The sequence below is a fragment of the Simochromis diagramma genome, unplaced genomic scaffold (genome assembly GCF_900408965.1).
Source record: "Simochromis diagramma unplaced genomic scaffold, fSimDia1.1 OVJJ01000816.1, whole genome shotgun sequence".
NCBI classification, from domain to species: domain Eukaryota; kingdom Metazoa; phylum Chordata; class Actinopteri; order Cichliformes; family Cichlidae; genus Simochromis; species Simochromis diagramma.
This window is the reverse complement of record NW_024386908.1, coordinates 10826092-11048561: the sequence shown is the minus strand read 5'-3', so window position 1 is coordinate 11048561 and position 222470 is coordinate 10826092. Positions and strand designations below refer to the sequence as shown.

General features: G+C 40.2%; 3 protein-coding genes across 14 annotated transcripts; all 3 read right to left on the bottom strand.

Moving 5' to 3' along the window:
- Positions 1-801: 801 nt before the first annotated feature.
- cacna2d1a (calcium channel, voltage-dependent, alpha 2/delta subunit 1a) lies at positions 802-112365 on the bottom strand. Of its 7 annotated transcripts, XM_040035396.1 has the most exons (41): positions 112170-112242; positions 108993-109137; positions 78797-78878; positions 76980-77096; positions 60591-60650; positions 56781-56816; positions 55986-56151; positions 48102-48233; positions 46280-46349; positions 45492-45542; positions 42810-42909; positions 37001-37159; positions 36311-36415; positions 36136-36214; positions 34731-34780; positions 34480-34569; positions 33370-33432; positions 32591-32674; positions 32392-32466; positions 31686-31757; positions 31417-31488; positions 31261-31322; positions 30833-30909; positions 28916-28924; positions 27342-27350; positions 25726-25786; positions 25541-25638; positions 23714-23798; positions 23501-23563; positions 21527-21636; positions 20000-20074; positions 19543-19610; positions 19402-19440; positions 19245-19316; positions 16140-16292; positions 15039-15091; positions 13608-13663; positions 12192-12309; positions 11442-11551; positions 10692-10774; positions 802-5794 (listed from the first exon to the last, which is right to left on the bottom strand). In XM_040035396.1, exons 2-41 carry the CDS (start codon positions 109019-109021, stop codon positions 5672-5674), a joined length of 3216 nt encoding a protein of 1071 aa, XP_039891330.1. In that variant the 5' UTR covers positions 109022-109137; positions 112170-112242; the 3' UTR covers positions 802-5671. The 7 variants fall into 7 exon arrangements, with proteins under 7 accessions (XP_039891330.1, XP_039891327.1, XP_039891331.1 ...); XM_040035393.1 differs by lacking the exon at positions 108993-109137 and having other exon boundaries at positions 112170-112365; XM_040035397.1 differs by lacking the exon at positions 112170-112242 and having other exon boundaries at positions 108993-109363.
- A 760-nt stretch (positions 112366-113125) lies between these two features.
- Positions 113126-170042, bottom strand: pcloa (piccolo presynaptic cytomatrix protein a). Of its 6 annotated transcripts, none has more exons than XM_040035385.1 (26): positions 169463-170042; positions 166362-167352; positions 163729-164742; positions 148634-148831; positions 140688-144771; positions 138834-140362; positions 136161-138222; positions 134625-134672; positions 133929-134011; positions 133657-133732; positions 131469-131594; positions 129488-129596; positions 129085-129149; positions 128451-128635; positions 127673-127723; positions 127380-127510; positions 125988-126014; positions 124837-124930; positions 123450-123521; positions 123116-123362; positions 122281-122538; positions 119729-119870; positions 119511-119572; positions 117474-117608; positions 115778-115923; positions 113126-115687 (listed from the first exon to the last, which is right to left on the bottom strand). In XM_040035385.1, the coding sequence occupies exons 1-26, from the start codon at positions 169672-169674 to the stop codon at positions 115544-115546; spliced, it is 12291 nt and encodes a 4096-aa protein (XP_039891319.1). In that variant the 5' UTR covers positions 169675-170042; the 3' UTR covers positions 113126-115543. The 6 variants fall into 6 exon arrangements, with proteins under 6 accessions (XP_039891319.1, XP_039891323.1, XP_039891320.1 ...); XM_040035389.1 differs by lacking the exon at positions 122281-122538 and adding an exon at positions 120923-121111 and having other exon boundaries at positions 169463-170041; XM_040035386.1 differs by lacking the exon at positions 125988-126014.
- A 15805-nt stretch (positions 170043-185847) lies between these two features.
- On the bottom strand, positions 185848-221744 carry sema3aa (sema domain, immunoglobulin domain (Ig), short basic domain, secreted, (semaphorin) 3Aa). The gene is made up of 17 exons (XM_040035402.1): positions 220965-221744; positions 209249-209409; positions 207815-207877; positions 201977-202096; positions 201129-201219; positions 200917-201036; positions 198894-199036; positions 198386-198500; positions 198211-198280; positions 195667-195811; positions 195349-195568; positions 193842-193933; positions 193704-193745; positions 193305-193462; positions 190072-190139; positions 189827-189975; positions 185848-188676 (listed from the first exon to the last, which is right to left on the bottom strand). Exons 1-17 carry the CDS (start codon positions 221068-221070, stop codon positions 187960-187962), a joined length of 2580 nt encoding a protein of 859 aa, XP_039891336.1. The 5' UTR covers positions 221071-221744; the 3' UTR covers positions 185848-187959.
- Positions 221745-222470: the final 726 nt, after the last annotated feature.

The following is a 222470-nucleotide window of genomic DNA, read 5'->3' as shown; positions in this document are numbered from 1 at the left end:
ATAAAATATAAACTTATGAGCTAGCAATTTCTCTGTCTTAATATGATAATAAATTCTATTTTAAATTTGTACGCCTCTTATTTGCTGCAGAGACGTACAAATTATACTTGCCTAAAATGTCACTTTTGATTAACACCATAATCAAGAATTTAATCATATTAGTCTCTTTATAGTCATTCACCAGCCGTGCTACCAACAATATAGGGCATTATAAAGAAGAAAGTCATTGTAATTGGTCTCATTAAAAATGCCCCAAAGCATCCCTTTATTCTTTATGTTTCAGCAGCACACCGTGCAGGAGTACGGTTAGTTTTAATGTCCATAATAAAGCGTAAAATGAGCCTGTAGTTTGCCTTTGGGGGGCAGTGAGGAATAGTAGCTCTGAAACTGTGTGCACAGCTGGTTTCAGGTTTTAAGTGTAAATCGGACCATCTTAATGAGAAACTCACTTACCATTTGATCAGCGTGCAACAGGGAAATCAGGAATCTAAATTTATGACCATTATGGGCCTTTGTTAATGGATGTGTAGCAGAGTCAAATTCAGTGTTCAGCGAGGAGAGATGTGGATGGACCTAAGAATCTTTCGTTTCTTTTCTTGGACAATGTTGATTTTGGCTGGATGCAAGTTTCTGATGTTGGCTAGACACTGGGAGAGCAGACTCGGGGTGCTTCCTTCGCATTCTCACACACATTTGGATGGGAAATGTGTGTTGGCAAAGTGACAGAAGTTACTAACAGAAATCTGATCCACTGTGGAAAAAAAAACAGTCATTCTATAAGAAAAGGTCATCAGCCAGAAGTCTTAACGCAATGGAATATCTAGTAATGATAAAGTTTTATTCTGTATATACCTTATTTGCACATGAACAAAAACTTTTTTCTTTCCCAGGATTATAAACATTGTTCTTTTTTTCTATTGTACATTTTTTGTTTTAACATGACTCACTCTGGAAAATCAAGTGTAACATACTAAACCACAATCAAGGGAGACTGACAGAGAGGCCCACTTAGACCCATCTGAAGCTGAGACTGTCGAAGTACTTGGTGGCCTGCCGTAAAAAACAAAGGCAGAGAAAGACTGACCGACAGGCCCATCAATCATCTGCCAGACTGGCAGGAAGGTAATAGACACGCATACACACAAAAGGTTCCAGAAATAAAAAGGCCAACCCACACGATCCACACCAAGAGCACCAACAGAATCAAAAACACTTCATATCACATCTAGAGTACATTATTCCTGAGGTGACAGCATCTGATTTTAGCACTTAAGAGTAGAATGAAACATCTGGATGGCTGTGGAGGTTATGTTCTTTCTCCATTGTTTTCCATGCATCTCTAAAGGGATTCTGTTGAAGCGTTTCATCAGATCAAATTACTTCTTTGAGCAAAGCGACTGAATCACCATGCCAGCATTTTTAGCTAAATAACTACATTTCATGTATACTTCAGAACATTTAGTACTAGAGTTACTACACTACCAACTGTTTTGCAGTTTTGTTAACACTTGCATGGACATTGGTTTACATTCATTAAAGATCATTACATTAAGTATCAAGTTTCTTCTATTTTATATTCATACAAACACATGGAAACTAACTGCTGTCTGTAATGTAGGGGTAAGACAAGACAAATAACTACAGCAATACTAGCTGCTTTAAGATAATATATTGTAGAGCGATATCTTAAGCTAACTGCTAACACTAATATGCAGCATGCTCACAGTCACCATTGTATCATGCTAATGTTGGCAGGTATTGTGTTTACCATGTTCCTTTGTGATTTCCTGTGTTATCACTGTAACATTTCCAAATTACTAATAAAAACAAAGTACAGCCATATACGGTATATAAATGACTGATTAGCCAACACTATGTGACCCATTGGTTTATAAGGTCCTGCTTCAAATCAGTGACAGAGGGACACATCATGTCCATCAGAAATAAATAAATAAAAATAGTTTTTTTTAAGCCGAATATTACCATATTTGGACAAGGATGTAAATGGCTAACCATAGGTGCATGCACGGACAGTGCAGAAGTATCATGCATACATGCAATAAATATACAAATACAATAGAGTGAATTTCACTCACTGACTGGAGCACAGACAGCTGCTAGCACAATTAACTGCATTATTTGTCAGGCAGTTGCTATAAAAATGCCTCTATAGGGCCCAACACTGCAAAGATGTTTGATGGTCCCAGGCTGACTCCAGTAAAGATGAGGTGAGGCCTTAGTGGATAGTTTGTCAGTGACAAATTATCACATAAAGTGCCATGCCTCCAAATAACAAACTGAGACAGGGTTTGCCAAAAGAAAAGTCAAAAGGCATTTTAGGGGACAAGCACACCAATGTCCACGTCTACCCATCCAGTGGCTAAAGCCCATTAATGAATAGTGCAAAAGGAAGTGAACTCAGTAAAGACTATGCCCATGATGCTTCAGAGTCCAGTTCAATCTAATCACTGTGGATATTTATTGGTAAAATATTTACGTGAGCTCTTAAAGTCAAAAGACCAACAAAGCCAGAAGGCTTAATCCTCTGAGTGCCATCAGTTTGCATTCACCTGATAGTTGAAATACCAAACATTGCAACACGGTTTGGAAAACTACTGGCAATTGGATAAAGTACTCATGAATTGTAGTAAATGAGCTAAATTACTGGCATGCTCCTTAAATAATTGTAAACAACATGGTCTGAATCGATCAGAAAGACTGAATAGTGATTTCAAACATGTTTACCTATCTGGTTCTCTTTTGTTCCTCAGCAGAGCCAAATGCTGTCCCCTCAAGAGACGGCAGTATTAGCTGGTCATACCTTAACATATCACGAACTAATGCCGGACACTCAGTATATTATGCTTTCTATCATTACATAGTAAAGCAGGAATACCATGCAGCACACTGAAACAATTTGAAATGTATCTTGCCTTTGTAACATTGCATAAATGTTATAGTAATAGGCTTCTCCACAAGAGAATACAAGACCTACTGGATATGGCACTTGATATTCGTAAGGGTTAATAAATGCAGAGCATAAATGCCATTGTTATTTTCACCACATTTTTTTTGGAAGATTACAGTTAAAGATAGAGGAAAACATTGGAAATAAAAAGTTCCTTTGCGAAACTTCCTGACAATGATGGTTTTGGTGGTGGTGCCGGTGGAGCTTTGCCACAAAAGAAGCCAGAAGAGCTAGTATGTCTTGACGGGACTTGCAGAAATGCGTCACACAAAAAACTGACATAAGTCATTGTGATGTAATTGTTTAGGCAACAAAAGGATTCTGAAGAGGGTGAATGTTAGTGGTAATGTGATACGTGTAGATTAAATTGTGTGGTTTTCAACTTCCCCACAGAATTAAGTAGTTCTCTGGAAACATCCGCCAGTGTTTATGGAGTATACACAAAAAGACGCACTCCTCGGTCTCGCTTCCTAGCGTCCACAATTTCCTACACTGTTAACATTTCGAGTGCCATAAACAAATAATTGTTGATTTGTTTTAATGTTCAAATCTAACATTTGGTGTGAATGCTCAGCATGAAAGCATTTTTCACATTTAACCACAGAGTACACATCCCGAACGATCTCATGTTACTAAACAAGGAACAAAAAAAAAAAAGTCTCAACCCTGGGATATGACCAACTTCTAAATGAAAGGCGTCACACACGTCCTATTTTATTTAAAATGATGTGATTGGTTCCTGTTAAAGTCATAAATATTAATCATCGACAAAACAAACGGTCAAGTCAGCTTGTTTATGTAAAAATGGCAGTTTTATCTTAAAGATTTAAAACTTGTTTCAAACAATCACATCCAAGTTTGAAGTCTGTGTATAAGTAGGCAAATGAGCTGTATAATTGCAGCAAGTGGTTTTCCACATACTGCATATTCAAAATATTTTCCTCCCAAAATTCATGAAGTGTTTTTCATTCGTTGACATTGATATTTGGCTTTGATAGGAATCCAGTTTGGCCCTGTGAAATTTGTTATTGTTTTTACAGCAGATATATTTGCTTTAAAGCAGTGGTTCGACTGATTAGCGCTTTTTTCCCTTCATAAAGAAATGTACTTTACTGTTCTCTCTTTGGCAATTACAATCACAAAAATTTAATAAAACCATGTACAGTAGTATCAGCACATCACATGGATTATGTAGGTATTTTTAATATATGTAATAAATATGAGAAGAAGGCACACAAAATGAAAAAGGATGAACTTTTTTTGTTGAGAAACTGATATATCAGCCAGAGTGATAGTATGAAGCTCTTGTATAGTAGCTGATATCACAGTATAATAAATATGACAGAGGCAACTTCACCACTACACAGATATAAAGGCTGTTCAGCTCTTCAGCAAGGAGATCAAGCCGTGAAGAGAAACAGCAGCTGCACTTTGAATTGCAGTGCCGACAGTAGTCATTTAATTTAAAAAGTGACAGCAGTGAATACAAATATACCCTTTTTCCCTTCATTTTGACCAAATTTTGACATAAATGTTGAATACAAATTTCCTGTAACTCTTTTTTTTTTTTTTTAAATCGTGGCTATAATAAAAAAAAAAAAGCTGAATGATATCCTGACTCTTCGGTCAAATAACCTTTAAATAATTAAATACTATTATTACCATTTCCCATTCAGCAGCCACAGTCTAAAAAGGGGTTTGTACGAGTCACAGAGTCCACATGGCACTAGAGATTTTGTCCACTGAGTAGGTACAGGACACCAGCCAAGCTTGTCCTGACTGGTTTATGCGTGCTATGGCAGCAAAGTTTTTACCGGGGCAATCCAAAACCAAGGCAGAAAATCCATATGATCAGCTACAATGTCAAAATCTGTACACTCAAAAACAAGCACTCTGTGGCAGTAGGAGGTTCCGCTTTTGTGCAAAAACATAACAATGAACATGACTTTCACACTGCAAAAAACAGCATCTACATTAAAGAACAGCATAGTGAAGTGAAGACAATGTCCTCAGAGACACTGTGTAAATGCTCTGGGTAATGTTACCTAAAAATCAGACTGAGACAATATTATTACGAGCAACCCAGATGAGGCAAACGAAGGGCAAGAGCTCGTGATGATGTGATGATTTGGCATCTCTTGCTCTGATCTTGGCCAATTCCTTAACCAAAAGAAACAATAAATACCTAATAACTAACCACTGCAAATCGATTCAAAATATACTCTTGCAAAGGGCTGCGCTGTTTCTGGCAGTGGTGAATATAACTGCCCAGCATATTCAATAAACAGCAAGTCCACCCATTGTGATTCAAATCCCTCTGATACTGTAAGGCAGTTGAGTCTCTTTGTAAGAAACCAAGTCAGACAAAAACTCGCCAATCAAAACGAATCTTTGGATTCCTCTAATCTCAGCTGGCGGGCACCACTTAAAGATGACGGACAGATAGGCTGAGGTCTTTCCTAGCTTTCATATCATTATATTCTGATATGTATTTCTTTCGTCACTTGTGCACTGGTGAAATCCTTAAGAGAAACCGCTGATAATACAAAAGAAACTGGCAAAACCCGGGGCTCACGTTTTTTTTGTCTGTTTAAAGCGCTTTTCATCGGGCGCTCATCATTTTGGTGGCAGCGCTGCATGCTGGTTGCCATGTTGGAGATACGAAGGAGTGGAGATACAGGGTTGGATTATGTTATTCGGAGGTCATGATGGGATGGCATGGTGTCTGGTGTCAGTCACAACCCAGACCAGTAGCAGTTGAAGGGACAGCACTAGCCACAGCGATGGAGTCAGGCCGGACACTCCGCCACAGTCAGCGTTATCTTCCTAGTGGCAAGCAGGGAAAAAAAGAAACTAAAGTTAGTATTTGTTACAGAGAATACATTCATCTCTATACGTACGTATGTATATATATATATATCAGCAGTCCACCAACAACTTTTCCATTGCTTTTGGTCTTTTTGTAACAGAAAAAAAGTCACTAAAACATTTACATATATTACAAGTACATACTCTTATAATACTTTATTTTTCTGAATGCACTGAATCTGATATATATACACCAATAGGAATTCTGTAACTTAAGCTTAAAAGGAGAAATGATGTTTATAGACAGTTATATGCTGAGTCAACCAGATGAAGAAAAATAAACACTGTATTTCTCTTAAAAATATTATTTCACTACCCTGCTGCTTGTGCCTTTAGTTATATAAAACTCTAAGATAGGTTTATCAGAATGTCTTTTTACATATTTATGGCTTCCCTTGAAAAGGACCTAAAGACTGCCTTGAGTGCAGTTGCTTTGAAAAATCACTGCTGTGTGACCAGTACAGTAGTAGTAACTGAGCTTTACTTCCTAATGTTGTGTTTGGGAATAAAGTAAAGAAATACGAAAAGCTAAACAGACAGCTGAGCATATCTACATCTGTTTTTCTATTTTTCTTAGCATTTTTTTTATAACACTGGTTCATTTTAAAAATGAATGTGAGCTTCATTATCTAACAGGTTGAATCTGATGATGTCACTTCTTTTTTCAGTACTATGAAAAGGTTTTGAGCCAGCCCTATTTTAATTTATCTTTTGCTGAGAGCAGCTAGGCTTTCCTGTAATTTTTGTAAGTGGCCTCAAGCAATAGTTAATGAGCTTTTCTGAAGGTCTTTCAAAATCTTTCTTTGGACATTGGCTGATTTTTCAAACACAGACCTATGAGTTATTCAAGCTACAAAAAGGGACCCAACGCAAGGGATGAGGCAGCATTGTGTCTACACAAAACACCACTTAGCAAAGAACCACTTTGAAATTGTATCTTTAGGCTGTTTGTTACGGCATGCTGTACCAACAAGTTGGTTCCCAAAGAGCTAAAAAAATATCTTAAAGTTATCTTCTTAAGAAATAGAAAAAAATGTGAACATTCAATTGATCCAGGTAAGGTATGGTAAAGTACACAAGAACTGGACTGAAAAAGGTCTTAAGGAGTGCCGAATCCATTTGTTGCTCAAAGTGTCGTCAATACATTCAGAGGTCAGGAGAGGGTATAACAGTGAGTGTTGACAGACATGCGTAAAACACGGTGGAGTTGGTCTGTCATGGTTTAGAGTTGCACTTTAGCCAGTAGTCTTAGGAATCGTATCAAAACTGATGGAATCATAAATGCTTACATACAACGTCATATATAAAGTGCCTCATTGGGAACAGCTTCATTTGTCTGCGGGACAATGATCCTGAACTCATCGGCAGTACAGTAAAAGCATACCTGACTAGAAAAACACGCAATGGAACACTATCAGTCAGAAACTGACCTCCCCAGAGTCCGGAGCTCTGCAGGGTAGGAGCATCTTGACTTCTTGAACAAAAGGCAGGCACGATCCAAAGAAGATATTTGAATGTTCCTCAAAAAGTCTGGAGAAGTGTTTCTGAAGACTACTTCAAGAAATTCCAAGAAGCTGCCTCAGAGGGTTCAGGCTAAGAATAACGGCGGCAATAACGACTTTCAAGAATTGCCATACTCTATTTCCATTTATGTTTGCACCTGTTTCAATAAATCACTGTACCCATTTGCCTTGTCCTTGCAAAATATAAATGAGGGGTGGCTCATGACTTTTGCACAGCACTGTGGCTGGTCACATTTCCTTTTGCAGACTAAATCCTGTATTTTTCTACCTCTGGCTTCACTTAAATGTATGTGCAATGTGACAGTTGGAAGCTTGACATTTGCAGGTTTCTTACAACTGTACAACAGAATTAACAAAGGACAATGAAGCGTAAAAAACGCCCTAAATGAGCTATGCAGGTATCAAACATGTGGTCACAAAATATGAAACGTATCAGGATGTTTTTTTTCATACTTGACTGGAAAACTTTGGATAAATGAATTCCCCTGATATTTTTTGGCAAAAGAAAATAAAATCTAGATGTAGATGATAGGTGAGTGGTCTGTTTTTGCTAGCATCCGGATACATCAGTAACCAGTAGACATTTGAAGACAGATAATGATTGATGGGGAATAATACAAAGAGAATGGCTTGAAGTTCAAAGTCAGTTAAGGACAGGGATGTAAGTTGGGAAGGTGAAGTCAGATGGTGATATAAAATAAGAAGGAGAAGCAGGTGAGAAAATGTGTGGAAAAGCAATGGAAAAAGATAAAATAGTGGAACAAAGCAGGGACATGAAAATGGGGGAGGAGACAAGACTTGAAACATCAAGGGAAAAAGAAGCAAGAGTTACGAACAAGATCGAGCATTCGAAAATAATGACAAAGTGTTAACGAGTGAGCGTTATGGGACTGACCCGAGACAGCACATGAACAGTGGCAGCAGTAACATGAGCAGAGAAGAAGCCAATGGGGAGCCTGCGCTCCTTCGGCACATGACCTCATCCTAACCATCAACAGCCAATCATAAGGCGGGAAACAGAGAAAACAGAGAGAAAGAGAATCATGCAGCAAAGGGTCCATATAGTTAGCAGGTTAGAAAGGAAATATGAGCAGAAAAGGAAGAAATAATTAGGTTACATACACAAACAGTAGTACAAGGCAGATGCATTCCCTTCAGAGACAAGTGTGAGAGAAAGTTAGTGTGTGGGTGGATGGGTGGGTGTTTGCATATGCGTGTGTAAGTGAGCAACAGTGCAGGCAGAAGAGTTCATTTTTAAAACATTGACGCTGGAAAAAGACTATAGAGTGAAAACAAATAAAGCACTCAAGCACAGGGGTTTCACACGCAAAGATTCTGTGCTGCTCATAAAAATGTTTGTTTAGCTTAGTTATTCATAAATCAAGAAACAACCGACTGTTTATCTTTGCATGGGAAACCTACGCACATACAGCTTTTGAGGGATTTCACAAAAGACAAAAGAATCCAAAAGAGAAGTGGCATGCACGATGTAAAGATATTAGTTATGGAAAGGTGCCATGGGTTCAGCACTGATACATTGTTCCCATACTGGGAGAGAGTCTTAAGGACTTTGAGGAAGTGACTTGTGCTTTGACCAAAATGACTCTGGTCTCTCCTTAATTGGCCTCTATTATGTTGGTGTTGGTACTTCTTACTCTAATAATAAAAAAACGCTAAAATGTTTTTCGCACAGTAAAAAAGGCATTTTGAAAACAGGCTTGAATCGTGAAAACTTAAAATTACACTCCCTGGACACTTTATTAGGTACACCTTACTAATGTAGTACCAGCTTGGAACCCTTTTTGCCTTTATGGCTATTTCTTATTTCTTCATGCCAAAGATTCAATAGAGTGCTGGAGAAATTTCTCACAGATTTTGGAGGATATAGACATGATAGTATCGCACATTTCCTGCATATCCACAATGCCAATGTCCTGTTCCACCTCATTCCAAAGGAGTTCATTGAATTGAGATCTGGTGACTGTAGAGGCCATTTGAGTACAATGAACTCATTGTCATGTTCACGAAACCAGTCTGAGGTGATTTGAACCTTGTATCATGGTGCGTTATCAATAATCAGAGGATGGGTACACTGTAGTCATAAAGTGAATAAACAACGCAACATTTTCTTAAAAGGTTGAACAAGGCAGGCTCAGTGCCTCAGTGTTGTTTATACCGAATTCTGAGCCAGCCATCTGAATGTCACAGGAGGAATCGCGACACATCAGACCAAGCAACATTTTTCTAATCTGTTATTGTCCAATTTTGGTGAGGCAAAGTAAATTGCAGCCTCAGTTTCCTGTTATTAGCTGACATGATTGCAGTCTTCTGTAGCTGTAGCCCAAGTGCTTCAAGGTTCAATGTGTTAGGATGCTCTTCTGCATACCATGGTTGTAATGAGTTACCGTTGTCTTAAAATCAGCTCAAAGCAGTCTGGTCAATCTCTTCTCACCTCATGCATCAACACAAGCATCTTAATCTAAACAACTGTTAATCACTGGGTATTTTAGACTGTTTTTGGACCATTTTCTGCAAACCTAGTTTGTGGAGTTCCGAAATACACTGAAAATACTAGAATGAACAACTGTCACGTTCAAAGACACATTCAAAGACAAACTCAAGTTTCTTGTCCTTTCTGATGCTCAGTTTGAACTTTGGCAGGTCATCTTTATCATGTCTATGTGACTCAATGCATTGAGTTGCTGCTTCGCTTTTGCATTATTAAGCAGAGGAACAGATGTACCTATTAAAGTGCCTGGAGAGTGCATGGTACAAAAAGCTTTGCAATGGTCTTTCTTTCCAATATAACTACACTCAGTAAAGGCTTGTTGGTTGTATATCTAGTTAAATGTCATTGAGTGTTGCAGATCTTCTCTGAAAAAGTCTGCTGTTATCAGTCCATCCATTTATCTATTCTCTTCTGCTCATCTTTATCAGGGTCACGGGGATCTGGAGCCTATCCCAGTTATGATAGGGTGAGAACCGGATTACACCCTGGACAGGTTGCCAGTCTGTCGCAGGGCTAACATAGAGAGGCAGACAATCATTCAAACCCACAGTCATACCTATGGGCAATTTTAATCACCAATTAATCTAACCCCACTAAGTGCATGTCTGAGGCTAAGGAAGAAAGCCAGAGTACCCCAGAGAGAACCCAACAAAGAATCCAAATATCTTCCTTAGAAGATAAACAGAGAGAAAATATTTGTCTCCCATTCACCGGAAAGCCAGACAAAAGGTCTTTGCAGACTGGAGATGATAAACTAGCACAGAACAACCAATTTTTTAAAAAAAGGGGAAAACATCATCCAAGTCTGATTAAAGGCACTTACATGACTATTGTTATCAAAACAAGCTGCAGGTCCCTTCCTGTACCGCGGCTCGGAAGCCAATTGACAAGGATCAGGCCCTTGTGCTGGATTACTGAAGTCAGGAACATGACAACTTCTGATTGATTCTGCATTAGTAATAGCAGCAACAAATAGTGCTTTTTGTTCAGAAGACACAGTTTTTACGTACAGCTGGAATAGTGTTAAATCATACATCTTGATTACTAAACAAAGACACTAGTTGGAATACGTTGCTTAATACTGCAATGACGCAGCCGTCATGTTCTACAATGGTGTTTTCCAAGAGGCTTTACCTCTAATTGATCACAGCTCTGTGTATTTGCGAGAACATCATTGATTTGTTTGTAAGCTATTCAGACTTATCCCACAAAACCATCTGCCATACAGACTTAGAAACCCAAGCATTACAAGTCTCTCATTCTGGGCCAATTTGTAAATGTCAATTATGGCGGAGATGATCATTTTTGTGGGTGTGGGATTCTAAAGGACACAAATGAGGGAAATACTCCACGGTAACCGCTGTCGATAATGGAAAACAACCCTTTTACAGAAGCTTGGAGAATGAACATTCAGTTGTTTACCACAAGTCCTCTTTAAATGGCGAGTGGTGAAAAATATCAGTCATAATCAGCACCTATGTTCTCCAAAGCACAAACTTTATGAACATCTGTTCCCTGAATCAAGTGTACACACTGTCTACCAGATTATAGCTGGTGTTTAGTAAAAGGATACACTCCTGTTCTTCCTGCTTTAATATCTTTTCCTGACATTCACAGCCATGTTCTGTTTCTGCAACGATGAAGACGAGGTTCGTCTTGGGCAGCCTTTCGGCGTGATAGAGCCTGGAGAAGGGAAGACACACAAGAGACACAAAAGCAGTTGTTGACACGTGGGCTTGAGTCCAGGAAAGATATGATTTCATTCAAACATGCTCACAAGAGATACAAGGAAGTTGAATGTTTAACCAGAAAGCAGTGAAGTGAAGATGCAGTAATTGTCATCTCTTTTCCACAAAAGTAGTCAGCTATTGGTCTGCACACACAGTGGATCACTCAGTCAAGTTTGTCAACTATGCTCATAAGGACACACAAACCTGCCTTACCATGCCGCTGTCCTCCGAGAACTTTACTGAGACCCACATGTCGCTGGTGCTCAAATGATTTGCTCCGCTTTTTTATTTCATTTTATTTTTATAGTGGTCGTTAAAAAGAAACGTGTGTGCAGCTAAAGTGCAGGAATTCCACGCGGCACGCAGGCAGGCACTCCATTAGCCGGCAAGAGGGGACCTTAAAACACCACACATGCCCATGCACATGCACAAATCACACATGAAAATGCCAAGTGACTTGACTTCACTTTTATGGCATGCAAATGTTTTGAAAGGTTTTAGGCCCACATCAGGTATTTTACAGATATTATTCTCTGTCAGTGTCTACACAGCAAGTGCCTATTGTGTAGCTGGGACGGGTTTTTACGGTTTACCTTGAGCACTTCTCTGTGTCGATTACGCCTCTAAAAGACAGGCTGTCATTCTCAAAGTAGTATTGATATTCCTCCTTGATGCAGACCTCCTTCTCCACATCCGGTGCATCATCAGTAGCTGTAGAAGCACATTCAGGTATATTTTTGGTTAACACACAATTAAAACAACAGCTCTGATATATTTTCACCTATTATACCTACGGCAAACATTAGCATTCATTTAGTTGTGTTTTGAATTATTTTTATTTAGAGAGCACTTGTGTGAACCCAAAGCGCTTCACACAACGAAACAACGTCATAACGAGTAGATTGTAAATTTTAAGTAGTGTAACATTCATAGTTTTCCTGTGAGCTTTTGAATGTTTCCAAGGATATCTGCTTATGAGCACAAGTTCTGGCACATTCCTCAATTGACACTTCTGTCAATCTGTTGATATTTTCGTGAACAGTGGGCATTTGTGTCGTTTTGAATCGACAGCATCATCCCCTTTCCCTTCATAAGGATTTTTCCAGCGTTTCATATGCTACAGGAAAAGATAGAGGAATCATTGGAGCATTTTTTCCTGAGTATTTAAAGGGAATTTTGCTATCCTCTGTAAAGCTGATTAAGCTACAGTTTCTTTTACCATTCCATTTGATTTTGTTTGTGTCTACATTTTGCTATGACACTGAGCTTTAAAGAAAACCTAACACAGACAATCATTCTCTGTAGGTTCAATATGAAGGGAGTGCTGTACAAATAGTACATTTATCCTTTGTTCATATGTGACAATTAAAGCAGCTTAAGAGATAAAGTTTATTGCCCTCCTCCCAGGAGAAACCAGCCATGTAAATAGTAATATTTAAATTTAGGAAAAAAAAAAAAAGGAACATTTCTGGGCATTAACACCAGTTCTTGGGGATGACAGCATAAAACTAATTCCAAAGCTTTAATAAACTAAAACTTCTATTTTGCCAAAGTCATATGAAAAGAAGTGTCTTTAACAAAGAGAGAGGGAGGCCTGGTATTCTGTTTTTCCTAATACATACAAACCTAAGCCTGCTAAGTTCCTCTAAGGATGAGGTTGTAACTATTTGTAAAAATGACACTGACTTGAATGAATGAATGAATGAATGAATGAATGAATGTCTTTATTCGAGCAACCAAATAATAAAGTTATTGTAATGTACAATTACACACACACAAAAAAAAAAAAACAAGTTTAGCTCGAAAAGGAGTGGGATGAAGACAAGCTTTTTAACTCCCACCCCTACAATCTTATCTGAGTTTTAAAAAGTAAAAAGACTTCAAAGTAAAAAGAACATCCATCATAATTAATTCTCCATAAGGAGGCAATCCAGGCTGTACAGATCTGCAGACATTTCTTAGAAACAATTCAACCCCCTTGTTCTCATGTGAAATTAATAGGAACCAACCTGCTTCCCCGAAGTTAGGTAATGTGATGCTGACCACTAGCTGTTGCATTACTGACCTAAGAGCAAAAAAGCAATCCCAGACACAAACAAATAGTTAAATTCATTTGATTTTATATACATTAAAACAAAAATCTATTTAAGTACTCATGCAAGCTAAAACCAAACTGCTAAACTAACTCAATTATATCCAATTTTCATATTTTCATTACTGTGCAAACGTCTTGAGCCGTCACTCTTTTTTTATATTTTGCTAGGAAAATGGGAAATAGGAACACTGACTTCTTGAAATGTGAAAACGTAGGTGGAAATACAACATGTAAGTCAAAAATAGTGTTCGTATCATTCAAACCAGCTTGAAAGTTATTACTTGGTATGATCACCTTTAGGCAAGCTCTGATGATAAAAATCACTCGGACACACGTGGACCGAAGCAGGCTTATGGAAAGCAGACATTATAGTCGAGACTTTAGGACAACTGTCTTGTAATTTCTTTAAATAGTCTTAAAGATTAGTTCTTTAAGCTTCTTGGTAGACATGCGAAGCTCTTCTTTGGATGCCTTTTGTTTCATTCTCTGTTAAGATGATCCCAAACTACCTAGAATGAAGCCACTGCAATCAGGTCTGATTGGCAACCTCCTCCATATATTTTTAACCACATAAATTGCTGATTTTAACCAGAAATGTCAAATTTTGATCCATAAGACCAGTTGCCACTGCCACAATATATTTCTTTCTCTTCCCTAACATCGGCTTCTTGACAACGACTCTTCCATAGATTGTTTTCCAGTCATGCAGATTTCTTTTTCTTGAGTTAAGAGCCCTTTTAAGCTTGGATGATTCATAGGTGCTAAGTGGCTCAAAAAACAACCAACAAAACACTCATCTGAAAATGGTTGAGAAATTGGACTGAAAATGTAGCGAAAAAGCAGCCAATGTCCAAAGAACAAGGTTGAGAGACTTTCGTAATGCCTGGATATCTAAAGCTAGAGAGTACTTTAAAAAGCAGTCTCGCTCCTTGACACAAAATATAAAGAAATGAGGTTTAGCTCAAGCAATTTGCATACTGTAGTTGAAAAGTCCTAATATTTGCTTTAAGGGCGTGAATATGGGTACATTTTGAGTGGCCTTAAAATAAATTTTTATTAAACATGTTGTAATGACATCAAGACAGTGACACAGCACATAAATCAAGAGATGATTTCCTGGAATGTAGACTGTCTAGGGAAAAAAAAAAAAATCAGCTATTAAACAGATGCTATACGTCCATGTGGAGGAACAAATCCTGCTTTCCATGTATTTTGAGGTTAAGGACTTAAAATTCCTGCTTCTATAGAGAATATTTCAGCTAATAATGGAATGACACCATTGCAGACCATATTATTTAAAAAAAAAAAAAAATTAAAAATCAAACAAATAACAAAAAGAACTCACCAGGCAGCAGCAGTTGCCCACCATCCCAAATTTAATATATCTGCTATTGTGGGCTTAAAGGGAGAAAATGAGAAAAGAATATTAGATGAGCATCAAATAAAACCTATAATGAATAGTTTAGCATTCATTTTAAACTGGTTGAGCCTGTCTGAATATCCTGTTTGTGTTTACAGTAGCTGTCTAGTTTTGCACAGCACAAAGACCGAAAGTTCCAGCCAGAGGTTTTATTTTCCTCCTTTGTGAGGAAATTAGAGCACAGTCCTCGTCAACAGATGTGAGGATAACTATGTAAACAAAGAACCAGTGAGAAAACAAAGTAGCACACGGTTTAAATAAAAGCCCCAACATGTTGCTTTGATTATAGTTAGCATGCGAGGGCCTTGTTTCGGTGAATCAGTGCTGTACTCGTTCCTTTTAGTTGACGGTGTCCTCAGTCATCAAGGAGGCTTTACTAACCGTGTTACACTGGCTGCTGACAGAGTCTTTGATCAGAAGATATCTGCGTCTTTCATCTCACCTTGGTCACTAGACCATGTACGAATATGTGGTAGCAGCTGGGAAATGACAGTTTCGTTTGTATAGTAAATGATTTGAAATTTTTACAAATACAAATACCTCTATTAAGTTTCGGCTTATTGCCTCTTCCTATGAAGGAAACATTTTAACATCAAGGGAAAGCATCAGTGTTACTGTAAAATCGGCAGATAATTTACATCATTCCACTGGAAGTTGCATTTTTTGTAAGTGAAAAAAAAAGTGCCAGCTTGGTACATTGCTTGATGTGTTAGCCAAGCAATCTTTTACTCTGAAACAGCCACTTTAGCCATGCTTTCACCATTCCCTCTGCTTTCCCTACTGTCTGCACTATCCAGATGTATGGCTCCCTTTAGAATGATGTCTGTATATGTGTATGTGTGCATACATGTCATCAAGCAGGTATGAGTACAAATTGCATCATGTTTACTTGCGTCTATCCTTCTGTTCACGCAGGGAAATTAATTTGCGTATGGATATCAGAACGTGTAGGTGTGCAGTAATGCGTGGCTCAGTTTGTGTGATAGGTTTTGCGTGTGTTTATAGTCTCTGGCTTATGTAACTTACCACGTAGACGGATCGCATCCCGGCAGATGTTTTGTCCTCTTTCTTGGGATCACAGAGCGACTGGTAGTTATACGTACTCTTATTGGTGTACAGAGACGAGTTGATCAAGCTTCTCATAATACAAGGGTCGATCTCACCGAAGAATTTCCCAATCTAGTTTTGCAGCAGGGATCAGGTATTCAGGGCACAGAATAATAATTATAATTAAAAAATAAATAAATAAGAACTTGCACAAAGAAATCATATAATTAACAAGACAAATGCATGAGTAGTAAACATGCCTCAAGGTCCACAAACTACCTACAGCCCACAGATAAATGGTTGAACACAGCCAAAACTACTAAACTTTTAAAATTGATATTGTAGTTGGGATTGTTCATTTACAGAGAGCCTAAGCTTCTTGATAATTTGAATTTATCATTATACTTTTGCCTAACTATTTATTAGGTACACCTTGCTAGTACTGAACTGGACACTCTTTGCCTGCAAAACCACCTATTTTTTTGTAGAACAGATAGAAAGATGTGTGGGAACTGTTCCTCAGATATGTTTGTCCATACTGACATGACAGAAATATATAATTGCTGCAGATTTGTCGGCTACACATCCATGATGCCAATCCTCCATTTCACCACTGACGACAGTTATCTGGTGAATGTGGAAGACATTTGAGTCCACTAAAGAAACCATTATGGAAGATCTGAGCTGTGTGACATGGTGCGTTATCCTGTTGGAACCAGCAATCAAAAGATAATGTTATCAAGCCATCATGTAATTATGGCCAGCAACAATGCCAAGGTAGGCTATGGCATTGACATAATACTTAAGGGGGGGGGGGGGCTGATATGTGCCCACACTATTACACTACCAGCCGCCGCCTACAAGGCAGCATGCTTTCGTGTTGTTCATGCCAAATTCTGAACTGTTATCCAAATGGTTGCAGGAGAAATCAAGACTCATCTGAATAGGCAATGTCTTCTTCTGTCCAATTTTAGTGAGTCTATGTTAATTGTAGCCTCACTGTAGGCTCTTGTTCTCAGCTGACAGAAGCCTGATGTTTGCTTTGAACCTGGCCATCATGACCATGTCTACACACCTAAATGTGTTAAGTTAGTGCCATGCGATTGGCTGATTGAGCAGTTAAACAGGTGTACCTAATAAAGTGGTCAGTGATTGTAAATTTGCTGAAAAAAAACCCCCACACAAAGTAAAACATGTGCAACAAAAAGTCGTGAAACTGTAGACATGTGCAAAAAAAGTTCAGAGAATTTAAAGACAAACAGACAGCAAATCACTCTCAAACCAGGATGACTGACTTCGGTATAATCTGATTAACACAGTCCATCGGGCAGCCATAAATTTTTACTTGGGGGAAGTAGTTTGCCTCAGTATATCAGAGGTATCACATGACTGTGTGCATGGAAGTGTTTAAGTAACAGTGTTTCCAGGAGGGTGTGTGTACAGTAAGTAGTGCTCTGTGTGTTTGTACTTTATGAATGCAGTCAATCGCTCAGGTCACTGTTAACAAGCTGTCCTCCATATATTCATTCCTCTTTATCTTAACATTCGCAGGGTATATAAATCTTTTAATCTATAAGGTAAAGTGAGCCTTCTTTTCTTTCCACGTGCAATAATGCAAATAATGAATTAACAGTCCCGGCATTGCTAGCTTGCAGACTCCCGGAGGGCGTTTTGGAGAGAGCAAAGGAATAAGCTGGGGAGAGAAGGACATAGTAAGAGGGAGAGAAAAGGGGAAGCTCACAGAGAGAGAAACATTGCTGTAGGAAATATGACTGAGGGCACACTGCCTTTTATAAACAAGGTCACTGGGTTTTTAGTACTGCTGAGGCTACTGATTTATCCACCATACACCCAACTCTGATTAGGGAAGGAGTTGAGGTGGCATGAAAACATTTACTCAGATGACAACAGAGGCCCAGTGTCAGCCTTTAGAATAGGACAATAACATTTATTTTCTGTATTTGGGCTTTTTGAATTAGCTAATAATAGGAAGCCATGGGAAAACTTTATTAGGCTCCCTTGTTATGTTTTTTTTTAGTAATAAAAAAAGAAAATTTAGGCTTACTGAAGATTCACAAAAGATTTGTTGTGATATTCAAACTTTTATGGGCTTTGTATTAGAAAGCTGGCAAGTTAAAGACAAACTGCATTAGGCGAGTCCAGGAAAAGGTCAGTCTGTGTGTAAAATGACTGGTTGTTGAATTCAATTCAACTTTGAGCATGTAAGTCCTTTGACAGTAAAAAAATAATTTCTTCCAAGGTCAAGAAAAATGAAAAATATTGTTTTGACACAAAATATTTCAACTTAAATCCAGCTTACCTTGAACCTCCAATTTCATTTCATGAACAGAATTTGATCAGTTGTTACATTATCTATACACTCATGTGAAAAGTTACGTTTTTATAGGGTTCTATGTCCTGTGAAAAACTAAACACACCCTTACTGTTCCCAAGGTAGGTAGTAGCCAGGTACTGCTAATTAGATACAAAGTTGTGGCAGTTTCCAGATGAGGAGAATTCAAATGTCTTTTAACATAATTCCACAATCATCTGAGCAGTGGATGTCCGAGCAAATTCACCCTAATATGAGAGTCAAATATGGGGCCATCTGTCCAACAGCTAAACCTCGGCTGACACTTGGTCATTCAACAGGACAAATACCCCAAGCATAGTAGCAAATCTACAAACGAATGACTAACAAAGAAAAGAATCACAATGTTGCCATGGCCCAGTCAAAGTGCAAATTCTCCAAACGACCTAATTGAAATTCTGTTGCGTGACCTTAAGAAAGTAGTGCACAAACAAATGCAAGCAAACCTTAATGAACTAAACAATGTTAGGAAGAAGAGTGAACTAAAATTCCTCTGCAATGATGTGAGACACTGATAAAGTTATACAGAAAATGATTACATCAAGTTTGCTCCCAAAGGTGGTTCTATAAACTACTAAATGATGGGGTGTTAAGCTTTCGCAGGACTGCAGAGTTCTGGTCACATTAAATCAGGCACTCAGAATCACTATATTTTCAACTGCTGTGTGAATGGAAAAAAAAAAAAAAAAAAAGAACAAAATCCAGAGGCCCACCTCATTAAAATGGTCAATCTGATTGGTCATCACCAAGAAGCCTCCATCATCCAGAATATAACAGTTTAAATTCTGGAATTAAACAGATAATTAAACCAGCGCTGATTTTCATCCAAAACTAACAGCAAAACATTTTCTACATACCCGAACCTCTTACCTTATCGCCTATCGTACAGCCACACAGCTCATCCTTGCACTTGAAAACATAAAGGGGCAAAATGATGAAAACTGATAGGAACGACAAAATGTATCTAATTGCGCACATGCTGAATATGTCATCAAGATAGGATCTACTCACACTTTTTCTCTGTGAGGTGTTGGAGAAGATCTCTCTCCACATATCTATGTCCAAATGTACACCGACCACTGGGTTAAAACACAAAAGCCAGACATCCTAGATCATACCGGACCTCTGTGTCAACTTCCCACTCTGAACTCAGAAAATGGAACTTGGCTAAAGATCACAGACAACTAGACAACTTGATGTGTGGTTTGTGTTTGTGTGTTTGTGTATCTATGGCAGAGGGAAGAAGAAATAGACAAACGTAGTGGCTATTAAATTAGAAGCAGCAAGTGTTCTTGGAGGAAAAGAAGTTCACACTATAGGGTGTGGATCTATAAATAAGATGCATCGCTTTAAGCGTAAGTGTGTTTATGTGTAGGCGGTTTAATAAAAGATAGAGCATGAGAAATGGGCCTTAAATATGTAAACACTCATTGGGTTGTGATTTGTATTTGTGCACGTGTGTTCTTACCAGCTGGTTTGAGTGTGGTATCGTCAATCTTGAGGTTTACTGCTTTACTCACTAGAACTGAACCCTCATATTGAGCTACAAGAAAAACCAAGGAAACGCTGCATTGAAAATGGTATGTGCACATTTTCATTTTATGGCTACTAACAATTTACTGGCTTTATCGTTAAAAGTTAGCAAACTAAACAAATTAACAATTCACAAAACTGTCAAAGGAGCTTGGAAAGAAAAGCGTCTGGACTTCTTTAAGTTGCTTGAAGACGTTTCACTTCTCATCCGAGAAGCTTCTTCATTTCTAGGATCAAATGGTGGAGAGTCCCAGATTTAAGCCCTGTGGGAGTGTCCCCACAAGAGGGACATGGACCCCCTAATGATCCTCTACCTAATCACACGAGCTAAGGTGTGAAAACGGGTGTGGGTCACAATCAGCCAAGGTTTCGGGTGAACTGATTGTGAGACCTTGCCCCACCCCATCATGTGATTTCCTGAAGTCAAAAGGCCCGGGATGTGAGTGGGCGTTAAAGCGTCTGGGAAGGGATCTCAGAACTGGATTATAGATGGCAGACAGTTGGTGTCGTAAACCACCGCCTCTGTTCAAAGAGGGTCGTTCACAGTGGACATAGATGGCTTTGTTCACTCCTCTTTCAAACCATCTGTCTTCTCTGTCCATAATGTCAACATTGGTGTCCTTGAAAGAGTGACCTTTGTCCTTTAGATGGAGATGGACTGCCGAGTCTTGTCCCGTCGAGGTGGCTCTTCTATGTTGTACCTTCTCAAACGAGAGGTGAAATGTCTTCAAGCAACTTAAAGAAGTCCAGACGCTTTTCTTTCCAAGCTCCTTGGACTATCATGACCTAGATGACAGAGAACCTTCACAGACAATTCACAAAATTGTTACTGTTGTCCCCTCACCCACTACACTCAACTTTCTTTTAAACTGTCCATTTGATGCTCCTTTAGTGACTCATTCATACAACTGTATGCTTTACTGTATAAAAACACTGTATACTACTGAAGCGCTTTTGACTTCAGAAAAAAATAAGTTAGTTACTGAGTGTGACTCTAAGTTAGAATCACAATCTGAGCACAAGAGAACCAGATCTGATCACAATACATTGTAACCATTGTAACCATTTAGTCATCTGTGAAGGTGAAAGTCAAGACAAAGGTGAGAACTGAGGTAAAGGCTCAAGCCTTGTTGTGGTGGGTTTATTTCCCACAAGCCCCCAATAGAGAGATTTAACAGCTAATTATTTAGAGCTCAAGACAGTGTCTGCCTCTTTATAGCTTGATACTGATATGTTTGTGAACACTGAACTGTGTTGAACCCCCTGGTGACTGCGTTGTAGCCAGTCATTCTTTAGCTTACTTTGCAGGTTGTACGGCATTGCACAAATATGTTACACAGTGACGTGGAGTAGTCACGGAAGAGCTGGATCTTCAAAGAGGCTTTCTGGGTATTTTAGCCAAAGTTGTCTTTGGGAGAGAATAACTCTTAGGTGATGACACAACAGAGTAGCTGTTACTCACAAATATTTTCGAATACAGTTGGAGTGAAGATGTACAGATCGTTGTCCAAACTTCGCTTGTAGAAGCTTAAATCATACGTCTCCGCTTGTCCAGTCCAGTCCAGGCCATTACTGTAAAAATAAAGACGAGTGCATTCAAATATTACCAATATAATACTACCACAACCACATTTTTGACTCTAATATCTATAGATCTAATTCTAACTGCAGTTCTTTGTTTATCACGCTCACATTTAATAACAGTAATAATAAAAACGTGTTTATAGAGCACCTTTCAAAAATCAAAAACAAGATAGGAAACAAATAGCAATAAAATATTTAAAGAAGAGATAAAGATGAAACAGTATTAGGGGAATGCTAGTAGCAGGAGAAGATTAAAAAGTGAGAAGAAAATAAAAAAAACAGGTAAATTAAAAACAAATTTTAAACATTTGCTAAGAAGAGATGATAGCGATTATTTCTGTCTTATCCATGTTTAGCTGGAGGAAGTTCTGTGCCATCTAGCATTCAATATATTGGATATAAAATTAGTTAATTAACTTGATGACTGCCTTTAGTGTTAAAGAGATGTAAAGCTTTGTGTCATCTGCATAGCAGTAAAAACACTGTGCCTACAGATAACCTGTCCCAGGGGTAATATGCATAAAGAAATCAGAAGTGGTCCAAGGACAGAGCCTTGCGGTACCCCACAGACCAGAGCTGCCAATGACTTACCCTATCCTGTAAGTAAGAATAAAACTTCCTTAAAACTGAACCTGAAATGATTCAGTAAAATACAGGTTTTTACCAGAATGGGAAGCAACCCATAAATCACTCATCACTCTGAAGGGTGCTAAATGAAAGCAAACAATTTTTCAGCAACAATCCTTGAGAAAAAAATAGATTAGATCGGACTCTCTCTCTAGTATACCTTTTGTCCTGTCTCTCTCTGTTCTGTTTCCCCTCATCCCCAACCGAAGAAGAGTTTTTTTCTTCCTACTGTCACCATCCGTTTGATTATTGGGATTTTCTAAAAGCTCTTTACCCTACAATGAAGTATCTTGAAGCAACTGTTGTTGAGAATTGGCACTATAGAAATTAAACAGAGCAGATTCAATAAACGTATTTAAATTAGAGTATGATGATTACGTTTCAGATAGAGGAAACGAAAGGTCTTTTAAAGGTTGTACAAAAACTTTTTATACATGGAAAAAAATATGATGCATAATACAATACATGTGTGGCTGACAATATCGGGATGTATGTATGTGTCCGTCCACATGGTCTTTTAACAGTGAACAGCAGTTCAGTCTCCATCGTATCCTGAGCCAGAGGGAGTTTCTGTTGACTCATATTCAGCTGCCACGTTTGACTCACTACCGTTGATAGGAGCGATATAGGGATGGAGACAAAGTTCTAAATTTATTTGTCAAGCTATTGCTCGACCTTTACTCAAGGTGTATGAACTAACTGGATATTGACTTTTCTGTGGGATCACTCTAGAAGTTTAGGTAGCTAGAGGAGGGGCAGAATACTGTAGCTGGACTTTCTCACAGAAAAGGACCAGTTAAGATGGCTGGAATGCTTCTATGTAGAGGTATTCTAGACATGTTTTGCTGGTAGGATCCCCAGGGAAACCCCAGAACTTGCTGGAGGAACTAAATATCCAATCTGGCCTGGGAAAGCCTTGGCAATCCCCAGGAGAAGCTGGGTCAAGCACCTAGGGACCAAAGTATAAGGTCCAATGGGCCACTTTTCTCAGCTTATACCACCATCACCCACTGACATACAGCAGTAAATGGATATACATTTATATCCAAACATACATAACAAATCTGACTTTATGCCATAACCACTAAAAATCAAGCACTACATTGGTAAGTTGGTGCTCTATAAGCAGACCACATCATAATACTTTATCAGATAATCCTAAACATACTACATGTTTCTTCCCATGATCCTAAATCAACCCTGCCCTTGATCATCTAAGAAATACCTTGTGGGGTAGACTCGTGTGATCCCTCCTTCAGTCGCAACATATCTGGACATGACACCGTTTCTGACAAGCAGAGTAAAATAAAGCTGTAAAGCATACCGTTACAAAAACTGGAATGTGCTTTATCTTTGACATTAACTGAAATACTTGAACCACCTGTGTTCAATTTTTTCCACCTGGTCATTCTTTACCAAATACTGGTGCTTCACTTACATCGGATCGTTTTCTTTCCATATCTTGATTAGATCGGAGGTGATGCCAGCATCGAGGAGCAATCGGTTCACCAAATCCACATTGCCTAAACAGCAAAACAGAATTTTGAGCCTCAGTATTTTACCTTTGGAATAATATGCGAGTGAGTCGGTAGACTTCTGTTAGGCATCAGTCTTAAAATGTCTCATCTCAATAAGCTGATGTTGCACTTTAGAAAATTATGTGGAATAAAAACAAAAGAAAACTGTGGAGCATCAATAGAGAGTAACCACAAACTCTGCTGTGAGAAAAACAGAAATACTGTCAGAAACAAAAACATGCTTGGAAATATTTTAACATTTGCATCACATTTTATGTATCCAGAACCAAATCACAAACTGAGAGAAGGGAACAAGATTAAACTGAGATATTACCAAAATCACAAACACCTAAAAAGATCCAAATGGAAACAAAGCTGAAGCAATGTCACAAATGAAAATTTTCAGAACAAATATTATTCTTTGAAGAAAAGAGCGTCTTAAAATCAGAAACAGATAAAGTATTAAAGCACTGTAGGAATGAAACACGCATTTTCATGCACACGCCTCCTTCTCTGGGGTAGGTGGTAGGGTAGCACAGGTGTTACAAAAAAAAAAAACATTTTGCGGTCTTCTGTGAAAAACCACAAAGGTAACATATGATACAAGCTGCTCGTCCATTTCTTTTTTTGTTGCTATGCCCGCCTCTTTGAACCCACAGGCGACCCTCTTCAGTCCATTAACATCGAGGCTCGTCGGTGCACCCCCTCCACCTCCTCCAACCTTTATGACACACCACACACACACATCAGAGAAAACAGCTGGTGTAACACTTTATTTCCCTCCTACTCCACCTTCCCTCTCTGTGCAGTGTTTTTCATTAGAGATTCTTTATTGGAGGCAGCCCAGGAATTCCTAATGTACTTCAACTTCTTCGCCACTGCAGTGGCTTAACCAAGTAAAGCGTGTAACGATGCTCGAACCCCCAACAGTCCACATGGGCCTCCTCTCTCTCTCCTTCTCTGCTCTCTATGGACTCCATTAAACTGGCAGCTAATAATGGTGAAAGTAATATTTCAATTGGGTGAAAAGTTTTATTGGATTGATCCTGTTGAGATGTTTGAAGTAAGTTATTAAATGCACACCATCAAATTATACCAAGGAACACAATATAGGAGCTTTTATAAATATCAGGGGACCTTTTGGTTTACTCAGCCCCCCCCCCAAAAAAAGAGTGATCCATATCAATGAGCGCATGTAAGAAATGGCAAGGATGTTAATGCATTGGTCAGATGTTAGGGAAAAGGTCCACTGGTCCCTGATTTGTGTTTTATTGCTCCGCTCACGCTCTCGGCTTGACGTGTCCTGCTCTTTCTCACAAACACAGAGTAATTGGATGAGGTCGAGCGGCTATAGGTGGGGTGTGGAAGGCATATTGCTATCGAATACTGTGTGTGTGTGTGTGTCACATCTAAGCCGACGTGCCTCACACATGTGCAGTCAGGCGTGTGATGGTCAGACTTTTAGAGTTAGCATCAAATGGGTAACACGAACAGAGGGGTTCAACATTACAAAGCTTTGCCTAGTCAGGCACACCAAACCATCCAGCCAGACCTGTACTTCACTGGAAAGAGAGACTTCTGGGAGTATGTTTGGGTTGGCACTCTTCCAGTAAAAAAAAATAAAATATATATATTTTTTCATGTAAACCTACTATAACAAACAGTGCTCACATCATAACCATAGGCACCAAGAACATGCAAAATGGACAAAAATTGTGGTAAATATTTCTTCATTTTTTGATACTTACACATGGGGTTGTTTGGAGTCTTCCTGTCAATGTAATCGTTAAACCTCTTGAGGAACTCTGTGTTGTTGGCGTCAGGCTTTAAGTCCTTGCAGTAATCTCTGTTGGCAATGGAACAATTCTCCAGTCATACTGAGTAAAAGTTATGTTAGAAGTAACTTTATAAAAAGTTGTCTGTGCCTTCTTACCTCGGTGCAATCAGTGTGTAGCCATATTCATCAAACTTGTCAGCCATGAGGCTTTCAGAAACTGCGATAAGTATAAAGTAATATGAGTTTTCCCCAATAAAGGTTCAAAATTAGGTTCAGAATAGACAAGTTAATAAGAGTCACTATATTGAGATTGAGATGAGATGTTCCATCTGAGCGAGACTGATACCTCAAAAAGGTGAAAAAATTATTATAACCTTCTTCCTTATTTCATATGTTTTGAATATTTTTCATGTTTACATGTTTCAGGTCATAATACAAATTTTAGACTAAAATAAATAACCAGAGAAATTACAAAATGCAGTTTTTAAATGATGACTTCCATTACGAAGGGGTAAAAGCTATCCAAATCTACCTGGCTATATGTGAAAAAGGAATTGCCCCTCTTATTAAACATGAATTAACTGTGATTGACTAAATTTACCAAAATTAAAAAAAGCATCTTGATGATCCTCACGAGTTTTGATAAAATATTATTTGAAATGAAGAGATTACGTGCAGCAAAACTAACACAGCATTTCAAGGGGTTCTAGGAGTGCTTTGCTGTTCAGGACCTGCACAGGTTGCAGTAATGGAATTCTGCTCTCTACTAGAAAATCATGAAGGAGGCATTTTTTCCCATGAAACTCAGGCACACTTGAGTCATGCAACACAGCAATGACCCAAAGCACACCAGCAAGTCCACCTCTGAATGACTAAAAAGAAATTAATTAATTAATAAAAAAAATGAAGGTTTGGGAGTGGCCTAGTCAAAGTTCAGACTTGTAGCAGAAGCACTTCATTATAGTTCTCGTTGTCAAAGGTGGCACAACCAGTTATTAGGTTTAGGTGGCGGCTACTTTTTCCACTTTTTTTAGGTTTGCTTTTTTCCCTTAAAAACTGCATTTTGTATTTATTTATCAGGTTATCTTATTTTAAATGTATTAGACGATCTAAAACCCTGTATGTCTTGGCAATGAGAGATAACAGGTCTCTTAAAAAAAGTCCCCACAATGGGAGGGTTGTGGGTATGTCAATGAAGACAGTCACAAGTTTGATCATCCGCAGTCTGTTTTCTCTTTGGTAGCTTTCCATTTTCCTTATTCCCCCTGACTTTGTTTACATTTGGTATTTTAATTTATTTTAAGTTTGGTAACTAAAAACTCCTTGGTTAGGTTTAAGGTAAATGTTGTAATTTGTGTTGAAATATGTCCCTTCAAAACACTGCATGCTGAAACACGTTTAGACTTTCTTTAAATACGAGAAATTGCTGCGAAGCGTCACAATTGAGAAACTTATCTGATTATCGTCTATGTTGAGTCACAGCTCAGTTTCCAAGGAACATACTTTTTGCATTTGTCAGGACACCAGCAGCATCGACACAAACACACCATTTGGTGTTCTGGTAATGATAAGGGGCTGCGATAACTCGTACAGCTAGACTAACTGAGGCAAAAGTTGTGTTTACAGACCGCAAAGATTCAAATCTTGCACAAACAGGTGAAAATCAGGTATAAAGGCAGGCCAGAACAGACTTGGCCAGATGTGCCGTATAAAAGACCGCTAAGACTCGGAACCAGAAGGAGAGAGATGAAAGTAAAGGAAAAAATACTTGCCATTTTTCCCTGGAGTGGAAAAAATCCCAGCAGAGACAAAGTGAATGAACAAGCGAATCATCCCCCAGGGAGGTAAAGACGAGAGGGAAAAGAAAAGACAGGGTAAAACCACAGGGGTCAAAGGTGACAATATTTTATTCACAGAACGAGTCCTGAATAGAAATATTGCATTTCGAACTAAAGGTTTTTAGCCCTTTGGATGCAAATGGAGACAGCGCTGATGGACAACACAAAGAGAGGCTTAAAATGCGGTTTCTAAAGTTAGGTTTGATATGTGTTTTTAGCGTTAGGATTAGCATTCTTCTGGCGATAGCATAAATCTGTGGAGTTAAAATACTTCTGTGATGCATTTGCATTAAAAATACGGTGCATTGAAATGAAGCGGGAAATATATGCCGCAGATCGTAACCTTAATGTTTAACCTTAACATTTTTCTCTGTTGATTATATGATGCAGCAGAATTTCTCACGGCGACACGGCTGCTGCTTGTCCTTTTTGGTGGTCATGGTTGGGGAATAGCTGCACCCATGTGGTTTTTCTTTTATATTCAGTCACTGCTTACTAATCCCACAAAGTATCCAGTAATGATGGATAGCAGAGAGATTTGGGAAATGAGGAATTAATTTACTTTTTGGGCTTTTAAATAAAAAATGTAATAAAAACCCTTGGCTTGTTTTGTGAGCTTCTTTAAAATGCTAAATTCATTCATAGTAACTCTGGATTTCAGCATAAATCGATCTCGCATACACAAACAAGAAATAAAAATCTGCACCGACTTAACAAATGCGTGATAAATAGATGAGGGAATTGGGAGATTATGGTTTGGACTTGAACTGTGTTTTTAAACTGACATTTACAGTGCTCTGACTCTGTGAAAAGGAATAAAGCAGACAAGCCAGGCTTCAGTTTCAGAGATTAACGATGTTCTGCTGAGACTTTTGGATTCGATGCCTGCAAACAAGACAAAACCGATGACAAAGCACACAGAAGGGCAGACAGAAGAGGCGAGGCTTAGTGTGTTCAGAAGTATCCTGTCTTTCATTAGGAGTTATTTAACAAGGTTGTAAAAATCAAAGTGAGTCAAAAAGGAGAAAAGTGAGGAAAACAAAGACTCACACTAACTCATGTTCGGGGTACAGACTCACAGCTTTCTCCTTTATGGTTTCACCTTTAAATAATGCAAACATCCTGTCCTCTGTTCTTCCTGCTACAGTAAGTTAGTGCCAAAACCACATCTGAGGGCCATTGGAACAGGTGGGGGGTTAAATACACACTTGCACACACAGACCCGCACACACTGTCTGCGCCGCACTGTGGGTCCACATTGCATGCGAAGCACTGCTTCTCAGAGCAAATAGCAGCTTGATTCAGTGTCACAGAACTGTCATTATTAATCAGAAACCAGCATACGAAGGAAAACAGATCATTAGAACAAAATGCTTCCGTCTTTGTGAGTCTGCTGCATCAGACAGAGTGAACCAAAGGAAAAGACGTTACATCCAAAGTCTGCCGGTGATAAGAGAATACAAAGAATACAGGGGCTGTGAGGCAAAAAACAGGAGGAGAATACTTGCCCAAAAACGCTGCAGGGGTCCAACACACCAAGAATGGTCAAGAGTTGAAGAAGGCAGGAGAACGTAAGAAGGGAGGACAGTGAAAAGATGAGGAGAGGAAAGAGGGAATTGGGAAAAGAGAGCCGGAAAGGAAGTAAGCCAGCAGGGTTTACACAATATTTTATTCAAAGGGAAATTGAATAAGAATATTGTTCTACGAAAGTGCCCAACAGTTTAAGTAATCAGTTTGTGGAAAGCACAAAGGGGCAGTTTAACAAACGTTATGATATGTGGCAAAAATCTGTTCATTCAGTCACCTTATAAAAGCTTCATTTGATTTGTCTTGAGGAACAAAATGGTTTTTACATTTACATCTAAAGTGGAGCTCTTATTGTCATTACCATATTTCTATTAGTTGACTCTATTGAAGAAGCTTTGCATGAATTACAACTGAAAGAATTCTTATTTATGGTCCTTTTACCTCACATTTAGACTTGGTGGAGTTCCTCAGTTAATCTATTCCCTTTCCTTCTCTGTAACTTAATCTGATTGGCTGCTGCTTAAAAAACAGAAGGTTTAAACAGCAGGTGGGTGGGGCTTCAATGCTCAGAGTTACAGTTGCAGTGCACCTGTGACCATTTTTAATATGACCATTCTCTTTTATTGATCCTGAGGCTTGTAGGGATTAACCTTCACACACTGACTTGATCATTAAACTGATCATGGGCAGGTTCTTCTTTCAAGGATAAACACATTAAAAAAAAACTTTTTAAGAAAAAAAAAACAACAACACATTTTTAAGTGTGTGTGCACACTAATTTCAAACTGAATTTTCACACTAACAGCATCACACTTTAGCACAAAAGCAACTCTGCATTAATTTAATTTGTTAGAATCAAGCTAAATTTGTTCTATTCTGAACTATTTAATGTTGCTAGTGTGTGCAAGGTTACTCTGCAATCAAAAACTAATCACTGTAATGAAAAAGAAATCAACTGTTATAACTTTAAAACTTTCAGCCAATACCAAAATCTCAGATGTTACAAAAAGCCCTTCCAAGAGACATTTTCAAACTGTCCACATGTATGATTATTGAAAGGTGATGAAATATAACAGACTGCCAGAATCCAGCAGGCTTTGTGTCTTTCCTGAAATAAGAAGTGTGCTGTGGTGGCCTAGAAGTCTTAAAATGTGTTTTGACCAGTATGACTGTAAGGTTTATGTAATATATGCAAAATCAAAAGTAATATTGCATTTACAAGATCCACAAATGTCCACTGAATGCAGACTCTAACCAGGCATGGCTCCAACCTAGCTGCAATGAATATAGACACACAATAAAAATGTCCTTTGAGTAACACTATAAGTCAATGACATCTTTTACTAGTGGGAACAGACAGATCTTAAAAGGGACATGACGACAATGCCACACATATGGACGCTCTGATCTGGTGTATATCATCTCACGACTGAGCACAAATGTATAAATACCCTCTTGGTGACACACGGGCAGGCTCACACACGCTGAGGTATTTGGCTTTAAATGAAGTGATGAGTACTATATGTGCCAAACGGGACACTGGAGCCTCTCGTCCCGCTTGTCTGGTGACAAAAACTTTGAACACCACCACAACTGAACATGGATCTTGCAATAGATACACAAGTGACAAGTGCAGGAAAGGAGAGAGCATGTAAATGAATTATCTGTATATATATTATCTCTGTGTGAGCAAATATGGGGTGTGCTATAAGTGATGAATAGGAACTATAACGAGACACACAAGTGTTTTTTAGCCCTTACATGGAGAGCATTGATGTCACTGGAGAATATTAACAGTCATTTTCCACCCACTGCCATGTATTTACTGTCTGTATATATAAATGAGTGGAAAACCTTGAATAGCAAAAGCGACTGAACTGATTTAGTGTGGCACTTACATTTAGCCTGGGTGATTGTGTCGCCAATTGTTGCACGGATGTAATGCATGCTGTACTCGGGCAGGACTAGGGCCAGGCTGCGAGAGGACAAATGATAAAAACATGACATTTTGCTTTGGAAAAAAAAAATCCTCAGTCTTCCACCACAAATCTTTCAGCAAGGCTTGCAAAGTATTTTTAGCAGGAAGCATAATTTACCAGTTCACATGCAGTAAGATGCGCAGACACTAGCCACTCTGGTTTTCCAAAAGTTTATTCCAAATTGTGTCTGGATATTGCCCTTACCACGGATCATTTTTAATGAGCACAAAACAGAATTGTGACTATGTAAAGTAGGAATGCAAAACATGCATGAGGTTTATAAAGCCTACCATCTGCATGCACCAAATCTACCGTCGCCGAAATCATATTCAAAATATTTTGCATACCTGTAGTCAGTCCCCTTCACCGGCGCAAAGGTGTACATCCTCTGACCTCGATCGATGTAACGCTTTAGGCAAGAATATTATGACTATATATATATATGTGTATAAGCTGACAAAATGACCAAATTATCATGATCACGCATCATCAAATAAAATTACCTTATCTGTTGATTTCAGCAGTGTAGATATAGTCGTACTTCCTGTTTCACCTTCAATCATTTGCTTTCTTATCTGTTGACCAAACATTACAAATAAATGATACTATAGTGACACGTCACTTATTAGGACTCATTTGATAGATGTCCAGGGGGCCAGATTGGAGTCTTTTTGGATCCAGGCCATATATTTGGCAACCTTGCATTACAGTTTATCTGATTTTGATGTGACCTCCTGCAATTATAGGAGTCAGAGAAATGTGTTTTTCAAACCTGCACTTTGATGTCATCCTCGATCTCTGCATCTAGGAAATCCAGTGTTACAGGTTCATGAAACTTGGCGGTCTGCGCAGAAATGCGAGCAATTAGTGTTGCGTACCAAAAATGTTGGCAGGGGGAAAAAAAAAAAAAAGAAAAAAGAGACAGACTAGTAATCATCTCTTACTGATGTATTTCCAAGAAACAATTTTGATATTTTGCAGTCTTATTATGAAATAATTTGCTGTAATCATCTGTAATCAATTTGTGCATACAACATTTACAAGAAAATGCATATCTCAATGCCGCCCGTGTTGCCTCGCTTCAACAAACACCATCCTGGAGCCATATGGCTGACTTGTGTATAATAAACAAAGAAAGTCAGCCAAATAACACAGTCAGTGTAGAAATCCAAGCAAACATCCTATTGGCAACAGAAATGACTATAGCAGACTGGTAAGCAAAGAAAAAAAAAAAAGAAACATCTCACATCTGATACACAGAAACACAACCTTTCTGCAAAGGTTCATCCTGCAACATGATTGCTAAAACTCAACATAAGTGATCCCACAGGCTGCAAAACCATAACAATAAGCCTGTTGATAATCAGGAATGCCATTTTTCATGACTGTTTGACTGGCGTTAACGACCATCTAATGGTTTTTAACGTAAGAAGCAAATCTTTGGAGAAACAAATCAATTTTTCACAAGTTCTGCCTACCTGTGGGTTCAGATTAGGATGAAGCAACACGTATCCATTTGGATCGATGGCAAAGTAGTAGCCATTTGGACCAAACTAGAAGAAAAAAACAGAACAGAGGAGCAAATGTCTGTGTGAAAGAGGACTGCAACTAATAATCAAATGTAATATCTACCCTATTAATACACAGGATCTGTGTCTTTATTTGTGTTGCCCTTACAGTGTACTGAGGAGTCAGTCTCCTGATATCATCCAGGGACACATCTATCGCCATAACCCCCAAGATAAGCTGGTTTTGAGGTTTCTAAGAGAAAAGCCATAAGAAAGAACAGTTAAAAAAAAATCACTGCAAGAACTCCTACTTTAAATCCTGCTGCTCTTTTTGGATGAGTCAAGTCCCTTTGTGCATTCTGAACAATTTCAAGGAAATGGGGTGCAACAGAAATCTGGACAGTTTAATTCCCAATAGTGTCACGTGTTGCAGTGAGTCACTGACAAGGCATTTCCAGGCTTGTTTTCAGTCACAGTGGAGGTAAGCCCGAGTCCTTCGAGGTAGACATGTGACCTCATCTTGAAGCACTTAGCTACCGGATCATTTCTCACTCTGATCTGCAGTTTTGATCTCATTTTGATTTCTGTTTTACGACATGCTAGATTCTCTTCTTGTGGCGAGCTTCGGGGGACCACCGCATCAACAGAGGATGTAAGTTAGAGCCACAAGAGAGCAGAGGATAAAAGTAAAGGATGAGACTGTAATTGTATGTTTACTTTTTGGTCTGGTAAACTTTATGGAGTATCCCAAAACCACAGACTTAAATCCTCTCATGGGGTCAAAGTGTCAGGCATACAGTACATTTATTTTGTGAGTCAAATGCAACAAAGAAGGACGTAAAAGAACACAGAATGAATAAGTTAAGGCACAAAACAAAAGCAGGCGAGAATGATTTAAGTGATTTTTAAAAAATGGTAACATAGGAGTCCAACAGTGGTTCTGGATACCTTTGAGCCTATGCCGGTTTTGTTGAAGACAGGCAGCGTTCCAGTGATCACCAGGCCAAGCTCCTGCAAGGTTAAACAGGCACAGTTTAAACACAAGTCACTCCCAGGTGTAAACAAAAGCAATCTCATAATTCTAATCTCAGGTTCACACCATGATATGCTTTACATACAGGAAATTTATTGGTGCTAGTGGTTAACACATAAGCCAAAGAAGTAAACAGGAAAAGCAGTCGGCATAAAAAATAAAATCTCTCAAATCAAACATGTGGAGGTACCCACTGTGGTGACCCCTTTTGATTAAAGGAGTAGGTCAAGGTAGACTTTAATCATGCTAAACAGCCTGTCCCACCAATCTCACCGATGTTTGCTGTATGTCTGGGGGCATACCTTTACAACCACATTAACTGTTGTGTCAGGTGTTCAAATGAAACCCAGCTTATTTGATTTTAGATTAAGGTAATTTGGAATTGTATTTACACCTACACAAAAATCAGACACAATATGAGAGACAGAAACAGATGCTCTCAGAAGATTAATGCTTAGTGGTGTCTAACGCAGTCTTAGCATATGATATCAATGCCTTACTGCACGTCATTTTCTGTTTTTGTGCAATTTTGTAACTTGTATGTCAATTTTGTATGCATTTTATATGATCCCCTTTTTTTTTTATACTGCTTTAATGACTAGATGTCAGATAAAATCCAGGATGTCTCCAGTAATAAAAGACAGATATTTCCAGCACTGACATGAGGTCAATACTGTTCCAAACACTGACATTATCCAAACCAGTTGGCTCACTTTATCAGTATTCTTATCTGAATTTCAACTGGGAAGTAAATCTTAATGACTTAACGACCATGATCTTCTTTATTTTATTATATTTTCTTTTTTATCAAATAATGTTTCGCAAACACTACTTCAGCAGAGTTCGGCTGAGCAGGATGACACCACCATGTTTAGTATAACTAAATAAAACGTACTTATCTGAAATTCTTCAGAAGACATAAAACAGATTTCTTCTAATTCCAGAGCTCTACACAAGCACAGAGTCTCTGCTTCCACACTCTTTCAAAGTAATGCAATGCATTTTGGTTACAACACTTAACATACCAAAGCATCCAGGTAGACGTTAGTCCACTGAACCTGCTTGGCCTTTTGTTTAGCTTTAACCATAGGCCTGCCCAGAACATCCAGGTACTCCTGCCAAGAGGATGAAGGGAAGAATATTACTTTTGAACCTGCACATGAGGCATTCTACCACAAGAGGGCACAGCACACAAGTGGTTAAGTAAGCGAGGTGGGACTTTGACATGAAAGACAGTGCAGAAATACTGCATGAGCGTGACTGAATGTGTATTTACCTGAGTATTTAGCCGAATGGCACCTATAGATGGGATCTCATAGTAATAACCTAAGGAAGAAAAATATTTTTTAAATTTTATAAACAAAAAACGAACAACCCCCCCCAAGAAAAGAAAAACTTTGATATTGAACAGCAAAAAAACATGTTAATAATCATCCTCACTCCAGATGCTGTGTAAACGCTAAAATTTACCACTTTATCATCTAGTCTCCACCTGGTCGCAATTACCTACAATTAGCCTCACTGACAAGTACAGGGTTGGACTTTTCCTTCATAACTGCCTTAAATGTTTGTGGCATGGGTTGAAGAAGGAACTGGAAAATGTTTTAAGGCAGACTGACATGATAGCATCGCACAGATGCTGCAGATTTGTCAGCTGCAAAACCATGATGTGACTCATCCATTCCACCTTCCCGGTCCCAAAAGTCCTTTTATTTGAATGATCTGTGGTGATTCTGGAGGCCATCTGAGCTCAATGTCGTGTTCAAGAAACCAGTTTGAGATTATATGAGCTGCTGGAAGCGCCCATCAGAAGATGGGTACACTGGTTACTAGTAATTGATATGATCAACATCAATATGCAGGTAAGTTATGACATTTAAACCATGATCAGCTGATAGTAAGGGGCACAAAGTGTGCCAAGAAATGATCCCCCACACCATTAGCAGCTGATACAAGTTAAGGTGGATCCATGCTTATATGTTACTTAAATTCTGACTCTATCATTTGAATAGCGCAGCAGAAACTGAGACTGATAAAACTCGGCAGCGTTTTTCAAGTCTTCTATTGTCATATTTTGTTCGTCCCATGTGAACTATCACATCAGTTCTGTGTTTTTAAACCACAGAACTGCTGCTCTCTGAATATTTTCTCTTTTTCAGATCGTTGTCTGTAAACCGCAGAGATGGCTGCCATAGGTGAGAAGTTTCTTCTGCTCTGTATTTGTATGCACACTTGTGTCCCTCTGCCTGCCTTCTTCCTGCAATCATCATCATGGAACCTTCAGTCACTCACATACCAGGCTGATCAGAAGGTTGGTAGTTAAATTCCTGGCTGCTCCATGCTGCATACCAAATATCCTTGGGCAAGAAAATAACCCAGAGTTGTTCTCCAGCTCATTCATCAGATTATGAATGTAGCGATTGGTAGATAGGTATGTCAAGTATGTTGATTTTCCTGCCATGTGATTTGCTGATTAGATATTTGTGTTAAACAGGTGTAGCTAATAAAGGGGGCAGTGAGAGTATGCATTTAAAACCTTGTTGTTACAATAAAAATATGTTATTTACAAAGGTGTCACAATGGTACCTATAGAATATATTTTATACTACAGAGGAAAATTCAGGTGAATGAAACAAACGTGTCACAAGCTCTCTAAACCTCCAACGGACCCTGTAATGTACCTTTATTGTTGCAGGCCATCGACTGTATCGGCGCCTTGTCGTAGTTGTGTTTACCTACTGAAAACGTAAAGACACGCACCTACGAGGAAAAGACGAAGCAATCAAATCAAATATTCTAAAAGGCTCATTCTGGTATTTCACTCTGAACATTGTAAAAGATTTTTTACAGGCTTACGTTTTTTTGTGGGTTTTCAAGTTGAAAGATCTTCTCTGCTCTATCCTCTCCGCCATCAGTGAAAAGCATAATAATCTTGTTACAGTTGGCCCTTGAGTAATTCATCTAACGGAAACAAGGAGATGGAAATAAAACTAACCACTATTTAACCAAGGATAAATGAAAACAGCCAAAAGAAGACGATGAAAAAAAGAATTCAACTTGCTGCTACTGTTAAAAAAGATGAAGAGGAATTAAACAGCAGCTCTGATACTAATAAAATCAAACCTGCAATATCTGAAACAACCAGAGGAGGTCGACACATACCCAGTATTCAGGAGAAGCCCACTGGGATTGAGTTGTTAGTGTGTCCTACAGTATTTGCTGTCATTATTCTTACAATTATTATTGAGCACTATGTAAGGAACAATAGTGTATAATGCAATTTAACGCAAAAAGCTCAATGCATCAACCAAGTATAACCCTAAACCAGGGGTGTCCAACTCCAGGCCTTGAGTGCCAGTGTCCTGCAGGTTTAAGCTGATTCAAATCGCTAAATGACCTCCTGAACATGTCTTGAAGTTCTCCAGAGGCCTGGTAATGAACTAATCATTGGATTCAGGTGTGTTGACCCAAGGTGATATCTAAAACCTGCAGGACACCGGCACTCGAGGCCTGGAGTTGCCTACCCCTGCCCTAGACACACGTTACCTGTTTAAGCTGTTCAAAGGCCGTCTCAAAGCCAGCTGTGTAATTGGTGCTGAGATTCGCAGTGATGTTCTCCACAGCGTTTTTCAGTATCTTCTTGTTCCTTACATTAGCCTGCACAAGGTTCCCAAAGCACGACACATTCTTGGCGACATTTTGGAACTGGAGGGAAAAGGTAAGGAGGGATGACGGGAAGTGCAGGGAAGACACTTACACATATTTTCTATTAAATATGTGGCTCCCCCCCCCCTTCATTGTAGAACCATGTAAAGACACTTCAACATTCAGGATAAAAAGATTAAAGCGATTCCATTTGAAACAATATACAGTGATTACTGACATATGTCACTTGTGTGAAATGAAATCAGTTTTAATCAAATCTGGACTGACCGAAGGGAGCTATAGGAAAAGAAGAATTGGAAGGAGAGCAGGTAAGGGCATGAAACGAGTGGCATAAGGAGGTAAAAACAAAACAACAACAAAAGCTTTATTATGAAGGAATTATTTGCTTGAAGCAGAAATCACATTAAAAGGTTAAATTACATTTACACAGATTCACACGTGAAGTATCTTCATGTTAATATTGGTGAATAGTTAATGTGGAGGAACAGATGGAACTCAGTCAATTAATGCACACACCTACCCGCCACGTGCACACGCACACATATAATCACACATACACAGAGCACGGACTTTGGTACATGGCTCATTAATGCCAAACATCTGTTTTGGACTTGAGTGCACCCCTCCAATCATGATCAAGTTCAACACTGGCACAAAAACAAACACTGAAACTTGCGCAAATACGAAAGAGGTGCAAAATAAATTCTGCTTTTTCTGTCATTTCAGCACTTTTATGGAAATCTATAAGTAGAATAGTATGAAAAACTGTTTGTCCCCTTCCTGATCACCTAGTGTTTTGCATATGTTTCAGATCATCAAACAAATTCTAATATTAGACAAAGATAACCCGAGTAAATAATAATATAAAATGCAGCTTTTTAAATGATGATTTCATTGATTAGGAAAAAAGGTTCTCCAAACCTGCCTTGTCCTCTGTGAAAAAGTAATTGGCCCTCTTGTTAAATCATGAATTAACTGTGATTAACCACATTTTTTGGAAAGCTGAGTTCAGTTTCACTAAACAATCAAGAAATCACTTAAATAGAACCCGTCTGAAAAAGTGAAGCAGGCTCAAAAAGCAACAAATCCCGCAACGATCTAAAGAAACGCCTGAGAAACAAAGTCACTGACATCAGTCAGTCTGGAAAGGGTTGCAAAGGGTTACAAATGTCTATGGCAGATTCTAAGGCAGTAAACCACGCTGAGAGCCATTATACACAAATGGAGACAACTTGGAACAGTGGTGAACCTTCCCAGGATCGGTCGGCCTACCAAAATTACTCCAAAAGCACATCGATGACTCATCCAGGAGGTCACAAAACAACTCAGAACAACATTAACGAGCCGCAGGTTTCACATGTCTCAGTTAAGGTCAGAGTTCATAATCCAACAATAAGAAAGAGACTGGCCAAAAATAGTGAAAACCACTGCTGACCAAAAGAGCATAGGATCGTCTCACATTTGCCAAAAAACATCTTAAAGATTCCCAAGACATCTGGAAAAATATTCTGTGGACTAACGAGACAAAAGTTAAACTTTTAGGAAGGTCTGAGTCCCGTTATATCTGGCATAAAAGTAACACAGCATTTCAGAAAAGGAACTTCATAACAACAGTAAAATATGGTTGTGGTAGTGTGATGGTTTGGGGTCGTTTTGCCTCAGGACCTGGAAGACCTGCTGTCGTCATTGGAACCATGAATTCTGCTGTGTACCAAAACTACTGCTGTCTACTAATGTGGCAATGATGAGTGGGACAAAATTCCTTCACAGCGCTCCAAAAGACTCATCGCCAGTCATTGTTGCAAATGCTTGATTGCAGTTGTTGCTGCTAAGGGTTGTCCAACCAGTTATTAGGTTTAGGGGGCAATCACTTTTTCAGACAGGGCCATGTAGGTTTGGATTTTCTTCACCCTTAATAATAAATTAAGAAACGGCACTTTGTGTTTACTTATGCTATCTTTGTCTAATATTTAAATTTGTCTGATGATCTGAAACATTTAAGATTGACAAACATACAAAAAAAACAGGAAATCAGCAAGGGGGCAAACACTTTTTCTCACCACTGTAGTTAAGGATTCTCTCTCTAGCAGAAAACAGGCTTGAACAACATGGAAATAATAGAAATGGCACATAAACTGTGAACAAACTACAGAAATAAGGCAGATGGCCACCCCTCCCTGAGCCTGGTTCTGCTGGAGGTTTCTTCCAGTTAAAAAGGGGTTTTTCCTTCATATGATGGTCGTATGATTGTTGACTTTTTCTCTGTTGTATTATTATAGGGTCTACCTTACAATATAAAGTGCCTGAGGAGGCTGTTGTTGTGATTCGGTTTTGTATAAATAAAACTGAATCGAACTGAAAGTTGTCAGAACACCATTAAGTATAACGGAGGTAAAGTATCCCTGACTATTCTAGGCACAGCATTTACAAAATAATAATTAGGCTATTTACGTAGAAACATTTCAATCTGAGACAAAACGGAACAAAAACCAGGCAAATGACAAATTCTGTTATGCTTTTAGAACACTCAAGGCTCGCAGCTTGCAGTATCTGTTTCCAAATATTCAACATGTTGGCAGAAGTTTCAGGGCATATGCTGCCAAGACATTCATCCTCAAAGACACATGCCTACACACATGCACATGTACAAACTTCCTTCATCTAACTAATAATAAAGATCTGAAAATATCATAGAAACAGCAATAAAAAGCCACCAGCCTTGATACCTTGAAAATAAAGAAATAAACTTGTAATTGAACATAAGAAAATTTGAACTTTTTTACAATCTTGTTTCAGTTGACAGAGGTTTGATGGCATTAAGTTACAGTATGTACAGGTCTCCTAAGGCCCCACCACCGCACTTCAGTCAGGTTGAGGTCTGGGCTTTGATTGGAGCATTGGAACAGCTTGACTCATATTGACTTGATTCATAATTTTTTTGTGCTGCTGTGGAAAGAATTATTATCCTGTTGCATGATCCAGCTTTGAATACTTTGGTATACAAGGGCGGTCATGGTTGAGTCCTAAACATTAAGATGTCCAAGTCCCGTGGCTGCAAACGAATCCCAAATCATCACCCCTCCATTACCATGCTTGTTTGTTTTTTGCCATACATTATAGCCAAACAGCTCCACTTAATTCTTATCTGTCCAAAAGACAAACTGCTGAAAGATCTGCTTTTATTGAGGTGGTTACACTTGCAGATCAATTATTCAAGAGCATTTGATTAGTGGCTCATGGCTGCTACTTAACCTCTTAAATGCCTAAGGAAGCAGTAAGGGTATATCTAGTTTGTCACAAGACTCCTTTGTAAACTCTCCTTTTTACATGGCATTAAGTAGAAACAACAAATTAAATATATACAGAATAAAGACAATGTTAAACTAGTGACTGACAGATAAAGCACATGCAGCATACCAAACAGATGGATGGATGCATTTTAAGATTGTTACTTATTGAATTAACAGGAATTTTCAACTCTAAAATAACTGAGAAGCCTTTGGTTTGCTGGTTTGGTTCCACTTTCCTTCCAGTTAGTTAAAGCAATACTTTCTCCCTTCAAGAAAGCTTTCCGTTAATCTACTACAAAATTAGGAACTATATGAAATAAGGGAGTCCAAGTATAAGGCATACATGTTCCATTATAAATGGTTAGATGGCAACTAGCTGTCAGCCATATAGAATTTGGTCAGAAAGGTGTGTGATGTGAGGCAACACCCTTGGTCGCCATGGCAACATTCTGGGAAAGCCAACTTGAAATATCGATTAGACTTGCACATATCAAATTTTTAAGCTTCAAAATACAGTCTACAGTTTACAGACTTTGCTGGATTTGATCAATATACCTATTACACTTGAGCCTTATTTCATTAACTTCAAGGGCCTTTCTACTTAGCTGATATGACAGCCCCAAACCAAATGTTCAGCTGAAACCGCTGGTTTATTAGGGGAAGTGGAAGAAAATGTAATTAATGTTTAATATGGGAAGAAAACTGAAACATAATGGGTATTTCCTAATGTTAGAAGAATGTGAAGGAAAGGCAAAGATAACAATACGGATAAAGGAGATTTTAGACAGGACCAGAAGACTTCTGTGCCTAAGCAAGTGGAGCAATTCATTCGACTGCAGCAGAGATGTTTGATCCCAGGCAACCAATCTGTAGTATAAATGCTACTCTTATAAACCCGGGTGATTTATGTCCACGCTGAACATAGAACACATTCAAACTTAAGTATGTGATGTGAAACTAAGTACCTGCGTACCTCTTAATGCATGGACTTGTAAGGAAGAAGCTTACATTACATCCAGTCTCTGGTTTGCTTAGTCCAGCTGAAAGCTATCTGGGCCCTATCAGGACAAAATCTTGCCAAAGCTAAACACAAGCTGTGTTTTAGCTGTCCCCACACAGGCATAGAAATGGGTTATCGATCACTCAGAGTTAAATAAAGAAATTCTCTGGTCAAGCTCTGTTATCTTTAATGAATCATCATCATAAACAGCACAGGTAGGTCCCACCTTTGACACCTACAGTAATCACTTCTATCTGAATAACAAACTGTTACAGTCGGAGTTACAATAAGCCAGGCTCAGATACTGAGACACAGTCTGACACTTCACAACTTATATACTAACTTTATAATTCTGCATCTGGATTTATGCCATTTATACAACAACAGACTAATAGAGTTCCACTGTTCGTGTGAAAGACCGATGCTTGAGAAAGACATGGCTCAAATGCTTTCTGGCTGAAACAATCTTTTGCAATTTTCTAGTTACTTTCTTTGGATTTGATTTTGGATATTTTCTCCTTCACACAAAAAGATCTACAGAGAGATGTCTCTAGAGCGCATTCCTCTACATCACAAAAGATATTAGCTCACTACATACGCCAAGGGACAGACAAAAACTGCGTTTGAGGGTTGCCTTTAAGCAGCCCTGCCACAAAGGGTCCAAATGAAGTTAGGGTGTTTGCATTTAAGCCCTTATCACAGCTAATATAATTGTCTCCAATATCTCTTTGGGACTACTCAAATTCTTTCAGCTGGGGGACATTATTAGTATAACCCTTTTCAACTGTGTTATTTTTCTTTCCACAAGTAATATCTGTAGGAGGAAGAAAAGCTTTAACTGACCAGGCGATGGAGCTCTAAATGATGATGGATGAATATTTCCCCTATCCCCATGGCAGTAAAGCTTTGATGCCTGAGAGTCCTACCGTATTTCAATTGGGCAGTCGGGCAATTTCCACTACATGCCTCTGATTCAATGTGAAATAAAAAAGAAAAGAAAAAAAAAGCATACTTTGATTCATCAAACTTATCCTGTGGCCTTTTGCGGCTCGCCCAAGCTGTGTTTTGTGTTGTCACATATAAAATACTAAATAAATATACACACATACACACACCGTATGTGTCAGATAAATGAGCTTACAAGCATGCATGCATCCACACACGAATGCAGCCACAATGAAGATCTATCCATGTGTCGTCCATGAAATTACTAGAAAGGCCGCTGCCATGTTTAGACCAATGACTCGATCCAGGCCAAGGCTGCTTAAACAGCCAAGCCACCGCATTAACAAGAAGTCCGCATTAAGATTCATCACTGCGCTTGCCTGGAAATTCATTCATTCATTCATTCTGAACAGACAGATGATGAGATCAAAGCATTAGCTGTGTGAGTACTCACAGAAACCACGTTCACAAAGTCATCATCCGAGAGGGTCTCCAGCATCTTGCTGACAGATATTTTGATGAGTTTGAGCGTGAGCCCCGACACGCTGCCGCTCCTGAAGATCAAAAACAGAAACAAACTTTGTCTTAGTTACGATATCTATCAGAATAATCAAGTATTAGAAATTCATCTTCTATTTTGTAAAAGGGGCAGTAAAATGTTCTTTTAACATAACTTCATGTTTCCAGACAGTGGAAAAATGTCAGTCTTAGTTTTGCTGGATTTCAGTGCAGCATTTGATACAGTCGACCACAACATATTACTCAAACGACTGGAGAACTTGGCAGGTATTTCAGGAACTGTACTAAACTGGTTCAAAACATACTTAGAGAACAGGAAATACTTTGTATCAATAGGTAACTTCACATCTGAGCAGACAAGTATCACATGTGGAGTTCCCCAAGGTTCCATCTTGGGACCCCTTCTGTTTAACATTTACATGCTCCCACTGGCACAGATTATAAAGAACAACCAAATAAACTATCACAGCTATGCAGATGACACACAAATATATATCACAATGTCACCAGGAGACCGAGGCCCTGTACAGGCTCTTGGAAATGCATTGAGGAAATTAATGACTGGTTGTGCCACAATTTTCTCCAGCTAAACAAAAACAAAACTGAGGTAATAGTCTTTGATGCCAAAGAAAAACGATTACAGGTCACTAGAGAACTTCAATCTATACACCTAAAAACCACAAACCAGGCGAGAAATTTGGGTGTAGTGATGGATGCAGACCTAAACTTAGAAAAACACATTAAGACAATAACAAAGTCAGCTTACTATCACCTCAAGAATATTTCAAGGATAAAAGATCTGATGTCTCAACAGGACCTGGAAAAACTAGTCCATGCATTCATCTTTAGTAGGCTTGATTACTGTAACAGCATCTTTATAGGTCTACCTAAAAAAATCAGTCAGACAACTACAGCTCATTCAGAACTCTGCTGCTCGAGTCCTCACTAAGACCAAAAACGTGGACATCATCAGTCCAGCTCTGAGGTCTTTACACTGGCTGCCTGTCCGTCAGAGGATAGACTTTAAAGTTCCGATGCTGGTCTATAAAGCTCTGAATGGTTTAGGACCAAAATACATCAGTGACCTCCTGACCCAGTATGAACCTTCCAGATCCCTCAGGTCATCTGGATCCGGTCTTTTATCAGTTCCCAGAGTCAGAACCAGACACGGAGAAGCTGCATTCAGCTTTTATGCTCCTTATATCTGGAACAAACTCCCAGAAAGCCTCAGATCAGCTGAAACACTCAGTTTATTTAAATCCAGGTTGAAGACTCACCTGTTCTCAGCTGCATTTGAATAAAGCACCAAATCCACACTTTTAAGCTTAAATTTCAAAACTTATATTTTAACTACTGATTTTATCTACTGTTCTGATTTTATCTACTTTTTTTTAATCAATTTTAAATCATGCTTTTTATTGTTTTTGTTTTTTAATGTCTTTGTAAAGCACTTTGAATCACCTTGTTGCTGAATTGTGATATATAAATAAACTTGCCTTGCCTTGAAAGACTCTTTTAATGAACCTCTATTCCTTTCACAATAATCTTATGTGCACCAGGCAGCTGAGAAGTCGCAAGGTTTCACAAATATGAATATCTTTGATGACAAACCTGATAACATTTTTTTAACTTTACTACCACCTGTCAGCACTAAGCAGAGATGTCAAACAATGTGACTTTAAGTTTGTGTGACATTAAATAAAGTGCATTTGAAACCCTTGAGTCATATCACAATAAATAATTTTCGCACTCTGTAAGTCAACAGAACTTAAATAACTTACACTTTATTTACGTTTTTAATTGCTGCGAACATTAGGATAAAATGAATAACAAAATATCTGTGTCAGCAATGTCCAACATCTCTTCCCAAAACAAAAATGGAGCCTATAATGTATAAGCAAATAATAAAACTGCTTCTTCTAAGCAACAGACTAAAGGAGGACAGAACTGGAAAAATCAAGGTGGCGTTCATTTAATGTGGTTTTCAATAAAGCATATTGATGACAGCTTTTAATGAGCCTCATTAATCTTATATGTGCCAATTACCAGAGCTGTGTTAAGAGTTGCAAGTGTACAAATTTAGTTCAGTTCTTCATTCATCATATTTTGCAGTTATTTAGCCCTAGAGCAGGATTATGACCGTCTCTAATAATGAACATTCACCTGAGTGGATAATATCACTTTGGCATCAGAAGCAGTGTACACAATTACACGATCTTGATAGTGCTACACATTTGTTTTAAGGTAATGAAAATGGAGAACCGATAATGCAGAAAAAAAACAATAACAATAATATATATATTTTTTAAAGTTACGCAATAGAGGATTAGCTTGAATTGGGAAATCAAAAACATAACGTGTGTGTTCCTGGAAAATCCTATGTAGTTCTGTAATATGGAAACTTTAAAGCATAAATCTCAGGAGAAAATAACTGGACTGTGAACATCGAGGTTGCTCAGTTCACTGGCTGCTCTTTCTTTGTCATTGTCACATGCGAGTACATCGCAGCAGCGCCCAGCGGGATGAGGCCAGTCAGAGGGTTAGCATCAGGGCCTTCTGGCACACCAAAGAAAATAAAAGCTGACTGTAATGGATGAATCATAAGGTCGTCACTCACGCATCCACCAGGATCAGCATGTCCTTGGGTGAGGCCGCCCCCTGGATGTACCTGGTGAGTAATAGCAGACACACATACATAGGTTGTGGCTACTAAGCACATACAGATATATATGTGCACAAAGAAGTGGAAAAACACACATGCACAAAGGAACAGTCAGTAACTGTAATGCAGAAAGGCTATTTTTAAAATGCAAAGCACAAAGACAGAGGCACATATTAGTTTTGAGGCTGTACATTTGAAATCTTCTCACATTCACCTTTTGTGAGCAAGAAAGCAAAAACTTACTAACTTACATCAATTGCTTTGCATTTCAAATCAATCTGAACTTTGTAATAGTTAATTACATGTCTGCTCTCATTTCTTTAATAAGCAAACAGTTGGTTGTCTTTGTTAGAGTGCTCAGATGCTAACAGGCTGTCTGAAGCTAATGAAATTTAATAACATGTTTAAAAGTGTACTGGTGGCTTCCAGCCAGATTTTAATAATTTTCAGGCAACTAATTAAGCTTTTGTATTGCTACCCTTTGATCTGCAGTGGCTTAATCATCATAGTCCTCTGATGTGTTTGTTTAAATTAGTTTTGCTTTTGGCAACAGATGTGAATGTGATTGTTTTAAACTATGCGTGCATGCAGATGCTCTTATGACAAACCGTGTAATGAAACATGCAAATACAGTTATTATAATAAATGTTTCACATGACAATTGCTCAAAAACACCAGATAAATGTGGAAGCTCGATGACAGTAAGGCACAAAAACCTCACCACATTGAGTAGATGCACCTACCATGGTCGTCTGCGCACATCGTAGAGGTCGATCTTATTCTGGGATTTGCTTAGGTCCATCCATGGGGATGCTGAAATTTTGGCAAAAGGAAAAAACATGGTTATTTAGATTTAGACCTTAAAAAAAAAGTACATTTACACCGATAACAGACACTTTCGCTTAATAGGACTTTCTTACCTATAAAATTACATTCCATTTTAAACTTTGCCTCAAGGGGCACACTTTAAAACACATGTCTTCAGAGCCTTTAGTAGACAACTTGTCTGTCACTCTTAAAAACTTCAAAACCGCTTTAGCTAAACCTGTAAAACTGAGTACTAAAACATATATACACTATATGGACAAAAGCACTGAGTCACATTACACCTGCAGGACCTGACGCCTATGGACACTCATGCCATTAAGCTTGTGGTGCACAGTTTTTGGGCTGATGCTAATGCCAGAGTAGATTTGAAAATGCATTTACTGAGAAAGCAGAGCATACACCTGTGGTCATGGATGTACCTGGAAAATTTAATAATGTTGATGGGTGAATGTAAAGGGTTAGGGTGAAAACTCCTGAATTCAACAATCAAAAGGTGTTGCCCATTACTTTTGTCTTTACAGTGTATCTTCTTTTTATTATTGTACACAATCAAAAATGTAAGACTTCCTCAAGTCTTGTCACTGTGACATTGCCAGAGGAGTCTTACTGTGATAAAACAGCAAAGTCTTATAATATTGGTATGTCTTATGCTCCTGGTGCTTGGTCCTTGTGTGACTCTGTCTTTTGGTATGGATTCCCTAATGATAAACTCTTCCTTAGACTACAAAAGAGGATTTGAATGATTCAAAATCAATCTGTGCTTTTACAAAAACTGTGAACTTATTAACATTACCAGAATTTCTGAATTGAGAATATGGACTGCTATTAATTGAAGTCACAATTATGACTAAACCACGTGTAATTTGAAAAATTGAGATATATTGCAATATTTCTGTTTGGTTAGCAGTGGTTTCCTTCATGTTGCTTTTCTATTAATACCTTTTTGTTGTTTTTCTTACAGTGGAGGCATGAACAAGCATTTTAGCAAGTTGTAGAGATTTCAAAAGCTGTTACCCTTGAGTTTTTTTTTATCACTTTTTTCAGTATTGCAGGTTGTGTTTGTGGTGTGATCTTAGCATCATGTCTACTTCAACTGAGAAAAGCATCAGTCCAGTCTGCCATTAGTGGATAATTTGTCTTGTTTCCTACTGATTAAAACCACGGTCTTTTCTAGTCTGTCAACTTGTGCAAATGCCTAATTCATCCTGTAAGATCTCTGTTGAGATAGCACACTGATCTGTTACAGCAGGCTCTGTCAAAACTAAACAGTCTTTGTGTTCCTTTATTTACAGGAAGGGGCATTAATTGTAACCCATGACTCCTAGTAGTTTCAGGAGAAATGACGACAACAACACTTCCTATACTCAAGTATTGTATATAAATGCCCAGTGTACATAAAATAAAAGACATAAAAGGTTGTACTTTTATACATTTTTTGCAACTATTGTTTGCAACTGTTAATTTGACATTTAAGATGCCACTATTTATTTTTACAGGAACCAGGAATTTCCTATGTAAAGTATAAAAAAAAAGAGAAGAAACACTTGCAAGTGCATATGTTTTACAACAATTATTTAATGACTACTTTGCCTATTTCCCATCCCGAGTTGTGCCAGATTTGCATGCATTTGACTGTAAGATGATTTCCCTTTAGTGGAAATTTTGTGTTCCTTTGACTCACCACCAAATAGTCACATAGTTGCAGGTCTAAGCCCCATTGCAAGCTGGGCTGCTTACCTGGGAAGTAACGAGCCAGTCCTGTGGCAGAACCAAACACTTGCCAGAGGAGAGAGGGATCTTCCTCTTTGTTCTTCCGGAAAACATCCTCCAAGGCTTCTGTCCAGTTTAACTCATTCAGAATGATGGTAGCTGAAAAACACACACACATGGACAAATACATAGAAATAAAGATGAAATGAGTCATACTTGTGCAAAAGTATAAAATCATAAAAATCACACAAGCACAAAATGTCAAGATGTTTCAGAAAGTATTTACTCTCAAAAAAAGCAATTCTGGAAAAAAAACCCTCACTTGAAAGTCAGATATACACACACACACTTGGATTTGGCAGTATTAGTTTACTGACACTGACGGCAAAGAGGAAGCTTCCTCACTGATATTCAAAGTGATGTCTGGCTTCTTCAGTGAGATTTATATTTTAGTTTTTTGCTCTAAAAACATTTTCTATAGCGGGGGAGCAAAAAAAGAGGTAAACAAAGACAGGAGAGACATGAAGGTAAAAAAAGGAAAGTATGATTCAATTTGGTATTTCTGGAATAAGAAAAAATCTTCCAGGTACTCACTGACTGGACATGCATTGTTTTGTTTACCTGTTGGTCTACAGAAGCTCACGCTGGCTTAAATCCCAGACAATGTTTTTAGATACAAAGAAATCACAGTCTTCCTGGAAGCGTAGGCTACTTGTTGAAATGACTCATACTTGTGTGGCCTATGCAGATGCCTCCAACAAAGTGAGATTGTTCTAAGAGCAACTGAATTAAAAGAGGAAAAAAACATCAACATAAAAAAGGGGGCAGCCAGGAGATAAAGGCTTTGCTGAGGCAGTCGTGTTAACAGTTGACACCAGGCTGTCTGCTAAAATGTAAGAAAGGTTAGAGTGATGTACCTGTAACTCTGAAACTTAATTCTAAACTAAATGAGCATTTTCAGCTTTTATGGAGTCAAATCAGGACATACACAAACTCACATAAAGACACATAATAATGTCAGTTGAAGCAGGCAAAGACGAACTCGGAGGATCTTATAGCAAATCTTATATAAGGTGCTCTATTTGACTCTCTTCAACCTGCCTGCAGTTGCTGGCAGTCTATGAGCCACTTTCCAATTACATATATTTCTATATGTATAAAAAAATCTAGAACTCCTTGCCTTCCTCACAAAAGCCTGTTTTACCCAGCCCTGTAATTCTTTGTACCACAAAGAGGGAGTTTGGGGCACTTTGGTACTATAGTGAAATGTGTGTGTCCCAGTGATAAGTGGCCCTTAATGGATTACTCCTGCTGGTTTCTCCACTACGACTAACAAGAAGTCTCAGGATAAGACGCACTGTTATGCCCTGCTCATACTGTACGCTGAAATAACAGGGAAAGAGCATCTTGATTATTTCATTCAATTCACTGCCACAGGATACATGATCTGTGCGAATGTCAAGACATAATGACAAAATGAATCCCTCACAAAGAGAGCAGCTGCTCACTCACTACGCATGTTTTTTTCCCTAGCTGCATCTTATACAATTGACAAACTCATTATAGTCTCCTCTAGGAATATGGATGCAGACACACAGTATATCGCAAACAATTGAGCTCACACAACCCACATGGGCAGATTAGGCACCACTGACAAGCCCTTAGCAACAACACTGTGGTATTGCAGGGCAGTGTCCTTTAATCTCAGCTATAGACTGGAACAAATTACAGTAAACAGATCCATCTCAGCGCTGACGTGTCAATAGAAGGTTTGAGGTCAAAAGGGTCAGAGGAAGAAATGAGAAGCATCACAGCAAAAATGCAAACTCTGGAAAGCTCTATTAGTCAGGTGGAGATACTGAGATTTGTTATCCTGTGGTGTGTTTGCATCCACTGCCATTCACAAGAACTGTATTATGATATAAACGCCTCTCTCCTGTTTAGCTCTCTTGATTATATACAATTTGATCCAGTGAAAACTTTATAAAATGCATAATAAAAGCGCTCTGAGCTCAGAAATTGGTATGGGACTTATTTGTATGCCACCAGACTTGTGCTACACTGGAAAAAACTACCAGTCCTTGTTGTAGATAATTAATTACTGACCGATCAGATAATAATTAATTCAGAAAGGATGCTTTGACAACAACCATGGCAGCCTCATAAATCACACGATTCAAATTCAAACACGGGAGATAAAAAGTGTGAGAGAGTGGGAGATAAAAAAAAAATTAATGATTCTTGGTCCAGAGAAGTTATGGGAACTGATTATGGAAAAGATAATTGAAAGTATTCACTTTGTGGTGGGTAGATGCCTCCAATAACACATCAAGCAGGATTCTGGCATAGACTGATGAGGGTGTTGGCTTCAGGAGGAACGAAGAAAGCGACAAGGTGCAATGCCAAGCGATGCCCTGCAGTGTTCCCCTGTCATCAGCTAGCTGGTGGCTCAAACTGCCTATGTGTTTCAAAGTAATTACACGTTGGGGACTGATGTGGTGAGAACCTGCAATCATCATATCAGAAGGGGGCCCTCCAGTCCCTGCCACTCACAAGTGATTGTGACATAAGCACAAACGCATCCCTTTTGCAGCAATTCACACATCATTGGCATCATCGCTGTGCGAGGCAAAGCAGGATCGGACCCGAAATGCAGGACTCGGGAGCAGGACTAAGTTGAAAGCAGCTTCACTGCTGAGTTTACAGGTCATCAGATAAACAAATGCAGCTACTCAAGATTACTTAAACAGAAGGCAGACAGACTCCAAACAGACGGCTCACCCAGCTAGAGGGGATGAGAGAACGACGTGACAGGGAACAGAGGGAGATAGAGGACTTAAATGCACACATGAGCTGGGGGACAGGTGCAAGTGAACAGATTCAATTAACGAGCAAGAGGGGAAGCAAAACTGAGCACAGCACACAAGACAAGCGGTTGTCAAAATAAAACAAGAAACTGACACTGACACTGAGACTAAAACACATGAACCAAAGTACGCAGACCAAGGATGAAACTGGACAAACATGGAAAACATAACAGAAACACAGACGAGGCAAGGGGAACATAGGAGGATAGGAAAAACTTGTGGATAACTAACAAAGAAAACTATGAATACCAAATCAAAATGAAAACACAACCTAACCAAAGCAAAGGTAATACTTAGACTGAAAACTACAAAGTTAAATAGGAAATGTCAAACACAAAACTGTATTCAAAACAGAAAACTCTGGGTACAAAACCCAGGATGTATTTTTCTTGATAATATAACAACATTGAAGAAGAAACTACACAGAGCAACTGAACAATGTACAGTTAATATTAAAGAAGCACACACTGGCCCTGACTTTTCTGACTTCACTGATTGGAGAGGTACAATGACCAATCCTGCTAATCAGTGGCTCCACCCTGTTGCTGCCTCAATTAAATGGAGCATTAAGAACTCTCTACTACTAAGAGAAATGTTTGTAAATCATAATCTGATTTGTTTTCCACTCTGCCATTATCTCTGATTTAGTTTCATGTAGCCTTACCGGCCACACACTACACAGGCTCACACTTAGTTGTTAAACCAAACTAGAAATAGAGGTGTTCCTCTGTGGTCTGATTTGGGCAGGAAGTTTAACTGCTTTGGTTTACTGGTGTTTTTTGTAATTTATGTAGTAAGCTGGTTTCATTCTCTTGGTTTGGCATGTAAAGAAGAAAGTTTTCACAAGGCTCTTTCAGCCCTGTGAAAAATTAAGAACACCCCATGATTTAATAGCTTGTAGAACCCCTTCAAGCACCAATAACTTTCAAGCAATCATTTTCTGTATGGCTTCCATCCATCTCTCACATTGATGTTGAGGAATTTTGTCCCACTCTTTTTAAACACTGACATTTGCAGACATTAATTTATGCACAACTATCTTTAGGTCCCACCACAGCATTTCAATCAGGTTGTGCATACTTTGTAACCGGACTGCACACGTTTGTCACACGACTGTTTCCAATGATTTTTGTTATCCTGTTTTGTCACAGTGCTTTACTTTAGCAGTAAGTAACCCTACTTTAACAACTGGTTTTACTGGTTATTTGCTGCTCTTATGTACCATCTCTGAGCTGCGACGCCACAACCACTCCATATGTTTTGTAAAGACCCTGCTGATTGTGTTGATAAACTTACTCCATTCTAATCTATTTAGCTGTGATGCTTGAATCAAAGAACTGGCCAGACTATCTCCATCTTCTCCTTGCCATTGCAATCAGATGACGTGATCAAAGAAAGAGACAAAAAAAGAAAATGACTGTGCATAAGTCTCACTTTGAATCCAGTGGATGAGTTTTGAAAAAGATGGTGGTTTGTGGACCAGATGGATAACACACTTGAGTAAATACTAAGTAAAATTACTCTCTGTACACATTACATTTATGTATAAGCATAACCTGACCTGGGACCACAGATACAAGAAAGATGGAATCTGCAGGAAAAACATTTTGAGGTTGTGAAGAAAGAAACCCCCACACACCAATGTCTGTCTCCTTGTTTTCTTAGGAGTTTTCAAGAAAAGGTGAAATGGGATTAAAAGAAAGAAACTTTCTCAGTTTGGCTACTCATTTGGGGGAGAATCCAAAAGGTATGCTCCTATCAGCTGATTAAAAAAAAAAAATCACAGGAAGGCATCCAACTTGTCGCAAGGACACAATTTAAAGCTGCACTAATGTAATGATTGTGAGACGGGAAGAAAGATGAAGGAAAGATACGCACACAGAGATAGACAGAGATGAAAATGAAGATACCTCAAAGTTTGGCTGCCAGCATCGTAAATAAATTAGGACGTGCATCAAGTGGCACAAGAGTGCAAAAAGAAAAGAAAATCAGTTCATGTGCTGTGAGCTTTGCCAAAGGGGCTGTAACTATAACACACACACACGCAAACACCGTGTCACAGTATCCCAGCATGTCAGAGAGTTTGTGTGTCTGGGGCTGACAGGTGCCACACAGCGTTGATGCAAACGGGCATCAGACGAGCCTCGGATCTCCTGCCAAGGCCGCAATGCTCTCTTCTCATCTCTTCTCATCGCATTCATGCCAGTCTGCTTAATGAGAGAGGAGACATGCATACACATGATCCATATACAGTAGAGTAGGTGCATATGATGTGACACACACACATATGCACACAGCCCTCACACCCAAAGTGTTTCTTCCTCTCTTTCTCCTTACGACACACACACACACAGACAAACCTAGCCTTTTCTGGTAAGCATGCACACACACACACACGTAAACATGATAATGAATCCCAGTCTGACCACCCACATTGGAGCAGTGGGTGGAATGGATACCAATCAGTAAGACTAATGCAGAGGAGAAAGACGGTAGCGCATTTGTCTCCTCACAGCACACTATTAATATGCCTAATATAATAGAGCGAGGGATGGGGAAGAGAGGATAGAGTGATAGAGGGTGGGGTGAAGGGAATGAGAGCAAAGTACTGAGGAAGACAGAAAAAAACAGAGCTAAGAAGGTACACACAAAGGCATGAAAAAGGAACTAAAGCATAAAGTAAAGAGAAAGGAAAAAGAAAAAGAGGAAGTGATTGGAAGATGTAGCGGTTGTGGAGAAAGCCTACTGCAATTAAAGGGTCGGATGATGCATCGCTCCTTTAGCATCAGTATAGCCACAAGGACGCCAGCCTTGTCTAGACAAAGTCCCCTAATCAAGTTACCAATCCTTCCTCCATACAACGAGATAGAACATCGGGGCGTGGCTAAGTGTGTGTGTCTCCTCCTACACACACACGCACACCCAAAGACACACAGATATTGCCATAGCAACGCTGACAGTACTACCCAGAAGGAGAGGCAGCAATGTGGCAGCCTGTCCTTGGAGACAGACAGCAACAGCACTAGCACAGCTTTATTACTGCGCTAACAGGGACTCTGCCCAGACCCCACCCTCCATCTCCTGCTCCTATAATGGTAAAAGTTATTTTTTTTAGCTGTATTTTACTGAAAATTGCTGAAAATATTACCTTAAATGTAATCGGTAATGCAGTCTATTAGGTCAGGTTTTTAATTTAGAAACAAAAATTAACATTCACAGATTTGTACTTTTCCTCACCAGTTCTTTGCTGGTGTTAGTACCAACAACAGTGTGGAGTCAGTTCTATCTCAATTGAGAACCAGCCCACAATTCAACAGGTTTAAGGGCCATTGATTATGTAATACAATAAGCAGAGTTAGCAGAGTAGCTTTCAAGTCACACTAACATTAACATGAAAGTAATTTAGGGTTTTATGGTCCCGCTAGAAATAGACAGAAGGACAGACGCCCATAAATACTGTAATGAAGCAAAAAACAGTTGAACGAATCACACTAAGAACAATCCCCTCCTACCACGCAGGCCCCCTACCCTTCTCTGTCCTTTCATCGTCATAACTGCGGCTTGTAAAAATAACTGAGTGCATTTGGCCATTTGGCTATGACAAAAATGTCTGCACAGTCAGAGGCCCGTCACTGTGCACATTTATAGTCCAATATGTTGACTGACTCGCTGTATAAGGGCATTAAAGTCATGTGACTAAGTCCACCGAATTTAGCCACGGGCCCACAGAGAAGATCATCACTGGAATTGATAATGAATGTTTCTGCACCAACGCCTGGATTAGAAAAAGTTAGTTAAATGTTCTGATAAATGTTACTATCATGTGTAGTTTAATGTAGTTTGTAATGAAGTTGTGACACATTACTGTAACGTGATATGTTAAGCTGCAGTCAGTGATGAAGTGTGACTATGAAAAGCTTTTCTAAAGCTTGGACTGAAATAGTAGAGTTCATTCAGATTATTATGGTGAGGCAATTATGACCTTTAATTCACTGTTAGTTTCTCAAATTACAAGCTTCCCTTTATGTTGTCTGTCCTCTTGATTCTAAATGTCCTAATATAGTATATAGTTTCTATATCGCATATAATCTATATGCATGCATATCTACCAGCAAGGACATTTAATGCAAGTATTTCTATGCACATGTATGTACAGGCATGCCTATAGCTATATATTTGTGTGCACCAGTGTCCAGTCATTATACTCACACGGTAGATGCCCATTTTGTATTTGACACTGTAAGGCCCTAGTAGATCAAACGTCAGTTATATAGCTCTGAAAAAGTTTATAGCTAAATTTGTTACATTTAATTACAGCAAGCTAAATTTAGTATGATCAATGACCCGACCATTCTGTTTTCCGACTCTGTGCTGGGGGCTTCAAATTGGCCTGGGTTGGTGCACTTTTGAAGAAAGAATTCAAGTGTTTTGCAAATTTCGCAAAAATAGTGCCATGATTCGTCATGTATAACGGCCACAATAAAATGACGTACAAGCAGAGTGCAACGGCCAGCGGAACACAAAATTTGGGGCCTTCGCTCTAGGCAGCGCATGCCGCATCCTATGGGAAAGGGCCTTTAATCCGACGAATGATAAGAAGTGTGCTTTTGCATAGGCACACTTAATAATTCTATGGTGTGAACATTAGAGTAAATAAAGACCCTTGGACAAAGATACTAAAAGATTACTGATAAACATGGTCAAATAGCTGTGAACAGCTTCAGGCAAATACAAAGCATCCTGCCAAAGGCCAATATACAGACCTTCTATGCAACTGTTGAGAGGTCAGTGGGGCCATCGTGGACATGAGGGAAAGGAGCAGCTGGTGACCAGGGTAAAGTGGGAGCTACAGACTGCTGACCACTGGGAGGATGGCATTTGGGTTATATATAGACTGGAATGGTTTAGCCTTAACGTGGAACTGTCTACACAGTGCAGACAGCACTGGAAGGCTGAGGTCACATCCTGAGTACTGTAAATAGTACATATTGTGAAGAAAAGGTAAAGAGAGAGAGAGAAAGCGTGTGTGTTTTTTTTAACTTACACCCTTCATATATATCCGTTGGGATGTGGACGGCAGTTGTGTTGTAGGAGACGTCTCGTTTGAAGTCTGGGTCAAAACTGAAATCCTCGGGAATGTATGGGATCCTCTTCTTCTCCTTTCCATCTTTCTTTCCTTCTGTATCTGACTCGCTTTCTATCCCACTAAGCTACACATGAAAATAAAGAAGAATAGCAGAATTTGATATTTTAAAATCGCATGGAAAACATTTTTGGCTTTATGTGTGTACACTGTAAAGTTACTGCATAGTACGTGTAGTATCTTCATGTAATGGATAATGTATGCTAAATGTTATGCAGTGATAGATAAATGCCAGTATCTAGATAGAAGTAGATAGAAAGGGGAGAGTCAAACAGAGAGTGACATTAGTGTGCAGTGGGTGTGTGGTTGTTTCCCACTGGGGCTGTGGAGAGGAATTAGATGTCGAAATCTGTTTATCAAAGCAGACAAATGATGTCCAAGGCCAGGAGAGGCATTAAATGCATGATGCACTAAACATGAACTGGCCCTAATCCATAAAAAAAAAAAAACCCTGTCTCATAAACACAAGTCAAATATTAGTACAAGCACAAAACAGCTTTTGTGGCATGCACAAATTTGTACTAACAGAGATTTATTTGCATAAATTTTAAAGTGTTACAGTTCTTAAAGGCTACAATGAAAACTCAAATCAGTTTTTCCCCATTGTAACAATGCAACAATGCTGCTTGATGTGGATGGCTTGTAGGATTTTACTGGAGAATTGGCATCACATCAAATTGCTCAAGTTGTACTTACGCCGTCTTTGGCATTGTAGTAATTGATTTTCTCGACCTGCAAAAACACCAAAACAGGAAAATATCAATAACGCATGACAAGAAATACACAAACTCTTAGTCTAAGCTAGTATCTTAATACTAGATTGAAACAAAGCATCTAATGCTGGTCCAAATCTTAAAGGTGTTTTACCAAGATTGCCCTCACAGATGGCCATGTTTAAAAGGGTGTGGTGTTTCCTTATTGCTCCCAGTCTTGCCACATTGTGCACTACCTGGAGTACACACTGGTATATGTCAGTGCAGTGTAAAACTAAGTGTACAAGCAGCTAACAAGTTGACCTGTCACTGACAGCAGCAGAAAGTGTGTATTTCAGTGTCCAAAACAGAAAAGGTTTATCATCAGGAGAGCATGAATGTCCTAATTCTACACGTAGCACGAAGAGCGAAAGATTTCAATTAAAAAAATTAAGGTTCCTATCCTAATTCCTGTTACCACTGGGATTCCATTCTGCAACGATGGGTCACTGGAGGCTAATCACCAAATAGCTTAATAAAATTCTGTATCTCAATAAATCATGTTCAACCTCAAACTAAAAAAAAAGAAAAGAAAAGAAAAGAAAAGAAACAGAAAGCAGATGAACAAAACTTAAAAAAAAAATGCTAAAGCTAGTCTCAAAAACCATAACAGGGCATCTGAATCTCTCAGTTTAACATTGCACCTGCTACTTTTCCCTGCAATCCAAGTGAGTTTGCGTCTGATACTGAGCAGCAGTGAAGTAAGTGGTGTTGTTTTGCTCTTACACTGCTGGGCTTGCTGTCGGTACATGGGCTAGCAGAGTGATAACGAGCTAGCCTAGCTGTTGACGTAAGAATGCCCCGGAGCCACAGAGATGGTTCACTGATTCCAACCACCTGCATACCACCTCTGAAGTGGCACGCCAACAGGACAGCAACTGCTCCTGCCACTAACACTGCTGTGTTAGCTTAAAGAGTTTGTAATTATCTCACACACAAGTGATTTAGCAGGGCAAACTGTGCCAAACACAAACATCTGCTCTCCATTTTTCTGCTTTGACTGCTCCAATATACCAGAAAACTTATGAGATCAACTATATCTGCAAAGTGTGCCACAACACACCCATACACACAAGTTAATAACAGCAGACTGTCTCATGATGTTTTGTGTCAGGTGACGTTAGTGCAGACAATTTGCACATTAAGGTCACACCATCATACCTCCCAAAGGAGAAAACTGTGCGCAAGAACACTTAATGTGTGAGACAGGCAAAGGAGATGAAGGGAGCGTAAGGACCAAAAAGTGAATACATACATAACAAACGTGTATGTTGTGTGTATGATCTAAATCTTATCTGAATATGCATATGCTTATTAATGTATTGCATCTCATTTCACACAGGTACACCTGCAGTTCATTTTTACATTTTTAAACACCAAATGACTCATTTAATGTGCTATCCACTTAGAAAAAACTTGAACATCATCTGTTCCCACCAGTTATGGTGCTTTCCATCACTACTTTCTGTCAACAGTCATAAAAGGCAACCTTTGTTTTCTCAGGTAGGTCGTAAAGCATTATATTTACATTTTAAGCAGCATAAAATTTGGGACTTTAATCCTACTCTTACATGAAGTATATCAATGCGATAAGTGAATACCAAATGCAAACACAAACAACAGCAAAAGGATTAAAATGATTATGATGCACTGACACATGCAAATGTGCTGTTCTTACTGCAGCTGGCACTGGCTTTCAAGTGTCAGCAGGAAGAGGTGTCCAGCATTACTGACCCAGTTATCAAAGGTGACAGACAGAGAAGACACAGGCACATACACATACACACAAACACACACCACACACAATGCTCCACTTGCTATTTCAATAAATGTACTATTATCACATTAAGATGATATTTTTCATGTCTTAGTATGGTGGCAACAGTCATGGTAAAAGTACACTCTCTGTCAATTCTTTGTGCATCAGGACATATCGCACCATGTCATCATTTATTTAACAAAAATTAAGTAAAAAAGACGAAATGCAGAAGCAGTGTGTAAAAAGAATACACCTGGTCTGGAACATTTAGGTGTGTTACTGTAACAAAATGCCAAGAAGAAGCCATGAAGACATTTGCTTATAATGCACAGCACCTTGTTTGGTGAGAACCAAAGCTCATCAGCACAAACAGCTCATACCGACTGCCAAGCACGGGTGATGATTTGGGCAGTCACTAAGTCAACCATGAACTCCTCAGCATACCAAACTATTTCAGAGTCAAATGGCAATCTGTCCAGTGGCTTAAAGCTTGGCAGGACAATGATCCCAAGCAAAAGAATGGCTGAAAAACAAAAGAATCAAGGTGTTGCAATAGCCAGTCAAAGCACAGACCTCATCTCATTTTAAAATGTTGGGACCTTAACAGAGTTGTGAATACATCTATGCCCACAAACCTCAATGAACTGAAGCAAACTTGTGATGAAGAGTAGACCAAAACTCCTTCACACAAAGTCATACAAAAAACGATTAATTTATAGCTTTAGCAACTTTAACTGCTAATGCTAAAGCTGCTAAATTAGCTCTTAGCATCTATTGTGTATTTGGTGTTTCCACAGGCTTCCTCTGCATTTTGGCTTCGTTTTTGTTAAATAGATAACAGCATGGTGTATTATGTGTTTTTGTTATGTTTCTGGACTTGGTATAGACAAGATCATTTTTATTATGTCCTGAAAGGCACAAATCATAGAATTGACAGACAACTGACTGATTATACAATATGAAAACACACATCCTAAGTTATACTTTATAGTAATATTACAAATAATAGTCTTATTGAGTCCAAAGGGAAGACATGAATGATATACACAGAATCTGGACAGAGTATTATATTAACCTCTTGTTAATGCTAAAGAATGCTAAACACAGACAAGTACACTAAAGAGCCACAGGTTCACATAGGGATAAGCTGTTTCACTTGAATTGGGCTGAGGTGTATGAAGCTATCACCTTTTGTTTACCGCATAACAATTGCAATGTATGATGTTTGTACAGTGAATACATTTAGATGCAATAAACTCTGCATGACTCTTAGCTTTTATATTTTATATTTCTTTGTTTAATTTGTTCAAGAATCCCTGTCACATTATCTCCAGAATAATTACATTTGCTAGCCAAACATAAAGGGCGAAAAGGATATCGAACTCAGTGAGTAATATAATAAATAAATCAAAACCCAGAGATCCATATCTCACTGTCTATTTTCAAAGCACAAGAAAGTATGCACGGCATTGAATAATCTTTAAATATAATGTTGAATAATGTTTAAGCTGATTTTTCCCCCAAATCTCCCCACTATAAAACGTACAAAGAAGGTCATTTTTTTATGTGTAAATCGGCTGGAGGAGATATAATTTATCATTTCCGTTTATTATGAAAAAGTTAGATCTAAAACACTGGGCTTGCTTTCAGGCAAAGCAATTCAATGAGTAAACACTGTCTTCTTATTATATGCTGTAAATAATACTAAGATTACTGGAGAGCAATCGCTGTGTGCGTGTGAGTGTGCACTTATTCATCATAACTACCTTGGTAGTTTCCGCCTGTTATGTAAAATGATCAAATTCAATCAATATAGTCATTATAGCCCTATTGTGATTGGAATTAGATTTTCCTTCCAATTATTATGATAAGGATTATGAATCACATGTCCCTGCACCTCCCCTACATATGGAGCTCATCGAACCACTTGATCTGTATGTAGACAGCCTTGTTAATGAACATATTAGATAGATCATGCCCTGGCTGCTCACTCACGTCGCTGTCGTCCTGCCACACGTGTTGCATCTGAAGCTTTTCTGCTTCTGTTGCCAGCCTCTAAAAGAAGACAGACAGAAGGAGAGTAGAGGAGAAAAACACATTATGTAAGACTATTTTAATATTATAAAAACCTCTGAATTCTTTTGACTCTAAGGCAGCAACGAAAAAACTACAAGTAAGTCAGCTAGAGAAATGGTGATCATAAAAATTAAATGCAGCAGATTTCATATGATTCTTAGCCAGAGTGTATTTCAAGGGAAAATACCACATTTCCCTCGAATACCTTCAGGTATGAATTAGAACCATTGACACCGAGTTGTGCTAAAATTAGACACCCACCTTCCATCTTCTCCCGAGATCTGATCATAATGACTAGGTTAATGGGTTTATAATGGTCCCAGTTTTTAATCTGTACATGGTCCAGAAATTCACTGTATTATTAACTGCCCTTGGGAAATATGAAATCCAGCTCTTTCTGCTTTTGTGTATGTCGCTATGAGTTTCGTGTCACACCCACACACACACACACACACAAAATAGGCAAGTAATCTGATGGGGGCAAAGGAGTAAATTAATTCACTGTATCAACCCACTCCTCTTCTCATTCCATAATATAATTTTGCAGTAAGATTAAACACGACAGTCGCAAGAATCAGCGAGGCAGCACAAAGTCTGACTGTGAATCCCAGGATGGGATATTAGTCACAGTGTTTGTGATGCAAAATCAAGCTTCAAACACGATTTAGGCACGATTTGGAATCACTTAAACAAAATTACTGAATATAACACCAGATAGCTAATATTCTTGTTGCCATACAATAAGATATATTACACAGAGCTGATCTTTTTATGCAAGGGACAAAAGTCTAACGGAAATCACAGATAATGAGACAAACTTTAAAGTCGCAACACATCATTTTAGCTATTTGGGAGAGTTGCCATTAGTTACCAAGTAAAACAAAAGCACTTGTTCTGTTATCGTTGAACAATTGGCCCCACATTTTCCTGGTGGTAGACAGAACTTCATATCAAAACACAAGTAAGAAGCATGAACATGCACCAAATATTGCACGTTACTGGAAAGCTAGGAAAAAAAAAAAGCCTCTGCTGATTTAAAATATCAATGTCCATAAAAAGAAAGAAAGAAAGAAATTAGATAAAACAAGCAGAAAGAGTAGCAGCTGCTCACATATTTGACTTCACATTACTAGTTATGCTTGTGCTCTGTACCCCATTATGCTTTCTGGAAGCTGAAAGCATCGCAAACCACGCTCTGGTTGTGTCTCATTAGGGGGAAATTTAGCAGCAGCTTTAAGAGATGGCGGGAGCAAAGGTGAAAACGCGCTACCGCTATGTCTGTGCAGTTATGGTAGGGGGGAAAAAAGGCTTCGGTATAGCTTTAATACACGGCATGTGGGCTACTTATAGGGAAAATATGTATACAACGTTCCTGGTAGCCACCTGCTCTGTCATTGCTCTGTTAGACAAGTTTTATGTTTATGACTCTCCACATGCACACAATCCGCCCCCCCCCCCTTTTTTTTTTTTGAGGTATATGAGTCTTGGCAGTGGGGTCATTCTGGTCTTTTTATTTGCACATGCACAAACACACAGTGCCTTTGTAGATTTTGTTTCTAGTTGCCAGTGGCAACCAGGCTGCATGGACTTAATGGGAATATCCTGTCAGTTTCCAGTCAGGTCACTAATGGTGCAAAGACAAATCAGTTTGTGTGTCGTTTCTGTGGTCACAAACCCACAGATGGCCATTTACTGTGGAAGCACTCCCATTTCAGCTCCAAGCATTATCGAAAGAATGAAACATGATAAGAAGACAAGGGCTTTGTGTGCATTTCTGTTGTTCGCACAAAAACAATTTGCAAAGCATTTTCATCACATTCACATCATGTAAGTCTAGATATCAGTCGCAGCAGGTGAATGAAACTCATTCCAGCATACCTGCTCACACGTTACTAAGAAAACATAGTGTTCAGTACTTAAACACATACAGCATGCAGCTGCTCAACTTAACCATACACAGATGTCCACGTAACAACACAACAATAATGTGGTTGCATACTGTAAGTTTGCACACGCTCATAAGTGGGGATATGACAGCATACAAAATTAACCAATCACGTAGATATTTCCTCGCATTTATGGATTTGCATGTCACAGCATAACTATGGCATGCAAAGAGCTTACAAAATCATTAAAGGGATCTTATTCCTGAAAGGTATGAGACAGTCATCAACAATTGAAGAATTACTACATTTCCAAGTATGAACATTTCTCCAAAACTGAACTGAAACCAACAATACTGGTCAGGAAGCCAGACAACTACATGCATGACGTCATGCACGGTCACAAGTTAGCGCTGAGGCTTTAATCAAAGTAGATGGAATTATAAACAGTTCCAAATACCACTTGGTTTTTATACAAAACCTTCAGGCATCTGCTAGAAAGCAGGCGATTATGATGAATTTTATCTTTCAGTAGAACAATGACACACAGCATACATCTGAATCAACATCCAAATCTGGCCTCACCAGAAGAAGATTAAAGTTTTGGAATGGCCCAGCCAGAGCCCAGACCTGAATCCCACTGAAAATCTGTGAAATGAGCTGGATAGGGCTGTGCACAGGAGAAGCCCTCACACTCTGACAGATTTGGAGCAATACTGCAAAGAAGAGTGGCCAAATTTTTGCCAAGTTAAGATGCGGCATGCTAATTCCTACTCAAAAAGACTGACTGCTATATCACAATCAAAAGATGCTCCAACAAAATAAAAAGGGTATGCATACTGATCTTATTCCTTCCACTGAAATATTTCTTTGTTTTTTAATTCAACGCTATGGATTACAGAGAGATACCTGCTCACAGGCATTTGTATTTACTATCATTTTATTTGGTATTTCCCTGCAGGTGAGGCCTGCTGACCTACCTTTGACTCCTTTCACCCAGTAGTTAAAGGTGCCAGGTTGAATTTCAAGCAGCTGTACACACACACAAACACATGGGCACAGGAAAAGGCATTTATAAGGATCTCAGCAGCAGATCAGGAGGTGAAGGGGTCACAAGTGCCCAGCTGTTTCTTCCACCTTGTAGCTTCTCTTTTATGTTGAATCCACAGCCTCGCAGTGCCTTTCTACGCCTCTAAGCAGTTAAAGGTTTTTTAGAATTTACTGCTCAAAGTGCAACATAAACACATGTCAAACAGTACATAAAAGAAAAATGCAACACCAGTTATCTTACAATACATAATGAGAAGATGTTGAAATAAGGATTTGCTAACAAGCTGGCATAGAAATATACAATATGAGCAAATTTCTTTTAGCAAGACTAATGAGAACATTGTTGCATTAGTGAGAAGATAATGAAAATGTAGCTTCATGCCTTAGAACCAAGTTACTTCAAGTTAGGGACCATCCACTTTTGTTGGACAGCCAAATACAGGTGAATTCATTAGGACAGACATGCTACTGAATATGAGTTTTGCTGATATATGTGCCAAAACGCTAAATTCAAATTGGCGCTACATTGCTGACATTTAGCAAATAAGAAAGAAAAAAATGTTTAACAAGCTTCAAGTGACCACTTCAGAACAGATCTTTCATAAATCCACTGAATACTTGGACACAGCCTGTGTGCGCTTGCACGTGTTTTTCTTCTGCTCGGAGAAAATGAGTCATGTCTTCTGTAATTCCTTTAATCTCCTTCTGATGTCACTCGACGATGAGGCAAACTGAATGTGTTATGCTACAAAAATGTCATTTCTGAGAACCCAGAGCAATAAACACCCATGAACTATGTGAGCTATAAACATTATGGCATGTATAAACTGAGCTGGCCTCAAAAGAACGACAAATAATGTGTAACTTTGCCCAAAAACAACAACAACTAACTCCAAACAAGAACTCTGTAGATTTATAGCGTATATTTTCTATTTGTTTTAATCAGGGTTGCTATCTTTAGCACACTGTTGGAGGATAAATGTGGAAGAAGCTCTCTACTGATCAATAACACCTCACATTATGTTTTAATGCAAGGATGATTTGCCTGATGGAGATGAGTCTTTATATGTCGTAGTAAGGGTGGGGTATGGAAAGCAATGGAAAGAGTTTAAAGCCGAAGAAAATTGATAAAATTACAGTTAATATATGTAAACTCTTATAATCACTGAGTCACTCACACATGCTCTCTCTTTTTTATCCTTTGTCTGTGATCTAAGAACACTGGATTAAATATTGTGCTCTGAAACTCCTGTGATTTTGTAAGCACCACACAGAAATGTACTGTGTAAACATGCTTGCTTTACTGACACACGCTCCTGGCAGCCTGATTAGAGCATCTAGTACTGCCAGGACAGCACACACAGACACACACACACACCTGCCATCTCACTGATGTGTAGGGAGGCACGGGAGAGCAGAGGAAACATGAGCATCTGCTGTTGTGACTGGCAGCACTTTAGTCAGATCTATCCTGCTCAGCCTGTAGGGAGCCAGGAGGAGAGTGGTGAGAAAAAAGTGGTGAGAGAGGACATACATTTGCACACATTGCACAGATACACACACACACACACACACACACCCACACACACACGCACTTACACTGGCACCAGAAGGAAAACAACTGTACAGTGAGTGCATGCAAGTTGACAAATTAACCCTATCTACACAACTCTGGTCTTTTAGAGAAGACATCACTCTCACCAACATACTAACTTAGCATGAAGTGACTTGTTAGAGACTGGTGCTGATCCACTGCTGTGCTCTGGTTTGACAGCTCATCTCTCCTGCAGCAAACTCTTCCAGCCTACCATGCTATCTGTGTGCCAGCTGGCTGCAAACAACTCCCAATTACAGCTGTACCCAGCTGGAAAGTTGATGTGACGGTTCTGCACATGGACACACCTACAGCCACTCACTGATTCGCTGTATGTTTCGAAAGAAAGGTTACCATTTTGATCGTCAGCGATTTGGCTTTACATATAACTATTTACGGATCACAACAAGAACTAGTTGAATGGTGCTTACTTTAGCTCTTTCCTGAAGCGTGACGGAGCAGAGGCAGTGTTTTTGACCAAAACACTCACACACTGTGATAGCTACTGTTGCTGATTCAATTAAAAAGCAGAATTTGAGCAATGTAAAGCAATTTTTTTTTTTTTAAAAACAACAACAAAAACAATGAAAACGGTCTTTTTCTGAGGCACTGCTGTTGTTGTCTATATCTGAATGGGACTAAATGTGACAGACAGAGGGAGATAGAGTTATAATGAGCAAGAAATCAAATGTGCACTCCCCTCTGTATACATATACTGTATATCTGATAAGTTTCATGTAGGAAAACAGAGATGACAAACACAAAGCCGGAGCACTGCGACAGCTGGGCTGACAAAAGCAGCTAGACACACAAATACACACACAAGCACACACAGTCCAGGAAGTGGTGAATAATGAGTCACTAGTGGCCAAAATCTCTCTCTCTCTCTCTCTCTCTCTCTCTCTCTCTCTACTACATCTCTCTCTCTCTCTCTCTCTCTCTCACACACACACGTGCACTCTTTATCTCATTGAGTCAATATTTCAAATATTAATGCTCGTTAAGAAAGACAGGATTATGTTTGCACAATATTGCATCATGTCATTTAAAGCCTCTTAAAATCCCTACTGTGTGAAATCCATACTGAAGCTGTAACATCAAATGAAATCTATTAAACTGCAATATGTTTTGCAAAAGTTCTGGAGCCAAACTATCTGTTTTGGATACTCTTTGCATATGTGTGTATGTTGTTGTTCACTTTATATGTTTTAGAGTCCTTGGGCATACATAGCATTACTCAGTGACTAAGGGCACAGTGTCCTGAGATTAACTGCAAGTATAGGAACTACAGTTGGGAATTGTCGGGCATTTTCCATTCATAACCATTCAGTGATTAAATGAAATGCTGTAATGACTGCAGATAATTAATCATATATTTCTAGAAGCTAATTGACATGTGATGATTTTTTGGAGGATTACTTTGTTACAACCAAACAAGCAACTTGTGATCCAAAACAGAATTAGCAGACAAACTGAAGACAACACACCTATGATGTGATGAAGTGCGTCCCATTATTGGATTTGTTAAGTATTTGGGCAAGAAACCCCTTTTATAGAGTCATTAAATTGACAGTGAAAACACATGAAAATTGCGTTGAATTATTATCCTTTTGAATGATTTGCTCAACATAGTTTACTAGATCTTTACATTTTCTTCAGCTATGTTTTATATGGTTTCTGAATTCATATCAACTGTGAGCTGCCTGACCCCTGAGGCAGTGAAGCGGCTATAAAAACACGAAATCAAGTCAGTGGATTCAGCAGTGTTTAATTTAAAAGTTCCTTTCTAAAATATTTTCTTGTTTTTCCTGAGAGGTGGTCTAATGCCTTTGCGAAATGCTGTAATTTGACACCAATATTTGCAGTTATCGCCTGTAGGATATCAGCCAAATATCACGCCACTTTGCTCGTTTCAATTGTACAATTTCTAGAAGACTGTTTTGAAGTGTGATGATTTTTTTTTTAAATATTTTGATTTAAAATATTTTCTCAGTTCACACAAATCCACAGTTTAAAAAGGGCTTACAAAGAGTTTTTTATATCATAGCATGACGACAATATACATTTTCATATTCAGAAGAGATTCTGAATCCACATCTCAGTTTTAGTGCACCTAAGGTGTGAAAAACACACTCAAAAATTATTCAAGTTAGTCGATCTATTTTTATTTTATTTCTGAAAATGCCAATAAAATATTATTTTTAAGTTTTGTTTATGTAGGTTACATTTTATGTATATAAAGTGTTTGCTTGTATAATTATGGTTCAAAAATATGCAAAACTGTTACACACAAAACACCAAAAACATTCAAATAAATCTACATAGGTCCCCATGATAGTAGTGGGAATTCTTGAGGTTCTCGGTCTCTACATCTATTAGCATAAGATTTGAAAAAAATCTGAGATTTCCCATAACTTTATTTTCAGGTGTGTTCTCTGAGTACTGTCCAATGCCATGTTTGATTGTTTATTTTTGCCTTTCTTGCCTTGCTTCTCACAAGAGGCAATATTCTAACACAGAGGTGTCAAACTCCAGGCCTTGTGGGCCGGTGTCCTGCAGATTTTAGATAACACCCTGGGTCAACACACCTTAATTGAATGATTAGTTCCTAACCAGACCTCCTTAGAAATTCAAGACATGTGGAGGAGGTGATTTAGCCATTTGAATAAGCTGTGTTGGATCAAGGACACATCTAAAACCTGCGGGAAACCGGCTCTCGAGGCCTGGGGTTCCCCAACCCATTCACTATATGAATCAAAACTTTTAAGATCCTACTGCAATAAGCTTATTACTCAAAAAGGCCCACTCTTGTGTAAAATTAAATTAGCATAATTAACCCGCCAATAATACATCAACAGCATGCGACATTCAGAAAATTTGTATTTATTCAGCAATTTTGGGCTTTCACCAGCACTCAAGTGAAAGACAGTTGTTAGAAAATCAGTCATTATGCGAGGTATCCTTTCTTCTCAGAAATGAATGTAACTCAATACTTGAGCACAAATGGATAAACACTCATGTGAAACTGTACAAGCAAAACTGTTCTTATTTTATTGGACAACATCATTTAAAAAGAAACGTGTGAATGAGGAGTGCAGTGAGTGTCGTGTGTGTGTGTGTGTGTGTGTGTGTGTGTGTGTGCGCGCGCCTACCCTATGATTAGGACTCTAACAGCAGAGTTTAATGACTCACAGCATGTCATCCAGTGGAGGTTTAATAACGCACTTGCACACACTAGAGATCAGTGACTCCTCTGTAATTACGCACCGCTACATAACGCAACACTTAAAAGAGCTCTGTTTAAGTGCTCGCACTCATGCTCTCATCCTTCTTGGACAATTTAATGAACATGAATGCTCCTAGACAGCCACTTTTGTGTTTAATGCATGCATGTGGCAGATTAGGAGAGATGAGGGTACTTGAATGGCAGTTTTCTCATTTTGTTTGAACAGTGTGGAATGTTAACCGGGGTAACAGAAAGAAAGCAAGAGAGAAGTGATTCACTTAGGGAGTGAGGAATCTGTTTATGATGCCCATGTTGCTTAGCAATCAGGGTGTCATGGTTACCTGCCGCATCCATGGTCCAGGCACAGTGGAGAGCAAAAGCTCCCATGCGAGGGCAACACGAGAGACTAGAAACATTTTGTTCATTATCTCCCCACTAAAGCGTGAGCCGTCTTTCTCCTCTACAATTAAAAGTCAACTCAAACCTGCCTGACTGAAGGTAATGCCAACAGCCCACTCACAATTAAGGAAATGGGGTTTCTTATCGATGGAGAACCACTCTGAGAGTGATTTAAACCAATGCAAGTGGTCAGGGTTGGAGAACAACTGTTGTTTTTGTTTCCAAAATGGCCACCAATTGTGGCTCAGACTTTGGTGGGAAGCCAACGCCTTATGAATCTGCTGCCAAAGAGCTAATGCAATCCCAGGCCTGAAATAACCCTCACCAATCAATATTCAAATAGCCCAGGCCTGTCTGCGCTGTACCTTTGCACAGCCTTTTCCCCTCATAGTCTTACTTTCTCTTTTGGATGGTGAAATGATTTTTTTTTTTGTCTTTTTCCTTTACTTTCCTTGAGAAATATTTGCAGACCAACAAAGACCATCCCTGAGCAAGTTCCTCAATCTTTTTTTCATTCTCTTATTCCTTCACAACAACTTCTCTGCACGCCAGTTTGCGCTCTCTCAGCAGTCTGTCTGTGGGAGATGGCAGGCTGCCACATCACCATAAGCAGGTGTTTTTGTCAACAAGCATCCCTCAAGGTGGGCACAAAGCAACAAGAGGAGTTCCTCGAGGGCACTCACAGAGAATAACCTTCCACTTATCCCAACAAGTCAGTCATCCCTGTTAAGTCTTAGGTCATCTTGAGACCATCCATCAGTTAAAGCTAATAATGGCAGCTACTCTAATACTTCTTGCTTTTTATCTCTGCTTTTGAAGTTGTGTAATCTTAAGTGCAGCTAAAGTTTTTAAATGTAAAATAAATTAATTTGTCCGTGGTTATCATCAGTGTTGGGTCATGGGTCATCTTCGACAAAGGGATTTTTTTTTTTGGCAGTGAATTCATATAGGAAAAAAATATTTATCCATGGTTTCTACTGTGTAATAAAACAGAATACATCAGTTAGTTATTCACGATCACAAAAACATCTGCATGTCCAGATGTCACATTGCACACAGTATGAAAAATATTCAAATAAAACAATGTATTAAGCATTTAGTCTTAATATTGTGTTTAGATGGCAAGTTTCAACTATGTTTCCAGCATTCCTCAAAGTTTCAAACAAAATAGATAAATAAATATTCTGATACTAACACCTGCTTCCTGAACACATTTTAATGGAAAAAAACAGTGACAATAGCAAAAGCTATCATCTGAGCTTTTTTCTCATTAGGATAAGCTTTAAAAACGGCTTTTCAGCATATTTCGCTAATTGCTAATAGTTCAGCTTCAGTAACTCTGCCATTCTGGTTTGCAGCCACTTGTAAAATTCCTTCTTTTAATGAGAAATATCGAGAAAATTCTGCTGGTGTCACTGTGGGGAGTGAAATGATCTATTCCACTGGGAGAAGTTAACCACTGGCTCCATCAAAGAGTACTGGTTAAGAGGAAAGCTTCAATAATTGATGAAAACAGAGTCATAGGTGGCCTGAATATCAGAGGGAGGCTATCTGCTGTCAAGGTAGGTAAAAAAAGAAGTAATGAACAAAGGTGTGCATGCACAAAAAGTGTGCGATGTGTAGATAAATTCATAATAAACCATGTGCATGATAGATGTTCAATAGGGAAATTACCTTAGTCTCAGGGTCTTAGTTTGCTTTACACCCACCCAACCATTTCAATTCTCCACATTCATGTTTCAACTATAGACTTCTTATAAAACATGACATACTCTGAAAAGTAAATCATATGGAGAAGAGTTTGAAACTTTTACTCTTGATGAGATTATAGTCTCACTTAACAACTTACTTAATGTAGCATGATGTTTATTTTGTCATTACGGTAAAACAGACATAAACGCATGTATGATTTATGATTTATAAATTAAGATGGGCCTGCTTTGTGACAGGACTATTCATCATTGTGTCTAAGAGGGTGTGTAAGGTCAGGTCCACCCCTTGTTCGTCACGGTCAATTAAAAAAAAAAAAAAAAAGATGTCAAATGCTTCACATCCAAAATATGATGTCTCAGTGGCTACATCCATTTTTTAGATACAGTCTATGACTGCAATGACACTCTTCTTCTCAGAAAAGGTGGAAATACGCGGTCTTATTTAACATAGGGCAAATGTCGTATTTCAAAACACTTCTTGTTCAAACATAAAGATGTAAAGCTACTCATGAAGATGATTACAGACTGTTACAGTGTTGGTTAATAGATGCTACAGTAAAGACTTGTGCTATTAAAAAGTAGGCTGTTATCTTATCGCAGCAGTGGGCAACTCATTTTTCCAAGGGGCCACATGAGAAACTGGGATTGTTGTGGAGGGTCAGACCAATAAGCTTATAAAGAGACTGAATTAATATTGAGCAGATTATTACAACAGTCTCAGTTTCTCATGTGGCTCCTTAGGAAGATCAGTTGTCCACCTGTGAGTTATAACCTTGCCTACGGAGAAAAATAACTTGTTAGAGTATGTTTGCATTACCAAATACCATAAAAGTTTCTTTGCATTTAGCTGGTGCATATTGGTTACAGAATCCTCAGAGGCTGTGAAGCCAACTGTACATTTATCTCTAAGTGTATTGACTTTATCTCATTGAAGCAAGTTGATATTGACCATCTAACCAACATCAAGCTTATTAATTTCCCTTGGAGCAACATCTTTAGCTGAAATAAAACCTGGCCATTGTGGTTTGAGACCACTTCACTATCCAGAGCTCACCCGATACGTCATCAGCAGGCAGATCTATCTGCCAATATTTGCATTTTTAAACAGCCAACATATGAAAAGTTCAAATGTAAACAAGAGACTAATAAGAATAAGAGAAAAAAAACACTAAAAACACTAAAAACCAGCTGGCGTGACCCGAGTCTGGCAAAGCGTAAATGAATAATCTATGAATTGTTTTGAAATAAAACTAGACTCATTTTAAAATGCAACATATAATCAAAGAAAGATAACATAAATAAGCACAGATAACATGTTTTGTGCATTAAGGGGGAAAAAATGAAGTTAAAAATCCTATATTGGTGAGGCTCTGCCACTTTCTTCCTTAACAGACCTTCTTAACATGGATGAGGTACTTGTTTTAGCAGCTGATGGACACTTGCAGCATCACCCTGGAAGAAATTAATGTGAACATCCACAATGTAAAACCTCAACTTCTGCTAAAGCACTGGCTCACATGACTGACACAACCAGATGATTGGATACCTTCTACTTATATGCCAGTTAATCAGAAGAGAAAACATGGCAAATGCGGATTACCAAATCAAATAATGTTACTCAACTAGAAAAATGTTTAGTTTCAGGTAGTTATATTTTTGTAATTTAACATAAATTCAACAGGGAAACAATTTTTGCTAGTTCTTTTTAACACACTGCAATGAGGAAGGATACCACATACTTCTATATTCAACAGGAAGATATATAAAAGGACAGATAGGGCTAACAGAGGAGCAGAGGGCAAGGCTAAAATGGGAAATTGGGAATGAAAAGTGACACAGAATCAGGATGAAGTGATGGCAAAAGAATTTAGCAGGGTTTGAGGCGGAAGAAAGAACAGGGCTGGCATGAAAGATAAAATGTGTGATCACAGCAGAGAGTAAGAAAGAGGAAAAGGTCAAGAGAAAGCTGATTTTGGATAAGAAAAGGTAAGGATGGCGATGCACTTATGCATGTGAGAGCACGCAGATGGTCACAAGTGGAGCTTAGCCTGTGTGTGAAGCAGTGAAGCTAAGCCACAACAGCAGCTGCCTAAAGAATCTGAGTCATATAGAGATCAGGAAGAAAACCCTCTCATCTCGGCCATACACGCGCGCGCACACACACAGCTAAACATATCAATACCTTCCTCAAAAATAACAACAAAAAAAAAACCTAGCTACCGTACAGTTGCTGTCGATGACAACTTTTCAGGATTTCTCTGTCAGTACCGTGGTGGTTTCTTTCCTGCTGGGAATTTCAGTTTCACTTTACATCCTTTTAAGAACGACACATACTGAATACAAAATACTGTGGCATGACATAAAAGAGGCAAATTCTTTGATCACCCACGAGCTGTAAAGAGACAAAACCATTTCCCCAGTCAGATCATCAGCACTTTGGAAACATTAACTTGGAACGGTTGAAACAGATGAGCAAAAAGTGATGTTTAAAAAAGGCAAATGTATATAGTCTATACAATAAAAGCACAGCCCAGGAGAGCAGTTTGGTCAGTGTAAAGAGAAATGCCACTGCTTAGTTCAGGCGCAGCATTGCCTAAACTTTACAATATACATGATTTTGGTTGGTTTTAAAAATTTACAGTTTAATACTGTCTCAGCTTTCAAATTTAAAAATCATGTGAATTACTCTAAGAAGTGGAAATATTCTTACTGCACCGTTTTGATCTTAAAGGGTCTGAATACCTGAATCTGATCACAAAATACCTGAAATTAAATCAGAATGACTCACGTGGAGTTGAAACCCTACTTTTACATATCTGTGTGTGTTTCCTCGTTTATTCCTGCATGTGCGTGGTTGTTTATAGCAGGGCTGTGTGTCAGTTTAATAGCCTTGAAGGTTAGAACTGTGCTGTGTGAACAAAGAAAGAGTGCTGCCTGTTGCTGAGATGCCAAGATCCATTAGGCTTCTAGTCTCTTGTTTAGGGTCTCAAAGGAAGTGTAGCATATAGAGCACTCATGGACTTCCTACCACTTCCTTATCATCTGTGTTTCTCAAAGATCAGACAATTCAGTTCTTTCCTTTCTCCCAGACAAAAAAAGCTCTGCTCCTTCACATGTTCAGTTATGATGTGCGCAATCAGCCTTTCAACAGAACAAAGACAGAGAAAAAGTGAGGACTTAAAGATAAAAACAAAAAGATATGAGGGATGATGATATGAGAAAAACGACAGAGGATAGTAAAGGAGTGTAAAGTCAGAGAGGAGTGCTTTTTACCTCATAGAGAGCTATTATATTAGCGTAGGCCAGGTCAAAACATTACAGATGCTTGACTTCCATTTCCATTCATTATTTAGCTAAGTAGTCCCTGTAACAATTTATGGTCCTTTAGATAAATTGACTGCCATAAAGTTGACTCCGTTCAACTTCATTACACAAAATACATCACCACCACAACCTATACTCTTCAATGCTAATGCACTAACATTAAAACAGGAGCATATGGTGGGGTTTTTTTTTACACTTATATCATCTCTCTTTTATTTTTTGCTTCCAGCAAAGACTAAACAACTGGCACTAACTTCCACAGGTGAAACACACAGCAGATGGTGCTGATAAAATGTTAGAACACAGTCTGTAGTGTAACATCTATATTCCACTGTCATCAACTCACAGATAAGTCGTATTTAGTCTCCCCAGGTGTGAAGCAACAACACCGAAAGCTAATTGTCCCTAATCCCTTGACAATTATGAAGATGTAAGAAAAACAAAATGCCTGGCAGATATGATGGGTTAATCAATTAGATTGTAGCTATGGCAACAAGCTGTCAGCCTTAATTGGATATTCCGGGCCCTTTGAGTCAGACTGATCGAGGCTGGGAGCATCCCAAGGTCCTAATTTAGTTGGTGAGATACTGTTAAATGTAATTTAAAGGTACAGGGAAAGGTTGGATCAATTTCACATGCTGTCCTTTGAAAATAAAACAAAAAAACAAGTGTGTCCAAGAGAAAATAATAATACTGGTCAAGACCTCAGTTAAGTGAGCGTTATCATTTTTATATACAGTACAAAATACAAAGCACAGCAAAGGCTATACAAATTTTGATCCAGGACAAATGCAGATGATAGAGGAATCAATAATGCATATCTATTGAGCAGCTGCTTATGAAACATTTCAAAACCACAGACTTCCAGAGAGTATCACAGCAGTGGTAGAAGAGCAATCAGAACCATATTAGAAAGCATTATGGCTGTTATCATCTTTTTTCTCCCCAAAATTTGAGAGTTGAAAAAAAAAAAAAGACGTTATAGAAGTGACAGAAGTTGCAGTTCCTCTAGGTGCCGCTTGAGTCAATCCCAACAGACTCCTGCATTGAGGTACTTAACTTTAGGGTGAGTTTCACATTCTAATAACTCATCTCAGTTAGGGCGTGCCGGCTCTGACTGGCAGGAGACCAGATATAGTGAGGCCGATCAGGCCTTACTTCCACTACCCTGAATCATTAAACTGAACTTCAAGTTACTGTGAGTGCTCTTGGAGCCTTTTAGAGCGTTTTTAATGGATTATCTTACTAACAATATAGTTTGTTGTCTGGTAAAGGCCATCCGAGACGTTTGTGCTTCACTTTTATTCAATGATATTCTAGTATTTAGTCATCCAGGTCATGATAGTCTAAGAAGCTTGGAAAGTTTGGAAAGCTCTGCTGCCAGTGCAGTTTTGAGATCCCTTCCCAGATGCCTCAACCCCGACTCACATCGTGTGTCAGGTGACCTTAATAGATCACATGATAAGGCCAGGCAAGGTCTCACAATGGTTTCACCTGAAACCATTTTTACACCTTGGCTCCTAAGGGATAATCCAGACTAGGGTTTAAACACCATTTGGTTTTACTTCTCGAACGAGAGTAAAACATCTCCAAGAAACTTAAAGAAGTCCAGTTGCCTTCTTTCCAAACGCCTTAGACATTCTAGTATTTTACTAGTCTCCTACAAAGTAGATAATGTATGTGTATTTGTATTGGAACTGTTTTGTTTAGGAATGTAGCATGCTAACTAAGATAGCAAGTACTAGCCGATAATGTAGCACGCCACCCTTTCATCCATGTAACGTAACTCTCAAAGGTTCAGCATAACTTCTGTCATGCTTGGGAATAGAGTCCAAGAACATTGGGTAAGGTCATGGCAGCTATGTTCATCTTTTATACTGTCTATGTTTTTTTGTTTGTTTGTTTTGTTGTGTTTTTCCTGAGCCACAATTGACCATATTCAGACAAGAAAGTAAAGTTTTCAACTATTTCTTGCTAGTCTGGTTAGTATGTGGATATAAATTGTATAGATGCATCTGAGATCACTCCACTAATATAGCAACCTGTAAAAACACTTTAACATGCTGCAGAATTGACACAGTCAAACATTATATATGAGATAAGTGAATTTTAAATGCTTCACAAGACAAAAATACAATGAAAATGTCCACTTCAATAACTGGCAAACGAACCCTAGCAACAGTTAGGTCTAAGATGTATAACAGTTTAAATAGATGAGTTTTATTAAAAAGTCAAACTAATTACTGTCATGGACTGAAAAATGCTTTTGTGCTTCTTTTTTTTTCCTCTTCCAAGGCCTCTGAATTGTCCTCGCAGCCTTTCAATAACCTGCGTGAGGTGAACACGGTTCAGGAACACTTCTGTCTGTTGGGCTCAGACAAATGAGCCATAAAACCAGCCAGTATAGGTTAGGTATGAGGGCAGAACAGGCATCAGAAGTCAGAAAGACAAAGCTTTTCTCAAAGTTGAAACTAAACAGGGTCATTCGTGACTGTGTACCAACACAGACTGCTAACTCTAAAAGGGCGATCGTGGCTCAAGAGTTGGAAGTTCGCCTTGTAATCGGAAGGTTGCCGGTTCGAGCCCCGGCTTGGACAGTCTCGGTCGTTGTGTCCTTGGGCAAGACACTTCACCTGTTGCCTACTGGTGGTGGTCAGAGGGCCCAGTGGCGCCAGTGTCCGGCAGCCTCGCCTCTGTCAGTGCGCTGTGGCTACGATATAGCTTGCCATCACCAGTGTGTGAATGGGTGGATGACTGAATGTGTAAAGCGCTTTGGGGTCCTTAGGGACTAGTAAAGCGCTATACAAGTACAGGCCATTTACCATAACTCTGAATCAAGTATTCTGGGTGGAGGATGTTTGATTATAATAGATCACCTGTGATGTTGTTCCAGAGTCTGTCCCAAAGAGAAATGAAGATAAACAGACAGTTTCTGTGTGCTTTCCTGGGCCGCTGTGCAAGAAGTCAAGCTGTACCTAATTTTGCAAACAGTGTACATTTTGCATTTTATGATTCCATCTCAAGAATTATGTCACCATGACAAAAGACGGAAGGGAAAACCTTCTCTTCCACTTAACTGATTTCCTATAAATTGCCAAAAGATCATAAGATTAAACTTACCTTTAGGGCTTCGGAGCGGTTAGCCAGCAGTCTCTCTATGTTCCCAGCAGCCGTTGCCACCAGCTCCTGCGCATTGTTGGACTCCACTCTGAAGTGCTTTCTGTGTTTATGATATATCTAAGACAGTCACAATAAAAATTCTGGGTCAGAAACAACGTAACATCTGTCTATTTTCTATTCACAGACAGATGTAGTGTAACTAAAATTAAGAACGTTACTCTGCATTAGTGCCCATCTTCTATATTTCATCAGCCTCACTGACCAAAGCACAGTGATTTAGAAAAGAAAAAAGCCTTATGTAACTGTACCATTTACTCTGCTATGGAATATGTCCCAGCAAGAGTAATAAAAAAGCACAAATGCCAAACAGCCAATTATTTAGAAGCCTAAAGAGATTTCACTGTCCAACATTCAAAACACAGAGCTGAGGCATGTTCATGTAGGCACTCAGTGAAAGACTGGTATTAAAAATGATACTATTAAATGTTTGATTCGGATTGTACTAATACATTGTTTTATATTTGGAATTTGTGTATGTATAAATACATTTGAATTGAACATATTAATGCTAGTGATTACTATAGCTTTGGGGTGTTTTGAAAGCTGAAAATGAAATTTCCACACTCGTGTGCATAAGCTGATACCAGCATTTGAGGTTGTAATTTACACGAGTCAGCATAACTGTTCAGGCTGCATTGTAACACCCCTTTTCAACTCCCCCTGTTTTGCACATTAATCTCATTCAGCTGCCCATAAGACTTCCAAATACATTTAATTCTTGTTTGGAGTGATACGCCATCCCAGAACATCAAATGAAAATAGGTTTTGTAATGATTTTTGCCATGTTTTAAGGCTGAATGCTTTTATTCTCAAATGGATCCAAAGTAGCACATGCATTATATCAATCAATGTGGATCTAAAAAGCTTCTTCTCCTCCTCATGTGTTTGTGTTTTTGAGTGTTTAAGTGTCTGCGTGTGTGTAGGAGCTGTAGCTATCACAGTAGAGAAGTGAAGTTAATCTCATGTGAGTGTGTACAGTGTGCTGGTGAAATGAAATGATGCAGATGCAGCGTTATGTCTAATGAGAGACTACTATATCAAGACTGGTGATGTGTTGTGACACCTGAGGTCGTGCAGAGAGAGCTAATGAGACTAAGAGTATTAAGTGACAGAAATTACACATAATATTTTGTTCTTGTCCTGTAAATGTGGATTTGAATAGATATAAATTTATTTATAGAAATCGTTTGTGCACAGTTGGTGCAAACTGTAAAAACAATGACGATTTATTAAGCACAGTGTCAGTACTGGTATTTGGGGTGTATGATAGGTATATGATACCTATGTGTGAGACATGAAAAACTTTGTTATACAAACTTCAGTTTTGTTAGACATTTATTAGTCTGGGTTAACCCCCATTCAATCTATAATGTGGGATGAACATAGTAGCTATGGCACAAGATTTTCAGAAAATTTGGCCTTGACTTTGAGGTTGAGATCACTGAGATTTGAACTCATCTGAGATGTTTAGTAGATACAAGTATTGTATGAATTTGAAAATGTATTTGTCGCTTTGTTCTTGAGTCACTGCATTCACAAACTGTATGTGTCGCCTCCATCACCCATCAAAAAAAAGCAGGCAGAGAATTAGTAGGACTCTTTATGTTGGCTGTGTGGATGCTCTTAAATCTTTGCTCTGATCAAAAACATCAACCAAGAGCGTTGCACCCCTTTATCCACAAAATAGGAGAACTCACTCATATTTCAGTTCATATTTGAAATCTTACTTAGCGTATATGCATGACAGGCAGTCTTACCTCTATTAGGTCCTGCATGCCAGTGGCTGTGTCTGTTAAAGCGATCAAATCTTTTTGCATTTGGTCCACCCATTCCTTTATCCTGTGAACAGAAAAAGAAAGTAGCTGATCATTCCTTGGCTAATAGAAAGTCTAATTTTTTTTTTTTTAATTCATTTTGAATGCAGCCATTGCAATCATATGACCTAAGCTGGCCTTTATTGTTTACTATATCAATAGCTATGCTAGATTATCTATATAGATCCACTGGAGGGGAAGCGTGATATAATAAGTGTTAGACAAGATAATGCATTACTCTACTCCACAAGAGCTGTGCATTAAGGCAAGACCTATTCAAAGTTGGCAGCATGAGAGTATCACATCCTCAGGGGTGAGATGCTGGTTAATGTATTCTTCTGATGTGAAAGAGGACAGAAAGAGAAGAAAGACATAAAAGAGCAAGACAGAGACAGATGAGCATTTATTAGGCTTTAGATTTATGTAACTTCAAAACACATCAGAACACATCTGAGATTTCGTTGTTCAATTCGAAAATAAATTATTCATTTTATTATTTACTTATTTATCAGCCTTGTTGCATTTTAACACATCAGTACAGTCAGTAATATGCTACGAGATCTACTTTAAGTGATGCCTTCTTTGTCCATCAATTCAGTATGTCTAAACAGTTGGAAGGAAAATTAATGCCCTCCAAGATAGCTATCACCATTTTAAAGTTACTGGTTTCTTGGTTTCCATTAGAGCAACAGCTGCTAGTCGCTGATAGCAGATAATGATAGAGGGTCAGCACACATGACTAGAATAGAATAGAATAGAATAGTCCTTTATTGTCATTGTACATGTACATGTTCACACATCCTAATGAATTAATTTAAAAATAAGACAATATGCTATAATCACCTGGAAGCAGCCTTCAAGATGATTTAGATTTTACTTGTGGGATTTATGACTGCATGAACTCAATGCTTCGGTCAAAGCAAGGTTCACTGAGCACATTAAGCAGAGTTTGTGAGCCCAGCTGTCCATAAGGAAGAAGGGGTGGGGCATAGCAACAGGTGACTAATGGGGAAACCGTGAGCATGTGTGGATGTGTGTACTGTAGCTGTGCTCTATAAAGTAGACTTATTGGTCCATTTTTTTCAACAAGAGTTAAACTTAGTCTTGAACAGCTACACAAAATGTCATCTTCAAAGCATGATTTCACTCATAATTATTTATCCTTTGGAAAAATTATCACTTTTTTTAGTGAACAGTATATTTGAATTAAATCTAAGTGTGAAGCATTGAAAGTTGCAGGGTGAGTTTAGAGCTTTTTTGTGTAAGGGCAATAAACAATAAAATATGGTCCTGAGAAATGATCTAACTACAGTAGCTGGGTAGCTGGGAATTAAAGTGACCATTTCCCTTTTGTGTCTGCTGCTCCTTAGACCCTTTTTATGATAGATTGTAGCATCATGCAATAAAACGAACTGCTAATGTCTCATTCTGCCTTTTTTGTAAGCAGTCTGATTTTTATTTAAAAATCACCAGAGTAACTGCTAAAAGTAAAAATAGTGTTCTGATTAGTTACATCCATAAACAAACATTCTCCTCTTATCAGATTTTTTTCCTGATCCCATTGCTATAATAAAAGAAATGGTGAAAACGGTTGTGAAAACAAAAGGGAGAAACCATCTAAAAAGGGTCAGTGAGCTGTGCAAGGCCACGCAGCCTGTTGCCTGCAAGGCCACGAGAAGGAGGAACCACATGCAACTGAGCCAAGTGTGAGACCTGCTGGGACTGCAAGACTTTTGGCTCTTAAACTTGTCTCACTGGGCAGTTATTTTATGACAGGCAGTTATTGAAGCCCTTTTTTTCTGCCCAATTTCTAGTCTGAGTAGTTTGAGTACTACTGATCTGTTTTAGCAATGTCGCCAGACAAGTTTGTGAGTTATGGGAAATGCAGAACCCCACATTGCTCTTGGGTATATGACATTTAGCCTGCTTCACCGTACTTAAAGCCACAGTAGAGTACAGTGAAGTTTGTGTGCAACACATGTCTTTAATATGCAGAAGAGGGGTAATGGATATATTGGGAAAAAATGGTAAATGGCCTGCATTTGTATAGTGCTTTACTTGGTCCCTAAGGACCTCAAAGCGCTTTACACGTTCAGTCATCCACCCATTCACACACACATTCACACACTGGTGACGGAAAGCTACATTGTAGCCACAGGAACAAAGGATGTTAAAGTAAAGCTGCATGGCAGAACAAAAACAGGAAAACCTCAGAGGAGATTGATTGATATAGTGAAGGAGGACATGCAAAGATTTGGTGTGACAGAAGAGGACGCTAGTGATAGACTGAGATGGAGGCAGATAACCCGCTTCTTCTATGGTAACCCTAGAAGAAGAAGAAAAAGTACCTTAAATGGAAAAGAAAGTCTGATGAAACAGATAATTTAAAAAAAAACTTTTTTCTTGTGTCACAGGTAAAAAAAAAAAACACTTCTATGATACACCTACGCTTCCTCAATTATAGCTTTTCCAGCAATCGTCCTCGCTCCTCTGTCCTTTAGATGCAACTTTGACATGATGCTAAGATTGATTTACGGCTCAGAGGCAAGATGACAAAGGACAGAATAGATGAGGAGGTAATGAAGTCAATGTTCCTTCCCAGTGAAGAGAGAAAAGAAAAAGGAGAAACTATGATAGAAAACCTAAACTGGAGCAGAAAAAAAACTGGATTCCAGTGGAAGAAAACAAAAATTAACAGGAGGGTTACTGATTAGATGATTGATCACAAGTAATCACAAAGGCAGATAAAGACAAGTAGTAAAGAAAGAAAAAAAAGAGGGGACTAGTGAAGCACTGACAGTGATGCTTGCCCTCACGATGACTCCGACCTCTGTTCAGCGTCAGAACCAGCTGTCTGTCAGCAGCACAAATGAGCTGAGGGGGCAGCAGCTGGACAAACGGACTTCAACAGGCAAACTGACAGTAAAAGTTTACTAGATAAAAGTTGGCTTCATGTCAGCTTATACTGACTTCCCTGGACTTTAAACATGCTCACACTTTGAGCCTGGAACAGTTTTATACTCGTTAGACACGAAATGAGAAGCTCTCGAACCATCTCACCCACGCATCTTGTTTATGATAGTGAAATGTGACTCAGTGCACATACGGTACAGATCATCCCAGGTTCACTGAATTTAGACAGTTGGGGACACACTTGGTTGGAGTTTAGACAAACAGGTCATCTGAGGGCTCCCGCTCCAACTATGAAAGGATGACATTAAAATTTCATCACGTTTTTTCCACGTCCTCAGCTGTATGCACAAGTGTGCCAATGAGTTAAACGGTGTGAAATTAAATGAGGTGCTAGCCAGCGATGTCAATATTGCTACAACAGAAGGATAGCGCAGCAGAAACTATAGTGTGTATGTCACAAAGCATGACACTTCCTCACTACTAAATGAGCTGCTCCCTTGACGAAAATGATGTGTCTTAATTCGTGCTTGACCCCTGTGACCGTGAGGAAAGTGGTAGCCTCACAGCCACAGGGGAAAGTAGCCCATCCCCCTTTTCTTTTAGCCTCCATTGCTCTAATGACTGCCTCTCTTAGGCCATTTGTCATGTATACGTGTGTCTATGCATGCGTACGTCCTTGTGTGTGTGTCCAGGTTCATTTGAAACCAGAGAAAAGTGGGTTGTACAGAGGTTAGATGGGAGTTGCCAGGGTCAAAGGTCAGCAGGAAAAGCATAGACCATTTCAAGAAGCTTTTAATGTAATGAAATTGATGAAATTGACACATTTATGCCTGTGCATTTTGAGTGATGGACCAAAGGATGACAAAACCCTTACTAGTGAAATTGATTAAAAAAAAAATTAAAAAAAAAACTACAATAAAGGTTTTTTTTTTAAAAAAAAGAAAAGAAAAGGGAGGTGAAAAAACATCATTTTCAACATCCTGACTCACCATAACAAGCTTAATGAAGGCCAAGTAGCCTCGCTGAGCCAGTTAAGAGTAGACTGTCATATTCAAGGGTTGAATGCTGGGAAGTGGACACAATCCCAGAATAGAGAACATGACTCAGCATGAAAGCACAGCTGCCTTACTTCTGACCACTTTATCCCCTCTGGCTTAGCTATGTGTGACTGCTGAGGAAATTTGTGCTCTTCTCTCTCCCATTTGTACACTTCAAAACCACAACCTCAAGCTGTTAGGTGCTGTGCAGCAATCAGCTTGAGGTTTCATACCCTTTTATAACCGATAATGAGGTTTCATACACAAGTGTAGTGGGGTTCATACATTTAGAGAAGATAAATGTGATTCTATGCTAAAAAGTAGTAAATATAATGCAGCAAGTATTATTGTTCTTCAGTAAGTTAGCATTGTTCAGCTTCCATTGACAAAATTTTAATGGGATTTCTTTTTACAGGTGTTTTTATTTTTACTGCAGAAAATAAGGTATGATTAGCAAATCGTCTTAGGAATAATAGCTTCAAAATTCACATCTGGGGTATTTATATACATACGTCATGTCGAGACCATAAACATATCTAAAGCTTTTATTAACTACAGGCTTTACAACCATTAAAAGTTTTTATTTCTGAGGTTTAAGACTTATGTCTGTAATCCTCCGTTAAAGCCACTTGTCATGAAATAAGTACTAATTAATTAAAAGTGCAACTGTCAACTAAAATTGACATTTTAATGATAATTTCACTCTGGAACTTGGATTTTAATGTCAGGCTTTTGGCCATCATTCCGTTAAGAAGTGAATGCGGGCAGTGAGACATGCCAAGAAAAAGTTGGAGGAGGAAATGCAAAAGTCAAACTTTTATAATTAAAACGTCTTTAGTAATCCTGTAAACAGAAGTTGTTTTTTTAGACTTTTGACTTTCAACTTCTTAGCAAATCCATAATTCCAAATCAAATGCACAGACTCTAGCAGTGACTGCATTACTTCTTCATGGCATAAATTTAAGTGTAGATTCAACAAGGTGCTGGAAACATTGCTCCGAGATTTTTTTCCGTAGAAAAATAAAAGCTTCACATAAAAGCTTCACACATTCACTGTTGATTTAACTGCACATACATGTAATGCAAATCTCTTGTTCCACCACATCCCAAAGGTGCTTTGTTGGATTGAAATCTGGTGACTGTGAAGGCCATTTGAGTAAAGTGAACTGATCGTCATGTTCTGGAAAGTAGTTTGAGATGATTTGTGACACGGCATGTTACCCTTCTGGAAGCAGCTATCAGAAGATTGGTAGACTGTGGTCATAAAGGGATGGACATGCACGGGTAGGGCCCAAAGTGTGCCAAGAAAATATCCCCTACACCATTACATGATTAGCAGCCTGACCTGTTGATAGAATGAAAGATGGATCCATGCTTTCCCGTTGCCTAGATTGAATTCTGACTGCCATCTGAAGGAGGCCACAGAAATCAAAGACTCGGCAGTGTTTTTCCAGTCTTTCATTGCCATATTTCATTGAACCCATATCACGTGCTGCCTCAGTTTCCTGTTCTTAGCAGACAGGAGTGGAAACTGGTGTGTTTTCTACTGCTATATATTTAATTAGGTTACTGTTGTCTTCCTATTAGCTATAAGCAGTCTAGCCACTCTCGTCTGACCTCTGGCATCAACAAGGCATTTTTAACCCAGAGAACTGCCAGGCACTGGATATTTTCTCTTTTTCAGACCATTCTCTATAAACCACAGAGACGGTTGTGTGGACAGAAATCGCTGTAGGTGAGGAGTTTCTGAAATACTTAGATAAGGACCATTCTGAAAGATCCTACAATGGCAAATAAATTACCCCGGGGAGAGATATTGAGGAGACTGTTGTCTTCAAAGGTAGTTTACTTAGAAAGATGGTTACTGGGCCAAGGGTAACTGGAAATCAACATAAATAAAGATCGGATATAAGCGGACTGACTGGGGCTAACTCCTGCCCCCTAGACAGGAAGTGGTATTTTCAATATGCTTTAACAACATGAACACATTTTTTAGATAAATGTCTCAAACTGTCCTTGAATACGACTTCGTTTCTACTTTTCAAATAGTGAGGCCCCTTCATTCAGAGTTTACATGAAAAGCACAAAGAATTTTTCAACGGGCGTGGAGTTTGTAATCCAGCATTAAAAGACGGTTCCCAGATGGAGTTCAGTAGAAGGACTTCCTCCCAGTATTTTTCTCCTATCTGTACTTTTATACCAAATGTATTTCTCAATCTTTATGAGGAAGCAGCAAGGGATTTTTAAATAAATACCCCACAGACTGTATTCTTATGTTTTTTGCTGTCAAAGCGTTTGAAGAGTTTGTCATTAAACACTTTTTTTTTCCACATCTCACTGGTTAGCAGGCACTAGCAGTTCGATGGCAGCCAAGTCTTCTCATCTCACTTGAAATTTATTGTATTAATAGTCTAATTTCATGCAGCATGAAGTAAATCTAGGAAAAAGCACATCCGTTTCTTTGTTTTCAAACATGACCTTACATTGTCATTCAGCAGTAGGGGTTTTCAAGTACGCCCGAATCATTTCCAAGCCTTATTGCTAGACTTTTTGTTTTCTTTCCTTCTGTTTTACTCACAGAGAAAAAAAGGCAAACAAATCTGACACCCAGAGCCGAGTGAAAATCTAGAATATTGATTAAGCATTGTTGGACGTCATCCTTACTGAATCACTGAAAAATCAGCCTCACACCACCTCAGAGGCCCAGCATGCTCGTGTGCAAGCAGCGCACAAGAATCCAGGGCTCAATATCCAATCTCAGAATTTCCACTCCAGCGCCCTCTTGCCTTGTAAACATCCTCATGTTTTTATACTCTGAAGCCAGTCTGCAGATCCACATCTGATCTCTTAATTCCATCAAAACTGTCACGGAAAAAGCATCCAAAAGCAAACCCCCTCCCTCCTTAAGTCCCATCAAGTTGAGTTATGGTTTCCAAGAGTGGGTGACAGTTTGAAAGCTAAAATCCTCCTCTAATAGTAGTAATTTGGGCTTCTAATCTGTTCTTAGAGAAGAACAAGCCTGATACTATTACTGGAAGCTGAGAACATGCACAAAAAGGATAGGGATGTTTGAGGATGCCAGAATGGATCCTGGATTGAGCCATTGGGGGATAGTGCATCTAATAAGCAGCAAGCTTGACAGAGCATTGGAGAAGACAAACAGTCACTTTCTGCCCCTCTTCCTGTCTTTTTCTTCGTGCCTTTCCCTCCTTTCTTACATGGGCTTTATCCCTCTGGTGTAAAGCTACCACTAATGGCTTAGTATACTATTTCTGCTTGGGTCTTTCCTCTTAATTCACTTCATTTTGTCTTTCTCCCTCCAGCAGTGACACTGCTGTCTGTCTGTTTGTTGTGTCTAATTTTGCAAATTAGGACTTCATATAGTGAAAGCTTACATTTCCATCACATAACCTACCTATTGCTTCCTTACCAAGTTTAAATGAACTCGGAGTGCTAGAACTTTCCTTCCTCTGCCCCTCCCCCAGCTGGTTTTCCTCCTCCTACATGTATCACAACAAAGTACAAAGGAGACAAGTGATGATATCTTCTCCTTTATTGAGGTCAATAACACCATAATTGCAGGCTTTGTAAATGTCTCTCGGCCTCATTATCCTCTATGGTAGGACGTTATTGATGCTTCAGCCTCTCCTCTATATTTTCCTCTTAGCGAGTCATGCAGAGCGTTTTAGCCTAGCCCCCTGCCTAGCTCTGAAGAGCTCTGTTTAAGTAAAGCCTTGACAGTATTTATTTTTTGTGCTCTATCAAGCACTTACGTGAGGGTAATTACAGTTGCGGAAGAGCTGACTTGACATTGCATGAGATAACTTTGAAATGATGGGGCAATGCTGGTGGGCAGTCGTGCATGGAGAGACAAGGTGTAGGTTACAGGAAGTTGATTCCACTGGGACTGGTTTTATAGGTGAACTTGAATATTGAATTATATTGTTATGCTAAACTGAACTTCTGAGCAACACTTCAGGTGTTTACTTAGCTTTGAATGGCAGGATTTGTGGGATGTTGCTTCATGTTTTAACTGTGTGGGGCTTCCTGGTCAAAGACAATTACATAATAATCAGATCATTTGAGCACCAAAAGTACCACAAGGTATATTTACAGAAATCTTTCAAGTTCTTTTTCAGTTATTCATTTCTTTAGCACAGCTTAATTTTAATGCCTTGTGTAACACTTTTGGATGTCACAGAAAAAATAAATTAATGATGCTCAAAGTAAGATGATAGTGTCTTCCGAGTTTCTGTGAAATTAACTAGAGAAAAAAACCCATAAGATGTCCAAGAATTACAGCTGTCACAGAAGATGAGCTCAAAGTGACAGCCTGAGAAATGGTCCCCAAAAAGGACACTTTTGCAGGAGAGAGCATACATTTGTTATAGTTTTTTGGGGGGCGTCGGTTTCTTTGTTTGTGTTTTTTTTGTTGCTGTGGCTTTTCTAAATGTTTTGACTTGAAGATCACATATCAATGTAAACTGATATACTGTTTATCAATAGATAGATAATGATCCAAAGACATTATTCCAGATTCTCAAACCTAAGGACTGACTCTTGACAAAACTGTGACTGTCAATCAAATTAATCAAAATATTTAAATATGTTATATAGGCTCAGGTTTGACATTTTATTAGAAATAAATATATAGAACATTGTAGCTGGTCCCTTATTTCCCAAGTGGTGGCACAGGAAATGGATGAGAATGTCAAGAATTTCAGCAAAGAAGCATTTCCTGGCGCAACCCTCAATTTATCCAGGCTTGGGACTGGCACACTTCTTTTAGTTAAAAAAAGATCACCCTAGTAGCTGGACATTACTGTAGAGCAGGGGAAAAAAACATTAAAAAGTTATGTACATGTACATCGCAGCTATTTGACTAGACGATTACGTCCTCTGCTAATACCTTTGCCCAACCTCCACCTCTCAACTACTTTTTAAAAAAAAAATCCTTTTAGTTTTTCAGCAAATACAGATTGCCTTCATGGCTTTCTGCCAGACAGGCACTCGAAAACGACGGTAATCAGTATATTTTAACCAATGCACGATCTTTCCCCCAATCCTTACCAAATAGTTTTGTTGCCTAAACTGCAGGCAAACTTCTCCCGTTAGCTCAGATACCTCCACATGTTGGCAGAAAAATCTTTCTTCTACTTTTGTCCCTAGCTGGCGGCTGGCAGGGGAGGTTGTCCACAAAGCCAATACGTCGCTGTGGGTGCCGTAGGGTTTCCATCTTGGTCAATGATGCACTTCCAGGCCTTGTGGTCTCCTGCCTTCACCTTTGCTTGCTCGAGGGTTAGACGTCCTTGTCTAAGATTGTCTTCAGTTTGCTTGATCCAAGTCTGCTTGGGCGTGTCACGCTTGATTCTCCAGTGGGCGGGTTGCTGCTGCATCAAAAGGCGATGATTTCTCATGTGGCAGATGTGGCCAAACCATTGCAGTCATCGCTTCCTAATCAACTCTTCCACTGGGCCTGCTGGTGACATTGACTACGTATTACGCTGCTGATGATCACAGAGGGATCGCAGCGCATTTGGAAGACCTCAAGCTTGTTGAGGTCATGTTTGAGGATCTCCGACCCATAGGGAAGAATGGGCAATACCGGTGTGCGGTACAGGCGAATTTTGGTGGTAAGGGTGACGTTTGTCTTCTTCCAGATGTACCATCGGAGGGAGGTGAAAGCTGCCGCTGCTTGACCAATTCTTGAATGTATTTCCACTGTTGATGCCCAGTAGCATTTTTTGATATGGGCGACATGGGCGGTTGCCCAGGGCGGCATCGTGGTGGGGGCGGCATCACGGGCATCGGCAAAAAAGTTGCTCGTACTCATACTCTCCCGACATCATGCCAGTGCATTTTGGGGATGTCATAGGCACCGATTGGTTTTCTATCGCACATTTGCTGGGAGTAAGGGCGGGGGATTCTTTGGCTGGCTGGAGCGGCATCTAATAATCTACCCGCAAAATAAAACAAAATAAAAACAAACCAACAAACAGGAAAACACCAGACATTATGATACAGGCTTATAATTTGCATCGAAGTTTTTTTGAAATTCTATACGTGAAAAGTGAGCGCGAGAGCCCTCGGTGACGAGACAACGAGGCTCCAGTTACAGCAGTGCAAGTAAACAAACAATAAATATAAGAAGAGTAAGAATATAAATATACACTTTAGGACTACGGGTAAAGGGATCAATAACAATGTATAATTTACAGTTTAATGATTTAAAGTCTCACACAACCTGTCGAAAGGGCAGGGGGGCCAGCTGCTTCCAAATAGAGCACATTTCATTCATAATGTTGTCAATCCAAGCCCATTATGTATTCATGATTTGAATCCTGGGTTGTGCAAAATCCCAGAAATAAATCCGAGACAAAGTGAATCTGTGAACCAAGGTGTAGGTCTATTAGGTTATGTCGTGGTCATCCACAGGTTGGGGGACAGGTGTTCATACTGGAGTGCACAATTAAAACCAATGGAAGATGGACAAGAAATGTTCAAAGCCATCAGGTGCTCAGTTTAGAAAAAAGAGAAAAGAAGAGGAGGAGAAACGAGCAAAAGATACAGGTAAGCAGATGTGTCATTGGATAATGACAGGTCATGTATCCTGAAACAATCAGAATCAGAATACTTTATAATCCCTAAGGAAATTATGTGGGTTACAGTTGCTCCAAGAAGAAACCGAAAAATAGTAACAGTAACAGACTACACTACAAACAATAAATTATGTTACAGATTTTACACATTTAAGAAACAGCACTAATATATACAGAGTCCAGCTCCATCCCCACAACATTACTGGCCTTGTGGGTCAGTTTATTTAGTCTGTTGGCATCTGTGATCCTCAACTTGCTGCCCCAGCATGCAACAGCATAGAGCAGGGGTAGGCAACCTTTCTGATGACGAGCCTAAAATTTCCTCAGAAGTCAGTGTGCTATTTGATTGCATTAGCAATAAATTTAATAACACTCTATATTAACAGTTACACACTATATAGAACCACTTTATAGAATTATATTTGTTCGCAGATGTTGGCAGCTATCAGCGAAGAGTTATCAGCTATTTTGAAACAAAAAAAAGACACTTTTTATCCATAACAAGAACTCCATAACAGCAAATGAACTGTACAACAGAAAATGCAAATGCTATTTATGGTCTCCTCACAACAATGATAAGAAAAATAAACTGAGCCAATATGGCATGTCTGTTAATAAACATGTTAATCTGATCTCTGGTCTCCCACTCAGAGACACAGGTCTCCGAGTGTCCAGCAATTAGACGGCTACCTGAGGACACTCTTCATGTGACAGAAAATCTGCTCACACAGATATGTAGAGCCAAATACTGTCAATAGGGCCTCTGCAATGTTCTGAAGACAGTTAAACTTGTCAGGTAGTGATGTCCAGCAGGTGAAAATGCAAGCTCCATGAACACGCACAGCTATGGATTCCAGCTGCTTCGATGTTGCATTAACTGGCATTAACTCAGCCAGTTAATGCAAGACAAATCTAGCTGCTCATACATACACCTGAAAATCCCAAAAATGCATTGTGAATTATGTCTCGAGTCTACGGATGTATCCGTGTATTTCCGTGGTGCTGATGCTGAGTGGACAGCTCCTGAAGCATTTGAAGTGTCGAAATGTGGAAAGCTAACAACATCCCTCTCCCCGGTAGGCTAAGTTATTTTTAGCCAATTACAAGTTGAATCTGATAGTTGGGGTTGTTAGCTAAGATACCGTCATTAAGACGCGGCACAACTAATGTGTCAATGCGAGCTATTTGCGATGTGCACCGCCATTTATTTTTTAATGCACCTTCTCAGATTAATTCACTGCGTGTTGTGCCCAGGGCTGGACTGGGACAAAAAACTCGTCCCGGACATTTTGACTAAAGACCGGCCCACCAGGTATTAAAGCCATAAAGCCTTTGAATGAAAACTAACGCTGTTGTGACAGTGATGTACACGGTCTTGTTGGTATATGTATGATTTCTATACATTTTACATCAGATAAAAACTTTGGTTCTAAGCTTCATATAATTATTTAATAACAGCCAGACATTTTAAATGAGAATAAGAAAGTATTTCTTTGTGCCCCCCTTTCCCTGTTAATGCCCTACCTGGCCCCCTGGCAAAACTTTGCTAGACCCGCCCCTGCACAGTTACCAGCTGTCAGCTACGTAGAAAAGGTTCCTGGTGTAAGTTGTCTCTCAGGAACAGTTCATAACTTCCCTTCAACTCATTCATGTCACCTAAAAGGTAAACCTGTTTCTCCAGCACGTGTTCAGCTCTGATGATTCAGTAAGGACATCTCCTGTTTTCAGTAGCAACAGGAGAGGGAGGGTGAGAGAATGAGAGAAGAAGAGGCAGCTGTGCAGCGTAAAGACGGAATAACTCCAGCTTTCTGTCTTTTCCATTCTGAAGTCCGGGACAAACTGTGTTCCTTTTCAGCTCAATACGAAACGCGTAATATTTTCTCTGAATATGGGACGATTCCGTTTTTTTACGGGACGGTTGGCAACTCTACTAACTAACCTTATGAATAAAATAAAGTTCACTATCAGTAACATCATAGCACCCACCCAGCTGTATAGAAACTCCGTCATGCTAGCTAGCACGCAGTACGAGTTATTGTAACTGACTGTAAAAAGTCAGCACAACGAAAATAAACTCCACCTAAACTTGGTTTATATCTGACCCAGATAGGCTGCAGGTTATAACTTCTTACCTGAAGTTCAGTTCACCTGACACTCGGACCGGCGGTTGCCTCGGGTCTCTCCTCTTGCCTCCCCTTTCTCTCATCCGCCTGCTGGCCTCCACCACTTGCTAATGTGACTGAATCTGTGGAAGCTACGCCATAGCCACCAAACAACTGAGTTATTTTTACACACCGGCCAGCACCTGGCCAATCCACCACCTTTCATTGTTTACACCGTTACAAAAAAAAAATCATCGGCCCATAAAGACGAAAAATCATCATCGGCCCACCGGGCAAATGCCCGATATGCCTGATAGCCAGTCCAGCTATCGTCGTGCCATCAGTTAACCCTTCGCGTGCCAGCTGTGGCACGCGTGCCTAGGGTTGCCGACCCCTGGCATAGAGGATAGCACTGACCACAACAGAGATACAACAAGATAACATTAATTAGTAGGGATAGCAAAAACTTCTGTTTATGTTTGTTAGCCACTTGGCTATGATAGTAAACAGTACACACTGATGTAGCTTACTGAATCTTTTGAACGGTGTTCGCCCAGGGCACCAAACAGACTAGGACCGCCACTGTTGATGCCACTTTATTTTCTTGCAGAGAAATAACTGAGTCTTGTGGAAGAAGGAATAAATAGGTAGTTAAGAGCAATATCCATTCATTTGCTTAACCGCTTATCTAACTTAGGGCTACCTGTCTAAAAAGCCATTATTGTGGTGTATTGAAGTGTTCTTATTTCTACATTTAGTTGTTTTAATTCTTTTTTCTCATCCATAAATCTACTGTGCTACAAAAAAACAACCTTCCTCCCTTCACTCATCTATTTACAAGAAATACAAGGTAACAAATTCCGACTGGGCCATTTGGTTATCTGAGCACTGCTCTGTTTGTCTCTGACAGCATGAGACTGCCACAGGGGAACTGGGGTCAGACTTTTTTCCCTACCCTTGCCCACATTTGACCTCACACTCTGAAGCACGACGAGCTGGGACTGACTCTCTGTCCTCTTAGCCAATAGTCGACCTCCTCCCCACCATCCATGTCAAACGCCGTGTATTTAACAGCTTCCATTGTATAACCTCTCCCTGCAGGTGTCTCAACACATTAAATCAGAGAAAGCAGAATTGTTGTGACACCTGAAAGTGTCTGTACTTGCTGCAGAGAAATTTCACCTACTGGTGAGATACCAGCACTGTGTAAAGAAAAACAGCAGTAACTCAATTAAGATTACGCTTCCTGTGTGCACTTTTTAAAAGGTTTGCCATCAGACATACTTGTGTCTAAAAAAAAAAAAAAAAAAAAAAAAGACTTCTTTGGTGAATTTACCAAGAGCACAACACTACATCTACATTCTGAATGTACAACCAGTTTGAATCACTGTCAACTCGGACATACTCTCACTGCATGTCCGAGTCAAAGCCACCGTCACAATATACCAACTTGACTCACATTGTCACCTTGATAAGCCTCTTGATCCTCTTGAATAAATGTTATATACCTATGTGGTATGTGACTTTTGTTGCCATGATGCCAGGTCTCTCTTGGAAATGAGATTTTTAATCTCAATGAGATTTTTACCTGGATAAATAAAGGATTAATAATGATCCATAAGACACAGCACTAAACGTAAAGATGAACTGGACTGGTAGAAATTGATTCACATCTCTTGTATCAACATCACAATGGTTTCTTTTATTATTGTACATTTTTGGCCACAGTAAGCATGTAGTGGAAATCTAATTTCATGACATTATGTACAATCTTTCATCCCTTAGTCTTTGAAAACAAAGCTATAACAAAAGTTTTTATTCTTTTGAACTATTTCAGTGCATTTACTCTTCCTCTTACTCATCCTCACCCCTCCAGCTGTCTTTCCCCGTGCGAGATGTCATTTTGAACTCTGCTCAGATGACTAAACCTCCACATCTCTGTCACCTTCACACTTTCTGAGCAAACTCCCTACCCAGCCATCCATACATCAGACCCTACCCTTCAGCCTCACTACACATACAGACTATCTTGGATGGACGATGTGTATAAATAGAGATTTGAAAGCCCCCTCTAGCCACAATGTCCAATTAACGTCATTCTAAACGCCTACACAAGCAGACTAGTGTTAGTGCTACACTGAGTACTAGTCTCCCCTGACGGCTACACACAGTGCCAGTGTTGGTGTCTGAGGACCGCTGCTCTTATGTCTCAATGCAGCTCCATTAAGGGGCTCGAGAGGCACCATCACAAGCCATCATGGGCCTCGCTCAAAATATAACACATCAGATGGGCTTACAGTGTGTTTTATCCACTTAAAGCTACTAGTGCTACTAGTGCGTTATTATAATAACTTACTGAGTCGTTAACCACAGCTCTAAATATTTATAGGAAACACTTAATGAACTCTCACAAAATTAAAATTCTCCATAAGGCAGTGATACTTTTTCCTTCTGTCAAATTGTTTAATTAAATGATTATGTTGTTCATGATCATGTTGCTTTCTTGTGCCGTGTATCAAGCTTGATGACACATTTCTGGCTCATGCAAATACAGACAGAACAGACAAGAGAAGCCACAGGGTATGATGTTCAACTTTCAGTCACAAACAGCCTCTCTCTTCAAACATCTGCCGCTTTCATGTCACACTGCTCTTCTGTATCTTTGCCGCTATATTACTTGACTAACTAACTTTTGATAGCTTCCCTGAAATATCCTAAATTTCTGCCTTGAACTGTAGTGCCCTGGCTTTCTGTTTCAACATACAGATGTGCTTCCTGTACCAAAGAGGGCTGCTATCCCAACAGCTGTTAACTATTCCCAGGGTTTCCCAGGCAACGGTGCAATGGAAAATTCTTGGGATTTTTCATGTGAGCTTTTTTTCCTCCCCACATTTCTTCTTCACGTAAGTTGGAAGTGTTAATGTACCATATGTGTATGTATGTGTGTCTTTTTCCTTACAAATCCAAGTCAGACCTTAAGGAAAACTCACGCAGAAGAACGCTCAAAACTTCTGCCGAGGGGAGGGCGATTTATGGGAAGCCCCCTGCCACTCTACGCCTCTCTATCTTTACCTATACAGCTGTGTCAGGACACTTAACACCCCCGTCCCCAAAGACAGAGGTCCTGGATAAATATAGTCAGAGCTCAGACTGGGGCAAAGGAAAATGAGTGAGTAGATGAGAAGAAAAAACACAAATGAGTGAGAAATTAAAGGGTGAGGTGTAAAAAAAAAAAAAAAAAAAAAAGCAAAAGAAATGTGAAAGAGTCAAAGAAAATAAAGTGAGTAAATAGCAAACGTTATTCGCGGTCAAAGATTTTGCACTGTTGCATGTTTATGTGTAACAGATATTACCCCGTCAGCTGCCTGATTCTGAGCGTGCCTCCTGAAATATACCTGCTGGCACTAACTCCCTTACAGCCAAGACGAAATCACAGCCAAGGAAACCCTAGACGGCCCCGAGCAGATCATTTCCATCTGCTGCTCATTACATTCGATTCATCCTTTTCAAATCTCTCCCGTATTATCAGTGTCATAATCCAAGTTAGATTTGACACTGGAATGAAATTTGAAGGGAAATCTAATTTAATGAATGCATTTGTCTTTGTTTTGTTTTTTCATTAGATGAGACATTCTTAATCGCCCAGTCTTTGCCAAAGCACGAAAGAAGAAAGGCTCTACGGCTCTGTGACTCAATCGGCAAACAAAGCCCACAGCCTTTTGACTAAAATAAAGCAGAATTTATAAAAATAAAAATCATAAAGTAATAATGTTTTGGACACAGGGGCTATGGCTAGCATGGTTCTCCAGGGTTACAAGTTTTTTGAGCCTGCTCTTCAGCTCAGTGATGATGTAATGGAAATTTGCATGTAAAAGTATTAACACGTTTTCTTTGCTGCAAGGCAAAAACTCAACTAATTGTATTATTAGAGCAGATTAAAGCCATGATTATTGTCTTTATCAGCATATTAGACTTTGTTTTTGCTCCTGCAACCTATTCCATTTTATGACTGAGCTGTTCAGCAGCAGTAACACCAAGCACCTGGGATCTAGAGGAAGTCTGGCAGTGAACTAAGGTGCACACGTCTGGCGTCTTCTAGAAACTGAGCCATCATTACAGGCCACTGTTGGTGCCAGCCTACTGGGATGATTGAGTGTCGAGTCAAACCTCAAGGAAACTATGCCTGATTAATAAAGGGGGGAAAACTTATGAAGAAAACTCATAGAAATCTCTTTTGTAAGCAGCTGGACATAAAGCCTAAAAACTAGTAAAGGATAATCATAGCCTAACAAATTCAAACTAAAAGCACTTTTAAAGAACTGACTAATATTTCAGATCCTATTAAATCTTATATATACATCCCACATCTGCTCATGTTAGAAGGCATCGTCTCCCTTACCACTCAGCTAATCGATGAACTAAAAATTTACACAGAAGATGAAATTAATAATAATTGAGTGTTTAATTTCCAAGTAATTAAGTGTAAAAACAAGCAAAATTTCCCCAGCTTACACTGCAAATACATTGTACCTTTATGGATGTAGGCATTATTATTAAAGTCCTTTTCTGCAACTTTGATTTTAGCATTTCGACCATTGTTGTCTTAAATAAACCAGATTTGAACAGGAGGGTTGAGTACAAAGTTATCAGCTAACATCATAAAACTAGGCTGGCATGGTGCAACCATAAACAAACAGCATGTGTCCAATGCACAGACACTTGCTAATGCAGTACACAGTAATACATAATACACAAATCATCAAAATCTGAGCACAGATTTTCCTTTTTCTTTTTTTTTGTGCAGGCTGTTAGTGCCAGACTGTATACACAAGATGGACATAGCCATTGGGACGCCACTCATTGGTTTGGCTGCATTTACAAACAGTATGGGTGTAAGAGAGAGAGACAGATTTCAGCTAATTAGTGCTAAGGAACAGACTAAAGAAGAAATGCTAAAATGTTGGTCCCAAAAACGAAATAAAATTAAACAAAACACACAGTTATGTTAAAAATGTTCAGTTGAAACGGTTGAAAGGTGTGGTTCGTTGGCTTAAATCACTGGAAGTGACGCCTCTAGTGGCTACAGAAGCGCCTTTGTTGGCATCTGTCTGCCACTGAAAGAAAAGGAATGACCATAATAAGCAGTATCACTAGGTGAGTTCTATAAGATTTCATTGCTTTATTGTGAATTAGACAGATACCAAGGCACTTTTTGTGCCAGCAAAGACAAAGATATGTTTGTTCCTAGGAACTTTGATGCTCCTGTGCTGGCTTGAAAAAAACCCTACAAATCCCCGAACCTAAAAACAAAAATTGTATCTTTACAATTTGTTTTCAATATGAACTGGTAATAAATGTTGAACTAGTCCTTTAAGTTCACAGAGGGCTCAATGTGAAGCTTGCTTTCACTTTAAGTGTGGTTTTATATACTTATATATATATGTACATGATTTATATCTTGCTGCTTTCTTTTGATATCAAGCATTTCCTCACATTATGCCAACTAATTGCCAGAGATGAGGCCACAAACACAAGACGCATGGCGCTTTAGCTGGTTGAGCATGAAATCTAGTTAGCTTTAAAAAAAAAAAGAAAGAAAAAAGAAAAAAAAAAGCAAGTGAGAGTGGGAGAAACAGAGCAGAGGGTGACAGAAAGTGTGGAAATTAGTAGGATGAAGATAAAACAAGCTATATGTGTCAGTGACCAGGGTGGAAGCCAGGAACAAGCATATGATCAAGCTTTAGATCAGAAGGGAACGTTAGCACAATGAAATGGCACATAGCAGCAAAACATTTGGACATTTTCTGTGTATTTGGCTGCAAGTGTGGTAACAGTCAGCTGCACGTTGGCAGGATTTATGTAGCAAAATGTCCATATATTATTATATGTTTGTAATCAATAAGGCCAAGTAGTCCGGATTTTCATCTTGTCTCCTTTTCTCTTTATCTCCATCATGTCTTTTTATCGTTCCTGATCTAACAGTGTGTTTGAATGGTGCAGAGATCTCTGGGGCACAGTCTATGACATCAGACTTTGCATTTCAGATTTGATGATGTTAATCATCTGCCTTTTGGCAACAAAACAAGCCGAGAGGGGAGAGCTAAAGAGACACATAGGGAGAAGACGGACAGAGGAAGAACGAGACGGAAACAGAGCGATGAGAAACAGAGTGAGAAGGCGTGGAGGGGGGGCTGAGAGGAGGAGAGGGGACATGAAGATCTGAGAACAGACAGATGCTGGCATGTGAGGTTAGAGATGGAGCCTAGAGATACAGTCACACTTCGAGTCCATGAGATAGGGAGGGGAACGGAGGAGAAGGAAGGAGTGAAGGAAGCAAGGAATAAAGGGGAAAAAGGAAAGTAACACAGAAAGAAATAATAGTATAGAAAGTGTATGTAGTCATAAACACTGAGCTACTTAAGAACCACATTTCTGGATTTCTTTAAGGGAAACGGGCTGGGTCGGTCTCTCCATCGTTGCCCTTCTACTTTCTCTGTTTTGCTCTGTGACTTTCACCTTGAGGAGTCGACGTGAAGCTTGTCACTCAAAATCACTGTCACTACAACAGTATACAAACACTGGCTGAAATTGCTCACAGTGAAACAGCAAGAATTAAAAGAAGCTGTGCACTGACTGATGCTTTTTTTTTTATTATTATTACTGGTGGCTAGGAATATGTTTTTAAGAAGGCGCATTACAACTGTGGGTTTATAGTTTGACTCTGGCGTGCTTTCTTCTGAAATAAATACTCATATTTGCAAAATAAAAGAGTGAACATGCACCCGCGAGTGAACGTCCACACCAACATGAATATCATGTACACAACCCACAGATCAATCCACTTAGTGCCCGTGAAATATAGGGAGTAGGCTGGCCACTCTGCGAGTCTGACATCACCATATTCAGCCATTAGGCTAAGTGCCATCGTAGCTCATCATCTCTCTAGGACTGAACTTGGGCTGCATTTAAAACCAAAACCTGTAGTCCTGGCTCCTTTAGAACCATCTGGAATATCTTAAACCTGTTGATTAAGTGTGAGGTTCAGCATGTCAGCCGAACAGGCTTGCACTCCTACACTTTTGCTTAATTTGGGCTGCGGACAGATCATCTGTTACATCTATTAATGCTGCAGTGCAAATATGGAAGGTCAAATTTAGACAGAGCCAGAGATAGCTTGACTGTGCAAGCGATATCTCTACTTGATGGCATGGGTTTGTAAACCGAGTTAACATCTTGCAGGGCAAACAGAGTTTTCCACACTGAGCTGAAGTACTGGTCTGCATGCTGGAAATCACAAGAAACTAAACTTTTAAGGAAGGTTTGAGACAACTTTATCACCAATTGCCTAATCAACGCAAGGTGATATTGAAATGTGTCCAGCAAAATAGGGAACTAATATTTTATTTGGAAAACCAATCATCATTTGTATTATCTACTAATCAAGTAACCGTCATGATGAATACATTTACCATTATTCATCAATATTATCAGCAGAAGACAGAAATATCAATATTCTGGATAAATAATGGATTAACTGTGTCATTTTACCCGTCAATAACCAACTGCTGTCAAAAAAGACAAACTGAGGAGTATGCTTTCTATATGCTTTCCTATTTACAGTTCAAACTTCATGCACTGTAAACAAATGTGATTCATTACAGCAGTCTACACATATAGCCAAATGTCAGAACTATCTGTGGACATGGTTAAGAGAAAGTTCAGACCTTAGTCTCCCTTCTTGGGATGATTCATGTGACAGTCCGCCATATGTCACACTGCTGCAGGCTGGCAATAAATGGGAAGCAGCTTTTAATATCATATTTCACAAAGTTAAAGTAACGGACAAAGCCCGTGTACAATCCTCATCATCAGTTGGCAAGAAGGAGGACTGTTCTGCTTCCGAGAGAATTTCCCACAAAGTGCGCGTTCACAAACTTAATGTAAGCTTTAGAAGCATATTTAGCACCACGTTTCTCTTTAAGTGATTACCAGGCTGCTTTGCATCTACCGTATATCTCCGAACATGCCATAAAATGACACAGGTTCAGAAAAAAGAGCCACGTAAAAATTTCTATGATACAACACCGTATTACTTTAAAAAGCCAACAGGCTGTTTTCAGCTGTACAGTACTCACATCTGCGATGTTGGGAATTGCCCGCTCGACTCAGACGAAACGGTCGCCAAGAGTAGGAATAGACAAAGTGAGTAATCCATATCTTTGTTAATTTCCCTAAAGCAGGATTCAGCAGATGAACAAAAAAAATGGAGAAAAAAGAAGAAGAATTGCCCACAAATCCAAAGCGCCACTCGTACTTCTCAAACCAAACGCCTCACACCGCCATCGGTGCGCGTTTGGAAACAAATCTCATCCGATAGCTATGTTCTCCCCACCGATGGAGTTGAAGGAGTGTGTTCTTTTTTTGGAGGGGGGAGTGTAGCGTGTGTATCTGTGTGTGTGAGAGAGAGACACTCTTAAGTGAGTGTTTCAAACTGGAATAGGCTGTTAGAGCAAATCTCAAGCGTGTGTCCAAAAGATTTATAAAATAAATTAAAAAAAAAAAAAAAAAAACAGGAGAAAAGGGGAGGGCGCATTTACAGTAGAGCTCAAGCTCGGCCGGCAGAGCGGTGCCACTCCGCACACTGCAAAAAACATCGTGGGTTCGCGGGGATGAACACGAGGGGTGGAAGTGTGTTTGAGTGATTGTGATGATTTCACCCAAGTTTTGCATGGCTCGGAAAAAAAACCTCGCAGTTTATTTCGAAAGTCTTTTAGAAATCTTTACACAAATGGGAAAAGTCAATCTATGCATAGACATGTACACGTGACCTAATTTAAGATTTTAGGTAACTTAGATTAGACTTAAATTAGAATACACAACCCTTAATGGCACTTTTTTCCCATGTTTTTTTGCAGTGTGTGTGGTCTCTTATGTTTGTGTTGCTGAGGCGCAAATGGGTTTCCGGGCGCCCTTCACGTCACCCAGCAACAGTTATTTACGGCACACTGGCCTTATCAAACATGGGAGATTCTAACAACACTGCAGCCCGTGTCTTTAGATTTAAGTTTTCCTCTGATAACCTTAAAAGCCCGATATGACCTCGAGCTGATCATCATCATAAGTCACACACTCCACTGACTGTGCGTCTATATTATCCTTCCTACAATGATCTTCTTCCTCACAGAGCTGACTTTTGAATGTTTTTTCATGTGCATTCTTGTAAACAACAAAGTCAGGTGACTTCCAGGGCAACTTTGCTCTTGTCTGGTCACATGCGTTGCTTAAAGCATTTCAGGCCCACAACCCAGTTGTAGTCCATGTCAGATTCAGTCAAGCATCTCAAAAAATAAATAAAATAATACACTCTTCCCATCCAATAAAAGCTCTCCGTTTTATTATGTGTATCATGATGAACCTTCATTTAATTTTCAATAGCGCAGTGCCTCTTTTTTATGCAGAAATGTGATAATAAATTCCACTGGCTCCAAGGGCTGTGGCAAACTTAATATGGAGTGACATTTCCCTTTGCTGGGACAATCAGCAAGGTAAATACCAGAAGCATATACTGTATTTTCTAACGGGTTTGTCTTGAAAGCCCCTTGTCAGATGCAAAACTAATCTTTCACTAATTTGCTTCAAGCTCCTCCATTATTACAACCCCCCAAAGATAATTCTTTTCTTTTTTTTTGGCTTGAATTTTTGTCTGCTTGTTTTTGTGTGTATGGATGTCTGCATGCAGATGAGCTGTGTGGGTCACAATAGACAAACAAGGCAAAGTGTTGCCCACCTGCTACGTGAATCCCACAAATAGATATGCTGTGCAAATAGCTGTCTATGCCCCCCCTCTCAGGTTTCACTATAGCTCATATAAAAGCTGTTCCTTTGGGACCTCTTGCCTGGCATGGCTCTGAGGTGGGGGATTGAAGTGTATTTACCGAGCAATGGCGAAGAGGAGGGGCCGGTTTGGAAAGAGTGTTGACCATATGGAGAGAGGAACGCTGGTTTAAAGGTTTAAGGGCTAACATACTATACACTATTTAAAAAAAAAAAAAAAAAACCCACAGAGATGAACTATATGTGGTAATTATCCGTTAAGAACGTCCACAGGTCGACTTTTAAATTAATTCTGAAGATATTTCTAAGTGGAAAAAAAAATGTACAATGTGTTCCCATAAAAAAACATAACAATCCCTCATGCTGCTCGTGTTTTTGAAACAGGCCAGCAAATGCAACACTCTCTTAAATAGGATTATATGGGTTTTTCACAGAGATTAGTTTTGGCTTACAAAAGCCTCTCAAAAACAGCAAATTCAGTATGACTAAATACATCCAATTTTCATAAAATCTCTGACTCAATGTTGTTTCATGCTATAATCAGTATTTTTAAGCATCACACAGAGTCAACTGACTCTGTGTGATGTAAAGGGAGACACCTAAGTGACAAACTAAACTTCCTTCCTAGCATATTTTGGCTCATTGTTTTGCTTTGACTATAGCTTTTCTCCCTTTTTTTCCATTGCTCCATGTTCATACACAAAGTCTTGATAATTTATGTGCACTACCTGCCCTGCCCCAAAAGTTAGTGCACAGGCAAAGCAGATATTTTTTCCCCCATAGAGAATAAGAAAGCTGCAAAGAGAATGAATAATATGGCCATCAATATGACACGAATGCTAATCTGCTGAGGCCTGCACTGCAAAGCAGGATCTGAGGTTAGTCGGGTAACTTTGTCACGCTTACCCCAGTGGTTCAGTTCTTTGCGGGGCACCATGCAAGTCATGCAAGTCTTCTTGTGTGAAATATGCAGCTGTTTGCAATAGGTCACCTGGTTACAACACTACTGTTTCTGTTCTAATGGTAGATTCAGAAAGCCGGTGTTTTCTGGGAGACTTGATAGCTGCCATCAGCCGTTTAGGTTTAACAAACCAAGCTAACAAAAACCCAGCTGCTTAATTATCTATTTCCTTAAATTAAGGCTTCAGTATTTTCGAGCAATATACTTATTTTGTTTTTTTTAATTCCATTTCAAAGCCAATCCTAATGCACCCCGATGGCAGCACACTTAAGCGAGCATATTCAGCAGATGGGAAATTGTAGGACAAAATTAAATAGGTTAAAAAGACAATACTATGAACACAGATAGAAAAACCTGTTCTTCATTTGGCATTTAAGATTGTACCCTGTGTAAAGGTTGTGTTGATTTCAGTCATGCGATTCACTGCACTTTTGCTTTAACCTATTGGCCACTAAAGTACAATTTGCTTCAGGTCATGTTTCCAGAAAAGAGCAGGAGGTAAAAATCAGCGCAAGTGTGTGTGTGTAACAGTGAGACAGGTGTGTGTCTGTTTCTGAGTGAATTAGAAATGTGTATATGCGTCTGGCGGGCAGCAGGTGTGGCCTCTGTCATCAGCTCGCGACCCCACCCACCTGTCCAGGGAATAGCCCCCCCGGCCATCGCCTAGCAATGCATTTGTCGTCAACTAAGCCAACTAAGCCACAAGGCTGTTTTTTCTCATCCACTGAGGACACGCCTAACATGTCCTTGTAGAAATGAAGCTGCAGAGACAATCACATTTACAATCCCAATTCCAAAAAAGTGTGTAAAGAAAAAACATAATGATTTGTAAATCTTATAAACTCCTATTTTATCCACAATAAAAGATAGAAAACAAGTTAAATATTTAAACAGAGAAAATGTATCACTTTTAAAGACTATTGGTTAATTTTAAATTTGATGGCAGTCTTCTTGTCATAATTTTTGTTTCATGATGCACTAAATACAAACACAGCTGTTTTGGAATTGAGGTTGTAATTCACAAGTGTGTGTCGTCAATTTTATTCAGATCATCATTCAAAATGTGAGTTTAGTTTCCTGTCAGAAGCATAAAACCAGGAATTAAACTAGGCCTGATTGATTCAGGATGGCACACTGACAACTTTAGTTAATGAGGTTAATGTATCAATCATCAAACATCCGTATTACATTTGGTTTTTGTTTTTTTTTGTTTTTATTATTGGCCTGGCACTCCTTCCAGCCCCCACATGCTACTACCGTCTAACATCTTCAGCGTGTCCTCTTTCCCTCCCATCCCTGTGATGCGTTCATGCTGCAGATGTAAAGTTGTGGTTGCAATACTTCAGCGTCTCACTAGTTACAGAAGAGGAGCTATCATAAACAGAGTAACATGGTTTTTTTGGGGTTTTTTTTTTAATGCTAAATGATTCCAAATGCAACTTTTCAAACAGCTCAACAAATTTCACCAAACACACAAACTGTTTCTGTGAAGTCTGTCACAAAACATGCCTGTGAGCTAAATGTACAGCTGGTGTATTTCACTAGTAGGGAAGATCAGAGATTATTTTCAAAGGTCAGCAAATTAGATTTAAAATTTAAATCTTATATTTAATATCCTTGTTCATTTTGGAGTTTTAGATCTATACACAATGTTTAGCCTAATTGTGTTTTTGTAAAAGCTCTTGCAAAAACAAATCGAAGCATAGTAATTTTGTTGCTCAACGATTCCATTAAAACACAAAGCCAGGGGTGTGGGGGAACTCCAGGCCTCGAGGGCCGGTGTCCTGCAGGTTTTAGACGTATTCTTGATCCAACACAGTTGATTTAAATGGCTAAATGACCTCCTCAACATGTCTTGAAGTTCTCCAGAGGCCTGGTAATGAACTAATCATTTGATTCAGGTGTGCTAACCCAGGGTGATATCTAAAATCTGCAGGACACCGGCCCTCGAGGCCTGTAGTTGCCCACCCCTGCACCAAGTAGTTTAGTGCAGGCAACACCGGTTAGTTTGAATTATTCTGTCAAAGTTTACAGGGATGTTTGATTGAGGACTAGTTACATCTATGGTACTGTTACCAGGTTACAACTAAAGTACCAGACATAAACTTATATTTAGGGTAATGACGCTGATTAGATTTACTCACTGGGTTGTGCCTTTCATACTTAATAGTGTGTAGGGATTGGAAATCAGCCATTTAAGCTTGCATAACATCAGCTTATATGATGTTTAAATCAGTTGGGTAAACCTACAAAGAGCAATGGATCTCTGTGTAGCAGCACAGGTCAGCTGATCACAGTGACGTATTATGATGTGAATTATTTCTAAGTAATTATTTTCCCCACCTTGCACATTTCCACCGGAACTTGGGGTTTCCCCATCGGCAACATCCCACTGTAAGCCCTAGATATAACCACATCATTTTTAGTGTAATCAACCAGCTCTTATACACAATTTCTTAATATAACAGCACAAAGGAGGAAGATCTATTAAGCAATAAGGTTTAATTACTAAATGTATAAGCTCATTAAAACACATTTGCAGGGCAAAATGCTTTGCATCATATTCAAATAACAAAAATGTACCTATGGCTATTTTTTACATCAAATAACCACTTCAAGTCAAACACTGTGTGTTCTTTTCCCTACTTCCTGCATTTCTGATCATCGCCAATGACTTTTTTGCCGGTACTTTTTCATGATGCTGACGTCGCCGAAAAATGCAGGTTGTAAGCATATGGAGAACATTCGGAGCCACGCAACATGATAGAATATCATGAGGCATCTGTCGCATCTGGCTTTCATCTCAAAAGTTTAAATGTCACTGTCATATCCTGTCACATTTTTCAGTATTCTGCAAGACAAACAAATTGATACATACTGCTGAATCTTCCCCAAAGAGCAAAATTCTGCATTCATGCACCCACTCTGCCTGCCCCCACAGGATGCCAAACGCAGTTCATTTAATAACTCGTCTGTGGTACTGTGGCGATAAATGATTTCCAACTTTAATCACATCTCTCCCCACACACCATCTTTCTGGGAAAGATTAAGGGCCATGTGTTTTATCTCAGCATGAGCTAACAAGGACGTAGTCTTCACTGTCAGTTCCAGCTTCTAGAGAGGAAAATGATGGAGTACAAGGAAAGAAATGAAGTCTTTTGATTCAGATTCAGGTCATTTTATTAATCCACAAAAGGGCAATTTGTTTGCAGCTTACCCACACAGTCCTGAATTCAGATGACAAAACATTGAAAGGACGGTTAATAATGTTTTTGTTTTCCTTCTTTATAACCTGATTTTTCAGAGTGAATAACAATCTCTCTGACTGACCCTGATTTTGGAGCAGGTGTTAATGTTGCTGAGGGAGTTTTTATGTTCGATAGATAAAACACTAAACCAGCAGACCAAGATGAAATAGTAAAAGACTTTCAATAAAACGAACAATAAAAATGACATAAAATCTCCTTATTAACATTTAAAAAAAAGTTCAGTTCCTTAACAAATGAATGCTCTGTTGACCCCGCTTTACATCAGACTCCGTGTTAGATGGTTCAACCATCAACTCGAGTTGGTGGTTGTTGATGGTGTTGATGCCAAAAGGTTGAATCTGTTCATCTAGACAGAACATTAAGAGATGTGTTGATGATTTTTATCTAAGCTTACTTCGACAGTCTTTTTTTTTTTTTCCTTTTGAAAATGCGCTTATTTGCTTTCTTGGCAAGATTTGTCACTTCGGTCTCTCAACCTACAGTCAGCACACACAAATTCTGATAATCATGCCTCAGAACAGGAGGAATTTACTGAGCTTAAGCTGTGCTTATAGGTGGATATTTTCTAGCATTTTCTAACACATCCATATACATATGTCCACTTTTTTCCAATTGATATTAAATTGGTGCGTTTCCACGACCCAGTGGAGTCACACTTTGGTTAACGAAGGGTCTCTCATTCAGGGGGGTGCTGAAAAGCAAAAAGATTAACTAGCTCGCTCACTGGAAAATGGACCTATTTCATTCAATTTCTTCCAGGCACTTACAAGAAGTTTCCTGAAACGCTCATACTTGTCTTGCTTCTTTTGCCTTTTCTTGTTTACTGTTACCTGCATTCATAACAGAAAGCAAATTGGACCTCTGCAGAATTTACATGTTCTTAGTTAGTTTCCATTCATGGTTTTATGCAGCACAGTCTGGGGCACTATTGCATTTACAACTTATCCTGATGGAGAAAATCATACTCCGTTAGCCACAACAAATAAGATTTGTTGTGCAGTAAATATACCACGAGTATAAACAAATATATAGATATCTTTCAGTCGAATCAGGTTTTCTTGGTTGAGGAGGACAAAGAGGCCTACTACACCTGCATGGCCTATTGTTACTTAAATACCTCCCACTAATACACCCATTATTCTTAAGTACTGTTATTTCTAATATGCACTAAAAACTCCCACACACTGCATATGCTTCACCCTCCACACTGAAACCTCTTGATTCTGTTCATCACACTGCGCTGTGTTTATCATAGCTGAAAGATTTTCTTACTCACACAGTATCTCATATGAATAAGTCCGACAGTCTGCCTTTAAAAAATAGAATACAGACTTCTTACAACGTCCAATCACAGGACTTTTAAACATTAGCTCTACCACTTAACCAAACTCAAAAAAGAGTTCAAATTCTGAAATGACAAATAGAATGATAAAATAGAACGGGACCAATATCCTTTGTTTCCATTAAACATATAATAAGCAGTAGGAAAATGTGAAGCCTTTGTGCTGTGCCAGGGGAATAACTCCAGCTGTACAATAGGTCATTGGTCAAAAACAGTGACAAGAGAATTATTCTAGCCTTGAAAAGTCCTTGGATGTGTGAGTTTCCCCCCATGGAATACCACAGAAACATGAGGAGAACATGCAAACTTCACACAGAAACACACAGAAAGGCCATGGGTTCTTGCTGTGAGGAAAGAGTGATAATATTTTGCACAGTGTCAGTCCTAGGGAACCAAAACACCAACAGCTATGCTGGCTACGTACATGAGGGTCAGTGCACACAGCGCAGGCTTAGCTTCAGATGAGCTAGCTGTTGCATGGCTGCTTGCCACGATCCTTGGATTTTATACCCAAGCTTTTGGGTTTTTTATGTTTGAAATTCATTCGAACATTTTTGGTTATCTTTGAGTTTGGGTTCTGTGTTCCTTGGATTAATTAGGTAATTCCCTTTTGTGTTTTCATTCTGTTCCTCCAGTCTTGCTCTATATTTGAATATTTATAGCAACTGGTGCCTCTGCTATTTAGGTCTGATATGGACTAGTCTATGAGAAGTTACTGTACAGCAGCATGAAATCTCCCAAAACAATAACAAATGGCCAAGCTCCTCCTTCAAGTCTCCTTAATCATTTGATTCAGGTGTGTTAACCCAGGGTGCGATTAAAACCTGCAGGACACCGGCACTCGAGGCCTGGAGTTGCCTACCCCTGCTCTACAGCGATGCTATTTGTTGTTAGCATACAGTATATGCAAGTGTCTGGTTTTCTCCTGAGACGTCACATCATTTATTTATGATTGATTCAAACTTATTGATATTTATATAATCTTAAAGATTGTGTTTGCAAATTCCTTGAATATCCTCTTCTTTGCGAGACACAGCGTTTGTAGGTCACCCCATAAAAAACAACACTGGTTTTCTTGCACCACAGTCTTGTCTCGGGTGATGGCTGGAGTGGTTACACCTTGTTGACTCAGTGAAAGAGAAGTGACGGAGAGTGTGTGTGATATGATGTCTCATTTGGGACAGGGGCAGCCTCGGTCCCCTCTGTGCACTGACTGATCACATTACTATTAGTGAAAACTATTCTGTCAGTAAGAGAAGTCATGGCCCAGCAAAGGATGGCCTTAGGGTGAAACTGGGCATCCAGTGATGGGAAGCTGTCTTCAGGGGGGATCTGAGGTGATGAGATATGAAGGGTCTTAGCTGTCCTGTTCTCTTTTTTAACTCACAAAATCTTGAATCCTTTCTAAAAAATTACATTTTCCTACTCAAATTCTCAAAAGAATTTTTGTTGACAAGACTCGTGTGACCACATGCATGTAGAGCAGTAAACTGTCACATATGTAACAGGTGACTCTGATTAATGTCTTATCCTAATAGTTATGTTAACATATGTTTTCTGCATCGTACACAACCGCTGCAGCTAAAGCTCATGATCTACAACATCATCTTCTGACACTTGCCAGCAAAGATCCCTTTCTCAATTCACATTCATGTGTCCAAATGCTGGCGTCTCCTCTTATCAAAACACTACCATCAGTCACTGGTTAGAGACAGCACATCCGTGTCTGTGTATCATCTGGACATCTGGACTTTACCAGATGTGAATTTCAGAGCAAGAGAACAAATTTAGGAACAAGGTTATGGAAATTCAATCACAATCCAGATGCTTTCTTTTACACTATTCTGCAGTGGTAACTAAGATCATTTACTCAATCAATGCAAAAATTAAAGGTAGATACCTGTATTTTACTTGAGTATTCCAATTTAGGCACCCTTATCCTCCACTGTGTTACAAGGGTAGTTTATCCCATCAGCAAAAGTCTTAAAGAAGCAGTGCTTCCAAGTGATATCTCAAGTGAAAGTTTGCAGCACCTCTTTGGAGATCAAGGCATATTTGATGGATGTGTAACCTCTGTCTAACCTTGCATAAGCTGATGCATCCAACGACATTGCCTGATCCCGCCTCGTCAGATCTCTGTTGTTTTCATCAAAGTTACCGCTCTGTGAATCACAGATGCAGGACAACAGCACAATGTTTCCAAGCCACCATCTGATTCAGGCCACATCTTTGAAGACAAAAGAGGGGAACAAACACATCTTTAGAAGCGAAGGATGTAAGGGATCTATCAGAATCAGAGAGGGGGGGAAACAAAGGGGGACTCACTGAGAAGCGGTATGAAGAGGGGGAATATGAAAGAGATCACAGGGAACATGAAACAAACAGGGGAGACATAAAGGGAATAAAGTACACACCAGAGAAGAACCTGGCAGAGAGAGCCTGGCATAATTTGATCAAGTTGTGGAAATTTTCAGCCAGAAGCACATCATAACTTAATCAAACCATATAATCTAAGGTCCTCTATCTTTCTCTCATGAACACTTCTGGAAAGAACTTATACAGAGAGCTGCAGCATTACAGACTATACAAATTGTAGACATAAAGCATATTTTTGCTTTATGAAGCTTCTTAACTTAACTTGTGGGATATTATTTGACAGAACCAGGCTTCTTTCTAAATGTATTATTGTGTAAATTTAAGCTAAGCTACAGCTAGCAGTTGGCTAGCTTAGCTTAGCACATAAAGGTAAAATTGGAGAAACCTCTGGCTGAAGGTGAACTTCTACAAATATGCAGAGTTTAAATAGCGGACAATACTTCATGTGAACATTAGCCAACTGTCAAGCTTACTGGGTACGCTTTTGTTCTAGCATGCAGTAGCTAAGAGCTTAGTATCCTGCTATACTTAAAGTTTTTTCTCCAAAAGATCAATTTGAGGCTCATTAGTGCTCACTTTGCCCCATTCAGCGATATCTGGTGTAGTGTTTGCAACAGGTGTTCTCAGATTTGATTACAATTGTACCAGATCACCAGCGATGATCAAGGTTCCCCACATTAGTCATCTTTTTGCTTTATGTACCTGATTAGCATCATCTGCTTTTTTATATATATAATTAATTCTTTTTTAGGGCACAAATTAACATTAAGGTGCTTCACAGCAGTAACTTTGGCTTGGTTTCATCAACACCAAATGCCTGATCAACTCTCTATCACTGTACACCAATAAGCCAAGAGAAATACATATCTCTTAGAACTGCAATTCAGCCGTTAGAAAAGCTAACTAGTGCATTAAATAGTACTTGTGTAGACTGAGGAAAGGATTTTTGTTTTCTGTTAACCATATAACCATAACCATAACCATATACATATAGTTACTGTGCATTTGCATATTCTTTGTCTTTCAGCTGCTCCCTTTAGGGGTCACCACAGTGGGTTGTCTGTCTCCTGGCTATCTACCTGGCACCTTCAACTTCAACCATTTGTCCAGTATATCTACTATCCGTTCTCTGCACCTGTCCAAACCATCTCAACCCTTTCCTCCTTAACTTTGCCTTCAAACCGCTCACCCTGAAATGCCTCTCTGACATACTTGCATCTAACCATGTCCCCTCCTGGTCACTCACAACAAAAACCTTAGTACTTTTCAACTCTGTCACCTCCAGCTCAGCCTCCTGTAGTTTTGACAGTGTCACCGTCAAATCATGAATCGTAGCAGCTCTCATTACAGCTTGTAAACCTTTTCATTACTGTGCATTTGTATAGATTGCTCATTCCTATAAAATAATAGATAAACTCCTTCTTTTGTTGTAGGTATTATAACTGTAGGTGGTCTTCTATTTTTCCAACACACAATTATTTTGTGGCAGACTCAGCTGGCAGAAGCAGGTGTTTTTTTCAGCTGCAGAGTCAACATTCAGCAGGTGCTGACACAGGTGATCCATCCCCCTGTCGGTAAACACACAGACACACACACACAGACTCGCACTACTCCCTGAAAAAATGCAATAATAAGTAAGTTATTTATAAGTTTAAATGCATTTAAGCTTATGGGATCTCCATTTTGAACTAAGAAATACTTAAGGTCAAAGGTCCAAAAGGATTCCACTACAGAGAACTGCGTGACTGTGTAAAATGGATTTCTTACGCCCCCTGTTGGTGTAATATACATATGTATAAAAAGTCTAAAACATTTTTTAAAATGAAAAACTGTTACAGATTATTTCTATGATTTGGATATGCTTTTAGGTTGTTGTATGTTGCAGTAAACACATTATTCCACCATCACTCATGAAGTAAATTCAGATCTACTAAATATGAGTCAGTGGACTGTATATTGATTTTAGAAGGTTTTAGTGCTAACCTGTCATTCTCATTAGTCGCCTCTGAGCTTTTTTCAGAGTTTCCTGGCTTTAAAGAACAGCCCTCCAGGGGTGAAAGTACAGCAAGATTTCAGACCCATGGTTGCTGAGCCGAACAACTGAATCTTTTCTTCATGATGTTGCCGGGTGAAGCTAATGAGAAAAGCCTGTCCATGGAGAATGTCAGACACCTTTTTTCAGACTTCCCAGTCTCCTTTGTAATCTTTAGTTGTATTGTGTTTCCTTTTCCCCATGCTTGCTTGCTGGTGTCTTACTGTTTGTCTCCATGACTTTCTTTGTTTTGCTGTCAGGTACTGCCTATTTTACTTTCATCCTTATATGTGCCTTATAGTGTCTCCCTGGTGTGCTGTGTAGTTTAGTCTTCATCTTTGTCATTGTGTGCTATCTATCTATCTTTCTTTGGATGGTTACATTTTGCTTCAGTTTAAGGTTTGGTTCTTTGTTTTTTTTAACACAATTTTGTCTCATACCATAGACTGTATATAAAAAATGGGCGAGCATTCTACATCTTAAAATTGCATTTTTTTTCTGACGGCCAACAGGGGGGAATTCCATCTTCTCCTTTGCTCTTATGGTCTTACTGAATACAACATTATGTTAATCTTACTTGATGTAGTGACACCATTAGAGTTAACAAGGAGGATCAAACAGGGCATGCTATATGGTGCTGCTACATGCCACATTATACCATATGTTACCATAGTGCAACACCGTATACCATATTATTATATTTCATATATATATATATATATATGAAAGTAACATAGCATTATAGACACATCTGAGCACATGTCAGATATCCTATTATAGCACATTTTAGCATTATGCATACAAAGGGATCAAGGACCAACAAATAGCCTTGAGCACACATATACACACACCTGGTGCTGATTTGTCTCACAATGAAGCCGGACCAAATGATGCTACAGAAGGATCTGTCAGCAAACCCCATCTGCACACTCCCACACAGTCACGAAAAGACTAATCAGTAATAAGTGAAGACACATGTGTGAGCACTGCAGGCTCGCGTAGGCTTGCTTGGACGTCACCACGGAGCTCCAACTGGCCAAAACGATAGCAGATGGCACCATCTTGTGGCTGTATTCTGTTACTTCCTCATATGCAAGCCATGTATGCAACCTCTCCCCCCCGGAAATATATACACACACATATATATATATATATATATATAAACACTGCAGTTTCCCAGAAATTGCACTTTCTATGTTCAAAATAAAATCGTGCTATCTAACAGTGAAATATGCAGTAAACTCAATGCACGCTAACGATGCTTCATTTATATGATATTTAATATTTAGACATGGGGCAACAGCCATTTTTACAGCACATTTTGCATAATTTATCAATACCTCCTGTATACAATCACAAAACCATGACATTAGATTTCTTTTTTTTTCTGTTTACTTACAAGTGAAAAACCAGACAGGTTTTACAAGCATACTCTTTGTACACTCAGCATACATCATCAATTATAAGTTTTCTTCATAACTTCCCCCTCTATAACATTTGTTCTATATCTCTCTCTACACCATTCTTGTTTTTTCTTTAATAATATCCGGACACAAAAATAGTATGAACCACCAACAAAACATGCAACATCCAGTGTGAGCACATTTAAATTCTCCTGCAACTACTTGAGTTGTGAAGATAGACTTCTGTGTTAGACTCTGGTAAACTTTTAGTGTTTGGTGTAAAGGGTCGGGTAAATCTGGGTCCCTATAAACAGACAGAAGCTCTTCCCTCGGCCTATCCACTGTACAGCGATCCAAGGAGAAACAACTCCCTGTTACTTCTAAGATCACGCGACTTTTTTTTGTTTGTTTTTTGTTTAGTTTTGACTGCTAAAAGACCTATTGCTTCCCCAAACCCCAGTATAAAAAAACTATTTATTTACAAGGTTGAAGATAGAGATGGCATCTGGGTGTGTGTGTGTGTTTGTATAATTCATTGTGTGTTATGAGAAATTTTAGATAATTTAGACAGATAACATGTAAAGGAAGGGATACTGCATTAGAGCTAATGACATGCATGGACTTGGTGTGAAGATGCTACACACACACACACACGAGCACATGGATAGAAAGTTAAGAAAAGCAACCAAAAATGCACGTTGCACCTTACGTTTGAGGTGTGAAGTCCACTGATTACAAGGTTTTCTTTAGTTGCTTTTTTTTTTTGGTAATTCATACACTTACTGGAAAATGAAACAAATCGAAGGGGGAGGGCAAAACAAAGATAGGAATCATGACTAGGAATGTTCGATTTTCTTCCTTTGATTTATAGCTACGTGGAATTGGCGTTTTTAATGTGAGCGTGTGTTCGTGCACAAGGGCAAAAAAGTTGGTTCTCTGAGTTTCAGGCCCCTCTAAATATTGTAAACAAGCACTACATAGTGTATAAAAACCTAATTTCTCTGTACATCTGATATGTACTGTAAACAAATATAATACAACATATGAAATTGTCTCACAGGCAATAAATAAAGATTCATATAGCAATACAAAAAAAATCACACGGTAAATAAAAAAACCTAAAAAAGAAAACAACAAATCATATTAAAGCAGTAACCATTTCGTGGAGGACATGAAAACATAGCAGTGCAAAATAAACAGAAATGCTTCCTCTCAAACCAAGTGTCATATTTCTGGCAAGTCAGGGTGCAGTTATTTACGCTATATAGTAGATGTTGCATAGAAATCACTCGGATATTTCACTGAAAATGTTAAATGAACCAGCCTTCCAGTCTTTTGACACCTGTACAGGACCTGTCTCATGAAATAATGGGCATAATAGGCGTTTAATGAAGTGCGCGTGGAGGTGGGACGAAACATCATCATGCTACTGTTACAGCATCGCGTCTTAGGATCGTAACTCTGGGTAGTTCCTGGTCTATAGTTTCTCACTTTTCCAGTGAAAAAATAATAATTTAGCAGGATGATGATGTTAGTTTTACATTCTAAGCAGAAAAAGTGCAAAATACTACAAAAGCGAGTGTCGTCGAGTTGACTGCCCTTACGAACGAAAGCAAGACTGATGCAAGACTTCTAATGTGCTCCAATCTTACAAGGAAAAAGAGGAAATGCTTGACTCTCATATAGTAAACGTCTCACATTCTAAGGGGCGTCATGAATAAATAAAACCTCTATGCCACAATCATCAAGACTTGATTGTCTGTGATAAAGATATCTATATATATTTATATATCTATATCTATATATGTAGAATAATGTCCAGCTATGACACTTCACTATATACAAAGTGAACCTTGGAGGTGTTTTTTTTTTTTTGTTTTGTTTTTTTTGTTGAACATGTGGCACTCCATACCAAATAGATAGACTCATGCGCACAACATGTAATGTCCAATTTGATATATATTAATATTGATGCTATATCAAACAATAGTCATCATTGGATAACATCAGGGAAAAATCAGATTAAAAGGGTAGGGAACAAGTAGTTTTTGTTAATAAAGTCAAAAACATGCTTGCAATATTTTTTTTTTTTTGTATTGAACTGGAATGCTAGGTAGTGTATTATAAAATATACTTCCTTCCCAGAATAGATTGTTAAAGTACTTAAATAATTGAGGAGAAGACAAATCATAGAACTCTACGCTAATATCATAATACAAAAATAAATAAGAGGTCTCTATAGCAGAGTCTTTACTATTTCATTCCCAAAACGCTTTGTAAATCAATACAATAATAAAGCGAGGGTGAGCGCCCCATTTAAAGAACATTTAATGGATAAAACATCAAAATAAATCAATTCGAATCTATAAGTGTGTCCATTCCCTGTATCTATTAGATTTGAAGTTCTGTGTGAATGACTGTGTGCAATGTCGTGAGCATGTGTGTGTGTGTATGTGAGATAAAGTGTGTAATACCTGGTTGATTCTGCACTTGACCTCTGAACTCAGCACCTGTGTTCTTCTTCTAAGTCCTGGCTACACTGCTGTACACTGTATGTCCTGTAAACATGTGTTTATTCCCTGTAAACACATAATGGTTTCCTCCAAGTTTTTCACATAATCAGAGCAGATATCATCATTTGCTGAAAGCATTTTTCCAAATAGCAAGCTATGCGAGCCCTGAAACAAAGGTTGAAGAAAAAAATCCCCCCTCTTCCCGTGCCCAGACCTTCCAGAAGACTGGATCAGCGTTCCAGATGTGGAACCCAGATGTCAGAAACCTGTTTTCCGCTTAAGCTTATTTCTTTTAGATTGAGTCCCCTCCTATGAGTGGATCTGGGCAGTGCTGGCAAGCAGCTTGTGCCAGCTCACCACTCGCTTGCGTAAATCAACTTTATCCAGCCACACGTAGGCCTCGCCTATTAAGGTCTTCTTCACAAATTTGCCACCGTTGGACACCAGGAATAGCTGGAAAGAACAAAAAGCAGCAGTTTTGTGCGTGCTTAATGGGATGCTAATGTGGCATGTGACTGTGAAGATACACTTTGTGTGGATTACCTGTAGCGCGTGTCCGGTGGGGTTCATGCAGAAGCGGAAGGTCTCATTAAAGGACGGCTCACGGTCGTGGCGACAAACCCTGGTCTTCTTCTTGATGATCCTTTTCTGGGTGGCGATATTCACCACGTAGAGCTTCACATAAAGATCTGTGGACAGAAACAAAGCAAAACAAAACAAAGTATGCGATTTCTCTGAGTGTGATTTCTGACATCTGCAGGAAAATGTCTTCCTATAATCATTAGTTTTAGGTATTTTTTAAAAGGTTTATTTAGTTCCGTCCTATTTTTCCACTTAGGATTAGGGATTAAGAACATATATCTTTAATAACTTTTTATTAGTGCAATAAAAATATGCCTTTTGTTTTTCAGTTTCAAGCTTGTAAATAAAGGCTTGATCCTTTCCTTCTGTATCATATTTCAGGATTTAAGCAGATATCTTTTAAATAATTTCCTGTTTTCCTCTGACAGTTGTTTCTTGCAACCTGCTTTTAGTTTCACTTCCCTGCTTTCTCGTTAACCTCCTGTGTCCACTTCCCTGATTACCCCATTGTGTACTAATAGCCATGCCTTCCCTTTATTTTTGCCTCAGCATCTGCTCTCTTTCACAGTGTGGTTCACTTGCATATTTCTGTGATTACTTTGGATTCCCGATGGTTTGTTTTGGACTTTGTGTTCTCTGTATCAGTGCAATAAGATGGCTTTTGTTGCTTCAATCTGCCTTTTTGAGTGTGACTCCCAATTCTTCGAATCCTGACACTGGGTGTCTATAGCGAACACAGCTGCACTGAAAACTATACTTTTATATAACATATAAATAGTTTATATAACTGTCATAACTATAAAGTGTTACCATTATGAAACACCGAGCAAGATTCTGTACTGCAGAGTGACAGTGTATTCTCAGCTGAAATAAAGCCTTTTGTGCAGGTCCCATCTGGTAGCAAATGCAAATCAAGCAAGTGGCCGGCAGCTTGGGTATTAAGGAAGTAAATACTACAAGCAGAGGCAGTGTGGGCAACAATCTGCATTATATCAGCAGAAAGATTCATGTAATTGTGCTGTATAACTCCCAACGCATTTATCCAATGTGTCTAAATAATAATAATGCACAGAACAATCTTTAAAGGCTAAATAGCATACGATTGTACTCTAATGAAGCTATATGTATTTTTTTTAACACTTTAATTAATTTTCAATTAAAGGGAGTTACATACTGTAATGTATGCTACTACTCGAACTACACAGTTTCTGTCAAATATAACTCATAAATGGCACATCCCACATCTTATTTGCCCAGGCTTATGTGTCATTAGTGAGCCTTTCCAGTCTCTTTTTTAGCCTTACACATATACAGTACATATTACTTAAGGGTTAAATGCTCTACGTGGGCTGGGAAACACTTTATTGCAACACCAGTTGTTCTGCTGCTATAAAACTGGCAAACATTTGAAGGGAAGCTAGATGCCAGAACACATATTTGTGTGGGCTTCCCAGCTGTTAAATGCAATATAAATTATGCGTATCATGGAAACTCTCTGTAAATATACTTTTTCCTCTCTTTCACCTTCCTCTTCCTAAAACACCATTCTTGACAGAATGGATGACAATAAGTGATATGTCACAACAGCTTGCTCAGTTGGTGTACTTTAGCTTGGCATTGGTTCGGTCATGTGCATAGATCAGGTATTTTCAGTTACCAGGCAGGTGATCTGGAGTCTTGAACTTGTAGGTGATGTTACGACACTGAAGAATCTCAAGGACCAGGTGTTCACCTTCCGTCTTCATTTCCTTCTTCAAAGCGATCTTTATCTCTCCCATTACCTGAGTCTTACCTAAATGAATACACACATGAAGCTAAATATGCACTAGTCAAGTTAACCTTATTTATATGGCACATTTTAAAACAACAGAGGTGCTTTCCAGGCACCTTCTAAATGGGTAAAAAAGAAAAAAGTCAAATAAAAGAGCAATAGGATGTATTTACAGTGAACTTCAGCAAACTATTAGACCTCAAGTTAAAAGCTACTGAAAATAGGAAGGGCTTTAGAGCTAATTTAAGAAAATAAGGATGGGTATAAGCTCGATTATTACAATTATTTTAAATGTGGCATCTTTCAAAGTGGCCGTACTCTACAGAGCACAAAGTGTGTGAATGCGATGACTAATATCTGACATGGTCTGCGAGCAATCACATTTATTGATTTAACAAGGATGAGGAGAAGTTATGATGAGCCTTGCCTGGCCTCTAGTTGCCTTGGCAACTGAATGGAAGTGGCAGTTGTGAAAGCTGGGTCAACAAGTCACTGGCAAATGTAGGCTGTGTGTAAGTGCACTTTTATTACTCATGTTGTGGGGACATAAATCTGTTTACACAGTTACATTGTGGGGAAGCAGCTCCTTTCTCAGGACAATAACATAAATCTTTACAATTTAGGATGAAGTCTGGGGTTTAAGGTTGACTATATAGTCATATACAGGCAGGGATTTGGTTAAATCAGTGGATGTAATGTCTTCTGAAGTGATGAAAAGTGAGAAATCCAGTGGCACAAAAAGACAGAGCGCAGATGGTGAAACGATAAAAAGATAAAATAAGTCCATTTAAAATTACAGTGTCATAATTACAGTGTGGTATGTCGTAAGCCAAATTACAACATAAGAAGGAGTAAGAAATCATATAATAGACCAATAGAGCTGACTTAAAATTGGATGAGTAACTATTGTGAGCAGTTATAAAATATATACACTCCCCAGCAACTTTGTTAGGTATACCTGTTCAGCTGCTCGCTCATATAAATATCTAATTAGCCAATCACATGGCATCAACTCAGTGCATTTAGCCACATGGCAAACATGGTAAAGGGCAACCCACTGAAGTTGAAACTGAGCATCAGGAATGGAGAAGAAAGGGGATTTACGTGTCTCTGAATGTGGCGTTGTTGGTGCCAGACAGCCTGGTCTGAGTAGTTTAGATCTACTGGGATTTTCAAACACAAACATCTCTAGGATTTATAGAAAATGGTCGGAATATAATATAAAAAATATCCAGTGAGCAGCAATTCTTTGGGAAAAAAAGCTTGTTGATTCCAGAGTTCAGAGGACAATAACCAGACTGCTTTAAGCTGATAGTTAGGGCACCAATAACTCAAACAACGACTTGTTACAACCAAGGTATGCAGAAGAGCATCTTCTCCAAGGTTGGACGTTTGTGTGAAAGCACAAAACATCCAACCTTGAAGGAGATGGGTTACAGCATCAGAAGACCACACCGACTGCCACTCAGCTGCCTGCTAAGAACCGGAAACCGAGGCTACAATTTGCACACAATTGGACAAAAGATTGGAAAAATATTGCCTAATTTGACTGGTGTGTCTTGATATCTGGCGCAACATTTAGACCGCAGGGTCAGAATCAAGATAAAAGTATAGATGTAGTGTGTGCTTATATCAATGGTTCAGGCTGATGTGGTGAAATGGCATAGGGCACTTTTCTTGATACCGTTTGAGCCCATTTAATACCAGGTGAGTCTTATTTAAATGCTACCTGTCAGTAGCTGCCTACCATGTCCAACCCCTTTATGGCACAAAACAACAAGGGACTAGTTTAAATGTTGGTCATGCAAACTTCAGGAGCCATTTGCTAATTGCACTCTTAGATAATCATGTCATGAATGTTGTAATGAATACACCAAAAACACACACAAAAAACATTTACTGTATAACAGATACATGCCCAACCTTCAGTGTCACTGTGTCCCAGTGATGATTTTATCACATCTGTGCCATTTGGGATCTTTCCACTGAGGAAGAGAAAAAAATATATAAATTATTTAAGTGCATAGCATATTACAATGTAGTACAGTATATCTTTAGTACAGCGAGGAATAGTTAAGCAAATTAACATGTTTAAAATGCTAAAAAAAAACGCTCTTTGTGGGATAAATAAATTGACTCACAATCGGGGCACTTGGAAGATAGCACTGTCCACCTCGTTTGCCTCTGCTTCCTCGTCCAGTAGGCTGTAGGCGCTGCCGCTCAAGCCACTATCTAACGAGGCTGCTGTGACCGGGGCATCTCCTGATTTGTAGGTTGACCGAGCTGTGCATAGATATCACCACACCCATCACGACAAAGACAAAGAAAGAAAAATTGCCCCTTCCCCTCCTCGGTTGGTTCCAATAATTAAAAAAAGAAAAAAAAAACATGGGCCAAGTAGCATTACTTATTTGCAGCAGTGGAAATCTGCTATAATACTTGAAAAGTTTTTGCTAAACTCAAAGAGAAAGCTACTTTAAAGCACACAGGACTGGATCGCAATGAATAGCACACAAACACTGAAAGCACATGGACAGACATCTTTCTCTCGGCAAAGACAAGACAGTAAAAAGTCACATTTAAAATTTAAAACTTAAAACGCACACATAGAACCAGAGCGATATCACATGTATATGTTTATGCAGACTAAACAAGAGACACGAAGACTCCACTGACATCGTTAGTCGTCTACATGAAATAAGAATCGCGTTCCGATTCCTCAAGTTTAAGTGAAACTGCCTCAGTGTGCTTCAGTTTCATATTTTCGGGACTTTAAAGAATGTTTACGACTGTCTCTTTATAATCTTTTTAACTGTTTAATGCAGGATATTTTAGATGATTTTAAATGTTTTAGCTTTTTTGCTCTCAAACTGCTGATCAGGCAGTGTGATAAGAGTATGAATGAAGTAAGATGCGTGGATGCGGTGCACGAGAGGATCCATGCCGACACGTTTTTCTTTCAAGCCACTCGACACGGCATCAATGCCGGATTGCGAAAAAGCTCACTAATAACAGTTTAATGATGCAGCAGATGTGGCAGTGGCAAAGTGTTAACATTCAATGACTCATCTCACAGTTTTGGATATTGACTTCCTGGTATTAGTGAACTGTGTCGGTGGCCTTCAAGAAAAGTGTGTGCATGAATCTGTGGTGATGTGGCTGAGTGCAACTTTCTCTCTATCTTCCTGTCTCTTTTATGAATATTCCCCTCTTTCTTTCTGCAGGTGTGCGTTAGTAGTACTGCATCCTCTCTTTCTCTCACTCTCTCTTTCTCTCCTTGCTCCATCTGTGCTTCAGTCACACGACAGAGAGGAGACTCTTGGGCAAACTCTCACCTCCGGTGCTCTGCGGTCTCTCTTCTGACACGGCTTTCCTGAGGGTCAGGTGTCTGCCGTCTGCTCTGCTCCCTTTGGCCGACACAATCGATGGCAGGGCAGGCAGCCAGTCAGACTGGGCTCTCTGAATGGTGAGCACGCCCACTACGCTGTGTCTCTGGTGCCTCAGTGAGAGGCGGCCTCTTTGGCCTGGATGAGTTTAGTTTCACAGGCACGATGTCAAGGGGTCAACGCCGGGAAACAAAGGTCATGGTGTCGGAATTCAAATTGGAAGGAGGGAGGAGCGAGATGGAGATTCAGAGAGCGGTTTATCTTCATCATGGCAACCAGCTTGACTGTCAATCACATGCAGCCACAGTGTGCAGTGCCCCTCCCACATCACTATTGGGTGGGGCGTGCAGCATCTACTGAGGTGCATCGTGGGTCCGGTAGTTGTTTAAACAGGAAAAAAAAGGGTTGGGAGGGTGGGTGTAGCGGACTGCATGCACAGCCATCTCGGTGGAGGAGCTTCAGAAAAGCTGGTCGTTGTTTGTTAACAAAAAAGGAAATTATACAGAACTCAAAAAATAAAAATAAATAATAATAATAATAAAATCAAAGTAAAAATCCAAATAGGTAAATGATATAAGGGAGGGGACTGCAACTGTCTTCGGTTTTAAAGTCGGATCAGTTAAATGAAATGATTTAAGTTCTAGCAGGCAGCAAAAGTCATTTTCTGAATTCTGAAGAATTATTTTCCTGATGAACTGTCCTCTGTTACGAAACTGTTTTATCAGTTATCTTTCATCATTAGAGCGAGCTGCTCTGACATTATCGCCAAGCTCGTTTGAACATCTTGTGCAAATCTGCTTTTTTCTGTTTCATTTATTTACTACTGTTTACACTGTCATCTTAAAATTAAAAGCTAATGTCAGTCAAAATAAAAGCTAATATTAAAGTTTAACTCCATTAAAGTACATTTAAGCCTCTTTATTACATATTTTTTAACACTAATAGGATTTTAAATAGTTAGAACTGGATACTTTTTTTTTTTAAATAAAAAAATGTATTATTACTTATTAGCTAGCATTATGCGTATTTGGAAGGAGGTCAAAATAAGTAAGGGTCAAAGACAGTGTGCTACCTTACAGGTGAGGTGCTGGCTGCTGACACTTGTGAATACATACAGAAGAGAAGCCATGAAAGGTTGACACACTGTGGATACAATGCTGAAGAGAACCAGAGAGTGTGAGGAGTGAGGGGAAACTAAGTAAGGAAAAGGAAATAAAGGAACGGAAAAAAAAAAAACTCAACAAAAGGTAGAACAGATGAGTGCGAGGAGGCCATGCTGCGTAGGCTTTATTTGCGTCTTGGTTTACTTGGTTGGAGGCGTTGTGGCGGCTGCTGCTGTGACTGCTGTTGGGCATCGCCCGTTGCTACGGCAGCGCCTCCTCTGCTTCCATTGAGGCTTTCCTGATGGTGCTGTCGTGCTGCGCTTTTGCTGGAGCGTGAAGCGCCGTGTGAGCGAGAGTGTTGGCTGTGTCCGTGGCTGTGGCTTTGGCTCTGGCCCTCGGACGGGGAAGGCTTCGATGTGCCAGGGCTACTGTGAGATTTCTCGATAGAGGGCACCTGTGTGTCTAAAACAACCAGATTCACCAAATTACCAAAAAAAAGGCTACCTTTTGCTTTTCTTAGTGGTTGTCACCTGTTGAGCACCACTCACAACGAGCTGAGTTGCTGGCTAGTGAGATACTGAATCTAGCCAGTGTGTCTTATAGTCTATCGTGCTCATTAAATTTGATGTTACTTTGAGGTTATTTTTTAACTAGCATTCAAAGCCTTCCACGGCCATGTTGCCCTCTGTGTTAGGAGAAAGATAGAGGGAAGCTAAGGCAAGGCCTCTAAGCAGGGTGACATCATGGCAACACAGAAAACAGACCACGAGAAAGCAAAAAGCATGAAGCGAAAGCTAGAATGGGTGCAAAAATGTCTAGAGGAAGGTGGCGGTAATAAAGGAGACAAGACTGTAAAGAGAAAATGGACAGAGGTAGAGGTAGAAATAGAGAGAGCAGTGACAGGAAGAAAGCAAAAAAGAGAAAGAAAGGGATAAAGAAGAACAGACTACAGAGACGAGGAAACAGCAGAGAAGCAGCAGAGTGTTGTTAGGGGAAGATGGTGATTAAGTCGAGGTGAGGGGAATACATCGTGTCCTACCCTTGGCCGGATCTGGAAAGATCCCATGGCTTCGACTCTTGATGACAGATGATTTTGGGGAATCCTGATTATCATGCGAGGAGCCAGTGGTTTTAGGGGAGGAGTGCTGTGAGGAGGGTTTAGAAGAACTGTGACGACCCTGGCCTGAGTGCGAGCGTCTGTGGTGGTCCCCCTCGCTCTGCTCCTTGAGAGGGAGCCACCGCGGGATGTTGTCCAGCTGGGCAGTGTTGGACAGATCAATAAGGACCTACAAGCAAATAGAAAAGTTTTTAAAAGTTATAGAAAACCTTTATGGATTCATATATGTATAAAATATAATATCAAAGGAGCTTACCTCCCCCAAGAAATCATTAGAGGAGCCCTTGTCATAGTCCCACACGCTCACCTCCAAAGTCTTCTTCTTAAGCTAAAATGTACACACAGTTGAAGAGTTCATAAAAAAGTTTCAAGTTTAAAGCTAAAGTTAAAGCAGTTTCACGCCTTCAAGCAGCTGAAAAACGAATAGAAACGGCGACAGAAGTTGGCAGTTTTGCTGTGATTGATACAGGCTCACTGAATCTAAAATGGGATCTAAACAGATATAATAAATCTCAGCGATACAGCCATCTGCTCCGCTGAAAACCAGTGGCAACGATGACAGGTTGGCATAGAAGCAGTAAAAAAAAAGCAATATATTGTGCTGCAGTTTTTTGTTATTTTCAATCTGGAAATTAATCAGTTGAGGGCTTATTTGTCCATTCATATATGAACTATTACAGAGTTATAGAAAAATGCCATTAAAAAAACAGCGTAAGATAACAATAACATTTTTGAGTGTCTGCGCTCATAGTGTCGGTTTACATGTTGCTTGAGTCTATAGCTATACTAGTGGTTTTGTTACTCTGTACTTTGGCAGGGCATGCTAACAAGCTCATGATGAAGACACCTCCAGCTTATGATGTTATCATGCTGATGCAATTGTGTTTGCTTAGAAAAAACCCTAAAACATTTAAGCAAAGCAAAATATTAGCATTAAGACAGTAATATCAATACCATGTGTGAATAATAGACTGTATATAAAAGAGGCACCGCCACCCAACCATTTAGAGTATAAAGACCACCATGTAAGGAAGCAATATATGTTGATTCTATTTTCTTTCTAATTATATCTGGATGTGAGAGTGAAGAGCAAAGTTATCAGCTAATGTTAGCAAGCTTGGTTAGCAGGTTGCATACAGTTAAAAAAATGGTACAGATACTGTATATGTGCACTGCAAAGACACAGAATCAAAGCTGGGAGACAAAAGTTTTGGAAACATTGTTGGTATGATTAATCCCAATTACACAAAGTGAGTCATATTACTGTATTTGTCAGATAATTAAATTAATAATTCTCCAAAAAGCACCAACACCACAGTACAGTGAGGCCCAGTTCAGTGGCTCAAACTAGAAGAAATAAAGCTTAGAAGACAACCCATGGGTATGGATTTCATGATGTGGAATATATATATGTAGGGTGGTAAAAATGTTTATTTCTTCTACAAATTTCAGAATTTTAATATACGAGACTATTTATTGGCTCAAGTGCACTTTGGATTGGAGATTTTGGTTTGCTGCTGGCTGTGTACAAAATTTCATTGTGAAATTGTGAGATTTCCTAAATGAATCCAATAGGGTTCAAGCGTGTCATGTGTACCTAGACACCGTTTTAGTGTAATCAAGTGTCTCTGACCACACAGTACCTGTTCCAGGTGGATGTTCTTATAGATGACAGTTTGGTTCCACTCAGGGTTGATAGTCTTGCCTGCGTGTTTGGTCTTCCTCTTGTTTTCGGCACTGGGGGGGAACACATCACAGCAACACACACTTGGTCAACGACATGTATGCAAATAACATGCGTGTCAGTGAACCTACGCATTGCAGGGAGCAGAAGATACTGGAGTAGGGCACAATGTCACAGTAGAGGGAAAAGAATGAATGTGATGCACATTGTTTGGATGGTAACAATGTATGGGCCTATGTGCATGGATAGCAGGGTACGATGTCAGGGTGTGCTGCAAAAAAGTCCATTTCGATGCCCATCAAGTCATTTAGTTTCACAGAATTTTTATGCATTGAAAGAACAAATGTTTCAAGTCTCCAGTAAGAAGAAAAGCACCAATAGTCCCAATGACAAAAACAAACGTAATGACCGTATACCAAATGTTTTTTCTTTTACCTATTCTGAGTTAAGATATTTCACATGAAAAAGTTATGCTGGGCATCAATAAATGACTTGTTGACATGGATATTTTTGCAGTGTGTAGGGTTTGAGTTCAGACTGTAGCATATGAGTAAGTTTGGAAGAGTTAGGTTGGAAAAGACAGGGACAATCTACTCTATACTGGACAACAATGGTATGAATTGGCCGTAGGGCAAAATAATAGTGTACACTGGATGTGGATGCAGGGCACTGAGGGTACATTATGATGTCAGGGCACAATGTAGGATATTACTGAGGGATTTTAATAACAAAACAGGGTCAAAATCTAGGGTATTGGGGCCGATGTTAGGGTTTCAAATTACGATGGTTAGAAAGGAAAAACAGACCATCTACCAGAAAAAGACAACAGTTAGCTCTGAAAACAACATAGGGGACTATTAGTTTATATGTGGTAAGGAAAACAGATGGTAAAATAATAATATCTGGGGCATCCAAAGAGAGTATCATGAAATAATGGGTACTAAGGGAAATATATTCAGGTTGAAAGGAGTTAGTAGGACTGAACTAAGTGACTTTTATCAATAAACTTCCAGAGAGAAATTGACCTTGCTCTTTTTTTGCCTTAACCAAAGTGACAACTAATTATCAACCAAAACAGAACCAAAGTGCCAAAGTGGGCAAGTCACATACCTGGCATTCTGGACAACCATGACCTGACTGAGGGGGTCCAGCATGCATTAAATATAGAGAACAACATACAGAAACAATAGTCAGAGGGAGGGTGGGGGGCGGGTCAAAAAGTGTCTGTGGACTGTGAGGGGAGATTGAGTCTACACTTAGCTTAGGTTTAGCGTGTGATTTGTCAAGTGTGCCTTTTAGAAAGGGGCATGAACAGGAAGCTGCGGTCTGCTGCAGTGGTGGAAAGAAATTTTGCTATAGTGTGTACATGACTGCATGTATGTGTGCTGAGAGGACTCCCAGGTCACATGACAGATCTTGTGGCAACCGGAGTGGAGATCTGTCACTCATGAGCCAGATCGCGCAGTCTGATTTATTTCTTAAAGTTTCTGCTGCAAGAGCTGGAGGCTCAACATTTGTTTTACGTAAAACAAAATAAAACCCACTGTTTTTTTTCTGGCTTCTCAGTATTGAGACGCTGTCCCACGTAGTTGCCAGAAGACCTGCGATGCAACTGAAAAGCCTCTCTATGGATTGCAGCTGGCATTGATAGCTGTGAGATTCCATGTATACACACACAGGGTATACACGAGTATGTGCACACATGCCTTTAAGTGTGCATGTTTCCATAACCACTTTAAAGTGGCCGTAGGGCTTGTGGCTGCCATTCTCTCAGTTTCTTTAGCATAGCCCCAAACCCATTCATAACTCACAGTGGCATCGGTGCATGAGTCAACCCGAAGGCGTGTGAGAGTGGCAGCTAAAAACCCCACAGCTATACAGTATATTATTACTTTTATCTGAAATGATCCCTGGAAAAAAAACAAAAAACACTCTCTCGAGGGACCTCATCTCACTCCGAAGAGAAGGTGGGAGAGTCAATTGCATTACAGTGCAATCACAGCGGGAAAGGGAGCAGTAGACTTAAGCAGGAGTCTGGATTGTATTGCAAGTAAATATGAGAGCTATTGATTTTGACTGCACTCACACCTACAATGGAACACACATCAACAGGGGCAACTCAAGTGCCTCATTATATTTACATAATGTTTATGCCATTCGGGAGCAAAAGAAATGGGCTGCTGAGTTTTGGACTTATACTATGTCAAAATAAAAGACGACCTTATGCATAGTAGCACATAAGTGTTATGGAGTTCATATCAGAAACATCCATGTGTTGCACATTGAATGATGTCATGATAAGCCAAAATCAATTGTACATCGATTTTAAAATGAATGGAAACTAAGTTACTGCTTAACAGACTGGCTGTCTGTGTAGCCTAGATGGGAAAAAAGATCTTAGCTAGAATGCTGCTACTGCTTCTGAAAATCTGTATACTTAATTACTTGTTCTAGCTCTGAAATCCTTAACATGTTCTTTCAGTCTAAACACTACTAACTCACCCTCTCCCTGGCAGGAGATACACTTTAACGAATGGATCGGAGTAGCCATTGTTATCCCGCGGGGCAAGGTTTCTGGCCTGCAGGACGTGAACTATCAAGTTGCCAAGCTGCTTGTCATAGTGGATTTGAAGCTGCAAAAAGAAACACAACTGAATTACAATAGATTTGGCTGCATTTTAGTCTTGCATCTATCTAATTTTAGCAAAAATAACATCCATCTACTCAGATTCTATACTCTTAGAATTAAACCTACACAGATTACAGATTTACAGTAATAGTTTTGTGTCACAAACCTGTATCTCTCCGGATACAGGGTAGGATTGGCTCTTTGTTCCCTCTGCAATCTGTAAAAGATGAAAACAACATGGTGAAACAGACAAAAGTGTAGGTGGAACTTTTGTGTGTACTGGTAGCTGATTATAAGGTGGTGTACAGTACTTTATGCTGCACTTTAGGCTAAACTGTGAAGTCTCCAAATCATAGAATCTGTGCATCTGTTTCAGGGATCCCTTCAGATAATTGACATCCTTTAAAAAAGACATATACTGTTACCTAATTTTAACTAATAAATAATGATATTATACACATCTTAAATTCATATTGAGTTAGAGGTAGATATATCTCTTATGAAATCAAAGAAAACTACTAGCAAACGTTAAAACAAAGTTTAGAAGAGCTCTTCAGAAACTCTCTGCAGACAGAGGCATAGCTTCAAAATAAACTTTCCCAGAAACTCAATATTGCAATCTTAATGGTGCTTACAGTGCAGCCAGGACTGCTATAGTCAAAAGAAGACCATGTACTTCCATCTCCATGGATTTACATGAGTAGAGCAAGCATCAATATCAAAGGTTGTGACACAGAGTCAGAAACAGCAAAGGAGAAAAGGAGGAGCTGGGGCGAAGGTTGGTTGCAAAGCAGCTTGCAGATTTGCAGCAACTGTGGGTAAGCTAAAAAAGCCTGTGTGAATAGCATGCTCTACGGTATCTGTGGATTGTGGCTGGGGTTGACATGTTTGCTTGGCTGCCTAAAACGTAAAGAATGTGATTGATAGCGTGCCTCTAAACTCGCCTTGCTGCTGTGACGTTTCTTGCTGACTGAGGGGGATCCTGGCTGACCGGGGCTGGAGGTTGCTGAAGTGGCGGCAGGCAGGCTGGAGGAGGAGGTGGACAGTGGAGCCTGCTGCTGTGACACTTTCTGCAGCTCGGCCGCTAGCTGCTTGGGATCAACACCTGGAGATCTGGGAGGTCTGTCACCTAGAAAGTTAACACATATGGCTATGAGTACAGATCATCATCGCTGCACATAACAAACCAAAGGATCTTGACAATGATCTGTCTAGGGACCAAATGAATCATCACTATGGCTCTTAACCCAATTCACTTCCAAGTGAAATTCAATGGAAAAGAAAAGTGAATATTAAAGTGCCACAATAGAGACAGCTCTGTGAAAACAATCGCATGTTTCCAGAACTGTTCTGTGTAACAGACTGAGGAACTAGGCCACAGAAAAAAAACATGGCTCAACTTGAGAGAAAAAAGAGAGCTGAAGATAAAAAGAAGAAGAATATGAGAAGAGCATCTGAAAATAACAAGAGACAAAAGTTAATAGGGAAAAATTGAGGACAGAGGAACAGGAGTGAGGAGGAATCAGTGGAATCAGTTCCAGTTGAAATTATAATAAAAATAATTAGGTAACAACTTACCTTTGCTGTGCTCCTGGAAATCTAGGTGCTGGGAACCCTCAGACTCTGCCAACATGTTGAGATCCCTGTTGGAAAAATTACATTTCATACATTTCTGAAAAGTGAAACTAAAGGAATTAAATGACAAGGAAAAAAGACAAAAAAAAAGGTACTAGAAAAGCCACAAAAACATCACAGAAATGGAGAAAAAAAATGATGTGACAATAGTTAATTAAAAAACAGGACAGCAAAGCTAGTGATTAAGACTAGCTTTTAAATATTAGACATGGGGCAACATTAAAGTCATGAAGAGATTAAAATGATCCATCTTAAATATAAAGAAAAGAAAAGACAAGAATGACACTATGGCAGGTTGAACAGAGTGCACAAGAGAAAGATTGCAAGTGACACAGGTTATACTCACAGTCTGACACACACGTCTGCCTCATTACACGGCTGTCCAACGAGCCCTTGTACCTCTTCATAGGTTTTCCCCGTCAAAAGAACACCATTCCACTCCAGGACCTGCATTCCTATATACGATTTGAACACCCAGAAGAGCAATCAATATTGATCCTCTATTTTCCCACATCCAGTGCTGTACAGACGCATCCCTCTAAATAAAAAAAGGAATCAAAACCTATCTCATAAAACAATCAAATGATTTAAAAAATCAGTCCATTCATTTTAGTCATTAGTTATTAGTTAAGAGCAAGCAGAGTAAAAGGGTCTGTTTAATCTTAAAAATATATCATTTACAATCAAATACACTTTTCTCCAACCTGCTTTAGCAGTGACAGATGTTTCCCAGGACAGGCTGATCATTTCTATATATAAAATAGTGCACAGTGATATTCCACTCAGCACAGCAAACCCACCGCATGCTCCAAAACACACCCTGCACGCTGGCAGGACTTACACGGATTGAAACAGCTCATCAGGAAGGTCCTCTGTTTTCGACGGTACTCTCGAGCTGCGTGCATATGTGACAGGAAAGCTAGAGTACACTGTATTCCCACACTGGTATTATTCATCAACACCCTTGAACTGTATATAGTAGCTTTTGGAGGTTGAATTCCAACGATCAAACAAGCACCCATTCATACACACACACTCCTTCTGAGACACAGAGCCTCTACCCCTGTTGAATCTGACAACGTTTCTCCATATTCGCACCAGACAGAGTGAGGCATCGTGTTCCCACTGGCAGAACCGAAGTAATTTGCAGCCATTCTGCTCAGTGTTGATGACAGGGTTACGGGTGTTATTATGGTTGAGGTGTCTGGCTAACGGCACCACAGATGTACCTTGACTCTTGGACTACAGCAGCCGCTAACAGTTTTAGTTTTTTCTCTGTGTTAGAATAAAATGCATGACACAATTGCTCTGTAGGATGTTGTTGAATCCTCTGGCCTTTGACTTAAAGAACAACTTTCAGTATCATATTTCTATCTTTTCATGGCACTGTTCTCTCTGGAACCCTTTATAGCGTGCTTACAAAAAAGTGGAGAGCATTAAAGCAAAATAAAGCAGCCATGTACTACAATAAAAAGGAAACAGGAGGAGAGGTAAACAAGAGCAGCGAGTGGTCATGCTCAAGTGCACATAAACACATCCTCAGAGTACAGGCAGATGGATTATACACGTCTAAACTGTCCAAACTCAAGCTTTACTGATTGTGTGACACCCTTCATGTGAGTATGACTAGGAGTTCACTGATCTCATACTCCCCTATGTAAAAATCAATATAATGTGTTCCTGTTACACACAAAACAAGCAATTTATTGTTAAAAAAAAAGGCCATATCTGTGGGTTAAGAACTATAATATAATGATTTGTATTTTAGAACAGTCATCAAATAATCCAATAGATTTGTTAAGAAAATAACTCTGCTATCATGACACAGCCATTAGGTTCTATCTCCATTCCAATTAGTCAAAAGGTGAAAAATGATAATAAAATGATACAAATATAACTGCTGGTTTAAACTCAACACCCATAAGCTTCTTGTTTTTGGTTCCCATCTCTCATGACCAAATGTGAGTCATGGCCCGTCGCCTGCAGGTGATAAAACTAAATGCAAATGAAGACCTATTTTTGTAATCTCCCTGTTTCTCTCACTCCAACTACATGTTCGATTCTTTCAGTCTGTCAGCTGCGAACGACCAAAGATGTAAATGCACCCAAATTACACGCGTGAAGAAAAGGTTTGTTTGGCATGCTTGTTGAATTTTATATGAGAAGACTGAAACATTTTGTATCTTAATTTTGTATCGCACAATACCTTATGGCACCCCTTATCTGTATGGCAGAAGACTAGTGAGTTATCAGTCACATTGTAGTTACACTCCATTTACTCGACTTAATTTTCACAATAAGAGATTTAATTAGATGAAAGAGCTTACCTTCAAGAATCTTTCCTGTTTGTTCTGCCGCTCCACCAGGTAACACTTTGGCAACATATGCTCCAATGTCTCCATTACTACCAGGGACCTCTTTTCCTCCGACCACTCGGATACCCAGACCATTTCCTGTTAATGCCCCAAAAGAAAGACTGGTGAGTGTTTATGGTAGAAGTAGCCCACAGTCTACAACATTTATAATTCAATATATGATTTCTTTTGTATGACTGTACACAAAAAAAAAACTCGTCAAATAACATAAAAGTGTGACTATTATGTAGAAAGCCAAATACACTGACTACAGAGTCAGACAAAATAAAGACTGTATAAAAGACATGACCTGAATTCTTTTTAATGGCCACAAGGGGGCAATGCCTATGGTTTCAAAAAAGGGAAAAGTGCTTTTGAGTTTGAGTCAGTTTTGAGTCTCAGTCACTTGTTTTAGACCAGCGGTCCCCAACCCCCAGGCCACGGATCGGTACGTGAGTCATTTGGTACCGGGCCGTGAGAGTGAGACTCGGGTGTGAAATGTATGGTTTTCAGGGTTTTTATCAGTTTTTAGTGTTATTTTGTTATCGTTTTTTTTTTTTTTTTTTCGTTAACTCGGTTTTCCTGGGTCTTTTCACGTGTGTTATGAATAAATCTTCTTTTTTTCGGTACCGGTACTAGTTTTATTTTGTTGTATTTATCCGCGACACCTTAAAGGCCGGTCCGTGAAAATATTGTCGGGCACAAACCGGTCCGTGGTGCAAAAAAGGTTGGGGACCGCTGTTTTAGACCATATTTAATAAAGCATTAGGTCCATTTTCTAAACCCTTGTCATACCATGGTCCAGAACTGAGGATTATTAGAAATAAGCTCATTGGCTAACTACTTGCGATTCACGAGTCAACGCCCAAAGAGCATGCAGTTTCACAGCCAGACGTGCCCCTTTCTCAAAACCTCTAAGTTTTGAGACCAACATGGTGAAAATCCTCATCTTGAGACTCCTAAGGAGACTTCACAAACCAAGAGGTGACGTAGCTGTGGCCATCTTTTATACTGTCTATGGTCAAAATAGAATTAAGCCTGTAATTTGATATTTTGTATCAAATTAAACATGTAAGTTATTTACTAAAAATACAATAATTTTTCAGAGATAAGCAGGTAAAATGTAGCTAAAAGTTATGGGTTTAGATATCGTGGAAGTGGGAATTAAGCTAGGGAGCTAGCCAGAACTAGCCAAAGCTAAAGCTCATTATAGCATACTTGCTGGTTTTGGCTAGCTGTAAACTTTTGACTGAAATATATGCACTTTGATGCAGTCTCTGAAACTTAAATTACTAGATGCTTAATCCAAAACTGATGAGAAAACCCAGCTAAACTCCAGGTAAAGCTTAATAGCTTAAATTGATATGTTTATTTAAATCACAGTCTTAAAGAAATGTGTGCATCATTTTGTTTGCAGATTTTCTGTGTCCAGCAGCAGTTTAGGTCATATGTAGGCAGCACACTGTCTACACACAGTACACTGTTAACTAGATTAAACCACTACCCTTGTATTGATTTTCTCAGCCTACATAAAGAGGCTTTCAATTACGCAAAAACAGAAACCTTACTAATTTTGAACCATGAAACCATTTTTTATGGTTATTGAAGCCAGAACAAAAACACTGCAGCAAAATGACTCAGTTCAGCACTGGGCGCTAGTAAACAAAACGCTTCCTTTCTGGGCTGCTTGTTAATTGCATAAGATAATCCTGAGTGTGAGGGATACGCCATTTTGAGCATGGCAATGACTGATGAGCGTGGAGGAGAGCCAAATCGAAAGGGAAGCCAGGAAATGAAATGCTGGGCTGCTTTGAGCCTGGAAGAGTTGTGTGATGCAACATATAGGCTAGCAAAGTGACCTGCTAGTTTGCTGAGATTTGGCTTGAATATTAAGTAATATGCATTAAGCTAACTAGTCATGCTCTGTAAACCCAAAAAGATCTAGATTAATGTCTATATTTTGTTATGCATATTTTGTTGTCTATCCTTTGTAAATATTTTTATTTCATTTATTTTATAACATTCTTATTCCTAATTATATTTGATGCAGTCCTAACTGACTGTACAACAGTCAATAACACATGAACGTACATGCCTTTCTGACTGTATAGTCAGTCACTCTACCATTAACATGATGCTCCTGTAAACTGTGTTACTTTACCTGAGACACTGCGGTCTTTAGGATCCCTCTGCAGTTTGACCCTGAGGTGAGGGAAGGGGTAGTATGGACCTTTTCCCTATGGCCCATACACAATGGTAAGACGTTAAGTGCCTTGTGCTACTATACAAAAACCATACACCATTCATGCAACATATTTATATATATATTTATATATATCAAGATGATTCCATGTGGATGCATGCAGCTTGGTATTTCATAGATGACACTTTGAGAACTTTACTACAATGTATGTGTGTTTTTTCCTCTTTCACCTGTCTCTTCTCCTGTCCGTTCTCCGACCGCCCATCTCTCGGTTTGTCAAACCAATCTGTCTCTTCCCGTCTAAGGTGGTAGGCTTCAGGGATAAAAACAAGCACAGCTTCAAAACCAATCTGAGAATCTGGACTTTTCCATCCACTTACAGAGGATGGTTATCAGGTCATTTAAAGGTGATTACATGCCATTGAAAAAACGTCTACATATTAGTTGTTAGGTTGCAAAAAATATGAGGAAAAAATATGAGCCAAACAGAAGTTTAATCTGTTACACTTTTTGCAAAGTAGGAAAACGATGCCAAAAACCAAAACGATTCCAAATGTATGCACAGAAAATAAGGCAGATTGAGAACGATTAAAGCACTGTTAGTACAACACAGTAGCATAAACTAAATCTATCTTGCCATACTTGTCGATAGATGTAAATGTTGGGTATATTTCTATAATTTTTCTCCAGTTGTTAGGAAGGTGAATGAGTCTCCTCCCCAACAAGTGTGTGATGAATCTTATGAAAACTGTAAAAAATGTAAAATCATTTAAATTTGTTTTAAATTTCCAATATAAGTATTGTTTGTATTACCAAATTTGAAATGTCTTAAACCTCCCCAACATTTAGACACCATTTTGTTGATATGCATTTTATTTGTGGTGCAAGTTAATATATTAGCGTAGAGAACTGAACTAATACTCTACCATTGGTTGCATCGTCTCTGTTCAAAGCCATCAGGGAATCACTTAGGGCTGCAATCAAGGCAAACGGGTTTAATGTATTATAAAGTATGAATAAAATATTGGGATCCATATGAATCAATAGGTAAATAATTAAACTGCATTCAAGACAACTCAGACATGGCATCTTTAAGCATATGAAACAAAAAGATAGGAAATGTTACTATGAATGTAGTTTGCACTTAATGACAGCCCATTTTGCATCCTGTTTTAGTAATACATTGTCCTCAGCTTAAAGTTTAGAAGTTCTAGAGCTGCTTTATAGAAGTCGTTTTTGAAACACATGATTTATTGCGACCCACTTCTATCACGACAGCAAGTGCTGGCAACAATAATGTTTTTTCCCCTTTCCTGTTGTAATAGTGCTTTTGAACCACTGTTTTGGAAAAAAACACTGTCCTCATATGTATGACAGCTCATTTGCTTTCAGCTATAGAAGCTGCAGCAAAAATAATGAACTATGTTTGCTTAACAGAAGTTAATCAAATGATCAGATTTTCGGTGATCTTCTTACATGAAGGAGGCATGCATGCATTTCATGCAGCATAAAATCACTCATGTATCACAGTGAACAAAAGCAGATATTTAAGACAAGACATGCACGCAAAAGTTTTATATTTATTAACACAGAAGTATTGCAAAGAAATATCATGCATTTCAAACAAAATGAAACAAAAACAAAACAAAAAAAAACATTTTAAATCTTCCTATAGTTTAGTCTTACTGGGTACTAGTAGAAAGTTAAATGCAATCATGGAATAACTAAGTAAATATCCTGTATTCACATTGCACATCAATAATCCAAAAATATATATTTGTATATTACTGTCTATGAAAATGCAGACAGGACACTATTATGCTTAAGAGAAATTGACTGAAACTGACAGAACTCTAACTTTTTGAGTGGCAAAGGCACTTTTTTCATTGCATCATTTACAGGGAAAACATTTTCTCTATGTGATCTATTTTAAAGGATCAATATACTACTGTCGTCTAAATGCTTAATTAGAAGGATTTAAAATACTTCAAGCATTTCAACAGCTACGTGTGACATCATGTTGAGTTTTAAAGTTGCATTTCTTGGGGGACGCCTTTCATGTATCTGAAACAGGATGTCAGACTGTACAGTGCAGTGAACTCATATAGGAAGATGTTACACAATAATTGGGATGAGAATAGAACAGAAAATAGAAAACAGTGTATACATAAAGATACATTCAAGTCTATAGGAAACAGAAAAGTTTACAAATGATTTGCATGCACAAAGGAACTCAATATTAAATGTACTTGCACTAGAAAGGAATAAGAAGACACATTCAACAGAATGCAAAGGAAAAACAAAAACACCTCAAAAGACATGCTGAGTCTGAATGAAGAAACACAAGCTATATTTTACCCACTTTAGTAATAAATTCATGCAAGACAAACCATAACCAAAAAGTGTTAATGATGAAACACTAATTAGGAAAGAAGTGGCAGTGTAACAAGTCTGTTTTTTACCTTCGCTATCTGACATGGTGCCCTGAAGATCATCCAGCAGCACATAACTCCTACCCCTTGTTGGCTCTTCCCTGATATGTTGCTGCTGCTGGGAGTCTTGCAATGAAAGGCAAGAACCAAATTGGTCCCTTGAATCGGCTGAGATGGGAGGCAGAGGTCCCGCTGATGCACGGGCCATACCCATAGGCTGCCCAACAGGGCTCAGTGGACTCTCTTCTTCTGAATTCTGGGCCACTATGGGTATTCTGCCGCGCCCACTTTGGACAATGGGAAGGCTAGTAGGTTTGGTGCGACCAGATGGGGTTTGATAATTTGGGCCGTCTCCAGATGCTTCACCATCTCCTTTCAGCCTGAGTGAAGAGCTTGATGGGTCTCTTTTGATAGACAAGTCCAGGCCATAGCAAGATGTGGGCCTGGAGGATGGTCTTGAACGACTACCACTAGGATAGGCAGAATCCAAACCCAAGCTCTGACTCAAGTTAAGTGACCCAGCCAAGTTAGCACCCAGGGTGGATCCTAAATACTTTTGCTGCTCTGCAATATTCTTCCGAAGACCAAAGGTAATCTCATCTTGCAAGAGACGGCTGGATCTTGGGGATGCACTGGTGGACCCCAAATAGCTAGTATAGTCAGTCTCTAAACCTCTACTGTCTGTAACAGAGGAATACTTGGAGGAGATTTTAGGATCTAGTAGTGGTGTCTTATGTTTTTGGTACAACATAGATGCTGGGAGTTGTTTAGCTGCCTGCTTCTCAAGAGTAAGTCGACTGATGCTATACTTTTCTGACTTTGGATAGTGTCTCTGAGAGTAACCAGAGATGCTAGAGCTTGGTGTATAGTAGTGCTGTGAGAGACCTGTCAATTGTTCTAAGTTTTCGGTCCCACCTGTACTTCTCCTAAACTCTTGCTTAAGCTGCTGCTTCAAAAGTTTCAGTTCATAGGGTTCCTCCATGGTATCCTCTTCGTCAGGGGTCTTTCCAAAGGTATGAAGTCTGGACGTGGATCCCAAATAGTCAGTAGACCCCAGATCAGCAGCACTCCTACGAAGCAGTTTCTCTGCCTTTGCCAGCTCCCTCTCAGCCAGACTATAAGATGAGGACAGACCTGTGGAGCCTTTAGCTAGTTCTGCAGCATCTTCCAGCAGCATGTAACTCCGAGGTGTGTGGTGATCTACATCTGTGTAGTAGGAATCAGAGACAGCTGACATTGGGCTACCTGCTATACTTCCCACTTCTAAGGCTCTGAGATCAAGATGATTCCCATATTTGTCATACTTAACACCAAGGTAAGCTGATGAAGTGGGATCAGGCTGACGGCTAATGACATCATATTTCGTTGCATCGAGCTCTGAGAGTAGGGCTGCTTGTCTCGCAGCTTTCTGCTGCAACAAAAGCATTTGGTGGTAACTCTGCTGCTGGGAGGTAGTGAGAGAAGGGACAGAGGAGTAGATTGAATGAGACTGGTAGGACTGAGGTGTCTGGTAGAGAGACTGCTGAAATTGACTTTGAGCGTATTGGTACTGAGAGTATTTTCCATACTCGTGCTTGGTTTGCGGTGGGACAAAGTCATCCAATTCTGACTGAGGAGCTGTCCTGGGACGTTCAAGACCATGACTTTCAATCTCCTCATCCTCACCACCTCCTCTAGTCTCTCGGATGTTGCTAACCTCACTGTCTGACATGTAGTCTCTGTCCTCTGCAACACTCTGTAAGTAGGCCCTTTCCCTCTTCTCTCTTTCTTTAAGCAGTGCATCCTTTCTACGATTAATGCCCATCTCCAAGTATCTTAGCTTTGCATCTATCTCTTTCTCCTCCTCATCTAATTCTGCTTGTCTTTTGCGGAGCTTGGAAGACTCGCGCTCCACCAGATCTAGCTCTCGATCAATGTCTTGTAGGATCTTGGCGCGTGCCATGTTGGAATTACGGCACATTCTTCGACGGGCTGAGCCAGTGCTATATGCTGTCTGTCCAGTGGTTGTTGACTCATCCTCTGATGGAGGATTTGGGAGAGTCCTCTTCACCTTCTTTTGAGTCCCTGTTGGTGTACCACCTGAGCCTATGCCCTGTAGGAAAAAAAGTGTTGTAAAAGTAGTTTAGTTCCCAAAATAATTGTTTAAGGAGCCTTCAGCTTCATAAACAATATGTTACTCAGATAAATTAATTAGTGATAACTGCTACATTTTATGAGTAATTAAAACAGAGCAAACTGTATAAATTTAAGTTGTTTGATAGTCTTCCTCTATAAGGATGTATTGTAGTAGAGTGATTGAAAGACAAATTGTTGATTATCTTTTTTCTAGGTAACAGTAACATATGTATTTCTGCCCATAAATATTCCACACTACTGTTGCACAAGAAATAATTTATTCACAAACCCTTGATGGATCTCTGACAGCTCAGTGTTTCCTGCAACCTCAGCTTATTTCCAACTGTTTATGTATGTATGAGATTCTCAGTGGTGAATTGCCCAAGCAGAAAACTGACTACAATACTCCATGATATTTTACCTAGAAATGGGATTAAGCTGAAGATAACTCTCCAGAAATGTCAAAATTAATCAACCAAAAGAAAAGTTTAAACACAGATCACACCATCTGAAAGTTTAAATAAATTCATATTTTTGGTTTGTGGTTTTGCTTCCTGGATTTATGTCAATTACGATGGTAGTACTTACAGTATAGCTTTCACCATACTGGGTTCCAGATGTTGCTCTTTCTTCTCCTGTTGGACTCATGGGCTTAGGATCAGACATAGATCTCTGCATGGATTTCTGTCCTCTGGGACTTGCTGGAGAGGCTTTTGATGGATCAGGACTTCCTCTTAGGTTTTGTGGGCTTGTATCACCAAGGGATTTATCATAAGACACAAACTCAAGGGATTTGCTTGGTGAGATACAAGGGGATACAGGGGAATAGAGCACTTTGGGGGATTTAGGAGGGGCCTGAAGAGTAGAAGAATCAGCTTTGAGGTTAGCAGACTGCCCTATTTCTAAGGGGGTAGGTCGTTTCTTTGGTGAGGTCCTTTCAGAATCTGAAAGCTCCATTCTGGTATCCATTCTAATGTTCCCATCTGTATCAGTTTGTATAGAAATCTCAGTGTGGGCTTGAAGAGACATCTCAGACTGCCCACCCCTATCACCTCTGGCAGTACGTGGACGGCTTTGTCTGCTTCTGTTCTGAGCCTCCCATTCATCTTGATCCTCATCATCAGTCTGCACACAACTGTCAACGCTCTTTTTAGCAGTTCTCTTTTTTCTACCTGCTGTGTAAGCTTTGCTGACTGCTTCATCCTCTTCATCTGTCTGGCACCCACTATCTGTGATCTTTCGGGCCAGTACAGTGCCATCAGGTCCTAAGACAACTGCCTCTTGTATGTCCCCACCTGGGTACATCTGACGAAGCTTTTGCTCTTCCAGTTGCAGACGGAGCTGCTCTTGGAGTCTCTGAATCTGCTCAAGCTGCTGCTGCTGCTGAGCGTAAGTTTCTTTCTGCATTATAAGGTGAGCCTGTCTTTCCTCTTCTTGCTGGGCAAGTATCTGCTGTTTCATGGCCTGCAGCTCCTCCAGTTCCTTTTGCACCATGAGTTGTTCGTGTTCTCGGAACCGCTGAATTTCCTGCCGTTCCCATTCTAATTCCTCAGCCAGGCGCTGTTGCTTGAGTTTTTCCATTTCTAGTCTCTCGCGCTCTGCCTGATACTGGCTGTCTCCAGGAACCATGGGTGAAGAAAGTGCTTCCAGTGAAGCAGCTATAGCCTCCAGAGATGCATCAGTATAGGTGTCAAGAGATAAAGAAGTTGCTGCAGTAGTTGCAGCATCACCAGCAGTAGTGCCTCCTCTAGATATCTCTAGATTGAGTGGGGCATCTGCTTGTTCTTCTGCTGCAGTAATAGAGATGGTGGATAGAAAACTGTGGGATCGAGTAAGTGGTAGGTTCTGGAGGTTGGAAAGAGAAGGCATGGTGTCGCTGGTATGCATACCTGACAGGGTGTTGTATGCTGTACTAAATATGGACCCTGGCTGGGTGGTAATGGCATATGTAGATGGGACTGGGGCTGCGACAGAGGAATAAACCACTCCATTTGATGATCTCAAAACACTGCTTGTACCAAAGAGTGTGCCAACAGCACTTGTGACTCTATCTTGAGAATAGGGAGGAATTGTCATTCCAGCGTAAGTTCCTTTCTTGGAGTAGTCAACAGCTTCACCTGTCAAAAGTCAAAGATATCATTTCAGTCCCAGTATTACAGAATTATTAATTGTTGCAGCAAGCCATGCCTTGTTCAAATAATGAAAAAAGGTGGAAGACCAAAAAAAAACCTCCAATGAGGTTCAACAAAGTAACAGCATGCAGGTACATGCAAAAAATATAATGGTAAAACAAAAAAAAATGATTAAAAAAGAAAAGAAAAAATGTCCATGCAAAACAAAATAAAAACAAAAAGTAGCCATTATTTCCACATTAGCCATGAATAAGTGGAAGCAGTTCAAAGTGACATTTAAGTGACAGGTCTGCAATGTCACTGCACTGACCTGCATCAGAAATCTTTGCTGAGGTAAGATCTACTGCACCTTCAGTTGTGCCACTGAAATTATAGCTGTTTTTACTCTTGTAAATGAAGAGACCAGCTTCTGCTAGGTTAGTATCTGACATAGAAGGTTTAATTCCACCAAACCCTCTCATGCCATAAGGCGACCTGTCATACTGATAGTGGTCGTCACGATATCCAAAGCGATCTTCAGGCAAGGGTGTGGTAGGTTGGTGAGTTGCACAACTTCCTGCAAATGGAAGCTTGTAAACAACATCACAACATACAGCTCTTTTCCCTGCAGTCAGATCCACTGGTTTGCCATCGTCTGTGATTACAGCTGTAACCACTTCGGTAGACGCAGCATCCACTGAAACCACAGTGTTGAATGGTTTATTTGTGCTAAGGTCAACAGCTCCTGACACTGTGGTTGTGCCATTAGTTAATCCATTAGCAATACAACTTGCAACAGAAGCGGGTGCAATTGTTACAGGGGTGGCCTGGAGTGTTCCTCCACTCGTACTAGATCCAACTGAGAGATTAATAGGGATCTCAGCAGTAGCATGAGTAGACGGCTGAGAATCAATTGGTCGATAAATAATTTGAGAAACGGGTTCAAATGATTTGTTTTTTGTTAGCTGAAGGGGTACTGAAGAGGTCAAAGAGGTGTCCAAGTTGTCGCGTCGCTGGATTGTGGCAGCACAGGTCACGATGGTAATGCTATCAGTTACTATAGAAACTGTAGATGATTCAGCACTGAGGTTGACCACAGGGGACTGCACTGCACTGCTGTGACGAATGACATCAGTCGTAAGGGACTGATGTCTTGAGTCTGGACCAGCAGACAGATCCACACCACGTGTGGTTGATTCTGGATCCACTTTCATAGTCCTAAGATCTACCACCTCAGAAGGTTGAATAGCCTGTCCATTCTGTGCTGGCAACTGCGGCATAGGCTTCTGCATTGATATTGGGAGACCATTTGCCCTTGGAGCTGGCACTGGTGGTGGTGTCCTTTCATGAACAACAGAGACAGTGGTCCTTTGGACTTCTGTGGTAACCACTTGAGAGATGAGGTTGGGCATCACCACAGGTGGCTGTGCTGAGGCTGATATAGCCTCAATTATATGACAAGAGCTAGATACATGTTTTTCAGGGCCACAAATTTCTTGACTTTCAATGGATTCTGTGACTCGTGTATATGCCAGAGGCACCCTGGTTGTTTGAGGAGGTGTTTGTTGCTGCTGCTGCTGCTGTGAATATGGTTGAGGTTGAGGCTGCTGATGGTGGTATGTCTCAGGCTGAGCTTGCCATGAAGGAGATGCTGGACCAGGGCTAGAGGGAGCATGAGTGGTAACACTATCTACAGGAGAGCTAGGCTGAGATGGCAGAGTGATGACCACATATGTGTCACGAAGATTGCTGGCATATCTTGGAGAAGAAGGAGACTTTGGTGATGGTTGAAACATTTTGCTTTCAGAAGTGGGGCTTAGATTAAGGGCTATGTCACTAGGACCTGTGGGAAGTACAGAGGGTCTTTGTGGATGTGGGGCATGGGCAGGTGATGAAGGCTGTGAGCCAGGCTTTGGTGCAATTGGTGGTTTAACACCATGTCCTGGTTTGTGGCTATCCCCAATTCCAACGGGGATGGATGGCTTTGGGGGTACAGGAGGGGGAACATGAGGTTTGTATGTTGGAGTAACTACTTGTCTTGTAGGTGATGCTTGAGCTGTAGTCATAGTCACTGTCTCTTGCCTTACTGGAGCTGCTGAAGCCTGAGGTGGAAGTGGAACTGGAGCTTTCCTGGGAAAAACAGTAGGTTTTGGAGGAGTGGGAGGAGGGAGCGGTGGTGCAACAGGTTCTTCTGTTTTTTCCTGAGAATTAGCCCTACGCAGGACAGTTGGCTTCGGGGGCACAGGTGGGGCAGTTGATACTACACTTGGTATACCAGGTGTATACTGGGGGACTGTAGGCAAGGGTGATACACTGGCAATCACAGGAGCTGATGTTTTTGTAGATGCACTAGTCAAGTCCAAAATATCACCTTGGGTTGCTTTGATTGTGGTTTCAGGTTGCTGATCTGATGTGGGTGATGGAAAAGTTTCTTTCACAGGCTCAGTTTCCATTGCTGATGGGACATCTGATACAGCATTTTTCTCCTCTTCCTTTTTAGGTATAATTTCATCATCAGAAGATAACTCTCCTGAAGAGCACTGCGTTACTTTTAAGTCTGGAATAGGGTGGAGTGCCTTTCTAGATGCAGTGGCTTCTACTTTTGGCTCATGCTGAGTTGGACTTGTTCCAGGAGTCAGGACTCTTTTCATTAGCTCTTCATAGGCAGTTTCAGCATCCAACAATGGCTTCCCATCCATGTCTAATGTTATTGTACTGCTTTTGGAAACAGTAATATCAGCAGGTTGTAGCACAATTTCTGGGTTAGTGCTTTCCTTTTTTGCCTGCATATTTTGGTATTCCTGCTCCAGCTGCATGAATTCCTTTCTTTTCTTTATCATGTCTTCATAAACTTCATCTGGCGATCGCAGCTTTTTGGGCTGAGTGGGAACAGTAATCTTCTCTGTGTCCTCGAGATCAGCTGTCGAATTGTCAATAAGAGATGCATATGCATAATCTTCGATGAGCATGCCTCCATATAGGGACTCTTTTTCTGGCTGAATTTCACCTTTGTCAGATGTTGGAGACTTGGCCCTCAGCATTATCTCCTCATAGGCTTCATCAGCAGATCTGAGAGGTTTTTTCTGTGGTTTATCAATATTTTGATCATCTGTTGGGGAGTGAAGAGATACAGACATGGGCAGCTGATAGGTTTTCTGGACTGCCGCAATCTTTGCAGCATGGATTTCCAATCCTTCAGGATCTGATTCAATACTGGGTGAAAAGTCTGAGCAAGATGATCGTCTAATCTCCTCCATTTCAGCTTCCTGCCTCTGCTCTTCAGTTGGTGAGGCATCTTCAATAGGGGAAAGGTTGCTTGGCGGTGTCTTTTGATGCTCTCGCCTCCTCTGGGCTCGAATCTCATCTTTATCTTTTTTGGATTTTTTCCCTGAGCCCTTCTGTTTTTCTTGCTCCCTGAGCAGCTCCTCCTCTTCCCGTAACTCTTCTTCCTCAGAAGAGTCTTCGATAGTTGGCAGCATTTGACCAGGTTGTCTGTGTTTGGCTTTCCTGTGCTGTTTACCTTCACCACTGCGGATATGGCTCGGACTACTGCTATCACTGTCTTCATCCAGTGATGAGAGGGATGTTGGGGAAGTTCCAGGAGTGAAGCTGGACGCATGTAGACTGGAAGACCCCTCACCTCTAGACCGATCATCTGGAGAATCTGTCAGGCTTTCCATTTCAGGCTCTCCATCATCATTGGGTATAGACACAGGGCTGCTAGTTGTATTCAGCTCCATAGTTTGGAATTTGCGAACTGCAGTACCACTTTGTTGCTTCCCTTCTTTTGTTTCTGCTTCCATATCTTTGTTTATATCAGGTTTATCCACTAAAGTACCAAATTCCTTATCTTCATCATCTGGGCTTATGGTGCTTTTCTTGGTAAGCCGTCTGACTTTCCCTGTCGTGCCCTTCTCTACAGTTTCTGTTTTCTTTTGTTCCTTTTGTTTCTTCTCGTCCTCTCTGATCTTTCGCCGAACTAGGTTTTCCTCATCAGATTGCGAAGCATCTTCATTCTCACTCATTTCCATTATCTGTTTTCGGATAAATTCTTCATCATCTCCTGACATAGGGCTTTCTTTTCCAAAGCTTTCACTGCTATCGTCCAGGGAATCTGCCTTGACATCCATGGGCACAAGGAGCTTTTTCTTTGTGGTACCATTGCCGTTCTTATCAGAAACCACTCTGTCCTCTTCTGAGCTAGGAGAGTCAGGTGAGAGAGGAAGCACTTCTAATTTACGCCTGGCCTTTAGAGTGTCTGTTTTTTTCTCCTCTTCTTGTGTGGTTGCCTGGGCCTCAAGGATGGGCAGGACAGTGCTTTCTAGCTTTGCTAGGTCTGATGGGCTGGTTGGGCTGCCTTCCTTGACAGCTGCTTCTTTAATTCCAGGCTCTTTCAAGGTCTCCACTGTTTTCACCTGATGAATAAAAAAAACAAACTTTTTCAGTATATATGCTTAATTTCTGACAATTACGAAGACAGTTGTTTTAAATAAGCACAACATGCAAGTTCATATGAATTTAGGAATGACAGGAATGAAAAATGAAGATTTAAAATATATTTCAGGAGTTAATAGGAATGACTAGTGTGGGGTATTTTCGACAATGACCATATGAGAGCAAAACCTTGAACTATTATTCAGCTCTTACTATTCCACTTTTTAAGTGAGCATTTTTATTATAATTAATATCTTTGTGTACTTAAAGTAGATAATCATGGTATTGTAATGTAATGACTCATTGTGTTTCAATGTGTGTGTAATAACATGTCAGCTCATTTAACTAGCTCTTTGGAAGTGTCTACTACTGTATTTCCCTCATTTGTGCTTCTTCTATTTTAACATGTGAGTAATATTGCTTTCACTATCTGTCATTCATTTGGCACAACAAGAAGTCATTAAAAGCAACTCTGATACATCAAATTAGCTGAGGAGGAATCTATTTAGTGTAGCAGCATGTTTTTAAAGAAATATTAATATTTGGTCCAAGATTATCAATAATTTTATTGCAAGGTGAAGCAGTAGGATATATTGTTCTACCAATACTTCATTCAACCTCTAGTAAAACCCATCTCGAATGAACAATTTTTCATTTCCTCCAACTGTAAATTCTTGTTTTATATTTAAGTTATTTAAGTTTTTTTGTTTTTGCAATGGTCAAGCAGTTCTGAAAGATCATTTTTTCTAATCTACCTCTACGTCTGCTAAATACTATGGTCACCTCAGAAAGTTCGGCTTCATCATTGAGTTTTTCAGGGGGCTCCTTTTCCTCCTGCACGTTAGTGTTTTCCTCCGTCGGGCTGCTGTCCTGCTCACTTACTACAGAAACTGGGATTTCAGGTTCTGTGACAGGAGCTGAAGATACTGATAGAGGCACACCTCCATTTTCAAAAGCTGTCTCTGATACTTCATCCTTCTTTGATATTGCATCCTCGCCTACATCAAACTCTGCAGTGCCTTCTTTGTCGCACACTGCGTTTGCCTCTGATACTGAAATAGTTGTCTGCATGTTGCCAGCAACAGGTTGTGACTCATCGTCGTTTTTGTCACATTCTGCTTCGTTCTTCTCTTTGATTGACAATTGCTCATCGCCGCCTGTCACAGCTGATGTATCTTCCTCTGCTTCGTGTTGATTTTCAGCAATACTCTTTGTCTTTTGTGAGCCCATCTCTGACTCATCTTGGAAAAGGTTCCCCTCACTGGCTTGATCGCTGACATTTGTCTTACTGGTAACAGCTGAGGATAACGCGCTGTCTACACTTTGCACTGGCACCTCATTGACCATTTGTGGCTCTTCGAAGTCAGGGGGTGGTGGAACAGAGATAACCGTTGCGTTGTCAGATTTATTATCTGATTTTAACACCGTGGCTTCGGGTGTGCACTCTTCTTCGACCGCAGTCTTTCCTTTCTCCTGTGACTTCTCTGACAAGCATGCTGTTTCAATAATGCTCTCCTCAGCTGGCTCATTCTTTGTTCCTGCTTTTATCTTGTTCTGTATATCTATTTCTTCTTTTGGCATTTCCTCTGGAACAGTTGCAGCTGGCTCTAATCCCGTTGCAGATTCCTTCTTGTCGAGAAGAGGAGACGAATTTTCTGTATTAGTAACATTCTGTTCCAGAGGTTTCTGGTTAGTTTCATTATGAACTGTATTCTCCTCATTTTCTTTTTCTTCAGCAGCTTCCTCGTCATCAGGTTTTACCTCAGTAGTTATCGGTACACATGCATTTGTTTTAATCTCAACTGATGTTCCCTCATCAGCTCCCTCAGGTGCTTTCTGCGCTGTTGTGTCTACCTCATTATTAAGTTCCTGAGAAACTTTATTTTCAGCGATGTTCTCCTCATTTGATTTCTCCACAGCTTTCGTTTCTCCTTCAAACTGAGCAACAGGAGAGGATTTATCTGCCAGATCAAGTAATGTGGGCTCCTGATCTTTTTCTGACTGTTCATTTTTCACTTCGTTTGCCTGACCTTTTCCCTCTGAAGCTGAGACAGGATGGTTTTCTGATACTGCAGAAGAAATTTCAGGTTCTGCACTTGCTGCCTGTTTTTGTTTTAATTCTTCATCAGCTTTATCAGGTTCAGGGACATCAACTTGTTCAACAGGGGACGCAGAGTTTTTCGGTTCTACTTCTGCACTAACATCACTCTTGACATTAGGTGTTGTTCCACTGTCAGGTGGAGTGTGATCTGCTGGAGTAACTTGTGGTTCACCTATCAGGGGTTTCTCGGCTAAAACCTCTGTTGTTTTCTCCTCTTTCACACTTGCAGCTGTAGTATCAGGTTGAACAGGAGCTGTTTCCTGTCTAACTGCTTCAGGGATCAAAGCAGGCTTTGGCTCAGCTGCATTTGTTGTCACTTCTGGATGCTTTTCTTGACTGGGTTCCACTTTCTTACTATCTGCCAGGGGAGCGGCAGCCTCACTTTGCGTAATCTCGGGATTTGGCTCAGTTTCTGCCCCAGCAGGGTCTGTTGTCTTGTCTAAACCTGCATTAGTCAATGGATTTTGTGTCTCACCTTCCACAGGGAGAGAAAGGTCCTCTGTGGGTTTCTCAGAACTACTCTGATGTTGCACAACTGCTGGGATTTCACTGACAGTTGCACTCTGTGCTTGTTGCTCATCATTAGCTATCTCTGTACAGGGATGAGGATGGTCCTCTGATTCTTTCTCAGAGCTACTCTGTTGTTGCTCAGCTGCTGGGAGTTCACTGACAGTTTGTTGATCAGAATCAAATGGCTCTTTCCCTGGCTGAGGGGGATCCTCTGCTATTCTCTCAGAGCTGTTTTGCTGTTCCTCAGCTGGTGGGGCTACATGGGTACTATCAGCTAAACTCTCTGAAACAGGGACTTCTTTCTCAGGGTAGATGGCATTCTCATCTTCTTCTTGTTGTTCTGTTGTCTGTGGTGGGTCATGCGAACTGTTCTCAGGAGGAGGAGTGCTATGATTAGGTGAAATTACCGCACTATCAAGCTCAGCCTCAGGGGGTGGTAATTTGGTCTCAGAAGTTGGTGGGGTTAGGTTTGCTGGTTCTACTACTGGAACCTCTTTCTCAGGGTGAATAGTATGCTCATCTGCTAGTGTTTGATTTTGTTCTTTTGAGTGTAAACCATTCTCAGGAGAAGGAATACTATGATTAGGCGAAATCAGTGCACTCTCAGGCATGGAGTCAGTAGGGGTTGTGGTCACTACTTTGGTTTCAGAAGCTTGTGGGGTTAGGTTTGCTGGTTCTACTACAGGAACGTCTTTCTCAGAAAGAATAATACTCTCATTTGCTAGTGTTTGGTTTTGTTCTTTTGATTGTGAACTGTTCTCAGGAGGAGGAATACTATGATTAGGTGAAATTAGTGCACTATCAGGTGTTGATTCAGAGGGGGTTGTGGGCACTACTTTGGTTTCAGAAGCTTGTGGGGTTAGGTTTGCTGGTTCTACTACAGGAACGTCTTTCTCAGAAAGAATAATACTCTCATTTGCTAGTGTTTGGTTTTGTTCTTTTGATTGTGAACTGTTCTCAGGAGGAGGAATACTATGATTAGGTGAAATTAGTGCACTATCAGGTGTTGATTCAGAGGGGGTTGTGGGCACTACTTTGGTTTCAGAAGCTTGTGGGGTTAGGTTTGCTGGTTCTACTACAGGAACGTCTTTCTCAGAAAGAATAATACTCTCATTTACTAGTGTTTGGTTTTGTTCTTTTGATTGTGAACTGTTCTCAGGAGGAGGAATACTATGATTAGGTGAAATTAGTGCACTATCAGGTGTTGATTCAGAGGGGGTTGTGGGCACTACCTTGGTCTCAGAAGCTGGTGGGGTTGGCTCTGCTGGTTCTACTACAGGTTTGCTATCTACAGCAGCAGGGGGAGGTGTGGAGGGGGGAACAGGACCAGGAGGCTGTTTCTTCGGGGAAGCCATGGATGATGGTGAAACATCTCCCAGCTGGCCTGACATCGCTCTTTGAGTTTGACAGGTGAGGCAAAGCCATTCTTTCTGTAAGACAAACATTAAAAAAACACTGTTAGTAATTTTGCCTGAATGTTTTTACAACCCAAAGTCCAACTGTGTAGCATCCCCTCTTCTTGTGAGGGAAGAGACAATATGCAGCTCTAAAACCAATATATATACCTTTCAGCATTGATGGCTGGCATCAGATGCAAGCTTGAGAACTGATCTGTCCTCTTTAGTCCTCTTAGAGAACACAGCGTCCAAAGAGACTTTTAAAATTCGATTAAACTGACCTGACCACAGAATATTTTTCCATTTTACATCAGTTCATTTTAAATGAGTTCTGGCACAGAGAAGACAGCAGTGTTTCTGGATCATGCTCGCATATGGCTTCTTTTTTGCATGACAGAGCTTTAACCTACAGTTGCGGATGACACAGTGAACCACGTTCTCAGACGGAGATTTCTGGATGTGTTCCTGAGCCCATGCAGTGATTTCCATGACAGAGTCAGGCTTGTTTTTAATGTTGTGCCTTGTTCCTTGCCCAAATAGATTTGTATACTGTAAGCTATTCAAAGTCTTTACAATTTTGAGGAACAGTATCCTTATTATTAATTGTTCTACAATTTAGAAACTGTTTTGCAGGTTGGTGAGACTCTGCCCAAAAGATGCTCTTTTTATCATTATAATTCTAACACTGTGAAACAAAATGTTTCTGCACATTTAAAATGTCACTGTGACAAGTTACCCTGTGACAGTATAACTTCTATTTTCAAGGGGAGCTTTTACTTTTGTGGGACTTAAGAGATAGGTCCATGCATAATGCATAGTAATGGGACCAGGGGTTTACCAAGGCATGTCAGAAAGGGTTGGGTGGCCTATGCCGACATTTATGAGGCAAACTAAGCACAGAGACTGCATTATTATAGGTTTTGCTGTGTATGTGTACAAGTATATATGAACATAAACAGTGCATCTGTATCAGCAGAATTTTCACATCTGTTGTCATCAGCAAAATGTTAATTAAACACTTCAAACATTAGCAATTTCAGGGGTGCTGGTTTAGTTTACCAGTTACCTAACATGGAGGTCCAAGTTTGAATCCACCCTGTTACTATTTACTACATATCTTCTTTCCCCCAGCTTTCCTGTCTTCTCTCCACTGTCCTATTGCAAAAAAGCTCCCTCCTCACCCCCCCCCCCCCTTCCTACTTAGCTAGCACGTTTTCCAAAGATCCTCAGCTTCTTAAATATGTCATTTACCTTTATTACATCTCTAATATGATTGTGATACACAAAAAACTGTAAAGAATATTTTTTTGCAATATTTTCGCAATAACTTCCTGCTTAAAATTGCATGGGATGTAATTCTGGAAGAGGACACGTGCTGACATAACTCTAACTTCTAATGTGTTGTCTCTGAGCTCCAATAAAGCTCTGCTGGAATGCCAATCCTATTATGGCTGGGTTTTTCCAGGGCACTCACGTAAACAGAGGACACTTGGGGAGCAAGGAACTATTTAATGTAGGGACACAAGACCAGACCAAGTAGTCTGGAAAAGCAAAGCAAAAAACAAACAAACAAACCACAAAACACCTCATTTCACATTTTGCCAAGTGCTCTGATATTCTTCTGTGAACCTCTCTTGTGAATGTCTTCGCCTGGCTTAGCAGCAGGGTTTATGCTAAATTCATAAAAGATCACAGGCTGTATGCTAAGCCATGCAGCAGACAAGCCACCTCTGTCCAAGCGCAGACAGAGAGAAAGAAACAAGGAGACGGGAGGGGAGGAGAGAAGATGACAGAGGGAATGTTGCAGCAGCACAGTCAGATTAAATAAGACATGATATGCCATGTTTTAGACCTTGCCTATAAAGTAAACCTTACTCTTGTTCCGTACTGTACACTTTACCCGAAATGACAGTTGGGTATTGTAACTCACGAAGGAACAATATTTTAGTATATATGAAATAGCAACTCAAAAATGATATTACTGCATGTGTGTATGTCCAAGTATTATCCATTTGACCTCTTCTGTGGGTCCCTGCTCAAACAACTTGAGACAGGAGCTCCTCCGGCTTGAGGGCTGCATCAGTTAAACCAGAGAGGGCAGGCGCTGATAGCTGGAGTGATGGCCGCCGATAGGAAATGCAGGAAATCAACTCAGACTGTCGGTCAGCCTCAGCCACTTCACAGCCAGTCATCGCCAACGTTATCAAGACATCAGAGCTGGAACACCTACAGCTATTACTGCTCCTTTTAATACACTTACTGTAATCATTGTGTCTCTTATAGCTAGTGAGATAAACCAAACCAAGCCTTTTAAGCCTTGAATCACTGCCCCATTGAATTAAATGTGCTAATTTTATCTACAATACAACTCATTGGCAATCTCAAATGCAGTTCCTTTCTTACAGTTATCCCTCTGAAAAGCAGTCAATAAATTGTACCGCTAGCTTTATACAGAACTAACCTCAGTATCTGAGTTTTGGCTTAGCATATGCCTGACAAAATGAGCAACTTGGGCTCTGGTAAGTAACAAGGGACAGAGTATTCTCAAACTTATTTAGCAAAAGAAAACTAGAAGTCAGACTGTAATACTACAGTCATCATCTATTTCTACCATCAGGAAAGATTTCTCACAGGTCTCAGCAAAGTCATCACAAATTCTATTTACAGGGTGATGAAACAGCATCTAAATTAGCAAGAATCTTACACTACTCTCTGAGACTCACCACGTAATCAAGCCATCTCATCTCGTGGTGAAACCTGAATTAGTCACGAAAGCAGTCTTTTTGTACTAGTGCATTTAGACTTGTGTGTAATGGACAAACTGGCCTCAGACTGTATGACAACTGTATATCCATGTACATGAAAAATGATGAACATCAATCGACAGCTTCCATTCTCTGACTAAATCCCAAAGGGCCAGAATCTGTTTCACAGCAGGAAGTAGTTGGCATTAGCTGCTTTCTTATTTCAGATTAGAGTGTGCATGACGCAGAACAGGTGAGAACTTCTTACTTGTTGGGAATTCAGTGGGAATATTACCTGTACTATTTCTACATCAGCACAAATCCAATGAGTTGAACACACTAGGGAAGTTCAAACTGCATCAAGAATTTGTGATGTCACGAGAACCAAGAAGAAAGTTCGGGGTCTCCGTTTACAGTGCAAAACTACTGAGCTACCGCTGATTTCTTATTTTATTAGAATTTTTTTTAAAGTGGTCTTGAGAAATAGTGAAGGTCTTGCAGTGCTTTTCTTTGGATACTGGGTGTTTTTTCACTCATTGTCAGTCCAGTCTTGTACCTGACCTTTTTTTCTTGTTTTTTTTGGAAAAAATGGTGGAGGTCCATGGTCATGTCATGGTTTGAGGTTGTTGGGGATCATGCCATGACAATTTGATTCACCATATAAGATCACCTGGAAAGGGCCTGATTGGCAGCAGTATGACAATGATGCCAAACACTGCCAATGAAGTAAAAGCATACCAGGATAGAAAAGCCCACAATGGAACACTGTCAGTCATGGATTGGCCTCCTCGGGCCCGGACCTCAAAATTATTGAACCGTGTGGAATTATTTTCACAGAGAACAACACAAAAACCAGCCAACATCCAAGGAAGAGCTTTAAATGTCTTTCAAGGAGCCTGGAGAACTATTACTGAAACCTACTTGAAATTGAAAGGAATCTTACCTAAGAGAGTTCAGGTAAAAGTGTGGAAAAATAAAGGTGGTCATACCAAATATTGACTTTCATTATTTCATTATAACTGCCTTTTATCCTTTACTTCCATGTGTGTTGTCATGTTTCAATAGACTGCTGGACCTACTTTCTATTTTCCTTACTAAATATAGAGAAATGAAAGATGGCTGAAGAGTTTTGCACAGTACTTTATCTATCCACAAAAACAAAAACAAAAAATCTGAATTTTTTACATAATGATCTTTTCTACATCAGCTTTCAAATAAATATGACATGCCTCTGTAAGATAGCTGTGATGGCTTCTGCAAATCGCATCATGGATGATTCATGTAACCTAGGGAGTCACTCACGCACATCACCGTCAAGGATTTTCTGATATCACGTGGGCACCAAAGAGCTGACAAACACTAACACCCACAAAGATGAATTTGTGGCAATGTTGTTGAAATGCATATACTCAGATAAAAAGCATAAAAAACCTTGGAAAATAAATACAAACTCCCTCTCTCTTCCTACATGAAGCTCTCAAACAAGCACGAGCTCAAACATGAATGAATCATGACAGACTCAGAAATTTTCCATCTCCGTCAGGCTTCCTCCAAGGACGGAGAAAGAAGACAAACTGAAAACCGCAGACAGGAATCAGATGCTGGGACGAGGCTGACCATACCCATGTTAGGTTATTGTCTCCAACTGAGAGTAGGAGTGTTGTGAAGGTCGGCGCAGCTCTTTGATTAACACGAAGGATCCTATGAGGGTTTGGCTCATCTAAATTTAGACAGCGCTTGGCCCACAGACTTGGTGAAGTCGCTTCCTCTTACCACTGCCTGCACTTTACACATTCTTGGACATATCCACACATACATATACTTTTCGTGTATTTTGATGAGATTTCTTTCTATGACTTTTCCTCTGAACTTCAGAAGCGTCGTTTTAAACAGATGATTTAGAGGAAGATGGGACAGATGGATAAAACAGATGAAAGGGAGGCAGTGGAAAAAAGACTGATAATGTTGGGTTAGATGCAAGACAGGATGAAAGAATGAGGGGAAGATGATAAGTAGGGAGAATAACAGTCAAGGCTATAGGCAGAAGGAGAAAATGAACATAATACAGCACACTGAAGGACAAGCTGAACAGTAAAGGGAAGGAGCTTAATGACCATTGGAAATGACTCAACATCAGCTACTGCCAACAAGCTTAACGTTATCACCCTGTATATCTGCAAATCAACTGCCAAGAGGACAGGACAAGCTGCAGTTTGTGACTGCCCAGAATGACTTTAAAATGTTACACTAGAGATTGTGAATGCTTTTGACGTCATTTGTACATACATTGGCAAAAGTTCCTGCCATTCTTCCAGGTTAACGCCTCTTCATCAGCTTTTTTTTTTGTAGTGTCTTTTCATTAATTAGGTTTTCCTTTATCATATGCAGACTGTAGAGATAGTTCCATATTGCAGTTAACTTGCCTCATGTCTTTATGTCAAGTAGATGATCATTTTCATCCTGGTTACTCTCATTGCTCTCATCATCTTGGTTAGCTGATTTTAAAAAGTAAAATGCGCTAAAACACCCTCTATTTCTCTAAAAATAAGATGCATCGGAGTTGTTTCCACCACTGTAATTTTTCCTTAAGCAAGCGAAATAAAAGGTGCTCATGATGATGTTTCTAGGTGCTAGCAAGTTAAATTTGCCACCTTCAGAAAGAGCCAGATTAGCTGTTTCACACCCTTTCTATTCTTTATGCTTAAGCCAATGCTACCCACCTGCTGGGGTTACCCATTCCAGTCAAGTATTGGCAAGAAAGGGGAATAAAAGGACATTTATGGGTCTATTCCTTTAATATTTTAATATTAATGTTATTTTACATTTAAGCCCACAAATGAATGACATATCTTGACAATGGTGATATCTGGATGTATATCACCAGATAATTAGCGAAAACACAATATAATCCACTATATGAATGATAAGGTTAAAAGGCTAGAGACTAATGCTCTTTTTGCAGCACCGCTCGTGCATGTTTCTGTCATAAAGCTCTAGCTCAAATTAAAATCTGGAAGTCTCTGCCCTTTTCCCATTGATGAGCATGCTCAGTGGCCAACTTAATTACAATTCACTAGACCGCAAGCAGCATATCACAGCATCAGCTCCTTTGTGAGCCAAAAAAGATCTTTGTTCTAATCGATGTCTCCGCGTTAAGGATGTTAACATCGTGGTCTCAATGTGTTGTAGTCACACTTACATGCACAAATGTTTATGTAATTCTCAAATGAATCATGAAAGTAAACGTTACATGAGTGGTAATCGCCTTAAGGTTTGAGAACTGGGCTCGAGACGAGGAGATTGTAGGCTTTAATGACAAAATAAGAAGCAAAACCTGAGTGGGGAATTTGAATAAGTCCCATCCTGCTACCATCCTCTGGGAATGCATTTAGCAAAATGTTAGTGAAGCAGAATGTTGCAGGACAAAGTATAAGCCTACTGAGGAATATTCCCTGGATAAATGAAGGTTTAACAGGTCAATTATCCCATTATAAATACAAATCTTTTACTCAAATCAAACCTGACAGTTGACAGAAAAGAGCCTCAGTGTTTCAATTCTGTCAGAATATTTCATTCCACTGTGGAAGGTGAATGAAGACGAGCCGGAAGAGAGAAGGACAAAGTGTTTGTTGATGTGTAAAAAGTCTGTTTTTAAAGTGGGTTTGACACAATATATATACACTTCTAGCCTAGGGATTAAGGACAGGGAGAAGTTTCAGTGCATATTCTGTGTGCATCTGTGTTTGTTTATCTAGTTTATCTCATAAACTGTCTGCATGAGTCAGCTTCTTATCGAAATCAAAAAAGTGACAGGGCTTTGTTCAAATTTTAAATCAAGTGTTTCGCTCCTTTCAGCAGTTATGAATTACATTTCAAAACAAAGAAAGAATCTTTATAGAGAAGTTTTTACTCTGCACATCCCCTCGGCTATATAAAGAGTTTTTGGTTTCTTCAAGGTCATTATTTTGATTTTATAGTTCAAAACATTGATATAGTCGCTATAGCTGACTGTTGGATTGTCAGATATTTTGGTCCATATTGACATGACAGCATCACACGGGTAGATTTGTGGCTTTACATTCATGAAGCCAATTTCCTATTCCATCACATCCCAAAGCAGCAAAGATTGAGTATGTGGGTAACACTCATGAAAACTTGCCACATCTTCTCTGCCTATGCCAAACAGCTTATTCTGCTATTGACTCTTGTTTTGAGCTTCTGGTACCCCACGTTCCTGGTTAGCAGTACCTGTGAGCATGGACACTTCTACAGAGGTCACTTGGTGTCTGCTCCAAGAATGCCATGTTTGACTGATCTGAATAGGACATGTGCCATGGGGCAACTGCAAGCTGGTGTTCTGCAAACCCAAGTTGCAGCATTATTTGGAGTGAGCCCTGCTACCATCTCCAAATTAAAGCCCAAATCCCATATAATCAGGCTGTCAGAGACAGGCCGTGAAGTGGACGTCCCAAGAAGACGACAACACAAGAAGACAGTTCCCTCACCCTGTCGGCAGTCAAGAACCATAGGCAGTCTTCTACAGTACAGGTTTGGAGGATGTTATAGCCGACTGTTCTCTACCCAGACAATCTGGGATAGACTGCAGACAGCCAAACTCTAGTGGAACCTGAATATGTAGAGAAACTTTATGTCCAGCAATGAGTCCAGATTTTGCCTCTTGCAGTTGATCAGAGGGTCAAGGCCACTTAACACTTATGGGATTAGCTTGAGCTTGGAGCTTTTGGCTAACAGTGTGTTACCATGCTGGTGACCACCACGAGGATGAGGTGCCTTGCTGTTGGGGCTGTGTAAGGTTTTTTCCACATTCTACTGACGCCCCTGTTTGTTAAATGAATAAATTGTTAAGTTGGCAATTTGTCTTGTTTCTTCAGACTTCAATCATCCAATGCAATAAACGACAACAAACAACAATCAATAGCAAAATAAGCTATTTGGCAGCCCACATACCCACAACCCACATACTCAACTCTCTTTTTTTAAAGCAAACCACACAATCACCTTTAAGTCACAAGTGCAATATTGGTTATACTCCAATTACATGTTTCCTTCAAACTTGCAAAAAGAAAAGTGTGTATTCTAACAAACATTACTCACGACAGAGACACAATTCAAGACAAAAGCCAGAAATGCGTGCATATTACACCGATGTCTCAGCATATGACAGATTTTTTTTTTCAGGCAATGCAAAAGAAAGAGGCACAATTTGACCTCCAGAATCTATTAGCACGACAATATAGTGCACAACCATTTTTATGTTGGCATAACTAGGGCTGGCTGTTTCCTATACATTAATAAAATCTTATATTATGTTAGGATTCTTGCATTATCATATTTTCTGCCTGACAGTCAATTCTGCCCACAGGTGCTGTTCATGTGACTCGCAGGCGTGAGTCACGAGTGCTAAAACAAACCGCAACAGTCAGGTTGTCATGGTCTGCACTGCTTAGGGCAGCATGGGCTGGCACCCATATCCTTTGTGACACCCCTTTCCTCCTCCACCCCCCCATGGGATTCCTCTTTCTGTCACAACCATATCTCTTGTCTCCTCTCGCCTCTGCTTTGGGCCTGTCCTCCTCCATTCTGCAATGAAATGTTATCTGTCTGCGTGTTTTTTCATCTCAGTGCTTACTTTCATTTCATGCTTAAAAAGAAGACTGTGGTTTTAATATTTGACATTTTAATTAAAAAACAAAATCATAAAACGACACTTGTGAAGTTTCTGGTCTATTTCTTATAACTTGTCAGTCCAGGTAGCTCCCTCCAACTGCTCTTCCTTTACCAATACCTATATTCTCCAATAAAGATGAAAGGGACCACTTTAAACGTGGGATAAAAGTTAATCCTCTTGCCTTTTTTTTTTTTTTTTTTCAAAAAATGCATGAAAATGATTTTTTCACAGGTGAAGCTAAGCTGTTTCCCCTCACCCACTTAAGGTCATTTAATAGTCAGACTGAGATAGTCCAAAATCCACAAAACCAACTTTCTGCTTTATTCAAATTAGACCCTTCCCTGCTGGTGAAGTAAAAGCACGTGTTGCAGTGCTGACAACAAGGGGCAAGTGCCAGAATCTGTGTCTTCATGTGTCTCTGCTTGCCTGTCCTTTGCTCTCAGTATGATGAGGCCCCACTGCTGGCACACTTGACGTATTCGCTTGGTGGTGAAAATTTAAGTCTTGCTAAGCATTTAAAATAAATTTTGAAAACTGCAAATTCGAAAGGAGATCATTAGAATTTCTTCTAGAATAGAGCATGAAGGGTTCTATATAAAAAGGAAGGATCTACCATTCATAGCCTAACCAAGGTGTAAGATCTGTTAATATGGCAACTGAGACAGCAACTTGCTAGATGCATTTCTCAGTAAAAATAAATAAATAAAATCAGTTTAACTTGTGAGATATTTTCTTATTCAGGTGCCAACAAAATCAACCAAAACACTTCCGCAAACACACACACAGACACACACATTCACCTTAATGTCTAAAAATACCCTCACAGCCTTCCAATGTGGCCATGTGCGGGTCTCTGTGGGTTGCCTGGTGCGGCAGAAGAAAATACACAGTTAAAGGAGTGAATATGAAAGAGGGAACACAAAGAGCTACAAAAGGGAGTGTTGAGGAGGAGGGGGGGGGGGGGGGGCTGCCCTGCAGTTGCTTGTGTTCTCCCCTCTCTCTCTCTCTCCCTCTCCTCTTTGTGGCTCTCTTTGGTGGCTGTGGCTATTTTTGTATCCTTCAGCCTCCTGACCAACTGATGGGAGAGCTGTGAGAGCAACTGGACTGTATGGAGCGGATTGAAAGCTTTATAACTGTGATATATAACTGTGGTTAGTTTCTAAGTATTGTAAACAACAGAATCATCTAATATCTGGATTCTGCAATGACGTGTGACTTAAATAAGGCAGAAGTTTGGAGCGGGGGGGTTCAGAGATACCAAGCGCTACACAGAAGCATATTCAAGCATGTGCATAAGTGTATGTATGACCACGGAGCGAGCCTTTATCTGGCTGTGCAGACTCAAGAGGATTCAGACTGTGGGCGGAGGCGTGGGCACGATTGCAGAATAACAATGAGGAAGGAGGACACGGGAAACACATTGCAATAAATGCAGGCTAAGGTTTTAGAAACATGAGGATGCCCAACACGGGGACCTAGCGCTCAAGTGGCTTTTTGGTTTTAACTGAAACTTTACAAGCCTAAACTAACGGCTTAACTTAAGCAGATATTAAGAGAGGTGAAGTTAACGAAACAATCTGAAATGATCCTTTCCTGTCTGACCCAGAGGAGCAGATTCATGACATCTTTATGTCATAAATAAGGAAGTGTTTACTTTTGCGCCAAGAAACCACTAGCCTAGCATTTGCATTTTGCTCTGCTTACTCTCTTTGAGGCTAAACAAATCTTGAGAAGAAAGTGATGCTAGCCTCCTAACCCGAATGTCAGTTTGACAGCAGACAAGGGTGACCTACTTACCAAAATCCTAAACTATTTCTTTCCACAATTCCACAAAAATAGGTGTACTCAACACTTTATGATCATTGCTTATTCATTTTCCAGGATGACGACTTTTTAAGATCTTGTAGTTGTGACTAAATACAAAAATGGCAAACTGGAATAAAGCAGTTCAGTTTCTAGGATACATTAACCAACAGCCAGAAAGTATTTAATAATTAAGTTAGGGAGAGCAGTTGATACAGGATAGCAAAGCATAATCTTGTAGATGTTGGCCAATGTCAAGTGGGGGGAAAAAGAAAAAAAAAGAAGAAACACCATGCATCTTCATAACTCTCGTTTATATGTTTTTAAACATCTTTTCATATTTAATTTATCTAAACAAGGCTCGCTGGTAGAGTGTACTGTGGCCAGTTGAGATCAAGAAACCAGCTTAAGGTGATTTTGTGACATGGTGCATTATCCTACTGGAAGCATCCACCAGCAGATGATCCTCTCTGTGGTCGTAAAGGAATGGACGTTGTCAACAACAATACTCGGGCAGGCTGTAGTGTTTACATGATATTCATTTGCTGTTAATGGATCCAAAGTGTGCAAATAAAATATACCCCACACCATCACACCTCCAGGATCCAGCCACAGCAGTTGATATAAAGCAGCATGCTTTCATGTTGTTGACACCAAATTCTGGCTCTGCTATCTGAATGTTGAAGTACACATCGAGACTCGTCGGTCCAGGCAACATCTCTCCTTCTGTTGTCCAATTTTGATGAGCTCGTGAGAACTGAACCCTTAGTTTCCTGTTTTTAGCTGATAGGAGTGGTACATGGTGTGGTCTCCTGCTGCTGGAGCATTTGATGTGTTCCACATTCAGAGATGCTCTTCTGCATACTTTGGATCTAATGAGCGAATCGCTGTTGCCTTCCTATCAACTTGAACCAGTCTGGCCATTCTTCACTGACTTCTGACATCAAAAAAGCATTTACACCCAGAGACGTTGTGCTCACTATATATTTTCTCCTTTTTGGACCATTCTCTGTAAACCCTACAGTAGATCAGCTGAAATACTCAGCTGATCTCCTGGACTTCAAAGCACCATGTTTGAAGTCACTTAAATCTCCTTTCTTCGCCATTCTGATTCCTGGTTTGAACTTGAGCTTGTATTGACATAGTCCAAATGCATTAAGAGTATGAACTAGGGTTGGGCGATAGGACAAATATATCGACAATCGATGATAGGCTGAGCCCATCGGCGATCGTTTTTATAAAGGCGATTTATTTATTCATTTGACCATGAGTAAGTTTGCTAATAGTGATGGAGCTAACAGAAGCAGTCAACAGAAAAAAAATTAAATAATAATAGCGCTGTTTTAACGGCACCCTCTTTCATCTGCGAGCAAATGTACCCTCCTCAGAGGGTGGTTACACCCTTAGGTTTACCTCTTTCATACCAAATTGCCGACTTTATATTTTTTTAGTGCTGTCAGCGTTAACGCTCCGTCATTACGACTAACGCGATTAACAATTAACCCATCTGGAGTGCAGACTGAGTCAAAATCCCTTAAATGTCTCTGTCAACACATTTCGGGCACTTTGTCCAAAGTTTGTTCATTCTGCGCTCCAGATGGGTTGAGCGCGTTAAAAATTTTTAATTGCGTTAATTGTGATGACCTGTTAAGTTAAGTTTGTCCATGTTTGGACTTCTGAATTGTAAAGGCACAAATCAGTACATGCATGATTACATTGCTCCGCCCATCAAAATGTCTGCCCATGCGCGAATATATCGCCCATCGTCGATTATTGGACTGACGAGTGTCGGTTGGAAAATTTTTTACATATCGCCCAACCCTAGTATGAACATTACATTAATATGTTCAATTTCAAAACCACAGATTACCTTCTGCAGAAATCAAATAAAAAAGGTGGAAATCTCGTTGGTTTATGTAGGTGGAGGTGACACAGAGTGTAACTCACAACTCTACTCTTAGCTCTGACTCTCTGATTTGCACTTCCCATTTTACGTAAGGCTCCTTCAAAAAGCACACTCATTACTGATAAGGACAATATGACATGGAGCCTGAGCTAAAGTAACACTGCTGAGCAGCAGACACACATTTACACACTTTCCCTACTTCAAAGGGGGCCCCATTGGTAAAAGCAGGGGGATAGCACTGTTCAGGGAGGGTTCTCATAGAGAATACACTGTCTTTAAAAACGCAGGTATTAGGAAAGTCGTTCTTTGTCTTATAAGGATAAGACCAAGAATACAAAAGAGTGGGAAATACAAAAAAGACAGAGAAAATAGGACAAAAATGCAAGGAAGGGAGCTGCGTTTGAAAGAAAGCAAGCAACAGAGAAAACACATTAAGGTGAGTGCCTTTCCTTCCAGGGTGGCTATTTTCACAACTCATATTGATGGGATTAAGCAGAAACACCTGAGTCGGGGCTCACGCCTCAACAGAAATGGCAGACTTCCTGTTGCCCTTTAAATCCTTTCAGGACACAGAGATTATGGCTACACATGCTGACACATTACAGTGCAGATGGACGCTCACCCTTCAATATTTCAACAAAATGACACATTTTTAGCAAACAGACCCTGAAATGCCTTATTTCTAATCCTTGCACATGCACACCGTGAGAACAAAAACACACTAAAAGAAGCAACTCTCCTGAAGTGTGAAGGCTCACCTGAGCCTACTCAGCCAAATGTCAATAGCTCGACATTCTCACAAATTAAACAAACTGTCCCCTCCCACACACACGTACACACACTCGCCACACACTCTGCACCACTCACGTCAGCAACTAAACCCTCGCTGACAGCCGACATTATGGCAGCGAATGACACACGAGTGAGGCGTACTACGTAGGGGGCAGATGACTCAACCTAGGTGCCGTGTGTGTGTATGTGTGTGTGCGTGTCTTTTATGCCAAACCTTCAAAAGCTTGGTCACAACTTCAGTCAGAACCTTTCATTTTTATTCAACGTATGTGTCTTATTCAGCCCTGCAAGAGAAAGAAATAGTCATCCCTCGCCGTAAGAATTTCTAGCTACGCCTGTCCTAAAAACAAAACGGAGTCGGGCTTCAAGAAAAGAGGATGTTAAGAGGACTAATCTATGTCCAATTAGAGCATCAGTGGCTTGAATGCCCATCTCGCCTTTGTAATTACATTTCCCCCTCCATGCTTGGCCTCAATTAAGTGATTCAGCTCCTCTGTCTCCCAGCAAGCATGTGCAATTAAAAAAAATCCGAGCTTCAGAAGACGACAACAGTACAAAAACTTTAATAGTCCTGTCACCACTGTAAACTAATAGTGGTCATATATAAAAGGGGAGTGTAGATGTGACCACGACCTGCTTGTGGACTCTCATCACTGGACTGCCAGACATGGGAGTGAGGGGTGGGTGCAAAAACTTGAGTGTAAACACAGAAACTCCCTGTTTAAAGGTTGTTTGTGTGCCAAACTCCAGGAGACTCCTGGGATTGCTGGCTGTAGCATTTTCTTTAACAGACAGATATGAAAGCGGAATGGGAAAATGGGAATAAGGATATTTTTCATAATGTCAAACTGCCTCTGAACTGGCAGCGTTCACAAGCTCATTCTCAGCTTAGAGCCAGAAATACACAGCAGATTACCAAACCTTGACCTAACGAAGCAGTTATCACGTGAAACCAGGATACGGCTTCGGCCTGGCAAACACGTGTTTGCGCTCTGAGTGGCATGACCATGTCAAGAGGATATTAGCCATCCCAAGTGACCACTAGCTTTAGTTATGTTATACTTTAGTTCTCAATGGATGTTTGATCTAATTGTGAGATGTGACTCAGATACGCTATAAACAAAATTGGGACAATTCACATGTTCACGTGGGTGCAGCATATGTGACTATGCTTTGCCTGCATGCTGGGAAACTGCTCAACCAAAAGCACTTTTTGGCCTCTGTTCCCATTATATACTGATTCGACACCACAGAGTACCATCTGCTGTGTGGAACTCAAAGCACGGTCTCACAGTGCTGCTTCCACATGGAACAACACATGGAAAACACCAGCAAACCTGTCCCCGCACCTTGATAGATAACCAGGCTGGAAGTGACTGGTTGGAGATGCTTTCACATGCAGAAAAGCAGACAAATAAGCATTGGCATTTACAGATTTACCAAGTCGCATGTATCCAGTTTCACAATTAAAGACTGCTCTATATAAAGGAAAGCGTGCATTCGCTACACATGACCACACAAGCGCACACAGCCAAATACACACATATACAGACACACAGTGTTCAGTCAAGTGCTCTTTGATGATGAGTCCTCCAAAAAAGCTATTTATCTTCACGTGTCTGGCCGCGCTCTCAGCTAAAGAAAGCTTGACAGTAATGAGGCTTACAGATTTTTTTAAACGCTGCATAATTGACCACATCCATTAATTCAGCAGTCAAATATGTGCAGCTGCCATTACACTGTCTATCTGAGTCAAACTAATAGACTTAAAAGAAGAAATAAAGGGTATTTTTGCGAGATGCTAGTGGGGAAAACGTTCAACTGAATAGTCCTAATTGTATTTCTACTGTGACCTATTTCAACGAAACATCTAGAGGATGTTTGTGTTCTATTTATATACACCAGAATGCATAAATTAGCAGTAGGTGCACGGTGCTGAGAGCGCAGGAAGCTGTAGGGCCGTAAGAAAACAGCAACAATGATAAGGGTTTCTTACCTCTCCTAAGTGAGGCGTAGGATTGAATCCACACAGATTGCACACTGTCTTCTTGCACTCGGTGCAGAGGCTGTAGTTGGGCGTGTCTGTCGAGCCAACGTTTAGCTCCACATTACACAGAGGGCAGTTTTCCTTCGTCGCTGGAGCTGAAGCGGGCACGGGTTTGGTTTCCGGGGCTTTCTCTTCCCGCTCCACAGAAATGGTTCTGGGGGGTTTCTTGGTCTTAGGGGGCGGTGTTTCAGGAGCAGAGTCTGAATCAGGGGGAGAGCCAGGGCCAGAGAGGGGGGAGTCAGGTGGTGAACCGGGACCAGAGTCTGCAGGGGAGTCAGGTGGTGACCCAGGAGGTGAACCATTTGCTTTATCTTCCTCTCCCGTGACAAGACTGGTGGCTGAGCTCAAGAGGGATGATCCAAAGCTAAACATTTGAGATGTGGCTGCAGGAGGTTTAGTGGACTCTGTCAAGCCTCCAAAACCTCCAAACAACTTCCCAGCAACAGATTCCTCCTGTTTTGGAGCAGCCTGGGCCTGAGGCTTCGACGACTCCATCAACCCACCAAACCCACTAAACAGTTTTCCCGTGACTGACTCAGCAGCGTGTGAAGCAGCTGCTGGTGGCTTAGCTGCATCTGTGAGCCCCCCTAAACTGATACCTCCTAACCCTCCAAAGAAGCTTGATTCCTGCTTGGGTTTAGCTGGGGACTGCTGAGGACTGGACTTCTGAATAATGGGGCGACCTGTCTTGGGGTCGATTTTGGGGGATCCCGCGACTGAGGAGCCTGGTGAAAGTGGTCCTGGAGAGGTAGGACCTGGGGATTTCTGCCTTGGTGTGGTTGGTGGTGTTAACCCTTGGTCGGAGGTGCTTTGCTGTTTTATCAGGAGCTTTCCAGGTTTTCCCGATGCCTGTCTCTGAGGAGAGGGTGGGGCGGAGCCTTGCTTGGGCTTCGTCACACCAGGGGGATCCATTCCTCCCATGGCTCGCTGCATCTGACAGTTCAGACACAGCCACTCTTTACCCTGTGCATGAAAGAAAAGATACAAACAAAGCATTAGTTAGATGCACCAGTGACAAGTGTAAGTACAGTATATGCCCAATAACTAACTTTAATCGCAAATAAAAGACACAACCAAATAATTTGCATCTCAAATGATGCTAATTCCTGTTTTTTCATCAACAACATTTACACAAATACTAATCAGTCAAAAAAAGCAAATACTATTCATGCATCAATGCCAGGTTATAGTAGCTTTATTACAGGTGGTCTATATGTTGATGATAACTGGCTGTCTTTTGTTGCCTTTGTTTACACCATACAGGAGTTATCAACACCTGTTCTTAAAAAAGCCGGGTTTACAGCAGAGAGCTCTTTGTTCAGTGTTTGGCTATCTCCTTGGTTTCCACTGTGTGCATAGTACAGTGTTCAAAAGGGTCAGTGCTGACAGGCTGATCGCTATCTAGAAGAATGTGTATTTGTATTTGTAGCGTAGAGCAGTGTGCGTATTTTTGTGTGTAATGGTCGCCTATTTATTGCGTAAATGTAAACAGATCAATCCGTCCAGCATATGCAAATACGCTGGCTTTCGAAGAACAACCCAAGTATAAATGGCAAAGCTGTGTAGAGTCTGTTGCAGATAAGAGTAATAAACATAGGTGCTGATATATTATTGTATCAGCTGCCACTTGCAGCGATAGAAGCACGCTCTACAAGTTGTATACACCCTTGGTGGACTTCCCCCTTTGCATATTTGGGGATATTTTAAAGGCCTAGTGTCTGTCTAAACATGCACCCAAAAATCAAAGCCTCTTGTTTTAAAAATGTGCCTTCTGAACTATCCCCAGTGTTATTACGCACATCAGCCGATCCCAAGAAGAAACTCGAGCAGACGGAACCAGCCATTCTGCTCTGCTATAATCATGGCCCACTAGCGTTTACAGTCCATGTGTGACTGAGTGTCCTCACGGCTGGCACAGTATCTTCCTGTGGCCATGACATGAGTCACCTTGATCAACATTCCCTGGGTCCATATGGTCCCTCTGTTCCTCAAATCGTCTGCAACTCTTATTAAATGCGCTCCTTCTGCCAGGCTCACAGAACAGCGATATGCTGTTAACAGGCGAGCGCTGAATTCAGCTTCAGCGCAAAGATGTGCACCTTGGCTAGTTATCTTGACTTCTTTTTTATGCTGCGATCATTTTTTCTTTGTTGGTCTATTTAAGATGAGGACGCTAACTTCCATTGTTTACAAATCGGTTTGACTAGTCATTTTATGGTGATTTAAATGCAGAGCCAAGAAGTCTTCCTACTGGCAGATTATATTTATTAAAAAACCCCAGAAAAACTGATGTTTCACTGACATAAAATCTAATGATACTTGGCCTTTTCCACACACTGTCATCGTAACATAAACTAGATTGTGTAATATTAGTTAAATGCCAGTATACTAACATAGGATTTATACATGTTTTTTTTTACCTTTAGATGTCTGGAAAGCACAGATCTGTGGGTGCTGACATGAAATGAATCATTTGGGATGTTATACAAGGTGTGATAACGCTTTTAAAGTCTTCATGACAAGAAAGGGGTTCGAGGAAAAAATAATAATAAAAAAGAAAAGAATGAACAGTCGTGTCTTACCGCTGAGTCTGGGGGGCTGAATCCACACAGGCTGCAGACCTGGTTCTTACACTCAGTGCAGTTATTGTAATTAGGTGGATCCTTAGATCCAACGTTCAGCTGGGTGGTTTTACATAGTGGGCAGATCCCAGCTGCAGGCTTTCCAGTTCCCTGCTTAATAGGGGGCCCAGCAGTCTTTCCTGGGGCTTCAGGATGTGCACCAGGCCCTTGTGGCACTTGCTGTTTGGGTCCAGGTTTCCCAGGCCCTTGTTGTTGTTGTTGCTGTGGTGGCAGACCACCTTTTTGTTGGAGAGGGGCTCCCTGTTTGGTTCCTTGACCTGGGGGTCCTTGACCTGGTCTGGGTGCCTGTGACCCTGGTGGGCCTTGACCCGGTGGTCCCTGACCTGGTCTGGGGGCCTGATGCCCTGGTGGTGCTTGGCCAGGAGGACGTTGGCCTGCTTTTGGCCCTTGGCCTGGTGGTCCCTGAACTTGTCTGGGTCCTTGACCAGGGGGTCCTTGTCCTGGCTTTGCTCCCTGTCCAGGAGGGCCCTGACTCTGTTTCTGGGGTCCTCCCTGCTGTGGTCCCTTCGGACCTGGCCCTTGCTGTGGACCTTTCCCTTGTGGCTTCCCTCCCTGCTTGGACTCAGAAGCTGCAGGCAAGCCTTCCTCCTCTTCATCCCCAAACAGTCCAAATTTGGGAATGTTGACGGTATCACCCATGGAGGATATGGAGGAGGAGACAGACGAAGTCATAGAAGATACAGCGCTGAGGGGGTTGGCCCCGCTGAGAAAACTGGAGCCAAACATGCCGGATGACTTGGTCTCAGGGTCTTTTGGCTCCTGCCGGAATCTTGATTCAAAAAGGCTGAGAGACGAAGGGCTGCGGCCTGGTGTGGGCTTTCCGAGTGGACCCTGGTTGAAGGCGTCAACAGTTCGGCTTTTGCTAAGACCTGTTGGGCCCCTGGAGGCTCCTACCTGCTGGGAACGCTGCTGTGCGTCAGATTCTGATGGTCTGGAAGAAAGAAAACAGACACAGATAGGTTTATCTGTTAGACAGATAGATAATAACACCTAACTGGAAACGAAGACTTTAATATCTGGATAGTTCCAAAATCCACTTCAACTCCACCTTCATCCATTAATCTTTGTATTTTTAGAGAACAAACCAACATCTGGCGGCAGTTGAAAATTTGCCTTTGGCTGAAATTAACACATTTATGGAGCTTCAGATAAATGTGCAATGTCCCTGAAAAACAACTCATTTGTGTTATTGTTTCTGCTTGAATCATTCATATTCACTTTGACACTCCAACACATTTTCTGAACAAACGCTAAAAAAACCCCAATCGCATCAGCACCACACGCTTTAACATCTACCTGAGCCTTTTGTCTTAGTTACGCGTACATTAATGCTTAATAAAGCTTCCTTTTTCCAATAATATTGTGAATTACAGAGGATAGGAACATTTATCATCTCCTTTTTTTCTTGGACTGTTTGCATGCTATGCTATTAATCCTTTCAACAACAAAACCTGTAGCATCCCTCTGCTAATAACACAAGCTAAGCCCGTAGCTCTCAGGCCTATTCAACACATCAGTGAGCACAAAATGTGTAGTGAGTAGCCCTGGGGTAAAGCTGACAGGAAAGTGAATACCGTTGAATGACATGGGAGTGTAGATTGTTGAGATAGAGAGGGGAGACGCTTGGCTCCACAGGGGTAAGCTGAGACGCGTTTGTTAGCTCAGACTGAGAGGCAACATGCAGTAAGCACAAGCCTAGCCAAAGGACTGCAGGATATTTAGAGAAATGCATCAATGTGCTAATGGACTGACTGGATACTGTTTGTTATTGTATCACCGTGTGTGTATGCAACATACAGCCGAGATATATTGGTTCTGCTGTTTTAAAGTCTCTGAGGCTTTGGCCATTATTAAATTACATCCTCAGGCAATAAAGTTTAATGCAGTAATGAATACATGTGATTATTTTTATAGTGAGCACAGGCTATGTGGGGGTACTTTAAGAGCAGAGCAAACAGTGAAAAGTAGTGGCGGCGCAATGCTTGCTGTGAGCCAGCCCGCTGGATCGTGGATTTCAGGACCACGGACAGCGATCAGCCTCATTCCAGGGCAGATGTGTCCACAACAAAGGATGAAACCCGACTTAGTTAAACGTTCAGCTGCGAAGACATATATGATTGATGACATTAACGCCTGTTCTGTTCTATTTATAGTCATATTAATATTGACGTGCCCCCTCCCCCCACTCTCAGCCTCTGCTCAGATACAAATACCCCCCCCCCCCCCCCCGCTGGAGCCAATTAGTAAGGCAAATCTTGGCATTTTATCCCACACCTATTCACAAACCTTTCACCGTGATAAACATGACGTAAAACCCAAATCTACATATTGTTTTCGTCGGCAGGTTTCTACACCCCAGTTTCACAACCAAGCATCCCCCACTCCTCCTCCACGACACCATCGGTTAAAATCAAATTCGGTGAAATTCAGGGGTAAACGTTTAATTGGCGACACCGGGGCGCGCATTCACGGCTGACGGTGTCGGGTTTGTTTTTAGCTGGGTGTTAAGGCATCGTTCGATCGGAGAAAAACACACTGGGCACGACAGATTTTCTTACCCAGCAGGCATTTCGAAAATTTCGCATAAATACTGGAGGTGTGTCTCTTACGCACATACCACACATAAACAGTGACCAATACTGTATATTTCTTAATACGGAACACACACACATACACTCAAATCGTTTGCTGGGTTAAAATGAGACTTGCATGTCTGCGTTAGAAGCGCGAATGGCTGTACGACTTAATTGCCAACAGAGACATCACTCTCAGCCATGCAGATCATCAGATCTCGGTGATTATCCATAAGAGCGAGCTCTAAGAAGGGAATCATTTCTTGGAGCGGTTGACATGATTTTTTTTTTTTTTAATGGGCGTGATCGGGCTCTCTGCCTCCTTTAGAGCATCTCAGAGATTCCCAAACGATGCTTCACACAACCACAACACATCCACTCGTGCCCATCCTCTCTCCGTGTCGTATAAAATGGCCTGGTTAGTGTGGGTATTTGAAGTGCATCATAAATGCGGTTTAAATTCCCTGCCTTCGTCCAGCCGCCGCGCCTCCGGGCTGCCTGCCTTGCGCCCTTGACATCGCCGCGGAGAGCTGCCGCCTCTGCTCCTCGCTGAGTTCACTCAGGTTGACCGGTGTCCCGTCTGAGACCCGGTAAAAGCCCCCCTTCCCGTCAGGTGCCAGCCCCTCGGGTAGCCCAGACGGCGGCCCCTCGCCTCCTTCAAGGCTCGCTTCGTTCCCCATGATCGGCCCCTCCCGTCCCCCTGTTCTCGGATCAATGCGCGATCCTCTTCTCGGTTTTTTATCTCCAGCGGGAGAAAGCGCTGCGAAGATGCTGCTCCTCGGTTTCTCGAAACATCTCAGATGATTTGTGACGGCGGTTACTTTACGTTCAGCTTCGGTGTTACCCTCTGTTTCCTTTCTCGACGTTTTTCTGTCCCTCGCATCTCTGCAGCTGTAGCTACAGCACAGTTAACCACAGTTTTCCGTAAGAGGGGTCTCCGTTTTTACAACCGCTCACAGCCACAAAAGCTGGTTTCCGGTACAGTCTTACAAAATAAAATCAAAATGAAGAAGAAAGGAAAGCGTTTTTTACTGAGCATTTAAAACGTAAACTGAGCACACAACGACGTATTTGGACTAGTGAAGGTTAAAAACGGATTAGTAAGGCTCGTAAATGAAAATGAAAGAAAAAAAGAAACCAATTCCTCCTTAAACGTTTCATATTCAATTATGACATTTGGGTGCCTTTATAGTGAAGCGGAATTCGACTTCCGCTTTGTGACACTTGACGTTTTCACGCAGGTTTTCCACCAGCCTCTCAGCTCTGATGCCCACCGCGCATGTTCCTCCTCTGACAGGTGATCCGAAGACATCAGCGGGGGGAAATATGGATTTAAAGGAGACCTATTCGTCATAATGTATGGAACAGGCGGGTTCACTGATGCCTTCATTTTGAGTCGTATGTTCAGCTTCTCACAAGTTAAAGCAGGTAAAACAGATCAGACAGCTGAACGCATTTGGAGCTCCTTGGAAGTGTTTGTTGATGTTGCTGTATAATGCCCACACCTGGACTAACCATTCAGTTATAGTTAAATTATATAGATCTAATATAAGGAGGAAAACAATCACAAAGTATGTAACGGACATCTGCAGTAGTCCACAGATGACTCCTAACAAGAAGAGTAATTCATATGCCTTCTCAGTTGGCAGCTGTACATCTCTCTTTCTCAGTTTTTTTTAAAAATCCAAAATACATTATATTGTCAGATATGATAATGTGCATTTGAAGGCTGGCTGGAAAAATCAGGTTTCAATGACTGAAGCCAGATAAGTTGCAATGAATTCTTTATCTCCTCTCTCCTTGTGAAGATTTAATTGCTGTTGTTATCATGAAGAACACAGCACAGGATCAAATGAGCGTAATATAAAAGGAGGGTAATGAAAAGACAATGCAGAGGCAGCAGTATGTTGCATCTTTACACCATAACACCACCACAGCAACACACACACAACAGTCCAAAGCTGTAAACAGAATTACATTAAACCTGCCCACATGTTGCAAATTAAACCTACAGTGTATTTAGCTCTATTGTCTTGAGAACATGCACAGCAGGCCACCAGATTTGGCAAGTAGGATATTAAAATATGTCGTCTCCGCTGTACATCAAGGAGATATGTCACGATATGACAGCAAGTGCTCATTTGCTGTTTTGCATGTGGAGCTCTGAGTGGGGAAATGTGTCCTCACTTTACCCAGTTCAAAGCCCTTAGTACCTGGACTAGCTTGGTAAAGGGAAAAACTGGGTAACTAGACAGTGCGGTAGAAACAACAAAGACCAGAGCTTTAGTGCTTGTGTCTATTTCTTCCTGTTCTATTAATAATAGAATTGATAGGAATAAGAGCATGTGGCACTACAAATCATCATTTTACCACTGTTTACATGTCATGACAGCCCCTGCAAGTGGGATGATATTTGTTTGTCCTTCAGATATCTTTGTTTTTAGGCACTGAAAGCCATAAGCCTACACACGAGAGTACAGTCTTTTGATTTTTTGCTATAAATATGTTGGAATAGAAATAATTAGATAAAAATATTTGATAAAAATCTGCCATACAATCTATTCAGAGAGATTATTTAATTAAAGTTTGGTATAGATGACATTTTAGATCAGATGATCACTCTTGTGTCTAAGACCAAAATTTGGGGCAAACAGCCCCCCCTCCCCAAATTTAGAGTTTTTAAATTAGCGTTTTTTTTATATTAACATGTACACAAATTATGGAGGAAAAAAAGTTATTTCATCAGAGTTAAAAACCAGCAAGGATTCCAGAAAGTTACTCAAAACATAGGTGAAGAAACAGTCCAGCACATGATTTGCACAATGTGTTTTTTCAGTGCTGATTAAAGAAACAGCACCAACAGTACCTTGTTGAATATTTGTTTCATCCCCCCATAATACGCTGCTTCTCCCTTTATTCTATTGCACAATACTATGTCACTTTCTAGAATCGCCTGCACTGACAGTTAAGTTATTTATTCTCCAGGATATAGTTATATATATTACTTCATTAGAGTTATTTGATACTATGTCTTGCACTATCCTACTGTATATTACTGTACACTACTATTCTTATTGTATATATTGTATATCTTATTCATCTGTTCCTCTGTCTCTCCTGCTGCTTTGAGCATGTACGTGACAAAAGAATTTCCCTCGGGGTAAATAAAGTTATTCTTATTCTTATTCTTAAAACAATGAGTGTGTAGGGTTATTTTTGGGGTGTGTGTTTAGCTATTACTTTTTGGCAAGATAGTAAAGAGCAGACAGGAAAATAGGGAGAATGACATGCAGCAAATGGTCTGGGGTGGATTCAAACCCAAGCCCCTGCAGCCTTTTGGCATATGGCTCCCCCACACAACCAGGTGAGCTATAATAGCCTGCCCCCCCTCCAGTTTCCAGTTTTTATTGACACCCAAGCTAACCGTCTCCTGGTTGTAGCTTCACATTTAAGTGAAGATGTGTTAGGCATCTCATTTAGTTGCAGAAGAAGGGAAAAAAGGCCAAATGTCACATTCTTTGTTTCTTATATTTTAGAGTAGGAAAATGTTAACCATAATTGGTTTGGCTACAGCATTCAAATCCACGCTTTACTCCATCACTTTCACTGTTTCCTGTAATGCTTTGCTTTTTCTCTTAGCCTTTAGTACCTCTTTCTGCAAAAACATGCTTTCTTCACCCTAACTTCACCTCTTTGGCTTTCACAGATGTGGATATTTTTATAGTTGTCTCCCTCTTTCTGCTTTCTTCCTGCTTCCTCTCCTCCTCCTCACCCTCCTCCTCACCTAAACGAATGTGTACGTGTAGGCAGAGGTGAGTTTCGGTGTCTGTCTTCGGTGATAAATGATGGTGGTGTAGCGATTGCTCGGTTCCTCCCCTTCTTTCCACTGACTGCCGAAGCATGCCCTGATTGTCTCTACGCTGTGAGGCGGAAGCAGTCCATACATGCGCCTCCGTCTCTGGTGTATGTGTGTGTGTGTATGTCTCATCCACATAGTCACATAAACACACTGACTGAAGTATTCAGTGATGCAAAGCAAAAGCATTCACCCAGACAGACGGACGGGCAGACAGTCACACACACAAACACAAACCAGCGTACAGGCGCAACATCAAACACAGGCCTAGGGACAAGCACTCTCTGAGGCATGTGCAAACCCAGCAATTTATACAGACACATACACACCTGCATACAGTGTACACATACACTTATTAGTACAGTGCTACCAGGGCCCTTTAGGCATGCTTCTGTTATAAAAAGCAAAACTGCAGAGGAGTGAAATGAGTATTCAGATCATCTTGTTAATTAAGAGAATGAATCAATACAAAACAATCTGAAAGCGCTGCATTACAAGTAGAAATCCAACACTCCCAGGACCATGAAAAGTAATTTCAATACACCACTTCACTGGACATGTTCACACTCACGAGGCAAACATACACTAAAGCATTGATTTAGCCTTTAAGGAGACATATATTTGTTTTTGTTTTTTTTATGTTTTATGAAGTACCTTAAATCAAAAATGCAACCACAGCTTTCTGGACTAGAAATGTACAATACTTCCTTCTGTATTAGAGTAGAAGTTCCTTAAAGTGTAGCTTAAAAGTACAGTAAAACTAAACTTTAGTAGTACTTTAGGTACTCTTCAACACTGAATCAGGTGTTCTTCTGGTCACTCCGAGAGGTATGTTTGTTCGTGCTGTGTAGCCTCATAAGTGTAACTTGAGTCTGGTAACCAGATAACACACACTGGGCTGTGTTCATTAAATTTGAATAGTCAGCTGGGGTATGAAGCAAAGAAGCTAACAAATGCGATATGTACATATATATGTATTTTGCTCTTGCACACCACTGCAAAACTCAAGTTTAAACTACAATTTCCAAAGCACAAGAATAGGCTTACACTGTCAGAAAATGAACCAAATACGCCCAAACACGGCCTTGTAGATTGATTCCTTCGTGAATACAGTGCAACACCTGTTTTTCCCTCCTTATATTCTTGTATAAAATTTAAAAAAAAAAACCTGCTAGAAATTTCCCAACTTCCTCCAAATTGCTGTCCTTATTCTAAGAAGAGCAATCAAGAGCTACATACCTGTGTTAACGTGCACAAATATGCGCCGCCTTCTCTCTCCAAAGTCTGTGTGCGATGAGGTGAAGCAGCTCCCAGGTGACGGTGTACTTGCAAGTGACGTTTAATTTCTGGTACATTAGGACAGAGCTTTCCTTAACCTTATTAGCGTCCTGGCACAAGCCTAATTCCGCCTTCAGTGCCAATTTTTTCCTGACCACTGAGGCACGATGGACTAAAAATATTTTTAAAGTCACAGAGGCGCCTTCCCTTCCTTTCGTTTCTCAATCTTACTAACCTTATGCACAGGAGCGGGAGCGCGTGGTAGGCGTGCTTGAGTGCACCTGCTGCCAACACACACACACACACACACACACACACACACACACACACACACACACACACACACACACACACACACACACTAACAGACAACGACACACTCATGCACAGACATAAGCGGCCACTCTAATCCGCTTTCCCTCTGAAAGATAGGCCAATCAGACACTGCTCTGCACTGTAAGCTGTTTTCTTGTACACAGACTTCATCTGAGCACATCTCTGCTGTGACTTGGTGCCAAACTTGAGGGTCAAGTTAGCCCAGTGGGGAAAAAAAAAAACACCCAAACAAAAACAAAACAAACAAGCAAGAAAAAAAAGGATCCATCATCAATTATTCATCTCTTGCCAGACTTCATTTTTCCCCTCATTTCTTTGGCCTCCAAAACTGCACCGAGAGGCCTCGACACCACCATCTGTTGAACCCAGTAAACACAAACAAGGGGAGTGGGTAGCAGTGGATGACATGATAGCAGCATTACAGAAAACATAGGATTACTCTGTGGTATTTAAGAAATAGGACGCTCTTCTTTCTCAGAGTATTGCTGAGGCCGTTTCCTTGGAGCTAAATTCTCTGTGAATAGTGTTCCTCGCTCCCTGAAGACACACAAAGGCGTCAGATTCAGAGACTCAACACAAGTTATATAAATCCCTTTGTTTCATACAAACACACAGCAGCACAAACACAAAGAGCTGAGAATGTCGACGTATATATGAGCGATGAACTGTTGAAAAGCCTGAAATCATGTTTGAAATGTGGCTTGAAATATGATGAAAACCAAATAAGACTTTTTCTTTGCTTCAACTGCACGGAGGAGGAGATGGAGTCTCACAACACCTGTCCTCATCTGCATCTTCTCCTCGATATACAAAAGGATCACAGACTCGCTGCAGTATCACAGTGGTCAGCTCAAAAGACTTCAGGCTTCCAGTTTTAAAAAAATTGCAGGAAAAAAAAAAATCTAAAATCGATGCGTGTCGGATTTGCTTCCCGGAGGTTGTTATGGTGCTAGGGTGAAGGGCGTGGGAAGGAGACTTTAACTGGTAACAGAACTGTTAATAGGATTTGCAGGTCATTGTCTGGGAGCCAATCTCCAAGCCAATTTTCCAGTAGCTGACTGATGTAACAGCAGCGTACACTTCTTGCTAAATAAAGGTGAAGTGGTTACAGCGGGGTCTGGATATGGAAAAACTGCAGGGAAAGCGGGTAATTATAGCACAAGTAGCCACAGTTTCCTCTTTAGGCTCAGCTGGTGAGAGGCACTTGTTCCCAGTGATCAGCCAGCGTGACAGCACTCTGATGTTGTGTTCGTCGGAAGTTTGAATTCCTGTGAGCATACCAGTCATTGCGAAGTCTGCTCAATGGAGGCGGCAGCTCGTGCTAATTAAGAGAAACTTTCTGCAGCGCGTTCCACAGAAGCTGCAGTCGAGTGAAAACACAGCGCAAGGATCTTTCAGGGGGGAAACTGCCTAAAAACTGGGTTTTTAAAACAGCGGTGAGCTCCTGTGATTTAGCATTAATTTTAATGTAAATAAATAGATTATTACCTTAAAAAGGCTTCTTAGAATTTCTTTCTGTTTCCTGAGAAGTCATAGAAGAGATACGGGGAGGGGGGAGTCGCCTCAACAGGCATTTAAGCAAATGAGACATCCCTGCTTCGGAGCTGTCATTTTAAAGTGATGTCAATTAATTATGGCGTATGGCACAGTCGCAAAGCCTGCTGCTATATTTTATGATCTCTGAGCATGACAGTGTTCGTGACAACTTCTTTACTTTTAATTGAACTCACAACGAGGTCTAGTGAGACAAGAATCTATTAAAGTCATACAAACAGCCACAAACAGTGAAGGGCTTTGAAATTCACGCAGAGCTGATTATCTTTACAGCTAATATAACTCACGAATAGAAAAAGAACATTTATTTGTCCTGTTTCCACCATGTTTTTTTAAAAATGTATTTATTTATTTTATTCCTCTTCTGTGTCATACCTCTTTTATACTTTACGGATCCAAAAGACTAATGTTAAGGATATACCTGTGCATCCTTCTCACATCTCCTCCAGCAGGCGTCCGATCTCATTGCTCTTCTTTTCGCCACATGCATTTTAGGATTCGAGATACCCTTCAAGATGGTACACTGGGATGAATTTAAGAGTCATGGACAAGAGGAACGTGGAGATGATGAGGCTGGTCATGGCTGTCATGGTCATGGGTTGAGTTTTATTGGACTTTTAAGTTTTGTTTATTTAATTATTCGTTGTGATTCCTGGTGCATTTGCTGCTTTAGCCTTATTCCTCCCTTATTGTTCTTCTCTCCGGTGCCATGACATGGAAGCATGCTATCCTTGCACAGGAGACAACTAGAATCATAAGGGAAACAGCCAAAAGTCTCCCAAACTAACAAAATTCAACTACCAACAGCTTTTAAATAGAAAAGATTGAAAAAAATAAAGGACCCACATAAAGTCAAAGAATCTGAAAGTTTAGCTAATCATTGCATGTTGCTGGATTTATAAATTTAAATACATTTTCAATACCAAATCACGTGCACATGTTTGGACTGTGAGAGGAAGCTGGAGTTCCTGGAAACAACCCACATAAACCGCACACAGAAAAGGCTCAGACTAGAATCAAATCCAGGATCTAGATCAAGATTGCCACCACAGCACCGCCCCAAACTATTCTTTAATTTGAAAATGATCACGTCACTCTTTACATCAGCAACTCATCTGCGCTGCTGCGCATCAAAATATGTACTATGTATTTGCAATTCTAATCGCTGTTACTTTATCAAAAATATCTCCGTGAGTCAGATAATAGATATCAATCTTACATTTCCTTCCATATTTCATTTTCTCAGGGTAAATATTCAGTTTGAGAGCACTCTCCTAAAGCACGACTCACGGCTATAATGGATTTGTGTTGTGCCCCTCTCCCACTCTCACTCCACATTCCTCTTTTATTCATTGCAGTGAATTGACAGAAGTTGACATCTTAACTAATGCTACTCCAGGATCTAATGAGCTGATTCATCAGTAGTGGTACAGGACTGGGAGTAGCCCTTTGTTGGGGGAGAGGGGGAGGTAGAGTGCTCATTTTGGAAAGAGAGGTGAAAGGGTTAATGTCAAAGTAATGTGGCTTTAAATGCCAATCAAGTCATGCACACCCTCGTGGTTTATGAATCATTAACAACACACACCTGTTGTCAGGGCAGTGCGTCACAGATCGTGGCATCGTCATTTTGCCACAGGGGAGTAAGTCCCTTGTGTTGAGCTAAACTAAACACAGATGAGTCATAGTGAGGGCAAATTCAACTGAGCATGTCCATTCAAACACATCATATTTTGGAGCTAAGAAGGGGGTTACATAAAATACTCCACAGGACTTGGGGTCATTCTCTACATGCTACCGTATTTTTCATGTAGTATTTTCCTTGGCTTGTAAAGCTGCTTGGACCAGAGAGCTTTGGCAGCCCTTGAAGATTTACCCAATCCTTGAGTGTAACTCTGCAATCTCCTCTGATTCAGTATTCTCTCCAGCGATGGTCAGGAATAGGTCATTGATCACCTCATCAATCACAAGCAATCAGCGAGTGGTACGTGGCTGAGGTCAAAATGGTGAGTGCGTATCAGTTTATATCTGTACCAACGCAATAAGGAGGACGGATCAAAATAATAAATCATAATTCCACAAGAGAGACCAACAAACAGGACACCTAGAAGGCACTGACACCCTCATAGGCAAATTAACTTGGTGTTTGAGAAGAATGTGGAAGTCATGCATGACTGAATGGCTTTTAGTTCAGTCCAAATTAAGGTATCTTTAAAGTCGAGTATGTTAAGAGCAGAGATGGGTAACACGTTACTGTAATCTGATTACCTTTTAAAGTAATGAGTAAAGTAAGGGATTACTATCGCAAAAACGGTAATTAGATTACCGTTACTTTACTGTAGGAACGCTGCGTTACTGCGTTACTAAAACCGTGAGTTTTTTGCGAGAATGTGTCATGAGAATGACGTAAGCGCGTGCGACGTTCGTGACAACAGCTGTGTGCAGATCAACAATGGATAATATATCGAGTACGGGAGAGAGTATGAGCATGCAGCGTTTAAAGCGTGGAAGTACTGACCGTACTTTGAGTTTGATTCCATAAAAAGTGACAAAAACATTCAGTTGTGCGTGGGAAGAAAACTTCTTTTTACAGCGAAAAAAACCCCCCTAAACAAGCACCGAGTGCGCAACGACGTAATGGGAAATTCACAGAGAAACTCGCGGATTCTTCCACTGACCGCTGCGGCACACCTGCACCAGGGCACACCTCCGCCTACCCTACTCCTGCTTCACAGGTGAAAATAGAGCAAAAGGACCGCTAGTCTTTGACTTTATTTATTTTCTGCTGTGTTTTACTTGCATCTTTTTGAAAGACTGAGTGTAAACACAAAAAAGATTTTATTTTATGTGCTGGAATGTGCAGAAAATAGGTTTAAATGTTAAACTAATTTCTTCAAGTCAGAGAATGGTGCATATAATTTAATTTTTACTTGATGCATAAAGTTAAAAGATTAAAACTAATAAAACAAGTTAAAAAAAAGAGACTTTTCCATTTGATTACATTTTGTATGACGGATTATGCAGAAAAAGTAGAATTGGGCTGAAAGATCTATCGCTTTATCACCTATTCAGGTTGTAAATCGTGTTTTTAAAAAGTAACTAAGTAACTAAGTAATTAATTACTTTTGAAAATAAGTAATCAGTAAAGTAACGGGATTACTTTTTGGGGTGTTAATCAGTAATTAGTTACTGATTACTTTTTTCAAGTAACTTGACCAACACTGGTTAAGAGGCATAATTGTGACTCATTTGCATGTTATAAGTAAATAAAGAAATCCCTAAAATCCACATACTTAACAAAACAAGCACACGGCAGAAACAGTACAAAAAAGAGGTAACTATTTTGAAAGATGTGGATTTTATAAAGCAATAATTCTAGTGATTCTTGAGATGCATGATGGGAAATGTAGGCTCGAATCCACTGTTTTGGATTTGATGATATTAGACGGTAAAAACATGAAAGGTCTAGTTACTGACTGTGTGTAAAAGATAAAAAAAAATCACTGTTAAAAAATCAAGCTGAGTGTTTTCACAAACCACACTGCCATTTTGAAACTGGACATGGCAAGTGTATACCGAGGGTACAGATCAAAGGAGAAGTAAGGATGATTTATCACAGACCATACAAGGAGAAGAGGAGTCGCCTCTTGCTGGTCATTAGAAAGAATGCAGGTTTAAAGATTTCACTCACTTCACTTTTCATACCCCAAATCTACAACCATCCTATATACAGACCATAGATATGCTTCATTATTATTATTATTATTACTCCTGAATGTTATCCAACCTGTACGTAAAATACTAAACTAATAGAATAGAATTTTAATGGAGTAAAACCGCTATTTGTTAAGAGCAGAATCATAGGACTTTATATTAAAGAACTACTTTAAATACACATTAGACTGAGCAGTGGGGAAATATATATTCGTTTAAATCTATTTTCCATAAACCTTTCTAGATCTTGAAGATTTAGAAAATTTTCAGCACTGTGCCAAATCCAGTAAATTAAATCAGTGTGTAGCCAAGAAAAGAAAGCTGCACCTGGAGAACACAGTAGGGTTCAGTCTTGATGGGAAATGTCATCTATCATCAAGAAGAGCTGCTTTGTATTACATCCCTCCCCCAGTTGCCATGGTTTCCAGCTGCCACTCAGCTGCAGGGTTCCTAATTATGGGATCTCTTGAAGATTACTGCAACATGTATTTTTTGTCTGCTTATTTTGTTGGTTTTTGATTTTTTGCCCTTTATCACCATTCCTCTTCCCCGCTGTTTTTCTTTCCCTCTTTCTTTCTCCCCTTTCTTTTCCCCGGTCAAGTCTGTCCCGTATTTAGCAGGTTAAAATAAAATAAACAATAAAAGGCGAATCAAATAGACCAATACGGCAAGGCTGGGTTGGTCGATTTGGTAAAGTAAATCCGTTGGGCATCTTTCTTTGCCTTTAGACAATAATTCTGATGGCAAAAGAGCCAAACAGGACAGGCCAAAAAAAAAAAAAAGAAGAAGATTACTGCAACATGCATCAGTTGCATGAAGTATAGTGCAGCTAAGTAACATTATAGACTGTGTGTCTATGCTTTAAGAAATTTTTTGATGCGCGAGCATGTGCAGGAGTGGACAGTTAATGAACGTGCACGAGAACCTTCTGTTGTCATTTCCACAGTTCGCCATAACATCCTAACGCCTAACGACATCTATCTATCGCTCTCACACAGACGGACACACACACAAACACAGACATCTGTTGGATGATCTTTGGCACATCGCACCATGTCTCTGCCATAACCAGAAGCTGACAAAACTGCATTTGCTTAATTGAACAAAATGTTGAAATGCTGCAAAATGATTAATATGTCTATAAGCCTAAAATGTTTCTAAAATGTAACATTATTATGTCCTGTTTTTGCAGAAAATATGTGAGAGTTAAATTCTTTGAACAAATATTTGGGTGTAAAGACCAATAGCAGCTCAGATAACCTTAACCAAACCTCAGAAGATGACCTCAGAGACCAGCATATTTCTTCTTTCACCTGATGTTGCTCGCTTCTTCTCTCTTCTTGCTCAGTGTGGCAAAATGCATCATACACCCACAGACAGTGTAACATAGTAATAAAATATTTGTCTGATAGTTGCCTTGAAATGTTCCAAACAGTACTGACACTATCAACATGGTTTAGTTGTTCATAATTCAAAGTCAATACTCAATAGGGCTGCCACGATTTGTCGACTAGTCACGATTACGTCGACTATCAGAATCGTCGACGACTGATTTAATAGTCGACGCGTCGTTTGAAGCTTTGTAAGATCACAAAAGACGCAGAAGTAGCAGGATTTAAGAGTGTAATAACGGACTGAAACAGAAGATGGCAGCACTGCATGTACAAGGATGCCAGCTGCCGTTAAACCCCGAAGAAGAAGAAGCAGCTGTGTCCCAGAATTCATAGCGCGGCCCAGCTCAGTTTCCAACAATGGCGGCAGCTAGTTAGTTTTAATATTACTCTTATTATTCTTTCTGGGTCACAAAATAAACGTTTAACATATTTTCAGGCGAGAATGTAACTGTGTAAACCTCAAATATCTGCTCAGTTTATCAGGACACCACATATTTTCAAAAGCGCTCCGATGTTTTCGGAGATGTCTGTTACCCACTAGCTCGATAGCTAGCCGGGGGCTAGGTCACTAGCGCTGTGAGAACACCGGACTCCCGGCAAATTGTTTTCAAACCCACCGCCGTCTTTCGCGACTCAGGTTAAATATATATGAGTCACTTAGATAACTTAAAAATGTTGTTGTTTGGCTTTTTTTTTTTTTTTTTTTTTTTTTTTTAGTATTTTATTTGTTCCTGAGTAAATCGGTTTGGCTGAGATTAAAGTTATAGTTTTTACACAGCTGAATAAACGTAAAGCAGACAGCTGATTATCAGAAGTGTGAGATGCTGGAGAATATACTCCGGTGTCCTGTTATATTTTAGATAGCAAGGAGTTTATTAAACTTCACCGAAACAATCTGCAAATTTCATTAAAATTGAATAAACTATCATCTTGTCTTTATTTTTAGTTAGCACCTTAAAAGCTTAAAGCTGTAAGCTAATGATAGTTATATAAGAGCAGATGCTGCTGGTGCAATAAGCTGTAGTTTTACGTCCAGTGGATGATGATCTGATTAGTCGACTATGAGCTCAGTTGAAGCCTAGTGGACAGCTAAAGGACAGAGCTAATGGCTACCTATCAGTCAAAGCAGCGATGCCCCCAAAAAAGCTCATTTTAAGCCTTAATAACATTTACATCGGAAAGTTATAAAATAAATACCTCCTCACAGTCGTACTGAAGAATTAAATTAGCTGTAGAAAACAAAATGTCTTTTGCACTAGACTGTATACATGTTCATTCATGCTTCATAGCTAAACACTTTAACATGGCATGTGTTGCTTTTTGAAACGGCCCCAAGTCGTCGGTGCAGGAACTGCAATTTTTGAAATTTGCCTTCTTTTTCTTGAGATGCTGTTTGACCACATATGTGTGCCAGTTCTTCTCACTGCAGTTTTTTACAAGTAAATGACAGTTGCATTTAATGGCTGAAGCATGCAGGACTACATCCAGGGTAAAGTAAGAGTTGAGCAGCACCCCTTGAGGTAAAACTGAGTTCAAAGAGAATGAAAAATTATAAATTGGGGGGGGGGGAAGCTGCACTGTATCTTCTGTATCTTTGAAATATACTAAAGTAGCAGAGAGAGGGGACTAGCAGTGAGCTCAGCATTTTGCCGCTATCATGTCCTGCCATTGACCTAAATCTCCTCCTCTCTCCTTGCCCACAGACTTTATTTCCCACAATCCCTTGGGCTAGCTCCTGGGCAAGAAGGAATGAGTCAGAGCTTCTGAGCAGTGCAGAGCCTACTTTCTAAAAGTCGTGAGGCGCTTTGGATGTGAATACACATATATTGCAAATGCACTAGCACATATCATGTACTTTATTTAAATAAAGTACAGTTAGCTAGAAGAAACCTGAATCTGGACGTTTTGACTCTACCAGTACCTACTGTAAAACACAGTCTGAGATACTATTATAATACATTTGTGTGTAGACTTTTAGTAATACATTTCAAAAACTTTTCACACATTATGTTGCTCTTACACTTTCGTAAGCAGTCCACAGTTTAATAATCCACAGTTTAAAAAAACTGTGGATTATCAGTACCACCACCTAAAGAAATAATATGGTTTCAAATAGAAATGTAGCTTTGAGGCACGGATATGATAGGAGACGTTTAGAGGAAAGCCCTTCAGACAGTGAGAAGCCCCCTTGAAGCAAAGGAAAGAGGAATAAAATCACCAAACATAATGGTCAAGACATCCTGTTTCTACAGCTGAAAGTGAGTATCTTAAGAACTCAGACTGACACACAGGACATTCAAGGACAGTAGTCATGGTAACAGGAGCAGTAAATTCACAATGTGCATAAAACTTGAGGGGCAGGGAAACTGTTTGCACCAGTCTAATCACTTCAGCTGACATACAACATGCATGCACTTACACATCCACACGTTACCTTTGAAGTCATTGCACCTGGATTTGAATGGAAGCTATTTCTATCTATATATATATATCTATATCTATATCTATATATCTATATAGATCTATATATCTATATCTATATAGATATATATATATAGGTGTGTGTGTGTGTGTGTTTGTGTGTGTGTTATAGCGTTATAAGGGTATAAGGTGGTGGGCCAGCAGCGACCTCTGGTGGATCTTCATGAGAAGCATATTTGGGTCTGAGTTTAAGGCTGTCTATAGATGGCACGTGATCACTAGAAAACACATAATTAACAATATTTTTAAAGAAAGACGAGCGTTGCAGTTTCAGGATATAGAACAGGAAGATTGCTGATATTCTAATAAACATCAACAATGCATCCACTCTGGCAAGTAAAAAGGTCAGTTTTGCAAGTCATCAAAACTCGAGTTAACTCCCCAGAAAGCTTCAAATGTGGGTGTAGATGTTTGCTAGCAGTGAAGAGTTAGTTCAGTCAAATTCCAGAAATAAAAATCTCACTTATCTCAAGTGGTATCGAGCCTTGCAGTCAGTTTCTATTGCACAAGTTGCCCCTGAGATTTTTGGCAGCATCACAACACAATAAAGGCGCATTCATTATTAAAGCACTATGCAGATTGCACTTTAAAAATGTAACACCAAGACATTCCAGCTTTCCAGAACAGGCAGACATTTGGACACTTGTCATAGCCGGGCACGCACAAGGGACAATATTTTGGTAACGATGCCTCAGTAAACAGTGCCAGTGAGCCGACATGCACAGAACCTTGCAAACTAATTCACCTAACTCATTATGTGCTGTGCCAGGGATATTCCAACTGTGGTTTGCCAGAATGTCTGTAATGACTCTTTAAAACCAGAAGCTTATTATGCTAAACTTTTATTCCAAGAAATAGTCCCGATGGAAAGTGTTTTCTGCGAAGTTAATAAGCAGAGTTTAATACACTGCTGTGGAAATGTTAGCTATGCTCCCTTACCATCACCAGTAGAGCTTTCATCTGTGTAAAATACACTTACTGGCCACTTCATTAGAGATACCTGTCCAACTGTATGTTAATGCCAATTTCTGGCAGCAGCTCGATGCATTTCAGTATGGTGAAGACTACCTGTTGAAGTTCAAATAGAGTATTAAAATATTTCACCAACTGCTGATCTGAATGTTTTTTCCACACAATCATCTCTCGGCTTTACAAAGAATGTTGAGGGAAAAAAGAAAGAAAGAAAATATCCATTGAAAGGCAGCTCTCTGGGCAAAAAATGCCTTGCTGAATCCAGAGAAGGGCCAGACTGCTCCCAACTGAAAGGAAGGCAACAAATAACCCAAATAACCACTACTAAGGTATACAGAAGAGAATCTCTGAATGTCAGACCTTGAAGGAGATTGGCTTCAGCAGCAGAAAACACACTGGGCACCACTCTTTTCAGCTAAGAACAGGAAGCTGAGGCTACAATTCATACAGGCTCGCCAAAATTGGGCAACGGGAGATTGGAAAAATATTGAATGGTCTGCTAAGTCTTTATTTCTGCTGCAACATTTGGATGGTAGGGTCGGAATTTGGCATTAACAACGTGAAAGCATGGATCCTTTCTGCCATATAGCAGAAGTTCAGGCTGATGGTGCAATGCGAACCACCTAGTTCAGCCAGTTTACCTAATGAAGTTGAGCATAAATAAACAGTGACTCTTCTCCAGAAATTCATTTTCTGTGTGGACGTTCCCAGAAGATGAACCCAATGCTGGTGGGTCTAGACTTTTCATCTAATTCCACCATGACTTTAAATGCAGTCAGAATCCAAAATTACAAAAATGTAATTATTTAATCAGAATGACACAGCTGTGTTTTCTCAAACTAACACACAACTGTCTCAATTGTAAAAAGGGTTCCATTATGCAAGAGTCACTTCTTCTATAGGCTCTCAAAATCAGAGAAAAGGCCATGCTTTTTTCCTTATATCGGTAATAAAGTGCCTGAATGAGCTGTTGTCTTGAAGGCATGGCCAGTCACCTCTCCTCAGGAAAGTCCAGCTCTGGAATGGCGGAGTGTAACGCAACAGACATTAAGAATATCAATTTTAGAGCATAACTTGAAAACAAACAAACAAACAACAACAACAAAACAGGTGTATACACACATGAAAGAATGAATCTACATGGTGTTATGAGCAGAAACCTGAGAGACACATTCCAGGGTCAGAAGGGTGCCCTTGGGACCTTTAATTGTAGGAGGGTGAGGGCGGATCGAAAGGGTTTTTTTTGGCATGAATGAGAACAAAGACGCTTGTTCTTGTAACAGAGATGTTTATTTAGACAACTGAATGCATGCCAAAAAGAACTGTGTTACAGCAGTGGTAACTTTCAGCTCTCTCACATTTCTAACTCTGAGGGAAAGACCCGGATTAGGGACACAACAAACTTTTGAGCGTTGGTAGGGAACACTATCTTGCCCTAATTTATTGCATTGACACATTACTCTCGTCATGAACTCAGAGGGCGCGGGGAGACAGGAGGTACCATTGTTGAATCAAAGATTAAGGAGCTTGGACCTTAAAACAGCTTTGGCTAGGATATCATGAGTTGTTAATATCACTGTTTGGCAAAATTAATTCACACATTGCGTTGAGGAATTTTTTTTTTTCCCTTTCTTTTTTTTTTTTTTTTAACCTCTCACACAAAACACGTAAAAAGACAATAAAAAAGATGCACTTACTGTAGGTAGCATTCACATGCAGTATAATGTGTCTTCTCCTCAGACTAGATTTAACATTTTTCTCCACTATTTCTTACAGAAATTCACAGCTAATGTTTTTCAGTTTGGGGAAATTATCTTACACATAATAGCTACTGGATGAAAAATGTTGATGGGATCGGGAGAAAATAAAAGAAGAGGAAAACAGTGAGATGATCTGGTATGAAAGGCAAAAAGAGACAAAATTGTGCTTATTGTTGGTGGGATCTCTGTCAGACGTTTTGTTTAATGAACACACAAACCCCTGCACTCATGCTTCTAATTCATGTTCAGCTCCCTCAAAAAGGGGGATTCCTTCTTGACACACAGACATCCGGCCACTTGGTCCATCAAAGATTGTTTTGTTTTTTTTTGCTGCTGTTGCCATTGTTTCTCCTAATATACCGATGAGCCAAAAATACCATAATATCAAAAATAAATGCAACCCTTTCACAAAACAATGAGCAAATAAATAATAATCAAGTGGTGTTCTTGTACTGTATATGTACTGTATATACACAGAGAGTTACGTTTGTCGTATATATGTACACAAACAACTGGCAGTCTTGTTTCAGACTGGGCTTTTAGCATAGCGGACAACTGGGATTTGTGCCCTATAAATCCCAGAAAAAGCAACAACAAAATAACTTATACACAGAATCCTTGGGAGCAGAAGGGGTTACGCACGCTGAAGACTACTATGTCGCCTGCAATTTTTGCCCCCCAAAAGTAGAAGCACTGGTTTCGAAAGGAAAGCAAATTTAAAAAAAAAGTAGTAACTTTTTGCTTTTTAGGAAGGGTGTAAAAAAAAGAGCCTCTTAAAATAATTAGCTTATTATTAAAACATAACAACAACATGCACGATGCTTTCCGAGCCTCAGTTGGAGAGGGTTATGATGAAGCACTTTTGCACAGTTGCATGACTTTGCAGTGTTTTTTTTTTTTTGTTGTTGTTTTTTTTTCATTTCTCCATCTAATAATGCTTCTGTCCTGCGAAAACCACCGGTGCCATCTGTGCACATGTCGAGGCGAACCGCAGCCCCTCTGTGCCCTCCTGTGAGCGTGCTGCTCGTCTTGAATTGAAAGACGACATGAGAGGTTCTATTCTCCTCTCAAGCAGTTCTTCAAAATAAGAGTTTTGAATCCTTTTCTTTTAGCAGTTCTATGCTCAGGTCAAACGGGCCAGCGGCTCGCACTGAATTCCCGCTTCTTTCAACGTCTCCACGGCTGTCCTCCCAGCATGCTATGTCCATTTGCTTACCAACAAACACCTCACTAAACATTTTTTTTGTCCCGGTCTTATTTTAGTAGCTTATGTACAGGAGGTTGAAGTGTCTGCCAGCCAGTATCCCAGGCAACCAGCATATCCTCACACATTTACAGTATGCATTCCAGTTTTTCAGTCCTCTTCTCATCTTTGTCCTTTTCACAGGTTGTGTGCTTTTGTGTCTGAATGAGAGCTTCACTGACGTTACATGTGTGGAGTTCATGTTTCTACCTAAAAAGTGTTTCAGATGTTTTGCTTTTTCTGCTGTTATGGAGAGGTCACTGAATCACACATTGCATCTATAGAACGTATTTGTGTGTTTTTGTGTGGATGCGTGGGTTTGTGCTTGCATGTGTGTCGGTCTGGTATAATGTGTCCTTTTTTTTTTCTTTTCTTTTTTTTCAAACGCTGCGTGGAGGTCTTTGAAGCTCATGGGTCCTCCTGTTGCGTCCCTTCTTATTTTCCTGCATCCGTCTCCACTTGGTTGCATGTTGGCTGCTCGCCCGAGATCCCCCTGCGAGCTGAGAACCAGCTAGCCTGGCCTGCCCCTTCTGGCCATTTTGGGTTTTCTGGTTGTTCTTAGGTGCCTCACTGCTCAATATACCCTTTTGGGTATTCTGACTGAGTGTTGGCTCTTCTACTGTTAGAGCTCCAGCCTGATGCCATGGCCGACTGAGAGGTGGACTGGCTTGCTGTTTCTGAGCAGTGGGAGCTAAAGCTCTAGGCTGTAATGCAGAGTTGGACCCGCCTGCGCTGTCAGGCTTGCCCTGACTGTTGCTGTTAGGTGTCTTCACCCTCTTCTGTTTGCGCTCTTTCTTCCACACTCTGTCACAAAACTCCTCCACGCTGTTTAGCTCTGGGTGGTCCAAGAGAGACAGGAAATCTCGGTACCACATCCTGTGCTTGGCCGAGTGACCTGCGCCACCTCCCGCGCCAGGAATTCCAGGCAGGATGTCACCCAATCTCTGGGTGGGGATGACCTGGAGGTTGAGGCGTAGAAGAGGCTGGATAAAGCCGTGTTCCACAGCCTGGCAATGGTAGACCCCGGTGTCAAACTGAGTGAGGCTGCGTATCAGCAGACCTTGGTCTGTACGCAGCACTCGGTCATCTAGCTTTATCTGAAATGAAACAAAGAGGAAGACAAAGAACACAATGGGTGAAAATACTGAAAAAAATAAAGATGGAACATGAGAATGAACCAGAGTTTTTAAACGTACATATTCGATAATCTATATCAGAGATGTCTGACTCAATTGATTCACACTTGTCTTGCACTGCTCAAAACTACCCAAAAATAACCCATTAGAAAAACTCTTTCCAGAAATCATGACCCAGTTACTCAGAAAAATCCATGAAGTTTGATGTGAGAAGTTTTGTGACAGAACTATACAATATTCCTTCTATTAAATTACACCCCCAAACCAATTTCTAATAATCAGATCAGGATTTCTGGAAGGAGATACTGCCATTTACCCCCCTTACATTCAGGGGAAGGGATATATCTCTACAGCTGGTATCACTTAACCGAGGAAAGTCACATCAGAAAAAGAAAACACGTTTTACATTATAATGTCAAATTTGGTCAGGAAAGAAGAACAATAATGAACAAGGGTTCAAAGGAAATGCCTTGTTTCAGGTCTCACTGAATACATGAGTATTGGTAAGAAAGATCGAAGCAAACTCCAAAGGTTCCTTTCAAGCTAACGCTGCTTCACACTGGAAAAACTGCAGCTACATCAATCACCTGGGCTGTCAGCACAGAGTGATGTTGTCCAGAAAAAGTAGAAGCTGGCTTAAACTTAGCAGCAAATCATGCAGCAAGTGTGGGTGGGCACAGCAAATTCTTATTAGGTTAATTTCTTAGCTGAACACTATTTTTTGCTGAAACAGTAATATCCTTCCATATAAAATTATTAACGGCTGTGTTTCACATTTAATACACCCTCTGACTTGTGGATCTATTACACAGCTGGACTTTTTTGTATCGTATTTCTCTTTGCTTATTGGTACCTAAAATACCACGCCTAGAAAGGCCAGCTATAAAAATACAGCCGCAGTACAAAAGTTCATCTAAACACCCACACCCGGTGGTTTTCACCCTTTTGGGTCTCTGAGGTTAAAGATTAGAAGTGTCATAAGTCACTAGATGATGGAGCAGGAAAGGTGGAGCCCTGGATGGAGATATTTTGTCTGAAGAAATCTAACTATGTGTAATATATTTTATAATCATCTAGCAGTATATTAGCAAGTCACCTTAGGCATACACACCTCGAGCTTGCGCTCGTCGTTGGGCTTCTGCAGTTGCCAGTAGATGAGCGCTCTTTGAGACTTGGGGCTGCACTCTAGAAACATACTGCTGTTCTCCACACCAAACACACTCCTGTCCTCCACGCTGTCCCCTAAGCCATCCATGTCATCTGCTCAATGCAAAGCACATGCAGACAGACTAATGAGACGCAAATGGCATGAGGAGGAGACAGTGTGTATGTGCTTGTATGAAATTATTAAGGTACCGTGATGCTGAAGGTCTGAACACTGGGAAAGAGGATCTCCATTTCTGATGTCTTGCCGTCTGGTTCGCCTGTGAAAAAACGACAGTGAAACTGAATGGAAGTGGTGGAAACAGACAGCTATGAGGACCTGTGGAAAACTAAGTAAACTGCATGATTCAGTAGCTTGCAGCACTACCTTTAGCAGCAATAACTAGTTTTCTGTATGACTTCATCAGTCTGTCACATCATTGTGGAGGAATTTTGGCCCACTCTTCTTTACAGCACTGTTGCAGTTCATTCAGATTTGTTAGCATTCATTTAGGTCCAGCTCTCTTGAGATCAATTTCAATCAGGTTGAGGGCTGGACTTAGACTGAATCACTGCAACACTTTTCTCTTTTCTTTTTCACCCATTCTGTTACAGATTTGTTGCTATGCTTGGAGTCATTGACCTGTTGGGTGATCTTGTCTCGGCCAAGCTTCAGCTGTCGGACAGATGACCGCACGTTAGAATACCTTAGTACACAGAGGAGTTCATGGGGGACTCAGTGACTGCAAGCTGCTTAAGTCCTGGGGCTGTATAGCAAACCCAAATTAATACCCCACCACCGTGCTGGCTGTTGGTTTATGGTGTTTGCACTGATATGCTGTGTTTGGTTTTCTCCAAACATGGTACTGTGCATTATGGCCAATTCCAGAAGTCTAGTGGTTTGTTCACATGCAATTTTGCAAACCTAAGCTACGCTGTCATGTTCTTTTTAGAGTGAAGAAACTTTCTCCAGGTGATCACACCACACAAGGCATACATATTTGAGTCCTTTTTCAATTGTACTGTTATCATCTTTACTCTCAGTTGGCATGCTAAATGTTAGGGTTGGAGATGTTGCCCTTAAAGTTTTTACAGTTTATCTGAGCCTTGCGAGGTCTGACCTTGGGGTGAATTTGCTGGAAGATTGTGGAATTATGTGGAACCCAACTCTTTTTTTGTACATAAATGAGTTTAACTGTACTAATTAAAGTGGATCTGGACAATCCTAAAATGTTTCAATTACTGTCAGTTAACTCTTTTAACCACATGTAACTATTAGCTTCCAATTCCATTGCTGTAAGCTAATACTTGATTTCATAGCTATATAATTACACAAACAGTGAACAGATTTGACCTGCTTCGCAATAACGTTTAGCTAAGAGTTAGCCGACACTGTTAGCTAACAAATTCAACAAATCACTTTTTATCCAAATGCTATTTAGCCTTTAACATACAACATTAGCTAATAGTTAGTTGTACATTTAGCAAAAAACCCCCAACAAAAACATCTTTTTAGTTACTGAATGTGTTGCAACTGTTTCATTTGTTGACCCATGTCATTAGATTTCTGTTTAATTTCTCAGTTTTCTTTATTGCAGGGTTATTACCTTACAATATAAAACACATTGAGGCCACTGTTGTTGTTATTTGGGGCTATATAAATAAAATTTTATTGAAAATCATTACCCATGCTATCAGGTAAAAACTGTTCAACTGTTTTACAGTAAGTGAGAGATCTTAACCGTTTATTCACTTTGTTTCCATTGCTTTTTTATTTATATCTTCTATGAATTTCTTTTGGCTGCTACTACTTAGTAAATTGTACTTTTACTTAACTTATCTAAGATTAGCTTTGCAAGTATCCAGTGGTATATTTGTAACCTGGTTGGGAATCATTGCTGTACATGACAAGTTATTTCTTATGTACTTTTTTATTCTAACCACTTGGGGGCAATGTTTACCCAATTCCCAAGAAAACAGGCACTAACTCAACCTTTAACTCCACTGTTAAATCACATGGATGAAAAAAAAACCCAGCAGAATGTAAGAAACATAAACCTGCTGAGCAGTGAAACAGTGCGCTTCATTGCCTTCCGATGAGCCGTTATTATGAAACACATACAGCATTGTTTTGCCCTTGAAACGCCTTGTAAAAGCAGGCCCAGTCTTTGTCCTCTCCATATGAAAAAGTCTACTGTGTGATTTGGCTTTTTAATGTGATGGCAAGGCGTTTTCAAAGTCTGGCTTTACTGACTAGCTGTGAATGGCTCCCTAGTTCCTAGTTGTCATGGTTCAAAAAACGCTGATGGCCGCTGCAAAATTCAAATTGGGTGCGAGCCAAACATGAGGCAAGGGCTGGAAAGAAGAGAAAGAACCAAGGTAGGGATAAAAAGTAGAACCACTGAAGGTTTAAAAAAAAGACTAAACAAACAAACAAACAAACAAACAAAACAAAACAAAAAAAACAAGATAAAAAATGCTCAGCATGTTTGTGTGAATTCTCCACACAAAATTATGACCACTTACATCCCACGTGTCCCTCGTCTGTACATTTCCTGGGCTAACATTCCTGTCTTTTTTGGCCATCTGAGCACGTGCAAGGTTGGGTGTCTGGTTCTCATTCTGGTAGCGAAAATATTTGCAGTGCAGTGGAGAGCTGAGAGAAGCCTGTCCCCACTTTAAACATGGGGTGTGCCACCTCGTCTGTAATCTTGCCAAGCTGGAGTATACCCACTGGCCTACTTCTGTTGGTGTGAGAAGTTCTAGATGAATGAGACGACGTGGGGGTGTCGCGCCATGTGTGTGTATGGGAGGGTAGTAGTGGTGTAGTGGTCAGCTTAATCCTGCTGGGTACAACAGAGGGTAATTTGAGGGAGTGTATGTTCCTCCTGGCTGAAGGGTGAAGTGGTCAGGCAGCTCCTGGTGGCTATAATTTATTGTGTGTTTGCTTGTCTTTGGATATTTGTGCATATTTCTTAATGCGTCTTGGTTGGTAGGATGATTGAAGCACAACTCAGAACAACTGTTACTGGCTAAGTTGCTGGATTGTACTTTCTTGGAACGCATAATTAGTGCGTATGTGTGTTTAATGACCCAATTTCGTGCTGGTGTAATATTCAGATTACTTCCATGTTTAGAAGTTTTGGCATACAATGGCTATCTGTGTCTGTTTTTTGGGAGTCGCCACACTTACTAATAAGCCAGTGGAGGTCTGACGCTAGAGAAATGAGGCTGCACATCAGGATGCCCTTGAGCATAACATTTAAAACCAATTGTTTTAAAGCCAACCAAAACAGCAGAATGCAGGTGTACTGATAAGTCCCAGGTGTGACTGCATGTGACGACATTAATACAGGATGTTGTTGAAAAGCAGCGTGCATGCTCAGCAAACCCTCCGAGGATACATAAAGGTTAAAGAAGGGTGTTTAGCGATTGCCGGCTCCTACCTCTTGGCAGTAGGAAAGTATCTCGAACACTCAGCACCATCCCAGGCGCAGTAAGGGTCTCTGGCCAGGCAGCACTCAGCGCAAGCTTTCCCATACACTTCGCAACGGTGTAAAGACATCTGCGATACACCCAGGGCTGAGCCAAGGTACAGCTGTTGCTGTGGGAGTCAGAGAGAGAGCAAGGATGTAAAAATTAAATGTTCCTGTGCGCCTCAGTTGGAAGGGTTCTTGCAAAAAAGAAGGTGCTTGTGGGTTTAGTTCTCAGTGGGCACATTCTTTGCTTATGGGTAACAGTGTATGTTTAAAGACCGAGAATTTCTCGCTTTTTTGTTTCACGTGGACCTTTACCCTTGTCAACAGCTTTTGGATTAATTACAAAGTGAGAAAGCAAGTTTTTACCTGCTTGGTGGACAGCTCCATAGCAGTGATGGGAGTAGGCTCCTGTACAAAGCAAATAAACCCCATTTAACACCACTTCTACGGACAATATGTGTTTTTATAGGAAGGCTATTAGCACGCAATTACAAAACGTCATACCCTAAAGACAGTCATCTCTTCCAATACAACTTCCTCGAGGTCATGCCAGCTTTCTCTGGGGATCGTAACCACCTTCAGCACTGTTCCTTTATCTGAAATGCAAAAGACAGCATACAGTTAGTGTACATGCAGGCCTGTGCTGGTCATAGATTAACATCCGTGGTGCATGTATGTACGCTTTAAGTAATAGATTAGAAATACGTGTGTGTGCCTTCTTCAAAATACATGTTAAGTGCAAGAAGAAACATGGAAATAGATCAAAAAATTAAAAACGATTAAAATAGATTCTCTGGAATCTTCGACATGCCTGACAAGTGCATTAAGCTCTCCAGCATATTTTCTTTCTGTTTGGTTTTTTTCCCAGTCTTTCTCTGTTCAACGTCCGTGTTCTTTTACTCATCCTAATCTTTCTATTTTATTGCCCAGTCTAAAACACAGCTTGTTCTTTATAACTCTGCAGAGAAAAGCCAGCATCCAGGACTCTCTTCATTGTTGACACTGAGACTGGTGTTTTTCAGTTGCCATTTAATGAAGCTGCCAGGTAAAGGCACTGCGAGGCATCTGTTTGTCAAACTATAGATTCTGATGTGCTCTTTCTCAGATGTGCACACAGAGGCCTCCCACTTCTCTCTCTATTCTTATTTCCTGGAACAATGATACTCTGTGAGTTTCAAAGAAATGTCTTTTCTTTGTCCATTACAATAATCCAGATGCTCAACTATCCAAACATTTTGCTCCTTTAATCAGTACAACAGTTTTCAGCTGTGCTAACATCACTGGGAAAGGGGTTTCCCACCGATCAGTCAGCTTTATAAAGTTGATAAACTGGAATTAAGTACCACAAAGAACCACTGGAACACAGGAGGGGTCTTTGTGTGCCTAGACAGATATTCCATTAAAAATCACTAATAATTTATGACTAACGGTCCTGTTAGTCGTTAGTTGTCTTTCCCCAAATTTCTGATTATTTTAATCCCATTTTAATTAAAAACAAATTGAGCTCAGTGGTTCAGGCCAAGAAGTTAATTGGAATCAACTGGTACATCAACTGATCCCAATGCCATGTGATGGCTCATGATGATATCCTTTTACACACTCGGGTTGCAATCTCAAAAAGTGAAATTTGGATTCTGCAAGCTGCTTTGAAACCCATCTTCACCCAAGCTCCCCCTATTTCAACATAGACATTTGTTAGTGAGATCAAGCTTTTTAAGTGTATTAGATACTGATGCCAGTACACTGTAAATAAAAAAAAATTGAAAAATTAATTAAAAGTCGGTTAAAAAAAAAAAGAAAAATATTATTGTAATTTTCAGTGTCTGTTTTTGAGTGGAAATATCTGTAAAAATCTATCTGTGGTTAAAAATGTCTTTAATTTTAAAACAATACACTGGACTTTATTTGAACAGATTTTGTTTGCAGTGTACGCCAAAAGTACTTATGGCGGACCACCCTGAAATAAACATATAGAAGCAGTATATTTATTGCAGTGTCATCTGTTGCATACCTGTGCCAATGAACATGACATCATATTGCCCATCCTCTGCCTCCACTTTGTCCACCACCAGCTGGGTAAACTGGTAGTCCACGTCTGTGCGTACCATTATGGGTCGTCCCCCTATTGGGTGCACCGGGTTGTACATGGCAGGGTGACCCCTGGCGAAGGTGATGACATCATCCGGAAGGTCCTTCGTAGAATCGAAACCTCCAAATGTCTTGCTGGGGCACTGAGATCAAGACGTGATATGTTTGTTTCTTCTAATATCGTCTTATAATGTCTCATTATTACTTATAAATTTACAACATTTTTGCTAAATTGCCTTACAGTTCCAGGGCGAGGGTAGGGCACCCTCCCTTGGAAGGGCACCCACTGGTAGTTGGGTCCATCTCTGTGGGCATAGGGACCCAGGAAAACCCTCCTGATGTCTGCCATGTTGTACATGCACACCGCTGAGCCTTTAAATATGTTACTGTGGAAGGAGAGAAAAAGAAATAAATCCAGAAGGGGTGAGTTTAAGGATCAAGAGGGGGAGGAAGCAAGAGGGTGGTGAAATAAAAGAGATGACAGAGACAAACAAAGGGGATTCGTAAATGATCGGTCACAAGACAGGGATTAGGAGCTTGTTAAAAACTGAAGAAAGACAACAAAATGACCCATCATCGCACAAAGACAGAGCGGAGCAAAGTTGTCATTACTTGAGTACAGCAATGACAGATTGGAACTTCTCTCTGATTGCTTCCAGCCTCTTGAGAACAGACAGGAATTTGGGCACACCACCAACAAACCAGGAGACCTGGTTCAGAGCATATTTGAAATCCCCTCCAATATTTTGTGAGCATTTGCTTGAGCCAGATGGGTGGATTTTGCTTTCACAAGGAAAGCAGGCAAGGTCGATCAATCATGCTAAAAAAAAAAGGGAAGTGATGTGGATTTTATTTTTTCAACTTAAGCTCTTTCGCGGGTCATCCAGAAGACAGCAATTTGAGTCGTGAGTCATTAAATGGGAGAATCGGGGAGTTTCACATGAATATTCCAACATGCATACTCCACAAGAGTTATTAAATATTCTTGTGGAGATTATGACAGAATAAGCACGATGCTTGCAGTCTATGGAGAGCGTGAAGTCTATAAACCTTCCGTCATATCTATTCATCTATTTCACAGTTTTATAGATTTAGAATTATTTACTTTATGAGGATAAATGCCCCCCAAATAATCATTCATTTACTTTCCAGGTGTCACATTTTACAATTACAGATTTTCTTTTGGACAGCAAATCTCCTTCACTTGCAGGAACCGAATGCTTCAAAATGATTCGAGATGTCCTTTGTCTTGCTGACTGCAATGGGAAGTTGTATCAGCCTAATTAGGGATGTGGCTGGCAAACACACAGCCGACAGTACTCCACAAAGCATGGAAGATGAATGGATTAGCATTTGAAAATGTTAATTACAGAGAAATTCAATTAACTCCAGGGGCAAAAAAAAAGACGCTCCAATATCTGTGCTTATGAAGAAGGGTGAAAATGTGTTTGTGCAGATACACACAGACACACAGAAAGAGGCATGCAAATTCACCCCTAGAATGCACACACACATACACACACAAACAGACACACACACACAGAGGTACACAATCAGACACTGATCTGTCAGTGGCAGCTTCTTTGTGCCTCATTAAGCAGTGATATTAAAAGCCGGTCCCTCTGAATCTCTGCTCTATTCATCTCTGAAAACCGGCCACTTAGAAAACCAATTAAACCACTCTAATTCCTCAATGCCCCATAATTGAATTTTAAAGTGTACGCGTGTGTGTGCGTGCGTGTGTCGGCAGACGTGGATACGTGGGTGTACGCCCACCAGCGCCCACCAACCTCTGGGTTTTAATACATCCCTGAAAGCAGTGAAAAGCCAAACAGGTCTGGTAAAGCAAGGCGCCTGTCACCATGCGTTAGCCTGCACCGCTCCTCTATTCAGCTCGTCTTATCATTAGCAGTGATTGATGAAGCGGTGCAGAAACAGTACCGGACACACACACACACACACACACACACGCACACACACACACACACGCACAGCACACACGCACGCACACACACACACACACACACAAAAAGCCCTCCTCCTTCCTGAATGCAAATTCATCATCTTCATCATCACGATAAGTGCCACCATCTGTGCCATTTCAACTCACTTATCTGCCCTGCCCCATGCCTTCACCTCTCCACATGCTTCAGTAGAGACACACCCGGCTTCTGAAAACCCCATTCGAAGCTGGGGCGGTGGCCGAGGGGGGTGGGAGGAAAAAAAACAACAACAACAAAAAACCCCCGTGGATTTCTGTTAAGTGAATATCATGTTTCTCTCGCTCCCTCCTGCTCCATAATCTGATTTTCCTACAAGCCTGCCAAGGTTTCAGTGAAAAACAGGACAGGTAGTGAGGAATTGGGGAATCGGATAAAAGCAATCTCCAAATCTGAGACGAGGGGAGGGCTACCCTCGGAGAGAAAAGCATCCGTGAGACACCTGTAAGTGGATTACGAGAGCGCCGTCTGGGAATTTGACAGAGGCGCACTTGGTCGCTTGCATCGTGCCGTGCCATTTAAAATGGTTAGGAAATTACAGATAAAGGGGCAGGATAAAGGAGGAGAAAAGAAAGGCTTCTTGAAAAGAAATACGAGGCGCGTGTTTTTCAAATGCAGAGGATGAAACCTATACAGGAAAGCTGACCGTTGAAATAATCGAGTCTTTCTGATCTCTTAGCAACACATCAACAAAACAATTCTGATACTACCAGCATCTGTCACGCAGTTTGAACATTTGAAACCCTTGCATGCTCACTTTGGAGGTCAAGGGCAAAAGACTGTACCTGGATGTGGTGAATACGGCGTAGATAACTGGATTCTTTGGGTCCTTGGAGCTCATGAGAAACACGTCCTCTAAACAGCGAGAAGAATAATGTGTGAAGGTGAAGGTCTGAGGTGAGGTTGGAATTTTTCCACATCGAACAAAGACACAAATAAATAAAATAAAAACGCACTTACGCAGTTCGTCGAAATGTGTGTCAATGCCATTGATGCCAGGAACCGCGCATATTAGCCGCGCTTTGAGAAAAGTGGTCCATTTGTTGACCAGGCTCCTGTGACCTCCCATGTCATTCTGCAACAACATTTGAAGTGCTGTCAGCTCAAACCTCCGTATGCACTTTTGTTAGTAAGGTCCTTGCAAATATCACATTTATTAAAAATGTTACAGAAGTATTACGTTTCTGTTTATAAAACATATTGCAGTAATAAAAATAGGACTGCAGTCTCCTTCTATATTGTATCATGTGTGAAGTTTTGTGATAATATCGTATTGTGGGGCGTTGTGTCTGAAGATTCCCACCTCTAACTTATACTATATAAGGCATTTATAAGGAAGGTAAAGGTTAACTATGGGCATATGATCGTTATTTTTATAAGAAGTATGCTACTTTTTTTGTGTAACAGAATCGTATTGACACCACATCACACTGTTATAACAGTTTTGTGGGGTTGTGTGTGATGTTACCTTACACAGTTGTCCTATTCTGGCAATAGTAGCTTTCCCAGTGTGCTCCCCGTCCATGGCGTTCTCTTTGAAAAACAGGAAGATCTTGTCATCTTCGGGGTTGTCACTCTCAGGGATCAGGTGTATGCCTACGAATCTGGGATCTACAAGAAAGAAAATAGAGGAAAAATAAACAAATAAAGCACATAAACTTTGTTCACACTCATAAACTCACCCCAGCAGACACAAATACAATTTTACAATCCAACCTCTGCCCTGGTGACAATCATTTCACCCCTATTTTACACCTCTGTAACCAATCCCCCCCCCACACGATATTCTCCAGTCACGGCTCGGTAATAGCAGCCCTTCACTTTACACCATGGTGTTATAGTATGTGACTTTACCTCAAGTGAGCGCTCCAAATCCAAATCCCACATAAACCCTGTCTCTAGACCACATCCTCGCAAACACACATGGCTCTGATTGTCCCGGGTAACACTTGAATAAATTTATCCTGACTTTAAGCGCAAGAGGAAATCAAAGCTAAACGTAGGAGCCAAGGCCTTAGGGCTGGGATCTTTTGGCATAAAGGGGGCGTAGGAATCGAGGAAAAGTCGCCACAGTGAGCCTACGTCCAAAAGCTCGGGGGTTTAAGCGGAGAGAAACAAGCAGTGCCATGTTACACCTCCATGGGCGTTTAAGATATAGAGTAGCTGTGAAAAAGGAGCATGCGGCCAAAGTGGGAGGCAGATTTATAAGGGTTGCGCAGGTGCGAGACCTCTGCTGTGAATTGTGTGTACCCCACACACACTTCATACTTCCATCATGAATGTTTGCCCTTATATGCAGACCACCATAAATTTGTGTGCGCACACCACAGATAAAACAAAACCAAGCTGCTGACCACTGAAGTCATACCACTGATTACCTATAATCCAAACAAAAAGCTGCTTTATTCAAAGGAAATCCAACCATCCATATAAGCAAGAGGTCATTAAAATGTGAAGGAATGCGTAAATGAATCTGGACTACCAAACTACAGTTTAACCCCAAATCCTTTTAGAATCAGCTGCTATTAGGGATTCATTCCCTGGTTTCTCTCTTGATACATTTGAGTACCATATAACCTTGTTGATAAAGCCTCAATAGAATATCTCCACCCCGGTAATCCATGCAATTACAATCCCCTCATTGTGCAGAAGACGCTGGATTCTGCCGAGCCGAATGGATACAATCCCCAGCGTATTTGTTTGAACAAGGTGAAAGATCGATGAGGATTAACGCTATAACAATGACTTCCTCGGTTTATACTGCTCTTTATTAATATGTCACAGTAATCAGCACTGGCGAGACCAGTGTTTGTGATTTTTGATGGTGCCTGGGGAGGGGGACGTGGGCGGTTGAGGGGGACTGGGAGGAATTCGACTCCACTACAGGAGGAAAACAGCTAAGAGCGGATTAGTTCTGTGGGAAAGAGGGTAGGGTGGGGGGGGGATGGCACAGCTTGAGGGAAAGGTTCAAACTGACCTTTTGTGGCTCCCTAAGTCCTCTGTGGTGCCGAAAGATAGCTAGACATACTGAGCAGTCAATAACCCTCACTGCAGCGCTAATCTTGCTAGCACAGGCAAATCCACTGACTTTGTGAATGGGCTCTGATATCTGATGTCTGCACATGAATGGAAATGATTGGAGACTTGCGAGAGAATTTAATGCCTCAAAGTCTGCTGAAAAGCTCAATGGTATACTTTTCCAAATAATGGCCAATGACAGGGATTTCCATCCAGCTTTTAGCGAAAGGTTGAGGTCTATAGAGACCACAATGGTCTAATTTTACCTTAATAGCAAAGTATTTTGAGTCATGTTATCTAGTTTTTGCAGTCTCAAGTGGTTTATACTTAACTGTTGCTACTAGGAAGAAATATAATTGAGAAGTGTTCAGCAGAATACACCATGATGAAAAATTCAACTGCTGAATTGAACATGAGAAACAAAAGAATTCACTCTTAGCTCATCTTCTACGATTTTATTTTATTTTTTTTACCATTCAGCCATCTTGAATCATGCTGCTCTGTTCTGATTGGATGATGATCTCCCAGCGTACGGAAAATGGCAAAGTCCCTTCCCATGAAGTCAGCAGATGTGCCCGAGTACAGCTCTCCATCTGCCAGCGAGAAAGAATAGTTAGGAACAAATGACCAGCTCTGAAGTGACTGCGTCCTCTCTGGAAGTAATAAAAGCACACATCAAACTTACCAAGGAGAAGTGAGGCTGAGAGCATTTTGGGGTCGTAGGGGCTTTTCCCGCGGCCGTTCTCAAATTGTGAGGCCAGTCGGAAGATGTTGTCCTGCGGTGGGAAAAGGTCAAAGATCGAAATGAGGGCAGTGTAAGCCACAACGAGCATGGTTAAAGGTACATTTATAGCACGTGTTTCAAGTTACAATACATTCTCATTATAGCGCGCTACTTTGGGGGAGTGGGATGCAAAAAAACACTTCCTCCACACAGGAGAAACAAGAAATGTTTTATTACACTGCTGCCCTTGGTTACCAAATGCACCAAAAAAGGGAATATATGCAGTAAATTTAAGTAAAAACAGACACGACCTCTGAGTCTTTTAAAGAAAAGCGAGTGAGTTTTTGGTGGCTTTTAATTTATTCAATCAGTTACAGACTGTCAGCACTACTTTAAACTGAAGTGAACGCCTCTAGGGTCTACCCCTCCCTACTGCTGGACGGCAGGATCCATGCTAGTACATTGATTAACCTGTAGAAGTTTCTCAAGATGACTGATTAAACTTTAATGCAGGATGGAAGGCTGTTAAATATTCGACAGCTGTAATTGAACCATGTAGTGACCGCTTTTTTCCACTGCTTCGCACAAAAGACAACACTGATGAGAAGATAATCGTCAGAGAGAATGAACACGGCTGTACGTTAGACAATACTCAGACTTTCTCTCACATGAATTTACTATAGCGCTGTTGTCACATTTCATGCCTTCTTAATGAATGGTCAGTTTAAGATTTAAATGACCCTTTGCATATATATAACTGATTAAAACCCCAAAACATTTGGTTACAATAAAAGCCCCGAATGAATTACCTCTGCTTTCTTGCCCATTTCCAGATAAGCGCAGATGGGGTGGAAGGCTCCTGTGCCACAGATGTACAGATGGGTCTGGTTGTACGGTTGAAGGACACGGATGAAGTTAGAACACTCCTTCTAAAAAAAGAAATGAGACACAGGAACATAAAGCCTCCGCTATTATAATAACTTAATACGGATCAGGCATATTCAAATGAAAAAACTGTGTTTATCTGTGGAAAAAAACATGATTTTCCAGTGAATAATCCAATTTTACATAAGCTGGTGTTGGTGATATAAAGTTTGTTCTAGTGATGAAGTTCACACAGGTTTCAGTGGTAATCGTCAAATGTAAATAGTTGTTTGTTTTTTTATATATTAATGCAGATACTTTTTACCAAATTATGACGTAAAATTTGCATTTCTTCTAATAGCAGTTTGCTAGAAATTTAAGCATTTTTATGACCATAAAAAGTAAAAAATAAGAACCTTTCTTTATTTTGGAGACTGCAGTGTGGCAAGCAAACAATTTTTCACAAATCCTAAATATAATAAAAATACTTTTTTAACTTGCAATTACTGAGAATATATTTTTATTATATGAATATTATATTTACAGCATGCATGAAGATCGCTTGACTATAATAATTCGTCTTCATATTAATATGTTTATATGTCAATATGTGTGAAGTGCATAACTTTATAGCTACTGTTGCATGGCTAAACTATTACTTTAAAAGACTGAATTATTTATAACTTTTATATATCCTACGGTTATAATATGCTGCAGTTATGCTGCAGGCATAAGGTTAAATTATGTTACAGGCTGGTGGAGTTTTGTACAGCATGCATAAAGTTTTACACCACATTTCACATGACAATAAAGTTAAACAATCATAAAAACTAGCATAAAACAGACCTACATTTTGGCCAGAAATGTGAAGTTTTTGGCTATAAGGCTGTGGCTTACAGGATACCGTGAGATTTAAGGCTGGAAAACTGTTTTAAATGCATTTTTGTTAATGTGATACCAATCTTTGTTTATGCTGTAATGTTACCAGTGTAGGATATTATACAGCCACATGCAACTTTGTGACCTTTGGTCTTCATGAAAGATCCGATATGTTAACAGTAACCTCATTCTGCCAATTGCCACCTTCATATCATAAAGTTTAAATTAACTGGTATGCTTTGTGAAAATAAACTTGACGTTTTTATTAGAGAAAAACTGAAAATAGAGACTAATAGAAAGCAGAATATAATATAGCAAAGATTTGCTGGAATTTAATTTTAAACAGGGACTTTCCAGTTGGTGTGTGAAAGTGAGTCTCTTTTAAGGAAATCCCACCTGTAAGGAAAATCAGGCAAATCTACCACAGATCTTTAACGACCCATATGTTTGAATTTACTGAGGATATTTGGGTTGGCGCTGCAGTGCGTGTTGAAAGTCCCAGTGGTGTGAGACTGTTTATTAGAGTGCTAATCAACGGGATTGGTTAATGTAGGAGGCCTATTAGCAGCCTTGAGGAGCTGATTTGGCCACATGTGTTTAAGAGATTAGGCTGGGGTTTGCCTAATTATAAATACATGCTGGATATCTACCTAACAAATAAGTACACATTTGCTCAGGGATTTGCAAATACAGCCCTCGTCACACAGGCAGCCAAATTATCCTTCTTCTTCCCTCCCTAAAACACATGTATCTGTTCAGTCTTTTCAAGCTCGCAGACATTTCGCTTTGATGATTTGATGGTGTCTCTTATATGAGCCGTAAATGGATGCTGACATTTTCCAGTGCTGCTCAAAATAAACTCTAGGATCACTCACTGCAAAGCCGCCTCCCCCCCCTCCCCCTCAAAAAAAAGCAGAATTTTCTGTAATTATTCTATAAGGTAAAAACTGTTGTTTTAGCTCTAACTGTTTCTCCTCAGCAGTAACCTGCACGAAGAGAAAGTTTGACATTTTGGGAAAACCACTGACTTTTTGTTTTTAAAGGCATGAATACCACTCACATATCTGTGTGCCCGAGAGTTAAATAGCTTAGCAAGGTTGTTAGCTGGAGGTCTGTTTGAAGGTTAAAAAATGAGCTTGTCCATGCATTTGTTTGTATTGTAAAAAGTGTAAAAACAAATAGAGTTTGTGGTTTTACAGGAGGCTACTTCATTGATTTTCTCATGGTTGTAACGATAGCTGAAAAAAGACGCTACAGCATAAGGTAGAAAAACAAACTGTACTGAATATCTATGCTGTTAGTGTTTCTGAAACATGAAATTATCAATAATATGACCTACTGTGAGGTACAGCCCATCCAAGAAGATGAGGCTCCAGTTCTGCTGAGCTAAATTCTAGTATTTCTGGTACATTGCCTTAATTAGCAGGGATTGCTAGTGTTAGCTGATAAATATGGTAATTTCAAACAAACTAGCATGGCATTAGCCAAACTGCTAATGAGCTTCAAAATATGAGGTTCAAAACCATATACTGACCACAGTACTGTGCAAAAGGTTTGAGCCACCCTTCATATGCTCTTGGATAATTTGAAGATATCAAAAAAGTTTAAGGCCTAAAAACTACCTACAGCAGTATCTGGGAATCATTTGCTTAAGAAATGAGAAAAACTCCAGCTGACCTGACACAGGATCTGAATGATGCATCTGACCCATCAGTCGATCAATCTACTGTTCATCAAAACATCATTAGGAATGCTTTGAGGGGAAGGGTAGCTGTCATGAAGCCATTCTTATGGAAGGCAAACATGGAGAAAAGACTGCGGTATGCTATATTTCTCAAGAAGTGGAAAGAAAAGCAGCAGCGTTTATTAAGTGATAAATGCGAAGTTTAAATGTTTGGCTCAAGTCGTCAAGGAGGAGGTCAGGAGGGAGGAACAACAGTGAGTGTCTACGGCCATCTGTAAAACATGATGGAAGCTCTGTCATGGTTTGGAGCTGCATTTCAGCCAGTGGTGCTGCGGATCTTATCAAAATTGATGGAATTATTAATAATACCATGAGATTTTGATCGACAATTCAGTACCATCTGGAAAGCATTTGATTGGAAACGGCTTGATCCTGCAGCATGACAATGATTACAAACACACTGCCAATGCAAAGCATATCTTGATAGAAAAACACACAAGGGAACACTATCAGTCATTTGCTTGTCTCCCTGGAGCCTGAACCTCAATATTATTGAAGGAGTCACCTTGACAGAGGATGGAAATAAAGACAGCCTTTGAATGCTTTTCAAGAGAAAGTCTGGAGAACTTTTCCTTAAGATTATTTCAAGAAATTACATGAAAACTTTTTGTATCCACAAGTCCACTGGACTCCACTTGCCTGCCTGTGTTTTGTGAGCATGTGGTCTCGCCGTCCTTGGGGCACATGCATAGTTGATGAATTAATTCAATGCCTTAACTATGCATGTGCCCCAGGCCGCGGACTTCGAGTGGACTTCAAAGAACTATAACGGGAATGACTGGGCTGTTGTATCTCCAGTTGTCCATGCCCGTGTGTGCAACCAAGTTAAATCAAGGCTCAGGAGAGTTTAAGCTTTGGTCATATCAAATATTGATTTTCAAGCTCATTAGAATTGTAAAAACTCAGCTTTACCCTATAATACTGTATATATAATGTATATTTATAGATGTTTCAGTAAATCTCTGCACCTATTTACATTTTCCAATAAAAAATATAAAGAAACAAGGGGTGGACCAACACTTTTGCGCAGTACTGTGCATCTATCCGTCTGTGGTGGAGACTCCATTAAGTCCTTTCCACTTATATTTCATTGATTGAACAAACTAGATCGATGTTAATCAGTGAGTTAGAGGTGTTGGCAGGCAGATTTTGTTACCTGTTGAAATGGGCAGACTGGTTAATTTCCTGTTTCCTGTCTGTTTGCTGTTACAGCATCTTAAAATTTATCTTACAGACTGTAATATCAATATTCTTGTCTAACTTTTGGAAGAAAGCAAATAACTCTATCTCCTTTAAGTCTAACTGTTCTCTTAATATAAAATCTGTGACAGCATGCTAACAGACTGGGGTTTTCCATGTATTTAAACACCTTTTAACTATGTGTGTTATCATTAACTTAACTTGAAGCCCTGTGGCTGACCTTAACCCTGCAAGTTTTTGTGTGTCTGTGGGTCTAATGGTTTTTCCCTCTGTGTACTGCTGAACAGCGAGCGCGCATGTCCCCCCACATCATTCTCACGGCCCTCGTTATATACATTTCATCAGCTTCTATAATCCCCTCCAGGGTCAGCTCTGTTTGGGATTTTACACGGCTGTCTCAGTTAGAATCATTAGCTATGTGGTAGGTAGGTCACACCTAAACACTGAGAGACGGTCGTTATGGTCACTCAAACTTGCGGCTCTTTCTTATTCTGTGGAGAAAAATGACTTCCCTGATCACAAACCATGCCATTATGTGAAAACCGCAACACCCGCAGAGGATAAATGAGTCATTACCGGATGATATTAATGGCTCTCGTTGGATTGGTTGTTAATGCTGACCTCCCATGGGGAAAATAGGTGGACAGATTTGTAAACATTTAAATGACTTGAATGAATTTTGAGATAATGTTGAGTTCTCTAGTTAAATAAAGAAAATGCACTGAAAATGTGGGATAACTCGAGAGTATTATTTTCCCATTAATGTCTACAATAGCTGGACAGCAAATCCGAAATGACATCAGGCACTTCTACGAAATCGTAAATCCACACTCTGAACGCTTTGTTCGGTGAATCAAATGCAACAACTTGGACCATGTTACACAGCCATTCTACCACGGATAGTGATACAGCCATCAGGCATTTTTTAGGGGGCAGCTGTTACATTTGTTCTGCCGCTGTAAACTGTGGTTTGGGGAAATGCATCACTATGGGAGCTCTGAATGCTTTAGTAATGTCCTAATCAAGGCCTCTCCGTGCTGTACTCTGTCTCTGCTCTCACCGCCTCATTTTCAAGGGTAAACATTTTCACAGCAGGCAAATACCTCATCATTGCATTTTGTGTGATGTTGTGCTGCCAGAGCACACTCTTTCCACTGCACGAGGGAGTGAAGGTGAAGTATTGCCTACGTGGTTGTGCGAAACCCAAAAAGTCGCTAGTGAGTTAGATCCCAGCGGAACCACTATGATTTAAAAAGACTGCGCAATTCCTGATAATCCTAAAAAACCCAGCAGCACCGCACTCGAGACTCATCCAGCTATGAAATTAGGATCAGATACAATGCAGCCAGGGCCTTTCCAAACAGAAACACACACACACATACAAATAAAGCACACTAACACCATTTTGCTTACAAAGTCAGCAGCATAGAGTGCGTTCAGCAAACTTGCGACATGTGAGCTAACACACCGCGTCAGATAACGAGAACTCAAACAATACACTCCCACATAAATATGCACACAAACGCGCACTCTGAGGCACATAGATAAACATGCTCCCAAAATTAAACTGTACATCGCGGAAGCAAATAAGCTCATTGTCCTTGTGCCCCCGACATGCTGTGTACACTATCGTGTGACTGAACATCTGCTGTACAGTGTGTTTAGATGTAGGTGTCATTGTGGGACAGCCTATAGAGAGTACAGCGTGCCAGAGGTGAAATGGAACACGAGTGCTGCACCACGACTTTTATCTGAGCTAATTTAATACCTCTTCGTGCTAGTGTTTCTTTAACGGCTGCTGGGCCCTGAAATTATTTCTGTCTTATATTGTTATTAGGATGTTAAAAAAAAAACAAAAAAGGGAAATTTGAAGACAGAGCAGACATGTAATTTCCGTGACAAAAAGCAAACATTACACGGAACAGCTCTAATCATGACGCTGTTATAAATGTGGACTTACCCCTAGGTCTTTCCCTGCCCACTTGCATTCATCCCTCTTAGAGGGGGTGGCGGGCCACGCAATCTGTGCAAATGAACAAAAAAAGAAGAAGAAAAAAAGCAAAGTCATATCATGCTGGGGGTTGAGAGGAACATTTAAAAGTCATTTCATGAAACACTAAACTGGAAGGCAGTGAGTCGATAGAGTGAATCAGAGGAAAGAAGCAAGCCTCGTGTAATTCCAGGACATGATTAAGAAAGATATTTCCTGGATTACCCAGTTCTTTATTTCGCTTTATATCTTTGGCAATTCCATCAAAAACATATGTGCACATAAAATAAATATAAGGATTGTAGAACAGCGCAAGATTGACTGCATTAAAGGGAAGTTAAGAAGAGTTTTATTGACAGACATGAAAATGAAAAAGAAATAAAATCTGATGTTTTATTGAAATTGACTAATATACGTTTTATTGCCCTCTCTGACATTTGCTGTCAATACAGGCATTTTATACAGTCTAAACAGGGGTTCTGGTTTAAATTACAGCGTGTCTACGCTTGAAATCCTCGCCATAAGGTTGTACTTTTCACTTCAAATATGAAAAGAAACCAGGGTTTTGCTACTTTCCTTTGGAAGAGATAGGTCTCATTGTCATCCATCTGTGGCCTCTGGTGTCACATGAATTAAACACACATGGGGCATATGAAGTGTATGAGCATGCATGTGTGAGCTGTAATAAGTACGGGAAAGATTATACTTAATTATACCGCAAAAATGGGTGCGACAGAGCTGAACTTTTTGCTCCTGGCCACACAGATGTCTGCAGACAATGGAAATGTATGAATATCTCCATGTCCAAATGTATGCACGTACACATATCCACACTGTTATGTGCTTACAATAGACACACGCACTGCTCACTCTATTCCTAGATTTATCTCCTCTCTAGATCAGCTGACTGTTCCCCTCATGGGATTCTGCATTGCACATTTTTTAGGATAATTACATTAGATTTGCTTAATCACTGCTTTTTTGGCCTTTATCTCGTAATGATGCGAAGATTAGAACAAAAGAACGAAAAGGAAAGGCGGGGGGGAAAAACTACACATCCGAGCCAAGGGCAAAAGATTTAAAAGACGCACTTTCCCCTTTCCGCATTGACTATGTATTTTTCAGCACTTTCATTCCCTTTTTCAGCTCTCTGCAGCCTGCAGGCAAGTCTGTGTCAGTCTTGTGTGTCTGTGATAGAAGCCCGAATCAGATAAAAGAGACTGTTAACCTAGTCCAGGTGGAGTAATGGAATTATGGACAGCCTCGTCTGGACCGAGACAGACAGTGGGAGGGATGAGGGGAGGGGAGAAAGTGATGGAGTAATGGACTCCAGAGGGAGCAGCAGGCAGGGAAAGATGGAAAGAGAGAGACGACTTTTAGACAAACCTGAAACGAGAGTTTTACCTGTTTGTTGTCCCTGTTGATATTAACGAGATCAAATGAGAAAATGTGGTCCTCAGCTCCAACCAGCAGTCTCCCTCGCTCCTCGTCCAATAGGAAACTGTCGTAGCTCGAGCTGTTTGCCAAGCCATTGAAGGTGATGAGGTTACTAGACTCTAACATCTCTGGAAGGAAAGAAGAAAAACACGGTGATTCTTAGATGCACAGAAAGGGTGAAGGAAAGGCTATACGACAGAAGAAAAGCTTTTTTAAATGACAGAAACAAGTCTATATTTATCCAACGCACTTCCACCAAGTTTGGACTAACCACAAAAGACTAGTGTAAAAAATGCATTTGCAACACACGGTATCTTTTTGATTAAATATTGCATGAAATCACAATTATTCATATCTTAAATCAGTCGGTACCAGTGAATGCTTTTTAATCAAAGCCACGTTTCAATGGCAGGAAAAAAAAGAACAAACAAAGAGTTCTTCCCTATCTATGATAATGTTGTAGGATATTAAGGAGATTTCATGTTTCCTTAATTGTGTTTCCACACAAACACTTGCACGGACACTTGTCAGTCAAGTATAGCGTGAGACATTTTAAGTGAACACAGCATGTCCCAATCAGGGACGCGGTTCAGACTGCTCAGCCGTGTGATTGGCTGAATAATTCATATGGAGTAAAGGCCAGGGGAGACACTTTGTGTAAGCAAGTATGTGCGGAGGTGTCCATGTATCTTTAAACGGGTTACTATGTTACATAAACGAGTTTGCGGCTGTACGTATACTACAGCACATGTGTGCGAAGCCATCATGCATAAACTTATAATATGTGGTCAACCTGAATGAAAACCAAAGACCTGGCATATCGGCTGAAGTCTAGCCAGTCAGTTAAAGTTTAATCAGCAAAGACTCTGCAGGGTCAGCTATCACAAGAGTAACAGTATTATATTAACAAAGAACAGCACTCCCACCCCGGATTATCTAATCATTTATGCTCGTGAACCTACTTGCCCGAAACAACCAAGAAAACCAATTTTTACAATTATGCAAAGTCAAAAGGGAATTTCATAAAAAAATAAAACCCAAAATAATCTACAGCATGACATGACCTGACATGGATATTAGATTAACTGCTTAGTACGTGAACTAAGTTATAATAATATAATAATTATCACAAGAATAAGAAAGAAAATATGTATCAAAAGATTGTTGTTTGCAGTCCTAATTAAATATGAAAGAAAATCCTTTACTGTGTATAAAAACACTTTAGTACGGCCATTCATGTGATGTTTTTATTTATTACATATTTCTGTTGTGGAGAGAATACGTTGACCAAACCCATTAAATTATATTTAATTATCATTGTGAATAAAACTCTGTAACATCATTACATGGCAACAAAAATGAATATCCAATATGTCAACCATCATTTTTGCTTTTCACTGTATACTGCTCCAATAACTATCTATCTATCCATCTATCTGGAAACACGCACAAGAGTATACAGTCCAGTGGATTGTGATCTCCGTGCTCTCCCGACAAAGCTCTGATTGACGGGCTGCTATAGGAGCCATCTGTGCCCGCTCACAATGTGTAAGATCTTAGACATCTGTGTCCACATAAAAAGTGGATTGATGGAAAGGGGATACGGAGGAAGTGGTGTGTCAACCAGCTCTGTGGATCGAGGGCTAGCCGGGTGGATGAGGGCTGTGAGAAGGAGCGGTCATCACCTAATAAAGACGCTCGCAGCTCATCTGTGTCAGTTGGATTTCTGTTTGAGGCTACCTTTGAGGTTAAGGAACCTGGAGGGGAGTGGGAGTGAATTTGTGTGAAATTTTGTACTGTACCACACATGGGTTGAGCGCATGTGTGGGGGTTTCAGTGCGTGTAGGTATCTTTTCCTACGCGGGCCATTCCCTGCACACTGACATGCTGGCATTCACATTTGCACACACTCGGCTGCCACGGGAAAATAAATCCACAGTGCTCAAGGAAGTCATTGTTTAACTTAAGAGCAATTTTCATAAACATTTTGTTATCATATGCTAACCAGTCGGGACCCACTTTTTTCAGTTTACCAATAAGACATGACATAGCAGGGTCAGGAAATGAGTTTGAGAAGGGAAGTCAGGAAATGCTGTTTCCAGCCGACAGGACGCCAGAAGAGGTCTTCTCGTGTTTTCGCTATGGCGTAACGGAAAAAGTGATGGACGTGGCAGAAAGCCAAGCTGGGCATAAAAAATGAGAATGAAATGGAAAAAAAAAATAGAAGATGAAAAACAAAGGAAGAGAGGAAGACTGGACGATTTCAAAAACAGCAAAATAACAAACCAAAGGACACATTTCAGTTTAATCATCGTGTGAATATGAGTTGAGTTCGAATTGCGGTCCAGTTGTCAGTATCTGACATCCTTCATGAAAAGTTTCCTCCAAATGGGCCAAAAAAAAAAAAAAAAAAAAAATCACCGCACACATATTTCAACACGTGGTAATCTCTGACAAAGACAAGGTGGCCTGTGCGCACAAAAACACACAGAGAGCCTTTATCTGGGGCCGGGATCTACTGCGGTTTGGAAAATCGGAGGAACTGGGGCGTAAGCACCTAAGGACCTCCAACCTAAACACAGACACACTCGTTTGGAAAAGGGAACAAGCAAAGATAGAGAGCACAAGGCACAGCTCATATAAAATATAGTAACCAAGCAAACGCTCACACAGTCAGCGGACATATAGAACGAACACACACACACACACACACACACACAAAACACACACACACACACACAGAAAAACACACAAAAGAAAAGCAGGTCTGACATGAATTCACGGCGCTCTAGTTTTTAAAATGCCTGCCACACCCTTGAACTTACATGCAGATATTGACCTAAATGTATACACCACATTAGTTCTCTCTGAACACAAACACACACACACTCACACACATGTATATACACACATATATATATACACACACATGCACATAGTCTAAGTTGTAATCCAATCAGAATTTGTGCTTATGCAGCACGAACTCGTGGAACAGTGAGCGCACTCAGCAGCTTCCACCTCCAGCGCTCTTCCCTTGCCCGGACCCCCGACACACACACAGACACACACACACACAGAAACACACTCTTGCTCACGTATGTGTTCATACAAAGCCACATGCCCCCTCGTCTGCTTACACTAGCCATTGAACACGGAGACGTTTGAACACATACTGGTGCATGCTTATACATTCCCCTCATTTCACACATGCACACACACAACTCTGTGTCTGTTCCTCACTGTCTCTTGTTACACACATCCTCTGTCTGCTGTCTTTCTCTCGCACAGTTTCCTTTTGCAAAAGGCACAACGGCCGATGCGGACGGCTTCAGACAAATATGCCAAAGGCACACCTACACACGCAGATGCAAATATGCAACCACACCGGAAATTCCGTGCCATCAGTGTATTCTTTTCCCTTTGACATTAACACAAGAGTGAATGGCCATATATGCTGATCTACATTATGACACGTGTAGGCTACTCGACAGCCGTTATACATCTTTGTTTTCATATTCAATAACTGCAAACAAATATTCAAGGACGCAGCTTGAAACAGGCAAATACAAGCAATTCATTCAAATAAATTACCATTTGCTCACCGTCATACTCCATTATGGAAAATAACCTGGCTCTTGTCTTAAAAAGCTAGAGGGGAAAAAAAGCTACATTCAAAATTCAAGTGCAATTGTCTATGGAGTACTCTTCACTCCCCCATTCTCCAAACAGCCAGGCGTTTTAGACGCCTACATGCCACGCAATAGCAGAATAATGAAACCACATGAAAGAAAGGCGACGAGGCATTAAATTATGTTTATCTGAATGCGTGTATGTGAGGATGTGTGTGCTGTGCGAGTGACACGAAACATAAAAGCCCGACAGAGGAAAACACTTGACTGGGAATCAACAGATGGATAATATTCCACTAAAACAATGTCGCTCTTTTTTAAAGTCTTTTTTCCCCCCCTTGTTCATACGTCCAAGTGAATGCTCGTTTTATTCGACCACGTCTTGTTTATATCCTCTTTTTTCTTGCACGGTGTGTGATTTAGACCTCATAGGTGCCGTTTCTGTGGATTCAACGAGTGTGTAAATCTAAGTATTACGAAAGACCTACTCCATTCACATGCACGCGGGGGGAAAAAATGGCACGTGTTTATCAAGCTTAGCTTTGCAGAAGCAAAGGCGAACAGTACTATAATATCTCCAGCGGTTTGGTTTGGCATCTCAGCTCTTGAATGCTTTCTTTTCTCTCTGTGTGTGGTGCAGTGTACATTTTGCCTCTCTCGTGATGGCCTCGGCCACAAAACGCAGGTGTGAGGCAGAAAAAGAGGAGACAGCCGCCGCATGGAAATTTGCAGAGAGCTTTGCTTAACAAAGTGCTCAAACATTATCCTAAGCTCAAGGATATCCACACATGCCTTAAAAGTTCACCTCCCCTCTCGGTGTTCCTCCCTCCCTTTTCGCTCTCTTTCTAAGCACAGTAGCAGGTGTGGGTTGGTTTCCATGGCGACTGTCTGTATAACACAACCTGGACTGTTGGATTTCTCATTCAGGTGCAGCTGAGTGACAGCTCTGACAGGAAATGTGCTTCCTTACACACGGTGCCCCGAACTCTACAATTAAGAGGAACTCCCATGAGTGTTTTACTCTAGAAGAACGGAGCACGTGTGTGTGTGTGTGTGTGTGTGTGTGTGTGTGTGGGGTTGTGTGTGAATGAAGCCCGTGTTGATGGACTATTTACTACAGCCACTCTAAATATGTCACAAATTTGCTTTTGAAGCCACAGTGATGGTGCTTTGCAGGAAGAATGAGCAAGTTTCCTTTGATTTCTACACAGTTTCAATAATAATTTTCTATTTTCTAACCAAAAGTGACTCACAGCCATAACTCATAGTCAAGTACCGTATCTTATGGGACATTTTAATACCATATTCTGTCCTGTGAATATGACTCAGTGGATGTGAAAACAGAATATGCATCAGAGGCCCTAATAAGGAAAACGTGACCACAACCCAAACCGCACCGAATCTATATGAATAGTTTAAGTATGTGTTGAATTTCACCACACAGCTCATTCATCTTTTTCAACCCAAATGCTAGACTTCCTTGTCACCGTATGCCATGCCTGTTTTCCCTCGAGAGAGAGAGAGAGAGAGAGAGAGAAAAAGACAGAGCGAGGAGGAATACAGGATACAAGAGGACGGTATACTAGAAAATCTGACGGGAGGAAAAAACAGAGAGACTGAGAGAGAGAGCAACAGACAGAAACCTCCTTCAAATCAAGGATAATGACAAAACAGAGGCAGAAACCCGTAAAAAGCTTGCGTACAACAAAAGCGGTCAAATATGGAACCGTTTCATTAGCGTGTGTCTCCTCCTGTCATTGGACGGCTGGACCACAGACCAGGGCTACGACCACAGACGGCTCGAGGCCTGGCCGTGCCTACCGCACTCACACACCACTAAATGTTCACGGTATAATGAGGCCTGCCCTGGTTCTTATTACTTTTAAGGAAAACACAGACACACAAGGGAATCTAAACACTGACTTTTGTACGTAAGCAGTCAGCCATCCAAACTTCTCGGAGTATGAACAAACTGGCAGAAATGGTCGTGTCTATCCAAGCACACGTACGCGTAGACTCAAAGAAAAAAAAAAAAAAAAAAAAAAAATCGCTCCTCTTGCAAAGCCACTGGTGCTATCACCAGGCAGTTTGATGGATGGACTTTGAGAGGAACCAGGCTGTGGTTATGGTGGTCATGTCTGGAGCCACTGCCTGTTAGTGCAGCCTGTCAGCTGTACAGTGTAGCTGAATGTCAGCTCTGCCATTTTATTACAAATTAATGAGGCAGGGCCAGGAATCTGAACGTGACAGCAAACACACTGATGCGACACAAATCCACGGGCGAGGATGCACGTTTCAGCTCTGTGCAGCATTTTTTAGGGGGGGGGTGTTGTGCAAACAAATTAGGTTTCATGTCAAAAACAAAAAAAAAGAATTATTGCTGTGTGCACTTTGTTAAAGACAGTTCCACTGGAAAATGATAATGAAAGCAATTTAAACTGTCAAGACTAATATTGTCATAATGAAGCAATATGTTTTCAACCCCTCCTCATTATGTCTTATGCTGTTCCTGTTATTTATGACAGGAATAAAACAGCAAGTCTGAGGAAACGGGGAAAAAATGACCTCACATTAAATTGAGTCTTAAATTAAAGTGATTTTTAAGGCGCTGTTATTTCAAGTTGACCTCTGATTTTGACAGTATAACACTAAAATTGGTAGAGTCAGATTAAAATCGTTAACAGTGTCTATAATTTTTATAAATAGCCACTAATGCTTAGTAATATCAGCCTGTGCAAAAAAATCATTACACACTCTACTTTCTCTTAACATTTTCTTGTTAGCCGCTCCCCTTTTATTCGTCTGTTGTCGGTCCCTCGGTCTGTCTTTCTGCAGAGATGTCCCCCTCATTTGTAACGCGACTCTGCTCAGATTGAACGGTGCACCCTTTCTCCATCTGACTGACAAGACTTAGCAGGTGGTGGGACCCATTCATACCCACGGTTCAGCAATCTGCACCATGCTGTAACCTAAGCCTACATCCCAAACACAGATGCAAAGACACGGGATATTTTTCCCGCGTGCATGCCCGTACTGTGTTTATGCACGCGCAGGCACAAAAAATGCACAGCGAACATACACAATTGCAGTGCGCACACATATTCATCTCCCGGCAAACACCAACTGCGCAGACGCTCCCTTCTATTGTGACATTTGAGTGCACATGCAGATTATTTTATTATGACAATTTAAAAAAGAAAATAGCTGATTAAAAATGGAAGCGATGGGAAGAAGACACATGCAACGGATGCTCATAGAAGTTGCAAATTACACAAAGGGTTCTGCTGTCTTCCTCCTGCATTATATTCTTATATGCCACAGGATGAGATCAGCTGGTGCGGTATAAAAGCTCAGTGAAAACAGATTTGCTTTTTTTTTCAGGGATTTGATGAATGGATTTTTGTTTTTGTTTCCCAAGTGGAGCTGGGTATCTGTGGGGCAATGAGTGTCACATAAATACACACATATGCACAAATTCATTCTGCCATCTTTAAACTTGTGGACTCGGGGTGGTGGGAGCTCACCAAACTCTGTGGTCAGGTTTGTGAGTCAGGGGAAGGAAAAGTAATATATTCCGATGTAACACAGGGGCATAGTTGAAAACCAAACCAGTGCAAAACATTGGTTTATACTATTGGAATGTGGCTGTGTGGGAGAAAAGATGAGGGCAGTTCAGTGTGTGTGGGTGTGTGTGCGTCCAAAAAGAGTTGAAAAGAAGGATAGCCAAAAGATATGTATCAAGTGAGCTGCAATCAAAGAGACGGGAGAAGGAGACGAACATAAAAAAAATTATAAACACACACACAGAGCTTGCTTGAAGATTGTACTTAAGGTCTGCGGTGTTGTGGTTCCTCAACTGAAGCGACTGAGCCACGGGAGAGGGAGGAGGGTTAGGGAGAAAAGGACGATGAGAAAGAGAGAAAGAGAGAGACGAAGGCAGGCATCTCCAAAGTTGCCGCGTTGTACCGAACACCTTATAATTATCTACATCCGCTCTGTCAGCCCCAGCCCGCAAGAACGGACAGATACAGCAGAGAGAAGCTGAGAGCGAGACACCCAGATGCTCATTCACATATCAAAGAATAAATAGAAAAAACACACAGTGACGAACCCAACGCACATGCAAACACCCGCAAACATACAAACAGGCCCATATTTTCACAGGCGAGCAGGCACGCCCACACACAAGCACACATGGACGCACAGACAGGCTTATTATGGGGGCTGAGTCCAGACTGACTGCGTCGAGTGCGGTTCCACACCAAGTGTCTATTTTGAAGGGTTGTGAGCCAACTCCAGATTCCCCGGCTCCTCATCAGCTCCACCCATCGAGCCAGCGTGGGGCGTCTGCGACGGCGCTGAGAGGTCATACCTAGGCTCCATAATCAAACACACTGAAAGTATTTATCAGGTTGTTTGATGGGACATTTTAAAGTTTTTAAGTCTCGCTTTTCATTTCATTATAAGACCGACACACTGGGTCTTGGTGGGAGTTTCACAGAAAGGCCCCACATGCTGCATGCACCTCAGATGACCTTTAGGGGTCAGTCTTCCTCCTGATGGCACAGTAAGGGAGAGTGCTGTACATCGATTGTTCAGGAATGTGTGTGCAGGTATGCATTGATCCATGGGAGTGTACCCGTGTTTTCTCCTTGTAATTCGCATGCATGACGTATTGCAGTGGTGCAACAGGACTGTGGAGCAGTCGCAGTTCACTCTAAAGTGATGATTTCCACATGTGTTGCTCAAAAACTCAAGGTGGTAATGACTCACTTTGAGTAACAAGTCGGCCTTTTGCTTTAAAACATTACACACACAGCGTTAAATTCTTCTTCACGCAAGCAGAACTGTGATGAGATGGTATCAACACGTGCCACAAATTTAAGCAAGATCATTTGAACTTGGACTTGAGTTTCACCTTACGCCTTCCTTGCTTGTGTTACTACTTCAAGGCGACGTAAGTAAGCGCTATTTCGGTCTCAAGGAGACTAGAAAATCATTAACTCTTTTGATCAGCGTCCCGTCCCCGCAGAGCACGATCCCTTTTTTGCTGAACGTCTAACTGACCCCACAGGGAAATCATTTACTCCACGCTTGCCCTGCCAGCCGTCCCATGAGAGGTCATTTTATCTACCTGTCTCCCATTTCTCAGTCGCTCTCTGTCACAAACTGCTCACTCTGCAATCTTCCGCCCGTCCTTTCCAGAAGAAGAAAATCGCTCCGTCTTGTGTGACTATCGGCCCCTGGAGGCGTGTCATCAGTGCTCATTTGAGAATGATTTCATGGGCCCCTGCTCACATGCTCTGTGTTTATATGACTGCCACAAATAACAAACCTTGCTAGTTCTTGTGGCCGTCCTATGCCTGGGAGTCTCTCCTTCACTCTCGGCTCTCGTGCTGGACTTTTTGCTCGGTGCTTGCCCGACTGTCCTTCCCGGGAGCTTTCCTCCTTTCTGTTTATTTGACTTAATTACGAAGCTGGATTTGCATGGGGAGAAGGGATGAGCGACACCTCACTCGAAGCCCGGCCTCCCATCCTTTTGCGTCATCAACTGTACGCCTGCCAGCTCTTCCTTCATTAAACGCGAATCTCATCTCCTCCACCATTTCTACCAGCGTCCTCCCTTTCCTCCCTCCATCCGTCACAATGTGGGTGTGAACTGCGAATTGTCTCCTGACAGACATCAAGAGAGCCATCAAACACCTGTGGGCCCGAGACACAGGCGCAGATGCTGGCGAGCGGTGACACACAAAGAGAGCGGCGCACGATACGCTCTCATGCCTTTACACCCCACGCCCGCTCGCGCTGTGACATGCACAACGGCGCAAGCCAACAGCAGAATCCAATCACGCATAATTATAGAAACACTGATGCAACGGCACAATAAAAGAAACTTATCTGTGAGCTCATGCATATGCGCGCGGGCACATGCACATGCACACAACCAGGTGTCTAATTATATGGGGACACGCAAGACCTGACACATTTGCGCCACACACACACACACTCGCATGCAGAGACACCACTTACAGTCTAAGGGGAGGAAATCACAAGAGAGGGTGTTGAGTTCTCACACCAAGATGTGGCAAGAACATTCGCACACATACATAAACAACAAAGCTTTGATGCACTTTTAGCGCAACAAAGAAAAAAGAAAGAAATCCATAAAAGTACGTCTAGCGTGACAGGCTTCCCGAGCAGACCTGCTCTCACTCGTCCATCACTCACACAGTCAGTCAATACAGACTTTGATGGTTGATGACATATCTCTTGTCTAGTGCTGTTGTCAGCAACATGTTCACTTGTCAGACTGAACAGTGAAGAGGATCACAAAAAGGGGGCAGGAGGGAACTATATTCACATTCTTTAAACAGATGGCTGGGTAAAGAAGGGATGACATCGTCTCATCATGCCTAGAGGCTTGGCTTCGTGTGAACTGAAGAGATGGAGCCCAGGGGATACATGACTTGCAGCAGGTGAGTTCAAGAATGATGCTTTCCAGATTTATTCAGCTCATGTGGAAAATGCATGTCATCACCCTTTGAATTCCCGTATGATGATGGCTTTATTTTTCTTTTTTAGAATTTTAAATACTATTTCACACAGATTTTATTTTGGATTCAAAACACATACAATCATACACATTTGGAAGTTGAAAGGGTGATAAATGAAAATATACTACTCCCAAATTACAACGTGCATGTCATATGACAGGCCTCTAAACATAAGTTATAGTAAAGGTTTTGTCTAAAGATAGAGAATGAATTTGTGACAAACATCATATTCACCCTCCTCAAGCCCGAAATGTGATTTTCCCTCAACTTGGACTGAAATCATGTGAGGAGCAAAAGCTCTGGGTGACAGTCGCGTACTTTTCAACCGCACGCTCGTGTTTTCGGCTGCAACCCGACGGCAAATCAGCCTGTTCGTAAATTTTCAGAGGGCACGTCTTACGAGGGAAACGGGACGAAAATAAAGAATTGAGAGACCACACTCCCAGGCATATACTTTCGGTCATGTTTTAGGACAAAGAACCACAATAGCCTTCCCTCACTGACATTAAAAAGCAAAAGAAAAAAAAAAATGCCAAAAATGTTGCCAGTTATTTCTAGCTGCGATGAAAAGTCTGCTATTACAAAGAGCCTGATTTAGTGTAGGGTGTGAGAGAGGAGACGAGACACAGAAAGAGAGAGAGAGAAAGAGGGAGGAGGAGAGGAAGAACCGGCGCTCCGCAGTCTCCCCTCAAAATAACACACAAGGAGAGAGAATAACATGTTTGCTATATACGTCAAAAACTTACACGTGCACGATGTAAAACAAACAAAAAAAGGAAGATGAAAAAAAGGAGAAAACTAATAAATGTCTCTTTTACCATTAATGTATGCTCTAGTGCAAAAGGTGATTTAATACACACATACACACACACACTCCAACTGTTGGATCCGTACAGGATACAGTAATGTGAAGTAGAGAAATCTACCTGGCCCCATAAAGAGGGGCTCTGTGTCACAACCAAAGCAGATCTCCTCCTTTTTTTCAGGAGTTTTTGGGACAGAAGCCATTAAAACAGAGGCTCTACTGCCCGTGCAGAGCACTTAACAGGGCTGTACAGTACTAGCACAAGGGGACAGCACAAGGGAAAATTGGTACAGGGGCCAATATATACATTTAACTTCAGGCAAGAGCCGTTCGCAGCATATGGAACCAATTTGACTATTTGTAAGTGGGATAGTGACAGACAGAACCGGCCAGAAAGAAGGGGTGAGTTAATGGGAGTGAGGAAGACAGTAGGTTAAGGAGAGAGTCAGATCATGTATGCTGACCAAGAGGGAGAAAGAGTGAATGAGACCGACACAGAGGCAGAAATAGATCCACAGAAATAGAGGAGGAAAAAGCCATACTCAACATGAGGAAGAATAGATGAAAAGCAAAGCATAAAAGAGAACCCATGGGCAAGAAAAATAAACTGGACAGGCTAGTGTTGGCTAAAAGCACCAGCTACTACGGTGAGCCTATATAACCTGGAGCCAGGGGAGAATGGAGAATGGGCTTACCCTTGTATGACAGCTTTAGTCTGGGTACGTTGTGCTTTGGATTAACTCCTCTTCCCGGCTGCACCGCCCCACACAGCAGCACTACAATCCCAAGAAGGTATTCCATGGTGCTGGAGTGCTGCTGGCTGGCCTCCAGACCAGGGGGGCACTCACAGCCCGACCAGTGCCCTGAGAAGAGTGCCTTCCACTGGGGTACACCAAGCTTGGAGAGTCCCTACACTCAAGCCCTGAAAGTAGAGATTCCAGGGAGAGGGGTGAAAAATCCTGGTTGCGCTCCCCAGCTCAGAGTGCAGACTGTGGAGGGGGACTTCTGTAGTGTGAAGTCGGTAGTGGTGGTGGGGTGCTGCTCACATGGCTCCCCGTGTGGAGGTCCAGGCAAGATAGTCCCCCGGGCTGATCTGTCCTCCCCCAGGTGAAGGCGCAGCAGCGCTTCAGCTTGGTGCGATTTAGAGGAGAGGTAGATGCTGTGCAAAGGTAAATCAGAACACTTATCCACAACAGTAAGGCTATCCTGTCCTAGAGATTTAAAAAAAACATAGAAATCTCTTTCTGCCTTCTTCTCTTTGAGCAGACACTCACAGCAACCCTCTAATCCTTGTGTGCAGCTCCACCAGACTGCGAGAGAGAGAGAGAGAAAGAGAGAGAGAGCTACACCATCCACAGAAGGGGAGGGGAGGGGAGGGGAAGGAGAGCGGCGAGAAAGAGAGCGACAGGGAGAGAGAGGAGAGAGAGCGAGAGGAGGGCGCTATGACTTGAAAGAAATGATGAAGCCAGTGTAGTGGATAGAACTCTTGTGAATGGTTAGGTTTTTATAGTTTCCAGTCATCCCTCCCCATTTCCTGTTTTTTTCCTTTTGTTTTATCATTCGTCATCAGTTCCTCTCTAAGGCTATTCTAACGACTTATTTTAAAACTCATACGCTTTCAGTTTTTCACCCAGTCTTTCTCTCTGGCCACGTACAGTAACTCCAACAGCAAACTCCAAATAAATACAACTGACAGAGCCGACATTATTTTAAATGAATACATTAATTTACTTATTAATTAAAATTATTTTTTTTAAAGAATACTTTACATAAAGGTCTTAGACATGAAATACATTTTTGTCTACATGTTTATGTTCTCGGTTGAAATCTGGAAATTGTAATTATAATAATAATTTAAAAAGTTAATCATTGGCTCAATTTTTAAGTGAAATAGTGAAAAAAGGCACCTTTTATTAAATTATTGTTTACGTAATGTGTGATTTATTATTATTTTTTTTTTAGACTGACAGACATCATACACATGTTTATGATTTTTTGCGATCTTCTAACACATTTTATATCTTTTATTGCAGCTGTTTCAGGGTGCCGTCAGGATGTGTGATTATACGCCCAATAAAAATCCCCAAAACACACCGTTTTCCTGATCTTTTTTTGGTTAGCACTGTTTCCTCGCAGCAAGGAGGTCCTGGGTTCAAATCCACCGGTCGACTGGGGACTGTCTTGGTGGAGTTTGCATGTTC

Coding starts and splice junctions, on each gene's coding strand:
- pcloa (XM_040035385.1), bottom strand. CDS start 169,674: ATGGGGAACGAAGCGAGCCTTGAAGGAGGCGAGGGGCCGCCGTCTGGG. Junction 128,636..129,084: donor TTTCCAGGAGCACAGCAAAG/GTAAGTTGTTAC, acceptor TTAACTTTCTAG/GTGACAGACCTCCCAGATCT. Junction 124,931..125,987: donor ATGGTTGTCCAGAATGCCAG/GTATGTGACTTG, acceptor GTTCCCCCCCAG/TGCCGAAAACAAGAGGAAGA.
- sema3aa (XM_040035402.1), bottom strand. CDS start 221,070: ATGGAATACCTTCTTGGGATTGTAGTGCTGCTGTGTGGGGCGGTGCAG. Junction 209,410..220,964: donor ACTAAAGCTGTCATACAAGG/GTAAGCCCATTC, acceptor CTTTCCTTCCAG/AGATGTTAGAGTCTAGTAAC. Junction 193,934..195,348: donor TGTCATGTTCATTGGCACAG/GTATGCAACAGA, acceptor TTTGCATTTCAG/ATAAAGGAACAGTGCTGAAG.
- cacna2d1a (XM_040035392.1), bottom strand. CDS start 99,719: ATGGATTACTCACTTTGTCTATTCCTACTCTTGGCGACCGTTTCGTCT. Junction 21,637..23,500: donor ACACGAGTCTACCCCACAAG/GTATTTCTTAGA, acceptor TTATTTTTACAG/TAATGGCCTGGACTGGACTG. Junction 12,310..13,607: donor ACCTAACTTCGGGGAAGCAG/GTTGGTTCCTAT, acceptor GTGCTTCTACAG/CTACTGATGATGCACCGGAT.